At 37.9% G+C, this 288358-nt stretch overlaps 5 protein-coding genes and 3 pseudogenes across 19 annotated transcripts in view; 5 read left to right on the forward strand and 3 right to left on the reverse strand.

The window, feature by feature from the left end:
- LOC308639482 (nuclear RNA export factor 2-like) overlaps positions 1-2264 on the forward strand; it is a gene marked incomplete at both ends in the record, with an annotated part of 12632 nt that extends 10368 nt beyond the window's left edge. Inside the window, 6 exons of the mRNA XM_081277717.1 lie at positions 110-217; positions 319-377; positions 491-606; positions 726-768; positions 1614-1686; positions 2186-2264. Coding sequence (XP_081133843.1) covers positions 110-217; positions 319-377; positions 491-606; positions 726-768; positions 1614-1686; positions 2186-2264 — 478 coding nt within the window. The remainder of the gene's footprint in view (positions 1-109; positions 218-318; positions 378-490; positions 607-725; positions 769-1613; positions 1687-2185) is intronic.
- Positions 2265-18004: 15740 nt separating this feature from the next.
- Positions 18005-20181, forward strand: ARMCX5 (armadillo repeat containing X-linked 5). Its single transcript, XM_081276661.1, has one exon. The coding sequence runs from the start codon at positions 18166-18168 to the stop codon at positions 19864-19866; it is 1701 nt and encodes a 566-aa protein (XP_081132787.1). The 5' UTR covers positions 18005-18165; the 3' UTR covers positions 19867-20181.
- A 1418-nt stretch (positions 20182-21599) lies between these two features.
- On the forward strand, positions 21600-174173 carry LOC308638834 (G protein-coupled receptor associated sorting protein 3-like). 12 transcript variants are annotated; one of them, XM_081276670.1, is made up of 8 exons: positions 142895-142953; positions 143290-143367; positions 147859-147958; positions 148905-149027; positions 149307-149377; positions 168666-168760; positions 169762-169840; positions 170377-174173. In XM_081276670.1, the coding sequence occupies exon 8, from the start codon at positions 170667-170669 to the stop codon at positions 172305-172307; it is 1641 nt and encodes a 546-aa protein (XP_081132796.1). In that variant the 5' UTR covers positions 142895-142953; positions 143290-143367; positions 147859-147958; positions 148905-149027; positions 149307-149377; positions 168666-168760; positions 169762-169840; positions 170377-170666; the 3' UTR covers positions 172308-174173. The 12 variants fall into 12 exon arrangements, with proteins under 12 accessions (XP_081132797.1, XP_081132796.1, XP_081132795.1 ...); XM_081276666.1 differs by lacking the exon at positions 142895-142953 and adding an exon at positions 143652-143712 and having other exon boundaries at positions 143291-143367; XM_081276667.1 differs by lacking the exon at positions 142895-142953 and adding an exon at positions 143652-143712 and having other exon boundaries at positions 143291-143367; positions 148923-149027.
- GPRASP1 (G protein-coupled receptor associated sorting protein 1) lies at positions 59897-65499 on the forward strand. The gene is made up of 3 exons (XM_081276659.1): positions 59897-59958; positions 60295-60372; positions 60657-65499. Exon 3 carries the CDS (start codon positions 60977-60979, stop codon positions 65183-65185), a length of 4209 nt encoding a protein of 1402 aa, XP_081132785.1. The 5' UTR covers positions 59897-59958; positions 60295-60372; positions 60657-60976; the 3' UTR covers positions 65186-65499.
- On the forward strand, positions 143706-146845 carry GPRASP2 (G protein-coupled receptor associated sorting protein 2). Its single transcript, XM_081276660.1, has one exon. The coding sequence runs from the start codon at positions 143980-143982 to the stop codon at positions 146506-146508; it is 2529 nt and encodes an 842-aa protein (XP_081132786.1). The 5' UTR covers positions 143706-143979; the 3' UTR covers positions 146509-146845.
- Positions 164042-167094, reverse strand: LOC308639483 (glyceraldehyde-3-phosphate dehydrogenase-like; annotated as a pseudogene). The gene is made up of 3 exons: positions 166987-167094; positions 164553-165319; positions 164042-164317 (listed from the first exon to the last, which is right to left on the reverse strand). The product of its transcript is annotated as a glyceraldehyde-3-phosphate dehydrogenase-like (transcript).
- A 24803-nt stretch (positions 174174-198976) lies between the features above and the next one.
- On the reverse strand, positions 198977-199489 carry LOC308639484 (YTH domain-containing family protein 1-like; annotated as a pseudogene). Its single transcript has one exon. The product of its transcript is annotated as a YTH domain-containing family protein 1-like (transcript).
- Positions 199490-199564: 75 nt separating this feature from the next.
- LOC308639485 (YTH domain-containing family protein 1-like) lies at positions 199565-241998 on the reverse strand (annotated as a pseudogene). Its single transcript has 3 exons — positions 241930-241998; positions 241663-241844; positions 199565-200555 (listed from the first exon to the last, which is right to left on the reverse strand). The product of its transcript is annotated as a YTH domain-containing family protein 1-like (transcript).
- Positions 241999-288358: the final 46360 nt, after the last annotated feature.

Consider the following 288358-nt stretch of genomic DNA (forward strand, 5'->3'; position numbering starts at 1 on the left):
AGGGCTGGCACAGTTTGGGTTAACTTAGCACAGGTCTGCTCACAGTATTTTGAGGTATCATTTGGGGGCGGGGCCCCAGAGATAGCCTGTTCCCTTTGCTTTTCCACAGGTATTACCTCATTTATGACTATGGAGATCGACAGGGTCTCCTTGATGCTTACCATGATGAGGCCTGCTTCTCCCTGACCATTCCCTTCAACCCTGAGGACCCAGACCCGTGAGTATCACAATTCAGACTCTGGCCTGGGACCATGTAGCTCTCTCCTGGAAATACCTGAACTGTCTAGACTACCACCTTCTGTTCCTCTTTTTCTTTAGGAATAGCTTGGAAGAGTATTTCAAGGATAATAGAAATATAAAGAAGCACAAGGACCCCTGTAAGTCTGTGATAAGAGAAGCTTGGCATGAGAAATATGATGTAAAGGACTCAATAATAAGCCACGGGGCGACAATTTTCCAGTCCCCATCTTTGCTTTTCTTCCCCATACAGTTTTGCGGATGCAGCTGCTAAAGCACACAAAATGTGACATTGTGAACTGCCTCAGTGTATTGCCCAAAACTCAGCATGATTTTAACTCATATGTGATAGACCTATGTGTCCAGACAGTGAGTACCCATTTCTTCCCTCAGGCAGGCATAGGTAGTAAGTTTCTGAAGTTTCTCGACATAGGTAGTAAATTTCTGAAGGATCATGAAAGACCTAGATTTTTATTCCTCCATTTCAGGAAATGATGCTCTGTTTTTCTGTCAATGGATTGTTCAAGGAAGGTGAGTATCTGTAGATGCCCCTTACCAGAGTGCTCATTACTCCCTTCTCCTTGCAGGGTTCCCTCCCAGTATTCTCTGAGCCCACATCCTTTTCCTTCTTCTCCTTTTTCTTCCTTTCATATTTTCCCCACTGCTACTGGGGATCAGACCAAGAGCATCACATATGCTAAGCAAGTGCTTTACCACTGAGCTATCCCTAGCCTCTTTCCTTCCTTTCTTTTCCCTTCCTGTATGACTCCCTTTTTGTTCTCCCACCCTATTTTTTCTCTCACAAGTGACTGATCTGATCTACATCCATGTCTGTCTGCCCTGCACAACTCAGGCATTAGGAACACAGGCTGTGGAGTTTGATGGCTCTCATTCCAGGTCCTTAATGTGTTAAATCTGGCCTGATACTTAACACCTCAGTTTCCTCACTTGAATAATGGGGGGGGGGCTAGGGCTGTAACTCAGTGGCAGATCACTTGCCTAGCACTTATGAGGCACTGGGTTTGATTCTTAGCACCACATAAAAATAAACAAACAAAATCTACAACTTCAAAATTAAAAAAAAAGAAAAATGGGGCTAATAATATTCATCTCTTGGGCAGCTGTGAAAAATGAATCAAGTGAGCTTATGTTTGTCAAGGAACCCACGTTAGGGGGTCTTTTCAGTGGGAGCTGATTTATTTCTACTGGCTGCCTCAAACCCTGAAATTCCCTCCTAATTCCCAGTAAAAAGTTGTTGGAGTTTTGTTTTCTTCAGGGTGCACATGAGTTATCAGGCAAGACCCTTACTGGGGAACACTGTATGTAAACATGAATATGCAGGTCTAAGGGGGCATCATTGTTTATTGTCATTGAAGTGGAAGGAAAGTCTCAGGGTTCTGTTCGTGCCTTCACCCGGACCTTCATCTTAACTTCTGGCAGCAATTCCAGGTAAGCACAATGTTGTGGATGGCAGTGGTAACACCATCCAAGCTTCCATTCAGTAGTGCGATTAGTATTGTCTTGGGGTCTTCTCAACACTGGGGAATGCCAACAGATAGATTCAAGGAGAAGTCTAGAATAGTGGTTAAGAGCATGGAATCTAAAGTCAGAATAGATTCTCATTTATTCTAACACTTATTAATTAGCTATGTGACCTTTGTCAAATTAAAAGACTTTTCTGTAACTAGTTGACTTCCTCTGTAAATGGGGAAGAGTGCCCGCTTTTAAATAAAGGGAGTTAAATCTGTAATGTAATGAAGGTAGTAGACAATCTCTCAAAAGGTAGGTTCTAGCACGGGTTAAGGGTACCAGCCAAGAGAGCTAAGAGGTAGGCAGTGTAGGGATTTGAAAGGAATCTGGTTGCTGAGTAGCAATGGAAACAGGATCACCATTGGGAGTGTGGGGTTGTCTATTTGTCTGATTATTTGATAATTCACCTTTCCTTTAGTCTGTGCATCGTGAATGATGAGATGATTGTGAGGAATGCCAGCCCCAAAGAGACCCAGAGCGCCTTCTCCATCCCCATGCTTACACCCTCCTCCAACTATGTGCCTGACCTCTACCAGGAGCAGCAGGGAATAGCACAGCCTTTCTCCACCAAGTCTGAGATGCAGAGCCTTGAGCGCTCTCAGAAGTGAGTGCTGAGAGTCTCTGGGGATAGACTTGAATTGGAAGAAGTGGGAATTTAATAATGGAAATTTTCAACTAATTTGTAAAAATAACACTTGTATATTTTGTTTCCAAAATGGGCTCATGAGAAAATATATATTAATGTTGTCGTGATAATGTAAGTAATTTTAAAACAATGCAATGTTTAAATCAGATAGCATGATCTCAAATTCTAAGGAAACCACCAATAACTTAAAATTAGTATGTTAGGTCAGCACTGTTTCAGGGCACTCAATCAATATGCAAAAATCAACCATATCGCCATATACTAGCAATGAACTATCAGAAAATAAAATTAAAAAATTCCATTTCCAATAGCATCAAAAAGTAACATATTTAGGGGCTGGGGATATAGCTCAGTTGGTAGAGTGCTTGCCTCACATGTACAAGGCCCTGGGTTCAATCCCCAATACCACAAAAAAGTAACATATTTAGGCTGGGTTTGGGGGCACATGCCTATAATCCTAGCAGCTTGGGAGGCTGAGTCAGGAGGATAGTGAGTTTAAGACCAGCCTCAGCAAATTAGTGAGGCCTTGTCTCAAAATAAAAAGGGCTGAGGATGTGTCTCTCGGTAGTTAAGCTTCTCTGGGTTCAAAAAAATGTAAGATATTTAGGAACATATTTATCAAAAAGTATAAAGCATACACTCCAAACTCAATAAAGCATTGTAGAAATGAATTACAGATTTAAATAAATGGATGTACATCCCATGGACCTGGATTGGAAGACTAAATATTGTTTAGATGGCAGTCACTTTCCAAATTTATATTGCAGATTCAGTGTAAATGCAATCTATATCAAAATTTTAGCTTCCTTCATTGTAGACATTTACAAATTGATCCTAAAATTCCCAAGAAAATACAGTTAACTTAGAAAAGAAAAATAATCTTGAAAGAGAAGAACAGAATTGGAGGACTCACTAAAATGTGGCTGTAAACTTATAGTAAACAATTTGTACTGGATAGTATAGGCCTTACAATAGACATGTATATGAATAGAATAAAATAAGAGTTCAAATAAAAAAAACAACTTTTATGGTCAGTTGCATTTCAGTCAGTGTGAAAATAGCCTTTTTAAAAAACTGGTACAGGAACAACTGAATATCCACTTACAGATGAATTTATACCCTACTCTCATGCCATAAAAAAGCAAATTAAAAATGGGTCAAAACCCTAAAAGTTGGGCTGGGGATGTGGCTCAAGTGGTAGCGCCCTCGCCTAGCATGCGTTAGGCGCTGGGTTTGATTCTCAGCACCACATAAAAATAAAATAAAGATGTTGTGTCCACCTAAAACTGAAAAATAAATACTTAAAAAGCCCTAAAAGTTAAAGCCAAAACATTAACATTTTTAGATGAAAACATAGGAGTAAATTTTTGTGACATTAACTTAGACAATGGTATCTGACATATGACAGCAAAAGTGCAAGAAAAAAGGAAAAAATTAGTGGAGTTCATCAGAATTTCTAACTTTTTTTGCATTAAAGGACACTATAAAGTGAAAAGGCAATCCAAAATAAGAGAAAATATTTATATACTTTGTGTCTGATAAAGGACATATCCAGAATCCATAAAAAACTCTTCAGCCAGTCACAGTGGCACACACCTGTAATCCTAGTGGCTTGGGAGGCTGAGGCAGGAAGATCGTAAGTTCAAAGCCAGCCTCAGCAACAGTGAGGCACTGAAGCAACTCAGTGAGACCCTGTCTCTAAATAAAATAGAAAATATGGTTGTGGGTGTGGCTCAGTGTTTGAAAGCCTCTGAGTTCAATCACTGGTACCAACGCCAAAAAAACTCTTCAACAATAAAAAGACATGTAACCCAATTAATATGGCCAAGTAACTAAATAGACATTTTTTCAAAAAAAGACACACAAATATACAAAAAGTACTTGGAAAGATACTAAGCATTATTAGTCACCTGGGAAAAGCAAATCAGAAAGTGAGATACCACTTGTTTCACACCACAATGAATGTGATTTTTTTTAAATGGAAATAACAAGTGTTGGCAAATATATGGATTAATCAGAACCGTCCTACATGGCTAGTGAGAATGGAAAATGGTGCAATCATTGTGGGTTGGCAGTTCCTCACAATGTTAAACATGAGGTTACCATATAAATGAGCAATTCTACCAAGACAGATAAACACATAGGTTCACATGAAAACTTGTACACAAATGTTCATAGCAACATTATTGATAATAGCCCCAAAATGGAAACAACCAAAGTGTTCATCAGTTTATGAATGGATAAATTAATGTGAGATATACACATACACATCCATATATATGCACATATATGTATAGTATTAAGCAATAAAATAGAATAAAATTGTGATACACTCTATAACAAAATGTAGAACAAAATTGTGATACACTCTATAACATGAACCTTGAAAATATTATGCTTAAGTGAAATAGCCAGTTATAAAAGACTACATGTATCATTATCAGTCCATTTATGAAAAATCCCCAAACGAACAAATCCATAAGGACACAAAGCAGAATAAGGTTTCCCAGGTCTGGGGACAGGTAGAACTGGGGAGTGACTGCTAACAGGTAAGGAGTTGTGTTTGATCTTGCTAAGATGGTGAAACAGTTTTGGCATTGGATAATTGTGATGGTTGTACAATCTTGTAAATATACTAGAAAACCACTGAATCATACACCTTAAGATGGAAAATGCTATAATATGTGCCATATACCTGGATTTGGAAGTGACTGGAACATTTTTATTTTTGAATTTCAGTGTCTTATTTTCTTGAGTATCTTTGATATCATTATATGTTAATATCATTTATTCTTCTAAACACTCCTGATTTTCTGCTTTGAATTCTGGTGAGCATGAATGTCAGTCATAGATATTTTAGTTTTCATAAGGTCATTATTCATCATTACAATGGTACTCATTCTGGCTCATGTATCCTAGCATAAGAGTGGCATTAAGAGGTGGCATTTTGTAGCCAGTGTGCATGTCCTGGGATGTCATGGAGATCACCTGTTTTTCAGGTGCCTTGAAGACAAGGAGGAGAACTAACCAGAGTTGGTCAGGTCTTCACTGTGTTCCAGGTGAGGTATGGGAATCAAGGGATGAAAAATGGACTCTGAACCTTTGGAAAGGTGGTGGCCTGGGGATGGGGCTGGGGATGCAACTCAGGGCACCTGGTTCTTCTAAAAGCCTAACTCCTTCATTCCTTCTAGGTCAAGAATCCACAGGAGGCCTCAAACAGATGCCCTGAAAGGAGCCCTTGAATGTCATTTTCCTTTTAATCCACGTTATTGTGTCTCTCTTACTAACTTACGACCATGCCCATGGCTGAGGTTGACAGTCTTGCTGTTCAAGAAGCCAAAGTTAACTTGTAGGTCGGGTAATACAACCATCCAAAAAGCCAGTTGTTATGATTATTTTTCACCACTGAAGATGGCTGTTTATTATCATAATAAAGAGTGAAATTGCATGTTGCATTTATGTGTCCTGGGTTGCTCTTCCCCTGCCCTAGCCATGAGCCAAGGGAGTCAGGACTGAAAGGCCATGTGTACCACCATACACCACTGAGTTCATCCCTGGGAAGCCAGGTACTTAGTGAATAAAGCCTCATGAGAAATGACACATGCTATTTTAGTAACTCACTTTTGGAGACATTAGGGGCTCTGTGAGATGCTCTTTGAGGAGGCCCACAGAAGCAGGCATATGCACTGGTACAACAGGTGCTTCTCAAGGATGTCTCTTGGCTATTGGGGGCTGCAGAAGGAAAGGATTAAGGGAGGGAAGGAAGGAAGAAAGGTAGGTAGGTGAGGGCTTACATATTTTACTTCTCATTCCTAGTCATTTGAGCATTTTCATAGATCATACCATGCTCAACTTTGTGATTTGTGCACAGGTGAATGGGAAATGGGCCTTTCCACAGCTCTCCCTGCACTTCCATCTGTCTGGAAACCATGGCATGGCCCATCAACTTCCTCTACACCATCAGGCTTTCACATCCTCAACCTCCTTCCCTAGCCAGATCAGAAAACACGGTTTCCTTCCACTCACCCACTTGCCTATTCCCATAGCTACCTTTGGGCCCATGCTACTAGGCAAGCAAATGCTAACCCTGAGATGCCCACCATGTGCATTTGTGTGTGTACAAACACACTTCTCTGTATGCCTATTTTCCTATTTCTCCATGTATTCACAAACACTAGTTATCCCCCTCTCTTTTCTTTTTGTTGTTCTTTTTATTTTTTTGGAGTTGTGGGCACCAGGGATTGAACTCAGGGGCACTCAACCACTGATCCATATCCCTAACCCTATTTTGTGTTTTATTTAGAGACAAGGTCTCCCTGAGTTGCTTAGCTTCTCACTGTTGCTGATGCTGGCTTTGATCTCACTATCCTCCTGCCTCACCCTCTACAGCTGCTGGGATTACAGACATTTGCTACTGCCCCAGGATGTTGTTCTTTTTCTTTTTGAGAGAGTTTTTATATACTCACAGAGACCCTAATCAGATACATGATTTTCAAACATTACTCCTACTCTGTAGGTAGTCTTTTCACTTAATTCATCCTCTCCTGAACAGTTTCCTGTTTTGATGAAGTCCAATTAATGCATTTTTCCTTTGCTTCCTCATGTTTTTGGTGATCTGTACATATTATATATATATATATATATATATATATATATATATATATATATATATGTTAAAATATCACACTTGACCTCAGAAATATGTATAGTTACTATAGGTTAATCAAAATATTTAAAAGGTTTTTTGGGAAAGGGTACTAGGGATTGTACTCAGGGACACTCAGCCACTGATCCACATCCTCAGCCTTATTTTGTATTTTATTTAGAGACAGGGTCTCACTGACTTGTTAGTGCCTTGCTGTTGCTGAGACTGGCTTTGAACCCATGATACTCCTGTCTCAGTCTCCCAAGCCACTGGGATTACAGGTGTGAAAAATATTTAAAAGTTTAAGGAAGTGGAAATACTACCTACTGTGATGTAACCATACCACATTTTATATTGTATACATTTATCAAATTATCACCCTGTACTTCATAAAAATGCACAATTGAAATAATAATAAAGACGTTTATTGTCACATCCAAATTTCTCGGTTTTCTCCCAAGAGTTTTATCGTTTTAGCTCTTATAGTTTGGTCTTTGATTCATGTTCAGTTAATTTGCTGTGTGGAATGGATCCAAATTCACTCTTTTGCATGTGGTTATCCAGTTTTCACAGCCCCATTTATGGAAGACACTTTTGTTTGTTCTATTGTAAATTTTGGGGAGAGACTTATTTGCCTTTTTCCTCATGTTTTCAGAGGTCTTAGACTTGTGTATCTGTTGAGATGGATTCCTCTTGTTCTTTTATGAAGAGATTCTTTTGTGAGTGGTCCTGTTTTAGCTTCAATACATAGGATAAGTGTAATACAAGTGTTAATTTCAACCTCCAATGTCTCTTTGAAAGGAGAGAGTGCTACAAGTAACAGTAGTAGTTTAAAAGGGATTGGACTCAGAGGCACAATGTATTAACCATGTATTAATGTACATTGTAAATGTAATTACTAACAATCTCTACAACTCTAGAAATCCAAGTGAAACAGGAGTGAGGTCTAATATGATATAGGTTTAAAGGGTGACAAATTATTAACTGAATACAATATTGAATTTGAAGGTGGGATAAAAAATAAACAAAAGGAAAAGAGAAAAGGAGAGGAAATAAGAGGAAAAAGGGAAAGAAGAAAGCAGGGGAGGGGGAGGAGACAGGTTCAAATGGGAAAAGTGAGTGCAGAAAATCTGGTGGTATGGAATAGTTGTACATTACAGAGACTAGTTATTGGTTAATATAAATCAATGTACTAATTATCATTTGGCAGTTCAGATAATTGTTGCAGAAGTTTTTTGAAATAGTCTTTTGAATCTGCTGTTTCAATTGAAACTGCCTTCAAAATTTAAAATGCCTTTAATTTCATCTCTGACCCAAATGAGCCAAACTTGTTACATGAGTCTATATGCAGAATTCAACCCCTTCTTTCCCTGGCCATCAGTTTTTTTTTTTTTTTTTTTTTTTTTTGGTACCAGGAATTGAACCCCATTTTGTATTTTATTAAAGACAGAGTCTCATTGAATTGCTTAGGGCCTTGCTAAGTTGCTGAGGCTGGCTTTGAACTTGCAGTTCTTCTGCTTCAGCTTCCTGAGCCTCTTGGATTATAGGCGTGTGCTACCACATCTGGCTCTGGTCACCACAGTGCATGGGTGTAAACAGGTTTTCACTTTCAAAATGGCATTATTGTGTCCTGAGGTGAGAGTGTGAGTCTGTCAGGACAATTGAACAACTCCTTCACCTGATTCCTCTGTAGACCTATCTGGCTTGAATTGCTCCTCTCACTCAGAATCCCTGTTCCTGTAATATGCTTGGGTGGGTTGGCTTGAGACTTTCCCTATGATCTTCCTTAGATCCAGATCCTCACCCCTGTCAGCCACACTCTATCTCGCAGATCAGTCTACAATTTCCAAGGCAAGTGACCTTTGTTTTTCTCCACTTCAAAGCCTCAATAGGGTCAAAATATCTCTTTTATATTCAGAGTGGGGCTAGGTTTGGGCACCAAACATCAATTCAAAAGTATAACTTACGTGCCTTACTTGGTTTCAAATCAGCATACTCCAGTGAGACAGCTACATCAATGTTTATAGCAGCTCAATTCATAATAACTAAGCTATGGAGTCAACCTAGGTGCCCTTCAACAGATGAATGAATAAAAAAATGTGATATGTATGTGTGTGTGTGTGTGTGTGTGTGTGTGTGTATATATATATATATATATATATATATATATATATATCTCACATATATATTAGAGTTTACTTAGCCATTAAGAAGAATGACTTTATTAAGTTTGCCAGTAAATGGATAGATCTGAAGACTATCATGCTAAGTGAAATAAGCCAGTCCCCAAAAGCCAAAGGTCAAATGTTTTTACTAATAAGTGGAAGCTAACACACAATAAGGGGAAGGGAGGGACAGAAAAGAGAAATTCAGTAGATTAGACAGAGAGGAATGAAGGGATGAGAGGGGTCATAGTAAAAAGAAATACAATAGAATGAATCTAACATAATTTTCCTATGCACATATATGAATACACCACAGTGAATCCCACCATTATGTATATCCATAAGAATGGGGCTCAGAGAAATTCACAGTGCTGCAGCAGCTCTGCAAGAATAAGTTATATTTCATGTTTGTATAATTATATGAAAATAGATTCTACTGTTATACTGTTATATATAACTAAAAAGAACCAGTAAAAATAAATAAAATTTTAAAAAATTTAAAAGCTATCATACAAAGTACCAGACCAAAAGAAAAAGAGAAATAAAGAAACAAACATAAATCCAGCCAGTTAGCCAGGAGAAAAAATGTGATTGATTTCTGGAAAACAGTGGTAAGCTGTAGGAGTTCCAAGCTTGCTTAATATATCCCTTCAAGCTATTGTCAGTGCTTCCCCAGCTCTATCACCTCTGCTACAGCTATTCTGGTATCTTAGTTGGGGCTTATCAGTTCTGACTCCAGCCAGGGACTCACAGGCTTTCTCCCAGCTAAATACAGCCCAGATTTTCTGAGTTTATGACCTGCTCCAGTTGCGGATATGATGGGCATCTGTTTTTCTTTCTTTCTTCTTCTTTTTTTAAGCTCAGTGGGAAAGTGACTTTCTTCTTGATGAAAAAATTCTTCCCCTCCCCCACTGAGCCACTGCACACCCAACACTGCCTTGGTCTCTTCCCTCTATTAATTCTTTTTATGTTCCAACTTCCTCTGTTTTCCTACTGCAGTTTGCTATTGCAGAAATGCTGATTTAATTTATTCTTTCAGAGTTGCTGCAGCACTGTGAATTCCTCTGAGCCACCATATTTCTTCTCATTTGACTAAATTTTTGAGTATAAAATTGTGTGGGTTTGTGGGCGTGTGCATGTTTTGTGTATGCACGTGTGCACAGGAACTTTATGCACTTCATGGCTGCCCTCTTGTGGCTTTTCCCTTGTTGTTTAAATCCTTGTACTCATAAGTCCAGGTCCATATAAATGAAGGTGGAATTTTTTTTTTATAGGAAAGTTCATACTTGGACCCCATCCCCTGGTAGTTTTCAGTTCCAGAATGTTGATATCAAAACCTCCAATGGAAGAAGAGTAGCCCTACTCAACAATGACAGATTTTTCTGGGAAAACTGGCAATACCTGGAAGAGGATATCTGTAGTATATAGATTAACTCAAAAATAAAGGGGAGGATTCTTAAGCTTCTTCCATTCATCTTGGATCCTATTGTAATAACAAGGCATAAACTTAAACAAAATATTTTCTTTTGCCTCTTCCAACACTCTACTTAATGACCCAAGTATATTATGGGTAATTCCATATTTTCTAATCATAATGGTCCACAATTCCACAAGCTTTAGGATCATTAAAATCCTTAATGAATGATTTTATCAGAAACTTCTCAGGAGAAGGTGTGAAGGACATCTTAATGTTTTCTTCATATTCTCCCTATGTGTATGTTCTGCTTTCTGAAAGAAATCCTATCAGAATCTTGGGTCTCTAGTAATTAAACTGATCCCATTGTCCACCCCAGGCCAGAGAGAGATCACAGATATACTTTGATCACTTTTCTCTCATTTTCTGGAGATATGACTAATGAACTTCCTGTGGGCCTTTTGTAGATTCAAAGCATGATGGTGCTTTCTGGTCTTTGATTCTCTTGTCAAAGCAGGACTTTGCTGAGACCTTTCTTATCCCTTTTGTTCCTTAGTCTTGTGTGTATATTGACAGCTCTGTGGGCATTGGAATGATTTTTCCCAATAACTGTCCTTTGGTAGAGACTTCAGTTCACAGTCTGTCTCTGGCTTTCTCTGATTACCTAGTAGGCTTTCTATTGCATACACCTGCTTATACTCCAGGATGGTCCATATAAACTGAAGCATGGTGCCTTCTCACAGATTTTGTATCAGTCTGATGTCACTTTTTCTTATATGACTTTTATTACACAAGAAAGTATGACAATTTGCTGGGCGTAGTGGTGTATGCCTGTAATCCCAGTGACTTGGGAGGCTGAGGTGGGAGAATCATGAGTTCAAATCCAGCCTCAGCAATTTAGCAAGGCTCTAGGCAAGTTAGTGTGACCCTGTTTCAAAATAATAATAATAATAATAATAATAATAATAATAATAATAATAATAATAAAAGGCTGGGGGTATGGCTCAATGGTTAAGTGCCTCAGGGTTCAATTCCCGGCTCAAAAAAAGAAAAGAGCTGAATCATTTTGACAACAGGATCATTCCTACAGTAACATATGAATAACTGTTTTACTGCTCTCTGCTTTCATTAATGGAAAGGTGAAAATCTGGGAACTCTCCCAAAATAATAATAAGAAATTTAAAGGGTATTTCCCATAATTTTTATTTTCACTGGCTACTATTTCTTATTAAATGTCTTATAAGTGTCAGAAGAAATAATTCACAGCACACTTCTGTATTTATCAGTCTCCTGAACAAAAAGCAAAATTATCTTTAATAGAAATAGCATTAGCAAGTTTAATGGTGAACTTTCCTAGTAAACTAGATTGTGAATATTTTAAGACAAATGAGATGTTAAGGGACTCTCAGAAACCTGTCCTTCACATCTGGAGGGTAAGCCATCTACTTTAATTAATGCAGTTTCAGAATTGGAAGCATCCCTAAACCAACAAAAGGATCTCTCTCATTATCTTTTACTAACATGATGGCCCAGCTTAGAGTTGAGGAATGTAGGGCTTATAAGTTGGAACATTTCTAAGAACAATGGTATGAATGTTTTATACCCTCTGATTCTAAGGCTTATTTTAATTAACATTTATTTTTGAATATTTAATATAAAAATGAGGTTCAAAGTTCACATACATAACATTTCATTCATTTAAAGAAATTCTTCAAGTCACCTTCTCATTCTTATCTGCTTTCCAATAGGTCACACTCAAAAACAGATGTCATGTTACCAGTTATTTGTTGATATTAACAGATACTCTACATACTATAAACAAACATATACATATATGTAATAATATATTTTAAGCAAGCGGTAGCATACTATAACTTTATCATGCACTTTGCTCATCTTGCTTTCTTCATTTAAAAATGTATTTTGGAGTTCATTCTTTATCATTATATAATAGAGCTCCTCTGTGTTTGCATGTCTGTTACTGGGGATTGAACCAAGGGGTTCAGTTATATCCCCAGATCTTTTTTTTTCTTTTTATTTTGGGACATGGTCTTGTTAAGTTGTCCAGGCTGGCTTTGAACATGTATTCCTCTTGATTCAGTCTTCTGACTCCCTGGGACTACAGGCAAACACTATGATGACTAGATGTTCTTTTTCATAGCAGCATAATATACCATTGAATGGAGTTACACCATCATTTATTTAATCAGCCCCCACTGATGAATAGTTACCAATTTTTTGCAATGATTTACCATTACAAACAAATCTGCAATAAATATTCTTGCAGACACAGTAGTTTTCAATGTGCAAATATTATTTTACAATAGATTCTTAAGATTCAATTACTGGTCAATGGCTATATGTATTTGTATCTTGATAAATAACCTTCATAGAGGGTATACCATTTAATGTTCCATCTAACAATGTGTGAGAGTGCATTTTCCAACCCCTTATCCAATACAGTTTGTTATCAAACATTTTGTTCTTTACCAATCTGGTAGATGAGAAATAATATATGATGGTAATTATGATTTGTATTTGTTATTATCAATACAATTAAATTTTTATCACATATTTTAAAAACTTTGGTGTATCTTCTGTGAACAGTCTGTTCATATACTTTTCTGTCTTTTCCATTGGATTGTTGGTCATTGTTTTTTATTTATGAAATTATCGGGATTTGCTATATATTAAGGAGCTTAGCAACGCATCATGGCAAATGAGAAATTATTTACCACTATTCTTGAATCTAAATTACACATATCTCCCCAAAGATTCATTACAACCTAAGATATTAAGATACCCCAAGCTTCTTTCCAAAACAGTTGAAAAATTTTTGCTCCCTTCTTCCACTGAAAAGCCACAAAAAGAGCATTTCCTGTGTGGCAGATTCTGGGCTAAGTCCTGGGGTTACAGACATCAAAAACAAAGACATACCTACAGAATAGTATTGATCTGCAAGCAACAGAAGGTACTGTGGAATTCTCATGACTCAGTGATGTTTCACATCTTTCAACCATTGGCCACTTTGTCTACTATGTGCTGAGGATACAGCAGTGAAACAGACTGAGGAAGAGGCCCTTCATTCATTGAACTTAGTCTAGTTCAAACTCCACATCACTTGGGAGAGTCCAAACTTTTATACATTCAGGGAAAGGAGCATATGCATTCATTAGGCAGGATGCAGGGCTGAGAGAAAAAGGAAGAGATAGGAACAGCTGAAATCTGCCTTGAGAAAGTACATGGGTAGTGATCTTCTTCTGACAGAACAGTGGGCAAGAAGCCTCTCTCCAGTTCCCTCAAAAACAGAAGTACCTTCTTCCCTTTCACGTCTCTAGGAAGCAGTGGAAGAAACACATGAGGGAGTCGCTCTAGAGCCAGTGGGGCTGTCTGGCTTGAAATTGCCTTTCCTCTCCCTGTCTCCTGCGCTGATACCCTCATCCCAATAGACTCTGGGGCAAGAAATATGGTGTGTCAGGCCTAGAAAGGTTCCACAAAGTCAGGAAGGAGTTGGTTCAAGGTTACAAAAATATTATGGTATTAATCCTCTTCCATAAGAATGTAGTTGTTTTCCCCATTCCCAAGTTCAGGCCCCCACATATTTTGGTGAGAATATCATGGGAATAGGACACACCTACACAGAAGTATACTTTGATATTAATGTGTTTGGTAAGATTAATATTCTCTTTTCTGGCAAAGTTAAACCTGTAGTCTTAGTTTCCTAATATGTAACAAAAATGTGTTTGCTGTAATCTAAACCATGTGGTTATAATGTACCCATTTTGAGACCCCCCAATATATCTCTCTCTGTCCTCAGTTTTCCAATCATAATGTCTATAGTGTAGTAAGAGATCCAATCATAATCATAGCCCTTCCCCCTGCCCTTCCCAACTTTAAATTAGTCAATTGCATAGATTGTAACCCCCAACTACTCCTAGCAGATCAAGGGGCAGTGCTGCCTTAGGGATTAAAAACTTGGGCAGACTTCTGGTTCAGTGTGCTTGCTTGCCAGACTTTTTTGGTAGTACACCCTTCTGCAGAGGTAAAATTTGCCTTAAGGAGTAACTTAGGAGTATGTGTCTGATTTCTTGAGGCACTCTAATATATCTAACAATCTTCCATGCCTAAGTTCAGGCCCCTATATATTTAGGTGAGGAGACTATCAAGGGAATAGGACATACTCACATAGAAGTATATTTTGATATTTATGTTCTCTCTGATTGCCTCTGGTTTCCGTATATGTTTATCCCACGTTATCTAAGACTATTTCAATACAAGAAATATGTTGGACAATAAAGGCTAAAGACTCAGGCAAGAGGTATAGGAAAAAACCAAGAGGAGGAATTGATATTGATCTGTGATGTCAGGAGAGAGAAGCTTTTCCAGACACCCCACTAGGATCCCACACATTTCGTGTAGAAAATTAAGCGCTTGAAGGAGAGGCCAAGAGGGCTTTTCCTATACAGGTAACACAAAATGTGGAACAAATAAGAATTGATACTTTCATCTCAGTTTGGAGCCTTTCACTCCACCCCATCCCGCCCGCTTTTATAAAAATATCTATAGTCCCTCCTCTGACCCGCCCATTTGGTCAGGGTTTTGGAGACGTGAGTTTGTAAACACTAAAACCCTTTGATATCCGTCCGCCTCAGCAGGCCACAGCTGATTTCCTGACACCACAACCCGGAACCCATATGCATTTCAGTTTGGAGTGTGTGTGTGTGTGTGTGTGTGTGTGTGTGCGCGCGCGCGCGCGTGCGTGCGTGCGTGCGTGTGTGTGTGTGTGTGTCCTTAAAAAGAGAGAACTTAATACCAAGACACTTTGTCATTGGTCTGTTTCTCTCCATTCCAGCGCTATTTCCTCTAGGTCCCAATCCGGTCTTTGGGAATTCCAGTATGCGCTAGAAATAGAGTGGGCGGGGCGACAGTGGGTTGACACACGGAAAGCAGCGCTAGGAAACGGTTGGTATCACTCCGCTTCTCTAAGCCGGATCCCCTTAAACTACACCCTAGCTCCTCCCTTTGCCGATTTCAGTAATGGGGACGTGGCAGAACCTATTCTGCGGAGGAAAAGGTGAATGCTAATTAGTCGCTACCTCCGGGTTCCTGAGGAGCCCCGGGAACAGGAAAAAGAAGAGAATACCAGAAAGTTATAATAGTTTGCCAGTCACCGCCCTTTATCTGATAAAGCAAGTATCTCGTCATAAGTCCCAGGTGCCGAATCAACCCCCAAACACAGTCGCCGCCATTGTTTCGGGTATTTGCCTGTCTGACTGTCCGTCCCTCCTTCTGTGTGGCACGGCACCGCTTGAAACAACGATATAAGAAAATTGCCTCTGATCCAAGCGGAGCAGGTCAGTGATAAGGCTAGCATCGCTTGCGGGAGTGAACATGGGTATCGGAGATGAGTGCGGAATACGTGACCTGGCCTTGGGAGGAGGGCAGTGAGAGGCTTAGAGGGACTAGAGTAAAATAAGATGGTGAGTTTTTTGCTAAGTTTCTAAACTCACCCTAATTCCGAATATATTTGGGAAGGGAAAGTAGTGTAGTCGCAGCTTCTAGCAGGGGAAACAAGTATGTAAGAGAAAGGGGCTGCTACTATTGGTGGGGAGTGTTTTCTAAGGACTCCTGAGAGGGAGAGAACTTAAAAATGTGTGATAATAAAAGTCTTGTGTTGAAGAGGGTTTCATATCCTGTTTGCTTGACTGATCATTAATACACTCTCTTCATTAGTTTTTTGGGTGTGCATTATGCATTATCTGTGTAGATCTGTTGTTAAGTTTGCAGTACTCCACATTTGTGTAAATATCTGTAGGGGGCAGCAGACCTCAAGGATAGGGGAGAAGAAGAAGAAAATTGGCCTGGCTTCTTTAGAGTGGGCATTGCTTGAGGGTGCTAGACTACCAAGACTAGAGCAGGTAGGGATCTAGCATAACCTCCAGCTCTCCTATCTGCCAGCTTTCAAGATATGTCCTGCCCCACAACCATTATATTGCAGAAAATGATAGGCTTTGGGGGAGAGGAAGGAAATGTAAGAACTTATATAAGAAATGTGAAAATTATATTTTCCATTGTTTTCCAAGTTTCAGAGGCTTGTTTGGGTATTTCATTCCTACTAACACCACTAATACCTTGCAGGGATGTTTGAGTTGCCTCTGCATGGAAATTGTCAGATTTTGAGAATGGAGCAGAGGAACTTGGAGATGTGGGAGTGGGGGAAAAATGAGACAGAAAATGTTTGCCAAACAGGTACCTGTATACAAAAAGCATATATGTCCTAGGTGCTAAAGTACTGGTCTCCACCAAAGACTCAGTGTTCTTGGTCTCCTGTGCTCAATTTATTTGTCTCTGTGTTTGTGGATCTCTGTGGGTAGATATGTTCCTAGGTCTGTAGAACTAAAGTTTTTGTGAAGGTTTGAAAATTAACCCAACATGAAGCTAGGAAATATTGAAGAAAATCAACCTGTATCTTTTAAGGTTGGTATGAGGTTACAGGGATAGGAATGACTGAGGCTAGAGAATCCCATCTATTTTTTGCCAGTTTATCAATGACTCCTGTCTGCTCTCCTCTTTTCAGCCTAGTTGAAATTCTTTGTATACTTTGGATTTACAGAATGCAAAGGCTTGTCCTGTTTTCATGCTTCATACTGTAATCCAGTTCTAAGCTAGGCAAGTTTCAGAGCAATCATGGGAAAGGGAAAATGTGGGCAACAGGGAGGAGGAGGAACAGCTCTGAAGCAGGAAATGGTGGAAGAAAACATGAGACAGAGTGTATCTAGAAAGACAAGACTAAGGGCCAGGGACCAAGGTCTGTCTACCAAGAGGTCAGTTTCCATCTCCTCCTGTTTGTCTATTTGTTTTTATGTCTGCCAGTAGGTATGCTCTAGGCTAATCACCATTGGAAGCAAGCAATTGAAGTGAAAAATTATTCCTGAAGAGTGAGATTGTACGAGTGTGGGGACTGCTTGGGTATTTTTGTAGTACAGGGTGGTGGAGATCTGCCTCCAGCAGGGGTCAGGATCCAGCCTAAGCATCCCTTAGCCTATCTCACTCCCATCCAGGTTCCCTGCCCTCCATACTCTTGTTTGTTACCTGGAAAGGATATTGGTAGCACTTGGAGGTATAGAGAGAGGGTGAAATGACATTTATCTACTTTTCCCACACATCACTGAATTTCCATACTTTCATATCTCTGTGTTCTAATCAGCGTGAGGAGAAAAACTGGAAGAGACTTAAAGCCCCATTTCCTTCCTCCACTCCTAGGTCCAACTTCAATGGCAGATCTGGTGTCCTTGGAGTGGCTGAAGACCACCACCCTCTACAGGGATGCTCCCAGGCCCAGTCATCCTTCCTTACCTTGAGTGAGCTTCCTCAGCATGTTTATATCATTGGCAGAACCTGTAGTTGGAAAGGGGACTGAGTGACTGCTGGACTTTGTATGAAAACACCAACTTGGGACAGACCTTCAGTCAAGGCTGAGACAGGGGTCTGGTGGGGTCTTTAAAGAGTTTTGCCTTTAACTTGGATCATGATTGGCTCACGGGCTAGAGCAAGAGATAGAGAAGAGGCTGAGGATAGCCTGAAAGCTCAAATCAGTGGCCCTGAGAATGCTAGAATGAAGACTCAGCCCAAGGCAGTGGTTGAGGCAGAACCAAAAGCAGAATTAGTAACCCAGGCCAAAGCTGGTGATGGAGCAATAGCCAGGACTCAAACAGTGACCTACACTGAGCCTGTGGCTGTGACAAGGGAAGCAAGCAAAACGAAAGATATGACTAATACTAGTCTCACAGCTGAGACTAAGGCAGAGCTCCTGGCAGAGCCCGGTATAGTGCCTCAAACCAAGTCAAAGGCTACCCCTGTTTCTAGGGTTAGTTTGGTAACTAAATCTGAGGTAAAAGATTGTGCAGGCAGTGAGGCAAACATCAAGTCTTCTGCCAAGGCTGATGATAAGGCCAATATTGGGTCTAGGCCTGAGATAAAGGAAGAGACCAGCAACAAGTCCAGGGCTGGGAACAAAACTGGTATTGGGATCAAGTTCACTGATGAGGATGAAGAAAATGTCTGCTCCTGGTTCTGGAATGGAGAAGAGCCTAGTGTAGGATCTTGGTTCTGGCCTAAAGAAGAAACCCCTCCTCAAGTTTATAAACCCCCACCTAAGATACAGGAAGAGCCCAAGCCCACATACAGCCCCAAACTTACTACAAAACAAAAAGCAAAAGCCTGGTTAAGGGCCAGGTATATTGTCCTAGTCCCAGTTGAGGGAGGGGAACCAACATTGCCTCCAGAAGGCAACTGGACCTTGGTTGCAACCTTAATTGAAACTCCTCTGGGGATTCGGCCTCTGACCAAGATTCCACCTTATAATGGGCCTTACTTCCAGACCTTAGCTGAGATCAAAAAACAGATAAGGCAGAGGGAAAAATATGGGCCTAATCCAAAGGCCTGCCGCTGCAAATCACGTACCTTTAGTTTAGAGCCTAAAGAATTTGATAAACTTGTTGACCTACTTAAGTTAACTAAGGATCCTTTCATTCATGAAATAGCTACTATGGTAATGGGTATCAGTCCTGCTTACCCATTTACTCAAGATATAATTCATGATGTTGGTATTACTGTTATGATTGAAAACTTGGTCAATAATCCCAATGTTAAAGAACACCCTAAAGCTTTAAATATGGTAAATGAAAGCTCTGAGTCTTCTGAAGAACCAAAAATGGAAGAATCATATATACATCAAATTTGTAAGGACATAATCTGTTATCCTTTGAATTCCCCTGTGCAACTGGCTGGACTGAAATTATTGGTGCAATTGAGTGTGAAATTTGAGAATCACCACATGATTGCCAGTTATATTCTAGAGTTCCTCACATTATTGAACAAAGGAAGTGTCAAAACCAAGTTTTATGCTTTAAAAGTGTTTTTGTGCTTGTCTAAAAATCAAGCCAATACAAGAGAACTGATAAGTGCCGAAGTACTATCATCACTGGTTGCGCTCTTTAACAAGAATGAGTCAAAGGCCAATGTTCTTTGTATCATTGAAATATTTGAGAATATAAATTTCCAATTCAAAAAAAGGGCAAAGCTGTTTACTAAGGAAAAGTTCACTAAATCTGAACTTATTTCCATATTCCAGGAAGCAAAAGGGTTTGGTCAGAAACTCCAAGACTTAGCAGAGCACAGTGATCCTGAGGTGAGAGATAAAGTTATACGATTAATACTCAAACTCTGAATAGTCTTATGTTTTCACAAAGCCTTGAACATATTTTTTGCTTTTGGAATATGAAACCAATGCATATTATAATTATAAATTCAATACTTATGTTCTCTGTGTTGATTGTTGCAGTTTTAAGGATACAAGCTAATCTTGCAGGCTTGAACATTTGCTTATTTTTATTGTGCTATAAAATATAAATTGAGATATTTTTAGTATTTCTGCAACATGACCTGATAATGATCATATTCATCCTGAATAAGCTACAAATCTGTTCATTGACAAAAGTGTATCCTTTTGAGATTTCATTTACATGTTGTTAATAAAGTTGCATGCTAAACTGGTAAAACCATTGTCCTAGTTCTTCAGTTGAAATGTAGTCAGAGGGATAAAGCACAAACAACAAAAAGATGGTGAAGAGATGGTGTCTGTGTCAGTTTATCTGTAGAGGGTGCACAAAGAAAAAAAAGTTCACTGGCAGATCCTTTAGTGCCATCATGTTCAAGGAGTAGAATCACTCCAGAAGCAAGGGGACAGGACCGTACTACTACCTGTCTAGTTTCTGGCTGACAGTGCACCAAGAAATGAAGCTGAAGCCCTATCCAGGCAGCCCTAAGGAAGCAGAAGAGGACAGACTGAGGAGAAAGGGATCACAGATTATTTCATTCCATTGAATCCCAGATCTTGTGCTTGGACTTTGGTATAGGATATCTATCAGGACACCATGATGCTTTTTAACCCCCTTGAGTATTCATGGTTCTCACCCCCATTCAGAAAAACCATGAGTGACTATGTAGGAAGTGTGGTTCTGAAGGGATCCAACCCTACTGTGTTCTCATCAGCATTCTCCCCATTCAGGGGTACTAGATTTAGTGTTTTCTCTGAGGTTCCCTCCCCCTGATATCCTGGACCTAAGAGGAGGGTCTGGGGTCCACCTATAGAAACTGCTTCATAATCAGTCTCATCTGTCTTACCTTGGTGACTATTAACTCATCGTTGGTTTTGTTTTATGGACATGCTTTGGAATTGGTAATTTGTACCTATTCTTGATGGCAGATCCTTGTTTGTGCTGATGCTTCTTGAAGGACAATTATATGTATGACACAACCATGGGATACCAAAATCCCTTAGGAGTGTATATTTTGTAAGAAATTAATTCCCTAATTTCACTGTTCTCTTTGCACAGTTTACAGAGTTGAAGCCATATTGTCTATATCACCTCAACCTCTCCTGTTTATTATTAACAAAAGCTAGGTACTGGGCAGGGGTTTGTGGTATAGAATGACAGTATAGTTTGGGATTTGGGGTCACTTCTTCCTCTCCTGTTCCTCCCAAATTCATATGCTGTTATGATTTTCTTTAAAATTACTGCCTAGCAGTGGGAATAGTAGATAGTAGGATCTGAATTGAAATGCTGGTATTTCTGTTGATCTTCCTCTCTCTGACTTTGCATGTATTTGGGGGAATGCCTAAACTGAAAATGTCAACATGGAATATACCATTGGTTTAACATCTATCCCTAGTTTAATTTCTATTATGGTTAGGTGTGACTCTTATCTTTCATACATGTAAGAGTTATAAATGAAGAACAATTGGCCTTACCTTTATATTGAGGGGCAAAAGCAGAGTAGGTTTTGTGTATTGTGCAGCTTCAATTTAGATGATTTTTGAAGTTCTTTATAACTTGTTCTTTAATCCGCAGAGCTCCCCTAGCCTATAATACCAGCTGTGGTGGGCACTGCTTTCAGTATTGGAGATCTTCACAATACAAATGGACCAGACTCTTTGGAAATATTCTGTGTCTCAAGTGCCCTGTGAAGCACACACTTAATCAGTTGATGGCTATGGAATTTTCCAATATCAGCTAAAGAGAAGGGTGAGTGTGAGATGTATGTGTATTTGTGTCAAAGCAAAAAGTTGATGGTCTCCCCTTGGGTGGGAATTGTGAGAAGTAGAATCATCATCCAAAATGTTCCTGAGGTATCATCTGTTGATGTACACTTAGGTTATTTCCACCTTTTGCCTATTATGAATAATGATGCAATGAACATAAAATACAAGTATCTGTTGAAGTCCCTAATTTCAATTATTTTGAGTATATACCTAGAAGTGGAATTGCTGGGATCTATAATTATGTGTTTGGCTTTTTGAAGAATTGCCAACTTTTTGAAGAATGGCAGCTCTGTTTTACACCACCATCATTTTACATCATAAATGGTTATAATTTATCTACACCCTTTTTGATGTTTGTTATTTTCTATTAATTTTTTTAAATTTATTTTTAACGTGATACTTAGAAATATAAAAAATTTTACATATTGGGACTGGGGTTATGGCTCAGTGGTAGCATGTGTGAGGCACAGGGTTCAGTTCTCAGCACCACATATACAATAAATGAATAAAATAAAGGTCCATCAACAACTAAAAAAATTTAAAATTCACATATTATTGAATAACATAGCCTTTTAATACATGTATAGATTTTATGGTGCTCAAGTCAGATTAAACATATCCATCTCCTCAAATACTTACCATTTCTAATATACTGTGCATATCAACCTCTTATGTATAGTTTGCAAAAATTTTCTCCCATTCTGAAGGCTGCCTCTTTACTCTGTTGACTCTTTCCTTTGCTGTGAAGAAGCTTTTTAGTTTGTTGTAATACCATTTGTCAGTTTTTGCTTTTATTTCTTGTGCTTTTGGGGTGCTTGCTCATTCCAGTGTTCTGCAGTGTTTCTTCTGTGTTTTCTTCTAGTCATTTCATGGTTTAAGGTCTTATATTTATGTCTTTAATCTATTTTGAGTTGAGTTTTATAACTGGTAAGAAATTATCCTGTATATGAATATCCAATTTTCTCAGCACCATTTATTAGAAAACTGTCCTTTTCCCAGTACTTGTTATTAGCACCTTTGCTGAAAATCAGTTGGTTATAGATACATGGATTTACTTCTAGGGGTCTGTATTCTTTTCCATTGATGTATGCACCTAACTTTATGCCAACACCATGCTGTTGTGATTACTACAGCTTTGTAGTATGTTTTGAAGTCAGGTACTATAGTGCCTCTTGCTCTGTTCTTTTTTGTTCAAGATGGCTTTGGCTATTTGGTATTTTTGGAGAAGGATTTACATATAAATTTTAGGATTTTTCTAGTTTTGCAAAGGATGTTAATGCTATTTTGATAAAGCTTGCATTGGATCTGTAATTGCTTTGGGTTGTGTGGACATTTTAATGATATAGAATCTTCCAATCCATGAACATAGGAGGTCTTTCCACATCTTTTGTTCTCTTCAGTTTTTTTTTTATCAGTGTTTTATAATTCTCATTTTAGAGATCTTTCATCTCTTAATTTAAATTTCTTCCTAGGTATTTTATTTTGTGTGTGTGTGGCTGTAGTAAATAAGATTGTTTTCTTGATTTCTATTTCAAATGATTTACTATTGGCTTATAGCAATGCTATTGACTTTCATGTGTTGATTTGTATCCTACAACTTTGCTGTAGGATTAGGGTTGGAGTTAGGGTTAGGGTTAGGGTTGGGGTCGGGGTCAGGGTTAGGGTTTAGGGTTAGTTCTAATAGATTTTGGTGGACTTTTGGATTTTCCATATATATGATCGTCATCTGCAAACACTGACAATTTGACAACTTCTTTTCCAATTTGAATATCCTTTCTTCCTTTCTGTGGCCTGATTACTGTGGCTAGGACTTACAGTATTGTGTTGAGTACAAGTGTTGAAAGTGGGCATCCTTGTCTTGCTCAAGAGAAAAGAGAAAGCTTTCAGTTTTTCCACAATTAGTATAATGTTGTTGCCTTATTATAAATGACCTTTATTATATGTTTCTATACCTAGTTTGTTCAGTGTTCTTATTGTGAAGGGATGTTGAATTTTATCAGATGCCTTTTCTAAAAATATTGAGAGGATTGTATAGTTTATTTTCCTTAATTTTGTCAGTGCAGTATATCTGTTTACTGATTTGCATATATTGAAACAACTTTGCATCCTTGGGATGAATCCTCTAGATCACGGTGAATAATAATCCTTTTAATGTGCTGTTGAATTCAGTTTGCTAGTATTTGTTGAGGATTTTTGCATCTATGTTAATCAAGGATATTGGTCTGTAATTTTCTTTTTTGTTGTTGTGTCCTTAGCTGGTTTTGATGTTAGGGTAATGGCTGGTCTCATAGAACATGTTTGGAAGAATTTGTTCTACTTTTAGTTTTTGAAATAACCTAATGTAAATTGGCATTACATTTGAAAGGTTCTTGCTTAGCATCTGTATGGTCATCTTAAGTGAGAGCTGCCATTTTAAGAAAAATTTTTGCTGTCCCACCCAAGGGTCTTTCTGAGAAAGGCTCACCACTCCCTCATACCAACCCACTCTTAACCACTGCATTTGGACCTACCCGGCTCTAATCCCTGAGCCTGCCTCATAAAAGTCCCGAACTCCAAGCCTGTTTTGCTTCTCTTGGTCTCTGGAGAGATGTGCCTTTATTTGTCAGCTCTGACAAATAAACTCTGATGTATCTCTATCTGGTGTCCATCTTTCATTTCTTTCTTGCCTGTCTCCTGATTGCTCACTTTCCTTTCAACATCTTCTTTACATATTTGATAAAATTCAGAAGTGAAGTCATCTGGTCCTGGACTTTTCTTTAATGGGAGGCTTTTTATTACTGATTTATTCTCAGTACTTGTTATTGGTGTGTTCATGTTTTCTCTTTCTTCATGATACATTCTTGGAAAATTGTATGTCTAAGAGTCTGTCCATTTCTTCTGTTAGCATATTGTTGTTCGTAATAATCTCTAATAATAATTTATATTCCTGTGATATTAGATATAATGTCAGCCTTTTCATGTTTGGTTTATTTTTGAGTGTTTTCTCTCTTAGTCTAGTTAAAGGCTTTTCTGTTTTATCTTTTCAAAAAACCAGCTTTTATTTTGTTGATCTTCTGTATTATTGTTTATGGGAGGTGTAGCACTGGGGATTGAACCCAGGGGTGCTCTGTCACTGAGCTACATCACTAGCACTTTTTATTTTTATTTTGAGACAGGTTGACATTGAGCCTTGCTATCCTGCTTCACACCTGGAAAATCTTTTTTGTATTTTTATGTTTTTGTTTCTTTTATTTCTGCTCTGACATTTATAATTTCTCCTCTTCTCATTTTAGGTTTGGTTCTTGTTTTTCTAGTTTCTTGAGATACAGAATCTTTTTGCTTCCTTATTGCACATCTTTCTGCTTTTATTTAGGCATTGATTGTATAAACTTCCTTCTTACTACAGCTTTTGCTGTATTCCATAGGTTTTGATATGTTGTGCATCTATTTTCATGTTTCTAGAAATATTTTTAATTTCCTTCTTGATTTGTTGGTTGTTCAAAATTGAGTTAATTTCCATGTATTTGTATAGTTTCCCTAAATTTTCTTTTTATTGATTTCTAGTTTTATTTCATTGTCATCAGAAAAGGTAATATGATTTCAGTTTAAAAATTTTCTTTACACTTGGTTTTCTTTTTCCTTTTGAGGTGGTAGGGACTGAAATGAGGGCTTTGCACATGCTAGATAAGCACTTTACCACTGTGCTGCACTCCCAGCCCTTTAAGACTTATTTTGTGGCCTATCATATAGTCTATCATGAAGAGTGTTCCAAGTATTGATGAGAAAAATATATATGCAGAAACCATTTAATAAAACGTTTGGTAGATGTCTATTAGGTCTATTTGGTGTAGGGTACAGTTTAATTCTGTGGTTTCTTTGTTGGTTTTCTGTATGGATTGCTGAAAGTGGGGTGTTAAAAGTCTACAACTATTACCGAACTGGAATCTGTCTTTCTCTCCCTTTAGCTTTTTTTTGGTGGGGAGGTATACTGGGGATTGAACTCAGGGCACTTGACCACTGAGCCATATCCCCAGACTTTTTATTTAGAGACAGGGTCTCATTGAGGTGCCTCACTTTTGCTGAGGCTGTCTTTGAACTTCCAATCCTCCTGCCTCAGCCTCCTGAGCAGCTTGGATTACAGGTATGCACCACAGTGCCTGGCTTCTCTTTAGCTTTATTAACACTTGCTTTATATATTTGGGTGTTCCAATATTGGGTATATGAATATTTAGAATTGTTATTTCCTCTTGCTGAATTGATCCCTTTATATAATGATCTTTCTTCTTTCTTTTTACTGCTTTTGATTTAAAAGTCCAGTAAAGTCTTTTTTGAAACTCATACCATTATGGCCATTCTTGCTTTCTTTTGTCTTTCATTTGCATAGAGTATTGTATTCCATTCCTTCACTTTTAGTCCATGCAATTACTCAGAGCTACGAGAGTTTCTTGTAAGTGATATATATTGGTCTTGATTTTTTAAAATCCATCCAGTCACTCTGTGTCTTTTTAAATATATATTTAGTTGTAGTTGGACACAATACCTTTATTTTTTATTTTTTGTTTTTATCTGGCGCTCAGGATCGACCCCAGGCCTCGCATATACTAGGCGAGCGCTCTACTGCTGAACCACAACCCCAGTCCCCACTCTGTGCCTTTTAATTGGAGAATTTAATCAGCTTACATTCGAGGTAATTATTGAGAGGTAATGTGTTACTACAGCCATATTGTAACTTGTTTTCTATTTTTATTGTGGTTCCTTTTTTGCTTCTTTCTGGTGTTCCTTTGTGATAAGTAACTTTTTATGAAATAGGTTTCGATTCCTTATTTATAACTTTTGGTCTGTTTTAGAGTTTTGCTTTGTATGTACCAGGGAACGTACAAAAAGCACCTTTTATTCATAAAAAGCTATTTTGAAATGATAACAACTTAACATGACCATAAGGATAAGAACAGAAACAAAAATACAGGAGAAAATGCACTCATAAAAAAACTACACTTGTATTCCTTTCAGCCACCCACATTTTGAACTTTTGCTAACCCATTTTATACCTTTCTATGTTGCCTATCTCTAAAATATTAATGTATTTGTTACTAATTTTAGTTGTATTTTTAGTCTTAATACTAAAGATATCGATAGTTTACATGCCATTGTTATGATTTAGTATTCTGAATTGTATAATTACTCTTATCCAGTGAGTTTTATATCTTCCCTTTTTTTCTTCTTATTTATTAATGTATCTTTCATTCAGTTTGAAGAACTTCCTTTTAATGTCTTGTAAAACTGGTCAGTGGAAATATATTCTCATTTTTTGTTTGGAAATCTCTCTCTCTCTTTCATTTCAGAATTTTCTGAACAATATCTTTGCTGGGTACAATATTTTTGATTGACAGTTTCTTCTTTCTTTCAGTACTATAAAAATCTATTGCTACCCTCTCCTGGCCCATATGATTTCCAATGATAAATTTGCTGGAAGGTGAATTGGGATAGCCCTATGTGTTATTTGTTTTTCTCTACAGCCTTAAGAATTCTTTATATTTAACTTTTGAGAGCTTGATTTCAAGATGTCTTGAGGTACACTTGACTGAGTTAAATCTGGCTGATGACCTTTGACCTTCTTGTATCTGCATATTTGTAGTCTGCATAAGGTTTGGGAAGTTTTCTGTTACTATTTCCTTAAATAAACTTTTTACTTCTACCTCTGTCATTCTCAAACTTTCTGGAACCCAAATAGCCCAAATATCTGCTCTTTTAATAGTGTCCCAAAGTTCCTGCAAGCTTTCTTAATTCATCTTCATTTTTTATCTCCAATTGTGTATTCAAATAGCCTGTTTGTGTTTATTCATTCTTTCTTCTGTTTCATCTGTCCTGCTATTGATTATTGATGCCTTCTATCACATTTTAAATATATTAAGTGTATTTTTTAGTTCAAGTATTTCTGTTTAATAGTGTTTAGTTGCTTCCATCACTTTGTTGAATTTCTATATTAGAGTATTGAAATATTTGTGTTTTTAAGCTCATCAAGTTGCCTTAAAATAGCTGTTTTAAATTCAAAAACCATATTTGAGAGTTTTCCTAAACTGATTACTATCTGATTAGTTTCTGGCACCTTATTTTGAGTATTAGTTGAGTTCATAGTTTCCTGAAAGCCCCGATGATTGTTGATATGTGACGTCATCTTGGTATTAATGGAATAGTGATTTATTTCTGTCTTCCTAATCTGACTTCCTTAATGCTTACTTGTTTTAACAGAGATTTTTTTTTTTTTTTTTTTTTTTTTTTTTTTGTAGTACAGGGGGTTGAATCCAGGGGTGCTCTATCACTTAGTATACCCATCCCTTTTTATTTTTTATTTTGAGACAGGGTCCTACTAAGTTGCCCAGTCTGGCCTCAAACCTGTTATCCCTCTGCCTCAACCTCCCAAGTCACTGAAATTAACAGGTGTGTACCACCATGCCTGGCCTTTCCAGAGATTCCAATCAAGCTGCATATTTTCTCTGAACCTGCAGTCACTTCTGTTTCAGCACTAGATGGCGCCCAGTTCACAGGTTTGGCAGTAATCTGCAATTCTTGTGTTGTCTCTCTTTAAGTATTGGGGGATGATCCAAACCCAGAGTTGTCCCACATACACTGTGGTATGTTTTTCAGAATGAATTAGGAGAGTACCTAGAAAGACTAGTTTGTCTACACACTCCTTTCTCTGTGGCTGGGATAGGCCCGGATGCCTTGTCCACAGTTATTGTTCTGTGGTCAGGTACTGTGGAATTCTGCCCAGCTCTGGGCAAAGTCACTATTGATGGACCAGGCATAGATTCCTAGGTAAGAATTGTGGCCACTGATGCTGCCAAGCTGTATCATATTCTGAACCCACAGCTTTCCAGGAGCAGCACAATACTGGGGTAGGACCAAGGTCTATATTGCTATGTAGTGCCTATTTGGTAACGTGGACTTGTTGCCCAAGACTGCTGCAGTCGGACCAGATGATGCTAGAGCGGGGCCGCGTGTCTTTTCCTGGCACCAAAGCTCTTCCAGAGGCTTCATATACAGGTGTACCTAGTACTATTACAATTTGCCTAGTGTTAAGTTTCACCAGCCCAGCACTAAGTTCCAGGATGAAGTCTTACACTCACTAGTTGTCCTTCTCCCACCAAAAGAGGTCTTGCACCATACTTGCTGCCTGAATTGAGGTAGTTGTGATGAAGGCAGTCCCTTGGCTACTTGGGTTGATGCTATTCTGGGTCATGTCTGTGTTTCACACCTGCAGGGAGACTGCATAGTCTGAGAGGTGTATCTAGGCCTATAGCTGGTGGTAATGCAAGCTGAATCACAAGTCCATCCCACTGGATTACAGGTATCTTCCTGGTGCTGGAACAGTTCCATATCCCCATCTGAGAACAGTAGCCTGGTGATCATTGTGCTGCCCCAAACTGGGGATGAGTGGTAGAGACAGTCCTTTGGCTGTGAGGGCTGAAGCTAAGGTGGGTTGCACCTGAGTCTCATGGACACAGGATCCTTGGTGTAGTCCTGAGAGAAGGACAGATTTGCCTCAGGCCCATTCGAAGGCTGGAAATGGTGCAGGCTGAAATTGAAGTCTCTTTTGCCAGTGTCTGGTCTCTGCCTGATTCTTGAACAAGTCTACGGCTCTATCTGTGAGCTCTGTTCTAATTATAGGACCTTCTGTTTCTACTGGGTGCTGGTCTTACTGTGGTGGGTCTCTCACTGAGTTCCAAGACATAGCCCTGTGCTAGCTTTTGTTGCCTGTTCCCCTGTAGGTTAAGTTTAGCTTCCCTGTTTGTTGCCCAAGAGTGAAGGAAGGGTAGTAGAAGTAGTCAGTTGTTTGGAGCTTGTGGCTTGGTCTTGTGGCTCAGTCTGCAGGTATTGGATTGGGATTGGTAGTGGTTGTGAGGCATTACCCAGCACTGGGTTTCACCATGGTGGGGCTAGTACAGGGTTTCAAGGCTAAGGCTGGACTTAATTCTTTCTCTGATGCTGAAGTAGGAGGCATCTCTCTTCAAGTTGGGCTGCCTAGAATTGGGGGAGGAATGAAGTGAACATCTTTTTCTTTATGCTTTCTTCATTGTGTCTTTTCAGTTTGTTATGCTAAAAGCAGGCCTTTTGGTCTCTCATCTGATTTCCTTAGCTTTTATGAACGTAGTTTTGTGTGTGAATAGGTATTCAACTTGGTGTGCCTGTGGGTAGAAGATCACTGGAGAATTTTATTCAGTAACCATATTGCTCTGCCTCCATCCATTAATTTAATTTATTTTTTTAGGAAGGGGGATTTAACCACTGACCTATATTTCCAGATCTTTTTATTTTTTTTATTTTGAGATAGCATCTTGCTAAGTTGCTTAGGGCCTCACTAAATTGCTGAGGCTGGCTTTGAACTTGTGATCCTCCTGCCTCAGCCTCCCAAGATGCTGGTATTTTAGGTATGTGCCACCATGCCTGGCAATTCCCTCCATTAATAGCTATTTTTTGATAGCCATCCTACTAACTGTAGGATGGCATCACATTGTGATTTCAATTTGCATTTTCCTAATGATTAATGATGTTGAGCAACTTTTCCTGTGCTTTTATTCATTGTTTGCTTATCTTCTTTGTGGTAATGTTATTGAAGTTCTTTGTCCATTTTTAATTCTTTTTGTTATTGTAGTTACATTGTAGGAGTATATATTCTTTATATATTCTGGATACAAGCCCCTTAACAGCTATATGATTTCCAAATATTTTCTTTTCTTATGTAGTTTTTCATTTTAAAAATGTTCTTTAATGCACAAAAGCTTTTAATTTTAATTTAATTTTAGTTCAATTTATCTGTTTTTTTTTTTCCTTTTGTTGCTGGTGGTTTGGTTTTCAGATCTAAGGAATGGTGAATTCAAGGTCATGACAATTTACTGTGGTTTCTTCTAAGAGTTTCATAGTTTTATGTTTAGGTTGTTGATCCATATTGAGTTAATTTTTTTAATGTGGTGTGATGAACAGGTCTGATTTCTGCCTTTAGCCTGTGGAAATCCAGTTTTCCCAACACTAATTATTGAAGAGTCTTTTCTTTCTCCTTTGAATGAGGTGGACCCTCTTGTCAAAATCAATGGGCCCATGGACATTTACATTTGTTTCTGCATCTCAATTCTATTCCATTTGCCTCAATGTCTGTCCTTATTCCAGTATTGCGTGTTTTTCTTCACTGTAGCTTTGCAGTAACCTTTGAAATTATGAAGTGTAAGTGTTCTAACTTTGTTCCTCTGTTTTAAGATTGTTTTTATTATTAGTAATCCCTTCCCCAAAATTTTAGGATGAGCTTTCCCATTTAATTAAAAAGTAATTGAGATTTTGATAGGGTTTGCATTGAATCTATAGATTTTTTTGGTGGTATTGCTATCTATAATTTTAAGATTCCAATCTATGAACACAGAATACTTTTTCATTTATTAGGTCTTAAATTCACTTTTGTTTTGTTTTTAATTGTGTTTTAAAAATTAGTGCATTAGGGCCTGGGATTGTGGCTCAGTGGTAGAGCGCTTGCCTAGCACGGGCGGTACTCGGGTTCGATCCTCAGCACCACATAAAAATAAAGGCATTGTGTTGTGTCCATCTGCACCAATAAATAAATAAACAAACAAACAAACAAATAAATAAATAAATAAATAAATAAATAAAATTAGTGCAGTATACTTATACATAAAAGTAGAATTCATTGTGATATGTTCATAAATTCATATGACATAGTTTGGTTAATTTTGTTCTCTGTTCCTCACCTTTCCCAGCCCTCCTCATTTCCTCTTCTTCTCATTCCCCTTCCTATTCTCCATCATTCTCCCATATATTTTCATGAGATTCCCCTCCTTTTTAATTTTTTTCTTGTGTGTGTGGTGCTGAGGATTGAACCTAGGTCCTTGTATGTGCAAGGCAAGCATTCTACCATCTGAGCTATTTCTCCAGACCTAATATTCTTTATTTCACTGGAGCTTCCGCATATAAGAGTAAACATTTTGATTCTTGACTTTCTGAGTCTGGTTCATTTCACTCAGCGTGATTTCCAGTTCCATCCATTTACCAGCAAATGATATAATTTCACTTTTTATGGCTGAGATAAACTCCAAACACACTGTGTGTGTGTGTTTGTGTATGTACACACATCTTATTTTCTTCATGCATTCATCTATTAAGGGGCACCTGCGTGGTTCCATAACTTGGCTATTGTGAATTCTGCTGCTGTAAACATTGGTATGCATGTATCACTATATGCTTATTTTAGTTATTTTGGATAAATACCAAGGAGTGGGATACTGAGTCATATGGTAGGTCCATTCCTGGGTTTTTAAATTCTTCTAGTATTACTTTACAGTTTTAGATGTATAATAATTTACCTACTTGGTTAAATTTATTCCTAGGTATTTAATTTATTTTGTATACTATTATAAATGGGATTGCTTTCTCGCTTTCCTTTTTCAGATTGTTCATTGCTGGCATATAGAAGCATAGTTGATATTTATGAATTGATCTTTTAATTTGCAACTTTACTGAATTAACTCTAATAGTTTTTTGTGGATTCTTTGGGAGTTTTTATATGTAGGATTATGTCATATACTAATAGAAATACTTTTCCTTCTTCCTTTCCTATTTGAATACCTCTTTTATTTCTTTTTCATGTCTAATCATTTTGGCTAGAACTGATAGTACAATGGTTTTAAAAAAACAGTGGTAAAAATGAGCATGCTTATCATGATAGTCCCCAGATCCATCCATTTACCAGCAAATGTCATAAAGTAATTTTTCTTTATGTCTGAGTAATACTCCAGTGTGTGTGTGTGTGTGTGTGTGTGTGTGTGTGTGTGTGTGACATTTTCTTTATACATTAATCTTTGAAGGGCACCTGGGTTGGCTCCATAGCTTGGCTATTGTGAGTTATGCTACTGTAAACATTATGTGGCTGTGTCATTGTAGTATGCTGATTTTAAATCTTTTGGATATACACTGAGGAGTGGGATAGCTGGGTCAAATGATGGTTCCATTTCATGTTTTCTGGGGAATCTCCATACTGCCTTCCACAAGAAATTAATTTAAAAAATAACTGTAGGCTGCGTGTGGTAGTGAACATCTGTAATCCCAGCAGCTCTGGAGGCTGAGGCAGAAGGATTGCAAGTTCAAAGCCAGCCTCAGCAACTTAGTGAGGCCTTAAGCAACTCATCAAGACCCTGTCTCTAAGTAAAATACAAAAAGGTCTGGGGCTGGGGCTCAGTGGTTAAGTGCCCCTGAGTTCAATCCCCATACCAAAAACAACAACAACAACAACAACAAAAACAGCAAAAAACAAAACAAAACAAAAACACCCCCAAAATTATAGGTAAATGGCAGAAAGATCAATATAGGGAAGGGAACAGGGTTGGGGATGGAGGGAAGGTGAAGGAGAGGTACTGGGATCTAAATTAGAATAAGATATAATACCATACTTGTATAATTATATCAAAATGTATTCTACTGTCATGTATAACTAAAAAGAACCAATAAAAATACCAAGCATGCTTGTCTTATTCTGTATCTTCCAGTGAAATTTATGATGTTGTGGGTTTTTAAAATAAATGCTCTATCGGATTAGGGAAGTTTCTTTCTGTGCCTAATTATATGAATGGTTTTTATCCAGAAAAGGTATCTTATCCAGTGCCATTTTTGCATCAATGGAGATGACCAAATGGAGTTGTTTTCTTTTTTAATGAAAGTGTGTCTTTCTTTTCTACTGTTAGAACAGAATACCACAGGGTGGATAAATTTTAAGCAATAGAAGTTTATTTGGATCATGGTTCTACAGGCTGTAGCCAAGTCCAGTATGGGAGAGGGGTGAGAGCCTTTTTGCATTATAACATGGTGGAAGGGCAAGTGAGCCTGAGCCACACAAAGAGACAGCAATGAGGGGTTGAACTTAACAATAGACCCACTCTCTAGTAACTAATCCACTTTCATGATTACAACATTAATCTATTAACAAAGGCACATCTCTTATCACCTGATAACCTCTTAAAGGTCTTGCTTCTTAGTGTCATGAAGAGTTGGAGGGGACATTCAAACTATAGCAAAGTGGGACTTTAGAATTCTTACGCTGACCACTGGTTATTTCTGGGATAAATTCAACTTGGTCATAGTAAGCTCTCTTTACTCACAGAAAAGAATTAGATCAGAAATATGAATTAACCCTTAAAGAAGGAAAATCAGTGGTTAAGCAGCAAAATATTAATTAGCAAAATTTGCAGCCTGAAAATGTGTAAAGAGAAAAGCATTTTTTCTTTGCCTGAATTTGATATTCAAAATTCCTGATATACAAAGAAAATTTAAGAATTCTTTTAGTACTACTAACAAATTTGAGAGTTTACTATTATCAATTTTGAGTTGCAAGACAACTTAATCTTTTAATTGTTTCAAGTATATTGAGGCATTATTCAGATAATTATTTTATTAATGGTCAACATAATAAATGATGATTTAAAATTCTAGTAAATGATGTAATTCACCAGTAATGTAATTAAACAACATCATCATCATCATCATCATCATCATCATCATCATCATTTTTTTTTTCGTACTTATGATTGGACCCAGAATTGATTTACCACTGAGCTACATCCCCAGCCCTTTTTATTTTATTTTATTTTATTTTTTTATTTTGAGACAGGATCTCACTAATTTGCTTAGGGCCTCACTAAGTAGCTTAGGCTGGCCTTGAACTTGCAATCCTCCTGCCTTAGCTTCCTGAATCACTAGGATTATAGGTATGCATGACTGCACCTAATCTAAACTTTATTTTTAAAGAGAGAGAGAGAGAGAGAGGGAGAGAGAGAGAGAGAGAGAAAATGAATCTTTTTTTATAGATGGACACAACACAATGCCTTTATTTTTATGTGGTGCTGAGAATCAAACCCGGGTCGCACCCTTGCTAGGCGAGCACTCTACCTCTGAGCCACAATCCCAGCCCTAAACTTTTCTTAAAGGAATTAAAAACCTATAAAATTTTAAGTAACCTATTATCTTGGTAGTGTTAAGAACAATGTAGCTCTCTGGTAAAGCACTTGCCTAGCATGTATGAGGCCCTGTGTTCAATTCCCCCATACCACAACATTTTTAAAAAATGAAGGAAAAATATCATATTTATATTATGGGATAACTCTTTAGTAAAATTGAATCTGATATGTTGTTTTCTAAAATATACTTAACACATATTTAAAAAATGTTTTATGTGGGGATGTAGTTCAGTGGTAGAACACTTGCTGAGCACATGCAAAGCCCTATTTAATCCCCAGAACTGCTATATATAGTATCTATTATCTAGAATATTTAAATAACTTACAATCAATAAAAAGATGAACATTACAGTTGAAAACTAGGCAAAGGACTTTAGCAGTTATTTCTCTTAAGAAGATACACATATAGTCAAAAAGAATATGAAGTTGTTAAATATCATTAGGCTTTAGGGAAATGAAATGAAAACCACAGTGAAACCACTTCACACTAGAGAAATTTGTACACTTCTAGTGAGAATGAGAAATGGTACAATGAATGTGCAAACAATTTGAATTTATCCAATGTACAATTTTCATTTACTTCTCACTTCTTATTGTTTATTTTTTTTAGTTGTAGTTGGGCACAATACCTTTTATTTTATTTATTTATTTTTATGTGGTGCTGAGGATTGAACCCAGGGCCTCGCATGTGCTAGGCAAGTGCTCTACTGCTGAGCCACAACCCCAGCCCTAGTTTTGTTCTTACTGATTACTCTATGGATTATAATAATACCTTAATTATATAGCACTCAAGTTTGAATTAATACCAGTTGAGTTGCAATGGTTATATAGGACTCCACTCTTTTATAGATCAATCCTCTTCTTCATGCTGTTATATAAATTCAGTTTTTTTTTCTTTTTCCCTTTTTTGGGGGGTTGGTACCACGGATTGAACTCAGAGATACTCAAACCCTGAGCCACATCCCCTGCCCTATTTGGTATTTTATTTAGAGACAGGATCTCACTGAATTGTTTAGCACCTGACTTTTGCTGAGGCTAGCTTTGACCTCATGATTCTCTTGTCTCAGCCTCCAGAGCTTCTGGGATTACAGGCGTGAGCCACCGTGCCTGGCTTATAAATTCAATCTTTATATACTGCATGTCATTAACAAGATTTAGAATTATGCTTTTAGGCATTTGGCTTTTCAAACATACAGGGAAAACATAGGAGTAACAAACCAAAGAAAGAATAATACTGACTTTTACACTTCAGTTATGTGTAGCATAATAATGTTTTAATCTAAGACTGCCTATTTATACAACAGTGACCTGATTTTGTGACATCATAACCATCTTAGTTTGTGTATACTCTGTGATATTTGCATAATGATGATGAAGTCACCTAATGATGCCTTTCTCAGAACTTATCCCTGTCATTAAACAATCCATGACTATACTTCTTCCCCACTTCTATGCCCCTGCACAAAGTTTCATATGTTACTAAAATTTTGTATTATTGTGGTATATTTATTTTTTATATTTATTTTTTAGTTGTAGTTGGACACAGCACCTTTATTTCACTTGTTTATTTTTGTATGTGGTGCTGAGGATCGAACCCAGGGTCTCGCACGTGCAAGGCAAGCACTCTACCACTGAGCCACAACCCCATACCTATTGTGGTATATTTCTTAAAATTGGTAAATGAGTATTGATACATTATTATTAATTAAAGTCCCTAGTATAATTTGGGATTTGTCCTTTGTTTTGTACATTAAAAGTGCCACTTTAAACTAATTTAACTATACATTTCAATGATGTTAAGTATATTCACATTACTGTACAAATATTATCACTATCTCCAGAACTTTTTGTTATCCCCAATTGAAACTCTGTTTATTTGAAAAAATATCCCCCCTTACCTTCTTCCCTCATTTACTGGAAGCACTATTCTACTTTCTATTTCTCTGAATTCGAATGCTCTAGGTACTTCATGTAAGTGGAAGCATACAATATTTTCCATTTTGTGTCTTGTTTGTTTCCTGTATACCATAATGTTTTCAAGGTTCATACTTCTAGTGTGTTAGTTTTAAGGGCAAATAGTATGGCATTATGTGTACCACATTTTGTTTATCCATTCCTCTCTGGGATGGACATTTTGGTTTCCAACTTTTGGCAATTGTGAATAATGCTACTAAGAACATTGATTGTATAAATATGTCTTTGAGTTTCTGCTTTCATAGCAGAAACTCAAAGAGATATTTATACAATTTGGGGTATACTTAGAAGTGGAATCATGACATCATATGGTATTTCCTTGTATAATTTAGAAAGCATCATACTATTTTCCATAACAGCTGCACTGTTTTACATTCTGATCAGTAATGCAGAAGTCTTCCAATTTCTTCACATCCTTACTAGTACTTTTCGTCTTATTTTCAGTGTTGTTGGTAATTGTTCTAGTCAGCTTTTTCACCCCTGTGACTAAAGGACACAAGCAGCACAACTGTAGAGGAGGAAATGTTTATTTAGAGGCTCACAGTTTTAGAGGTCTCAGTCCATAAATAGCTGGCTCCATTCCTCAGGGCTCAAGGAGAGGCAGGACATCGTGGGCAAAGAGAAGCAGTTCACATGATGATCAGAAATCAGAGAGAGAGAGAGAGAGAGAGAGAGAGAGAGAGAGAGAGAGAGAGAGAGAGAGAGAGAGATTGATTCCACTAGCCATATTTAAATATATATTCCAAAGCATGTCTCCCAATGACCCACCTCCTCCAGCTACACTCCACCTACCTCCAATTACCACTCAGTTAATCCCATCAGGGATTAATTCACTGATTAGGTTAAGGCTATAGCCCAATAATTTCTCCTCCATACCTTCTTGTATAGTCTCACACATGAGCTTTTGGGCAATACCTCACATCCAAACCATAACACTAATTGTCATCCTGAGGGATACAAAGTGGTATCTTATGGTGATTTTAATTTGTTTTTTCCTATTGGTTAGTGATGCCAAGCAACTTTCCCTGTGCTTATTGGCCATTTGCCTATCTTCTTTAGAAAAATATTCAAGTTTTTTATTACCTTTTTAAATTTTTTTTAATTGTACATGGACACAATACCTTTATTTTTTATTTATTTATCTTTATGTGGTGCAAGCGCTCGACCACTGAGCCACAAACACAGCTCCTCCTTTACCCCTTTTAAAACAAGGTCTTTGTTTTTGAGTTTTAGTTATTTATACATTGTTGATATTTGTCCCTTATTATATATTTTATTTATAGATAGTTTCTCCCATTCTGTGCATTGCCTTTTCACTCTCTTGATAGTGTGATTTGATACAAGATGCACAAGAGTTTTAAACTTTGACAAAATCCAATTTATCTATTTTTTTCTTTTGATTCTGGTGTTTTTGGTGTCACTTCCTAAGAATCATTGCCAAATCTAAAATGTCATGAAGTTTTTCCTTATGTTTTCTTCACAGAACTTTAGAGCTTTAGTTCTTAAGTCTTCTATTTTGAGTTAATTTTTGTGTGTGGTATAAAGTAAGGGGACAAGTTTACTTTTCACATGTTGATATCCAGTTTTCCCAGCAACATTTTTTGAAAAGACTATCCTTTCCCCATTAAATGATCCTGATATCCTTTTCAAAAATCATTTGAACATGTATTCATGTGTTTATTTCTGGGCTCTGCATTTTGTTCTATTGTTTTATGTACCTGCCTTCATGCCAGTACTATTCTGTTTAGATGACTGTAGTTATGTAGTTAACTTTGAAATTAGAAAATGTTGATCAAAAAAAAAAAAGAAAGAAAATGTCAATCCTTCCTTTGTTTTTCTTTTACAAGATTGTTTTGCTTGTTTGGGGTTCTTTGAGATTTCATATGAATTTTAGGATAGATTTTTTTCTATTTCCTCAAAAGGAAAACAACATTGAGATTTGTTTAATAATTTTTTAAAATTTATTTATTTTTATGTGATGCTAAAGATCAAACCTGGTGTCTCACACATGCTAGGCAAATGTTCCATCACTGAGCCACAGCCCCAGCTCCAACCTTGGGATTCTGATATGGATTATACTGAATTTTTTTAGATTGCTTTGGATGGTATTGACATCTTAACATTATTAAGTCTTCCAGTGAAAAATCACAGTATATTTTTCCATTCAATTATGTCCTTAATTTTTTTTCAGCAGTACTTTCTAGTTTTCAGTGTATAAGTCTTTCGCTTCCTTAATTAAGTATATTCATAAGATTTTGATGCTATTGTAATGGGTTTTGTACGTATATAATCATGTCATTGGCAAACATAGATGATTTTATTTCTCCTATTCCAGTTTAGATTCCTTTTATTTCTTTTCCTCTACTTAAAAAGGACTTAAGATACCATGTTGAATAGAAATGGAGAAAGTCATCACCCTTGTCCTTCTTTTAGTCTTTCATCATTGAATATGATGTTCACTGTGGGCTTTTCACCTGTATTTTTGTTTGTTTGTTTTTGTACCCAGGATTTAACCAGGGTGCTTAACCATTGAGCAACATTCCCAGCCCTTTTTTATATTTTATTTAGAGACAGGGTCTTGATGAGTTGCTTAGGGCCTCACTAATTTGCTAAGGCTGGCTTTGAACTTGCGAGCCTCCTGTCTCTGCCCCAGCTTCACATGTGCTCTTTATCATGTTGAGAATGTTTTCTTCTATTCCAAATTTGTTGAGATTATTTTTTTTCATGAAAGGCTGTTCAGTTTTGTAAAAGGCTGTTTCTATATAAATATGAATTGAGATGATATATTTTGTGCCTTCATTCTATTAACATTATGTTTGATTTTTGCATTTTGAATCACAGTTACATTCCAGGAATCAATCCCACTTGGCCATGAAGTATAATTTTTTTCAGTAGATGGAACCTAGGACCTTGTACACCAAGGAAAATGCTCTACAACTCAGCTCCATCCTCAGCCAGAGTATGATTTTTTATACCTCTGAATTTGATTTTCTAGTATTTTGTAAGGATTTTATATTAGTATTCATAAGGAATATTGGTCTATAGTTTTCTTGCAGTGTGTAATTCTGTTTCTTGTAGTGTGTAATTCTGTCTTTTGTACCAGTTAATATTGATCTTATGAAATGAGTTAGCAAGTGTTCCCACCTCTTCCAGTTTTTGAGGAGTTTGAGAAGGAATACTGTACAAATTCTCTAAATGAAATCCTTAATTAACCAGTGAAAACATCTGGTCTACTGCTTTTCTTTTTCTTTTTTCTTTTCTTTATTTTTTTTTAGTCGTAGATGGACACAATACCTTTATTTTATTTTATGTGGTGCTGAGGATTGAACTCAGTGCCTCACATGTGCTAGGCAAGTGCTATACCACTGACCCACAAACCCAGCCCTGTTTTTCTTTCTTAAGAGATTGTTGGTTACTGATTTGATACCTTTTCTAGGTATAGGTTATTCAGATTTTCTATTACCTTATTTTTCAGGTTTGGTTGGATGTGTGTTTCTAGGAATGTGTCCATTTCATCTAGGTTTTCCAATTTGTTGGCATGCATTAGTTCACCACACTCTCATATCTATGCAAGTGGTAATGCTTGTAATTTCATTTATGATTTCATTATTTTTTTATCACTGTGACTATTGATTAACCATTTAAAAAAAAATCTTTCACAAACCTAAATGTTCACTGATTTTTCTCCTATTATTTTTCTACTCTCTATTAATCTCCACTGCAATGTTTATCTTCTTACTTTTGCTAGCTCTGGGTAAGTTCTTTATTCTTTTTATGATTTATCAAGGTGTATGGCTGATTGTTGACTGGAAATATTTTTTAAGTCTAATGTTTTATCTTTTCCAATTTCATTGAATCGTTCTAATTTTTATTATTTTTTTCTGCTCAATTTGGATTTAATAGGCTCCTCTTTTTATAGTTTTCCAAAGTGGAATTTTAGGTTACTGATGTTAGATTTTTCTTTTCTAACATACACTTTGAACTCTTAAAAAAATCCTGTTACACACTGCTTTGTTTACATCCCACAAAATTTGGTAAGTTGTATGTTTTATTTTGGTGTATTTCAAAATATATATTTTAAATTTCTCTTAAAAGTTCTTCTTTGGACCATTTTTTATTTAGAGTATGCTGTTTACCTTCCTCATATTTTTGGATTTTCCAGCTTTATTTATTTATTTTTTAAATTTTTGTTAGTTATTGATGGACCTTTACTCATTTATTTGTTTATATGTGGTGCTGAGAATCGAACCCAGTGCCTCACACATGCTAAGCAAGCACTGTACCACTGAGCCACAACCCAGCCCCTAGCTTTATTTTATTGTTTGTTTGTTTGCTTAATTTCATTGTGTTCTGAAAGCAGACACTGCATCATTTCTGTTCTTTTATATGATTGATCTTGGTATGTGTTCCGTGGGAGGTTGAGGATAATGTATATCCTGCTGTTTTTATTTTTTTAATTTTAATTTTTTATTTTTTTTGAGATTTTTTATTAGTTGTTCAAAACATTACAAAGCTCTTGACATATCATATTTCATACATTTGATTCGAGCAGATTATGAACTCCTATTTTTACCCCGTATACATATTGCAGATTCACATCGGTTCCACATATACTTTTTTACATACTGCCATACTAGTGTCTGTTGTATTCTGCTGCCCTTCCTATCCTCTACTATCCCCCCTCCCCTCCCCTCCCCTCTCCTCCCATCTTCTCTCTCTACCCCATCTATTGTAATCCATTTCTCTGTCTCGTTTTTTTCCCCTTTCCCCTCACTTCCTCTTATATGTAATTTTGTTTTTGTTTTTCTTTGGAATTTTTAATATTTATTTTTTAGTTTTCGGCGGACACAACATCTTTGTTTGTATGTGGTGCTGAGGATCGAACCCGGGCCGCACACATGCCAGGCGAGCACACTACCACTTGAGCCACATTCCCAGCCCCATTGATTTTATTCTTGACACATGTAATTTGGGTATGCAGATGATTTTCTCCTCTTAGTTTTTCTGCTCTTAAAATGATCATTATTATTTGCAAGTAGATAATACTTACAAAAATTTTTATGGTCTCAGACTTAAGATTCAGTATAAAGGGAAGCTATTATTATGACATATTTCAATTTTATTGATCAAGCAAATGATCAATATTTAGACCAAAACAAACAAACAAACAAGAAATTATGAACAAATTTCCTTGCTTCTTTCAAATAACACATGTTCTAGTATTTAATGAAAGTTTAATTTAATTTATTTTTTTTATTGGTTGTTCAAAACATTACAAAGCTCTTGACATATCATATTTCATACATTAGATTCAAGTTGGCTATGAACTCCCAATTTTGTATAACAATGAGGGTCTCCTTCCTTTACCATGCAGTTTCCCTTCTCTCTCTCTTTCCCTCCCCGCTCTCGACCCTGTTTAATGGTGATCTTCTTATGCTCTTCCTCCCTATTCTGTTCTTAGTTGCTCTCCCTATATCAAAGATGACATTTGGCATTTGTTTTTTAGGGATTGGCTAGCTTCACTTAGCATAATCTGCTCTAGTGCCATCCATTTCCCTGCAAATTCCATGATTTTGTCATTTTTTAGTGCAGAGCCAAGGACCTGAACAGACACTTCTCAGAGGAGGACATACAATCAATCAACAAGTACATGAAAAAATGCTCACCATCTCTAGCAGTCAGAGAAATGCAAATCAAAACCACCCTAAGATACCATCTCACTCCAGTAAGATTGGCAGCCATTATGAAGTCAAACAACAACAAGTGCTGGCGAGGATGTGGGGAGAAGGGTACACTTGTACATTGCTGGTGGGACTGCAAATTGGTGTGGCCAATTTGGAAAGCAGTATGGAGATTCCTGGGAAAGCTGGGAATGGAACCACCATTTGACCCAGCTATTGCCCTTCTGAACTATTCCCTGAAGACCTTAAAAGAACGTACTATAGGGATACTGCTACATTGATGTTCATAGCAGCACAATTCACAATAGCTAGACTGTGGAATCAACCTAGATGCCCTTCAATAGATGAATGGATAAAAAAAATGTGGCATTTATCCTGCTGTTTTTAGATAAACTATTCTATTGACATCAATTATATAATGTTGATTATTGCTGGTGTTCAGTATAACTATTTTATTAGTGACTTTTGCCCACTGGATCTGTCAATTACTAATATTATGGTATTGGAATCTGTATCATAGAATCCTGTATTTTTTCTTGCAGTCCTATCATATCATATCTTCTTTGAGATTTGATTTATTCATCATTATAAATTGCCCATCTTTGTGTACAATAATTTTTCTTGCTGTGAAGTCTGCTTTGCCTGAAAATAATATAGCCACTCCAATTTTCTTTTACTAGTAAATTATTAGCATGATATAGTTCTACCACTGACCTACATCCCCTACTTTTTCCTCACTTTTGAAGAATTATTTTCCTGGATACATGTTTTCATGTTGGTATTGGAATGTTTTTCCCTTTAACACTTTAAATGCAATCTTCTTGACTGCATGGTTTCTGATGAGAAGTCTAGTATAATTCTTAAATTTGTTCCCCCATGAGTACTTATTCCTCTGTATGTTTCTCACTGTCCTAAAAATCCTCTGAACTAGGCCTACTTATTCTTCCCTTCCTCTTGTTTGAATGGTCATTTAAAAAAGGATAAAGCAAGTGTTTTATCTTTATGAAAGATAAACAAGTATTGGTGAGGATATGGAGAAAAGGCAACCCTTGTACACTCTTGGTGGGAATGTAAATTAGTATAGCCATTATAGAAATCAGTGTGGAGGTTCCTCAATAAATTAACGTAGAACTATAGTATAAATCAGCAATCCAACTGCTTAATATAGATAGGTCAAAGGAAACGAACAGTATGACATCTGCACTCCCATATTCATTGTAGTGTCTCTCAACTTATGAATGGATAGAGAAAATATGTGTATATGTATGTGTATATGTATATATATGTGTGTGTATATATATATATATATAATGAATGTGTATATATATATGTGTGTGTGTGTGTGTGTGTGTGTATAATAATTTATATATAATAGAATACTATTCAGCATTTTTTTTTGGTACTAGGAATTGAACTCAGGGGCACTCAACCACTGAGCCACATCCCCAGCCCTATTTTTGTATTTTATTTAGAGACAGGGTCTCCTGAGTTGCTTAGCACCTTGCTGTTATTGAGGCTGGCTTTGAACTCATAATCCTCCTACCTCAGTCTCCCAAGCCACTGGGATTATAGGCATTCACTGCTACGCCTGGTTGCTATTCACCTTTTTAAAAGAAAGAAATCCTGTGATTTAGGATAACATGCACGAACCTGAAGGACATTATGTTGAGTGAAATAAGCCAAGCACAAAAGACAAATACTGAATGATGTTACATATATATAGAATCTAATGAAGTTGTATTTGTAGAAGTAGAAAGTAGAATGATGGTTACCAGTGGCTCTGGAAGTGTAGAGGAATAGTTGGACAAGGGTTATAGAATTTCAGTTAGGAGGAATAAGTTTAAGAGATCAATTGTAAATCATGGTGACAATAGTTAACAATTTATTATTATATTGTGTACTTGAAAAGTACTAAGACAATGAATTTTAAGTGTTCTGACCACAAAAAATGATAAGTATTTGAGATAATGTATATGTTATTTTACTCAGTTTAACCATTCTTCAATGTATGCATATTTCAGAACACAATGTTGTATATGATAAATATGATACAATTTTTATCAATTAAAAAGAAGAAAATCAAAACATTTGCATCTAAAGTGAACCTAGAATGAACTGAACTTACAGTGAAATAAAATCTCTCTCTTTTCATTTGTCCCCCATTTTAATTGAATTACATACAGAATCAATAAATTTAGGGAAGAGTGGGAAGGCAGCTCTGAAAAAATTGAAATAAAAAATTTTAAAAAGCTTGGCAAGGTGGTGCATGCCTGTAGTCCCAGCAGCTTGGGAGGTTGAGGCAGGAGGATCACGAGTTCAAAACCAGCCTCAGTAAAAAGGCGAGGTGTTAAGCAACTTAGAAAAACCCTGTCTCTAAATAAAATAGAAAATAGGGTTGGAGATATAGTAGTGGAGTGCCCCTGAGTTCAATCCATGGTACAAAAAAAATTAAAAAAGAAAACATTAATTAAGTAAGACACTTTTACCTTCATCAGGAGAAAATATTAGTTCCTACCAAATAATTAATATAAAGAATTTTTAAAGAAGTGCTGCATAGTTTGTTTGGTCATATATACAAGCTTTTAAAATCAGAATACATTTTCCAGACTTTAAAATATTGTGTAAACTTATATGACTTATATAATCAGCAAAGAAAGATATGCCTGGATTCCAGAGATCTTTATACAGTCAACAAATTGAACAATTTGTTATGTTCCAAGCATTGTTGTTTTAGGTTCTAGGAATATAGCATAGAATAAAGGGAAGTATTATACACTCATGGAGCTTATATTTTAGGGAAAAATACAATAATTAAATATATAGATATGTAATATTAATTAGATAAAAATAAAACAGGGTGTAAAAAGAGGGTATTGGGAGGGGGATACTATTTTATTCTTCCATGCCCATTATTTATTAATTTTATTGGTGCATTATAAGTATACATAAGTTTGGGATTCATTGTGACATATTATTACATGCAAATGACATATTTAGTCATTTTCATTCTCTAGTACCACCTCTTTCCTTCCCATCCTCTCTCCCCTGATCCTGTTCCCCCACTCTACTGGTATCCCTTCTATTCTCATGAGATCCCTTTTCTTTCTTCTTTATTTTCTCTCAACCTTCCACATATGAGAGAAAGCACAACTTTTGACTTTCTGAGTCTGTTTATTTTACTTAATATAATGTTCTACAGTTCCATCCATTTTCCTGCAAATGACATAATTTTGTTCTTTTAGGGCTGAATAAACCTCCATTGTGTATACATGCCACATTTTATTTATCCATTCATCTGTTGATAGACAGCAAGCCTCATTCTATAGCTTTGCTATTGTGAATTGTGCTGCTATAAACAAGGGTATGCATATATTGCTATAGTATATAGATTTAATTCATTTGGATAAATAACTAGGAGTTGTATCACTGTGTCATATGGTGGTTCCATGCCTAGTCTTTTGAGCAACCACCATATTGATTTTTGTAGTAATATACAATACCACCAACAGTGCATAAGTGTTCCTTTTCCCCTGCATCCTTGCCAGCATTTATTGTTATTTGTATTCATAATGTTTGCCATTCTGACTGTAGTGAGATAAAATCTCAGTGTAGTTTTGGTTTGCATTCCCCGAATACTAAAGATGTTGAATATTTTTTTCTTCTTTATTTCATTAGCTCATTTATAGATTGGGTTAGTTGTTTTTTTTTTTTTTTGGTGTTAAGATTTTTGGGTTCTTTATATATTCTGGATATTAGCACTACATCAGACAAATGGCTGGCAAAGATTTTCTCTTATTTTCTTGTTTTTTAGAATCTCTTTGTGCTTTTATTTCATTTGCTGTGCAGAAACTTTTTCATTTGATGCCATCCCACTTACTGATTCTTGGTTTTATTTCCTGAATTTTAGGTATCCCATTGAGGAAGTTATTGCCTATGCATATATGTTGGAGTGTTTCCTTTATGTTTTCTTCTAGCTGTTATAATGTTTCTGGTCTAATTCCTAGGTCTTTAATTCATTTTGAGGTGAGAATTTAGTTTTATTCTTCTACATATGGATATCCAGTTTTCCCAGCACCATTTGTTAAAAAAGCTGTCTTTTGGGCTAGATTTTTAGTTCAGTGGTAGAGTGCTTAACTAGCACATGTGAGGTACTGGGTTTGATCCTTGGCAACATATAAAACCAAACAAATAAAATAAAGCTTAAATTCTTTTTTAAAAGGCTGTCTTTCCTCTAACATATGCTTTTTGTGCCTTTATGAAGGATCATCAGACTATATCTGTTTGGGTTTGTCTCTGTGTCTTCTGCCCTATTTCATTGGTCTATGTGTCTGTTTTTGTTCCAATACCAAATTGTTTTTGTGAAAATAGCTGTGTTTGTAACTTAAAATTGTGTATTGTGATGCCTCTCCTATTGCTCTTTTTGCTTAGAATTATTTTGGCTATGTGGGATTTGTATTCTTCCATGTGAATTTTAGGACTGTTTTTTCTAGTTCTTTGAAGAATGTCATTGATATCTTGATTGGGATTGCATTGAATCTGTAGATGACTTTTGGTAATAGGGCCATTTTAACTATTAATTCTGTTTTTCTATAAACATGGGACGTTTTCCCATCTTCTAGTGTCTTAAATTTCTTTCTCCAGTGATTTCCCAATTTCTTTTTCAGTGAATTTATTAATGGCATATAGAAAAGAGATTGTTTTTATATTGCTTTTGTATCCTGCTGCTTTACTGGCTTTGTTTATCAATTCTAGAAGTCTTATAGTAGAGATTTTTGGATTTTAGGGGGGATGGGTACTGGAGATGGGAGCCAGGGGCACTTTACTACCCAGTACATCCCCACTTCTTTTTATTTTTGAGACAGCATCTCAGTAAATCTATGAGGTTCTCACTAAGTTGCTGAGTCCAACCTCAAACTTGTGATCCTCCTGCCTCATCCTTCGAAGTTGCTGGTATTACAGGTATGCACCACTACCCTTGGTGGTTTTTTTAAAATTTTTTAAAGTACTGTGTTCAACTACAATTTTTTTTAATATTTATTTTTTTTAGGTGTAGATGGACACAACACAATGCCTTTATTTTTATGTGGTGCTGAGGATCGAACCCGGGTCCCGCCAGTGCTAGGCGAGCACGCTACCTCTGAGCCACAATCCTAGCCCCCTCCCCCTTGGTGGTTTTTGAATCTTCTAAGTAGCATCATATTATCTGCAAACAGTAAAACTGACTTCTTCCTTTCCTATTCACATTTCTTTTATTTTTTTCTCTTGCCTAATTCTTTTGACTAACATTTCACTCCTACATTGATTAGGAGTTTTGAATGGACATCTTTGTGTTGTTCCTTGTTTTGAATGATATGTTTTCAGTTTTTCCCCAATCAGTAGGATATTGCCTTTGGGTGTGTTGTATATAGGCTTTATGATAGTGAGGGTATGTTCCTTCTATCCATAGTTTCTTCAGTGATTTTATCATGAATGGTTGATGAATTTTGTTGAAGGCTTTTTATGCCTCTGTTGACATGACCATTTGATTTTTGTCCTTAATTCTATTTAAGTTGTGGATTATATTTTTTGATTTGTGCATATTGGAACATCCTTGGATCCCTGGAATGAAACCAATTTGATCATGATGTACATGATTTACTAATATTTTATTAAGGATTTTTGCATCTAAGTTCATCAAGGACATTGGTCTGTAGTTTTTTTTTTTCCTTCATGTTTCTTTATCTGGTTTTGGTGTAAAGGTGACACTGGCTTCACAGAATGAATTTGGAAGTGTTTAAAAGTGGTAAATACTGTTTCAGATGGGACAGCCAGAGAACTTCTCTCTAAGCACATAACAGAATAATACGAGGGAGCAAACTATGAACCTTTGTGATGGAGAAATATTCTAGCTTTGGAAACGGCAAGTGAAGAGGTCCTAGGGTAGGACTTGCTGTTCAAGAAACAGAAAGGAGGTCTGTGTGGCTGAAATGGAGAAAGCAAAGTGGAGATGAGCATAGCTGATTGTAGAGTAATAGCCAGAGGCCACATCATATAAGATACTGTAGGGCATGGAAGAGATTTAATTTATTCTCTTTCTTATAGAAAGCCAGTAGAGGGGTTTGACAAAGGGAGCAATGTTATGTGATACATATTTTTAAAGGGTGATCCTGGCTACTATTTAGAAAATGGCCTCTAGAGAAATAGCAATGGAATTGGGATGATTAAACTTTGGAAATCATGGTATTATGCAGCTTTGGAGTATATTTTGGATGTAGAGCAAATGGATATTGTGGATGGACTGCATATAAAGTAAGAAATAGAGGAGTCAATGATAATTCTAATGCTGGGCATTTCCCTTTGTATAATCCAGTGAATGAAGAAGTTACTTACTGAGATGGGTGAGGACTGAGAGAGACAGGTTTTAAAAGTACAGGAACTCAGTTCAGGATATGTTGAGTTTGGGGTGCTTTTTAGACATTTGTATATAGATGGAAAGTAGATAGTTGGATATATGTCTGGAATTTTTGAGAGAGGTCTAAATAGATAGAAATTTGGGGATCATCAAGATATAGATGGTGTTTAAAGCCATAAGAATAGATGAGATAACTAAGGAATATAGATATTGTGAGTAGTAAAGGAACAAGTCCAAAGACTGAGATTTGGAGCATTTCAGTGTTGAAATACAAGAGATAAGAATAAATTAGCAAAGAACAAAAACAGAGCTAAGAGAGTGTAATCAAGTATAACCAGTAAGGCAGGAGAAAAACCAGGAGAGTATAGTGTCTTGTAAGCTAGGTCAAGAAGATATTTCAAAGAAGGATTGATCAACTGTATCTAAAAATTCTGATAGGTAAGGTAATCTGATATCCTTAGATAGGATATTATACATACATGGAGTATAACTTATTTAGTTAAGATCCTGTTCTTGTGATTGTACATGATGTGGAATGTCATAGGTTTTGTGTTTAGATATGAACATAGAAAAGTTATATCTGATTCATTCTGTCTTTCCTATTCCCATTCCCCTACCCCCCATTCATTTCCCTTTGTATAATCCAGTGAACTTCTCTTTTTCCCTCTCCTTCCCTTATTATGTGTTAGCATCCACATATCAGAGAAAACATTCAGCCTTTGGATTTTTTTTTTTTTGAGATTGGCTTATTTCACTTAGCATGATAGTCTCCAGCTCCATTCATTTACCAGCAAATGCCATAATTTCATTTTTTAAAATTTTATTTTTAATTGATTTTTTAAAAATAAATGACAGTGGAATTCATTATAATTCTTATTACACATATACAGCACAATTTTTCATATCTCTGGTTGTATATAAAGTACGTCGACACCAATTCATTTCTTCATACATGTACTTTGGATAATGATGTCCATCACATTCTACCATCCTTGTTAATCCCCTGCCCCCTCTCTTTCCCTCCCATCCCTCTTCCCTATATAGAATACATCTATTCTTCCCATGCTCCCCCTCCCTACCCCACTATGAGTTAGCCTCCTTATCTCAGAGAAAACATTCGGCATTTGTTTTTGGGGATTGGCTAACTTCACTTAGCATTATCTTCTCCAATGCTATCCATTTACCTGCAAATGCCATCATTTTATTTTCTTTATTGCCGAGTAAAATTCCTTTGTGTATATATGCCACATTTTTTTATCCATTCATCCACTGAAGGGCATCTAGCGCCACAGTTTAGCTATTGTGAATTGTGCTGCTATAAACATTGATGTGGCTGTGTCCCTATAGTATGCTGATTCTAAGACCTTTGGGTATAGACTGAGGAGAGGGACATCTGGGTCAAATGGTGGTTCCATTCCCAGATTTCCAAGGAATCTCCATACTGCTTTCCACATTGGCTGCACCAATTTGCAGTCCCACCAGCAATGCATGAGTGTACCTTTTCCCCCACATCCTTGCCAACACTTATGGTTGTTTGTCATCATAATAGCTGCCATTCTGACTGGAGTGAGGTGATATCTTAGGGTAGTTTTGATTTGCATTTCTCTCATTGCTAGAAATGACGAACATTTTTTCATATATTTGTTGATTGATTGTATATCCTCTTCTGAGAAGTGTCTGTTCAGGTCTTTGGCCCATTTGTTGATTGGGTTATTTTATTTATTTATTTTTTTGGTGCTTAGCTTTTTGAGTTCTTTATATACCCTAGAGATTAGTGCTCTATCTGATGTGTGAGGGGTAAAAATTTGCTCCCAAGATGTAGGTTCTCTGTTCACCTCACAGATTGTGTCTTTTGCTGAGAAGAAACTTTTTTAGTTTGATTTCATCCCATTTATTGATTATTGGTTTTAATTATGTGCTATAGGAGTCTTATTAAGGAAGTTGGGGCCTAATCCCATATGATGAAGATTAGGGCCTACTTTTTCTTCTGTTATACGCAGGGTCTCTGGTTTAATTCCTAGTTCCTTGATCCACTTTGAGTCGAGTTTTGTGCATGGTGAGAGAGAGGGGTTTAATTTCATATTGTGGCATATGGATTTCCAGTTTTCTTCTTTAAGGCTGAGTAATATTCCATTGTGTGTATATATACCATATTTTCTTTGTCAATTCATCTGTTCCACAGTTTAGCTATTGTGAATTGAGCTGCTATAAACATTGATGTGGCTGTATCACTGTAGTATGCTGATTTTAAAGGCTTTATGTATAAACCAAGGAGTGGGATAACTGGATCAAATGGTGGTTCCATTCCAGGATTTCTGAGGTATCTCCATACTGCTTTCCATAGTGGTTGCCCCAGTTCATAGTTCCATCTTCAGTGTATGAGTGAACTTTTTCCTCACATCCTTATCAACATTTATTGTTACTTGTATTCTTGGTAATTACCATTCTGACTGAAGTAAGATAGAATCTCAGTGTAGTTTTAATTTGCATTTCTGAAATGCAAATTAGAAAATAGCAATCATAAAATTTATTTGGAAAAATAGATATTGAACTTTTTTCATATATTTTTGGTTCATAGAAATGGAAAAAGTAGTCATGAAAATCCATATGGAAAAATAAGAGGCCCAGAATAGACAAAGCAATCCTTAGTGAGAAAAGTGATACAGGAAGCATCACAATACCAGACATTAAATTATACTACAGAGCTATAGTAACAAAATGGCATGGCATTGGCACCAAAACAGACATGAAGACAGTGGAACATAATAGAAGACACAGAGACAAAACCACATAAATACCATTATCTCAAATTAGACAAAGGCTCCATAAACATACATTGGAGAAAAGATAGCCTCTTCAATAAATGGTTCTGGGAAAACTAGAAATCCATATGGAGTAGAGTGAAATTGCACTCCTATCTGTAATCCCTTTCAAAACTCAACTCAAAGTGGATCAGGGACCTAGGCATTAGACCAGAGACTCTGTACCTACTAGAAAAAAAAAGTAGGCCCAACTCCCCATCATGTCAGCTTAGGAACTTTCTCAACAAGACTTCTAAAGTATAAGAAGTAAAATCAACAATCAATAAATGGGATGGTATAAAGCTAAAAAGCTTCTTTTCAGCAAAGGAAATAATAAAGGACATGAAGAGAGAGCCTACAGAGTGGGAGAAAATCTTTGCCACCTGCAAGTTAGAGCATTAGTCTCTAGGATATACCAAGAACTCAAAAAAATTAACACCAAAAAAACAAATAACCCAGTCAATAGTGGGCAAAGGAACTGAAAAGGCACTTTACAGAAGAAGAAATATGAATGGCCAAGAAGTGCTCTTTTCTGGATTTTATGCTAAGAGTATATTTATTTCTAGAAGACACTGCCGGACTCTCTTCAAAATAGGTGTACAATTTTGCATTTTCATAAGTAATAAGTGAGAGTTCCTGTTACTCCACATCCTTGTCAGCATTTGATGTTGTCATATTTAGCATTTTGGCCAAATAGGTTGTCACTGTTTAGATAAGAGGTGTCCCCAAAGTCTCCTGTGTTAATGAGGGAAGCAAAACTATCAGATTATGAGAGCTGTTAACTTCTCAGTGAGTTAATCCATTTGATGCATTGATAATTTGAATGGACTAACTGGCTGGTAACTGTACGCAGTTAGGGCATGGCTGGAGGAAGGGGGCTATAGGGGGTCATGCCTTGGGGATTATATATTTTGTACCAGGATCCTTGTGTATTTCCTCTAGTTCCTGGCTACCATGAGATGAGCAGCTTTCCTCCACTATGACTTTCTGCCATGAAGCTCTGCCTCATCTCAGGCTTAGGGCAATGAAGTTGGCCAACCATGGACCAAAAGTCTGTGCTCAATAAAATTTTCCTCCTCTATATTGTTTTGTTTAGGTATTTTGGTCACAGTGATGAAAACTGATCTAACCCGTAGATATATAATGGTATCTCATCATTGTTTTGATTTGCATTTCACTTGTGATATATGATGCAGAGCATCTTTTCATATACTTATTTGCTACCTGTATATCTTCTTTGGTGAGGTGTCTTTTAAGGTCTCAGATTAATTTTTTAGTCATGTTGTTATTGTTGAGATTCAAGGGCTCTTTGTATATTATAGATAGCAGTTCTTTATCAAATGTGTCCTTCGAGAGTATTTTTCTCCTAGTTTATGGCTTATGTTCTAATTATCTTGACAGTGTCTTTCACACATCAGAGGTTTTTAATTTTAATGAGATCCAGCTAATCAACGATTTCTTTTATGGACATTCCTTTGGTATTTATGTAGAATATCATTGCTATACCTAAGGTCATCTAGATTTTCTTTTATGTTTTCATCTAAGAATTACAATTATGCATTATATATTTAGGTCTGTGATTCTTCTTGAGTTAGTTTTTAAGAAATGTATAAAATTTGATTCTATATTAATTTTGTACGTGTTGCCTCCCATCTATTTATAATTTCTATTATGTTGCATTTGCACCTTTATTAATGATCAATTCATTGTATTTGTATGAGTCTGTTTCTGCACTCTGTTCTCTTGTGTTCATCTATTTCTCTACTCTTTTTCTAATATCATAATATCTTTTTTAAAATACTTTTTTAGTTATACATGGACACAATATCTTTATTTTTGTTTATTTATTTTCATGTACTGCTGTGGATCAAACCTAGTGCCTTACATGTGTGAGGCAAGTGCTCTGACACTAAGCCACAACACTAGCCCTAATACCATAATATCTTGATTACTGTAGTTTATACTACATCCTGCAGTCATGCAGTGTCCATACCCCAGCTTTGTTGCTCTTCTTCAATATGCTGGGTTCTTTGCTTGTCCATATAATCTTTAGAATCAATTTATTGATATTTATAAAATACTTTGCTGGGATTTTGATTGGGATTACATTGAATTTATAGAAAAGGTTTGAAGAACAGTCACATTTACACTATTGAAACTTCCTATCTGTGCACATAGAATATTTTTACATTTATTTAGCTCTTCTTTTACTTTTTAAATCAGTGTTTTATAATTTTCTTAATATAGTTCTTGTTCATATTTTGTTAGGTTTACCTAAGTATTTCAATTTTAAGTGCTAATCTGAATGTTATTTTTTTAATTATAAATTTCACATTTTCATTGATGGTATTTAGGAAAGTAATTTATTTTGTTTGTTGACTTTTGTATCCTGCAACCTTGCTATAATCACTTAACTTTTGCCCATTTCAGATTTCCTATATAGATAGATAGATGATCGTGTCATCTGCAAGCAAAATTTTATTTTTTCTTTTCCAATCAGTATACTTTTTATTTTATTGATTTATTTCATTAGCTAGGACTTCCAGTGCAGTGTTAAAAAGCAGTAGTGAGAAGGAATATCCTTGACATGTTTCATATCTTAATGGGAAAGATTTTAGTTTTTCACCATTAAATATGATGTTAGTTGTAGGATTTTTTAATGTCCTTAAGCAAGTTGATGATGTTTCCTGGTACTATTGTTTTTTTGTGACAACTTTATCCTTTTGTATGTGGATGTACCATTGTTTCTGCATTACATGTAGTAAAAGGACAGGATTTTCAATAAATGGTGATTGTATGCACTCAATGGGATGTGAATGGAAATGATATTAGCATTATCTGACAAAGAATTTTAAGGAGGTAGACCATGTCTACCCTCCTTGGTCCAGTGTTGCTGGCTGGATGCAGGCTATGATGAGGTTCTGTTATGAAAAGTTAGGAAGTGATGGATTTGGTAATAAATAACACCAACAAACCAGGCATGGTGGCGCATGTCTGTAATCCCAGTTGCTTGGGAGCCTAAGGCAGGAGAATTGCAAGTTCAAGGCCAGACTCAGCAACTTAGTGAGGCCCTAAGCAACTTAACGAGACCCTGCCTCAAAATAAAAAGTAAAAAGGGGTGGGGATGTATCTCAGTGTTAAAAGTGCCCCTGGGTTAAAAACCCAGTCCCAAGGGGAAAAAAAAAGTAATGTTGATTTCTTATTATTATTTTCAAATTTTGAAAGTAATTTGACATTCCACTAATTTCAAATCTTTTCTAGCATTGTGGAAACCCAGAGTTCTTCTCCCTGCAAAGCTCCTCTGCCCAGCTCCTATAGTTCTAAAAATCCTCAACAAATATTTCCGATGTATGGAATTTTACTGGTTTTCCCATGATTTTTCCAATTACTGGTGCCGTTGTAAGCTTTATTACCAGAGATTTAAGCCCCTCCAAGTTTTTCATCTTGTGTTTCAACACTTCTACACAGACTCATATTATCAGAGCTGAGCGGTAGTCATAACTTTAAAGTCATTTTGCGGGAGGACAATGTCCTCTCTTTAAGTTACTCTTTATTATTGGGATGTGCACACTGGAGTGTTACAGAGTTTATTTGGAAACAGTTCTTTCTGGGATTACTTATAAATCAGCCTTTACTATGACAGATTTGGACAACAGGCTTGTGTTGGAAATGGCAAAAATAGGATTCCTAATTCCAGTGCTGTCATTACAATAGCTATACTTCCATAATGAATATGCACTGTTCATGGGCTAAGGTCATTATGCCAAACTCTTTTCCTCAGGATGAATTCTCTTGATGTACATCTCTTGATAGGATGTGAACATATTTTACATTAAGGTCTCTCCACCAGTTATGAAAGTATAACCTGTCTCAAGTAGTAGATACAGGCTAAGATATTTCCCAGAGCATTTCCAGCCTGCACTAAAAGTAAATATGGATGAGGACCCTTTTCACCAGTTAGTTCACAAGACCCACTCCAGCTCAGGTGGTCCTGACTACAAGGGATGTTAATTCTTGTGTACAGTGTGTTAGCTTTCCATTACTATAATAAAATAAATGAGATAATCAACTTACAAAGAGAATAGATTTATTTTGTCTTGCAATTTTGGAGGTTTCAGGCCATGATCAATTGGCCCTGTTACTTTTGGGCCTGTAGTAAGGCAGCACATCTTGATGAGGAATGTATGGCAAAGTAAAACTGCTCACCTCATAGCCATATAGCAAAAATAAGGAAGGGGAAGAAAGACATGGATCTTTGGGCCACATTCAAGATATAAACTAAAGCATACAGCTCCTGAAATTCAGGTGGATGAGAAGGGATACATTCCAAAAATACACAGGGTTTGGCTCAAACTAGGCTAGAAGAGAGATCCCAGAAGGAAAATTTGTCAGAGGCACAATGACAGTCAGTAGAGAGGCTAGTTAAGCCAAATGAACCAAAACAGGTCTATGAGCATGGTGATTGAAAGAGACAAAATGTCATCATATGAACTGTACAGACAAGGGATATGCTAGCAAGCAAATTCATGAGTAGACATGGGAGGAGGTGTGACAGTAGGGGGAGAATATTGGATAAAGTATGGTAAATGACCACAGTTGCCTCTGAATCCCAGGATTAATGCTTGTGGGTTGTTTGTGGAATTTAGAGTTCAGGGGCAAGTCAGTGTTACACAGATGCTAGAGGAGGCACTAGGGAGTAGAATGATGGCAATTGCAATCTGTTGGATGATAGTCCACTTTTGGAAGAAGTAAATAGGGCTTAGTTATCAGGATATAGGTAAGCATATTTAATCTTTTATTTGCCCTCTCAGATATAATAATCTGATCAATGCAAATAAAGTACTAAAACACATAAAATGTTTAAATGGGGGCTTTTCTCAGTTCAATAAATATTAACCAAAGACCATGTTTTCTAAATGGAAGTGATAGCAAATTATCCAACAGATATTTCAGAGTCTCATACAGGTAAACCTGTCAGCTTTTGGTAGAACTGCTCCTCTCTCAGTAAACATTTTGGTATACAGATACTAGTACCTCCAAAATTATGACAGAAGTATAATGTGGGTATAATTGTAGACAAACTTATGAAACAGAATGAAGGGAACTGGATGTCATAGTGGTGAGAGCTGAGACAAAAAATAAATACTCCCAGCACTGAAGGAAAGTAAAGACAGATAAGGGGAGTGGACTGCTTTAAGATTGTAAGTATTTTTGTTTCCTACCACTGCTATAACAAATTACTACAAACTGGGTACCTTAAAATGACACAAATTTATTATCATTTGGTCACGGATGTCGTAAATCCAAATAAGATCTCATTACACTAAAACCAAGCTGTAGTAAGAGCTGATTTCTATGTGCAGTTTCTAGGGGAGAATCTATTTGTCTTTTCCAGCTTCTGGAGAGAGCCTGCATTCCTAGGCTCCTGGCTGCCTTCCATCTTGCAAGCCAACAGTGTCCTCTCTAGTCTTTCTCATGCTGCTTGCCTTGGACACTGACTCTTCTGCCTTCCCCTGCCCCATGTAAAAAGCCATTGGACTACTTTTGCCAGGATAATCCAGCATAATTTTATAAATTCAACCAATTAGCCATCTTAATTCCATGTGGTAACATAATATGTTTACATGTTCTGTAGAATAAGGTGTAGGCATCATTCCAGAGCCATTATTCTGTCAAACATAAAGAGGAGGCATTTCAATCAGTTTTAACTTGGACAGCCATAACAGCACCACATATATGCTTAACCCCCTTGCTCTGTCCAATAGTGTAAGAAGGGAAAAGAGAGGCTCAGGAATAGAGGAAGCATGTGGGAGTAAAAGGAGAGGATTCAGAAACAGCCGGGTTTGTCATGAGGAAGTGATAGCACAGTGGGTCTTTCCCCTGAGAATGACTGCTCAATCCAGATAGGTGGTTATGGGCAAGATCCAAGCTAGTTGGAATCACCACATTTCTCAGTGCCAAATATCATAAAGGTTTGGACATGTCTGGCAAGCGAAGACATCAAACAGAACAGTGTGCAGGGATCCAGGTCAGGTTCTACCTGGTGCCTGACACTTTCCAGTGGGTCACCAGTGGGAGGAGTGTATGGCCCCTTGGGGGTCCTGGCAGAACAAGGACCTGCCTTGGACAGCTGTGGGGACAACCCAAGCGAGGTCCAAATGAATTCCCATTTGGAGTGAAATACTACTAGTGTGGCATAAAGAATGTTGACATAGAGCAGCAATAAGTGTCTTAGGTCAAAGGGTGTAGATCAACCTTCCTTTGAAAGGGACGTAGTGGTAAGGTTTTTAAAGGGAGCCCCCACCTCAGTTCCATAAGCAACAGGAGTGCCTTCCTCCCTTTCATGGCTCCAAGAAGCTGTGAAGGAAAAACATGGAGGAAGAGCCATCCTAGAGGCCCCTAGTCAGTCTGTAGTGAAGTCACCTGTCCGCCCCCCCCCCCAAAAAAAAACCCGCAGTCTGCAGACGTGACACCCCCTCCCATTAGTGTCTAGGAAGGAGGGGGAGTGGAAGGAGGGGGGCAGGCGCACACCAAAGACAGTTTTGGTATCCATCCGCTGCTCCAGCCCGCCCAGCGTTTCCCAACCTCCAGATACCGCTTCCCGCAGCCCCCAGGCGCCTGCCCTCCCGCCAGTGGCACCAGGAGTAGATGCGCGGGAGACTGGGTGGTGGTCTGCACGCTAGGGTGCGCGGGGTCTTACTGAGGCTGCTGGTGCTAAGCCGCCCCTCAGACCCGGGCTCGCTCTGGCCCCGCCCACCTCTGGGTCGGAACTACGGTGGGCCTGGGAGGGGGCGTCGAGCCCATTCGCACCATATCCCTCCGCCCCCCTTCCCGACACCCTCGAGGCGAGCGGTTCTTGCCGCATCCTGCGTAGCCCCTGCCCAGTTTGGTGCAGAGTCGTGGGGGCGGGACGCTGCTTAGCAATTCTGCTTGCACAGAATGCGGTGGGAGTCCCAGTGAGGAGCTGCCAGAGGACCAGACAGAGCGGGAGAGGACGGGAGAGGAGGGGGATCCCGATGTCCTGGGCTCTGAGCCTGTGAAGGCAAGTGGGGCGCGCAGGGGGCGTGAGGTGGTCTTCCTCTGTGGCCGGCTGACAGCTTGCTCCCCGCCTCCAGACATTGGCATCCCGGCGAGGAGACAGCGACCTGGCGGGAGCTGCTCCCTGAGAGGGGTGTGTGGAGCTTGGGGACCCCAGGTGAGGAAGCGGCGGTGACAGGTTGGGGCAGGGGGCAGGGTGACCAGAGAGCCTCCAGCAGAGCTTCCAGAGGCCAACTGCGCCATCTGCTTTTCTGCCTACGTTCCTGGCGCCCGCGCTGCCCTCGTCAGTGTTTTTGCCCGGTGAGAGTCCTGGGGAAGGCTGTGAGGGAGAAGTGGTGGCGCTGGAGGTGAGGATGCCTCAGCGGCGGCGGCGGGGGATGGGGGGTGGGTGGGCAGGGGGAATGGGGTTTCCTGGAGGCCACAGTGGATGGGAATAGGAGCAGGGACTGGTGTCCAAGCTCTGTCCAGCCCAGCTGGCATAGCGGGGGGGTGGGTCGCCTTTGCCACTCCAGCGGATTCCGGAAAGGGGCCTGTTGGACCCCGCGTCCCGGGTGCTGTCCCTTCCCACAGGCTCCTGCTTGATGTCAAAATCTCCCGTGTGTGTGCGGTAGGTCTGGTGTGTTCTGACAGGCCAGAGTGCGCATCTGTAGAGGCGAGGCTTGAGGAAAAAGAGGAGCAGGAAAATGGCCTGGATTTCTGGAGGTGTGTGCGGATGGGGGGTGGGCACTGGGCACTGAGTGGACACCTGAATGGGAGTTGGACGACTGTGTCCAGACATGGCCAGGCATTTAGTAACACCTCCTTGTCATCTAACAGGTGTCCAGGCACTTCCCCTACCTTCTCCCTCCCTCTCCCAAATCGGGGTCCTGAAAAGATGGACTTTCCCTGGGTGGGAGTACTGGGGGTGGGGGTGAGGGAGTCATAGTAGCACTTACTCCATCACCTGCTTTCTAGAATGTGCGGTGCCCTTCCCCCATTTTATGCTGCGCAGGGCAAGGGGAAATGGCGCACCTAGTGGTGAGTCCTCAGAATTGGAGAAGGGAGTATTGGGAAGAGGATGACGTCAAGAGAAGGTGGTGTTACCTCTGGAGCCCTGCAACAGGGCCTAAATAAAACAAGAGTATTCTACCAGCAGGACCCTAAATGTGGAAAGACAGTTAATTTGGAGACTCCTATCCTTGGTGTTGGTCTGTCCACCAAGCTCAGCTGCTGCCGTGTTGTTTTTTTTTTTTTCCTGACTCTCCTAACTTTTCATCTGTTTGTTCATAGGCCTGCTTTAAGGCTGTTCAATTCTGCAAGAAAGGAAAAGAGGAGGAGGAGGAGACTGGCTCAAATCTCTGGAGGTTGGTGAGAGGGTGGGGTGGGAGGCAGCTACTGAGGAAGAGCATGGTAGGTGGCTTTGGGCTTTGCTCCAAGTGGGTGCAAGACTATGTTTACTTCTCTCTGCTAGACTTGCACACTGCCACAGCATCCTTTGTTTCTTCTTGCCAGAGATATTAGGAATGTTGAGGTGGGTGTAAGTTGGGCCCTGATGGATGATCCAAGAGCTGGGACCAGGAGACAGGGAACTTTAGACAGACAGGACCCTTAAACTGAAAGAGAGCTATTTGTTTTGGGCCAGGGTGTGTCCTATCTGTTGAGCACTCAGACTCCATTCTCTCCTGTATGTTTGTCTGTAGGACCCCCTGCAGTCGGCTGTGGTGCATAACACCACTTGAGCAAAGAAAGGAGACGGAAATTGCACCACATCAGTGAAGGTTGGTATGGGCGTGGGTTCACTTTTGGGTGGGGTAGTGGAGACCAGCCACTACTGGTGGGGTCCAGGAGTGATTAGGATCTGGTGAGAGGCTCTTCTGCCTCTCTATGGATAACACACTTTCCCATCTCACCCATACTTATTTTGCAGCAGGCAAGAGAAACAGATTTTCTTATACCTGAGCTGTCCCATTTAGCATTCAACACTAGTCTCTCTGTGTAAGTCTCTGCATGAGGTGACACAGTTGGATGAGACTCAATCCCCCATTTCGTTCTCTCTCCCTAGATCCACCTCCAGTGGCAGCTCTGGTGGTGCTGGAGTTGCTGCTGACCACCACCCTCAACAGGTCCGCACCCACCCAGGAACCATCCATCCTCCCCCAGCTTGGTTGTGCCTCTTCTCCACTGTATTTATATTATTGACTGAGACTTTGCTTGGGTCAGAACCTGTTTGACTGCTAGACTGGCAATTTACTTTAATTTTTGTTCCAGTGTTATAGCCTAAATTGCTGAAAGATCTTAGTGTGAAGATACCATTCTTTGACAGATCTGTGCCTAAGGCTGAGACTTGGATAGTATATAACTGTACTTTGTCTAACTTTTACCATGACTGGGGCAGAGATTGAGCCTGGTACCCAGGCTATGCCTGAAAAGAAGTCTGGGGAAGATGTTTTAGGCATGGCTGAGATAGAGAATGAAGTCCCTTTGGTGGTCCGACCCAAGGTTAGGATACCTGCTCAGATAATGACTGGAGCAAGGCCAAAAACAAAGACCAAGCTCATGCCTGGAGCAAGGTCCAAAATGGAATCCAGTACAGCAGTTGGGCTACATACTAAGGGTAAAACTAAGGTAAACCTTGGGTCAAGATTCAAGGATGATGTTAAAGCCTGGACCCAGAAACCATTTGTGGCTGAGCCCATGTCAAAGACAGATGGAATTTCCCAAAACAATGCCAAAGACTCCCCACTTGTCAGTACTGATTCTGGGTTGGTTACTAAAACCAAGAGCCTGTCTGTGGGTAGAGAACTGGTTAATATGGACATTGACAACTTTCCTAGAAAGAAGACTCATTCTCAAGTGGGATTCCAGTCTTCATTTGGGTTAGAAGAGGTAACCAATATTGGGTCCTGGTGCTCTCCAGGTCCTATATCCAAACAAGAGGCCTCTCAGAATTCCAATTTTAAATGGGTAGACAGATCTGTGAATTCCTGGTTCTGTAGTGGAGATGAAGTCAATACCAAATTTCATCCTAGGAACAGGATGAAAGCCAGTACCAGGTCCAGGCACATGGCCAAACAAGAGGTAGATATCATGTCTAGGCGCAAAAACAAGCAGGAGTTTTATATTGTGTCTAGTTCTGGTTCTGAGGATGAGTCTGTTAAGACATCCTGGTTCTGGGACAAAAAAAAGGCTAATTCTTGGTACAGGTCCAGGTCCAGTGAGGAGGCCAATGCCAGGTCCTGGTTCAGGTCTAAGAAAGAATTCTATGTTGAATCCAGTTCTGGGTCTGATTGTGAAAATAATATGAAGGCCTTGTTCTGGCCTGGAGAAGAGGCCAAATCCAGGTCCAAACACAGAGCTAGGAATGAGGCCAGTAAGAGGGTCAGGCACAATGCTAGGCGAGAACCTAGCATCAACGTCATGTCTGCATCTTTAGATGTAATAAAAAAAGAGTCTTGGTTCTGGAATGAAGAAAAGGATAATTCATTTTTAAGGTCCAAAACCAAGAAAGAGTCCAGGGCCAGGGCACTGGCAAAGGGAGAAGCCAAAACCAAGGCCAGAGCCAGGGCCAAGCGAGAAGCCATGTCCGAGGAGGAGGTCTTCATTGGAACCTGGTTTTGGGATACAGATGAGCCCAGCATGATGGATGGGGCCAGTGTCAAATCCAGTCCACAAGTGGAGGATGAGTCTATTTTTGGGACTTGGTTCTGGACTAATGAAGAGACCAATGTGGAGACTGAGGCCAGCTGTAAATCCAGACCTAGGGTTGAGGAGGAGCCTGCTGGTAATTCCTATTTTGAGGCTGAGGAAAAAAAGACTAGTATGGAAATTGAGGCAGAGGCCATCTCTGAATCTGTACTAGCAGCTAATGATGAAGAGGCCATTGTTGGTTCCTGGTTTTGGGCTAGTGAAGAAGCTAAACTGGAACCTGAGGAAGAGACAATTTTTGGGCCTTGGTTCTGGGGTATTAATGAGCCCAGGGTGGAATCTGGTGTTGGCATAAGCTCTGAGTCCAGGCCGAGGTCTGGGGAAGAAGTCATTGATCCCTGGTTCTGGGCTGGAGAAGTCAACATAGAAGCTGGGGTTGGAGAAGAGACCAGGTCAGAATCAGAAGAAGAGGCAGTATTTGTGTCCTGGTTTTGGTCTGAAAATCAGACCCATATGGATTCTGGGGCTGAAGCTAGTTGTGATATCATGCCAGGGACTGAAGAGGAGGAAGAAGAGGATGAGCCTATATTTGGTTCCTGGTTCTGGGCTGGAATAGATGCTTGTGTGGAGGCTGAAGTCAACAGCAAGTCTATGCTGGAGGATGAGGATGAGGCCGTTATATCATCTTGGTTTGGGGCCAGAGAAGAGGCCAGTGTGAAGTATGGGGCTGGTAGCAGATACAAATTTATGGCAGAAGCAGAGGATACTGATAATAGATCTTGCTTCTGGGCAGAAGAAGAACCCTGTGTGTATCCTTCCAACAGAGGAAGTTGGAAGTCTAGACCTGAGGAGGAGGAGGACACTGTTGATTCATGGTTCTGGTCTAGAAAATATTCAAGACCAGAAGCCGCTGTAGGGTCCTGGTTGTGGGCTGCAGGAGAGGGCAGTATAGATCATGAGACTGGAGAAGAGGCCAAGTTACCAACTGAAGAGGAGACCATGATCAAGTCCTGGTTCTGGAAAGAAGAAGAAGCCATTATAGATGCTACTGACAGAAAGGAGTTCAGTTCAGTAGCTGAGGAGGAAGATATTATTGGTTCTTGGTTCTGGGCTGGGGAAGAGGATAGGCTTGAGGCACCAGCTGAGGCACGAGAAGAGAACAGGCTAGCACTTGAGGATGAACCTATGGTTGGGTCCTGGTTTTGGGCCAAGGAAGAGGCCATTAGAGAAGCTGAATTTTGTGGCAAATACAGTTCCAACACTAATGAAGAGGAAGTCGTTGTTGGGTCCTGGTTCTGGGAAGAGGCCAGTTTGGAGGCAGTGGAGACAGGGGACATCCTGTTACAGGAGTCCAAGCCTGAGACTAAGGAGGAGGAAATCAGTGTTGGGTCCTGTTTCTGGACTGAAGAAGCCATTGTAGAGGCTGGGTCTCAGGCAGTAGAAGAAATGAGTTCAAAGACTGAAGAGGAGACCATTTTTGGGTCCTGGTTCTGGGCTGGAAAAGAATTCAATAGAGAATCAGGAATATGCTATGTGCCTAAGCCAGAGGATGATGAAGAGATGATTGTTGAGTCTTGGTTCTGGTCTGGAGACAAGGCCATTAAGGAAACTGGAACTGTGCCCTCCTGTGAGTTCATGCCAGAAAATGAGGAAGGGGCACTTTGTGGGTCTTGTCCTGAATCTAAAGAGGAGGTGAATAATAGTACTGGCAATGAAACCAACTACGAGTCCGGGACATTAGCTGATGAAGATGAGGACATAGTGGGGTCCTGGTTCTGGGCAGGAGATGAGGCCCATTTTGAATCAAATCCAACCCCTGTGTTCAGGGCCATTTGCAAGCCTAGGTATTCCATTGAGCAGGAACCTGATCCTTCACGCAGACCCCAGACCTGGGAAGAGGTCACTGTTCAGTTCAAGCCTGGTCCATGGTCTAGGATTGGCTTTTCATCCTTAAGCCCCTCTAGATTTCCAAAAGAAGCAGCATCTCTATTCTTTGAAATGTTTGGGGGAAAGCCAAAGCATGTGGAACTTAGCCCAGAAGGGGAAGAGCAGGAATCTTTACATCAGCCTGAACCTGAATTCCCATTTCAGTATGATCCCTCCTACCGGTCTGTGCGGGAAATTCGAGAGCATCTTAGGGCCAGGGAGAGTGCAGAGCCTGAGAATTGGTCCTGTAGCTGTATACAGTGTGAGCTTAGAATTGGTTCTGAAGAGTTTGAAGAACTTCTTTTATTAATGGACAAAATTCGAGATCCTTTTATTCATGAAATATCTAAAATTGCAATGGGTATGAGAAGTGCTTCTCAATTTACCCGTGATTTCATTCGGGATTCAGGCATTGTCTCACTTATTGAAACCTTACTCAATTATCCATCCTCCCGAGTTAGGACAAGGTTTTTGGAAAACATGATTCGCATGGCTCCGCCTTATCCAAATCTAAACATGATTCAGACATATGTATGTCAAGTGTGTGAAGAAACTCTTTCTTATGGTATAGATTCCCTTGAGCAGCTGTCTGGATTAAGGATGATTGAACATCTCACTATTACTACTGACTATCATGAACTGGTTGCCAATTATATGCCTGGGTTTCTTTGCTTACTAGCTACAGGCAATACTGCAACAAGGTTTCATATTTTGAAAATACTACTGAATTTGTCTGAAAATCTTGTCATGACAAAAGACCTACTTAGTGCTGGAGCAATGTCAGAATTTATGGGTATCTTTAACAGGGAAGAGACAAATGACAATATTCAAATTGTTCTTGAAATGTTTGAGAATATCAGTAACAATATCAAGAATGATGCAGTGTTTGCTGATGATGATATCAATCTTGATCCGCTTATTTCTGCATTCCACGAAGCTGAGAAATTTGCTAAAGAATTACAAAGGAAAATAAACCATCAAAATGACCCTGAAGCTGATCAAGAAAAATCATATGAATAATCACTTGCCTCTGATTGTCCTTATGTTCCTGAATTATGATCCTTGGGTAATGTTTTCCTTTTCACAGTTGGTTCTGTGTTGCAGTGTACATCTTTAACTTTACCCAACCCTGTGTGTAATCTGGATCATTTTTCTCATGCCAAATGAATATTAGAACTGAAAACACATTTGTTGATATTTGTCTTGTTGAGATTGTGATATTTAGTATTTGAGCTTATAATGAACTGAGCCATCATAAATAAGCTACTCTTATGATCATTGTTCTAATATATAGATATCTATTAGAGTCTTGTTTGTGTTTCAATAAAGTTCTGTGTAAAAGTTAGCAGAAATCATCCTTTCACTTGAACTTAAAATAGAGATGAAAAGATGACACATTACTATCCATGTACAGGTAATTAATGTATGAATGATATGCTCATTGTAAAAGCTTTTTCTCAGCTTGAATCCCAAAGGCTTGCTTCAGAGAAAAGAAGCCACTTAAGTTGGACCCTAAAATGTAGCAAAGAGGTTGGTGACATGAGGAAAAACATGGAGTTAGAAAAATTTCCTGTGGAAGTGAGGTATCTATCTGCCTGGATTGGGTGGGAGGAGTATATTGAGCAATATAGAGGATGAGATAAATTTTAAAGAGCTGAGAAGTTGGATTTTTCTCCTCAAAGAACATCTTTTTCTTCAGTGCTATCTAAGGGTAAAATATAGACAGGAAAGCACACAGATTTAATTCAGTCAGGAAGATGATTCAGTCATGATGGCGCCAATGGCGAATGTTAAGGCAATATCATACAGCTATTAAAAGTGATGATGTAGCCTGATGCGGTGGTGCACAACCTATAATCCCAGTGACTGGGGAGGCTGAGGCAGGGGGTTGCAAGTTTGAGGCCAGCCTCAGCAATTTAGCAAGGCTCTGTCTCAAAATATAGAAGGACTGGGAATGTAGCTCAGTGGTAAAGCATCCCTGGGTTCAGTCCTCAGTACCAAAACAAAAAAAAGTTGTGATGTATATAGACTTTTAAATGAACTAAGAGAAAACCTGATACTTTCCATAATTTGTAGAAGAGGTGTGTTATACTTGGAAAGAGTGATCTCATTTAAAAAAATAGATATAGGGCTGGGGATGTGGCTCAAGCGGTAGCGCGCTCGCCTGGCATGCGTGCGGCCCGGGTTCGATCCTCAGCACCACATACCAACAAAGATGTTGTGTCCGCCGAGAACTAAAAAATAAATATTAAAAATTCTCTCTCTCTCTCTCTCTCTCTCTCTCTCTCTCTCTCTCTCTCTCTCTTCTCTCACTCTCTCTTTAAAAAAAAATAAAAATAAAAAATAGATATAAATGAACTAAATTTAGGCAAGGTTTTATTATTTGACAATGGAAAATTCTACAATGATTCCAGACATATCAAAGGAATAGAAAAGAATGAGAGACTACAATTTCAGAACTGGCTTGCCAAATAAAAATACAAAATTATCGAAAGGGAATAAATTATAAAGTTATCAGTTTCTTAGCTTATTCCACAATGATTTTTACATTCAAAATCAAGAAGTTTGTAACACGTTCAGACAGCAACAAGAATCAGTGATAAATTTGATTGGAGAGAAGGTCCAAGGATGAGGAGAGTTATACAAAATGTTTTCTTTCATGAAAAGAACTAGACAGTAAGCCTGTTAGTTTTTCTCAGGGCACAAGATGCTTTTTCCACCTGACTATAGTATATGAAGGTTGATAGAAGTAGCACAAAGTGCCAGTTTAGCATCCCTTTGCAAATCACAAATATTAACAGAAGTCATCCTGGTGGTGGAAATTGGAGTCTCAATGCTTCACCAATCACAATTTTTCAAAACAGGTTGGTCATGGTTGCACACACCTGTGATCCCAGCAACTTGGGAGACAGGAGGACTGCAAGTTCCAGGCCAGCCTCAGTAACTTAGTGAGGCCCTAAGCAATTTTGTGAGTCTCCCTCTCTCACCTACTTCCCATACATGTTTGTGTGTGTGTGTGTGTGTGTGTGTGTATGATTTTTCAAAAGAGATTGTGTGTATGTGTGAGAGAGACAGGGGAAGAGAAGGAGAGTGCTTTCATTTGTTGCCCAAACAACACAAAACACTAAAATTCAGTCCATCTCCCAAATCCTCCTGTAATACTTCTAACTGGCTGAATGCTGCTACAGAGGAAAGGCCCAAGCCTAGAGCCAGAAGCTGGTTCCTAATCCACCCTTCCTTCTAGTTCTCTATCTTTTCCAGGGTTAGGAGCTTTCTACCAAGTAGCGCAACCCCAGAGTCAGAAGATTCTGATGTTCAAGCTGCAGGGCTGCTGCAGCTGAGCTCACTGAGTGGTCATGTGAGGCAGACAGTAGGTCATGTGACCAGGCTGCTGCTTGAGCAGGCAGACAGGCATGTTTACTTGCATGAAGAAGGGACTGGAAGGACATACCATTTTCAATTGAGACAGGTGGAACAACTGGTGGAATGTTTGGGTGGATAGGCAAATGTCTGCATGTTGCATTAGTTTGAAAATTTAGTTTCTCATGCAACCAGAAACAATCCCTTAACCAACTACAAGCATCTTAGTCAGGTCTGTCTTTTGTCCAGGAGCTCAAGAAGCGGGGAGTCATCCTGCAGGAAGCATTTGTGCAGAGAAGCTGCAGTTGCTATTGGAGGAGGTGGGTGCAAGGCCAGGGAATGGCATCCTTGGGAGGTTGTGACTGAGACTAGATTCCAGTCTTTGAAATGCCTCCAGCCCTCCCACTTCTTTCTACCTCTGAACACCCTCTTCCTCTACCTCAAGCTCCCCACTCAACATTGCATGACTGTGTTTCTATGTATGAATGGGGGAGTTATGAATGGAACCCAGAGAGAAGAAACAGTGACGTGACAATTCATGAAGAGCCAGCTCAAAACTGGGAGAGGGAGTACAATAAGAGGGAACACATCTGCCTTTTGCTGCAGAGTTCCAGCTTGCTGGAGGTGCAAGAGAAGAATCAACCTTAATCTGCACCAGGGTGGGAGGGGCAGACACAGCCTCAAGGGAAGGCAACTTATATACTTTGGGTTCTCCACATAGATTTCTTTCTTTCTTTCTTTCTTTTAATGTGGTGCTGGGGATCGAACCCAGGGCTTTGTGCATGTGAGGCAAGCACTCTACCAACTGGGTTATATCCCCAGCCCTCTCCACATGGATTTCTCATTGGGGTATTGCAAGCTTCTCACTCCCCAAGATGATTTTTGGACAGCAGCATCCCAGGAGTCTTCCTTAGATGTCAGGTTCCAAAAAGGCCCAGTCCCACCATATCATCAACAGCTCTCTCAACTGATGACACAGGGTTACTGCTTCATTAGATGCTCCCTGTCCCTAAAGCCCTGGGTCTCAGAAGAGAGTCTTTCTGGAAACCACCTATAGAAAATACTTTGTGGCCAGGAATGATGGTGCATGGCTGTAATCCTAGCAGCTCAGGAGGCTGAGCAAAGAGGATGACAAGTTCAAGGTCAGCCTCGGCAACTTGGCCAGACCCTGTCTCAAAATTTAAAAAAAAATTCAAAGGGGGCCTCAGTAGTTAACTCCCGAGTCAAATTCCTAGTACAAAAAAGAAAGAAAAGGGAAAAAACTACTTTGTGAATTGTCTCACAGATTTGCCTCTGTAGACCTTTTGCGTCTTCCTTGCTTTTGTTTTATTGCCAATGCTTTAGACTTACTGATTTGCACTTATTTTGGTGGCATCCTCTTGTTGGTGCTGATCCTTTTTTGTCATACCTCAGCTCTATGAGACAGCCACAGGTGTAAGAGAAGAATCATACTTAGCCAGACCCTGTCTCAAAATAAAAATGCCAAAGTCCTTTAGAAAAATAGACTTACAAAAAATAAATTCTTCCAGGGCTGGGGTTGTGGCTCAGTGGTAGAGCACTTGCCTACCATGCATGAGGCACTGGGTTCAAACTTTACCACCACATAAAAATAAAATATAGTGTCCAACTAAAAAAAATAAATATTTAAAAATAAATAAATAAATTCTTCCAGTATCATGAAGCTCTCTATATTTTTTGTGCATTTTATGGTTTTTAAGTTTTAAGTTTATTGATTTTTTTCTGTTTTCTATTTCATTGATTTCTGCTCTTCTATGTATTTATTTTCTTCTGTTTACTTGGTTACTGAATTATTCTGTGAGACCTTTCTTCTTTTCTAAGATAGGCATTTTAGTACTGTAAATTTCCTTCTACTATTGTTTTAGCTACATCCTCAAATTTTGCTGTGTTGTGTTTTCATTTATATTTAATTGAAATCATTCCCACATTTCTCTTTTGGTTTCTTCTTTGATCCAACAGTTATTTAGAAGTAAGCTGTGTAGTTCCCATGTATTGGGATTTTTTTCTGATTATTGATTTCCTATTTAGTTCCATTGTGATCAGATAACATGCTTTATATGACTTGAATCCTTTAAATTAATTGAGACTTCACTTATAGCCCAGAATATGGTTTATCTTAGTAAATATTTCATGTATACTTGAAGAAAACATGCATTCTTCTGTTGTCGATTGTTCTACAATTATCAGTTATGTTCAGTTGGTTCCTAATGTTTTTATGTCTTCTATTTATATCTTTATGTATTTTGGCTCAACTTGTTTTAGAAAGAAGAGTGCAGAAATCTCTGACTATAATTGTGGATATGTCTATCTACAGTTGTGAATATACCTTTCTCATTGGAGTTGTATCAGAATGTTTTGTTACTGCTTTTTAATATACCTCATTCAAATTACCATATTTTTCATTCTTCATCATGAATGAAATTGGTATAAAATTTTGTGGTTTTATACTGTAGTTTCTCATCTCTTTTTGTTATGTTAGCTTCATTAATTGATTTTGGGTAGCTTTTGTTACATTTCTAGTGTAAAGAACAGTTTTGATAAGAGAAGTTGACTATATCTTTTTTTGTGTGTGTGTGGTGCTGGAGATTGAACCCAGGGCTTTGTGCATGTGAGGCAAACACTCTACCAACTGAGCTATATCCCCAGCCTGAGAATTTGTCTATCTTAAAGATACCCTTGAATTTATCTCTAAAACATTTTGTACATCATGGCTTTTAGAATAACTCCTACATTACATAACCCTTACAAATAAAAATTGACTTTTCACAGACATTATCTGTCACAGCTTATTTATATAGTTCCTTGTTCTTGGAGGAGCTACCTTTCTCATTTTTCCTTGCACTCCACTGGTCAACCCTAGTTTCACATAATCTCTGCCTGTCAAAGCCTGTCCATCTGTTAGTCAGGTTTCTACCACTGTGATAAAATATCTGAGGTAAACACCTATTAAATGGTAAATATTTGTTTTGGCTCATAGTTTCAGGGATTTCAATCCATGGTGACCTGGTCCCATTGCTTTTGGGCCTGTGCCAAGATAGTGTGCATCATGGTGGGGAATTCATGGTAGAGCAAAACTTCTCACCTCATGGTGTCCAGGAAGCAAAAAGAAGAGGCCAGAATCCCAATATCCCCTTCAAGGTGATACCCCTAATCACTTAACTTCCTTCCACTAGGCCCCACCTTCTAAAGGTTCTACCACTTTCCAATAGTGATACAGGCTGGCATCAAGTTTATAATACATAAACCTTTGCGGGGTACTTCACATCCAAACTATCACACTATTCTTCCATATTTTCTGGAAGTCCATCCACCCTCTTCATGGTGACACTCCTGATCCTTCTTATCAACTTTGTGAACTCTTACCTTCTTTTGAGCCCACCCCCTAATCTGTGATTGTATATTTTTACTGCAGTGATGACTTGTTCTATTTGAGTAGACAGGCATTCAGATGTCTTTGTGTTCTACCCTAACATTCCTGATCCTTTCTTCTCTTTGATCTTCATGTGTCCTTGGTTCAGGTGTTCAGTGCTGATCCAGGTCAGTGGTCATGCCTACTCAAGAATCAAGGAAGAAATTCTTCCTTTGGGATAATGCTATAAGATGTATAGTTTGTCCTAGAAAGTGACAGTGATCTTGTGTAAGTGTATGTTCTTTGTATATATTATTAATTTTAAATTATTTACTCATGGAATTAGATAATGTGATATTGCATTTTTATTTTTATATTGTTTATGGGATTAATGTATTTTTAAGTGTTTATCATCAGTCGAATTTTCTTTGTAAGTTTGTTTCTATTTGCCTTTTAGATATTCTTGGTTTAGAGGTTGTTCAAAGTTCAAGGAAAACCTCTTGGATTTCTGTGTATGCAGAAACCTATAAATAATCTAAAAGTTTTTTGAAAGATGAATAATTTGGAAGTTGGGCAGAAATTCAAAATTTTTATCAATCCATGGCTATTAAAACAGCAGAACTTATTCAGGATTCAGGAAAAGATAAACAAAATACAAATAGAAACAGCATATGTGGAGGTTTATTTTAGGGTGAGAATTCATGGAGAAAAGTGAAATATTCAGTGTACCAACCATCTTCAATACTACCCACAGGCTTACTGATTGACTAGCAGGAGTTATGGGACTTGATATATAGTTCTAGTCACAGATGTGATTTATTAAGAGTGAAGGAATACAAAGCCAAATTAGTAAAGGGAAAAATGCATCAAGACCAGAAGAAACTAGGCTTAAGCTTCTAAAACTCCTTTTCCAGTGTGGAGTCCCACAGGATAGATTTAATTCTTCCAACAGGGAGTTGTAACATGTCTGAAATGTTGTCTATGAAGGAACCTCATTAGATAATTAATGACCTTTTTTTGTGGTACTGGGGATGGAACCCAGGGCCTTTGCATATGCTAGGCAAGCACTCTACCACCTAGGTACATACTCATTCAATGCCCAAGATTTTTATTGGGAACTTTTTACATAGGTGCCGTCTGCCTAGCATGTACCCAAATTCCAGAATCCCAAAAAGAAAGAAGTCATTTAGCATACAGTTTGCACAGAAAGGTTAGGCTAAGTGATCCATTCTAATCAGTTCTAAGAATGGTGAGAATCCTCCCTTAATCTGAGTTCCTAGATTTCAGCTAAGGGCTAGTCTGGCAAGCAGGACTTTCAGAGGAGAGCAGTCTCAGGCCTACTATATTAACTCTTTTTTGCACATTCAGTTAATTGTGTTGGAATATTTAGCTAATCATTTGAGAAAACAAGTTAGATCCCATTACACACTAACAAATTCCAGGAAGAGTAGATGTCTTAATAAATGTTTTAAAATGTGGGAGAAGAGAAACAAATACTAATTTCTAGGGCTTGTGGCATGTAGAGGAAGGAAATGGATACATTCCACATGATAGAAATATCATTAAATATTTCCTCCTCCAAAAATTTCTCATATCATCTTTGTAATATATGGCATCATCTTCACATGTGTTTCTGAGACAACTGCTCTGTGGTGTTATAAAAACACCATTTTGTTTATTACATTTTTTAAATAAGCATCTGGTTTCTCTGAGATTTTACATCAATAACTTGCATGCATGGTTGAATACTTCAGTTTATCATTTCATCTTATCTTTAATATCCTATCCATCAGATTTATTGATGGTGGGGGACATCAATATTCTCATATCAGCCTGTATATGAGAAGTATCTGTTTGTGTTGCTAGGTGTGCTGGATGTTCTTGAAGTCTTCCCTGATACTAACCAATACTTTGATGGCTTTAAAAAAGTACACCACATCTGGCTCTCAATCATTATTTCAGAATCACTGTTTCCTTATAACAGTAAAACAAGATCCACCTATATGGTGAAAGTTCAAGTATAACAAGATCTCAAGAATTAGAAAAAATTAGTTTGTTAATTTATTAGAAGAAATAATAACATCAAAAGAATTAAAATTAAAATAGTGTCCAGTTGATCTTTTATTGTATACAGACCTAGAAGAAATTAAAATTAGAAAGCCAAGTAATTAATTTGGATTGACATATAAATACTTTGTATATTAATTTATACATTATTTTTGAAGTTATTTTTAAATGAAAGTAGCAGTCATCCCATGTACATTATGATACAAGCTGCTTATGTCATAGTGGACTGATAATGAACAGTTTGCCACGTACAGGAAAAGAGTCCATGTATTCACTTTGAAAGGGAGCATTGCTTTATGGGATATTTGGAAAAAATATGAACCCTTCACAGGAAAGCAAATAATTCCATTTAGAAATCTACCAGCTCCAAAAGAGAAAGAAAAAAGAAAGGAAATACACCAGGTGTGATGATAGTCCCAATTCATTAGAGAGGAGTCATAAAAATATACAGTCATTTCAGAAACAGTAAAAAAGTAACATTTTGAAATAGAAGAGAGTGGGACAAAATAGTCCAGAAATTTTGTGGCAACAAGATAATTCTTTATAGGAAATAAACTCAGAATTCTGCCCAAAACATACACCTAGTAAAATCAAATGGGATGAACTTTTAAAAAATTCTTTTTCCCTTTGTTACAAAAGAAATTCACATTTTTATAAAAAAGTTATTAGCATGCTAAAGTTCTTCCTACATATGACAACAAAAGGGAAAATATAAGAGACTGATTTGGCAGCATAAAAATGTCTGTGTATAACAATAAGTATGATAAATTGTTAATATACATTTTATAAAATAGCTTTCTAAATCAATCAAAACCTATATGTCGAAAATTTTAAAGCGGTTTCCAAGGCCATGTTACGGTTTGGATGTAAGATGTCCCCCATAAACTCACGTGTAAGATAATGCAAGAAGGTTCAGAGAAGAAATGATTGGGTTATTAAGAGTCTTAACCCAATCAGTGAATTAATCCCCTGATAGGGATTAACTGAATGGTAATCGAAGTGATAGGGTATGGCTGGAGGAGGTGGAAATTGGGGCATTGCTTTGAGGTATATATCTGTATCTGGCAAGTGGAAACCTTTCTCTCTGCTTTTTGATCATCATGTGAACTGCTTAGCTTTGCCACACTCTTCAACCATGATGTTCTGCCTCACCTTGAGCCCTGAGGAATGGAGCCTTCTGTCTATGGATTGAGACCTTTGAAGCTGTACACTCTCAAATAAACTTTCCTCCTCTACATTGTGCTGGTTGAGTCTTTAAGTCAGAGTGGTAAAAAAGCTGACTAAAAGAGGCCATATCACATATGCAAAAATATAGTAATACCCAATAAGTATCTGAAATTATCAGAAAACATTGTTCACTATTCAGTGGTCCAGTTGACAAAAAGACATGTTGAAATTATAATACCAGGGCTGGGGTTGTGGCTCAAAGGTAGATCTCTTGCCTAGCACATGTGAGGCCCTGGGTTCAATTCTCAGCACCACATATAAATAAATAAATAAAACAAAGGTCTATTGACAATTAAAACATTATTTTAAAAAGATCATGTGATTAATTATTAAGAAAGAAATTACAATACCTATTATTTCTTATAATTCTAAGGATAAATTTTAGACATTTTTTTCCTAATCAACCCCATCATGAAATGTTAATCTTTTTATATAAATTATATGTTTATTAAATATTTTGATTCAAAGGTGTTTATTGAATTTGTAGGTGTAGCAATATAGCTGGTATCTGACCACCATTTTTTTTTATTTTATACTTTTAAAATTTATTCTAATTAGTTATATATGACAACAGAATGCATTTGATTCATTATATGCAAATAGAGTACAATTTTTCATTTCTCTGGTTGTACACAATGTAGAGTCACACCATTTGTGCAGTCATACATGTTCCTAGGGTAATGATGTTCATCTCATTCCACCATCTTTTCTGCCCACATGCCTCCCCCTTCACCTCCTTTCTCTTTGCCCAGTTGAAGTTCCTCCACTGTCACCAAACCCTCTAATTATGGATCAGCATCCACTTATCACAGAGAGCATTTGGCCTTTGGTTTTTTTTGCAATTGACTTACTTTGCTTATCATGATATTCTCTAACTCCATACATTTACCTGCAAATGCCATAATTTTATTCTCTTTTAATGCTGAGTAATATTCCATTGTGTATATATACCAGAGTTTCTTTATCCATTCATCTGTTGAAGGGCATCTAGGTTGGTTCCACAGTTTAGCTATTGTGAATTGAGCTGCTATAAACATTGATGTGGCTGCATCACTATAGTATGATGATTTTAAGTCCTTTGGATACAGAATGAGGCATAGGATAACTGGGTCAAATGGTGGTTCAATTCCAAGTTTTCCCCAAACTGCTTTCCAGAGTGGTTGCACCAATTTGCAGTGCCACAATCAACATATGAGTGAGCCTTTCCCCCCACATCCTCGCCAACAATTATTATTGCTTGTATTCTTAATAGCTGCCATTCTGAATGGAGTGAGGTGAAATCTTAAGAGTAGTTTGGATTTGCATTTCTCTAATTGCTAGATATGTTGAACATTTTTTCATATATTTGTTGATTAATTGTATATCTTCTGAGAAGTGTCTGTATAGTTCCTTAGTCCATTTGTTGATTAGTTTTTTTTTTTTTTGGTGTTAAGTTTTTAAGTTCTTTATATATCCTGGAAATTAGTGCTCTATCTGATGTTTGTGTAAGAAAGATGTTCTCCTGCTCTGTGGGTTCTCTCTTCATATTATTGATTGTTTCCTTTGCTGAGAAGAAGCTTTTTAGTTTGAATCCATCCCATTAGTTGATTCTTGATTTTATTTCTTGCACTATGTGTGTCTGGTTAATCCACTTGATGAAGATTTGGGCCTACTTTTTCTTGTATTAGGTGCAGGGTCTCTGGTTTCCTAAGTCCTTGATCTACTTTGAGCTGAGTTTTGTGCATGGTGAGAGATAGTGGTTTAATTGCATTTTGCTACATATGGATTTCCAGTTTCCCCAGCACCATTTGTTGAAGAGGCTATCTTTTCTCCAATGTATGTTTTTGGTGCCTTTGTCTAGTATGAGCTAACTGTATTTATGTGGGTTTGTCTCTGTGTCGTATATTCTGTACCATTGGTCTACATGTCTATTTTGGTGCCAATACAAAGCCATTTTTGTTATTATAGCTCTTTAGTGTGGTTTAAGGTCTGGTATTGTGATGTCTCCTGCTTCAGTCTTCTTGCTAAGGATTGATTTGGCTATTCTGGGTGTCTTATTTTTCCAAATGAACTTCATGATTGTTTTTTCTATTTCTAAGTGGAATGTTGTTGAGATTTTAATTGGAGTAGCATTAAATCTGTAAAACATTTTTGTTAGGATGGCCAGCTTGACAATATTAATTCTTTGTTTGCTTTAGTTGACTGTATCTATATGAGTTTGTCTCTGTGATTTCTATGGCTTCTGTTTTATTCCATTGATCTTCATGTCTGTTTTGATGTCCATACCATGCTGGTTTTGTTACTATAACTCTGTACTATAAGATCAGTTTTGTAGTGCCTCCAGCCTTGCTTTTCTTACTCAGTATTGCTTTGGCTATTCTGGGTATTTTATTTTTTTAAATGAATTTTAGGGTTTTTTTCTTTCTTTTTTAAAAATTTTATTGTTGGTTGTTCAAAACATTACATAGTTCTTGATATATCATATTTCACACTTTGATTCAAGTGGGTTATGAACTCCCATTTTTACCCCGTATACAGATTGCAGAATCACATCGGTTACACATCCACTGTTTTACATATTGCTATACTAGTGTCTGTTGTATCCTGCTGCCTTTCTTATCCTCTACTATCCCCCCTACCCTCCCCTCCCATCTTCTCTCTCTACCCTATCTACTGTAATTCATTTCTCCCCCTTGTTTTTTTCCCCTTTCCCCTCACTTCCTCTTGTATGTAATTTTGTATAACCATGAGGGTCTCCTTCCATTTCCAAGCAATTTCCCTTCTCTTTCCTTTTCCCTCACACCTCTCACCCCTGTTTAATGTTAATCTTCTTCTCATGCTCTTCGTCCCAACTCTGTTCTTAGTTACTCTCCTTATATCAAAGAAAACATTTGGCATTTGTTTTTTAGGGATTGGCTAGCTTCACTTAGCATAATCTGCTCCAATGCCATCCATTTCCCTGCAAATTCTATGATTTTGTCATTTTTTAATGCAGAGTAATACTCCATTGTGTATAAATGCCACATTTTTTTTTATCCATTCGTCTATTGAAGGGCATCTAGGTTGGTTCCACAGTCTTGCTATTGTGAATTGTGCTGCTATGAACAACGATGTAGCAGTGTCCCTATAGCATGCTCTTTTTAGGTCTTTAGGGAATAAACCGAGAAGGGGAATAGCTGGGTCAAATGGTGGTTCCATTCCCATCTTTCCAAGAAATCTCCATACTGCTTTCCAAATTGGCTGCACCAATTTACAGTCCCACCAGCAATGTACAAGTGTACCCTTTTCCCCACATCCTCGCCAGCACTTGTTGTTTGACTTCATAATGGCTGCCAATCTTACTGGAGTGAGATGGTATCTTAGGGTGGTTTTGATTTGCATTTCTCTGACTGCTAGAGATGGTGAGCATTATTTCATGTACTTGTTGATTGATTGTATGTCCTCCTCGGAGAAGCGTCTGTTCAGGTCCTTGGCCCATTTGTTGATTGGGTTATTCATTTTCTTATTGTTTAATTTTTTGAGTTCTTTGTATACTCTGGATATTAGGGCTCTATCTGAAGTGTGAGGAGTAAAGATTTGTTCCCAGGATGTAGGCTCTCTGTTTACCTCTCTTATTGTTTCTTTTGCTGAGAAAAAACTTTTTAGTTTGAGTAAGTCCCATTTGTTGATTCTAGTTATTAACTCTTGTGCTATGGGTGTCCTATTGAGAAATTTGGAGCCCAACCCCACAGTATGTAGATCATAGCCAACTTTTTCTTGTATCAGATGCCGTGTCTCTGATTTGATATCAAGCTCCTTGATCCATTTTGAGTTAACTTTTGTGCATGGCGAGAGAAAGGAATTAAGTTTCATTTTGTTGCATATGGATTTCCAGTTTTCCCAGCACCATTTGTTGAAGATGCTATCCTTTCTCCATTTCATGCTTTTAGCCCCTTTATCAAATATAAGATAGTTGTAGTTTTGTGGATTGGTTTCTGTGTCCTCTATTCTGTACCATTGGTCCACCCTCCTGTTTTGATACCAGTACCATGCTGTTTTTGTTACTATTGCTCTGTAGTATAGTTTGAGGTCTGGTATTGCTATACCACCTGATTCACACTTCCTGCTTAGAGTTGTTTTTGCTATTCTGGGTCTTTTATTTTTCCATATGAATTTCATGATTGCTTTATCTATTTCTACAAGAAATGTCGTTGGGATTTTGATTGGCATTGCATTAAACCTATAGAGAACTTTTGGTAATATCACCATTTTGATGATGTTAGTTCTGCCCATCCATGAACAGGGTATATTTTTCCATCTTCTAAGATCTTCTTCTACTTCTCTCTTTAGGGTTCTGTAGTTTTCATTGTATAAGTCTTTCTCCTCTTTTGTTAGGTTGATTCCCAAGTATTTTATTTTTTTTGAGGATATTGTGAATGGAGTGGTTGTCCTCATTTCCATTTCAGAGGATTTGTTGCTGATATACAGGAATGCCTTTGATTTATGCGTGTTGATTTTATATCCTGCCACTTTGCTGAATTCATTTATTAGCTCTAATAGTTTCTTTGTAGACCCTTTTGGTCTGCTAGGTATAGAATCATGTCATCTGCAAATAGTGATAATTTAAGTTCTTTTTTTCCTATTTTTATGCCTTTAATTTCTTTCGTCTGTCTAATTGCTCTGGCCAGTGTTTCGAGAACTATTTTGAACAGAAGTGGTGAGAGAGGGCATCCCTGTCTTGTTCCAGATTTGAGAGGGAATGCCTTCAATTTTTCTCCATTCAGAATGATGCTAGCCTGAGGCTTAGCATAGATTGCTTTTACAATGTTGAGGTATGTTCCTGTTATCCCTAGTTTTTCTAGAGTTTTGAACATAAAGGGATGCTGTACTTTGTCGAATGCTTTTTCTGCATCTATCGAGATGATCATATGGTTCTTAATTTTAAGTCTATTGATGTGGTGAATAACATTTATTGATTTCCGTATATTGAACCAGCCTTGCATCCCAGGGATGAATCCTACTTGATCATGATGCACAATTTTTTTGATATGTTTTTGAATCCGATTCGCCAGAATTTTATTGAGGATTTTTGCATCTAGGTTCATTAGAGATATTGGTCTGTAGTTTTCTTTCTTTGAAGTGTCTTTGTCTGGTTTAGGAATCAGCGTGATGTTGGCCTTGTAGAATGAATTTGGAAGTTCTCCCTCTTTTTCTATTTCCTGAAATAGCTTGAAAAGTATTGGTGTTAGTTGCTCTTTAAAGGTTTTGTAAAACTCTGCTGTATACCCATCCAGTCCTGGGCTTTTCTTAGTTGGTAGTCTTTTGATGGTTTCTTCTATTTCCTCAATTGATATTGGTCTGTTTAGGTTGAACACAGCTGCACCATTGTTTGGGGCATATATATTTATGATTGTTATGCCTTGTTGGTGTATGGTTCCCTTGAGCAGTATGTAGTGTCCCTCTTTATCCCTTTTGATTAACTTTGGCTTGAAATCTATTTTATTTGATATGAGTATGGACACTCCTGCTTGTTTCCGAAGTCCATATGAGTGATATGATTTTTCCCAACCTTTCACCTTCAGTCTATGTATGTCTTTTCCTATCAAATGTGTCTCCTGTAGGCAGCATATTGTTGGGTCTTGTTTTGTGATCCATTCTACTAGTCTGTGTCTCTTAATTGGTGAGTTTAAGCCATTAACATTTAGGGTTATTATTGAGATATGGGTTGTTCTTCCAGCCATATTTGTTTATTTATGTTACTTAACATGGTTTGTTTTTCGTCTTTGATTATTTTCCCCCCTTTACTGTACTACCTCCCACTGTTGGTTTTCATTGTTATTTTCCTTTTCCTCTTCCTGTAATGTTTTGCCGAGGATGTTTTGAAGAGATGGTTTTCTAGCTGCAAATTCTTTTAACTTTTGTTTATCGTGGAAGGTTTTAATTTCATCTTCCATCCTGAAGCTTAATTTCGCTGGATACACGATTCTTGGTTGGAACTCATTTTCTTTCAGTGTTTGATATATGTTATTTCAGGATCTTCTAGCTTTCAGAGTCTGTGTTGAAAGATCAGCTGTTATCCTGATTGGTTTACCCCTAAATGTAATCTGCTTCCTTTCTCTTGTAGCTTTTAAAATTCTCTCCTTATTCTGTATGTTGGGCATCTTCATTATAATGTGTCTAGGTGTGGATCTCTTATGATTGTGCCCATTCGGCGTCCTGTAGGCTTCTAGGATTTGGGATTCTGTCTCATTCTTCAAGTCTGGGAAGTTTTCTCGTATTATTTCATTGAATAGATTGCTCATTCCTTTAGTTTGGACGTCTATACCTTCCTGTATCCCAATGACTCTTAGGTTTGGTCTGTTGATGTTATCCCATATTTCTTGGATGTTCTGCTCATGGTTTCTTAGCAGTCTCGCTGAGCTGTCTATGTTCTTTTCAAGTTGAAATACTTTGTCTTCATTGTCTGATGTTCTATCTTCTAAGTGTTCTACTCTGCTGGTAGTATTCTCAATTGAGTTTTTATGTTGGTTTATTGCTTCCTGTATTTCTAGGATTTCTGTTTGTTTGTTTTTTATAACCTCTATCACCCTGTATAGTTGATCTTTTGCTTCTTGGATTTGTTTATGTAATTCATTGTTGAAGTGATCTTTCATTGTCTGATTTTGCTGTCTAATGTCTTCCTTGAACTCCAGATCATCTGAAGCATGTATATCCTGAATTCTTTATCTGACATTCCATCTGCTGCAGATATTACCTCTTCTAACGTTGAGTTGACCTACATTGCTGCTCGCGTTTCTTTCTGCTTGGTGAAACTGTTGTGTTATTGACTTTCCCCCCTATATATTTATATTGCTCTTGTATAGTTGCAAAGTCTCCCTCGAAGGTGCGTGCAGCGGCTCTGCCCCTCCTCCAATTGGGACAATGTGCCTACCACGCCAGCAGGCCGCTGGGCCTGTTCTGCCGGTCGGTAGCAGGTCTGCCTACCTTGCAGGTGCAGGCGGCAGTTCTGCCCCTCCACGGGCCGCTGGGCCTGATCTGTCTGTTGGTTGCAGGTCTGTCTACCTTGCAGGCGCAGGGGGCGGCTCTGCCCCTCCGTGGGTTTCTGGGCCTGTTCTGCCGGTGGGTCGCAGTTCCGTCTACCTTGCAGGCGCTGGGGCGGCTCTTCCCCTCCACAGGCCGCTGGGCCTGTACTGTTGGTGGTCGCAGGTCCGCCTACCTAGCAGGCGAGGGCGGCGGCTCTGCCCCTCCGCAGGCCGCTGGGCCTGTTCTGTCGGTGGTCGCAGGTCCGCCTACCTTGCAGGCGCTGGGGCGGCTCTTCCCCTGCTTGGGTTGCTGGGCCTGTTCTGTTTTTTTTTTTTTTTTTCTTATTCTGTGAAGAATGTCATTTTTTTTTTTTTTTTGGTGGGGCTCACATTGAATCTGTATATCACTTTTGGTAATATGGTCATTTTGACAATATTAGTTCTGCCTATCCAAGAACATGAGTGGTCTTTCCATCCTCTGTGATCTTCAGTTTTTCTTCAATGTTCTTTAGTTTGCATTGTAGCAATCTTTCACTTCCATGCTTAGAATTACTTTCAAATATTTTATTTTTGAAGTTATTGTGATGGATTTTTAAATTGTTTCTTATTTCCCAATTCCCTGTTGGATTATGGTAAATCTATTGATGTTAATGTAGATTGTATATCTTGCTACTTTGCTGAATTTGTTTATCAGCTCTAGAAGTTTTTTGGTGGTTTTTTTGGGGGGGTCTTCTACATATAGGATTATGTCATCAGCAAACAGATAATTTTTGTTCTTTTTTTCCTATTTATATTCCTTTAATTTCCTTCTTTTGCTTAATTGCTCTGGCTAGGGTTTAAAGAACTATATTGACTGGGAGTGGTGAGAGTGAACATCCTCATCTTATCCTCATTTTAGAGGAAATTCTTTCCTCTAAATGGAAATTCTTTACTCAACATGACGTTGATTTCATGTTTGTTAGATATATAGCCTTTATAATGTTAATGCACATTCCTTCTATCCCTAGATTGTTCAGCATTTTTAGCATGTGTGGTTGCTGGATTTTGTTAAAGGCTTTTTTGTAACTATTAAGATGATAATGTGAGTTTTGTACTTGATGCTATTTACATGCAGGATTACATTTATTTATTTGTATATGTTGAACCAACTTTATCTCTCTGGGGTAAAAAAAAAATATATATATATATATATATATATATATTTGGTACTGGGATTGAACCCAGGGGTACTTAACCACTGAGCTATATCTCCAGCCATTTTTAATATATTATTTATAGACAGGGTCTCACTAACTTTTTCAGGGCCTTACTACATTGCTGAGGCTGGCTCTGAATTCCTGATCCTCCTGCCTCAGCCTCCTGAGCTATTGGGATTACAGGTATGTGTCACCATGTCCAGCCGATTGACAGTATTTTTTAGTTCTGAAGGGTCATTACTTAGTTTTTGTCTGGTTGGGATCTATTTATTGGTGAAAGAGGTGTGATGATGTCACCCAGTATTATTTTATTGAGGTCTAATTGAGTTTTTATATTGAGAAGGTTTTGTTTTATGTACATAGGTTCACTGATGTTTGGGGTATAAATATTTACAATCATTATTTCTTGTTGTCAAATGATTTCCTTAACCAAAATGAAGTGACTTTTTTTTGCCTGTTCTGATTAATTTTGTCTTTACATCTACTTTGTTTGATAACAAAGTCATTATTCCTGCTTGCTTTCTGTCTCAGTTTGCTTGGTATATTTTTTCCTATTCTTTCATCCTCAGCCTCTGGATGTCTTTGTCTGAAAGGTGAGTCTTTTGTAAACAATATATGGTTGTGTCTTGTTTTTTAATCCACTCTGCCAAGCTATGTCTTTTCACTGGATAGTTTAAACCATTTACATTCAGTGTTATTATACAGCTGATTTTGTATTTTCTTCCATTTTGATTTATTTCTAATGTTTAATTGAGACTTGATTCACCTTTAATTATTTTTTCATGAAATTCATTTGTAAGCTGGCTCTGATGTTTATTTTTCATTTCTTTTCCATGTATCATTTGAGTGTATTTTGTAGTAGTGGCTTAGTAGTTACGAATTCTTTGACATTTTGCTTATCATGAAAGGTTTTTATTCCATTTTCAATTGTGAAGGGTAGCTTTGCTGGAAATAACAATCTTGGTTGGCACCTGTTACTTTCAGGTCTTGGCATATGTTATTCTAAACTCTTCTAGATTTTAGAGTCTGGGTTGAGAAATCAGTAGAAAGTACAATTTGTTTAACTCTAAATGTGAGCTGTAATTTTTCTCTTGGGACTTTTAAAATTCTATCCCCATTCTGTATATCAGACATTTTAATTGTAATGGTCTTGGAGAGGCTTTTTTAAAAATCTTGTCTATTTGGGGTTCTAAATGCCTTTTGTATTTGGATTTCTATATCATTCCTAAAGTTTGGACATTTTTCTGATATTATTTCATTGAAAAGATTGTGCACTCCATTACTTTGTAACTCAGTGCCTTCTTCTACACCAATGACTCTTAGATTTGGTCTCTTAATAATATCCCAGATGTATTGAATATTCTAATCTTGGTCTCTTCACATCTTTTTTTATTGTCAGCTTTATTTTCAAGATTATATACTTTGTCTTCAAGGTGTGAAAATCTGCCTTCTATGTGGAACTAATCTATTGGTGATTCTTTCAACTGAATTTTAACTTTGATTTTTTGAGTCTTCCATTTCCAGGATTTCTGTTTGGTTCTTTTTTCAGAATTTGTCTTTATTGAAATCTTCTTTTACTTCCTGTATTTTCTGTCTTAGTTCATTCCTTACATCTTCTTTTAGATAATTGAACATTTTTACTATAATGTTCTATAATGTACTATAAGAACTTCCTAAGTTCTTTATCTGATATTTCCTCCACTTTAGTGTCTGTGGGAGCTCTTGTTGAAGTCTTTTAGGCTATTTGAAATGGCTTATTCCCTTGCTTTTTTATATTGTTTGTATTTCTACCCATCTGATTATCTCTTTTACTTTTATGCAAGGGATTCTTTAGTGAGTATCTTTCTCCTAAGTGGCTCAGGCTGGGCAATTATTTAAGTATTGCTACTCCCACTCAATGAGTATCCACTGCTATGCCTAGTGTCCAGCCTCACTTTGAGAGAAGATAGTAAACATTATTAACTGCAATCACTTCAGAGCAAAGCTATGTACTAATAAACCATAGAGGAAAATGTTCTCCACAATTCTTCTAATCCAAGTATAAAATTGGAATAATATTCTTGAATAGGTTGAAAAATAGTTGTTAAAGATAACAAAATTGCTATTATATTATTTATAGGTTGAATGGAGAAAAAGAAAAATGAGCAGACAAAGAAATAAAGAGAAAATAAAAATAATACGAACTATAATTTAAAAAAGGAAAAGTGTGTGGGGGGGACAATTGAGACAGGAGCAGGTAATGCAAGAGGGAAAAGAGAGACAAAGAGAGGCAAGTGTAAACCTAAGCTTAAAAAAGCAAAGATAAGGAAGAAAAGGTGAGAATGATCCCTGGTCCAACCAAAGCTGTGTGCCACCATATCCCTATGTTCAGTGCCTGCATCCCGTTGCCATCTCCCATGCCCAAGAGAAAGGCTGAAGGATATGCTAAAGGAGATAAAACCAAGGTGAAGGACAAACCACAGAGAAGATCCCAAGGTTGTCTGATGAACCCACCCCTGCAAAGGAGGGAGAGAAGGTACCCAAATTGATCAGGCATAGAAAGCTGAAGTGCTGGAGATACTAAGTGAAGTATGTGCATTTTTTTTATATCTGTGGACTTCTTGTGACTGTACAGTTTGAATACTATTTTTATCACATTTTATAAAAATGCAGAAATTTTTTACTTTGTTTTACTTTTTTAAAGCTATGTTGTTAGCACACAGAACACTTCATTTTTTTTTTTTGCGGGGGGGGGGGAGGGGTATAGGTCACTGGTAGAATGTCTCCAAAGCTGGATTGCTGTGGGAGAAATCACCTTTCACTGCTAGTTTTGAAAGACTTCCTCTTGGCTCCAAGGAGGAGGGATTCCCTAATGATGGCACACGTAGCCACCTTGGCACCAATGCCTTGTGGTATGGGAAAACTCAAATTTATCTTTATGTCCTCCTCTCCCTCTCTACCATTGGCATAGGCTTAACTCCCCTAAACTCAGACTTTTTAGGACCTGACTCCCAACAATTGGTTTTATCAGTTTGTCAGGCAATCTAGACTTTCCAGTGACATCATTGAGAAAAGCAAAAGTTCCTTTTTCTAGATTGTGGATCTTCAGATTAATAATACTGACATTTTCACTTCATTTCCTGAAAGTCAGGACCCACTCAAGAAAGTTGTTAAACAGCATGCTAAATGTGAAATGTCAATCCTCACTCTAAATTTCCCCTATTCAGAGCATCAAATGAAGACTTTATTGGATTTTATAGTGGCTTTATGATTTTGGTAGTCCATCCAAGAAGAGAGTTTGAAAGTTGTTGTATACTATTAATGATTGTCTGCCCATGTCCTGTCTGAAATTCCATGATTGTTTATGAAAATTATCTTTAATAAATCTGGGTAGAGTTTTGCTTAGAAAAAAAAAGCAAAGATAAAAAGAATGATTCTAGTTAACGCTTTAAAACATTAGAAGAAATGCAGTCAATTGGGTTGAGGACTACAATACTGAATAATAAAGGAACATCTATCAATTCAATACAGAAAGAGTAATATTTAAAATCCAAATTGACATTAGAGCTATTTATGATATTCCCTGACAAGCTATTTGAGTTGGGGAGAGTTCTTGTTGAGTCTTCCTGATTTGGATTTCATCAGGATTTGGGACTTAGAAGATGCCTACTATTTCTTGGCTTTACCTCTAAGAGTCCCTGGGGGTGGAGGTAGTGATCATAACAGCTTGACTGTGATACAATTCTAGGAGGCTCCCTTCTGATCTTTGTTTTCCAGGTACCTGATAGTTTTCTGATTGGTCAGAGGAGAAGTTCTTAGTTGTCATCTGTTATTTAGTAGCTCTGTCTTTACTTATTAGGGGGTGCAGTCTTATATGACTTCCTGAAGAAAACCTCTGTGTATACAGTGTTGCTGTTGGATCCTATGTGGGCTCACCAGTGTGTATTTTAGAATGTACATAGTATGTTGATCTAAGTTTGAAGTACTGTGGTTCAGTACTTCCAGTAATGTGGTGCTGGGTGGCTGGTAGGAGGTATAGAACTGCTGCCCCCTGGAGTGTGAAGGTCACAGGTTAATGGGCTTGTGCCTTGGCAGACTGGGCTGGGCTGGTGTCTGTGGGATGTCCCTCTGTAAGCCTCTTTGTGTTGTATGTCATATTGAGTATGAGTGAAATTCTCTGTCAGCTGCTTGGGTGGTATTCTCAAGAAATGTCTTCTGTGGGTCTGTGTATCAGAGAGAAGTGAATTAACTGGCAAATCTGTCTTAGCTGTGGACCCTCTGAGAGGTGCTGGGAAACAAGAACTACTTCCCTAATTGATAATATTTTCTCACCATCCAATGCTTGTTAGATAGCCCAGAGGCTCATGTCTGTATATTTAGAGGGTGCTATATCTGCTGACTGGCTATGTTCCGTGTGAGGGCAGAGAGTGCAGGGTTCAAAGCTTTTCTGGCTTCCATGGAATGTGGAGCATCTACAGCCTCTGCTGCAACTTGTAGTGGTCCTATCTAACCACTTGGTGGCTCTTGGAAACTGTGGGGCCTGTGAATACAGGCTCTCTGTGGGAAGTCTGGCACTGAAATTCTACCCTGGCTGCAACAGCTCACCAGGGTTTTACCCCATTCCCATGACAGGGTATGGCATCCACTTCCTCACCTTCACCTGAGTTCCTGTGGCCTGCAGCTGTGAATCATTGAGCATCTCTCCCCCTCTGCTCTGGTGCTTGTTTGTAACAGCCATGTCTAACCACTTGGTGGCTGGCTGCAGGCTATCTGTGGCACAGAAGCCTCCATCTGGCTAATACAGCTCACTGGGGTTTTAATTTTAAACACAAGAGAGGTAGGGAATCAGGAGTAGGTGTCATTTGGTTTTTCTTCACCTGAACTCCTGTGGTGGCTGTGGGGAATGATGGACTGATGCTAGCACTCCCCAGGAGTGACTCTTGGGTCAGCTCCACCCCACTCACCTTGTGTGAGGTAAAGGGGAAGAGGTTCTGATAATTTACAGCTAATAGCAATCCTTCTATAAGTTCCTTCTAGATCAATTATAAAGTCAACCCTATTTAGAAGTGTTCACTCTGTTTTTTTTTTAATCTCTTAGTCATAGATGGACACAATATCGTTACTTTGCTTATTTTTATGTGGTGCTGAGGTTCGAACCCAGTGCCCTACATGTGCAAGGTATGTCCTCTGCCACTGAGCCACAACCCCAGTCCCTCTCTCTGGTTTTATTTGTCACTATCAGTATGGAGTAGTGATATTGATTTAATTTCTTCTAGGGAGGCTGGTTAGCTATTCACTCTATAAAATGGTTGCCCTGCCTGGCATACTTTTCTGTCAATAATTTGAGCTTGGACTAGGGTTGTGGCTCAGTGGTAGAGCACTTGCCTTGCACACATGAGGCACTGGGTTCAATCCTCACCACCACATAAAATAAATAAGTAAAATAAAAATATTGTGTTCATATTCAACTAAAAAGACAATTAAAAACAATTTTAATTGTACAATCTCCTTCACTGTCTTTGCTGCTCTTGTCTCATTTTAACTTGATCTGCTTTCCTATCCAGCTTTTAAAGAAGTAAACCTTATGGGCTTTTCCTCTCTTTGTTGGCCTTCCCCCAGATCACACCCTGGTCAGGGTTTGGGATCATAGAATTCTTTCCTTGCTTTCTGCTCTCATAACCAAATTCCAAGTCCTGCCAATCCTAGCTGTCCATTATTGCTTGTTAGAGTGTTTACTCTGTATCCACTTATTGGGTCAGCTGTTCTTTCCCTGCTTTGTTTCTGGGTTGTGGAGGAGTTGAGGGTTGCTGCCCAGATCCCCTCTGCCATCTTCCTATCTTCAGATGTTACTCAGGTTTTTTTTTTTTTCCATTTGACTTACTGAGTTGTTCAGTTCTAAGATTTTTTTGTTTGGTTCTTTTTCATATCTATATCCCTTTGCTAAATCCCTTATTCATATCTTGAATTGTTTTCCAAATCTTATCATACTTGTTTTCTTGAATCTTATTGTGATTCCTTAGAAGTAATCTTTTGAGTTCTTCACACTTCATTGGTATTCTTTTCTTTGGGGTCTATTGCTGGAGAGTTATTGCTTTCCTTTGCAATTGTCGTGTTACTTTGTTTTGTCTTACTTCTTTTGTCCCTACATTGAGATTTGCACATCTTGTGGATCAGTTGTCTCTACTTGTATATGGTGGCTTTCATAGTAAGTGGCTTTCTCCTGAAGATAAGTCTTAGGGTATTGTTTTGATAGGTTACCTTAGTTTTCATTCCAATTTGGATCTGGGCTACCAGGGTTGACCTTCTGCTGTAGTCTGCTGGTCTGGTACTTGTATTCTTGATAATTGTCATTCTTATAAGAGTGAGATGGAATCCCAGTGTAGTTTTAATTTGCATTTCTCTAATTGCTAGAGAAGTTGAACATTTTTTCATATATTTTTTGACCATTCATGTTTCTTCTTCTAAGTGCCTATTCAGTTCCTTTGCCCATTTATTGATTGGGTCACTTGTGTTTTTGGTGTTAGGTTTTGTGAGTTCTTTGTATGTCTTGGAGATATATGCTCTATCTAAGGTGCAGGTGGCAAAGATTTTTTTTTCCCATTCTGTAGGCTCTTTCTTCATGTTCTTGATTGTTTCCTCTGCTGTGAAGAAGCTTTTTAGTTTTATACTGTCCCATTTATTGATTCTTGATTTTACTTCTTGTAATTTAGATCCTTGTTGTGGATGTGGTTCCTAAGCCAACTGACGGAGAGTAGGTCCAGGGTCTCTGGTCTAATGCCTAAGTCCTTGGTCCACTTTGAGTTGAATTTTGTGCAGGGTGAGAGATAGGACTTTAATTTCATTTTGCTGCATATGGATTTCCAGTTTTTCCAGCACCATTTGTTGAAGAGGCTGTCTTTTCTCCAATGAATGTTTATGGCACTTTTATCTAGTATTAGGTAACTGTATTTATGTGGGTTTGTCTCTGTGTCTTCTATTCTGTTCCCTTCATCTTCATGTCTGTTTTAGTGCCAAAACCTTACCGTATTTGTTACTATATCTCTGTAGTATAATTTATGGTCTGATATTGTGATGCCTCCTGCATCAACTTTTTCACTAAGGATTGCTTTGTCTATTTTGGGCCTCTTATTTTTCCAAATGAATTTTATGATTGTTTTTTCTCTTTCTATTAAGAATGTCATCAGAAGTTTGATAGGAATTGCATTAAATCTGTATAGCACATTTGGTAGTATGGCCATTTTGACAATATTAATTTTACATATCGAAGAACATGGGAGACGTTTCCATTTTCTAAGGTGTTTTTGATTTCTTTCTTTAGTGCTCTGTGGTTTTCATTGTAGAATACTTTCACCTTTTTTGTTAGATTGATTCCCAAGTACTATACCTTCAGTTGCAGTAGCATACATCGAAGGACACCAGCAGGGTCTGGAAGTCCAATACCAAGGAGAGGTACAGACAATCTGTATAAGTACTATAGGAATATAGGGTAGAAACTGTAATATCTCATATCTGCACTGCAAGAAAGGAAGACACATAGACAACATGAAAAAACAAGGGAAGAAAGTGCCCCAAACAAACCAGGATACTATAATAACAGAACCCATGGACAGTGAAGTTGATGAAATGTCAGAGAAAGAGTTCAGAGGTTCATAATTTAAATGATCTGTGAATTAAAGAATGACATAAATGAGCAATACAGGAAAAAATTGAACAATCCAACAAATAGCTAAGAGAGCAAATACAGGTAGCAAAAGGTTACTTCAAGAAAGAGATAGAGACTGAAAAAAAAACAGTAAAAAATCCTTGAAATGAAAGGATACAATAAACCAAATAAAAACTCAAGAGAAAGCATAACCAACAGACTAGATCTCTTGGAAGAAAGAACATCAGATAATGAAGACAAAATGTACAATCTGGAAAATAAAGTTGATCACACTGTGAAGAAAGTAAGAAACCATGAACAGAACATCCAAGAATTTGGTCAAAAGACCAAATCTAAGAGTTATTGGGATAGAGGAAGGCTCAGAGTTTTAAACCAAAGGAATGCACAACCTCTTCAATTAGATAATATCAGAAAATTTCCGAAGCATGAAGAACAAATTGGAAAACCAAATACAAGAGGCTTACAGAACACCAAATGTACAAAATTACAACAGATCTACACCAAGGCACATTATAATGAAAATGCCTAGCATACAGAATAAGGATAGAATCTTAAAAGCTGCAAAAGAGAGGAATCAGATCACATATGGGGGAGACCAATTCGTATTTCAGCAGATTTTTCAACCCAGACTCTCAAAAACATGAAATTGTGGAACAACACATACCAAGCTCTGAAAGACCATGGATGCCAACCAAGAATCTTATATCCAGCAAAACTAAGCTTTAGATTTGATGACAAAATAAAAATCTTCCATGATAAACAAAAGTTAAAAGAATTTGCAACTAGAAAGCCAGCAGTAGAGAACATCCTCAGCAAAATATTCCAAGAAGTGGAAACGAAAAACAATGATGAACATCAGCAGAGGGAGGTATTACACTAAAGGAAAATCTAATCAGAGGAGAAACCAAGTCATGTCAAATACCAAAAATAAATAAAAATGGCTGGGAATACAAATCATGTCTCAATAATAACCCTGAATGTTAATGGCCTAAAATCACCAATCAAAAGACATAGACTAGCAGATTGGATAAAAAAGACCCAATAATATGTTGCCTCTAAGAGACTCATAGGAAAAAACAACCACAGACTGAAGGTGAAGGGTTGGGAAAAATCCACATGAACAGTGGAAGCAAGCAGTGATTTCCATCCTCATATCATATAAAGTAGACTTCAAGCTAAAGTTAATCAAAAAGGATAAAGGAGGACACTACATACTGCTCAAGAGAAGGCAAAATTAATATTGTCAAAGTGGCCATACTACCAAATGTTCTATATAGATTTAATGCAATTCCTATCAAACTTGATAAAAATAGAATAGAATACAAAAGCAGACCAAGATAGACTGAATAGATGATAATAATGGGATGATAACTCTGTGACAGAAGATGGGATGTTCAAAAATGGCTTTTGGCAAGTGATATCAGGGGAATATGGTACAATAGGAAGTGTCAGGAATACGTCTGTCCACTTAGACTGCTATAAACTACAGTGACTGTTTTGGATCTGTGGATTTATTTAAACTCTCAGCTTCTAAAGGAAATCCTGGCTTATAAATTGTGGTTGTTATCAGTCAATTTCAGCCCTCGGTGTAGTAGGAGTTACTCATCCCCCACCCATAAACCCATGGCAGTGTGGGAATAGCAACCTGTGTTTCCAGCATGACTTGCTTGAGTCAGGGTGGAAGTCAAGGACATTGTCCTCCAAATACCAGGGGTGGTAATAGTTGCTTCTGATCACAGAGGTGTAGGCTCTGAAGCTGATAACCCTTGTTCAATCCCCAGCAACTTTAGAAACTTTTAAGGAATTTAATGCTGTCACATATTTTTTGACATTCAAAAACAAGTACATACACAAGGTGATTTAGAAAAGCATTGTGCATGTGTAGAATGAGAATGAGGCTCAAAAAAGACCCTAGAAGACTTTAAAAGATCTTTCATCTAATGCCAGTTTCTGGTACAGAGACATGCTATAATAACAAGAAAAATAGCAAAGTTTTAGAGAAGGAGAAATATAATGTGATTTCCAGAGTTTTCACACTATAAGATTCAGATGTTCAGTTTCAACAATCAAAAGACATACAAAGAAACAGAAAAGTATATCCCATTAAAAGAAAAAAAATTGACAGAAAACATTCCTGAGGAAGCACAAATGTCAAACTTAATAGACAAATATGTTAAAACAATGTTCTTAAATATGTTCATAAAGCTAAAGGAATACACATATTAAGACAGAAAAATGTTGTACTTACAAAATGGTCACAACAATAAAAACAGAGCTGAAAGATACGATAAGTGAAAAATACAGTAGAGAGGTCCAAAAGCATATATGATCAATTAGAAGATTCAGAGAAATGAAGACCTACTGAAAATATTGAGTCTGAAGGACAGAAAGGGGAAAAATGAAGAATAGTGAACAGAGCCTAAAAAAACCTGTGTAACACCATCAAATAGATCAACAGAACAACTTTTGGAAACCTTAGAAGGTATATTAATCAGGGTTCTTTAGAATAATAGAACCAACAGGAGATATATATATATATATATATATATATATATATATATATATATACATACATACATACATATACACATATACATATGATTATAAAAAGGAGAATTTATTAGATTGACTTACAGGATTAAAATATGTATAATGCCACAATGGTCATTGGCATGCTGGAGAGCTGGAGGAACCAGTAGTTTCTCAGCCCAAGAGACTGGAGATTCAGAAGATGGAGGACCAGTGATGCAGTCCCAGTTCAAGACTGAAGGCCTGGAAACTCCATGGAGAATTGCTAGTCAGAGTCCATTTTGGAAGAGTGAAGGAATTTGAGTCCAGTGTCCTAAGGCAATCAAAGCAGCAATCCAAACACCTGCTCAAGAAGAATAAAGCTTGCATCTGCATTGAATTCCTCCTTATTCTACCTTTTTGTTCCATTCGGGCCCCCAACCTATTGGACTGTGCAGATCACCCTTCAGTGGGTCTCCCCCTCAGTTTGCTTTCCCACGTGCCAATAATTCCTGGAAACATCTTCATCTGTACACTCAGAATCCTCTTACTTTTAGGAATCTCTTAATACAATCAAGCTGACAACCTAGATTAACCATCACAGAAGAAGAAAAAGAAAAAGATCCAAAAGATTATTTAAATAAAAATGGCTAAAACTTCCCACATTTGATAAAACATGAATGTAAAAATGTAGGAAACTCAATGAAATCCAAAGTGACAAATATTAAGATCCGTGATAGTCAAATTATTGAAAGACAAATAGAAAATCTTATAAGCAGAGAGAAGTGACATACAGTGGATCTTCAAGATTATCAGCCAATTTCTTATCAGAAATGTGGAGGCCAGAATGCATTGGGCTTAAAAAATCAAAATGGTGAAAGAAAAAACTGGCAACTGCGAATTCTATGCCCAGCAACATCATTTTTTCAAAATCTGGGGAGGAATTAAGACAATCCCAAATGAGCAAAAACTGAAGGTGTTTATTTTCACTTTAAATGCCATGCAAGAGGTCTGGGGTTGTGGTTCAGTGGTAGAGCACTCACCTAGCAAGTGTGAGGCCCTGGGTTTGATCCTCAGCACCACATAACAATAGATAAAGGTATTGTGTCAAACTACAACTAAAAAATAAATATTAAAAAAAAATGCATATTAAATGCCATGCATGAAATGATCGAAAGAAATCATGTAGATTAAATTGAAAATAAACTACAGAGTAATTTCAAGCTGTGTGAGGAAATAAAGATCTCTAATAAAAGTAAATACATGGGTAATAGCTATTGAAATTTTATATTGTAATTCCATTTTTAATTTTTTACAAGATCTAAATAACATGCATAAAGGCAACTATTAATGTATGTTTTAGAGCATAGAATGTATAGATAAAATAAGTTGCAATAATAACAGAAAACACAACTAACTAAAGATAAAAAGTTTTAGAAATGGAGCAATGTCAGCAAGATAGCAGACAAGGAAGCTCAATGACCTCCTCCTATCACAGACTGACTTATCAATAATAGTTCTGCTAAACTCTAGAGAATAATTAATAAGAAAGAGTAACCAGACCAATTCAAAAAAACAAGAAAGAATTTCAGCAAAAAGAATGTGAAAAACCATGCTCTTTTGTATGCTTTTCTGTGAACCTCTCCCTACACAGCATACCATGACACAATTAAGAAGAACCCTACCATGAGACATTTTGCTTTTGAAAACAAGAGTGTACAGTGTGTCCACTATTCTGTCTTGTTCAGGAGATGTCTGAGAGACTGTTTTTTCTCTCACCTGACTTGAAGCACAGATAAGACAGAAAGCAAAATTAAGAAGCTGCTGAAAAAAGGCATGCAATAGTTGCAGTTTTGCAGGGAGACACTAGGGGGAGCAAAAGATCAGAAAAGGTCTGAGAGGACCCAGAGCATCTAATCAGATATTGGTGAAGGTCTTCCCTTCATAAAGCCAGAACTCTAAGACTGGGAGTGGTGATTGCTTTTCAAATAAATGCAGAACTCCAAGAAAAATATTACAAGGCATGTGGGTGGTGAATGGAAACACAGCCCAATCAAATGTACAAAATAAAACTTAAGTAACCAACCATTAAAAAAATAGATATATGCACTGTCGTAAAGATATTTAATGAGCTACAAGAGAACACAGACAAGTAAACTAAATAAGAAAAATAAGGCATGAACAAAATGACAATGTCAGCAAGGAAATAGATTATATATAAAAAATAACCAAACAAATTCTGGAGCTGATAAATACAATACTTAAATTGAAGAATTCACTACAGTAATTCAATAGGTGGTTTGAGCAGGCAGAAGGAGGAATCTGCAAACTTTTAGACAGTCATTTGATATGTCAGAGAGGCAAACAAAATAGGAAATGAAAGATGAAGAGAGAATCATTAGGGACTTATGGGACACTATCAAGTAAACTGATATATGCATTATGGATATCTTAGAGGAGAGAGAAAGAAAGGGACAGAGTGCTTATTTGATGACATAATAGCTGAAAGTTTCCCAAATCTGAGGAAAGAAATTTATGTACAAATTAAATAAGTTTAAAAACATCAACTAGTATAAATTTAAAGAGAACCACAGTGAGACATAATAAAATTATAAAATCAAATAAAAGAAGAGAATCTTAAAAGCCAAAAGAGAAAAGTGGCTTGCCACATACAAGAGAGCTGTCATAAGATTATTGGTGGATTTCTCAGCATAAACTTTGTATGTCAGAAAGGGGTGGAATGATATATTCAAAGTGCTGGAAACAAAACATTCTCAACCAAGAATACTGTATCTATCAAAATTGTCCTTTGAAAATGAAAAGAAATTCACTTTGCCCAGATAAATCTGAGTTCATTACCACTGGATCCTCTATTATAAGTAATGCTAATGAGAATTTTTCAAGTTGAAATGAAAGAATGATAGATTGCAATAAAGCCATAAAAAAATAAAAAGTTATCCAGTAAAGGTAAATACATGGACAAATATACTAATCTGTATTATTGCAATTTTGATACTAGAGTTTAAATAACAAAAAAATTCAAAACTATAGATCTTTGTTAATGAATATACAGTATGTCAAGGTGTAGTTTGTGACATAGGTAAAGTAGGGAAGATGGAGCTATAAGGAAGTAGAATTTTTGTATATAATACAATAATACAGTGGTTGAAAGGAAGTTGTTAACAGTTTAAATTAAAATGTTACAAGTTTAAGGTATGTATGTAATTACAATGTAACCACAAAAAACACATCTGTACATAAAAGGAAATGAGAAGGAACCCACACCACATTCCAGGAAAACACAAAGAACAGCAATAAGAGAAAAGGAGGGAAAATCTAAAAGCATTCATAAAACAGATAATTGGCAATAGTAAGTCCTTCCTTATCAATATTTACTTTAAATGTCATTGTATTAAACTTCCAATCAAAAGACATAGAATTGGCTGGATGGATAAAATGTAGAATTCAGAAAGACACTTTCTACAAGATAATCACTCTAGACCAAAATTACAGATAGGCTAAAAGTGAAAGAATGGTAAAAATATCTCATGCACATATTAACTAAAAGATAATAGGGCTGTCCCTACTAACATCAGATAAAATATATTGTAAGTTAAGAACTGTTATAAGAAACAAAAAGGTAATTATATAATGAAAAAAGGGTCAATTCACCAAGTATATAAAAATTTAAATACACACCAAAGAGCTCCTAACTATATCTTACAAAAATTTAAAGAAATGAAAGGAGAAACAGTTACACAATTATAGTAAAAGTCTTCAGTATCCCACTTTCAATCACTTGTGAGCAACCAAACAGAAGATCAATAAGGGAATAGAAGAAGTATGCAACACTATGAATAGACATATATGGAACATTCACCTCAGCAGTAGAATGATACACATACTTCTCACATGCACATGGAATAGTCTCTGGGATTCACCTAATGCTATGGATAAAATAAATTAACAAATTCAAGAAGATTGAAGTTATATAAAATACATTTTTTACCACACTTCATTGAAACTAGAAAATGCCTAGAAGGAAACTGAAAAACTAAAAGCGTTCATGACAGAAGAAGGAAAGTGAAAAATTTTCAGACATATTGAAATTTAATAACACATTATTAAATAACTGAAGAATTAAAGAGAAGTACCAGGGGTAGTCAGAAAATACTTGATAAAAATGAAAACAAATTATATCAAATCTTATAAAATGTACCAAAAGTGCTAATCAGAGGGAAGTTTAGAACTGTAAATATGCAAATCAAAAAAGAAAGATGTCAAATTGACAACCTAAAACTTTTTCTCTGGAGAAACTGGGAAAAGATGAATAAATTAAACCCCAAAATAGCAAAATGAAGGACATTATAAAGATTATACTAGAGATTAACTCGAGAAAACAATAGAAGGAAAAAATGAAACTCAAGAGTTGATTCTTAGAAAACATCAACAAATTTGATAAGTCTTTCCCTAGATTAATATATAAAGAACAAAGATTAAAATAGCTAAAATAGAAAGTGGAAGAGCCATGTTACAGTTAGTTGATGCTACAAAGAGCAGAAAAGCGTTATAACAAGGAATTGGATATGCACCCGGAAATGGATGGCTTTGGAGAAATGGATAAATTCCTAGAAACACACAAACTGCCCAGACTGAATCAAAACGAAATAGAACATCTGAACAGACCAATAACTAGTAAAAAGGTGGAACCATTAGCCAAAACCCTGCCAAAAAAACAAAAGCCCAGGCCCAGATAGTTTCAATTGAGAATTCTACCAAATATTTCAAAATAATTGACACTGATTCTCCTGAAACTATCCCAAAAATATTGAAGGAGAAAACATCCCCCAGTTCATTCCACGAAGCCAGTATTACCCCAATTCCAAAGCCAAGTGAATATATGACATGAAAATTAAATTACAGATCAATATCCCTCACGAATATTAATATAAAAATCCTCAGCAATAGCAAACAGTATTGGAGAAGAACAAACTGATACTACCAGATTCAAGGCTTATCATAGAGCTAGAGTAATTAATACATTGGGGTATTGCTGAAAGAATATGCCCATAACTACTACAACATAGAGAGCCTGGACACATACCCACATAAATATAGTCAACCAGTCTTTGACAGAGGAGCAAAAAAAAAAAACAATACAGCAAAGATAATCTTTTGAAAAAAATGGTGCTAGAATAACTGGACACCAACGTACACCTACCCTTAACAAAAATAAACTAAAAATAGATTACAGATATAATCACAGAATTACAAAACTCCTAGAAGATAATATAGAAGAAAACCTAGATGGCCTTGGATATGGCCATGACTTACAGGTCTGTCACCAATCATGATCTATGAAAGAAATAATTGATAAGCAGAATTTCCTTAAAATTAAAAGCTACTGTTTTACAAAATATAGTACAAACAGAGTGAGAAAACAAGACAAATACTGGTGAAAATATTTAAAAAAAACACGTGATTAAGTACTGTTATGCCCAAGCAATTCTTAAAACTCAACAATAAGAAAATAGCACAATTAAGATAGGGCAAAGGGTTGAAACTGTAGCTCTGTGATAGAGTGCTTGCCTCGCACACGTGAGGCACTGGGTTTGATCTTCAGCACCACATAAAAATAAATAAATAAATATATTGTGTCCATCTACAATTAAAAAAAATTTAAAAAGATGTGGGCAAAAACTCTACAGGGGTTGTGACTTGGCTGCAGTTGTGACTCAGTGGTAGAGCGTGAGACACTGGGTTTTATCCTCAGTACCACATACAAATAAATAAACAAAATAAAGTTATTGTGTCCATCTATAATTAAAAATATTTTTTAAAAAGCTCTGCAGCTGCAAAGACCAATCCCCTGAGGCCCAAGAGGGAGAAACAGGCTTACCTTTCCTGGAAACTTAAGAGAGAGATTACTTTGGCTGCAGTCTGTACTTTTGTGGGGAGTCAGATTTACAAAGAATGCATAAAACAAATTAGGAATCTCTAAAAGGTTTTAAACAATTTATCCCTCAAGTGATAGAAATTATGGGGAAAAAGACAGGGCATAAAGAATAGCATAGCATAGAGCATTCTTTTTTAAATACATCTTAGTTATAGATGGACACAGTACCTTTATTTATTTTTTTAAAACATTTTTAGTTGTAGACGGACACAAAAATCTTTATTTTATATATTTATTTATTTATTTATTTATTTTTTCACAATTTTATTTTTTTTATTTTTTTTTTTACATTTTTTTTATTGGTTGTTCACAACATTACAAAGCTCTTGACATATTATATTTCATACATTAGATTGACATGGGTTATGAACTCCCAATTTTACCCCAAATGCAGATTGCAGAATCACGTCAGTTACACATCCACAATTTTACATAATGCCATATTAGTGACTGTTGTATTCTGCTACCTTTCCTATCCCCTACTATCCCCCCTCCCCTCCCCTCCCATCTTCTCTCTCTACCCCATCTACTGTAATTCATTTCTCTCTTTGTTTATTTTCCCATTCCCCTCACAACCTCTTATATGTAATTTTGTTTAGCAATGAGTGTCTCCCTTCATTTCCATGCAATTTCCCTTTTCTCTCCCTTTCCCTCCCATCTCAAGTCTCTGTTTAATGTTACTCTTTTCTTCCTACTCTTCCTCCCTGCTCTGTTCATACTTGCTCTCATTATATCAAAGAAGACATTTGGTATCTGTTTTTTAGGGTTTGGCTAGCTTCACTAAGCATAATCTGCTCTAATGCCATCCATTTCCCTGAAAATTCTATGATTTTGTCATTTTTTATTGCTGCATAGTACTCCATTGTGTATAGATGCCACATTTTTTTTATCCATTCGTCTATTGAAGGGCATATGGGTTGGTTCCACAGTCTAGCTATTGTGAATTGTGCTGCTATGAACATCGATGTGGCAGTGTCCCTGTAGCATGCTCTTTTAAGGTCTTCAGGGAATAGTCCGAGAAGGGCAATAGCAGGGTCAAATGGTGGTTCCATTCCCAGCTTTCCCAGGAATCTCCAAACTGCTTTCCAAATTGGCCGCACCAATTTGCAGTCCCACCAGCAATGTACAAGTGTACCCTTTTCTCCACATCCTCGCCAGCACTTGTTGTTGTTTGAATTCATAGTGGCTGCCAATCTTACTGGAGTGAGATGGTATCTTAGGGTGGTTTTGATTTGCATTTCTCTGACTGCTAGAGATGGAGAGCATTTTTTCATGTACTTGTTGATTGATTGTATATCCTCCTCTGAGAAGTGTCTGTTCAGGTCCTTGGCCCATTTGTTGATTGGGTTATTTGTTATCTTATTGTCTAGTTTTTTGAGTTCTTTGTATACTCTGGATATTAGGGCTCTATCTGAAGTGTGAGGAGTAAAAATTCGTTCCCAGGATGTAGGCTCCCTATTTACCTCTCTTATTGTTTCTTTTGCTGAAAAAAAACTTTTAAGTTTAATTAAGTCCCATTTGTTGATTCTAGTTGTTAACTCTTGTGCTATGGGTGTCCTATTAAGGAATTTGGAGCCCGACCCCACAATCTGTAGATCTGAGCCAACTTTATCTTCTATCAGACGCAGAGTTTCTGATTTGATATCAAGCTCCTTGATCCATTTTGAGTTAACTTTTGTGCATGGCGAGAGAAAGGGATTCAGTTTCATTTTGTTGCATATGGATTTCCAGTTTTCCCAACACCATTTGTTGAAGATGCTATCCTTCCTCCATTGCATACTTATAGCCCCTTTATCAAATATAAGATAGTTGTAACTTTGTGGGTTAGTCTCTGTGTCCTCTATTTTATACCATTGGTCCACCCGCCTGTTTTGGTACCAGTACCATGCTGTTTTTGTCACTATTGCTCTGTAATATAGTTTGAAATCTGGTATCGCTATACCGCCTGATTCACTCTTTCTGCTTAGAATTGCTTTTGCTATTCTGGGTCTTTTATTTTTCCATATGAATTTCATGATTGCTTTATCTATTTCTACAAGAAATGCCGTTGGGATTTTGATTGGCATTGCATTAAATCTATAGAGAACTTTTGGTAATATTGCCATTTTGATGATGTTTGTTCTGCCTATCCATGAACAGGGTATATTTTTCCATCTTCTAGATCTTCTTCTACTTCTCTCTTTAGGGTTCTGTAGTTTTCATTGTATAAATCTTTCACCTCTTTTGTTAGGTTGATTCCCAAGTATCTTATTTTTTTTGAGGATATTGTGAATGGAGTGTTTTTCCTCATTTCCATTTCAGAAGTTTTGTTGCTGATATACAGAAATGCCTTTGATTTATGCGTGTTGATTTTATATCCTGCCACTTTGCTGAATTCATTTATTAGTTCTAGTAGTTTCTTTGTAGACCCTTTTGGGTCTTCTAGGTATAGAATCATGTCATCTGCAAATAGTGATAATTTAAGTTCTTCTTTTCCAATTTTTATGCCTTTAATTTCTTTCGTCTGTCTAATTGCTCTGGCCAGTGTTTCGAGAACTATATTGAATAGAAGTGGAGATAGAGGGCATCCCTGTCTTGTTCCGGATTTTAGAGGGAATGCCTTCAACTTTTGTCCATTCAGAATGATGCTAGCCTGAGGCTTAGCATAGATAGCTTTTACAATGTCAAGGTAAGTTCCTGTTATCCCTAGTTTTTCTAATGTTTTGAACATAAAGGCATGCTGTACTTTGTCGAATGCTTTCTCTGCATCTATCGAGATGATCATATGGTTCTTATCTTTAAGTCTATTGATGTGGTGAATAACATTTATTGATTTCCGTATGTTGAACCATCCTTGCATCCCAGGGATGAATCCTACTTGATCATGGTGCACTATTTTTTTGATGTGTTTTTGTATTCGATTCGCCAGAATTTTATTGAGGATTTTTGCATCTAGGTTCATTAGAGATATTGGTCTGTAGTTTTCTTTCTTTGAGGTGTCTTTGTCTGGTTTCGGGATCAGGGTGATGTTGGCCTCATAGAATGAATTTGGAAGAGCTCCCTCTTTTTCTATTTCCTGAAATAACTTGAAAAGTATTGGTATTAATTCTTCTTTAAAGGTTTTGTAAAACTCCGCTGTATACCCATCCGGTCCTGGGCTTTTCTTGGTTGGTAGTCTTTTGATGGCTTCTTCAATTTCATCTATTGATATTGGTCTGTTCAGATTGTCTATATCCTCCTGACTCAGTCTGGGCAAATCATATGACTTAAGAAATTTATCGATGTCTTCACTATCCTCTATTTTATTGGAATATAGATTTTCAAAATAATTTCTAATTGTCTTCTGTATTTCTGTAGCATCTGTTGTAATATTGCCTTTTTCATCCCGTATGTTAGTAATTTGAGTTCTCTCTCTTCTTCTCTTCGTTAGCATGGCTAAAGGTCTGTCGATCTTATTTATTTTTTCGAAGAACCAACTTTTAGTTTTGTTAATTTTTTCAATAGTTTCTTTTGTTTCAATTTCATTAATTTCCGCTCTGATTTTAATTATTTCTTGCCTTCTGCTACATTTGCTGTTGTTTTGCTCTTCCTTTTCTAGGGCTTTGAGTTGGAGTGTGAGCTCATTTATTTGTTGGTTTCTTCTTTTTTTGAGGAATGACCACCAGGCGATGAACTTTCCTCTTAAAACTGCTTTCATTGTGTCCCATAGATTCCAATATGTTGTGTCTGTATTTTCGTTTATCTCTAAGAATTTTTTGATTTCCTCCTTTATGTCTTCTGTAACCCATTGATCATTCAGTAACATATTGTTCATTTTCCATGTGATGTAGGATTTTTCCTTCCTTCTTTTATCTTTGATTTCCAGTTTCATTCCATTATGATCAGATAAAATGCATGGTATTATCCCCACCCCTTTATATTTACTGAGGTTTGCCCTATGGCATAATATATGGTCTATTTTTGAGAAGGATCCATGTGCTGCTGAGAAGAAAGTATATCCATTTGATGATGGTTGATATATTCTATATAAGTCAGTTAAGTCTAGGTTATTGATTGTGGTATTGAGTTCTATAGTTTCTTTATTTAACTTTTGTTTGGATGATCTGTCCAATGGTGAGAGAGGTGTGTTGAAGTCTCCCATAATTATTGTGTTGTGGTCTATTTGATTCTTGAATTTGAGGAGAATTTGTTTTGTGAATGTCGCAGCACCATTGTTTGGTGCGTAAATATTGATAATTGTTATGTCTTGTTGGTGAATGGTTCCTTTTAACAGTATATAATGACCTTCTTTATCCCTTTAGATTAACTTAGTCTTGAAGTCGATTTTATTCGATATGAGGATGGCCACCCCTGCTTGCTTACGAGGACCATGTGCATGGTATATTTTTTCCCATCCTTTCACCTTCAGCCTGTGTATGTCTTTTCCCATCAGATGTGTCTCCTGGAGGCAGCATATTGTTGGATTTATTTTTTTAATCCATGATACCAGCCTATGTCGCTTTATTGGAGAGTTTAAGCCATTAACATTCAGAGTTACTATTGATATGTGGTTTGAACTTCCATCCATGTTTGATTGTTTATCCTTTTTTTAAAAAAAAAAAAATTTAGTTTGTCTCTCCATGATTATCTTTCCCCTCGCCCTCTGTCTTTACCGAAGCACTTCCCACTGATGGTTTTGGTTATTGTTTTTCATTTCTTCCTCGTGTAGTGTTTTGCTCAAAATGCTTTGCAATGCTGGTTTTCTGGCTGCAAATTCTTTTAACTTTTGTTTATCATGAAAGATTTTTATTTCGTTGTCATACCTGAAGCTTAATTTTGCTGGATACAGAATTCTTGGTTGGCATCCATTGTCTTTCAGTGTTTGAAATACATTGTTCCATGACCTTCTTGCTTTCAGTGTCTGTGATGAAAAATCCGTGGTTAACCGTATTGGTTTACCCCTAAATGTAATCTGTCTCCTTTCTCTTGTAGCTTTTAATATTTTCTCTTTGTTCTGTATATTGGATATCTTCATAACAATGTGTCTTGGCGTTGGTCTACTGTGATTTTGTGTGCTCGGTGTCCTGTATGCATCTTCAATTTGTATATCTGTTTCCTTTTTTATTTCTGGAAAGTTTTCTGTAATTATTTCCTTCAGCAAGTTTCTCATTCCCTTGGTTTGAATCTCTGTACCTTCTTCTATCCCGATGACTCGCAAGTTCGGTTTCTTAATGTTATCCCATAATTCTTGGATGTTTTTCTCGTGATTTTTTACCAGCCTTTCTGAGTTGGCTAGACTCTTTTCAAGATGGTGTATTTTGTCTTCATTATCTGATGTTCTGGTTTCTACTTGCTCCACTCTGTTAGTGATACTCTCAATTGAGTTTTTAATTTGGTTTATCGTTTCCTTCATTTCTAGAATTATTGTTTGATTATTTTTTATAGTCTCTATCTCCTGATAAAGATGCTTAACTTCTTCTTTTATCTGTTTGTGAAATGCATTCTCAATGTGTTCTTTCGCTGCTTGAATTTGCTGTCTTGTATCCTCTTTAAGGTTCCATTCCACCTGTCTTAGGTGTTCCTTGAGTTCTTTATATGACCATTTTTCTGATGACTCTAGGTCCTCCTGAATATTTAGGCTGTCCTGCGTTGTTTGTACTCCTTTTCTTCCTTGTTTTTTGAAGCTGCTCATGTTACTTCTTGTTCTGTTTGGCTGCTGAGTTACTGTTTACTCCTATAAATTAGTTTGATGCTTGGGAGGAAAGGTATTTGAAGGGAAGGGAAGAAGTCTCTAAAGAGAATGAGAGTAGGCAGGTAGAATTCAAGAAAAAAGGGGGGATAAGAAAAATGAGAAGACTAAAGAAGAAAAAGAATAGGAACTAAAAAAGAAAAAGATTTAAAAAAATAATAATAATAATTAAAAAAATTTAAGTTAAAATTAGTAGAAAAAAAAAATTTAAAAAATATTTTGTAAAAAAAAATTTAATATAACAACAAGAAAGAAAAAAAATGAAAATGAAAGAAAAACCTAAATCAAAAAAAAAAAAAAAAGGAGAAAAGAAAAAGAAAAAAAAACCTAATAAATGCAGTCTTAGAGTTTGATTAACTTCTCTTCCAGTAGATGGCGCTGTGCCCACCAGGTCAAGTTTCTCCTGTCAATACACGGGAACCAATCACTGTGCAGCAGCTCCTCCCAGACTGGGCGAGTCTCCAATCCTGAGTGTCTAGGGCCTCCTCTTGTGTCTAGTCACTTCCCACTTTTTCTCTAGCCAGGCCCCTCTCACCACAATACTGGCTACACGCCAAGTCTGCTGCTCCCGGGAGCCCTGTTTTCATGAACGACTGGGCACACTCTTCCAGTTTGCCATTCCCTCAGACCCTAAGCTTGTAGAGTTTGGGGCTGAGAATCCTCAGCGGCTTTTACTTGCCCTCTGGTATCCACTTCCCGTAGGTGGTGCAAGAGGCCTCAGCAGTCAGCCCTGGTGGGAGCGGTATTTCCGCTTGCGAGACCCGCACCACCTCTGATTCCCTCGGGCTGGCTGAAGCACTCACAAGAGAGCTGGGAGGTGCCCTTAGGGGAGAGCTGGGAGGGGCTCTTAGAGTTTTCCCGATGTGTGGAGAGGCAAGGCTATGGGATCACACACCTGTTTCAACAAAGTTATCTCCGCAGCAGTCTGATGACACGGTTTCCCTTTGCCGGGAGACTAATTCAACGGGTGGGTCCTTCTCTCCCAAGCCCCGTTTCAAACCTGTGGCCACTACTTATGAAGGCTCGGTAGGCATTTACCTTCGTAGGATGAGAAGGGCTGACCCGTTGTTTCAGCGGGATGAATTAATGCCGAGTCATAGCTGTTTGTCTGCGGGAAGCAGGTGACCGGGAGTTTGAATTCAGCGGGCCAGAGCTCAGTGCGTGTTCTCGGATCACTTGGATTTTAAATTGTCGCTCATCTTATCAGCTGTTTCATATACTTCGGCAGCTCATTCGCGCGGTGAAGAGTCTGCTCTGTGGTGCTCTGTGGGAGGCGGCGGCAGCGGCGGCGGCAGTGGCGGCGGCCTTCGGGACCCCCGGGTATATATTTATTTTTATGTGGTGCTAAGGATCGAACCCAGTGCCTCTCAGTACTTAGGTAAATGCTCTACCACTGCACTACAATCCCAGCCAAGCATATAGAATTCTAAAATATAATGCTGACAATTTCAAACAGTGAGAGTAACTTAAAATGATAAGAATCTGAAAATTCAGCATATGATAAAAAAAAGTAGGAATAAATTATGGACAGTTGCAAGTAATCCATAAGAACTGGCCAAATTTCACAATCATTATATAGATGCTTTTTTTAAAAAAATTAGAGCTTGATTCTCTTCAGAGAATATATTCACTTTTGTTTTCTATGTGATGTTATTTGTTTTGAAATTCTTCTATGATTTGACATATAACAACATGAATATTCTCTATTAAAATTTCCCATCTTCTGTGCCATGCTTCTATGTAGTTTTGAGTAACTGGAAATCGATTCCATGTGCATTCACATACAGACAACAAATACGGCAGAAACAATAATGATGCTAGAACATAACACCATTGCATGTCTTTCTGTCCTACCATACACATAATTATTTTCAAACTGTTAGTAATGTCACTGGCTTCCTCAGGAAAATGCAGTTTTAATTCATTAAAAGCTCCTGAAATTTCATCAGATGAAAGAAATTCCAATGCAGATTAATGATGATGCAGTTTTATACTGCAGTTTTAATCATTGCCATATTACATAGCCAATCCACTTATCTGAATTTCCTGCCAAGTATATTATGCTGAATGGAACAAACAAACTTTATTGGTAACACCTTGACATTTATGTTTAGAAACGTTGATCAGCTGTGGTTCCAAATCTGTCATCATTTCGGGGGGATTCAATTGAAATAATTTTATTCTGGAAAGTTCACCAGATCTTCAGATAAGCATTTTTTTTCAAGTCAAGTAATTCATAAATGAATTGTTAAGTTGATGAGTCTTTTTTAAATTTTTGGATCCAACAAAGACATGAATGATATGTATTTGATTTAAAAAAAAGCAATGGGGACAGTTCAAAGTTCCATCCATTAACCAAAGTGAAGCATTTGTTAGTTTTATTATGTTATATTTAGCAATAAATATATGAAGTCTGTCCTTTTTGATGTCAAATCTCTAGCCAAGAACAACTAAGTCTTTTATATGTTTTATAACACTGAAGAAACTTCTATATTAGCAAGTGTCTTTGGTTCAGAGAGCTTGTAGAATTATTTTTATTCTCTGAAGAAGGGTATTTTTCAAAAGCAAGCATGATGTTATGTGTAAAGGAGGAGAAACTACACATAATTGAATAGCTTGTCAAGGGAGTCCTCCCTTTCTTTCTTTCTTTTTTTGCTGATTTATTTTATTTTATTTATTTATTTTATTTATTTTGGTACTGGGATTGAACCCAGGGGCGTTTAACCACTGATCCACATCCCCAGCCCTCTTTGTTTTTTTTATTTTGAGACAGGATCTTGCTAAGGTGCTTATGGTCTCACTAAATTATACAGGCTGGCCTCAAACTGGGAATGTTCCTGCCTCAGCTTTCTGAGTCACTGGGATTACAAACATGTGTCGCTGTACCTGGCTATTTTTACTTGTATGATCCTCAAAACTCTTGCTGCACTTGTAGTTAGAGAATGGTTATAGTCTACAATTTTTTTAAGTATATGCCATCCAGTTGAAAGTCTGGTTATTGCTCATCCATTGAAATTGTGATTTTGTTTTGTCAGCACCAAAAATAGCTTTTCAACTTTGATCTTTGAACATTAAGTAGCCTTGTGCACTTAATTTTTCACAGTCTTTTTATTTTTTGAGGGGAAATTTTCACAGATGACATTCATTGTGTTGTAAAAACTGTGGTAGGGCAAGGTGCATGCCTATAATCCCAGCGGTTCAGTAGGCTGAGGCAGGAGGATCACAAATTCAAAGCCAGCCTCAGCAACTCTGTGAGGCCCTGTCTCAAAAATAAAGAAGGAGGGGACTGGGGATATTGCTCAATGGTTAAGCTCCCCGAGTTCAATCTCCAGGATCCCCCAAAATAGGAGTACTGTAGGAATAGTAAGGTTCCCCAATACCAAATCTGTCCCAGGGTTCTCCAGAGAAACAGAACCAATGGGATATGTATAGAACTATATGAGAAAGAACTTATTAGGGAGATTGGCTGATGTAATTATGGTAGCTGAGAACTCTCACAACAGGTTATATACAAGGTAGAGACCCTGGGACACCAGTAGTGTGCCTTATTTAGTCCAAATCCAAAGGTCTTATAACCAGGAAAACTGATGGTATAACTCAGTACTAAGCCAAAAGCCTGAGGATCCAAGAAACCATTGGTGTAAGTCCTGAACTTCAAAGGCCAGCAAGCCTGGAGTGATTTTTTTTTTGTGTGTGTGTAGGGATGTTGGGGTATTGATTATTGAACCCAGAGGTACTCCACCTCCAAGCTATATCCCTAACCTTTTATTTTATTTTATTTTATTTTATTTTAACACAGGGTCTCTTCATATTGCCATTGCTGGGCTTGAACATGTGTTCCTCTTGCCTGAGCCTCCTGAATTGCTAAAATGATAGACCTGTGCCACCATGTCTAGTGTGAGCCTAGACTTCTCATGTCCAAGTCAGCTAAGGGAAATTGTCTCAGCTCTGGGAGAGACCAGTTTGCATTTGTTCTTTCTTGACCCCCAGCCTGATTGAAAGATGCCTACCAACACTGAAGATGGATCTTCCCCATCAGATCCACACACTATTCTTCTCTAACACCCTCACAGGCACACCCAAAATCATGCTTAATAGGTTTCTAGGTATTCATTATGCCTAATATGATGTAAATGTCTGCAAACAACCCAAAACACACTAATCCCTTTTTCAAAATTCAGGGTTTTTAAAAAATTTTTTTTAGTTGTTAATGGACCTTTATTTAATTTATTTATTTATATGTGGTGCTGAGAATCGAACCCAGAGCCTTACACATGCAATGCAAGTGCTCTATACCACTGAGCCACAATCTCAGCCCCTCAAAATTCAGTTTTCTGTGTCTTAAAGAGTCTTTTGTGGTTTGGGGAATTTGGGCTTTCAGGATTTCAAAAGTCAGGATTTTAATCTTTTAGGACTGTGATTTGTGGAATTTTAGACATTAGGAATTTTGCTCCTTAGAAATTTAAACGCTCAGGATTATGGTATTTAGGATTGTATCTATTCAGATTATGATCAGCACCAAAGAATAAAGTCTTTTAAAATAAACAAATATCTGGGCACAGTGGTGCATGTCTGTAATCCCAGTGGCTTGGGAGGCTAAGGCAGGAGGATCACAAGTTCAAAGTCAGCCTCAGGAACTTAGGCCCTAAGCAGCTTAGCAAGGCCCTGTCTCAATAAAGGTGGGGGGCTGTGCATGTGGTTCAGTGGTTAAGCACCCACTGGGTTCAATCCCTGGTACCCAAAAATATACTAACAAAAATAATAATAAACAAATTCTAAGCAAAATACTAGCATATTAAAAGCATTATAGACCACTTACAATTGGAGTTTATTCCTAGAAATCAGGTATATTTTAACAGATGAAATTCAATGAATTATGCCATATTAGTATAAACAAGGAGGAAAAAAGGAATTGCATGCACCACTGTGCCCAGATATTTGTTTATTTTAAAAGATTGAATTTTACAAAATGCATTTCCATGCAAGAAAAGCCCAGGACAGGATGCCTTCACTAGTGAATTCTACCAAACATGTAAGAAAAAAAATAACACCAATTCTTCTCAAACACTTCTAAAAAGGTAAAAGGAGGGAACAATTTCAAACTCTTATAAAGCCAGCCTTACCTTGATACTAAAGTCATGCAAGGACACAAAAATAAGAGACCAAAAGCCCTTATGATCACAAATTCAGTAATCCTCAACAAAACACTAAAACACCAAATTCAACAGCACATTAAGAGGATTATTCACCAAGATCAATGAGTTTTATCTCACTTTGATCAATAAATGACATACCACATTCACACAATGAAGGATAAAATTATGTATTCATCTCATTAGATACCAAGAAAACACGTGACAAAATTCAACATCCTTTTAAGATTAAAATTTTTAACAAACTAGCTAAAGGAAGTATATCCCTCAGCACACTAAAGGTCATATATGACAAGTCTTCAACATACCCAATGGAGAAAAATTGAAAGCTTTTTCTTCTAAGATCAGGAACAAGACCAGGATGTCCACTCTTATTAATTGTGTGCAATAACAGTACTAGAAGTCCTAGCTAGAACATTTAGGCAAGAAAACTAATAAAGGACATCCAAGTAGGAAAGAAAATAATGAAATTTTGTCTGGTCCCTAATCATATATGTAATATAGTAAAACCTAAATATTCACCAAAAGAATATTAGAACTAGTAGATGAATTCTGCATGATTGGAGAATATAAAACCAACATACAGCATACAAAAATTGGTAGCATTTCTATACAATAACAATCTATACAACCTGAAAAAAGGCAAGCAAAATTTCTCATATAATAATAAGATACTGAGGAATAAATGTAACCAAAGACGTGAAAGGTATATATAGTGAAAACAATGAAACACTGACAAAAAATGAATAATGCACAAATAAATAGATATTCCATGTTTGTGGATTAGAATAATTAATATTGTAAATGTCCATATTATGTGAAGAGATCCACAGATTCAATATTCCAATATAATTTTTTGTTGCTTTTTAGTTGTAGATGGACACAGTAACTTTATTTTATTTATTTTTTATGTGGTGCTGAGGATCAAACCCAATGCCTCACATGTGCTAGGTAAGCACTCCACCACTGAACTATAGCCCCAGTGCCCTGTAACATTTTTTGGGGGGGGTACTGGGGATTGAACTCAGGGGCACTCAACCACTGAGCCACATCCCTAGCCTTTTATTGTATGTATTTTATTTATTTAGAGACAGGGTCTCACTGAGTTGCTTAGCCTCTCACCCTTACTGAGGCTGGCTTTGAACTCACAATCCTCTTGCCTCAGCCTCCTGAGCCACTGGGATTACAGTGTGTGCTGCCACACCTGGCCCCTGTGTATTTTTTCTTTTATATATATTTTTATTTTAATTATAAAATTTGTTCTAATTAGTTATACATGACAGTAGAATGCATTTTGACACATTGTACAGAAGTGGAGCACAATTTCTCATTCCTCTCTCTGTGCATGGTTCATAATCACACCAGTAGTGAAATCATACATGCATATAGGGTAATAATGTCTGTATCATTTGACCATCCTTCCCATCCACACAGCTCCACCCCTTCTTTCACTCCTCTCTGCACAATCCAAAGTTCCTTCATTCTTCCCAACCCCCCACCCATCTGCTTATCAGAGAAAACATTTGGCCTTTGGTTTTGGGGGATTGGCTTATTTCACTTAGTATGATATTCTCCAAATCCATCCATTTACCTACAATGCCATAATTTCATTCTTCTTTAAGATTGAGTAATATTCCACTGTGTATATATACACCACATTTTCTTTATCCATTCATCTGTTGAAAGGCAGCTAGGTTGGTTCCCTAGCTTAGCTATTATGAATTGAGCTGCTATAAACATTGATGTGGTGTGTCACTGTAGTATGCTGATTTTAAGTTCTTTGGGTATTAACCTAGGAGTGGGATAGCTGGGTTATATGGTAGTTCCATTCCAAGTTTTCTGAGGAAGCTCTGTAATGCTTTCCAGAGTGGTTGTACCAATTTTCAGTTCCACCAGGAATATATGAGTGCACCTTTTTTGCCACATCCTCACCAACACTTATTATTGCTTGTATTGTTGATAATTGCTATTTGACTGCAGCAAGATAAAATCTCAGAGTAGTTTTGATTTACTTTCTCTAATTGCTAGAGATGATGAACATTTATTCATGTTTTTTGATTGATTGTATTTCTTTTTCTGTGAAGTATCTGGTCAGTTCTTTAGCCCATTTATTGATTGGGTTGTTTGTTCCTTTTGGTGTTAAGTTTTTTGAGTACTTTATATATCCTGGAGATCAGTGCTCTGTCTGAGCTGGGTGTGGTAAAGATTTTCTCCCATTCTGTAGGCTTTCTCTTCACATAATTAATTGTTTCCTTTGTTGAGAAGAAGTTTTTTAGTTTGATTCCATCCCATTTATTGATTCTTAATTTTAGTTTTTGTTCCTTAGGAGTTTTGTTAAGGAAGTCAGGTCCTAAGCTGATAAGATGAAGATTTAGAACTACTTTTTCTTCTGTAAGGTGCAGAGTCTTGGTTCCAGTGCCCATGTCTTTGATCCATTTTGAGTTGACTTTTTAAGTCTTTTAATTTTAAGTATTTATTTATTTTATTTGTATGTGAACCAATACCTTTATTTTATTTTTATGTGGTGCTGAGGATCAAACCCAGTGACTCATGCATGGTAGACAAGCACTGTACCACTTGAGCCACAGCCACAGCCCGCTTTGAGTTGATTTTTGTGCAGGGTGAGAGGAGTTGAATTTCATTTTGCTACATATGAATTTCCAGTTTTCCCAGCACCATTTGTTGAATAGGCTGTCTTTTCTCCAATGTATGTTTTTGGTGCGTTTGTCTAGTATGAGATAAATATATTTGTCTGGGTTTGTCTCTGTGTCTTCTATTTTGTACCATTGGTCTACATGTCTATTTTGGTGCCAATACCATGCTGTTTTTGTTACTATTGCTCTGTAGTATAGTTTAAGGTCTGGTATTGTGATACCTCCTGCTTCAGTCTTCTTGCTAAGGATTGCTTTGGCTATTCTGGGTGTCTCATTTTTCCAAATAAATTTCATGATTACTTTTTCTAGTTCTATGAAGTATGTCATTGGGATTTTAATAGGAATTGCATACAATCTGTATAACAGTTTTGGTAGTATGGCCATTTTGACAATAATAATTCTGCCTATCCAAGAGCATGGAAGGAAGATCTTTCCATCTTCTAAGTTCTTTTTCAACTTCTTTCTTTAGTGTTCTGTAGTTTTCACTCTATATGTCTTTCGTCTCTTATTAGATTGATTTCTAAGTATTTTATTCTTTCTGAGGCTATTTTGAATGGGGTAGTTTTCCTGATTGTCTTTGCAATGGATTCATCACTGATGTATAGAAATGCATTTGATTTTATGGGTATTAATTTTGTATCCTGCTTCTTTGCCGAATTCATTTATTAGTTCTAGAAGTTTTCTGATGGAATTCTTTGGATCTTCTAAATGTATAATCATTTTGTCAGCAAATATTTATAGTTTGAGTTCTTCTTTTCCTATTTGTATCCCTTTAATTTCTTTCATCTATCTAATTGCCCTGGCTAGAGTTTCAAGGATGATGTTGAATAGGAGTGGTGAGAGGGCATCCCTTATTGTTCCAGTTTTAAGAGGGAATGCTTTCAATTGTTCTCCATTTAGAATTATGTTGGCTTTGGGCTTAGCATAGATAGCTTTTAAAATGTTGAGGTATGTTCCTACTATCCCTGGTTTTTATGGTGTTTTGAACATGGAAAGGTGCTGTATTTTGTTAAATGCTTTTTCTGCATTTATTAAGATAATCATATGATTCTGTATTTAAGACTATTGAAGGGATTACATTTATTGATTTCTGTATGTTGAAACCAACCTTGTAGCCCTGGAATGAACCCCACCTGATTGTGGTGCACTATCTTTTTAAATATGTTTTTTTATGTAATTTGCCATAATTTTATTGAGAATTTTTGCATCTATGTTCATCAAGGATATTGGTCTGAAGTTTTCCTTCCTTGAAGTGTCTTTGCCTGGTTTTGTTATCAGGGTGATACTAGCCTCATAGAATGAATTTGGAAGGGTTCCCTCCTTTTCTATTTCATGGAATAATTTGAGGTGCATTGGTGTTAGTTTTTCTTTGATGATCTTGCAGAACTCAGCTAAGAATCCATCTGGTCCTGGTCTGTTCTTGGTTGGTAGGCTTTTAATGGTGTCTTCTATTTCATTGCTTGAAATTGATCTCCTGATTTAGTTTGGGTAGATGGTATGTCTCTAGGAATTTGTCAATGTCTTCGAGATTTCTATTTTATTTGAGTATAAATTTTCAAAATGTTTCTAATTATCTTCTGTATTATATTAGTGTTAATTGTGATATTTCCTTTTTCATCACAAATTTTAGTAATTTGAGTTTTCTCTTTCTCTTTATTAGGGTAGCTAAGGGTTTATCAATTTTATTTATTTATTCTAAAGAACCCATTTTTATTTTGTCAAATTTTTCAATTGTTTCAATTTCATCTCTGATTTTAATTATTTCCTGCCTTCTACTGCTTTTGGTGTTGATTTGTTCTCTTCTTTTTCTAGGGCTTTGAGATGTAATGTTAGGTCATTTATTTGTTGACTTTTTAGTCTTTTAATGTATGAGTTCAATACAATGAACTTTCCTCTTAGCACTCCCTCCATAGTGTCCCAGAGATTTTGATATGTTGTATCGGTGTTCTCATTTACCTCTAAGTATTTTATTATTTCCTCCCTGATTTCTTCTGCTATCTATTCAACATTTAATAGCATGCTAATTAGTCTCCAGGTGTTGGAGTAGCTTCTATTTTTTATTTTATCATTGATTTACTACATTATGATCTGATAGAATGCAGATAGTATTTCTATTTTTTTTTTTTTTGTATTTGCAGAGAGTTGCTTTGTGGCATAACATAGAGTCTGTTTTGGAGAAGAATCCATGTGCTACTGAGAAGAAAGTGTATTTGCTTTATGCTGGATAAAATACTCTATATATGTCTATTAAGTCTAAATCATTGATTGTATTATTTAGTTATGTAGTTTCTTTGTTCAGTTTTTGTTTGGAAGATCTATCCAGTGATGAGAGAGATGTATTAAAGTCACCCAGTATTGTTGTATTGTGGTCTGTTTGATACTTAAAATTGAGAAAGGTTTATTTGATATATGTAGATGCTCCATTGTTTGGGACATATACTTTATGATTAGGTCTTGTTGATTCCCTTAAGCAGTATTAAATGTCCTTCTTTATCTCTTCTGACTAAGGTAGCTTGAAGTCCAGTTTATGTGATATGAGGATGGAAATCCCTGCTTGTTTACACAGTCCATGTAAGTGATATTTTTTTTCCCAACCTTTCACCTTCAGTCTGTGGATGTCTTTTCCTAGAATGTGAGTCTCTTAAAGACAACATTTTGTTGGGTCTTTTAAAATCCATTCTTCCAGTGTATGTTTTTTGATTGATAATCCTAGGCCATTAACATTCAGGGTTATTATTCTGGTATGATTTGTATTCCTGGTCATTTTGGTTTATTTTTGGTTTTTAACTTGATTTAGTTTCTCCTTGACTGATCTTCTCTTTTGTGTAGTACCTCCCCTTGCTGGTTTTCATTATTTTTTTTCATTTCTTCCTCATGGAATAGTTTACCAAGAATGTTCTATAGTGCAGATTTTGAATTCTTTTAACTTTTGTTTATCATGGATGGTTTTTATTTCATCTTATAATCTGAAGCTTATTTTTGCTGAATATTAAAATTCTCAAATGGCATCCATTTTCTTTCAGAGTTTGATATATATCATTCCAGGACCTGGCGTTGAGGGTCTTGGTTGAGAAATCAGCCGAAATACAAATTGGTTTTCTTTGCAGCCTTTAAAATTCTATCCTTATTCTCTATATTAGTCATTCTCATTATAACATGTTTTGGTGTGGGTCTGCTCTAATTTTTTACAGCAAGTAAGTCTTTTGTATTTGTTTCCCATTTCATTCTGTATATTTGGGAAATTTTCTGATATTATTTCATTGAAAACATTGTGCATTCTTTTGGTTTGTATCTCCATGCCTTCGTGTAGTCTGATAAATCTTAAATTTGGTGTTTACATGTTATCCCATATTTCTCAGAAGTTCTGTTCATAGGTTCTTACCATATTCCCTGTTTGGTCAACTTTATTTTTCTTTTTTTTAAAAAATCATTTAACCTTTATTTTATTTATTTATTTATTTTATTTTTTGTTATGTGGTGCTGAGGATCGAACCCAGGGCCTCACCCATCCTAGGCAAGGGCTCTACCACTGAGCCACAACCCCAGCCCCTCGTCAACTTTATTTTCAAGAGTATATATTTGGTTTTCATTGTCTGAAGTTCTTTCTTCTAAGTGGTCTAGTCTGTTGGTGATACTTTTCATTGAATTTTTAATTTGATTCATTGTTTCCTTCATTTTGAGGATTTCTGCTTGATTCCTTTTTATAATCTCTGCCTCTTTATTGAAGTGCTCTTTCATTCCTGTATTTTCTCTCCAATACATCCTTTATTTTGAAGATCAGTAGAACTGTGTACCTTCTAAACTCCTACTCTGACATTTCTTCTACTGTGGTTTCTATGGATTCTATTGTTGGAACATCAAAGTTTGTTTTAGGGACTTTGTTCCCTTGTTTTTTTCATGTTGTTTGTGTGTCTTCCCATCTAGTGGTATAGGTCTGAGGCAGTACAGTTTCTATCCTGTAGTCTTATAGTGTTGCTAAAGGCTTCTAGTACCATACCTTTAAGGGGGAGACCAATATTAACAGCACCCAGTGCAAACAATACACAACTGTAAACCAAATAGCTCCTATTAATATGTCTATGGTTCTGTCGCAATAAACAGAAATGATGTGTTCAATTATTGTCTACAATATAGGCAGTAAATTTGCTAAAAGGATTTACAATTTCAAATGACAGACAATGATGGAAAAGAAGTAGGGTAAGATGCGATATTTATGAGTGAGAAGTAGAGCAGATAGATGTAAAAATTTATAGTAAGACAAGGGAGGGATTAATAGAGGCTGTTAGTATGAGAGAAGTGAGAAAAAGAATTCAGGGAGACAGGTGAGAAAAAGAATTCAGGGAGACAGACAGGTGAGAAAAAATATATACAGATTTTTTTTTAGAAAAAGTAAAAATATAGGAATACACAACAAAACTGCAATATAGTATTCAGACATCCCATTCCTCAATAAATGGATGCGTGAAAAATATTTGGATTCAAAAATGGTAGAGATATGAGAGAGAGGGCAAAAATTTAAAAAAGGAAAATCTCAATGGAAAATTGAATGATTGCTTCAGTTGGCTTTCAAAAATGTTCTCAGCTTCCCTTCTCCACCGATAGGTGAGGTTGTTTTAAGTTTGATGGTAACTCCAGTCTGGTGGATGCAGGACCAGTTGGGTGGGTGAGCTGAGAGCAAGAAACTCTCACACCCTTTTTTAGTCTTCCCACCTGCTGTAGCCAGCTCCTTCCATCCCCATGCACTTCAGAACACACTGAGCTGGAAAGAGCCTGGTTTTCCCCAGTTTCTCCAACCTGTGCTCCACCCCCTACCCTGGAACTGCCCCTAGTCTCTTTCCACAGGCTTCCTAGGCACAGACTAGCCTACACAAACCCGGCTACAATCTGATGGACCTGGGCTTCAGCTTCCCCAGGCTCTGCCTTGCTACAGTCCCAAGATCTCAATGCTGTTTCAACTTTCAGAGAGACTAACAGGAATTTGCTCACACAAAGGAGTGACCCTACAAAGGGGCAGCCATATGGCAGCTACTAGCACAACTAGCAGAAAAACCTTAGGTGCAACCAGACCAACAGGTACCCCAAAAATATATCTTCAGGCCCTGGCCAGTTTCTTCAGACTGAGGCAGCCATGCCCCCGAGATGGCAGCAGTGGCAGTGGCGAACTTTCAGGCCCTGGCCAGTGTTCCAAGATGGTGGTGGCCGCATGTAACCAAACCTGCGGGTACAATGGATTTCCAGGCAGCAGCGAACAGCAGGCAGTCTGTGGGAGGTGTGCAGGTTAATGGTTGGTGATCAGCAGGTGGATGTCAGGCAGCGGGCAATGGTCAGGCAACAAGTGGGCAACTGGGAAAATGGTGGACAATAGGCACTGGTCAGCAATAATCTGCTCTTGAAAGTTAGGCAATATGCTGGCAGAGGAAGCAGCTGGGGATCACACGGAGGAAATGGGGGGTAAACAGCAGGGGATCGGTGGGCAGTGATGGCTGACTCACAGAGAAACAGTATCTCCTCTGCTTGAATCCCCCAGTCAAGGAGCAACAAGGAATGCAGCCTCCCTCTAGTTCACCATCTTGGATCTCCTCCTGTATCATTTTTAATAAATATAAAAAAGTCCAAAAATTTTAAGGAACAACAGAAGACTCCAAATAGCCAAAACAGTCTTTAGGAAAAAGATAAAATAATTTTAACATAAAACCTGAATCTGTAAAACTACTAGAAGAAAATATGGAAAAATATCCATTATATTAATGTTAGCAATTATTTTGTATTGTCTACAAAAGCACAGGAAACAAAAGCAAAAATAGGCAAATGGGATTTCATCAATTTAAAAGCTTCCTCACTGCAAAGAAAACAACAAAATGAAGAGACAAGCTACAGAGTGGGAGAAAATATTTGCAAACCATATATATGATAGAAGTTAATATCCAAAATATGTAAGTAATTCAAACAACTCAAAAGCAAGAAAACACCTGGGTGCAATGGTACACACTGGCAATCCCTCATGATTGGGGAGGCAGAGGCAAGGAGGATCACAAGTGTTACTGCTGTTTACCGGTGACAAGTCCTTGCTTCCCCAATGCTGAAGTATAACACCAGAGAAGCACGTCGAGGCAAGTTTAGAGTGGAAAGTAGAAGCTTTATTAAAGGACAGTACAGTGGAATATTATTTAGCCATAAGTTGAATGAAAATTTGATTTATGCTACAACATGAATTGATCTTGAGGACAGTATGCTTAGTGAAATTAGGCAGACACAGAAGAACAATATAATTCCACTTATATGAGGTACCTAGAGTGAGTGAATTTATAGAGACATAAAGTAGAACAGTGGTCACCCAGGGGCTGGGAGATGAGGTATAAAGAAGTTATTTTTTAATGGTTATGGACTTTTTGTTCAGAATGATTAAAAAGTTTTGAATATAGATAGTGGTGATGGTTTTACAGCACTGTGATGTTTTCAAATTTATTGAATTTTAAATTTACAAATAGTTAAAATAATACACATTATGTTGATATACAATATCACCACATTTTTTTAATATTTATTTTTTACTTTTCGGTGGACACAACATCTTTATTTTTTTTTTATGTGGTGCTGAGTATCGAACCCAGCGCCCCGCACATGCCAGGCAAGCGCGCTACCGCTTGAGCCACATCCCCAGCCCTCAACACAATTTTTTAAATGGCATTGGTCAAGTGGTGACCTGTTTGAAGAAAAAATACTCTAAAATATATTTCACCACAATACATTTCATTTGGTTCATATAAATACACATTTGAATCAAAAGTACTAAGAGAATATATTAGATATTCATTTTTATTTATATTCTTGAAGAGAGAAAATGTTATTTTTGGTTAGATAGAAATCAGTGGGACATTTAAAGTTGATATGATTTATAATGCCATAAACATCTGCAGGTGAATTAATCTTATTTATAAAAATCCTAAGATAGCCACTAAAAGCTATTAAAATTAATAAAAAGCTAGTAAAGTTTTACAAAATATTAATATACAAAAGTCAGTATTATTTCTCTAGTGGTAATGGTCAAATCAATAATGAAATATTTAAAGCAACTACAATAGCAACTAAAAGAGTTCTAAAAACTGAGGAATAAGTTTTACCTAGGAAGTGCAATATTTGTACACCAAAACTACAAAACTTTGTTGAAAGATATTTAAGAACATTTGAATTAATGGAAAGATACCCTGTGTTCATGGATTGGAAGAGTTCATATTAAGATATCAATACCATCAAAATTATTTTCATCTATAGATCTAATACACAATTCCTACCAAATTCCTGCTGCCTTTTTGTAGAAATTTGCAAGGTACACTTAAAATTTACATGGAAGGGGCTGGGGTTGTGGCTCAGTGATAGAGCCTCACCTAGCACATGCAAGGTGCTGGGTTCAATCCTCAGCACCACATAAAAATAAATAAATAAGGGCTGGGGATGTGGCTCAAGTGGTAGCGCGCTCGCCTGGCATGCGTGCGGCCCGGGTTCGATCCTCAGCACCACATACCAACAAAGATGTTGTGTCCACCGAGAACTAAAAAATAAATATTAAAAAAAATTCTCTCTCTCTCTCTCTCTCTCTCTCTCTCTCTCTCTCACCTCTCACTCTATCTTTAAAAAAAAAAAAATAAATAAATAAATAAAATAAAGGTAAAAAAATTTACATGGAAATGCAAGAGATCCACAATCTCCAAAATAAAAAGTCCAATTGGAATAATCACATTATCCAGTTTCACTGTAATTCATACTCTATGGTACTGATTTAGGGGAGACATAAATATGAATGTAATAGAGTTGAGGGTCCAGAAATAAATACTTACATATATTGAATATTGGTAAGGTGATGAGTGCCATGCAGTAGGGTAAGAATTGTCTTTCCAAAAAATAGTGTTGGCACAATTGGTTAGGCACATGCAAAAAATTAATTTGCCAGGTGCAGTGGCACATGCCTGTAATCCCAGTGGCTCTGGAGGCTAAGGCAGGAAGATTGCGAATTCAAGCCAGCCTCAGCAAAAAAAGCAAGACACTAAGCAACTCAGTGAGACCCCGTCTCTAAATAAAATACAAAATGGGGCTGGGGATGTGGCTTAGTAGTTGAGTGCACCTGAATTCAATCCCCAGTGCCCCTGCCCTGGAAAAAGAATTAATTTGACTTCCTATATCATACCATATATAAAAATTAACTCCAGGGCAGGCATGGTGGCACATATCTGTAACCCAGCTACTCAGGAGGCCAAGGCAGGATGATTACAAGTTTGAGGCCAGTCTGGGCAACTTAGATCCTGTCTCAAAATAAAATTTTAAAAAGGGCTGGAATGTAGCTCAGTGATAGAGTGCTTGCCTAGCATGAGCAAAGCCCTGGGTTTGATCTGCAAGGAATAAGCAGCAAAAATTTCTCTGTCATATGAAAGCATATGTCTCCCATTATACTTTTTTGGTAAAACTTATTCCTCAGTTTTTACAAAAAAAAATGGAATTGATCAGGACCTAAATGTAGGAGCTAATATATAAAACTCTTATAAGGATACAACTCTTATAAGCATCTTCTAATCTTGGACACCAAAGCACAAGAAACAAAGGGAAAAATAGGCAAATTGGATATCTTCAAAATTAAAAACTTCCATGCTTCAAAGGATACAAGTAAGTGAAAAGTCAACTTAGAGAATGGAAAAAAAAATTGCAAATCATATATTTAGGAATTAAAATGTATAAAAACTGTTTCAACTTAAAAGGATAACTGAGTAATAAAAAGACAACCCAATAGTAAATTGATTTAAAGATATGAATAGATACTCTTCCAAAGAAAATTTTTAAAATGTGCATAAGGACATGAAAAAATGCTTGACATAATAAGCTAGCTAGGAAATGCAAATCAAACCCACAATTAGACACCTCTTCACACCTACTGGGATATCTATAATATGAAGGCACATAATACAAAAAAAAACGTTGGCAAGGATATGGAAATATTGGAATCGTTATATACTGCTGATGGGAATGTAAAATGGTGCTGCTGTTTTGGAAAACAGTGTCAGTTCTTCAAAGGGTGACCATATGTCCCAGCAATTACACTCCTAGGCATTTCAAGAGAAATTAAGACATATGATGTCTACACAAAATGTTGTACACACATATTCACAGAGGGCATTATTCATAATAGATAATAGGGAAAAGCAATCCAAATGTCCATCAATTGATAAATGGATGAATAAAATGTGTAATATTAATACAGTAGACAAATTTTCCAGAATTAAAAGCAATGAAGTACTGATAAATGCTACAACATGGATTAACATTGAAAATATTGTGTTAAGTGAAAGAAGAAAGTCATGGGGATTCCAACATGGCGGCGGGCGCGGAGAGATCAAGTCTCTGACCTCTTCAGCTGTGCAGGCATAGGGAGTCGTAAATAACCTAAATCTGTTTGCTCAGGATCACTAGGCAATGCTGAGCTGCCGTGGATCTGGGGCAAACAGTCTGGGCCTCTCAGAACACACACTGAGCCCGGATCGGCTGAATTCAAGCTCCCATTCGCCTGCTTCCCGCAGACAAACAGCTGTGACTCAGCACTAATCCATCCGGCTGAAACAACTGGTCAGCCCTTCTGATCCTACGGAGGTAAATGCCAACCGAGCCTTCATAGGTAGTGGCCACAGGTTTGAAACGGGGCTTGGGAGAGACAGTAAGGACCCACCCGTTGCATTGGTCACCCGGCAAAGGGAAACGAACTGTCGCCATTTGCAAGAGATACCACCATGGCAGAGAACTGATGTCATCAGACTGCGGCAGAGGAGATAACTTCATTGAAACCTGTGGCTACAGGTGTGTAACTCCCTAGCCTTCCCTCTCCACACATCGGGGAAACCTTAAGTGCCCCTCCCAGCTCTCCCGTAAGGGCCCCTCCCAGCTGTCCCGTGAGCGCGATAGCCAGCCCGAGGAAATCAGACGTGGCGCGGAACTACCACTCCCACCAGTGCTGACAGCTGAGGTCTCTTGCACCAGCTACCGGGGGCGTGGCTACAGGAGGGCAAGTAAAATTCGCTGAGGATTCTCAACCCAAGCTCTACAAACTTAGGGTCTGAGGGAATGGCAAACTGGAAGAGTGTGCCCAGTCGTTCATGAAAACAGGGCTCCCGGGAGCAGCAGACCTGGCGTGTAGCGAGTATTGTGGTGAGCGGCACCCGTGAGAGGGGCCTGGCTAGAGGAAAAGTGGGAAGTGACTAGACACAAGAGGAGGCCCTAGGCACTCAGGATTGGAGACTTGCCCAGTATGGGAGGAGCTGCTGCACAGTGATTCGTTCCTGCGTATTGACAGGAGAAACTTGGCCTGGTGGGCACAGTGCCACCTACTGGAAGAGAAGTTAATCAAACTCTAAGACTGCATTTATTAGTTTTTTTTTTCTTTTCTCTTTTTTTTGATTTGGGTTTTTCTTTCATTTTCATTTTTCTTTCTTGTTGTTTTTTAAAAATTTTTTTACAACTTTTTAAAAATTTTTTTTCTTCTAATTTTAATTTTAATTTTTTATTTTTTTAAATTTTTTTCTTTTCTTATTTCCTATTTTTTTCTTCTTTTGTCTTTTCATTTGTTTTCAATTATCTTATCCCCCCTTCCTTAAATTCTACCTGCTTACTCTCATTCTCTTTAGTGACTTCTTCCCTTCCCTTCTAATACCTTTCCTCCCAAGCATCAAATAAATTTATAGGAGTAAACAGTAACTCAGCAGCCAAACAGAACAAGAAGTAACATGAGCAGCTTCAAAAAGCAAGGAAGAAAAGGAGTACAAACAATGCAGGACAGCCTAAATATTCAGGAGGACCTAGAGTCATCAGAAAAATGGTCATATAAAGAACTCAAGGAACACCTTAGACAGATAGAATGGAACCTTAAAGAGGATACAAGACAGCAAATTCTTTTTTTTTTTTAAAGAGAGAGTGAGAGAGGAGAGAGAGAGAGAATTTTTAATATTTATTTTTTAGTTCTCGGCGGATACAACATCTTTGTTGGTATGTGGTGCTGAGGATCGAACCCGGGCTGCATGCATGCCAGGCGAGCACGCTACCACTTGAGCCACATCCCCAGCCCAAGACAGCAAATTCAAGCAGCGAAAGAACACAATGAGAATGAATTACATAAACAGATAAAAGAAGAAGTTAAGCATCTCTATCAGGAGCTAGAGATTATAAAAAATAATCAAACAATAATTCTAGAAATGAAGGAAATGATAAACCAAATTAAAAACTCAATTGAGTATCACTAACAGAGTGGAGCATGTAGAAGCCAGAACGTCAGATAATGAAGACAAAATATATCATCTTGAAAAGAATCTAGCCAACTCAGAAAGGCTGGTAAAAAATCACGAGAAAAACATCCAAGAGTTATGGGATAACATAAAAAAACCAAACTTACGAGTCATTGGGATAGAAGAAGGTACAGAGATTCAAACCAAGGGAATGAGTAACCTGCTGAATGAAATAATTACAGAAAACTTTCCAGAAATGAAAAAGGAAACAGATATACAAATTGAAGATGCATACAGGACACCGAGCACACAAAATCACAGTAGACCAACGCCAAGACACATTGTTATGAAGATATCCAATATACAGAACAAAGAGAAAATATTAAAAGCTACAAGAGAAGGGAGACAGATTACATTCAGGGGTAAACCAATAAGGTTAACAACGGAGTTTTCATCACAGACGCTGAAAGCAAGAAGGTCATGGAACAATGTATTTCAAACACTGAGAGACAATGGATGCCAACCAAGAATTCTGTATCCAGCAAAATTAAGCTTCAGGTATGACAACGAAATAAAAATCTTTCATGATAAACAAAAGTTAAAAGAATTTGCAGCCAGAAAACCAGCATTGCAAAGCATTTTGAGCAAAACACTACACGAGGAAGAAATGAAAAACAATAACCAAAACCATCAGTGGGAAGTGCTTCGGTAAAGACAGAGGGCGAGGGGAAAGATAATCATGGAGAAACAAACTAATTTTTTTTTTAAAAAAGGATAAATAATCAAACATGGATGGAAGTACAAACCATATATCAATAATAACTCTGAATGTTAATGGCTTAAACTCTCCAATAAAGCGACATAGGCTGGTAACATGGATTAAAAAAAACAAATCCAACAATATGCTGCCTCCAGGAGACACATCTGATTGGAAAAGACATACACAGGCTAAAGGTGAAAGGATGGGAAAAAATATACCACGCACAAGGTCCTCGTAAGCAAGCAGGGGTGGCCATCCTCATCGAATAAAATTGACTTCAAGACTAAGTTAATCAAAAGGGATAAAGAAGGACATTATATACTGTTAAAAGGAACCATTCACCAACAAGACATAACAATTATCCATATTTATGCACCAAATAATGGTGCTGTGACATTCATAAAACAAATTCTCCTCAAGTTCAAGAATCAAATAGACCACAACACAATAATTATGGGTGACTTCAACACACCTCTCTCACCATTGGACAGATCCTCCAAACAAAAGTTGAATAAAGAAACTATAGAACTCAATACCACTATCAATAACCTAGACTTAACTGACATATATAGAATATATCAACCATCATCAAATGGATATACTTTTTTCTCAGCAGCACATGGATCCTTCTCAAAAATAGACCATATATTATGCCATAGGGCAACCCTCAGTAAATATACAGGGGTGAAGATAATACAATGCATTTTATCTGATCATAATGGAATGAAACTGGAAATCAATGATAAAAGAAGGAAGGAAAAATCCTACATCACATGGAAAATGAACAATATGTTACTGAATGATCAATGGGTTACAGAAGACATAAAGGAGGAAATCAAAAAAATTCTTAGAGATAAATGAAATTACAGACACAACATATTGGAATCTATGGGACACAATGAAAGCAGTTTTAAGAGGGAAATTCATCGCCTGGTGGTCATTCCTCAAAAAAAGAAAAAACCAACAAATAAATGATCTCACACTTCATCTCAAAGCCCTAGAAAAGGAAGAGCAAAACAACAGCAAATGTGAAGGCAAGAAATAATTAAAATCAGAGCGGAAATCAATGAAATTGAAACAAAAGAAACTATTGAAAAAATTAACAAAACTAAAAGTTGGTTCTTCGAAAAAATAAGATCGACAGACCTTTAGCCATGCTAACGAAGAGAAGAAGAGAGAGAACTCAAATTACTAACATACCGGATGAAAAAGGCAATATCACAACAGATGCTACAGAAATACAGAAGACAATTAGAAATTATTTTGAAAACCTATATTCCAATAAAATAGAAGATAGTGAAGACATCGATAAATTTCTTAAGTCATATGATTTGCCCAGACTGAGTCAGGAGGATACTCACAATTTGAACAGACCAATATCAATGGATGAAATTGAAGAAGCAATCAAAAGACTACCAACCAAGAAAAGCCCAGGACCGGATGGGTATACAGCGGAGTTTTACAAAACCTTTAAAGAAGAATTAATACCAATACTTTTCAAGTTATTTCAGGAAATAGAAAAAGAGGGAGCTCTTCCAAATTCATTCTATGAGGCCAACATCACCCCGATTCCGAAACCAGACAAAGACACCTCAAAGAAAGAAAACTACAGACCAATATCTCTGATGAACCTAGATGCAAAAATCCTCAATAAAATTCTGGCGAATCGAATACAAAAACACATCAAAAAAATTGTGCACCATGATCAAGTAGGATTCATCCCTGGGATGCAAGGATGGTTCAATATACGGAAATCAATAAATGTTATTCACCACATCAATAGACTTAAAGATAAGAACCATATGATCATCTCGATAGACACAGAGAAAGCATTCGACAAAGTACAGCATCCCTTTATGTTAAAAACATTAGAAAAACCAGGGATAACAGGAACTTACATTGACATTGTAAAAGCTATCTAGGCTAACCCTCAGGTTAGCATCATTCTGAATGGACAAAAGTTAAAGGCATTCCCTCTAAAATCTGGAACAAGACAGGGTTGCCCTCTATCACCACTTCTATTCAATATAGTTCTCGAAACACTGGCCAGAGCAATTAGACAGACAAAAGAAATTAAAGGCATAAAAATAGGAAAAGAAGAACGTAAATTATCACTATTTGCAGATGACATGATTCTATACCTAGAAGACTCAAAAGGGTCTACAAAGAAACTACTAGAACTAATAAATGAATTCAGCACAGTGGCAGGGTATAAAATTAACATGCATAAATCAAAGGCATTTCTGTATATCAGCGACAAAACTTCTGAAATGGAAATGAGGAAAAACACTCCATTCACAATATCCTCAAAAAAAAAAAATACTTGGGAATCAACCTAACAAAAGAGGTGAAAGATTTATACAATGAAAACTACAGAACCCTAAAGAGAGAAGTAGAAGCAGATCTTAGAAGATGGAAAAATATACCCTGTTCATGGATAGGCAAAATGGCGATATTACCAAAAGTTCTCTATAGGTTTAATGCAATGCCAATCAAAATCCCAACGGCATTTCTTGTAGAAATAGATAAAGCAATCATGAAAATTCATATGGAAAAATAAAAGACCCAGAATAGCAAAAGCAATCCTAAGCAGGAAGTGTGAATCAGGCGGTATAGCGATACCAGATTTCAAACTATATTACAGAGCAATAGTGACAAAAACACCTTGGTACTGGTACCAAAACAGGCGGGTGGACCAATGGTATAGAATAGTGGACACAGAGACTAATCCACAAAGTTACAACTATCTTATATTTGATAAAGGGGCTAAAAGCATGCAATGGAGGAAGGATAGCATCTTCAACAAATGGTGTTGGGAAAACTGGAAATCCATATGCAACAAAATGAATCTGAATCCCTTTCTCTCGCCATGCACAAAAGTTAACTCAAAATGGATCAAGGAGCTTGATATCAAATCAGAGACTCTGCGTCTGATAGAAGAAAAAGTTGGCTCCGATCTACATATTGTGGGGTCGGGCTCCAAATTCCTTAATAGGACACTCATAGCACAAGAGTTAATAACAAGAATCAACAAATGGGACTTACTTAAACTAAAAAGTTTTTTCTCAGCAAGAGAAACAATAAGAGAGGTAAATAGGGAGCCTACATCATGGGAACAAATCTTTACTCCTCACACTTCAGATAGAGCCCTAATATCCAGAGTATACAAAGAACTCAAAAAATTAGACAATAAGATAACAAATAACCCAATCAACAAATGGGCCAAGGACCTGAACAGACACTTCTCAGAGGAGGATATACAATCAATCAACAAGTACATGAAAAAATGCTCACCATCTCTAGCAGTCAGAGAAATGCAAATCAAAACCACCCTAAGATACCATCTCACTCCAGTAAGATTGGCAGCCACTGTGAAGTCAAACAACAACAAATGCTGGCGAGGATGTGGAGAAAAGGGTACACTTGTACATTGCTGGTGGGACTGCAAATTGGTGCGGCCAATTTGGAAAGCAGTTTGGAGATTCCTGGGAAAGCTTGGAATGGAACCACCATTTGACCCTGCTATTGCCCTTCTCGGACTATTCCCTGAAGATCTTAAAAGAGCATGCTACAGGGATACTGCCACATCGATGTTCATAGCAGCACAATTCACAATTGCTAGACTGTGGAACCAACCCAGATGCCCCTCAATAGATGAATGGATAAAAAAAATGTGGCATCTATACACAATGGAGTACTATGCAGCAATAAAAAATGACAAAATCATAGAATTTGCAGGGAAATGGATGGCACTAGAGCAGATTATGCTAAGTGAAGCTAGCCAATCCCTAAAAAACAAATACCAAATGTCTTCTTTGATATAATGTGAGCATCTATGAACAGAGCAGGGAGGAAGAGCAGGAAGAAAAGATTAACATTAAACAGAGACATGAGATGGGAGGGAAAGGGAGAGAAAAGGGAAATTGCATGGAAATGAAGGGAGACCCTCATTGCTATACTAAATTACATATAAGAGGTTGTGAGGGGAATGGGAAAATAAACAAGGAGAGAAATGAATTACAGTACATGTGGTAGAGAGAGAAGATGGGAGGGGAGGGGAGGGGAAGGGGGATAGTAGGGGATAGGAAAGGTAGCAGAATACAACAATTACTAATAGGGCATTATGTAAAATTGTGGATGTGTAACCGACGTGATTCTGCAATCTGCATTTGGGGTAAAATTGGGAGTTCATAACCCACTTCAATCTAATGTATGAAATATGATATGTGAAGAGCTTTGTAATGTTGTGAACAACCAATAAAAAAATAAAATAAAAATAAAATAAAATAAAGATATTAAAAAATAAAAAAAAGAATAAGTCATAAGGGACCACTGTAGTAATTTTCTATAATTTTATCTTGCCCTAGCTTCAATTTTAAATATAGGGTCAGCCGGCTGCTGTGACACACACCTGTAATCTCAGCCACTCAGGAAGCATAGGCAGGAGAATGGCGAGTTCAAAGCCAGCCTCAGCAATGGTGAGGTGCTAAGCAACTCAGTGAGACCCTGTCTCTAAATAAAATACAAAATAGGGCCGGGGATGTGGCTCAGTGGTCAAGTTCCCCCAGTACCAAATATATATATATATATATATATATATATATATATATATATATATATATATATATATAGAGAGAGAGAGAGAGAGAGAGAGAGAGAGAGAGAGAGAGAGAGTCAACTTTCTCATACCAGAAGCAGGGTTTTTGTCACCAAGTACTCTTAGTTCATTTCTTCAATATATTTGACCCAGATATCATTCTTACATAACTGCATTCTGGTAATCACCACCCTCTGAGACAAACAGACATAACCTTCTCGACTTGCCCACTGACTTTCATAACCACAAGGACTTTGAAGATATCCCACAGTGATTACCTTTAATCAAGGCATGACTTCCTTAAATTCATGCTTACTTAATTTAAACTCACCAGTTTGAATTCTCCAAGAGAAACCTATTTGGGTTGTGCCCTTGATCTCAATAATGACAGCCCATAAGTTCATCTGTTTCACACTTTCCACTCTTTGGTTGAGCATCCTGTTGTCTCTGTACTTCCCAGTGACCCTCTTAGGCACCTCTCTTTTATGGATCTAATTAGAAAATGCTTATTTTGTTTCATGTTTTTTGATGTGCCACCTTCTTTGTATCTCACCTGACCAATGTACCCAAATGTAACTCTCCTACTGGTCAAGACTGACCTTAAAAGTGGTTATCTTGATAAGAATAAACTATATACACATCAGACAGAAGCCATAGGGCATCTGCTAGTGTAAATAGTTTCTTGTGAGAGACATATCTGATCACATTATGTGTTATGCTAGAATAAACAATTATTCCATAGAAGGCACAGTATAAACATCCATAACTACCTGAGCCTTGTCAGGGCAGAGAAAAAATTTATAGCCAGCCTCCAGAAAGAGACCTAAGACCAAATAAGAAAAAAAATCACAATAACTTTAAGTGTATGTTTCCACATATATGAAATATCAATAAAAGGTCAATTCATACAGACAGAAAATACATTAGTTTTTGCCTCTGGTTTGGAAGTGGGGGCAGTATAGTTGACAGCTAAGGAATGTGGAGAATTTTAGGGTAATGAAAAAATTCCAAAATTGATTTAAGTGTTGAATGCACAACTCTGTGAATATAAAACAAGCCACTTAATTGTACAGTTCAAAATGGTGAGTCATATTTTAAGAAAGGTGTTTTAAAATATGATAAACAAGTAAAAAATGGCAAATACTGGAAACATAACAAGGTAGTTGATGGGCTATTTTTCTGAATTTACAAATACTTTAAATCAAAGGTATAAATAACTCACTGGAAAGCTGAGTTAGTAAATAGTTCACAGGAAATGACACAGGTTTGCAGAACTCAGTGAAAAAATGTGGGACTTTTGTTAGTTATTAGTGTTGTTTACCAAGATTTTCTGCTGCCCAATTTCCAGACATGTAGACTTGTACTTCCACACACCTTTTGAACACAGCCACATCCATGTAACTTGTTTCAGTCAATGAAATGTAGCAGAAAGATTTTGTCTGTTCTTGGGGGAAATATTTAACAGACACTAAGATTTCTCATGATCTGTCTTTTCTCATACATGTTAACCAGCAATGTTCCAGATGGTAACTGTTCTATCATTTTAGTTATAGTGAGCAAAGCCCTCAATGGACATGTGTTGGTCTTGTAGTACAGGCAAGAAATATATTTTTGTTATTTTAAGTTACTGAGATTTTGGGGACCTTTTTTTTTAAAACTGCATTGCAGTGTAGCATATATTGACTTGTAAGTTCATTCAAAATTGTACAGCATATTAGAATAATAATATTGCATTTTTACACATCACATTGACAATAGTCTTAGTTGGCTAATTCCCACGCTGAAAATATTTTTCTGAAATTAACACTTTAAATTTTAAATGTTACATTCCTTTTTTTAAAAAATGTTTTAGATGTTATGGACCTTTATTTTATTCATTTATTTATATGTGGTGCTGAGAATTGAACCCAGAGCCTCACATGCTAGGCAAGTGCTCTCTCACTACTAAACCAGCCCCACATTTCTTTTTTAATTTACTAAAAATGCATATATTTACAGTGTACAACATTATGTTTTGATATATGTATACATTGTGGAATATCTAAATTCAGCTAATTAACATATTTATTCCATCTCATTAGCTTGTCATGAATTAACAAAGTCCCTATACTCATATATTTAGGTCGTATCTATTTTTTCCTATCATAAACTACCCTGCAAAGAACATCCATGTAGGAAATTTCTAGTTTTAATTGGTACATTTCACTTATGCCTTTTTATTTGTGACAACCTAAATAGAGTTTTTATCCTCTTTTGCCTGGAGTGCATTCCAGGATATTGAAAACAGACCTTGAAAATCTGTGGGTTGTGTGGGTGTTTGTGTATGCTGCTGCTGGATCATGTCTCTCAGTTTATTCATTTCTATTTACTCTGAATGCATAATCTCTGTGGTGTTTTCTTCTCTAAAATCAACCCCTAAATGAAACTATAGCAGAGGGTTACTATCCTTATAGTTAAATTGATTTTCACATCCTTAGCTAATTCCTTAGGGAAAACTAAAAGTGGAATGGGTGTTTATATTGTCAAATAATCTGTATTAAGTAACTCTCAGTTGTAAAAATAAAAATTACCTCTTCTGTCACTTTCATTACAGTGACACAGCAACTAACACTTATCCAGTTATCAATTCAAGTACCTGAACATTGAAATAGAATACTTAATGGAGTCTTCAGAGACTTGAGAAAAAATAGTTGTCAAGACATATCAAGTAGTATAGCTTTAAAAAGTCAGAAAGTGTAGTTTCAGCTGTAATATAGAAAGAGCATGGAAGTGAACATTCTCAAACTAACAATAAGTAAAAGCTAAACAAACCAAAAATGAATAACTTTTCTTGGACCCATCAGAGAACTAAGGTCATAGGACAAACCACTAGCATAAAATCTGGAGAAATGGTTAAATTCAGAGTCAAAGTTCACATCTGCTTGTCTGGAACAGAGTCTACTGAAGCCCTAAATTTTGATGAATCACTTAAGGCTGAGTATGGAACAGTAGGAGAGAAATTTTGAAGGTCATAGTCTTACAAGGACTTTTGACTTTTAGGAAACCAACTCAGTTCTCATAGTGAAGATGTCACCAGCTGTCCATGGACTGTGTGTGTGAGCTATTGCATATCATAGCCATATGAGGAGATAGGCCTGGCATTGAGGGACCCCTGTCAGGGAGAGATCACATGATGTAGGTGCATCTCCCCCTCAAGCTCTGCCTAAGATCCCACAAAGCAACTGAGATGGGTGTGACTTGCCAAGATGTCAATCAATCTGCTGACTACAAGACATCAAGGAATCAAGACTCCACCCTTAAAACCTTATCCTCTACCTTATTTGGTGAAGAACATTCTATGGAAACTCCTATAAAAATGAAGAGATTCTGGGTGCATGCGCTCTTTCCAGCGTGGAAGCTGACCCTTAAGGTTGTAGAGCCATCCTTACCCTCAGTTTAAAAACTACTCTCTATATTTCGTGATTTTTTGCCACTTTCTTAACTTAATGTTGCAGCCAGCTCTTTTAAACCCAGTTCATCTCGTCTGCACGGGTGCCGGCGAGATGAAGAGCCAAGAAATCCTTGTGGATCTGACTGAGCGAGAACTGTAAACATTTTCAAGTACACCCAGAGCGTCGTTCATAACATCTGCCTGCTCTTCAGAGAAAGACTACCAAAATCTTATTCCACTTGGGAATGACATTTCTTTAATTCCAATCCCATCTAGCATTCCTGATTAGCTGGGGGGTGGTGCAGGGGAGGTAAGAAATACTTGTGAGGTCACAGACCTGAGGAAAATATCCAGTTCTAGCAACCTCTAAACTTCAGGATACAATATCTGAAAGAACTACAGTATCAAACTTTATTTTAGAGAAGTCTGGGGAAACCCAAAGACAGAAGCATAGACAAAGACATCAGAAGAAAATTTTGTACAGCATAAAATAAACACATCCTAACTACTATTAAGACTAAAGGCCTATTTACCTCAGTTTCTTTTACTTAGTTCATCATGGTAGTTTTTCTACAGCAATAACAAAAAAAATAAGGCAAACCAAGAGACATTAAAACAGTATCAAGAGGTAGAGCAAAGGTCAGAAGTATATTCATATGTGATAGAAATTTTGGAATTATCTGACTGGGAATTTAAAACAACTACGATTAACATACTAAGGGTCCTAATGGAAATGGTGGAAAATATACAAGAGCAGAGTAGTGATATAAGCAGAGATGGGAAACTCAATAAAAGAATCAAAAGGAAATGCTAAGAAGTTTTTTTTTTTTTTTTTAAAAACTACTGCAACAGAAATGAAGAATGCTTTTGGTGGGTTCCTCAATAGATTGGATGTGCTGCATATAAAATCAGGAAATTTTACCAAAAAATCAATAGAAAGTTCCAAAACATATTACAAATTAGTAAAACAAGGAGGAAAATGCAACTAGGGAGAAATTGCAAAAAATGTAACATACACATAATAGGAATATCAGAAAGAACATAACAGAGGAAATATTTAAAGTAATAATTGGCTGAGTATTTTCCAAAATTGATTACACAACTGCACTACAGATCTAGGAAATGCAGAGAACATGAAGCAGGAATAAAACCAGAAAATCTACACCTAGGTATATTATATTCAGATTGCAAAATTCAAAGACAAAAAAATTGAAAGACAGAAAACAACTGCATTACCTACATAGGAGGAGGGATAAGAATTACTTTCAAATCATCTTTGGAAACTATGAAACAAGAATAAAGTAGAGTGAAATATTTAAAGCAATGAAGAAAATAGCACCACCACAGAATTCTTTACCCAATCAAATTATTCTCCCAAAGTGAAGAAGAAATATATATATTCTCAGATAAGTGAAATTTGAGAGAATTTGTCTCCAGAAGACCTGCCCAGCTTCAGGAGATATTAATAACATTCTTCAGAGAGCAAAAAAAAAATTGTATAGATTGGAAACTTATATCTACATAAAGAAAGGAAGAATGTTAGTGAAGGAATAAATGAAGGTAAAATAGAATCTTGTATTTTTATTCTTAATTGATTTAACACATAAAAATTTATCCAAAATAATATTATCAAAATATATGTGATGATTATAAATAAGTGAAATAAATGTTAGCAGTGTTTTAAGGGATGGGAAGGAGAAATTAGAAATAGTCTATCATAAAGTACTTTTCTCAGGACAGATTTTTAAATATTCTGAAAATGTTAAAATATAATTTATTAAATTTGTCAGATGCAGCAAAACAGTGCTTAAAAAGAAATACGTAGCATTTAATGAATATATTAGATAAAAAAGGTTATTGAAAATCAGTAATCCAACATTCTACTTCAAAAACTAGACAAAGAGGAATTTAAATCAAAAGTAAACAGAAGAAAAGAAATTTTAAAAAATTAAGGCAGAGGGCTGGGACTGTGGCTCAGCGGTAGCGCACTTGCCTTGTATGTGTGAGGCACTGGGTTCAATTCTCAGCACCATGTATAAATAAATAAAAGATCTATCAACAACTAAGGGAAAAATATTTTTAAAAATAGTGAGGCAGAAGTTAATGATATTAAAAACAAGAGATCAATAGAGAAACTCAATGAAAAGAAAAGCTGACTATTTGTAAAGATAAAAAATTTTTAAGCCTCTAACCAGATAGTCTAAGGAAAAAGAAAAGACATAAATTACTAATATCAGAAATGAAACATAGGCCATTGTTACTTTCCTATGAACAATTAAAAGATAATGAAAGAATATTATTAACAATCTTGTCCTCAACTATGATAAATTAACTCAAATGGAAATATCCCTTGAAAGACCCAACCTACCAAAAGTCACACAAGGAAAAACAAAATCTACATAATTCTTTCACTAAAACTATTAATGAAATTGAATTAAAAGAAATTGAATCCATGTTTACCACCACCCCCAAAAGGGAAAGCAGCAGGCACAGATGTGTTCACTGGTAAATTTTTCCAGATATTTAAGGAAAAAGCTACAGAAATTCCATACAATCTCTCACAGAAAATGGAAACCAAGTCAATACTTCCCAAGAAATCCTATGATACCAGCATTTTCCTAATACTAAAACCAGGCAAGTAGGAATACTGCAGACCAACATTCCTTACACAGATAGATGTAAAATTTAACAGCTTGTTTTTAGCCAATCAAATCAATTTATAAAAATCATCATACAGCACAACCTAGTTCATTCCAGATATGCAAGACTGGTTTAACACTTAACAATCAATCAATATAATCCATCACATCAAAATATTAAAGAAGAAAAAATTATATAACACAATCAATAAAGCAGAAAAAAAATTTGGTAAAATTCACCACCCATTCATAATCTAGAAAATAAATAAATAAATAAAACCTCTCAGAAAATATTACTGTCTAAATGTTACTGTCTAAATGTGAATAGCCCACCAAAAATTCACATATTGAAATCCTAAGCCCCAATGTGATGATATTTAGAAGTGGGGCCTTTCAAAAGAAAACAGTTTCAAATTATGTGATGTGGGTGGAACCCTCCATGATGAAACCAATGCCTTTATAAGAAGAAATACTAGTGAGATTGATCTCTCTCCCTCTTCCTACATGCACATACTGAAGAAAGGCTTCCTAAGAGCACAGTGAGAGGGGCTTGAATATAAACCATGAAGCAGGACCTCACCAGCAACGAAATCTGCTAGCATCTTGATCCTGGACTTTTCAGCCTCCAGAACTGTGGCAAATAAATGTCTGTTCTTTAAACCACTGTTTTCATCAGTTTTGTATCACCTGGACCAAAAGTCCTGATAAGAACAATATAAGAGCAGGAAAAGTTTATTTTGGCTTACAGTTTCAGAAGTTCAGTCCATGGTTTCCCAACTCCATATCTCTGGGCCCAAGATGAGACAGAATATCATGACAGAAGGATGTGAGAGAGGAAGGCAGCCAGGACATGGCAACCAGAAAACAGAGAGCTCCACTCACCAGGGTCAAAATATAAACCCCAAAGGCATGGCCACTTGATCTATTTCCTCTAGTCACACCCTACCTGACTATAGTTACTACCCAGTGAATTCATATCAGGAGATTAATCCACTAATTAGGTTACACCTTTTACAATCTAATCATTTTCCCTCTGAACATTTTTGCATTGTCACACAGGAGCTTTTGGAGGACACTTCATACCCAAGACGTAACAGCCACTTAGCTATACCATTTTGTAATAGCAGCCCAAACTGAGACAGAGGTAACTCTTTTTTTAAAAAAATGTTTATTCTTCAGTTGTAGTTGAATACAATACCTTTATTTTTATTTATTTATTTTTATGTGGTGCTGAGGATAGAACCCAGCGCCTTGCATGTGATAGGCAAGTGCTCTACCACTGAGCCCCAACCCCAGCCCTGACAGAGGTAACTCTTTAAACTAAATTTTAAAAATCTCCAAAAATCTTACAGCCAACAGCATAAGGGTGAGAAACTAGATGCTTCCCTGCTTAGATTAGGAATAATGCAAGGATGTTCCTTCACCACTTCTATTCAATGTCAAACTGGATATCCTAGTTGATTGAGTGAGAAAAGTAAATTAAGTAAAAGGTATGCAAACTGAGAAGGAATAAAGAAAACCATCTGTTCCCAATCACATTATCATCTATATAGAAAAATCTCCCCCAAATTTCCTTCATTTGCTCCCAGTGAGCTGTTGTGTCCTATAAGAAAAAGATAAAACACCTCCACAGATTGTTGAACCTCTCACTGTGAAACTGAAGCCCACTGGTTATAAATGCAGAAGATGACAGGTGTCTCTCAACAGTATAATCTCCAAACAGCTGAGCACAACTCTACTGAGGAGATACAAATTCTAGGGTTTGGCATTGTTCTTGAATCACCTTTCCTAGATCCAGAAGTGTAGTTCACTGAAGACTTTTATGTGTTTGTGCCTAAAACTCAGGAACACTCTGTTGTCAAACTATACTTGCTAAATAAGCTCTGTTTAGAAAACTAGTGTGTGCATTTTTTGATGACAAGATTTTTGCTAAAAGTCCTCATGGAAGACTTTTTCCCAATGGAAAAGGGAAAAGAAGACTGAATGAAAACCAGAAAGTACTAGAACAAAATACTGCAAGTGAGTTGTGGAGAGAAGTGGTATAGCATTTCTAGAAAGGAGTAACATGAAAAAGCACAGTAAAACCATGAGTATTCAAAACACTGCAGGGCTGGAAGTGTAGCTCAGTGATAGCATGAATAATGTGTACAAAGCCCTAAGTTCACATGATAAAATAAGAGGATAAGGAAACATACTAAGAAAATGAGATTAAGAAGCACACTGAAGCAAGACAAGAATGCATGTATTCTTATAGCTATAGATGACTCATGAAGGGTTTTACATGTGTGGTAGTAATATGGTCAATTTGTGTTTTAAAAATGGATTGCTGGAGGGATGTGCTATTCAATAGAGCTTTCTATGATAATAAACATGTTCTGTATTTATGTTGTGCAGAATGGCACCCATGGCCACTATAGCCATCAAATAACTATTAAACATGTGAATCTAAGATATATAAAGAAAAATAAAAAAGATCATGAACAATGGTCTTTATCTCTGGATTACAACGTTTGCTTAATACTTGAAAGGCAATTCATTATATTAGCAGAATGAAGAAAACTTATATGATCATTTTAATAGTTTCAAATTTTTGACATATTTTGACAATCATTCATGATAAGGGGAAAAAGCTATGGAAAGGCTTGGGGTATAGCTCAGTGGTAGCATGCTTGCCTAGGATGCTTCAGGATTTGGGTTTGTTCCCCAGCACAAGAAAGAAAGAAGGGGGAGGAGCAGGGAAAGAAGGAAGGAAAGAAAGAAAACTAGGAAAAGAGAGATTCCTAAGTCAATATTGAAAAAGAAGACCACTGTCAGAGGATATATTTACGTGAATCCAATAGTTACCAAGAAGCTACAGTAATCAAGAATGTTTGATCAATACCAAAAAAGTTTATAATGAATAAATATAGCAATATCACAGTATAGGTTAAGATGCAAAATTGGTCTTTTTCTTATATATCAGCAATGAGAAAAATAGAATTTGAAATTTAAAATATACTACTTAATTATATTAGCACCAAAAGTTGAAATACTTAGGTATAAATCTAATAAAATGTCTACAAGTTCTATTTGAGGAAAACTAAAAAATGATGTAAGGAATTAACTAAATAAAGGAATAGATATTTCATGTTCTTGGATAGTAACATTATATTGTAAAGAAATCAGTTCTTTCAAACATTTGGGTAGGTGAGAGGCAGGGTGGATACTGGGGAATGAACCCAGAGCACTTAAGAACTAAATTACATCCTTAGTCCATTTTTTATTATTTTTAAATTTTGAAAGTCTCTCGTTAAATTGCCAGGGCTAGCATCAAATATGCAATCCTCCTCCCTCAGTCTCCCAAGTCTGTGGGATTATAGGTGTTCAACACCATGCCCAGCTTCCAGTCAAAGTTCCTGCATGTTATTTTGTGGATATTGACAAATTGATTATAAAATTTTCATGGAGAAGCAAAAGATCCATAATGGCCAACATAATATTAAAGAAAAACAATCAGAGGACTGACAATATACAACTTCAAAACTTACCATAAAGCCATAGGGATTAAGAGAGTTTGGTATTGGTGAAGTATAGATATTCAGTGCAACAGAGAAAGAACCCAGAAATAGACCCACAAAAATATTGCCAACTGATCTTTGACCAAAAGTGAACAAAATTTGATGGAGAAAGGATATTGGTTTTTAATTTTTTTTAGTTGTATACACACAATAATTTTATTTTATTTATTTATTTTTATGTGGTGCTGAGGATTGAACCCAGTGCTTCACAGGTGCTAGCTAGTGCTCTTAACCACTTTAATAAATGTCCATGCATGTATGAGTTTGTCGGGTTGAACCAATTGCCATGTATATTTATAAAGCTCTAATTTAAAAAAAAAATAAAAATGGGCAAATGATCTGAACAGATACCTGGCCAAAAAAAATATACAAATGACAAATGAGCATATTTAATAGATGTTCAACATCATATGTCATTAATGAAAAATTAAAACAACACTAGAAATTCAAGTTAAGCTAAATAGTAAAAGCAGGTCCACATCCATGGTGGTTGAAAGGGACCAGATCACGCAAGCCACATGGGCAATGGATATGCTAGTGTTGAAGTTCACAAACAAACTTGTGGGAGGCAGAGTAAGGTTGGGGCCAGAGTGTTAGGTATGATGAGTCAGCATAGCTGTCTTTGTGCCACAGCTTAATGCTTGTGGGCTATTTGTTTCTGAAAAATTAGATTTCAGGGGCAAGTCAGGGTTATGCAGGTGCTAGTACAGGCACTGGGGAGTGAAACTGGCTGGTGCAATCTGTTAGTCTGGAATATGTTTCAGGGGGAAGAAATAGTGCTTAGCAATTAGACAAAAGTCAGCATCCTGTTTCAATATTTGATTTGTTCTCTGACTTTATAAAGCTGACATTTAATTATTTAAGCTGCTTTATGTGTAACACATAGGTAGAGACTATAATGTGGAAGAAAGAAAAAAATTCAATTAAGAACATGTAAACAGCACATTTAAAGTTGCCTTCCTTTGGTAGGCACATTCATTCATCTCCAGATATGGTATACAGTACTTCTCAGATATTTTCTTCATATTATCTATTGAAGAGCTAATCCTATGAAAACAAAAGCTGATATGGAAGTATATAGATTCATGTTGAAAATAGGATTCCCTTTTCATCTATGGAAATATGAGTAGTTTTCAACAAAAATGGGCATTCCACAAGATAAACTTAAAGGATCATTATACAACTCTTTCAAGAAAAGGAGAGAAGGGGATTGGTGGAATGGATGGTGATGGTGATGAAACATGATCCGAAAATACATTGACCCAGAGACAGAAATACATTTAAAAAAAGGTGACATATCCTTTCCTGATGATGAAAGTACTTAGTTCCAACTGCTACTATAACAAATGACAGTCCTACTTTGGTGTCCTCAGGAGTTTGGTTCTAGAACCACTACAGATAGAAAATTCTACAGATGCTAAAATCCCTTATTTTAAAAAATGACATAATATTTGCTTATAATTTATGCACAACCTCCTGTATAATTTAAATTTCATCTAGATTATTTAGAATACCTAATACAATGCAAATGCTATGTAAATGTGTTATACTGTCTTCTTGGGGTATGATGACAAGAAGAAAAATGTCACTATGGGTTCAGTTACAGGTGCACTTTTTTCAAATATTTTCCATTTGGGTTAGGTTGAATCCACAGATGAAGAAACCATACATGTAGAGGGGCAATTCTATTACAATTGTGGTGACTTCAGATAACACAGATTTATTATCCTACAGTCTTGATGTTTGAAAATACAAATAAAGTATCATTACAATAAAACCAAGCTGTAGGCAGAGCCGATTTCCTTCTGCAGTTTCCAGAGAAGAATCTGCTTCTTCGTCTTTTCCAGCTTCTGGAGAGAGCCTGCATTCCTAAGCTCCTGGCTGCCTTCCATGTTGCAAGCCAACAGTGTCCTGTCTAGTCTTTATCTCATGCTACTTGCCTTGGACACTGACTCTTCTGCCTCCCCCTGCCCCATGTAAAAAGCCATTGGACTACTTTTGCCAGGATAATCCAGCATATTTTATAAATTCAACCAGTTACCAAACTTAATTCTCCTTCCCCAGGTAACATAATATGTTTACATATTGTGGAGTATAAGGTGCAGGCATCCTTCCAGGGCCATTATTCTGTCAAACACGAAAAAGAGACCTTTCAATAGATTTTAACGTGGTCAGCAGAAACAGCACCACGTGTATGCTTAACCCCATTGCTGTGTTTGTCCCATGCAGCAAGCAGGGAAAAGACAGGATCCAGAATACAGGAAGGATGTGGGGGTAAAATGAGAGCATTCAGAAACAGCCTAGTATATGTCTTAAGGAAGTGGGAGCACATTGGCTCCTTCCCCTAAGAAAGAGATGGTTATGGCCAAGCTGGTTCAAATCACCACCAAATTTCCACAGTGCCAAATATCACAAAGGCTTGGACGTGACTGGCAAGAGAAGAAAACAGAACAGTGTGCAAGGATCCAAGACAGGTTCTACCTGGTGCCTGAAACTTTGTGCTGGGGCACCAGGGATAGGAGTGTGTGGTTCCCTGGGAGACCTGCCTTGGACAGCTGTGGGGACGATCCAATGGCCAAGTGAATTCCCATATGGAGTGAGCTATTACTAGTGTGGCAGAAAGAGTAATTGTTGGTGCAGAGCAGCGGTACATCTCTTAGGGCTAAGGGTCTAGGTCAATCTTCCTTTGGAAGGAGAGTGGTAAGGCCTTTAAAGGAAGCCCCCACCTCAGTTCCATAAGCAACAAGAGTGCTTTTCTCCCCGTCATGGCTCCTAAAGCTGTAAAGGAAAAACATGGAAGAGCCATCCCTGAGGCCCCTAGTCGGTCTGTAGTGAAGTCACATGTCCGTCCCCCCAAACCGCAGTCTGCAGTCGTGACACCCCCTCCCATTAGTGTCTAGGAAGGAGGGGGAGTGGAAGGAGGGGGGCAGGCACTGCGCAGTCTGGGGTGCAGGCACACCAAAGAGAGTTTTGGTATCCATCCGCTGCTCCCGCCCGCGCAACGCTTCCCGACCTCCAGATACCGCAGCCCCCAGCCGCCCGCCCTCTCGCCAGTCCCGCCAGAAGTAGGTGCGTGGGAGACTGGGTGGTGGTCTGCACGCTAGGGTGCGCGGGGTCTTACTGAGGCTGCTGGTGCTAAGCCGCCCCTCAGACCCGGGCTCGCTCTGGCCCCGCCCACCTCTGGGTCGGAACTACGGTGGGCCTGGGAGGGGGCGTCGAGCCCATTCGCACCATATCCCTCCGCCCCCCTTCCCGACACCCTCGAGGCGAGCGGTTCTGCCGCATCCTGCGCAGCCCCTGCCCGGTTTGGTGCAGAGGCGTGGGGGCGGGACGCCTCTTAGCAATTCTAGCACGGAAAGCGGTGGGAGTCTCAGTGAGAAGCTGCCAGAGGACAGGACGGGAGAGGAGAGGAGGGGAATCCCAACGTCCTGGGCTCTGAGCCTGTGAAGGCAAGTGGGGCGCGCAGGGGGCGTGGGGTGGTCTTCCACTGTGGCCGGCTGACAACTTGCCCCCCCCACCCAGACGTTGGCATTCCGGCGAGGAGACAGCGAGCTGGCGGGAGCTGGTCCCTGAGAGGGGTGTGTGGAGCCGGGGGACCACTGGTGAGGAAGCGGCGGTGACCCGCCTGGGTCGGGGCAGGGGGCGGGGTGCCTAGAGAGCCTCCAGCAGAGCCTCCGGAGGCCAACTGCAGCAGCTGCTTCCCAGCTATGTTCCCTGTGCCCGCGCTGCCCTCCTGGGTGTTTGTGCCCTGGGGGGAGGCTGTGAGGGAGAAATGGCGGCGCGCAAGTGAGGGGCTCCCGGGAGGCCGCAGTGGATGGGAATAGGAGCAGGGACTGGTGTCCAAGCTCTGTCCAGCCCAGCTGGCATAGCGGGGGGGGTGGGTCGCCTTTGCCACTCCAGCGGATTCCGGAAAGGGGCCTGTTGGACCCCGCGTCCCGGGTGCTGTCCCTTCCCACAGGCTCCTGCTTGATGTCAAAATCTCCCGTGTGTGTGCGGTAGGTCTGGTGTGTTCTGACAGGCCAGAGTGCGCATCTGTAGAGGCGAGGCTTGAGGAAAAAGAGGAGCAGGAAAATGGCCTGGATTTCTGGAGGTGTGTGCGGATGGGGGGTGGGCACTGGGCACTGAGTGGACACCTGAATGGGAGTGGGGCGACTGTGTCCAGACATGGCAAGGCATTTAGTAGCAACTCGTCATCTCCTAACAGGTGTCCAGGCACTTCCCCTACCTTCTCCCTCCCTCTCCCAAATCGGGGTCCTGAAAAGATGGACTTTGCCTGGGTGGGAGTACTGGGGGTGGGGGTGAGGGAGTCATAAGTAGCACTTACTCCATCACCTGCTTTCTAGAATGTGCGGTGCCCTTCCCCCATTTTATGCTGCGCAGGGCAAGGGGAAATGGCGCACCTAGTGGTGAGTCCTCAGAATTGGAGAAGGGAGTATTGGGAAGAGGATGACGTCAAGAGAAGGTGGTGTTACCTCTGGAGCCCTGCAACAGGGCCTAAATAAAACAAGAGTATTCTACCAGCAGGACCCTAAATGTGGAAAGACAGTTAATTTGAAGACTCCTATCCTTGGTGTTGGTCTGTCCACCAAGCTCAGCTGCTGCCGTTTTTTTTTTTTTTTTTTTTCTGACTCTCCTAACTTTTCATCTGTTTGTTCATAGGCCTGCTTTAAGGCTGTTCAATTCTGCAAGAAAGGAAAAGAGGAGGAGGAGGAGACTGGCTCAAATCTCTGGAGGTTGGTGAGAGGGTGGGGTGGGAGGCAGCTACTGAGGAAGAGCATGGTAGGTGGCTTTGGGCTTTGCTCCAAGTGGGTGCAAGACCATGTTTACTTCTCTCTGCTAGACTTGCACACTGCCACAGCATCCCTTGTTTCTTCTTGCCAGAGATATTAGGAATGTTGAGGTAGGTGTAAGTTGGGCCCTGATGGATGATCCAAGAGCTGGGACCAGGAGACAGGGAACTTTAGACAGACAGGACCCTTAAACTGAAAGAGAGCTATTTGTTTTGGGCCAGGGTGTGTCCTATCTGTTGAGCACTCAGACTCCATTCTCTCCTGTATGTTTGTCTGTAGGACCCCCTGCAGTCGGCTGTGGTGCATAACACCACTTGAGCAAAGAAAGGAGAGGGAAATTGCACCACATCAGTGAAGGTTGGTATGGGTGTGGGTTCACTTTTGGGTGGGGTAGTGGAGACCAGCCACTACTGGTGGGGTCCAGGAGTGATTAGGATCTGGTGAGAGGCTCTTCTGCCTCTCTATGGATAACACACTTTCCCATCTCACCCATACTTATTTTGCAGCAGGCAAGAGAAACAGATTTTCTTATACCTGAGCTGTCCCATTTAGCATTCAACACTAGTCTCTCTGTGTAAGTCTCTGCATGAGGTGACACAGTTGGATGAGACTCAATCCCCCATTTCGTTCTCTCTCCCTAGATCCACCTCCAGTGGCAGCTCTGGTGGTGCTGGAGTTGCTGCTGACCACCACCCTCAACAGGTCCGCACCCACCCAGGAACCATCCATCCTCCCCCAGCTTGGTTGTGCCTCTTCTCCACTGTATCTATATTATTGACTGAGACTGTGCTTGGGTAGGAGCCTGATTGACTGCTGGATTGGCAATTGACTCTATAATTCTTATTTCCAACTTTATTTCCTGGATCATCAAAAGATCAGTCTGTGAAGATAAAAATCTGTGACAGATCTGTTGTCAAATTTGGGACAGTGGTAAAGGTCATTAATTGAGCCTTCTCTGTAAGTGTTACCATGACTGGGGCAGAGATTGAGACTGGTGCCCAGGCCAAGTCTGAAAAGAAGGCTGGGGAAGAAGTTGTTAGTGGGGCTGAGCGAGAGAATGAAGCGCCTCTGGTGGTCAGACCCAAGGTTAGGGCCCAGGCCCAGGTAACAACTGGAGCAAGGCCTAAAACTGAAACCAAGTCTGCATCTGGGGCAAGGCCCAAAACTGAGGCCCAGAAAGTGGCTGGGGCAAGACCCCAAACTGAGGCACAGACAATGGCTGGGGCTAGGCCCAAGACTGAGACTCAGGCAATGGCTGGGGCAAGGCCCAAAACTGATGCCAGGGCAGTAGGTGGTGCCCGTCCTAAAAGTGAGGCCAAAACAGTCTCTGGGGCAAGGCCTAAGGATGATGTCCAGGCATGGGCCCAGACTGAGTTTGGTACTGAGGCAATGTCACAGGCAGAGGGAGCATCCCAAACTAATGCTGTCACCTGGCCATTGGTCAATACTGATTCTGGATCATTTACTAAATCTAAGGGACTGCCTGTAGATAGAGAACTGGTCAGTTTGGATGCTGAAACCTTTCCTGGCAACCAGGGCCAGGCAGGAATCCAGCCCTGGTTTGGACCAGGGGAGGAGACTAGTATGGGGTCTTGGTGCTACCCCAGGCCCAGAGCTAGAGAAGAAGCCTCTAATGAGTCTGGATTTTGGTCAGCAGATGAGACCTCTACCGTGTCTTCTTTCTGGGCTGGAGAAGAAGCCAGTATCAGATCATGGCCCAGAGAAGAGGCCAATACCAGGTCCAGGCACAGAGCTAAACATCAGACTAACCCCAGGTCCAAGTCTACATCCAAGCAAGAACCCTATATTGATTCCTGGTCTGGGTCTGAGGATGAGTCTGGTAACCCATTCTGCTTTTGGGCTGGAGAAAATACCAATAACTTGTTCCGGCCTAGAGTTAGGGAAGAGGCAAATGTCAGGTCCAAGCTCAGGACAAAGAGAGAGGATTATTTTGAATCTGAGTCTGAAGATGAATTCTATAAAGAGTCCTGGTTTTTGCCTGGAGAAGAGGCCAATAATAGATTCAGGCGCAGAGACAAGGAAGAACCTAATAACATCTTGAAATCCAGGGCCCAGAAAGATGCTAAAAACGTTGATAGGGCCAAACAGGAGCCCAGGTTTGAGGAAGATGTCATTATTGGGTCCTGGTTCTGGGCAGAAAAAGAGGCCAGTTTGGAGGCTGGAGCTTCAGCAATCTGTGAATCTGAGCCAGGGGCTGAGGAGGGGGCCATTGGTGGATCATTGTTCTGGGCTGAGGAAAAGTCCAGTTTGGGGGCTGTGGCCAGAGAAGAGACCAGGCCTGAGTCTGAAGAAGAGGCCATATTTGGGTCGTGGTTCTGGGATAGAGATGAGGCCTGCTTTGACCTAAATCCCAGTCCTGTATACAAGGCCAATTGCAGGTACAGAGATCCTGCTGAGGATGAGCTTAATGCATCATCCAGGCCTCAAACTTGGGAAGAAGTCACTGTTGAATTCAAACCTGGTCCTTGTCATGGGGTTGGCTTCCCATCCACAAGTCCCTTTAGAATTCCTGAAGGGTCTTCTGAAATGAATGAGGCAAAGTCCAAGAATGTGGAACTTGGCCCAGAAGGGGAAGAGCAGGAATCTTTGCTTCAATCTGATCGGGCTGAACCTGAGTTCCCATTTCAGTATGATCCCTCCTACCGGTCTGTGAGGGAAATTCGAGAGCATCTTAGGGCCAGGGAGAATGCAGAGCCTGAGAATTGGTCCTGTAGCTGCATACAATGTGAGCTTAAAATTGGTTCTGGGGAGTTTGAAGAACTCCTTTTATTAATGGATAAAATTCGAGATCCTTTTATTCATGAAATATCTAAAATTGCAATGGGTATGAGAAGTGCTTCTCAATTTACCCGTGATTTCATTCGGGATTCAGGTGTTGTCTCACTTATTGAAACCTTGCTGAATTATCCCTCCTCTCGAGTTAGGACAAGTTTCCTAGAAAACATGATTCACATGGCTCCACCTTATCCAAATCTAAACATGATTGAGACATTCATATGTCAGGTGTGTGAAGAAACGCTTGCTCATGGTGTGGATTCCCTTGAACAGATGACTGGGATAAGGATGCTTAGACATCTCACTATGACTACTGACTATCACACACTGATTGCCAATTATATGTCCGGGTTTCTCTCCTTGTTAACCACGGGCAATGCAAGAACAAAGTTTCATGTTCTGAAAATGCTACTGAATTTGTCTGAAAATCCTATGGTGGCAAAAAAGCTATTCAGTGCCAAAGCTCTGTCAATATTTGTGGGTCTCTTTAATATAGAAGAGACAAATGATAACATTCAGATTGTTATTAAAATGTTTCAAAACATCAGTAATATTATAAAAAGTGGAGCATTGTCCTTGATTGATGATGATTTCAGTCTTGATCCGCTTATGTCTGCATTCCATGAATTTGAGGAGTTAGCTAAGGATCTACAAGTCCAAATAGACAATCAAAATGATCCTGAGGTGGGACAACACAGTTAGTATGGTTAACCACCTGCCGCTGATCAGCCTTATGTTCCCAAAGAACCCTGAATAGTGCTTTGGTGTTCACAGTCTGGCTTTATGTTGTAACAATTTTAATGCCTATGTTAACTTGTCAAACTCTTGTTTTGAGCTGGATTAATTTTTGGATGCCAAAATGAATATTAGAACTGAAAACACATTTGTTGATATTTGTCTTGCTGTCCAGATTGTGATATTTTTTCGTGTTGAGCTTCTGATGAGCTAAGTCATCCGAGTATAAGCTACCCTGCTATTCGTTGTTTAAACATGTGGTTCTCTACTTGAGTCTGTGTTTTCAATAAAGTTCTATGTTAAAATTGGCATAAGTGACCCTTCTTCACTCTGAAAAGCAGGTTTAGCTACATTGTTCACACTTACAAGCATTGGTAATTAATAGTATAATAAATGTGCTCATTAGAAATTCCCATTCTTGGATCTTAAGAAAGGAGAGATTGTTGTGGGCCGTGTTACTACAAGAATGCTTCAAAGACGAGGGACCCAGTAAAATTAGTCAATGAAGGATAGGATGAGACAAATCATTCTTAGAAAGTGGGCCATGATGGTGTGAAGAAAAGTGTGATTGGAAAACATTCAAATAGCATGAGTGTACCCAATATGCCTGAATTAAGTGAAGGAGTTCAGTGAGTAATACAGTTAAGAAGATGGGATAAAGTCAGTTTTGGGGACCTGAGTAAACCAAATCTGCATTTTATAATTCAAAGGACAGGTGTTAGTTCAATGTCACATAAAGAGTGAAAGAAAGATGCAACTAAATGGGCTCAGGTATAGGATTATCATTTATGGAAAATGTTAAGGAAATACCATGCAGCCATTAAAATAGTTATGTGTGGATTGATTTATTGATATTAAATGACATTGGTAATTTTATATTCAGTAAACTAGATAACAATGTGGTGTTATCTATGGAAAATTAGATCCAGTTTTTAAATGTATATAAATACAATTTCTTTGCAACTTCAATATGACTTATTAAGCAATTTCATATGTTCCAGTCTGGAATAAAATATATCATGGAAGAATTCTCAGAGACAGACATTGAGGAAATTAAAAACATCAATATGCTTATATCTAGTGCCTCAAGTTACAGGTGGACATGCAAGAATTGAGTTATATAAATGAATAGGTCATTTTTAGAGGTAAAATAACAGAAAAGTAAATGGATGTGGTTTCAGAAAAACTAGCTTTTTTATGAAATGTTTTAAAGAAAAATCACAGCTGATAAGTTTATATTAGTCTCTTGATGGTACAAAGATAACAACTTTTGCACATGATTATTACATTCAAACAATCATAACATTTCCTTTTTAGGTGACAGCAAAGTTCTGGAACTAGACAGTGATGATGATTGAACAACATTGAGAATATACTTAATTTCACTGACTTGTACACTTTAAAATGGTTAAAATGGGTAAGTTTTATGTTATGTGTATTATGCCACAATAAAAAAGACCATACATTCAGACAGAATAATTACAAACATCAGAGATAAAAGTGGTTTAGAGAGAAAATCAAAACTTGTGGAAAATATCAGATGTTTTATTATTTTTAGATATGGAAAAATATTACTTCTTATTTGTCTGATGCTGTCAATTTTCAAAAAGAAAATTATGACTCATATAAATTAAAATTTTTTTCAACACAACGAACAACTGCTGAGATCAAGAAAATGGTTAAAGGAGATGTGTGTGTATACAATGTACACAATATAAAGATATAAGCAAAATATATTTCTTTCATAGGAAATTAAAAAATATTAGAATCAGATAAGATTGCTGAGTTAAGTATAAAACTGATTAATATCTTACAGGGCAATAAATTCTAACATTTAATGTTATCTCTACCACTGGACAAATAATTTATATATCTATTGAATAAAATGTCTACAATTTAACATTAACCTCTATGAAGTTGAAAAATAGTTCAATCAATAGAAAGTGAAACCCAGCACTGCACTGAAACAATATCCAGTAATCTATGTTGACTTTATCCGAATCTTGTATAATTTTCCTGACAGTCCAACAAAATTTTCTATACCTGACTATCATACAAAGGTGAATAGAAGTAGGGCAAAGTAGCAATTTAGCTTCTATTTGCAAACTGCAAATATTAACATGATTATCTTTGTGGTGGAAATTAGAGGTTGAATGTTTGTTTTGCTTATGAATTTTTTTTCAACAGATCTTCTGTCAGTTCATGTACATCTCTGTTTTAATACTTCCAATTATATAAAATACCGAAAATCAGTTCACCTCCCAAATCCTTATGGAACATTTCTTCCTGGCTGAGTGCTCCTAGAGAGCAAGGTCCAGGCCTAGGACTCAAAACTTGGTTTTCTAATCCAGCCTTTCTTCCAGTTCTCTGTCTTCCCCAAGGTCAGGAGCTTCAGGTTCTTCTAGCAAATAGCTCAACCCCAGAAGCATAAAGATTCTGCCATCAAAGCTGCAGAGCTGCTGCAGTCAACCTGGCTGCTTTGGCATGTGAGGCAGATAGTGGGTTGTGTGGCCAAAATGTTGCATGGGCAGACAGAGTTGTGTTTATTTGCATGGAGAAAGAACAGGAATGACACACACCTGGCAAATGAGACAGATTGGATGAGTGTCGGGGTATTTAGGTGGGTAGAAAATAGGTGAGGAGGTGTCTCTGCATGTGTCAGTAGCTTAAATTTCTCAGGTGATCAGAATTACATCATTTGTCGGTAGAGGAAACAATCCCTCAGCCAATCACAAATATCTCAGTCGGATCTGTCTTTTGTCCAGGAGCTCAAGAAATGGGGAGTCATCCTGCAGGAAGCATCCGTGCAGAGAAGCAGCAGTTGCTATTGGAGGAGGTGGGTGCAAGACCAGGGAATGGCATCCTTGGGAGGTAGTGGCTGAGACTAGGGCTGGTACTTGAAATACCTTGGACTCTCCCACTCCCTCCTGCCTTCTGAACTCCCTCATTCCCAGGCTCTCTACTGTGTTTCTGTGTGTGGATGGAACAGGTGAGTATATGGACAGAGTTGGATTCAGGAGCCCAGATAGGGGAAACAGTGAAGTGACAATTTGTGAACACCTGTAGCTCTGGATCAGGAAAAGCAGGCTAGGAATGAGAACTGTGAGCTATGTTACCACTCTTCCTTCTTTCATCATGTCAGTACTCCTGCTGTCTGTCTATTTCCTTAGTGACAGTATTCAGGCCATGGAGATAGCTGAGATCAACTTAACACTGGGAGAGGGGTGGTGGGAAGAGAGGGGAACACATCTTCCTTTTGCTTCAGGGTTCCAGCTGACTGGGGTTGCAAGGAAGGAATGAACCTCAAGCTGTGTGGATCTTTGGAAAGGGAGAGGAAACAAGGCTTAAGAGGAAGGAACCTAGCTGCTATGGGCTCTTCACATCTGATATCTCATTGGAATATTCCAAACTTCTCAACCCCCAAGAGGATTCCTGGGTCTCTGTCTCATGCAGCAGCTCTCTCCCATTTAGGAACACAAAGTTGCTGATCTATGCAAGGCTCCCTGTTCCTATTGTCCTGGGCCTGAGAGGATGATCTTTCTGGGACTACCTACAGAAACAGTTTCATTGATAACATTATAAGTTCCCTCCTCACTGTTTTGCTCTCTGCCTATTTCTTAGAGGACTTGTTTCTTTGAATCCATCCTAGGTAGCTGTCACTTAATACTTCCTTGTCCTCTTTCTATCTCCCCCACCTCAATGCATCCATTGGGTACCAAATGAAATAAAACTATTCCTCTGCTCATAACACTTCTGATATAAAATGTGTGGGTTCTTCACACTCTGTAGTTTTCCAGTTCTCTGAGGATACTAATTAGGTACCCTACAACTTAATAACTAACTACCCAGGGTTATGGGAGACCCCACTGGTTAAGGGCTCAGTCCCACAAGATTACCCTCAACTTTAGAAAACACAGATAGTGAATCTTCTCAGGTTATTCACAATTCTGCCTGACTTGGGTACTAATTAGGAGTTCCCACAGTCATCCTTAGGACTGATAATTTGCTACAAAGTCTACAGAAATCAGAAAAACACTTTACCTACTATTACCAGTTCATTATAAAAATATAAATGATATAAGTGAAAAGCCAGATGAGGTGGTACAAGGTATGGAAGGGTCCCAAGCGTAAGGGCTGCTGTCCCTATGAAGCTGAGGTGCACCACTTTTCTAGCACATGAATGAAGTCACCAACCTGGAAGCTTGAAAATCCATCACTTAAGGTTCTTATATAAGTCACATTATATTGACATGATTGATTAAATCATTGACTATTGGTGATTAACGCTTGTTTCCTGTCCCTCTCCCGTCCCTGAAGGTGAGAATATGAAACTGAACATTCCAACCCTCTAATCATGTTTTGGGCTTTCTGGTGGCAAGCCCTATCCTGTAGTTACCTAGGGGGTCCAGTCACAGTTATCTCATCAGTATACTAATCTTACCTCACCAGAGATTCCAGGAGTCCTGAGGCCTTAGAAGTTCTTGTGTCAGAAACTAGGGAACTAAGAGAAATTATGATAATAAAAGATGGTTCTATTGCATATATCTACCAATAAGGAAATTACAAGGGTTTTGGGAACTATGCCCATAACTGGGTACAAATATTCCTGCATCCTTTGTTACTTTTATTTTTTAATTTAGATGTAATAATTCTGCATATTTGTTATTGTTTGGATCTGAATTGTCCCCCCTAAAAGTTCATGTGTTGAAAGCATGATGCCCAATATAGCAAGGTTCAGAGGTGGGGCTTTTGGGCAGTGATTGGAAATGTGACCTCATCAGTGCATTAATCTATCTTGTGGATTAATAATTTGAATGGACTACTAGGTGTAGTTCTGCCTTTCTTCTCCATCTTCCAAAACAGTTTTCCAACTCAAGGCAGAATTAGAATGTGATAAAATGCTTAAAACTTTTAAAGAGCCATTCACTTTCAAATCCCTCACCTTAATATCTAGGTCCTGCTTCACTTTGCCCACATTCAAGCCATAGTCTGTTTCCCAACTATATGTGTATTTCACTATTTTTGTGCCTTTCCCTATGCTGTCCCCAACAATCCATAATATTTTTAGAATTCTTTTATGCCCATTGATAACAGATTTATCCTTTTAGGTTCAGCTCAAATGCCATGGCCTGTTTTGAGTTCTTACTGATATCCTCATCCTTGTCCCTTGCCCCTTGGTAGGAATTAATTCCTCCATCCTATGTACTTACTCATTATTTTATTTGCCCTTATATTAGCACTTCTTCCTTCCTTTCTTCCTTCTTATTTATTTACTTAATTATTTTTTGATGCTGAGGATTGCACCCAACGTCTCACACATGACAGGTAAGCATTCGATTGTGGAGCTGCATCCCAGCCCCTTAATTTAGCACTTGTTTTTTTTTTTTTTATACCATGTATTGAAATTTTTTTTATAAATAATACAGAACTAGTGTTGGAAGACAGGAAGCATAGGAAAAGAGCTCAGACTCTGGAATTGTGATTCAAATAGTCTGTTTGACTACAAAACCTAAACTTTTCACTACTTAATATAACAATATTAAGATTTACTTGGTCCTTTCTTTTTTATTAATAGTGTGATGCGGGGCGGGGAGTGGAAGGGGGCTTGCAAATTGAACCCAGAGGCATTTAACCACTGAGCCATGTTCCCAGCCCTTTTTATGTTTTATTAGGGACAGGGTCTTACCAAGTTGCTAAGGGTCTCACCAAATTGCTGACACTGGCCTTGAACTTGTAATCCTCCTGCCTCAGCCTCCTGAGCTGCTGGGATTATAGGTGTACACCACCATGCCTAGCTCAACAGTGTGATATATTTAAAGATTTTTTTTTAAATCTATCTCGGTTATCATTTTCTTTTTAAAATAATATATAAATTATATGTATTTATAATGTACAACATATATAAGTATATATACATTACATAATGGTTGAATCTAGCTAGTGAACAAATTAATTACTTCACTTAGTTATCATTTTTTGGTGAGAACTTAACATTTACTCCATTTTGTATTTTACAAGAATACAATATACCAACATTTACCCAGCTATACACAAGATCTCTTGAATTTATTTATCCTAATTATAATTATGTGTCCTTTGACCAATATTTCTCTCTCTCCCTGCTAGTCACCCTAACTTCTGGTAACCACCATTCTACTCTCACAACTTTTATGAGATCAACTTTTTTAGATTTCACATAAGGATGAAAGCATTAATAGCTCTTTTTCTATGCCTGGTTTTTAAAAATTAATTAATTTATTAATTTATTTATTTTTGTGCCAGGGATTGGATTCAGGGGCACTTAACCACTGAGCCACATCCCCAGCCCTTTTTGTATTTTATTTAGAGACAGGGCCTACCTGAGTTGCTTAGGGCCTCACTAAGTTGCTGAGGCTGGCTTTGAACTCACGATCTTCCTGCCTCAGCCTCCTGAGCAACTGTGATAGTAGGCATGCACCACTGCGCCACGCCTGTGTCTGGCTTTTTAAAATTTTTTTTTAGTTGTATATGGACACAATACCTTTATTTATTTATTTTTATGTGGTGCTGAGGATCAAACCCAGTGCTTCACATGCACTAGGAAAGTGCTCCATCACTGAGCTACAAGCCCAGCCTCTGTGCCTGGCTTTTATCACAACTACCATAATGCCCATCAGGATCATTCAGGTTGTTACAAATTATAGGATATCCTTCTTTTTATAAGTGAATGGTATTCTACTGTATACATATAAGACAATTTCTTTATATGTTATTCTATTTTTTTTGATCTTCTATTTTTTTTATTTTTTTTATTTTTTTTTTTATTGGTTGTTCACAACGTTACAAAGCACTTGACATATCATACTTCATACATTAGACTGAAGTGGGTTATGAACTCCCAATTTTACCCCAAATGCAGATTGCAGAGTCACATCGGTTACACATCCACAATTTTACATAATGCCCTATTGGTAATTGTTGTACTCTGCTCCCTTTTCTATCCCCCACTATCCCCCCTCCCCTCCCCTCCCTTTTACTCTCTCTACCCCATCTACTGTAATCCATCTCCCTCCTTATTTATTTTCCCATTCCCCACCCAGCCTCTTATATGTAATTTTGTATAGCAATGAGGGTCTCCCTTCATTTCCATGCAATTTTCCTCATCTCTTCTATTGATGGATTCTTACATTGATTCCTTATCTCGGTAATAATGCTACAATAAATATAGTAGTGCATTTATCTCTTCATACTGATTTCATTTCCTTTGGATGTATGCTCAGTAGTGGGTTTGCTGTATCATATGGTCCTGATGTTTTTAACTTTTTGAGGAAACACCATATGGTTTTCCATAATGCTTGTACTAATTTACATTCCCACCAACAGTTTGCGAGGGTTCCTTTCTTCTGCATATTTTTGTCAGCATTATTTTTTTTTTGTCATTTGTTAATAGCCATTCTGACTGGAGTGAGGTGATACTTTACTTTGGTTTTTATTTCAGTTTAGTGAAGATTAGCGATACTGGGCATTTTTCATGTACCTTCTGGCCATTTTTAGTCTTCTTTTTAGAAATGTTTATTCAGGTGTTTTGACTATTTTAAAATCAGGCCATTTATTTTCTTGCTAGTGAGTTTTTATATTCCTTTTATATTTTGCATATTAACTCATTCTCAGATGTATAGTTTGCAAATATTTTCTCCCATTCTGTAGGGTATATCTTCACTCTGTTTCCTTTGTCACATAGAAGCTTTTTGTTTTGATATATTCCTATTGGTCTATTTTTGCTTTCTTTCCTTTGCTTTTGGTGTCTTAAAAATAATTTTGTTCTAGAATTTTCATATATTACATTTAGATTATTACTCTATTTTGAGTTGACTTTTGTATATGGTGAGAGATAGGGGTGTAGTTTCATTTTTCTATATGCAAATGTCTAATTTTCCCTGAAACATTTATTGAAAACACTGTCCTTTCACCAATGTATGTTCTTGGCACTTTTGTCGAAAATCAGTTGACTATTATGCATGGGCTTCTTTCTAGGCTCTGTACTCTGTTCCATTGGCCTGTGTGTCTGGTTTTATGCCAGTGTCATGCTGTTTGGGTTACTATAGCTGTGTAGTGTATTTTAAAGCTCAAGGTGGCTTTGGCTATTTGGAGTTGTTTAGGGTTCCATATCAATTTTAGGATTATTTTTGTTTTGGGAAGTATGAAGATTTTACCTATATTAATTCTTCCATTACATGAACAGAGGCTATCTTTCCATTTATTTAGGTCCTCTTAAATTCCTTCATCAATGTTTTTATAGGTTTCAGTGATATATTATGTTTATTGAATTACAGGTTGAACCATTCTTGTGTGCCTTGGATGAATCCCACTTGATCATAGTTAATTATCTTTATAATATGTTGTTGAATTCAGTTTGATAATATGTTGTTCAGGAGTTTTGCATCAGTGTCCATCAGGTATATAAGTCTATACTTTTCTTTTTTCATTCTTATTGGGTACTTTCAATGTATCAGGCACTCTTCTAAGGGTTATAAATGTGTTAATTTATTTAATCCTCAAAACAAACTTATGGGGGTTGATGCTGTTGTTCCCATTCTATATATGAAGAAACTGAGGTGAAGACTGGTTAACTTGGCCACGCTTACTGAGTTGGGTAGCAATCATTTGAGGTTTGAATCTGGAGCTGTTGTACATTATCACTGTACTATGTCTATACTCCTGTAATGCTAGTTATCATGAAAACCTTTAATTATCATTGTCACTATTATATTAATCAGATTTTCTTTTCCTTACAAGTTGTAGCAAAGTACTTTGTTCATCATTTTGAAAAAAAAACTTAACCCTGAATATTGTTAGACCTCCTATTCCTTTTTCCCATTTCACTATGTATTAGCCACTCCATATTTTCCTTCCTTCCCAACCTAATGTCCCATTATAGAATGCTGTTTTGTGTGTGTGTGTTTTGTTTGTTTGTTTGTTTGTTTTGGTACTGGCAATTGAACCCAGGGGTGCTTGACCATTGAGCAATATCCCAAGATCATTTTATTTTTTATTTTGAAACAGGGTTTAACCAAGTTGCTGAGGCTGCCTTTGAACTTGGTAATCCTCCTGCCTCAGCTTCCCAGGCCACTGGGATTATAAGTGTGCATCACCATGCTCAGCTCAGTACAATTTTTTTTTTACTATGTTCCTACCTCATTCTCTGGCACCTGGCTCCACTTTCCTGACAAAACACCAACTTTCAAAAAATATCAAGTATCTACCTCTTTCTATTATCAGTGTTGCTTAATGAACCTGGAGAAAATTAATCAAACATGCTAACTATTGACGCTAAGAATTTATCTTTTTCAACTTTAGTACAGTCCCCTGAGCTGAAAGCATATAGTTTCTGATACCTTTATATTTTTGATGTTTCTATAAGGGTATACTTTAACACAATGATTCTCAGAATTAAGTCTATGCATATCTATGAGCTCAAGCATTTAATGTACTTCTGGACCCTCCAGATCATAAGAGTTTGGGCTCTACCCAAAGCTTTAGTTTTCAATCTGGAGCAGAAAACACAGTTGACAGACTTCTAAAAATCATTAGGTATGATGTTCAGAATCTACAGTTTTCCTTTTATGTCTAAATGCAAGTTTTGCCACTGTAGAGGTATATACTCACTGACATGCAGAAATCCACAGCTATTACTCATTTAAGAGCTATTTTGCACCCGAACATATGTGTCACTCAGGATTGTTCCATTTTCACATAACTAGAAAGTCAAGTAAAACTAACTTAATAAGGAAATGTCAATTGGAAATACTGAAATAGGGTAGCCTTAGTGATTATTTAATTCATCTAAGAAATTGGATTTTTTTCCATCTCTTTCTTCTGCCATTTACAATGTTAAAATTCCATCCTAAAGCTGGTAGGATGACTGGATGACTGCAAAAATTCCAAGACTCAAGCAACTTCCTAAGGAAGAAGATGAAACAGTCTTTTCTAATGTTCTTTTCTTATGAATTAGAACTTTCCTCAGAAATACTTCTGTAATCCTCCCCAAATGTCTCATTTATCAGAGTTAGATCACTTCCCCACCATGAACCAGACAGTAACCCAGGGATAGATTGCTCCTAGAACAAAGAGATTTACCCTTGGAACTGGGATTAGCCTCTTTTTTTAAAAATATTTATTTATTTATTTATTTTAGTTCTTGGCGGACACAACATCTTTGTTGGTATGTGGTGCTGAGGATCGAACCCGGGCCGCACGCATGCCAGGCGAGCGCGCTACCGCTTGAGCCACATCCCCAGCCCAGGGATTAGCCTCTTTGGCACATGGCTACAAGAAGTGGGGTGGTATATTTAAGCAAAAACGATGTTTAATTTAGTAAGGGGTTATGGTAAGCAAAACAGTATACAAAACACTGAGGTTATAACAACAAAGACCACAGTGACAATATCTTAGCTGTTATGACCCCTATAAATCACCATGGAGTTTTCATTCCTTTTTTCCTGCTTTCCCAAGCTATCCCATGATATGAATAGATCAGAATTTTTAAAGGATCTAGAAATAGCTGGGAATGGTGATGCACAACTCTAATCCCAGTGGCTTGGGAGGTTGAGGCAGGAGGATCTTGAGTTCAAAGCCTGCCTCAGCAACAGTAAAAAGCTAAGCAACTCAGTGAGATCCTGTCTCTAAATAAAATACAAAATAGAGAAGGGGATGTGGCTCAGTGGTCGAGTGCCCCTGAGTTCAGTCCCTGTGTCCTGTCCCCACCAAAAGGATCTAGAAATACTAGTTCTTTTAAGGTGGTACAGTATATCAGATACTTTTTTCTCAGTGTGCATAAGAATCTTGTGAAGTAGTATTTAGTATTACCAGTCTCTTTTAAGGATGAAAGAACTGAGTTATAAAGACATTAGTATTCTTTACCAAAGTTACAAAAATTACTAAGCAAAAGCCTGTGGCAAAGTCTATATTCAAACTTTGTACTTCCTAACTCTGAAGTCTGGGTACTCCCTAATATATTATGTTACTTCCCTTTACAAAGTACTTCCAGAGCTCAGAAACTGTTCATTCAAGTCTAAGCAAGCACCTAACAATCATAGGCAACTAATGTAAAGTGTAAATTGTAGTAGTATTATGCACTGCTTCCTGGTGGTGGTGGTGACAGAGATTACTTTTTTTCTCCCTGAATTAAGTCAAGGTTTCTTAGACCTCACCACCAGGAATTTTGATTTAGGTCTAAATTCTAACTTGCATTCTGAGTTAAGAATTTTGGGACTAGGATGACAGGTTCAGGGAGCTACACAAATTTCCTGCACCTGGGAGAGAAAAGAGCTAATATTTGGGGAGCAGCTGGGTTTTCAAGGGCAACTTTATTCCTACATCCAACATCCAACTGAAAAGAAGGCAACAGCTATATTCACTGGTCTTTAGCTACCCTTGTGAAGTCCACAGCCAGATTCCAGTGTTCTCTCTGACATGTTACAATCTTGGAAGTCATTGTTCCTGTGCATAACAACCAGAGGAAAAAATCTTATTAATCTGAGAATGAACTGTTTTTCTTAGACCCACCAAAGAACTAAAGTCATGCAGTAAAATGGCTACACCAAATTTTGAAGAAAAGGCCAATTCAGAGAACACAAACTCTCTTTACATAGGACAAAAACTGCTGGAGATTTCATTTCTTACTATTCAGGTAAAAACACTTGAATGGTAATTTTGACAAATTTCTTCAGACTGAATGTGGAATACTATGAGAATGATAAACTTCCAGAGACCTGCAGTCTTGGAGGGATTCCCACAATTTTATGGGATTTACCTCCAGAAAATTTACCATATTCTTGCAGTGAAGATCCCACAAAGATCCCCTAATGGCACTGGCCATGAGAAGGAAATTGTATGCTTGTGAAATATACCCAGTATATTTATCAAAACAAAAGCCTACTCTGCAATGGAGAGAGCCTTATCCCAGTGGAAGAAAGGCATTCCTCCTACACCAGCCCCTTAAAGGCTTCCAGTCTTACGAAAGTGAGAGAAAGAATCTAAAAAATATCTTGTGAAAGTCATAGTGTCAGGACACAGGCCCCACAAAAGCCTTGAATTTAATCAAATTACTATAAAATACTTCCTCTCCTTCACACTTTACCATCATGCTAACAAGTCTTTAGTTAATCATAGTGGCTAACAGCTAAAAGAACTGCAAGATGCAGGCTCTCAAAGGAAATTTTAGGGAGGTCCAAATTTAAGAGGGGAGACAGAAACAAGGACACTAGAGGAATTTGATGTCTCTGCCACCTGTAGCTACCATAAACACTAAGCACAGCCAAACTCCTAACCAGCTTAACATAAAACTTTCCACCACAGATCTATTTACCTCAGTTCTCATTATCCAATACATAATACTCAGCTTTCAACACAAAACTACAAGTTATGTTAAGAGATAAGAAACAAAATAGTCTGAATATACAAAACATGCATCAGAACCAGACTCAGATATAATGTAGATATTTGATTATCAGAGAGGGATCTTAAAATAACTGTTTAATTCATTAACAGCTATAATAGATAAAACAGACAACATGCAAGGAAAAAGATGAGCAATGTAAAGTAAGCAGAAATACAGAAGCAAATTAAATGCTAAAAATCAAAAACACTAACAGAAATGAATGATAACCTTATGGTGTCAACAATAGACTGGACAAAGTGAGGAAAGAATGGTGAGCATGAAGATAGAGCAACAGCAACTCCCACATTGAAATTCAAAAAGAAAAAAAAATAAGAAAAAAAAACCAGAATAAAACTTTGAAGAAATGGAGGACAATTTAAAAAGGTATAACATATCCATAGTTGGAATACACAGAAAGAAAATAATGAATTTCGAACAGAAGAAATATTTAAAGTAATAACAGCTGAGAAATTTCCAAAATAATGAGACACCACAGATCCAGGAATTACATAAAATATCAATCAGGATATTTAAAAAGTCGAGACCTAGGCATATAATATGCAAACTGCAGAAAACCAAAAAGAAAATATTACAACAACAACAAAAAACTTACCTGTAGCCAGGCATGGTGTTGCACACCTGTAAACCCAGCACAACTCTGGTGGCTAAGGCAGGAAGATCAGAAGTTCAATGCCAGCCTCAGCAACTTAGTGAGACCCTATTTCAAAACAAATTTTTAATATTTATTTTTTAGTTGTGGTTGGACACACGACCTTTATATTATTTATTTTTATGTGGTACTGAGGATGGAACCCAGGGCCTCACATGTGCTAGGCGAGTGCTCTACCACTGAGCCACAACCCTGGCCTCAAAACAAAAATTTTAAAAAGGGCTGGGGATGTGGCTCAATGGATAAGTACCTCTGGGTTCAGTCCCTGATACCAAAACAAAACAAGAAAAACCCTTACATATAGAGGAATAAGGACAAAATCTACAGGGGACTTGTCAGAAACCATGTAAGCAAGGAGAAAGTGGAGCCCCAATACCAAAACCAGACAAAGATACGTCAAGGAAAGAAAACCACAGACCAATATTTCTGATGAACATAGAAGAAAAAATTCTTAATAAGATATTAGCAAACCACATTGAAAAACACACTGAAAAGATAATAAACCATGATCAAGTGGATTCTATTCCAGGGAAGCAAGGTTGATTCAACATACATGAATCAATAAATGTAATTCACCACTTAAACAGAATTAAGCACAATAACCATACACTCATCTCACTAGATGCAGAAAAGACCTCTGATAACATCCAACACCCATTCATGTTAAAAATGCTGGAGAAGCTAGGGATGGAAGGAACTTATCTCAACATCATAAACACTATTTACGACAAACCCAAAGCCAAAATCATAATAAATGGAGAAAAACTAAAAAGCATTTCCTCTAAAATTAGGAACAAGACAAAGCTATCCACTCTCACCACTCCTATTTAATATAGTTCTTAAAATATTAGCCAGAGTAATCAGGCAAGAGAAGGAAATGAATGTGATACAGGTAGGAAAAGAAAAAATCAAACTATCTCTATTTGCCAATGACATGATCCTATATCTAGAAGACCCAAAAAACTGCACCAGAAGACTTCGAGAGCTTATAAATGAGTTCAGTAAAGTAGCAGAATATAAGGTCAACACCCACAAATCAATATCTTTCCTACATTTTGAGACTGATTCAGCCAAGGAAGAAATCAGGAAAACCATTCCATTCACAATAACCTAAAAAAATTAAATATTTGGGAATCAATCTAACCAAGGCGGTATAAGAGTTCTACAATGAAAACTATGGAACACTGAAGAAGGAAATTGAAGAAAACCTTAAAAAATGGAAAGACCTCCTATGTTCTTGGGTAGGCAGAATTAATTATCAAAATGGCCATAGTACCAAGAGCAATGTACAGATTCAATGCAATCCCCATCAAAATACCAATGACATTCCTCACAGAGTTAGAAAAAAATTCTGAAATTAATTTGGAACAATAAGAGACCCAAAGCAATACTGAGCATGAAAAGTGAAGCATGAAGCATTACAATACCTGATCTGAGATTATACTACAGAGCTATAGTAACCAAAACAGTATGGTTATTAGCATGAAAATGGACATGAAAACCAATGGAACATAATAGAAGACATAGAGAAAAATCCATATACCTTCAGCCCTTTGGTACTTGATAAAGGTGCCAAAATATATTTTGGAGAAAAGACAGCCTCTTAAACAAATTGTGCTGGGAATATTGGATAGCTTTATGTAGAAAAATGAAACTAGGTCCTTATCTCTCACCCTGCATGAGATTCAAATCAAAATGGATCAAAGACTTAGGGATTAGACCAGAAACCTTGCAACTGCTAAAAGAAAATATAAGGTCAACACTATCATATTTGTGCTGGCACTGACTTCTTTAACAAGACCCCCAAAGCACAAGAAATAAAACCAAGAATCAATAAGTGAGATGCCATCAAACTAAAATCATTTTGCACAGTGAAGGAAATGATTAAGGACATCAAGAGATAGCCTAAAGAATGGGAGAATATCTTGGACAGCTACTACTCCAACAGGGGATTGATATCCAGAATATATAAAGAACTCAAAAAACAACACCAACACAACAGATAACCCAATTAATAAATGGGCAAAAGAACTAAACAGAAACTTACCAAAGGAAGAAACACAAATGGCCAAATATATAAAAAAAATGTTCAACATCTCTAGCAATCATGAAAATGCAAATGAAAACTACATTAATATTTCCTTTTGCTCCAGTCAGAATGGCAATGATCAAGAATACAAACAGGGCTGGGGTTGTGGCTTAGTGGTAGAGTGCTCATCTAGTATGCATGAGGCAGTGGGATTGATCCCCAGCACCATATAAAATAAAGATACTGTGTCCATCTAAAGCTAAAAAATAAATATTTAAAGAAAGAATACAAACAATAATAAATGCTGGTGAGGTTGTGGCAAAAAGGTACACTTGTACATTTTTGGTGGGATTGTAGACAAGTACAACCACTCTAGAAAGCAGTATGGAGATTCCTCAAAAAAAACTAGGGATGGAACCACCACACAACCCAGGTATCTCACTCCTTGGTATTTTCCCAAAAGATTGAAAATCAGCATACTATAGTGATATAGCCACCTCAATGTTTATAGCAGCACAATTTGCAATAGCTAAATTATGGAATCAATTCAGGTGCCCATCAATAGATGAATGGATTGAAAATTGTGGTATGTATACGCAGTAGAGTTCTACTCAGCCATAAAGAAAAATGAAATTTTGGCATTTGCCAGTAAACAAATGGAAATGGAGAATATCATGCTAAGTGAAATAAGACAAACTCACAAACTCAAAGGTCAAATGTTTTCTCTCATGTGTGGAAGTTAAGGGTAAAATAAAGGAAAGGAGGAGGGAAAGATAGGATATCATAAAGATATAGGGAAATCAGTAGTATAGAAGAAAGAGATTGAGAGGCAGAGTGTATGTCAGAATATACCCTACTGTAATGTATATATCTAAAAACAACAAATAAAAAAATTAAATTTAAAAAAATCATGTAAATATATAAATATACAATAGGGAATTTTACCTTTATGTATAAGTAAAAAATAACCAATTAAATATAAATAAATAGATGAGTGAAAAGAATTAGTAGAGTAGAGGAAGGAGGACAGGGGAGGGGAGAAAGTACGAGAGGAAATAGGGTGGGAGAAGGGAGGATTTGAACAAACATACCAAATTCCATGTATGTTTGTTTTTGTGAGGATGAACCCAACTACCATGTATAACTACAAAGCTCTAATAAAATAAGAAAATGCAGTGAAATATTTAAAATGAAAATCATCAACCTTTGGGTTGGGGTTGTGGCTCAGTGCTAGAGCGCTTGCCTAGCACAGGTGAGGCAATGGGTTCAATCCTCAGCACCACATAAAAATAAATGAATAAAATAAAGGTATTGTGTCTATCTACAACTAGATTTTTTTAAACCCTACATTTCTATGACCACTGGAATTGTCCTGCAAACACAAAGAAAAAATAATTTCTCAGACAAATAAGAATGGAGGATATTCGTTGCCAGAAGACCTGCTCCACAAATAAGGTTAAGAAATTTATCAGGCAGCAGCTCAGAGGCTGAGCCAGGAGCATTACAAGTTCAAAGCCAGCCTCCGCAACTTATTGAGGACCTACGCAACTTAGTGAGACCCTGTCTCAGTATAAAAAATAAAGGGCTGAGGATGTGCTCAGTCTTTAAGCACCCCTGGGTTCAGTCCCCAGTAAACTCTCCCCACACATACACAAAAAGAAATTCTTCAGGGAGAAGAAACAATAATATTGATTAGAAACTTACATCTAAATAAAAAAAGTAGAGCACTGGAGTAGAAATAAATGAAGACATGCTTGCTAGTGCCCTCATCATTGTTCATCTCAGTGTGTTAACAACCATCCTCACATGTAATACTCAGGTACAGTTTAACCAAACCAGGAAGAGGGAATTTTCACTCTCTTGTTCTAAAACCACTATGCTACGAATGCATTCATCAAAAGCACATGAGATGGCTGGGGATGTGGCTCAAGCGGTAGCACGATCGCCTGGCATGCGTGCGGCCTGGGTTTGATCCTCAGCACCACATACAAACAAAGATGTTATGTCCACCGAAAACTAAAAAAAATAGATATTAAAAAAATTCTCTCTCTCACTCTCTAAAAAAAAGCACATGAGAATCTCATTTACAAATGTGTTTTAAGTATATAATTTTTCTCTGTTCTCGTAAGTGAATTACACCTCCTAGCCCTATAGAATTTGAATAATACAACAGAATTCGCTTTAAAGTTCTCTCTCTCTCTCCCTCCCTCCCTCCCTCCCCCCCCCTTGGGGTGCTGTGGACTTTATTGCTGAGAAAGTGACAGTAGGGTTCCCTAAGGCCATCTGCTTCTTCAGGAGTCTGGGATGGATACCAGGAGGGGGGTGAGATTCTCAGTGTGATGAGGGATTGAGTTGTGTGGCAGGGTCTCCCCAGCAGCTGAGGGTCTCTCTTTTTCTCTCGTGTTCTTCCTGGGGTGGGTGGATCAGGGGCCTAACTCTTTGGATGCCACATAAACCATAAAGTCTACCACCCTGTTGCTGCATCTAAATTCACCATAATACCAGAAAATGAACTTGACAAAGTGATTGTTGAGGCAATACCAGCCCCAGGATTGAAGGTGGAAGAGTGGATATCACTGTTTAAGTCATATGAGACAACCTGATCCTTAGTGTAACTCAGGATGCTCTTGAGGGGGCCCTCTGATGCCAGCTTCACCAACTCGCATTATTTATTTATTTATTTATTTTTGGTACCAGGGATTGAAACCAGGGATGCTTAACCACTGAACCACATCCCCATCCCTTTTTATATTTTATTTAGAGGCAGGGTCTCGCTAAGTTGCTTAGGGCCGCACTAAGTTGTTGAGGCTGGCTTTGAACATGTGGTCCTACTGCCTCACACACCCAAGCTTCTGGGATTACAAGCACATGCAACCATGCCTGGCATTCACTACCTTCTTCATGTCATATTTGGTAGCTTTCTCCAGGTGGTAAGTCAGATTCATGAATGACATATTGGGGGTGGGCACAATGAAGGCTATGCCAGTGAGCTTCCTATTCAGTTCAGAAATTATGTTGCTCACGGCATTGGCAGTGTCAGTGGATGCAGGGATGATGTCCTGGGCAGCCCCACAGCCATCATGCCACAGTTTCCTGGTGAGGCAGTCCACTGTCTGAGTGGCAGTGATAGCATGGACTCTGGGTATTAGTCCTTCCAGAATGCTAAAGTTGTCATGGGTGTCTTTGGCCAGGGGAGCTAAGCAGTTGGTGATGCGGGAGGCATTGCTGATGATCTTGAGGGAGTTCACACACATCACAAAAATGGGGGCATAAGAAGAGGCAGAGATGATTGCCATTTTAGCACCACCCTTCAAATGAGCCCTGGCCTTTTCCATAGTAGTGAAGACACCATAGTGCACTCCATGGCATATTCAGCACCAGCACCACCCCTTTGATGTTGGCAGGAGCTTGCTCTTGGAAGATGGAGATGGATCTCCCATTGATTACAAGCTTCACATTTCTAGGCTTGATTGTGCCATTGAACTTTCCATGGATGGAATAATGCCAGAACACATAGATAATGTAGTTGAAGTCAATGAATGTGTCATTGATGACAACAATATCCACTTTGATAGAATTAAATATATATCTGGTGACCAGGTACCCAATATGGTCAAATTCATTCAACCCTCACCATTGTGTCTGAGGAATACAACTGGCACTGCATGAGATGTGGCAGATTGTGAAACAGGGCCTCCCCAGAGCTAATCACTTAGCAATTTGGTATAGACAAATTCCACACATACATATGCACACATATGTAATGCATGTGTATACCTTTTTTTTAAACAAAACATGATTACCATAAAAGGAATCATATGTATTACTCTACAACTTCCATTTTCACTTAACATTGGATCTGGAATTATTTCCATTTTGGCATATAGGGAGCTGCTTCACTCTTTCTGATATCACAATAAAGTAGAATAGAACTTTATCAAATAAGTGTACCAAACAAGTTTACTTTCCCTTTTGATGGACATATAGATTATTTACAATTATTGTTATAAGAAATACTTTTAGTGAATGTCCTTGTACATACAGATTAAATATCCTTTATGCCTTATCCCTTATCCAAAATGCTTGGGACCAGAAGTATTTCAGACAGACTTTGAGGTTGAGCATATTCAATCTGAATTCTCACATACTCCAAATACTAAGCTTGTGATACTTCAAACTTAAGTTTCTGATTTTGGAGCACTTCAGATTTTTGGATTAAAGATGCACAACCTTTAAACATTTCTGCTCCCAAGCATTTTGGTTAAGGAATGGATGCTCAGCTTACAAGATCAGGACCTTGAAAGTCACATATACAGGTGTGTCAGATTGAGGGACTCCCAAAGGGAATACAAATTAACAAATAAAAGAATCATTAATTTTTGCTGCCTTTTTGTGTCTTATAATTTAAAATGGAGGTATTCTTAGTATTTCTAAAATGTGTGTGCTTCAGGAATTGACTCACAATGTCTGTACTTGCCTCTTGCTCCCTTTCTCCACTGAAAAGCTATGTAAGCAGAATCTCCTGGGTGACTGACTCTGGGCCAAGTGCTGGGTTTACAGGCATCACAGATAAAGACATAGCTATAGAATATTAACATAGAGCTGAAAACAATAAAGAGTACTATGGAATTTTCATGACTCAGTGGCACCTAACTCCTTACCACTGTCTACTTAGAAGCTGAGGATTCAGTGGTGAAAAATACTGAAAAGGGAGCTCATCTTTCATGGAATATATACTCTTAATTCAAACACTCCACCTTTGGAGAGTGTCAAAAATTGTATATAATTAGGAGGAAAAATGCACATGCATTTATTAAACAGGAAGCAGGGCTGAGAGAAAGGGGAAGTTGAGGAAAGGAGCTGAAATCTGTCTTGCGAATGTACATGGGTACGGGTCTCTTTCTCTAACAGAGCAATGTACAGGGATCCAGGAGTGGAGCACCAGGGTGAGGAGTGTATGGCTCCCCGGGCGTCCTGGCGGAGCAGGCCTTGACTTGGACAGCTGTGGGATGACCCAATGGCCAAGTGAATTCCCATTTGAAGTGAGATACTACCCGTGACGCAGAGCAGTAATAGGTCACTTAGGGCAAAGGGTCTAGGTCAATCTTCCTTTGAAAAGGGTGCAAAGATAAGGCCTTTAAAGGCAGCCCCCACCTCAGTTTCCTAAGCAACAGGAGTTGCTTTCCTCCCTTTCATGGCTCCAGGAAGCTGTAAAGGAAAAACATGGAGGAAGAGCCATCCCAGAGGCCCCTAGTCAGTCTGTAGTGAAGTCACCTGTCCGTCCCTCCTAGCCCCGCAGTCTGCAGTCCTGACACCCACTCCCCTGACCCTCTCGGAAGGAAGGGGAGTGGAAGGAGGGGGGCAGGCACACCGGGAAGGTTTTGTATTCATCCGCAGCTCCCGCCGGCGCGGCGCTTCCCGACCTCCTGATACCATTCCCCGCAGCCCCCAGCCGCCTGCCCTCCCGCTAGTCCCACCAGGAGTAGGTGCGTGGGAGACTGGGTGGTGGTCTGCACGCTAGGGTGCGCGGGGTCTTACTGAGGCTGCTGGTGCTAAGCCGCCCCTCAGACCCGGGCTCGCTCTGGCCCCGCCCACCTCTGGGTCGGAACTACGGTGGGCCTGGGAGGGGGCGTCGAGCCCATTCGCACCATATCCCTCCGCCCCCCTTCCCGACACCCTCGAGGCGAGCGGTTCTGCCGCATCCTGCGCAGCCCCTGCCCGGTTTGGTGCAGAGGCGTGGGGGCGGGACGCCTCTTAGCAATTCTAGCACGGAAAGCGGTGGGAGTCTCAGTGAGAAGCTGCCAGAGGACAGGACGGGAGAGGAGAGGAGGGGAATCCCAACGTCCTGGGCTCTGAGCCTGTGAAGGCAAGTGGGGCGCGCAGGGGTGGTCTTCAACTGTGGCCCGTTGATAGCTTTCCCACTCCAGACTCTGGCAGCCTGGTGAGGAGAGAGTGAGTTGGCGGGAGCCGGTCCCTGAGAGGGGTGTGTGGAACCTGGGGACCCCTAGTGAGGAAGCGGCCGTGACCTGCCTGGGTCGGGGCAGGGGGCGGGGTGTCCAGAGAGCCTCCAGCAGAGCTTCCAGAGGCCAACTGCAGCAGCTGCTTCTCAGACTTCCTTCCCGTCTTGACTGTGTCTGTGTCCGGTGAGAGCCCTGGGGGAAGCCTCTGAGGGAGAAATGGCGGCTTGGGAGCTGGGGCGGGGGCCTGGGGGGCGTCCTGGAGGCCGCAGTGGGCGGGAACAGGAGTAGGGGCTGTTGTCCAAGCTCTGTCCAGCCCAGTTAGCTTAGCGGAAGGTTGGTCGCCTTTGTCACAACAGCGGGTTCCAGAAAGGGGCCTGTTGGACCCTGAGTCCTGCGTGCTGTCGCTTCCCACAGGCACCTGGTTGATGTGAAAGCCTCTCATGTGTGAGGTAGGTCTGGTGTGTTCTAGGAAATGGGAGCAGTGAGAGTTAAGAGGAAATTGAAATGAGATGTTCATCAGCCTTTAGTACAACACTGTCTTATTTCATTCTATATTTAGATTTCCATGCCCAATTTAGTACAACCGAATGGTCAAGATGGTAGAATTCTGTAGCAACAGGCCATGTAAATTAATGGTGTGGTGTTTATTTTGTCATTCAAAATCTATTTTTATTAAAATCCTGGTGCACTATAAATAATATTTTGATGTGTGAGAATAGCAGGTCAGAGTAAATGGGAAGTCTCTCTGAATGATATATTTAGAACATTTGAAGTCAGTCTGCTTCTTTGGTTTCTTTTTCTGGAAACCCAAACATCACCCATCACAGCCTCACATTCCCTCTCATTTTTTTTTTAAATACAGAAATAGTCCCACAGAAGGTTTTGTGATGTTTCTGAGAAATGGTGAGAGTGCTAGACTTCATTTACTTTGTTCCTCGTGGTCAAAAAGGAGGTGTTCAAACTTGGATTCTGGAAATCTAACATGTTTTTCTACCATTGTTACCATATTGTCTTGATTGTTTACTGAATGTCTGCTTCTTTTTATAGGTACTGACTCTTCTGTAACCAGGGGACTCTTCTTTGGTGCCAAGGATAGCATTTCATGAGGACCCCTCCTTTGTGACCAGGCTGGCATAAATGTGGTAGGTTCTATGTATGGGGATTGGCAGCATGCAAAGATGGCATTGAAATAATAATAATGCACATTAGTTTCCCTGCCTGCTTTCTAAACAGTTGTCTAAGTTCCACTACCTATTCCTGTACTTCATATTTTTGTTCAGGAAAAGAGGTGTATCCTTTGCTGGGAAAATGACTGACTCCAGAGTTGGAAGGAAATATAATCAGATATACTACAGGTCTCCAGGGGATTGGCTTGGGAATCTCTGGGGGAGCAGACTAGTGGGAGACATTTTTTTTTAAAATTTTTTTTAAAGACAGAGTGATAGAGAGAGAGAGAGAGAGAATTTTTTTTTAATATTTATTTTTTAGTTCTCGGCGGACACAACATCATTGTTTGTATGTGGTGCTGAGGATCGAACCCGGGCCGCACGCATGCCAGGCGAGCACGCTACCGCTTGAGCCACATCCCCAGCCCCAAGTGGGAGACATTTGACATAGCCTTGAATATGCAAAAGCATATTATAACCCCGTCAAGTGTATTATACCATCTCAGTCTCTTCTGTTTTGGGTTTTTTTTTTTCTTCTATCTGTAGGTCTTTTCTTTCTAGGTTCCTGTAGGGATCTGTAGGTAGCTGTTCACATGGTAGGTAATTAAGAAAAAAGGAAAACTATTCATTTGGATCCAGGTTGGGTGTGAGTGCATGAATACCCCTGTTGATTGGGGTTAGGGGTGGCTTTGGCAAGTGGTTGAGACCAGATCATATCTTGGAGACATTGTCTTCCAACTTTCCCGACAACTTGGCCCTCACATTTGTGTACAGATAATGTGGGCAGGATAAGCCAAGGTTATACCTATAGGTAGGTAATTGGTTGATATTGGAACAGGAAATGGGGAGGGAAGCCATGAGGAAAACCAGGGTGGGGCAGAAGTGATATGTAAAAATCTCTACATATTAAGATACCAAAGTGCAGTCAGTCTAGCAAATACTCACAATTACAATACCACGTGTATTTTTGTCCATAGGTCTGTTTGAGGGTCAGCTGTTGCTCCTATCAATACTGAAAGCAAGGAAGAAGGACAACATTGCATCAGAACAGTTCAGGTTGGTGTGAAACCTGTCTGTATGGACCTATGGTATTTATTAGTACGTATCACTATGTCACCAAAGGGATTGGACACTCCTTATCCAATTCTACATTCAGCAAGCTTATCTACCACTACTGTTGTGTTTAATACAGTGGGAAAAAAAGCATGTTAGTATTTGGGCAGGATGTTTTAGGCATTAGTGGGATGTACAAGGAATAAAATGAGGTGACAGAGTTTTCTTTGTTTATTTTTAGTACTTTAACACTGAGCTATAGCCTCAGCACTTTTCATTTTTAAATTTGTGACATGGTCTCACTAAGTTGCTTGGGGTCATGCTTGACTGCTGAGGCTGGCCTCAAACTTGCGGTCCTTCTACCTCAGCTTCTGAGTCACTGGGATTACAGGTGTGTGCCATCATGCCCAGGTAGCAGAGTTTTTTTACTAATCCACTTCTGCCATACAATCATCTCTACTATCGTGTTTTTCTATGTAACTATGTATAGAGAGGCAAAGTTGCAGGAGACTCAAAGCCCATTTTTTTCTTCACCTCAGATTTCTCTCCAGTTGTGGCTGTGGTGGTCTCAAATTGGTAGAAGATCTTCACATTCAACAGGTCTGCATTCAGCAACCATCATCCTCCCCCAGCCCATGTATTCCTCCACTCTATCTGTATCATCGACAGAGGTTGTGTGCTTAGAAAGGGGACTGTGTGACTGCTAAACTGACAATTGACTCTTGCTACCAAGTTCATCTCTGACCCAATAAAAAAGAGTATAGAGACACTGACCTGGGACACACTGAGAACGAAGGCTAGGACAAGACTGTATAACTGGTATTCAAGCATGCCTGGGACAAAGAATAAGGCTAAAACCCAGGCCAAAACTGAAAAAAGAACAAATGTACAGGCTAAAGGTGGAGCAGAGAGGGAAGCTACTGGCACAGCCAAACCTGTAACCAAGACCCGGTCCAAAGCAAAAGCCAAGGCACGGCCTAAAACAGATGCAGTTGCAGAGACAAAAGCAATATCTAAAAACAGGGTTGTTGCTGAGAATAAGGAAGGAGCCCTGTCAGAGCCTAAGGCTCCAGTGAAAGCCATGGCAAATATCAGTCCCAAGGCTGAGAATGAGGCTACCAGCTCCACATGTAAAGATAATGCTAGTGTTGATACCTGGTTCTGGGCTGGGGAAGAAGCCAGTATTAATTCTTGGTTTTGGAAGGGAGATGAAGCTAGTAATCGTACCACCAGTGCTAAGGATGAAAATAAAGCTCATGTTGGTGGCCAAGTTCGTCCTGAATTGGAGCCTACACCTGGGGTCAGCAGCAAGAATAGGTCAGGGGATGAGGAAGAAGAAGAAGAGAATGTTATTGGGAGCTGGTTTTGGGAAGGAGATGATGCTAGTTTTGACCCTAATCCTAAGCCTGTAAGCCGGATAGTTAGGCCTCAGCCTGTAGATGAAATTAATGAAAAAAATAGGCCAAAGGACTGGTCTGAGGTAACTATCTGGCCCAAAGCCCCTGCTGTAACTCCAGCAGTATTAGGTTTTAGATCCCAGGTCCCATCTGAGCCAAAGCCTTCTTCATATATTGTCCTGGCCTCATCTGAGGAAGCTGCTCATTCTTCAGGGGCAGAAGCCTGCCCTTCTAGGAGTGCTCGCTCAAACTTACAACCTATCCCTGAGTACCCATTTGGTTCTGACCCTTGCATTCAGACGATAGATGAAATTAGACGCCAAATTAAGATCAGAGAGGTAAATGGGATTAAGCCATTTGCTTGCCCTTGCAAAATGGAATGTTACATGGATTCTGAGGAATTTGAAAAGCTTATTGGCATACTTAAGTCAACTACTGATCCTGTCATTCATAAAATAGCACAGATTGCAATGGGTATCCATAATGTTCATCCATTTGCCCAAGAATTCATTAATGAAGTGGGCGTAGTGACACTTATTGAAAGTTTGCTCAGTTTTCCTTCCACAGAAATGAGAAAAAAGACTGTGATTACTCTGAATCCTCCTTCTGGGGATGAAAGACAACGCAAGTTGGAATTACATGTGAAACATATGTGTAAGGAAACCATGTCTTTCCCCTTGGACTCACCTGGACAGCAATCTGGATTAAAGATACTAGGGCAACTGACTACTGATACTATTCATCACTACATTGTTGCCAGTTACTTTTCAGAGCTTTTCCATTTGCTATCCCAGGGAAATCGTAAAACTAGAAATCTTGTCTTGAAAGTACTTTTAAATATGTCTGAAAATCCAACTGCAGCCAGAGACATGATCAATATGAAGGCATTGGCAGCATTAAAACTCATTTTTAACCAGAATGAGGCAAAAGCCAACCTCGTTAGTGCTGTGGCCATATTTATTAACATAAAGGAGCATATCAGAAAGGGCTCAATTGTAGTTGTTGACCATATGAGTTATAATACACTTACGGCCATTTTCCGTGACGTTAAAGGGATTATTAAAGCAATGTAAAATGAGCCAAAAAGAAGAGAACACTGAACAATCTTCAAATTCTGACAGGCTGTACATTCCCAAAGAATCTTGCATAATGTTTTGGTTGTTAGAGTGTGCACAAAATATACATTGCATCTTTAACATAATGATACCTGTGATAGGCTCTAGCTCAGAGCTAGTGTTTTGGTGTATCAACTGAATATTAAATCTGGAGGTAAAATGTTTGTTGATGTCTATCTTGTCTAGACTGGCAGATTTTTAACGTTTTACTTAATAAGATAGTGAATCAGTTCATTATACATAAGCTAGCTTGATCATTGGTATTTTCTTAGATCCATTTGTAGCTTGAAATGGCAAAAAAGAATATTATTATCTAGTTACAGTAATATGGCATATATACACAAAAAGATAACCAGTAATACTTATAGCATATATGTGTGTGTGTGTGTGTGTGTGTGTGTGTATACACACACACCCACACACATCCACATATGCTCATTGCCAAATGTGACTTCTCAATATATAAAGGAGGCAGGTGTTCTTACAACTGTTTAAGATAAATGTCTATTTTTCCCCTATTCCAGCTATATCAGACACTCATTCTATAATATAGAAATGGCCCTGCATTCCAGATAAAATGTAATGTTTATTCATTTTTTAATTTTGCTACTACATTTATAACTCTTAAATCATTAGGCTATTTCATTTATGTCAGATACATCTCACAGAAGAAAAGGGAGGTATGAGTGGGGAGAAAATACTTATTGAGTGCCTACTGTGTCAGACACTGTGTTGACACTATAGTTTACAAAAATTTTCCCTCCTTTTGCAGTGATCCCACGAACTAGATACTTATGTTATAATTAAAGCTCATTATTCTGGATACCCTCCAATGAATGAGAACATTTCCTAGATTCCCACAGCAGGCAGGTGGCATTGCTCTTCCTACACCAGACCCCATCTTTCCACATGACCTTACAGTCCTTCACTTTTTTAGGTGGTAGCTTTCAAAGCTCAGAGACTGGTTGTAATGGTTTAATTTTGCAGTAGATTATGTCACTTCTATGGGTAGACAAATGCACTTGTCACTAGGCATTTGGCTATACCTGGCTGGAGGTTAAGAGGAAGGTCTGAGATGAATGTATGTTTTTTACCCAGCAGCATCTGGGAAATAGTAGGTGTTCAGACTGTTGAATGAATAAGATGTGGGTGTGGAGTTGTCAGAAATTGAAAGTTCTTATACACCCTGTCTTTTTCTATTAATGTGTCCTCTTTTCAAAAAAAAGAGGAATCATTCTGAATATTTCGCACTCTGCATTTGAAAAGGTAGTTTCTTTCTTTCTCTTTGCAAAATCATACCTTAACTTTTTAGCATTTATGGTTTATTCTCCTATGTGTCATATGAAAGGCTAAATGCTGTATCTTTTACTAGTTGACAAGTGCATTTTCTGCATTTGTACTGGCTGAAACTGAGAATAAAGTTAATCGGAGAAATTTACATCCAGAGCTGCAGCTTCAATAGTACAAAATAGGAAAGCAAAGAGTGGCACTACTGTCTCAACATACAAGACAGTGATTCCTGGAAGTCCACATGGTCTTGAAAGCATCTCAAGATTTCAGGCTATGGTTGAATTCTTTAAGACTCATGGTAATGATTACAGACCCTGGTCTAAGTTGTAGAGAAAGTTATTATGCAATGAAACCATCCAATGATTTGAGATTTTGGGGCAGTTAAGAAACTCAAGACCAGACTTTAAATATTATTTGTAACTTGTATCCTCCCAACTAACTGTATATCGTGAATGTATTTTTTGTGTCAATAAATATGATTCTACAGAATATTTTTGAATCATGTAATATTTTCCTGTTAACAGTTGATGTAGTTTTATGATATTTTATTGTATATTCTCTTAACATACAATATGCACAAATTTATTTATTTTTTATTTTTTTTTAGTTCTCGGCAGGCACAACATCTTTGTCGGTATGTGGTGCTGAGGATCGAACCTGGGTCGCACGCACGCCAGGCGAGCGCGCTACCGCTTGAGCCACATCCCCAGCCCACAAATTTATTATTTTGCAAAAATAGTATTTAGCAACTCACCCTTTTATCTTAACAGTTATTTTTCCAGTTCAGTATTATACAGATCTATGCAGATCTACCACATGCTTTTTGTTTAATAGCTTTATTGAGATATAGTTGACATGCATTACACTGCATATTTCAAGTGTACAATTTCAGATATATATATATATATTCATATATATGTTCATATATATGTGTATGTGTGTGTGTATATATGTATATATACACACACATATATGTTTGTGTGTGTGTGTGTGTATATATACCATAACAACAATCAAAATAGTGAAAATATCCAAAAGCTTCTTTGTGCCTTTTTGTAATCTCTCCGACCCTCTGTCCCCAGGCAACTACTGATCTGCTTTCTAACAAAATAGAATCATTTTCTGTAATCATATACAAGTAGAATTATACAGCACATACTCTTTTGGAAGGGGGGAGCCTGGCTTCTTTCACTTAGCATAATTGTATGAGTTTCATTCATGTCATCTATCTCAGTAGTTCATTAATTTTTTTTATAAGTAGTAGTCTATGGCTTTTTCAGTTTTTTTAATCCATTCAACTGTTGACATTTGGGCTCAGATTTTGGTTATTACAAATAAAGCTGCTATGACAGTTAATGTACTTGTGTCTCTATGCACATATGTTCTGGATTAATAAATATCTAGGAGTGGAATGGTTGGATCATATGGTAGTTACATGTGTAATATTTACATTTTTCAAAGTGATTATGCAATTTTTTAAAAAGTATTTTTTTGTAGTTGGACAGTATCATTTTATATTTTTTAAATATTTATTTTTTAGTTTAAGGTGGACACAATATATATATTTGTGATGCTAAGGATCAAACCCGGTGCCTCATGCAAACTAGGCAAGCACTCTACCCCTGAGCCACAACCCCAGCCCTATTTATTTTTATGTGGTTCTGAGCATTGTGCTAGGCAAATGTTCTATCGCTCAGCCCCAGCTCCAACCCTGATAATGTAATTTTACAACTCCATAGTGGTATTGTGATTGTACAATTTTACATTCCCACAGCAGTGTATGGAGTTATGATTCCTCTACATCATTGCTAGTAGTTGGTATGGTCAGTCTTTTTAATGTTATTCATATCTCATAGTAGTTATAATTAGCATTTCTCTGATGACTGAAGATGTTGAATGGCATGTGTGTGTATATGTCAGAGAGAGACAGAGAGATAGATAGATACTGGGGATTGAACCCAGGTCCTTATACAGGCTGGGTAAATGCATACCATTTACCTTTTTAAATTTTTATTTTAAGAAAGGTTCTTGCTAAGTTGCCCAGACTGGCCTTCAACTTGGGATTCTCTTGCCTCAGCCTCCCAAAGTAGCTGGAATTATAGGTGTGAGCCAGCTTGAATATCTTTCCATATGCATATTTACCATCCATATATCTTCAATGAAATATGTGTAAATCTTTCCCAATTTTAAAATTTATTCTTAATTGCTGCATTATAGTTATTCATAAGAGTGGAATTCATCATGATATATTCATATATGCACCTAATATCCTTTGGTTGATTTCATTCTGCAGTTCCTCCCCTTTCTCATCCCTTGACTCTTTCCCCTTGTTCTCCTTTCTTTTCTCTACTATTCTCTTTTCTATTTTCATGAGATCTTACTCCTTTATAAATTCCTTATTACTCTCTCGCTTCTGCACATGAGAAAACATTTGACCCTTGACTTTCTGAGTATGGATTATGTCCCTCAGCAAAATACTTTCCAGTTCCATCCATTTACCAGAAAATGAAATAATTTCATTTTTTAAGCTGAGTAAAACCCCATTGTGTATATATACCACGTTTTCTTTAATCATCAATTGAGGGACACCTAGACTTGTTTCATAACTTGGATGTTGTGAATTGTGCTGCTATAAACATTGTTATGCATGAATTGCTGTAGTATACTGATTTTAGTACTTTTCTATAAATACTTCGGAGTGAAATCGCTGGGTCATATGGTGGTTTCATTCCTAGTCTTTGGAGAAATCTTCATAGTGCTTTCCAAAGTGTTTGTATTGATTTGCAGTCCCACCAACAATGTATAAGTGTACATTTTCCCACATATCCTCACCAGCATTTATTACTATTTGTATTCTGATGATTGCCTTTCTAACTGCAAACTTCTATTTTTCAAAGATCAGGTTGTTGATGTATTTATTTATTTTGGTGCTGGGGATTTAACCCAGGTCCTTGTGCATGCAAGACAAGCACTCTGCCAACTGAGCTGTATCTCCAGCCCACATGACTTTTTTTTTTAAATATGAAGTGGTTATAAGTGCATTATCAGGTATATGTTTTATAAATATTTTCTCCCAATCTGTGGTATTTCTATTCTTTTAAAGATGTCTTGAAGAGCAGAGTTTTTTAAATTTGTGATTAATAACAATTCTTTCACCAGCTAGGCTTTAGTGTTATCTATAAGACATCTCTGTCTAAACAAGGTCACAAATACTTTACCCTTTATTCTAAAATTTTTATTGTTTCTCTAGGTTTCAAGGCCAGGGATGTGTAATACATTATGAGTTAAGTTTTATATGTGGTATAAGTGATAGGTCAGAATTCTTTTTTGTGTGTCATTGCAATATCCAGTTTTTCCATTACCATTTTCTGACAAGAGTTGTCTTTCTTCACTTGAGTTGTCTTGGTGTCTTCATCAAGACTCAGTTTTCCCAATCTTGTTTATCTTTTCAAAGAACCAACTCCTTGTAACATTGATCATTTATGTTATTTTTATATTCTATTTAATTAATTTTGGTTCATGTCTTCTACCAGTTTTTTTGTTTTTATTAGTGTATTATAATTATACATAATAGTGGGGGATCATTGTGACAAATTCATATATACACATAACATAATTTACTCCAACTAATCCCCTAGTATTTCTTCTTTCCCTCCCCATTTTCCACTCTCTGTTCCTCTGGAATTCCTTTTATTTATTTATTTACATGTATTTTTATTGGTTCATTATAATTATACATAGTAGTAGGATTCATTCTGGTATATTAATATATATACAATAATTTGGTCAATTTTATTCTCCAGTACTTCTCCTTCCCTCCCTACCCCTTGATCCTCCCTCTCCTCTACTGATATACTTTCTACTTATATGAGATCCCCACATTTTCATTTCTTTTTTCTCTCTAGTTTCCACATATGAGGGGAAAACATTCTCTCCTTACCGTGTCTGGCTTATATCATTGAGCATGATGTTCTCTAGTTCAATTTACCAGCAAATGACACACTTTCATTCTTCTGTATGCCTGAATAAAACTCTATTGTGTATATGCACATTTTTTGTATCCATTTGCCTGTTGATGGACAATTAGACTTATTCCATAACTTGAATATTCTCAATTGCACCACTATCAACATTGGAATGCATATATATCACTATAGTATGCTGATTTCAGTTCTTTTGGAGAAATACTGAGGAGTAAAATATCTGGGTCATAAGGTCATTCTATTCCTAGTTCTTCGAAGAAGCCACACTGATTTTCACAATGCTGAAAATATATGGGATGACATCAAATTACAAAGCTTCTGCACAGCAAAGAAAACAAAACCATGAAAAGAGAGCCTACAGCTGGGCATGGTGGCACACGCTTGTAATCCCAGTGGCTCAGTAGGCTGAGGCAGGAGGATTTAGAGTTCAAAGCCAGCCTCAGCAACTGAGTGAGTCTCTGTCTCTAAATAAAATAGAAAAAGGTCTGGGGCAACAATAAATATTGGCAAGGATGTGGGGGAAAAGGTACACTCATATATTGCTGGTGGGACTGAAAATTGGTACAACCACTATGGAAAGCAGTATGGAGAGACCTCAGAAAACTTGGAATGGAACCACCATTTGACCTAGCTATCCAACTCCTCAAAGTACCCAAAGGACTTAAAATCAGCATACTATAGTAATGCAGCTGTTGAGAGCCACAGCCGAAGGGGCCCCAGCAAACTTTCAGACTGCCAGCTGATGATTGGCTCACAGCAGCCCCAGCAACATCTAGCTGATTGGCTCCTCTGCAGTGATGCTCATTGGGCTGTTTCCCTGCCCTTTCAGACCACGGAGCTGCTCATTGGGGGACTTTTTTGGCTCCACCCACACGACCCAGCCAATCGGCCTCAAGAGCAGGAGGATTGTGGGGGGGGGAGGTTTGTGGTTTTGAGGAGAGGCTTGTGGGAAGCCGGTGGTGGCAGTTGGGCTCTGAGGGTTTTTTTCTGAGGAGCTGTTTTGTTTGGCGTGTGTGGTTCTAAAAATAAAGTTCTTTTCTTTTGACAAGTGGCTCATGATTGTGCCCAGCCAGACTGCGGCATTTTGCCTAGCCATCTCCTTGCAAAATTCCTCATTGGCAACCTTCCATAACAGGTATTGTCCTCCATTTAGCACAGCTTTACACATATTAGCCCAATCTGCTGGTGTCATGTTCAAGTTGTTAATGGATTCGTCCAAGCTTACAGTGAAGGGTGCTTGAGGACCATAGGTTGTTACAGCCTCTTTTAGGTGCTTCACTGTTTTGAAATTTAAAGCATGGTGAATTCGCTGCCTTCCTACCTCAAATACAGGGCATGTTAATATTTGAGATCCTGTCTCAGGATCCCAACTATCAACTGCGGGGGTTGGGAGCCTCCCAGCATATGGAGGTGGCGCTGTTGGTTGGACACTTACGCCCTCTGGTGATAGAAAGCTGTTAGTAGCAGTCTCCTGTAGAGGTGGTGCTGTTGGTTGGACCCTTACACCCTCTGGTGATAGAAAGGTGTTAGTAGCAGTCTCCTGTTGTAACTTTTCCCCTGATGGCTTTTTCTGCTCTAAACTTTCTTCCTCTGTCTGACTAGCTCGAGAGACCTTCTCTTTTACTTGAATCTTTTCCTCTGTCTGACTAACTTGAGAGACCTTCTCTTTTACTTGAATCAATATGTCTTCTCCTTCCTCTACCATTGCTGATAACGCCAAGGTCATGGGTTCGTTCCCCGTACAGGCCACCAAATGCCGTAGTCTGGCTGGGCACAATCAGGAGCCACTTGTCAAAAGAAACGAACTTTATTTTTAGAACCATACACGCCAAACAAAACAGCTCCTCAGAAAAAACCCTCAGAGCCCAACTGCCACCACCAGCTTCCCACAAGCCTCTCCTCAAAACCACCAGCCTCCCCCCCCCCCACAATCCTCCTGCTCTTGAGGCTGATTGGCTGGGTCACATGGGAGGAGCCAAAAAAGTCCCCCAATGAGCAGCTCCGTGGTCTGAAAGGGCAGGGAAACAGCCCAATGAGCATCACCGCAGAGGAGCCAATCAGCTAGATGTTGCTAGGGCCGCTGTGAGCCAATCATCAGCTGGCAGTCTGAAAGTTTGCTGGGGCGCCTTCGGCTGTGGCTCTCAACATGCAGCCACATCAATGTTTGTAACAGTTCAACTTATAATATCTAAACTATGGAACCAAACTAGGTTTCCTTCAATAGATGAATGGATAAAGAAAATGTGGTATTTATATTCAAGGAAATATTACTCAGCTTTAAAGAAGAATGAAATTATGGCATTTGCCAGTAAATGGATGGAGTTGGAGAATATCATGCTAAGCGAAAAAAAGCTGATCCCAAAAACCCAAAGGTCAAATGTTTTCTCTAATATGTGGAGCTAATTCACAATAAGGCTGGAGGCACTATAGGAGAATAGCATTACCTTAGATTAGGTAGAGGGAAGTGAAGGGGGCGGATGGGAGAGGATGTGGGGATAGGAAGGATAGTTGAACGAAACAGACATTATTACTGTATGTATATATGTGACTACATGACCAATATGATTCTACAACATGTACACTCAGAATTATGACACATCAAAATGCATAAATGCATTCTACTGTCATGTATAGCTAATTAAAACAAATTTTAAAAAATTTAAAAAGTGCTGGGGATGTGGCTCAGTGGTTAAGTGCCCCTGGCTTCAATCTCCAGTACCAAAAGCGGGAATGGGGGGAGGAGCCTACAGAATGGGAGAAAATCTTTGTCCACTACTCTTCCAGCAGGGGATTAATATTCAGCATATTTTTTAAAACTTGGCACCAAAAATGAAATAACTGAATCAATAAATGGGCAAATGAAACACACATTTCTCAAAAGAAGAAATGCAAATGGCCAACAAAGATATGAAAAAATATTAAACATCATTAGCAATAATGGAAATGAAAATCAAAACTACACAGAGATTTCATATCACTCCAGTTAGAATGCAAATCATTAAGAATAGTAACAGCAAATATTGGTGAGAATGTGGAGAGGAAGGAACAAATATAAATTGTTGGTGGATCTTTTGCTGATTTTGGAATAAATTTGTTCCTGCTTTTCTAGAATGAGATATAACCTTAAATTGGGGGATAATTTTTTAACATAGGTATAACTTAATGCTATAAACTTTGCTCTTAGAACCACCTTCATAGTGTCCCAGAGATTTTGGTATGCTGTATCACTATTGTTGATTGATTCTGTGAGTTTTTTTTTTTTTTTAAATTTCTTCTACAATCCATTCCTCATTCAAAAGTGAACTGTTGGGCTGGGGGTGTGGCTCAGTGGTAGAGCATTTGCCTGGCATGTTTGAGGCACTGGGTTTGATTCTCAGCACCAAATGTAAATAAATAAAGTCCATTGACAACTAAAAAAGAAAAATATCTTTTAAAAGTAAATTATTCATACTGGGCGAGGTGGTGCACACCTGTAATCTGAGTAGCTAGGGACGGTAATGTAGGGGGATTACGAGTTCAAAGCCGCAAATCTGTAAGACCTTGTCTCTAAATAAAATACAAAATATGGCTGAGGATATGGCTCAGTGGTCGAGTGCACCCCCTCTAAGAAAGTGAATTGTTCAATCCCCATACGTTTATGTGGTTTCTATCATTTTTCTTGCTATTGATTTCTAATTTAATTTTGTTATGATCTGATAATATGCAAGGAATGATAGCATTTTTTTTAATTTGCTAAGACTTGTTTTGTGACTTAACTATGATATATTTTGCAGTAGGTTCCATGAGCTGCTAAGACAAAAGGGAATTCAGCTGTTATTTGATAAAATGATCTACAGATGTCACTTAGGTCCATTTGATTTATATTATTTTTATTTCAGAAGGGTCTTTGTTGATTTTATGTTTGGATGATGATCTACTGGTGAGAGGGGAGTGTTGAAATACTCAGGATTATTGTATTGAGGTATATCTGAGACTTAATGTCTAGAAGTATTTTGTGGGAGGCCATCATGTCATGTGACCAGCGTTTTCCTTTCCTAATCGGTTGAGGCACTCGGTCATCTCCCACCCCACCCCGGCCTATGATCTGGCTACGTCTTGCTGAAGACTGTAGTCCCTATCTTGAGGATAGAAATAATGCAACCAAATGTGTCTTCATGCATAGGCGTGCTTTCCTGCAGCCCCATGGGTCGAGCTACACTTACCTGTTCCTTTGTGATATTACCCCTTGCCCTGTTTGGGATAAAATGTTCCATGGAAACGCCCTTTGTGTGTCTCCTTCTCTTACTCTGCCCTTGGGTGTGGCCTTCCTAGATGTCAGTCAACCTGCTGACAGAAGACATCATGAAGCTAGACTCAACCCCCCTGAAACCTGACCCCTTGACTCATTTGAATGGCTTCTTGTCAGTAAAAGAGGTCAGTGCACTCCCTCTCTCTCTTTCTCTCTCTCTCTCTGCAGACCCTTAAGGTCAGAGGAGCCGTCACAGGACCCCCAAAGAAAAAGGTTTTTCACGCAGCCCAGTTCCCCTGGAGTGACCCTGAGTATTTAAGTTGGGAGCAATGCGACAGTATTTGTTTTATGTAATTAGGTGTATTGATATTTGGGACATAAATATTGCTATAATTATATCTTCTTTTCTATTTCTTCTTTTTATTTATACATGATAGTAGAATGTCTTTTGGCAAATTGTACATACAAAGAGTATAACATTCTATGTAGAATTGTATTTTTGTGGTTGTACATGATGTGGAATTACTCTGGTCATGTATTTAAAATACAAGGCTAGGAAAGTTATGTGATTAATTCTAATGACCTTTCTATTCCCCTCTCCTTTCCTTTCCCTTCAATTCCCTTTGTCTAATCCAATGGAATTCTCTTCTTCCCCTCCCTACCCTCCCTTGATTTGGGTTAGCAACCACATATCAGAGGGAACATTTGGCCTTTGGTTTTGTGAAATTGGCTTATTTCACTTAGCATGATATTTTCCAGTTCCATCCATTTACCAGCAAATTCCATAATTTCTTTCTTCCTTAAGGCTGAATAATATTCCATTATTTATATATACCACATTTTCTTTATCCATTCATCCATTGAAGGACCCAAGATTGTTTCCATAGCTTGGCTATTGTGAGTTAAGCTGCTATAAACACTGATGTGGTGGCATTACTTCTGTATGCTGATTGTAAGTCCTTTGGGTATAGACTGGAGAGTGGGATAACTGGGTTAAATGGTGGTTCCAATTCAAGTTTTCTAAGGAATCTCTATACTGCTTTCCATAGTGGTTATACAAATTTGCAGTCCCACCAACAATGATGAGAGTACTTTCAATAAGACTCCTAACGTGCAAGAAGTTAAAATCAAGAATCAATAAATAGGATAGTATCAAACTGAAAAGCTCCTTGACAGCAAAGGAAACAAAGAATGTAAACAGCGATTCTTCAGAATGGGAGAAAATCTAAATGTCTTATAAGTAATAAATTATCAATTACTGAAATGTTTTCAACTGAAAATACTGTTTTCTGAGTTCTGTCTAATGAGTTGGCTTTTGGGTAATTTCACAATTTAGTTATGGTGTTTTATAACGATTGCACACATGTCCAAGACTCTGAGTGCAGATCTAAGAAAGCAGCTGCTAAGAAGCCCTTGCTTTACTCTCTTATAATGTTTCCAAGTGTGTCTACAAATAAGTTGTTCCGATGGGTCCTCTCTTAGCAATGTGTGGAGTTTTCATAACTGCATAATTTCAGCTTAAACAGAATACAATGTAAATTCAAACTCCATGATCAGGTTTTATTATCAAACTCTAAAATTATTCCAGGGCACAATCAAGTTCATTCAGGAAGTCAGTTTGCCAGAAAATCTAAATCAATATTCTATAATATTGCCCTTATATGAAATAAAGTCAATGTATTGCTCCTATTATTCTTTGGTCATATTTCTTAATTTGTTTAAAGCTCAAACTAGGAGTGGGAACATATTTTGGGGGCCCATTAAAGATCCAAATATTGGGAAGTAAGATTATAGGAAAAATTGGAGAGCCAATTAGACACATAAAGGGGAGTACAGCTTTGAGCTATTATAAGACCTACCCCGAAAGCAGAGCAGAACAAGTGTTCTGAAAGCCAGCTTTGGTAATAAGGGAGAGGACTTGGACTGAGACACATTTCTCCTCTCAAACTCTCCAATCAGGTAAGTCATTCTTAAGATACAGAGGCCGTGAGTGTGTAGAGAGGCTGTATGTTTTTTTTTTCCATGAATTTCCTTTCCTTTGGAAGTAAACAGGAATAAAGAATAAGAATTTCCTCAAGATATACCATTATATGGTTGAACTGAATAGATTTTTTTACTACCCTTGATTATATTATCCTTGATATGCTTTCCTGAAATTAGATTCCTTAATATTTTTGTATTCCCAGATAATTGTTACATAATTATGTGACAGTTTTCAGCCAGTTGGCTAGCTGCTTTGTGTAGAGCATGACTTTTATGTGATCATTCTCAGAGAACTCTCTCATCTGCAAGAACTCTAGAATACCTCACTGTTTCTTTGTGCACTGATATTACTATCATAAGGTCACTTTATTTATTTATTTATTTATTTATTTATTTATTTATTTACAGTGCTGGGGATTGAACCCAGGGTCTGTAGTACTGAGCTACATCCAACCTCTTTTTAATATTTTATATATATATATATATATATATATATATATATATATATATATATATATATTTTAATTCATTTATATTAGTGTATGGACAGCTTGCCTTTATTTTACTTTTATGTGGTGCTAAGGATTTAACGCAGTGCCTCACACATGCTAGGCAAGTGCTCCGCCACTGAGCCCCAGCTCCAATATTATATTTTGAGATAGGGTCCCCTCAAGTTCTATGGCTACTATCCATCTTGTGATCCTCCTGCCTCAGCCTACCAGCTGCCTGGGATTACAGGCATACACCATGCCACCGCGCCTGACTTTAAGGTCACTTTCAGAGCAAACAGAATTCATGACAAGAACTTCCATTTCTTTTACCTTAAGGAGTGGAATTCCAAATATTGCCTAAGTCCCAGCCTAATTTCTATAATTAATATGCTTTCTCAAGTTGTGACCTGAATGGCGAAGATGTTTTCTCTCAGTCAAATGCAAGAAGACAGGATTGAGAATGTAGCTCAGTATTGGAGTGCCTGCTTAGCAGGGGAAGTGCTCTGGGTTAGATCCCTAGCTCTAAAAAAAAGAGCAAAGACACAAAGGGCCAAGAAGGCATTTCCGGTGTGGCATCGTGGTTGCCATAGGAACCTGATGTCATTAAGGCGACTGTGACAACAGCCAAAGGAAACCGACATTGGACTCAGCGGAGGGTGTGGATGCCCCGCCCGCGGTGGGAGCTGAGCCTGTCTGGGGTGTGGGAAGACTAAGGGATCCCAGACCCAAGTTGCCTCGTTTGCGGTCTTGGTGCTCCCTTGACTGGAGAGGGAGAGAGATGGGGGAGGTTACTGACCACATGCAGAGGGATGTCCTGCTGCAGGGTGTCATGGACCTACTTTCTTTGTAAGGCGGGGCGCAGGAAGATAAGACAGGGAACAGCTCTCTCTGAGTCCTGCCTCTCTGCAAAATGGGGGCAAGAATGCTCACCCACATGCCCACCCACGTGCAAACTCATAGCCCTGTGGTTATTGTGGGATCACAAATACATGTGTGAATATAGGCCACTTCGTATTTTCAAATTTATTGTTAGGGGATAGATGAGGAAAGGAATAGAAAAAGCCTCTGGTGAGAATCCCATTGTATCTCCCGGTTGTTATGATTTCTATTAAATTGTATCAGTGTCATTGGCCACTGCCAGTGCCTAGCATGTTGATGACAGGCACATAGTTCCTCCAATAACAGTTATTGCTGACTTAGTTTTCTTCCTGGGCAGCTCTTGATTGGGTGACTGAGCTTATATCAGGTGTGTGAAGAAGGTGGGTTCTAAGGATCTGGACCACAATGGCTGTTGAAGCCTCTAGTCCAAATTTAAAGGTAGCAATGCTCTGGACCTCCAGTGTTTCCTTTCATGGTGGAAATGCCTGGCACCAGTAAGTTCATGTTTCTGAACAAAAGCATATTGTAAAACTGCACCTGTGGAATTCACAAAATAGCCTAAAGTAGAGAAGGTGCTCAGATCTCATCACTTAAAAACAGATGTAATTCATTCTATTGGCAACTGTATACTGGAATTAGGGGTTGTGGCCCATCTCAGAGATGCTGTCTTTGAAGGCAATGCATTTTCCAATTTGAGGAAGGAACTTGATGTTTATCATATCTTTTTGATAAATTTACATGCTTTTTCTGATTACATAAATAATGCTGATTCCCTTCAACATCATCAAATATCAGATGGATATTTGAAAGATGCAATTGATTAGAAGGTCTTCCTAATAATTTAAGGTTGTAATATGTACTCTTCCATGGTTATCAACATTCATTTTTGACAAAATATTTTATGAAACCAGAATTTATAAAGTGTTACTTTAATATGTCAGATGCTATATTTTTACATGTATACATCCATCGTGGAATGACTAAATCAAGATAATAATATGATTTACATGGTAATTTTTGTGGTAAGAAAACCAAAATCTACTGTCTTAATTTTTAAATATATAACATATTGTTGTTAACTGTAGTCAGTTTGATGTACAATAGATTTCCAGAATTTATTCCACATAATTGAAATTTTATATACTTTGACTAACATTTCCCAAGTGCCTCTCAGAAACTGATAATTATTCTACTCTCTACCTTTATGAGTTCAATTTATTTAGATTCCATATATAAGAGATCATGCAGTATTTGTCTTGCTGTGTCTAACTTATTTCATATAACATATTGTCCTTTGAGTTCATCCCAGTTGTGTCAAATGATAGAATTTCCCTCTTTTAGGTTGAATAGTATTCCATTGTCTATATGTACCACATTTTCTTTTCTTATTATTTTTATTTTTGTTTGTTTGCTTTTGGGTACCAGGGATTGAGCTCAGAGCACTCGACCACTGAGCCACATCCCCAGCCCTTTTCTTTGTATTTTATTTAGAGACAGGGTCTCACTGGTTGCTTAGTGCCTCACTTTTGCTGAGGCTGGCTTTGAACTTGTGATCCTCCTGCCTCAGCCTCCCCTGCTAGGATTACAGTCATGTGCCACTGTGCCCAGCTTCTTATTATTTTTAACTAATATTTAATATACTTATTTTGGGGCTATAGTATTCTAATTTTATATATCAGTGTAATTAGCCATCTCTTCAAATATGATTGTTCCTATGTGTTGGGACCTTCAACTATTTCTCCTCTATTTATTTAAAATGATAATTAATTGTTGTAGACTATAGTTACCCTACTGTGTGCTACAGAACATTAGAACTGTATTTTGGTACTCACTCTCTGTCCCCTCTCTATCCTTTCTCCCTTCTACCCTTCTTATTTTCTAGTGTTATATATTTTACTCTTTTATGTGATCACCTTTTTAGATTCCACAAGTAAATGAGACCATGTGATATTTGCCTTTCTGTGCCTGGCTTACTTCCCAAAATATCCTCCAGTTTCATGCAAGTTGCCACAATGGCAAGATTTCATCTTATTTTATTGCTGAGTAATATTCCATTGTGTATTCATGCCATACTTTTTTAAATCTATTTTTTAGTTGTAGATGGACACAATATCTTTATTTATTTAATTTTAGACAGAGAAGAGAGAAAGAGAATTTTTAAATATTTTTCAGTTTTCAGTGGACACAACATCTTTATTTTATTTTTATGTGGTGCTGAGGATCGAACCCAGTGCCCCACACATGCTAGGTGAGCGCGTTACTGCTTGAGCCACATCTCCATCCCTTTATTTATTTTTATGTGGTGCTGAGGATCAAACCTAGTGCCTCACACATGCTAGGCAAGTGCTCTACCACTGAGCTACAACCCACCCCTCTTTTTTGTCTGTTGATGGATACTTATGTTTATTCCATGTCTTGGCTATAGTAAAAAACATTGCAATGAACAAAGTAGTGCAGATAATACATTTACATGGATGCTATAAAGGAAGGGTTCTCATGTGGGAGTGCCTATTGATAAATAACGCAAAGGACTCTAGAGTTACAAGTTTATCCTGAGTCAGTTTAGCCTGATGTCATAGACCTACATATCTTACAAACCTCCTATGTAGATAAACTTGATCTGTTTTTCACTGGTATGCTTATCTAGCCCTGATATTTATCCCTCAGATTGGTCTAAAAGATGCATTGTGGCCCCTAAAAGCCCTAACTGATACAGTTGAAGGGCTCCCTCTACAAAACACAGAGGTCATGTTAATGAGAAAGCTGTTTTACAGAAATCAGATTGCATTAGATATCTCAACTACAGCTGAAGGTGACCATTATAAAAACTAAATATTGTGTATATGTTTTTTAACAACTCTGCTAATGTTTCTGTAACAGCAGTCCACCTAATGCTTTGAATATATCCCTGTTGCTCTGCCACTGAGGCTTATTTTAAAATACATTTTTTCTCTTCTCCCTCTCCCCCTCACTAAGCTGGTAGAGGTGGGGACTATATTACCTTTCTTTCCCACCCTAGGAGTTATCCGTCCTGGAGCATACATCCACCGCAAGAACAAAGTAATTCAGACTTAGAGGATGTCCCCAGAAGATCTAAAAATTGACTCTTACCCAAATTAAGAAGTGAATTTTGACTCCCTTAGGGCACACCTGGAATGTAGCCTTTGAATCACCTCTTTAAAATCCCTCTGTTCACTCTGATGGGTAGAATTACAGCCTCTGGGATGGGAGTCTTCTATGTTTCTCCTTTGCTAGCAAAGCAACAAAAATTCTTTTTTCTTTTTTTTCAAAATTGTGTCCTCATGCTGGATGTGGGGGCATACCTGCAATCTCAGCAACTTGGAAGGCTGAGGCAGGAGGATCTCAAGTTCAAAGCCAGGCTCAGCAACTCAGCAAGACACTGTCTCAAAATAAAAAAAAATAAAAATAAAAAGGGCTTGGGATATAGCTCAGTTTTTTCAATACCTGGTACCAAAAAAACAAACAAACAAACAAACACAAAACAAAACATGTCATTGTGCTTGGTATTGGCATGGGGACAAGGACTCCCATTTTCTTGGGCAGGTCTGGCACTCCCAGCAAACCCCCTTCTGTGAGCTCACACACACAGTTAAGTTTTGCTGTGCTTAGCAAAACAAGGAGTTCTGTGAGAAACTATGAACTCTTTGAACTGTGTCCTTGTTGCTGACTTAAGAAGATAAGAGAAAAGAATGATCTGCCAAGTGTAAAATTTATATGTGTGTGTGTGTGTGTGTGTGTGTGTTTGCCTGGGAATAACTAACCACAAGTTAATTGATAAGAAATACGGAGCACTGTGACCATAAACAAAGTTTTCCTGAGAATGTTTATCCATGCTTGTAAGGATTAAGCTGGCGAAAGGATGTTTTTTTCTTTCCCCTTGTTTTAATTAACAATGCTGTGTAAAAGAAGGAGAGAAAAAAGTAAAGACGATGCTCATTTTCTACTGAATGCGTGTGTGCGTGTGTCTTTTTTAAGCATCTCTGCTGTACCAGGAATTGCAGATTGTCAGCAGGTCTGACACCCTTCTATGCTGAGGCTGCAAGGGGGATGGTGAGTGTGTTGAGAGCCCACTGGAGAATTAGGAGATGGAGTGTGTTTGCCTTGGACCCAACCAGAAGAGCTATTCCTGTGAATAAAGGGAGGGATTGAGGGACCATTCTAGTAGCTGCCAAATCTTGCTTTGGGTAACCACCCCCTTTTCTCCCTGATCAGGGATGCTTCATCAATTGGTCTACTTTGAGAAAAAGGAAACTGAATGCAGTAAATTCTCAACACCTTGGCATTTGGTAAGCTCCTCCAGCATGCATGCTAAAACCCTTGATTCTACACATCTGGTTCCCCTCTGTGGGAACATCTGGTCCTTCCTTGAAGGGACATAAGTGGGAGTAGAGATATGTCTATTTTAAAGGTTCCTATCTGTCAGCCATAGTTTTGGTTATCCCCTCTGGTTGTATGTGTTTTTGTATGTATCTGTTACTGGCCCTTTAAGACATAGGCAAAGCTTTGTTGATGTTACACATAGTCTCTTGGGAAAGATTGGCTAAAAGAGTCACCTCTAGGTATGAACCTGTCTTAAAAAAGATGATGTTTTACTGTAACAATCAGGCCTTTGAATGGCATTCTGAATATTATACAATCTTGGAGTTGGTCTGTCAGGGGGAAAATAAGTGAAAGAAATTCTGTATGTGCAGACATTCATGCAGTTGATCATAAAGAGTCTGAACAGCTAGAACCTGAGTTGATGGTGCAAAAAGGCACTGCTTCTCTGCCTGGCCCCAGGCAGTCACAGATCATCCTGCACTGGGTCATGGACATTAACCCTAGGTTAGGGGGATAAGTCCCAGGAAATCCTCTTGGGCTATAAAAAATGGGCAAAGAGGACTTGGTCTCTGCGCTGCCTTTCGACCCCTTTTTGTCCATTCGAACGAATCCAGAACATGAGAACAGGGCTTGGTTTGCCACTTCTACTGGTTGGTGGAGTCTCTATGGGCTGCAATTCTCCCCAGTTTATTTCTGGTTATTGTCTCATGGGTTCAAGGAGTGAAATCCACAGATAGAGATGGAGAGCAAGAATTAAAGAAGTGGGATTTCTGTGAGTGAGAAGAAGGGAAATGGAGCTCCCACGATGTTAGAGGGGACCTGGCAGTGGGTTTTTCCACTTGGGTGTACTAGTCTGGGGACTTGTATGGCTTCAGAGTTCATGCTAAACAGTTATTGGAAAAGTGTTGGGGTTGCTGTTTGAAATTTGTGTTGAACAAGTATCGGCAGGGTACCAGGGCTATTGGCCTGTGACCTTCTAATTGGCTTTGCCCTTTAGTCTTTGTATAGTAACTTTTCTGTAACCTTCATTTAGGTCCACCCTACTTCATTTTCCCACCCTGCTCCAGGACAGAGGAGTTGACTGGAGTGTTTGGCATGCTTCTGAAAGATAATCTCATGGAGTTACCTTTACATTTTGAAAAAACCTTAATAGGGGCACATTACTCTGAGTGCCTGACCATTAACTATCCTATCTTATTCAGGAAGTGGAGGCTGCCAATCACAAATGATGTGGCAATGTTATATTATGACATGGGGAGAGGAATGATCTCCCCTTTTAAGGTCTAACAGGATGTCCCATTTGGCCAGGACATACCTATTGCTTGGACTGAGTAGTTTTTGCTTTGACAGTTTCCCATCAACCTAAATGCATGGGGAGAATGGCAGGATTAACAACTGTATACGGAAAGGAAAAAAAAAAAAAAAGCTATGGCTCGAAAGCAATACCTAGAGGAGAGAAAAAACTGCAACTACTCAGGCACTGGAAAAAAGCAGCAGCTATGAAAATAGCTGGGCAACTGCAGGGTCCTAAGCTCCAACTAAAAATAACTAAAGGCCCTGGACTGCTGGGGCTACACTGAAGTTGCACCACAAGCAGCAGGGGTCATGCTTGGGTGGAGATAAAGAAGAGCCACCTGTTTAGCCTCAGTATTAGGAAAAAAGCCCTTCAGGCCCTGATTGTAATCCCAGGCCAAAGCTGCCAAGGAAAGACAAGGTCTCCTGTGTATGCTGTCCCAGCTTGTGTTCTCTGAACAATTGTTGAACTCTTTCACCTGTCAGGGGTCACTTCTGTGTGGAGCCCTGCCTGTTGACCACAGAGTTGAAGTACAAGGGTCTCTTGGAGTCCCCATATATGCAGGTACCTGTGTCTTGGCCCAACTGGTTTCTGCAGGGAGAGGTCACTAGCAGTCTCGGTATGGTCAATGTAACCTTCATTGGACAGAGTGCTCTAGGCATAAGAAATAAAAGCTTCACTGGACAGAGGGGGCAAATTGATATAAACCCCTCACAGCTAATTGATAGTGCCTTTATGGTATATAATGCCTGGAAGGAACAGAAACTAAAGCCAACCCATATTTTTTTTCAGCCTCTGCAAAGGGCTCTTCAGGGGAGCCTAAAGAAGGGAAAGGGCCTGTTGAATATCAATATGCTTACTGTAAGAAAAAGACCTTAGAAGAGACTCTTGGTACAATTGACAGTGAGGAACTCACTTTAAGTTGATGGCATTGTGATAATGATAAGAGAGACAAGTCAGGCTTAACAATATCCTGTGCTCCAATCCCTTGAATGCAACTTGGAAAAAGAAAAGATTAAGGCACAAGTTTTGAATATACCAGGTTTTCTGATTCTTCTCCTGGGACAAAATTTTTTGTGTAAATTAAATGCACAGATACCATTCATAAAGATTGTTTTAGAATGCGAATTTAAGAAAGGGTCTGAAACTAGAAAAGAGATATAAGAAAGTTATAGTCGTGGAAATATATTTTAGTACAGAAAATTAAAAAGAAAAAGAAATGTTTCTGGATGAGAAATATTTTGTATGGTAAAGTAATATTCTTGTGCTATAGTCCAAAATGAAAGAGAGGACAAAATGGATGTAAACAAGTTGTAGAGTGTCTAAGTAAGTTGCAGAGTGGGAGGTAAGTTTCAAAAGGTATTTTTAATGACTTAATTAAGTTGGCTATAATTAGCACAGTCATTTAAGGGTTTTTTTAAAGTCAGATTTTAATGTGCTGATACGAATTGAAGTCTAAAATATTATGTCTGTTAGGTTTTATTACTCAGGGAAAGTAAGTCTTAAAGGAATTCAGGTTTGTAACTGCTTTAAAGTCTTTTAATGATTACTGCATAACTGGTTAAATAAACAACTGTTATTTTAGGTTATTACAATATAGTTGACACTCCAAGTATATATGGCTAGAGATATGTATATATCTGAGAACTATGTTTGTCTGAACCTTGTCTGGATATCATATAAAAGTTTATAAAATGAAAGTTTATTAAGGTTTACAGGCAAGATAACAATAAGTGCTCTCTTTTATACATTTATCTGACATGAAAGGGCCACACTGTCATTTAAAACCTGGCTTTGACTAAGTTTATTTCTGATCATTAACAGTGTTTCCTAAATGCATAAGAGATTTAAGGCTATCCTTTCATTTTGCTAGTACTGCTAACCTATGGAGATCTGTGATTGTAGTTACCATGCACTATGGATTCTAAATTTGACTTTAAGTTAAACTTGGTTAATATAAGGAATTCAGTGTAATTGTGATGCTAACCATTACTGGCTTCTTTCTGTATTAGATGTATTCATGTTCTTCAAGTATATAAGCCTTTTAAAATATAAAGCTTAAGACAGTATTTTGCCAAGTTGGTATTCTCCAATAGCCTCCTTCAGATTTATATAGAAATAACACATGTGGTTAGTATTTATTTATGTCATTTAATGTTTTATAAGTGGATAAAGATAACCTGTTATCGGTGAGTTATATATAAAGTTTTATGTTACTCTTTACACTGGGAGGGGAAATTAAATGTATTTTTGGATGGTAGTAATAAGGAGAGCCTGGCCAGTGGCACACGACTGTAGTCCCAGTGGCTTAGCCAACCTCAGCAATGGTGAGGTGCTAAGCAACTCAGTGAGACCCTGTCTCTAAATAAAATACAAAATGGGGCTTGGGATGTGGCTCAGTAGCTGAGTGCCCCTGAGTTCAATCCCTGGTACCCCCATCAAAAAAATTAGGAGAGCCTGGTTTGTTCAAATGTTCCCAATGTGGAATGTGAAAACCCTTTGCCACTTCTTCCACAAAAAGGAAGTTTAAGAACTCTCAGACTTTCAGATTGATTCATGTTTCAGATGTAATGTTGTATTATGTTAACTGATATTCAGATAGAGTCAGGAAATAATATATGAGAACTTTGTAGAATGATACTTTAAAAAAGAGGCAAAAATCAGCTAAAGAAATAAAGCACTTTAAGATTTTCCAAGAGGCCAGCCTTACCTGATTAAGGTTTTTCTCTTGTCCTTCTTAATGTTAGAATGGCTCCAAAGTAGGATAGAATTAACTTATTTAAGTTGTGTTCATTTAAAAAAAGGGCTGGGACTGTGGTTCAGTGGTAGCGCACTTGCCTTGCATGTGTGAGGCGCTGGGTTCGATTCTCAGCACCATGTATAAATAAATAAAGTAAATATCTAGCAACAACTAAAGGAAAAATATTTTAAAAAATAATTAAAGTTGTTTTCAAAAGATAATTTTTTAAAAAATTACTATGGTCTCAAAATAAACTGGGGATATAGTAGAAAACTTAAGTAGGGGATTGTAAAAGGTATTTAGGTTTATAAAAGAGGTTTTTAAAAGAGTAAAACTTCTATGTAATTGAGTTGATAAATATATGGGTCTTTGTAGAGGCTAAATATATACCAAATATACAATAGTTTTCATTTTGTATTTTCCTTGTAAAACTTTATAACTGTTGCATTTAGTGTTTTGCAGAAGTACTACTTTTAACAAACAACCTAAGTTAATTTAAGACAATAAGTCATCACCTACAGGACATATAGGATATAATGCTGACTTCTAGTGTTAATATTGACCACAATTAAATGAAAAGACTAACTGCAAAATTATGGACAATTGAGTTATAACCCATTACTTCCACTTTAAGACTGGCAAAACTGGCTTGTTCTATGTTTAAAACCAAAGAGATGAAAAGTCAAGTAAGTAATCTGGGGTTGTGGCTCAGTGGTAGAGCACTTGCCTAGTGTGTGTGACACACTGGATTTAATCCTCAGCACCACATAAAAATAAATAAATAAAATAAAGGTATTGGGTCCATCTACAGTTAAAAATATTTTTAAAAAGTCAAGTAAGTAAAAGCGCCAAGGAAAAAGCAGCCAACATTTTGGTCCTTGCCCTCTAAAGTTAGCTAGAACCCAGGGAACAATGGAACCTCCTAAGGGCCCTCCAATTTTGCTGAGTCCCCCAACCTCTCAGTCAGAGGGATCGAGATAACCTTAGAGAATAGGAAGCCAACCAATGCACATTGTGCAAAAAAGTTCATTAGAGGGCAATGTCCCCTATGCTTCCAAGGGAAGCCCACATATGGTCAGCAAGTCCCAGACCCATCCTGGCAGATGGAATGACTGGGAGATGAAGGCAAAAGCAGCCAAGAGGCTCCTCAGACAAACCCAAGAGTGATTGCTGAGAAATCTCAGCTGGCCCTAAGAGTAGGTAAGAACAAGGTCAGTTTTGATCAATTTGGTCTTAAACACCTGGCAGGAGAGTTTAATTAAAGCACAATCATATATGGACATTTAAGAGGAAAGATAGTGACTTTTTAAATACAACTTAAGATATATATTTGTGTCAGCCCTACCAAAAGTAAGTAAAGCTGGAAGCTATAAAGGAAGGTTTCTTATGTGGGAATGCATAAATATCACAAAAGTCTCTAGAGTCATGTGTTTGTCCTGAATCAACTTGAGCCTGATCTCATAAACCACAGATCTTCCTAACCTCCTACATAGATAAACTTGATCCCTGGTATGATTTTCTAGTGCTGATATTTATCCCTTAGATTGGTCTAAAACACACAATGTGGCACAGAAGAGCTCTAACTAACTTTACCAAGAAAAGCCTAAATTACACAGTTAAAGGAATCCCTCTATAAAGCATAGAGCTAATGCTAATGAGAAGCTATTTTACAGAAATCAGATGACATTAGATATCTTTACTGTAGCTCACTGTGCCATTATAAAAACTAAATGTTGTATATGTTTCTAACAACTCTGCTAATGTTTCAAAAGCTTTAAATGGCCTCCACTCACAAATCAATGGCATGTGGTATCCCACCTTGAGCTTTAATGAGTTACTGTCTTCATGGTTTTCAGAGACTGGATGAAATATAAATTGCTTTTGTGCTAATTGTTTACAAATATGTAATGCTCTGCTGTCTTTTATCATTGTCCTAGCAGGATCCCTACACTTTGTATGTCTTGTCCAGTTACCCACCAACTGCCACTGTGGGCTTCTGGACTGCTCTGATGCTAAATACCCTTAACTGTCCATTCCCCACTTGATAGAGAACTAGGACTTTCAGTCACTTTCCCCAACTTTGCCCTCTCTCTACAGGAAACAGCTTGAAGATGTCATCACCCATTTTTCCCTAGAAATGGAATGTAGAAATTGACAGTGGTGAAATTTAATAGAAGTCCACTCCATGCTTTGAATATATCCCTTGCTGCTCTGCCACTGAGACTTGTTTTAAAACCCGACATTTTTTTTTTTCTCTTCTCTCTCTCGCCATCACTAACCTTGTGGATATGGCAGGGGTGCAGGGCTGTATTACCTTTCTTCCCCATCCATATCTGTCCTGGAGCACACAACTACCACAGGAATAAAGTAGTTCAGAATTATGGGCTGGCCCAGAGGATCTAAGAAAGGACTATCACCCAAATTAACAAGTAACTTTCAACTCCCTTAGGGCATTCTGGAAAACAGCCTTTGAATTACCTCTTTAAAACCCCTCTGTTTTGGGGCTGGGCTTGTGGCTCAGTGGTAGAGTGCTCACCTACTACACAGGAGGCACTGGGTTTGATCCTCAGCACCACATAAGTGTAAATCTAAAACTTAAAAATAAATATTTTTTTTAAAAAAACCCTCTGTTTCCCCTGATGGGCAGAATCACAGCTTGTGGGACAGGGGTACCCTGTGTTTCTCCTTTGCTAGCAAAGCAATAAAACTTCTTTTTCCTTTTTTTCCAAATCTGTCCTCATCATTGGATTGGCATAGGGACAAGGACCAAGCTTTTGATAACAAAGAGACTGCCTTTTTCCTATTATATGTTTTTGACACCTTTTTTGAAAATCAGTTGTCTTTATGTGTGGATTTATTTCTGGGTTCTTTATTCTACTTCATTGGTTTATGTGTATTTTTTTAAGAGAGAGAGGAGAGAAAAATTTTTTTAATATTTATTTTTTAGATTTCGGTGGACACAACATCTTTATTTTATTTTATGTGGTGCTGAGGATCGAACCCAGCGCCCCACGCATGCCAGGCGAGCCACATCCCCATTCCATGTGTATGTTTTACTGCTGATACTATGCTGTTTTGATTGCTATAGCTTTGCCCATAGGTTTTAAAATCAGGTAGTCTGATGCCTCTAGATTTCTTCTTTTTGCTCAAGGTTGATTTGTTTATTTGGGGTGTTTTCTGATACCATATGAATTTTAGATATGTTTTTTGTTCAAGTATAAAACAATTGGAATTTTTATAGGGATTACATTGGATCTATAAATAAGACTGCTTCAGGTAGAATGAATATTTTGACAATATTGATTCATTTAGTTCTTAAACATAGGATATATCTCTATTTTCATCTATTTAACTATTTCTATTTATAATATTCAAATGTATGGTTTCTGGTGTACAACTTTCATCTTCTTGATTAAATTATTCTCTACATATTTCACTTATTTTGGTAGCTATTGCAGATGGAAATTTTTTCTTAACTTCAATTTTGGTTAATTCATTGTTTTTGAACAAAGAGCCAAAGACAATTCAGTGAAAAAAGTATTTCCTATACATTGTGGCAGATCAACTGGATATTGCATAAATGTAAACTGTAATCATGCCACATTGAAAAGGTAACTAAAATTAATCTCATAGATCTAATCAAACCCTAAATGTATAAAACTTAAAAAAATAGGAGAAAATCCTCTGTGCTGCCTCAGAACAATAGCTTCCACCTCTTCCAACCACATATTCACTTAACCCCAAGACAGGCTGCTCTGTGAGTGCCCACATTATAGACCCCAGCTCTGTTCTTCAGTGTGCTTCATACACCATAGAAAGCAAGTAAGTTCACAACTTGGGCCTTGGAACCAAAGTCTCTCCACATGTGCCTATCCTGCAGATACCAGCTTAGCCAGCCCGAGAGCAAGTCGGTGCTCTGGACACTGGATCCATTTCCTAGTTTTCCTTCACTAGCATGGTTACCATAGTGACTCAGTGACTGCAGTGAGATCTGGTGCAGACTGAGCATCCGTTTTTTTTTTCTTGTCTGAATAATGTATTGCCATAATAGTTGTCCAGCGCCTCTTTTTGAATTCTCCTTTGCCTTCCAAAATTATTAGTTGACACTTGAATGTATAGTTTTTATTTATAATTTGTTTATTTATAATAAACAGGTATGCATATTAAGGCTTGTATTCTCCTAACAGACGGTGATCTAATGCTGTCCATGACTCCATACAGGCAGTATAAAAAAAAAATTCAGAGCAAGTGACACATTCTAGATACAAGTCAAAATAATATAGGTTATACATTAACTTAGAGGTTCTTTTGCATTAAATAACTTCAGAAGGTATCTACTCTCTAAGACAGGAAGGATCCTCTGTGGTAGGTATGTGCAGAATTGGGGTATGAGGGTGATGGGCCTGAGTACCACTTACATGCTGAAATCTAACTCCAGGCAGTGATCTCTTCAATAGGCCCCTCACTCCACAAAACATGACAGCAAATTTGTTTTCTAAAAAGTGTGTGTGTGTGTGTGTGTGTGTGTGTGTGTGTGTGTTTTGCTATTTTTTAACCCATTCAACAGAAACAAAAATTAGATACACAGTGAAATTTAGTAGGTGGCATCACCTACACACTGTCTGTACTATCAAATCCTACTTTAAAGCTCAATATTATTGGTATAAAACTTAAGATAACATCAGGATTCTCAGTTGAATAAAAGGGGAAAATGAAAAATGTTCTGTCAACAACTGAGAACAACTGAACACTGACACAGACTTAAAACACTAAATAATCCTCCCTAAGAGATTAGACAGTAGCAGGGGTGGGCAAGACATAGTGAAGGATGGCTTTTCCAAGGATACAAAGGTGGTCATCACGTTAGAAAAACTAAAACTTATCTTTCTATCCAGTAGAAAATCCAAATGGACAGATAAACATTTTTACACAGATAACACAAATAGTAAAAATGGCAAATCAATTGAAGAGGATCATCACCAACCATTTTATTTCAGCACTGTGAGATTTTAACAGCATTCTTTACATGACACAACAACCCATGGGTTCTTGTGTTTGCTACAAAGAAGTAGAATGGTAAAAACTATTAAGTCATCTTGGAAATAATAAATGACTGAATATAAAATAATAAAATTCCCAAAAAATCTTTGAGATATATTAGGTTTTTATTGTTTTTAAGGATATTTATATTTTGCATTAGTTCTGACTGATAAGCTGACAAAACACTTCTCTGTTAGTGAATTCTGTAACATTATAACACAAGGAAAAATACAAATGAATGCAGATCCATCTGGCAAAAATTAACTGCAAAATAGGTGAACATGAACATAGCATGAAGATAGCACCAAATATACTTTGCTTTCAAAGTCAACTGTTAACATAAGAGACTAGTTTGTCCTTATTGTTTGCCTCGATTTTGCCATTCATTGTGCACCACCTCTCCATCCTCCTGACATTTCTCATAGTGAGAAAAGTCTTCAAGGCTTCAGATGGTGTGCTTGAAGGAAGCAATAATTCTCAGCATTTGTTTTGTTTTTACTAGAGACACCTCCTTTGTCTCTTAGGAGTTTGTGACTGGTTTGTTGTTGTTCCATAGTCTGATGTGCTGGAGCTGGTTATTGGGCACATTTTTGACAAAAATCCACTTCATGTCAAACGTGACCTTCCACTTATCCTGAGACCAGACCACAGCCGTGGTGCCATAGTCCACAGGAAACTTCATCTTGGCCACCCCACAGAAATGCCTAGTCTCATTGATGCTGAAAAGCAGGTAGACAGGCCCCTATCTGCTCACTGCAGGGAAGGTGTTATTCAGGAGCTTGTTGCCATGTTTAGTGTGGCACCAGATGCAGTACTTGATGCAGTGATGGATGTTGTCCTCTGAATAACTCTTTATGATGAACATGCCCATTATTAAGGGCTCACTCAAACTATTTAAGGTTGTAGCTGTAGAGGGCCTTCTATTTCTCAAGGACAGGGTGGAAGTCTATACTTGGGGAAAAATTAATCTGGGTGATTTCAGGAGTGTTACTACCACTTCTAGCCTCCCTGTTCTACTTAAATGCAGTGTTTTTGTTATAAGGGGTGATCCAGCAGGTTTGGGTGGCTGCTGAGGGCTCTGATACTGTGACTGGGCCAATGGGGGAGGCCTGAGCTGGGAGAATATGGACCACCTGCTGGGGCTGCAGGGTAAACTAGGGGCAGGTGACTGCCAGGAGCTGGGACCTTCAGCACAGGCCCTTTATTATCCTGGGTGCCAGTGTCCATGTGGTTTTTTATAGGTGGAGGAGGCATCACAACCCCTACTACAGGCCCACTTTTTTTCTTTTTCATTTTAGGCTATGGTTTTGCAGGCTTGTCAGCAATGGCAACCCAAGAGGTTGGCTTTGAAACTAGCATGTTTACATTTGTCCCACTGCTGCTAGAAAGGATTCCTGTCAGTGCCACATCATTGATAAAGAGCCCACCATCTTGACTTCAGAAGTGGTGACATCCTTGTGCCCCGTTCCAGGCTGTTCATCCCAGGTGCCTTGGTAAGTATGTCACTGTGAATACCTGTCTGTCCATCAACAACCATGCCACTCAGGGAGCTTGGCAGATAAGTATAGCTGCTTCTATATGTGGAGCTCTGAGTCTGCTGCTCTGAGAACTACTTGCCCCTCCTGCTGAGAATATAGGGTTTTGAGGGAAGAAACTAAACCTATGTTGATACATGTTGTTCCCCAGGCCCCCTGGCTTCCTAAAAACAGCATCGTGCATGGAATGATTGTCTCCATTATGGAGCTGCCCATAGGTGGTGAGGTATGGAATTGGAGGCTCCCCTGCACATCAAGGGGTAACTGTTACCCCGATTGGACTGTCCAGAAAAGTAGGGCTCAAAGTTTTTGTCATGAACTATATCCTTGTGATGCAAAGAACCATTTTGTACTTTATTATCTTGCCTTTTTGTTCTCTGGGGGTCCACACCACTGGTCCACCTGCTTTATGAACAGGTGGAAGTTGGGCCTCTCAAGCCCTTCCCTGGGCCTCATCCCAATTCCACCTGGTACAGCTAGTTGCAGCAGTAGGCACTGGGTGTGCAGCTGTGAGTGGCCACACTGAGGGAGTGCTGACCCAAATGGCCTGTTTTATTTATTTATAAATATATTTCTCAATGTATTATTTATATTGGTATGACCCAAAGAACAACATTTTTAACAAAGGGTTAGCTTCTGTTATTATTATCATATGCTGATGTTAAAATTATCCAAGCATTGGTCAGTGGAAGGCCCTTCAAATTGGCTTCAATGTCAATTTGACATCTCTCTAGAGCTCCTAGAGCATGTACTTTGCTCTCTAAGCCCAGCTGTAGGAAGGAGGTAATGACCTGAACCTCAAAGTATCACTTTAGGACTTGAAGATAAAAAGTCTGAAAATACCTACCTATAATGTGTGGCATCTAGTAGGCCCTCAACAAATATTAGTTCCCAATTCCATCTTTGCCTCCTTCATTCTGTCCGTGCAATACATTTGACATTAACATAACAGCATAAATGTAGAGAGAATACTTGGGAATATAACAGCAAGCAGGGATAAGTCCACATTTCCAATATTTGTGAGCATCAGTGTCACTGCTGGGTGTAAGAGGGTAAGGAGATGGAGCTGAGGAAAAGTGTCATTGCACAACTTCAAGTTAACTGGGTAGGAGTAGGCAAGGCATCACTCCAGCCCCATTTTTTTTTTTTTGTATGGTGGTTTCAAAAATAGTCTTTGTCTTTCAAGTGTACATCTGAGGAAGATGTGGACTGTACACCACAGAACCAATAACTCATAGATAAGAACCTAGTGAGATGTAGAGTCTCATAGGCTACTGGAGCAAGAATGAAATGATCATAACCTCATCACTGGGATACTAAGAAGGTGACTAACTTTCCACCAGTCTTATCTATGAAACAGGATAACAACACCTACAGCCTCCTGATGAGCAGGCATGCTTTAGGTTTTAATTGTGATCCCATGTAAGAAAGCAATCTTCATTCTCAAATGGAGAGAAGGATCAGTGCAATTTGGGTTAATTACAATAACAGGCACGCCAGGTATCCTGGAATTCTGCATGACTGTCTGTTATGGTTTGGATATGAACTCTTCCGCAAAGATTAATGTGTTGAAAGCTTGTTCCTCAGTACAACAATATTTAAAGGTGGAACTTTTGGGAAGTGATTGGATCATGATAGCTTTGACCTTGTCAATGGATTAATTCACTGATTGATTAATAATTTGATGGCATTATGGGGAGGTGGTAGAAATTTTAGGAGATGGGGCCTAGTTGGAAGAAGTAGGTCACTGGGAACATGCCCTGGAAGGGTATTTCTTTTCCTGGCCTCTCTTTCTCTCTCTCTCTTTCTCTCTCTTTCTCTCTCTCTCCCTCCCTCTCCCCTCCACCCCCCTCTATTTCCTTCCTGGCAGCTATGACATGAGTAGTTTTCCTCTGCTATGCCCTTCCACCAAGATGTTTTGCCTTATCTGAGGCCCAAAGCAATGGAGCTTTCTGATCATGGAATGAAACTTATCATTCACTAATATTAACATATACCAAAGCATCACAGAATATCCCAATAATGTGTGTAATTTCCCCCTGTCAATTAGAAATAATATTCAATAAAATTAATTGATAATTAATATTCAGTTTTAAGACTTTAGAATTTTTTTCCCTATGTCATGAATTTTTAAAATGTTATTCCTGAAAATTTATATATTTAAAAATTTTTTTAGTTGTAAATGGACACAATGTATTTATTTTATTTATTTTTTGTGTGGTGCTGAGGATCAAACCAGTGCCTCATGCATGTAATGCAAATGCTCAACCACTGAGCTATAACCCCAACACTATATTTTTAATAACCAAAGCACAAAGAAATATTTAAAAATTTTTTTCTCTTCTGTGAGAAGTACTATCTAATGTCAGTTTTACCAGTGAGGCCAATAAGTGATAGTATGCTGAATAAATGTATTCAAAGAGTTTTCAAGTGATGTAACTAGGGCTTGTCCCTAGTCTGTCTCCAGAGCCCACACTCCTCACCAGTATACTTTAGAAGAAACAAACATTTGTTGAACTCTATCAGCCCATGATGTTTAATGTTACATTGTGACCATAGTTCTTTTGGGGGAATCTATGCTTGTAGAATCACCCCACATTGTATCAAATGAAATTTAGTTTAGAAAAACAAAAATGTAATAATTATCAAAGCAAAAATGTTGACAATCACCACAATTACTATGCATTAGACAGCTGGACTCTTAAGATAATTCCTTGAACCTCCATGGTGAATTTTTTCCTTTAGAAACTCATAGTGCTTTTCCAGATGGAAATCACATTGTTCTGTGATCCAGACTTCATTGGTTGGGAGGCGTGGCTAATTAGACCCCCACTGATGGGTGAGTCAAATGATGTGTGGTGACTTACCCAACATCACCTAGAATATGTGGGTTAGATCTGGAACTGAGGGTCAGGTATATCTTGTCATTCACTAATGTGTCTGTCCATCAGATAAAGCATTTGCCACATATTTATATGTAGTAAGTCATTTTTCATGAGCTTAGGATATAGATAAATAGGAGAGGACATTGAGTATCTTTGAATAAGAGGAAATGAGGTGTTGACTTTTTCTTTCTTTCTTTTTGTTGTAGATGGACACAATATCTTTATTTTATGTGTTTATTTTTATGTGGTGCTGGGGATAGAACCCCACAACTCCAGCTCCAAGGTGTTGACTTTTCTTATCTTATTCTATCTATGTTGGGAGATTCAATTTTCTGTCCAATTTCTTTCAGTTAATTAACATGCTATGTGTGAGATTTACACTTATTGTTGTCTATAGATGTTGATTGTTCATTCTTATTAGTGATAGTATTACATTGAATTAATATATTTCACAATAAGTGTATTTGTTATGAGTATTTGGATTGTTTTAGTTCTTGACTTATGTATTATGAATGTCTTATACATATATTTGGATGGATACCTATTTTCATTTCTCTTGGGCCTCTATCTACCCCAGACCTAAGAGTGGAACTTCTAAGTTATAGGATATATGTATGTTCAGCTCAGCAGTCACTGCCAAGCAGTTTTTCAAAGTGGTTATTCTAATTTATATTCTCCACAGCAGTGTGAGAGTTCTGGCCTTTTTACATCCTTACCAATACTTGGCATTTTCCATCTTTTATTCTCTTGTTTTCTATGTGTAATAGTATCTAATTATAGTTGTATTTTTTTTTTGTTAATTCAACTTTCTCTGAAGTTTTAGCTCTCCTTTAATATGAAGAAGGTCATCTCCCTCCCTCTTCCCCTCTTTACTTTCTAATTTGATTATTGTACTTGGTCTTTGGCCTATGTAATTTGTATTCTCAATTTTGCTCATTGTATATTGTATTATTTATTACTGTTCTGATCCCTCATATTTCCTATAAATTGGTAATTAGAGTTAGAGTCTTTATACAATTCAGATTTCTTTTGGTAAATGTACCTCAGATATGGTGTAAGGTACCTCCTATAGTCTCACACCATGTGTTAGTTCAGACTGCTGTAAGAAATAACCATAGAGTGGATGTGTTAAACAACCTTTATTTCTCACAGGTCTAGAAGCTCGATATCTGAGTTCAGAGTGCTAGCTCCAGCATTGTTTGGTTCTTGGTGAGGGTCCTCTTCCTGATTATGTCCTCATATGACCTTTCCATCTTGTGTACTTGCAGAGAGGAAGCAAGCTCATTGGTGTCTCCAATTATTAGTAAACTAATCCCATCATGAGAGTTCAACCCTCATGACCTAATGATCTCCCAAAGGCCCTATTTTCTCATACTTTCACATTGGGTATTATGATTTCAATATATGAATTTGGGGGAAAAACAAGTATTCACTCCATAGCATAATAAACTAGGAACATTATCATGTTGATTGTCACTGCTACTGTGACTTTAAGATTGAACACTGGGCTCAGGTAATGGATCCATTATAAAATTTCCCATTAGTTTTTTTTTACCTCATGATTTTTAATGTCTCTTAAGATTTATATCTAGATACGCATTTCATTAAAAATTATACAGTGGTCATGTTCTAATTCTGTAATTTCTTCATTTATTAGCTGGATGTTTTCTAAAACAGAAACTACTACCCCAATGATTATTAGGATTCACAGTTATAGTACACAGAGGAATAGAATGATGAATACTTGTATCTTTTATAGTATTTCCACTTTTCAAAATAATGAGATATTTCCCTAGAAGCTTCCAAAGGTGAGAAATAAGTTGGTATTTTTTGTGTTTTGTTTTCCTTTTTAGAGTGTCATCATGACTTAGAGATTTTTCTATATTTAATGTTTTAATCCATTACAGTCACTAATATTTGTTGTTCAAATTGTTTTCTTTGACTGTCCTTTTTTTTTTACATACCATCTGGTGTGATTGTTTATTCTGATTCACCTGGTAAAATCCCAATCTCAGACCTGGGTTTAGTCATATAGACTTGCTTTCTTCTTCCCTTTTTAAGTAAGAAATGAGTATAGGAGACTCAATCTTCATATGTAAGTTGCTTATTGTTCCTGGGTTGGTCATTGATTCTTGACTTTGTCAGTGCATGAAGCCAATAAATATGTATCATATTTTCAGAGAATATACATCATCAACCTCAATATGTGCAACTTCTCTGTCTCTATAGAAATATTTATTTTTATCAGACTTAGTTTTAACCTACCAATTTAATGATTGTATATCTTTATGTGTATTAGATTTTTCTTCATAGCCAAATAGCATATTCTGTTATAATCTCAATGGCTTTTTCATGTTCTTCACCAGAAAAATCACAAAAAGATACAACTGTGATGGAAATGAAACTCTTTATTAGGACTTCTTGAGCAGAATGGAGACACAGCATTGACCATAGAGTGTTAAGCGTGCTAACCAAACAAAGAAAAGAGCTAGTTTTTACTTCTGTATAATGACAGTAGAGGCAGACTAGTGTTTAAGAATTTTGATTAGCTTTAGGTACATTTAAAAGGTGCTTTTCCTTTCCTTTGTGAGCATTTCAGCCTTGTGGAAAGGGCAGTCATTTGGTCAGTAAGTCAGTCTGGAGCCAAATATTACATATCTCCTATTATGCTGCATACTGTATAATCATATTTGCCTGTGATAGAGATGAGTTACTGCAGCTGTTAAGAGAACACATAGATTGGGGGTGGAAGAAGGCACAAATCATGCAAATAACAAGGATCCTGCTGTTTGGTGATTCCTCAACAATTTTATCTTTTATGTTATTCATTCCTGGAGAGTCATGGCATGACTATCCTGGCTTTAATGATGTACCAGGTTTTTTTGTTGTTGTTGGTTTTTTTGTTTTTGTTTTTGTTTTTTTGGTACCAGGAATTGAATCCAGGGATTCTTAACCACTGAGCCAACTGAGCCACAGCCCTGTTTATATATTATTTAGGGACAGTATCTCTCTGAGTTGCTTAGGGCCTTGCTAAATTGTTGGGGCTGTCCTTGAATTCACAATACTCCTGCCTCAGCCTCCTGAGATGTTGGGATTACAGGTATGCACTGCCACACCTGGCTGATACACCTGCTTCTTTGTTTGTTTGTTTTAGGCTGATAAGACTAAGTGTTATTAAGTGAGAAGGTAGAGAAAGGCAGATATCATATTTTTTTTACCTTTGTTTATTTATTTTTATGTAGTGCTGAGGATTGAACTCAGTGCCTCACATGTGTGAGTCAAATGCTCTACCACTGAGCCACAACCCCAGACCCTCATGTTATTTTTTTAATATTTATTTTTTTATATGTAGTTGGACACAATACTTTTATTTTATTTATTGTATGTGGTACTGAGAATCGAACCCGGCGTCTTGCACGTGCTAGGCGAGCACTCTACCACTGAGCCACAACCTCAGCCTGCCTCATGTTCTTTTTTTTTTAATATTTACTTTTTAGTTGTAGTTGGACACAATATCTTTATTTTATTTATTTATTTTTATGTAGTGCTGAGGATTCAACCCAGGGCCTTGCACATGCTAGGTGAGCACTCTACCACTGAGCCACAACCCCAGCCCAAATATCAAGTTCTTTTTTATTTTTTTAATTTATATATAACAGCAGAATGCATTACAATTCTTATTACATGTATAGAGCTTATTTTTTCATATCTCTGGTTGTATACATAGTCAAATAGCATGTTCTTAATAGTTAACATGCTATGGATTAAGGTCCTTGGAGTACATTTTCACCCTTTGAGTGGGGCTGACTGTCTTATTTTCCCCTCAGAGTTTTTATGCAATGGGACAGATTATATGACAGAATATGAGGAGGCAAAGATCATTGGGGTCATAATTAGAGCTCGTCTACTGCAGCATCATTAGACTAATTATCCATATTGGTTATTGGGAATGTTTCATATACCAGGAAAACTAGACCTATATAATTTTCAAGTATTTATTCTGCCCTCCTCAGACAAACTAATGATTTACTTCCTTATACAGTGTTTTTAAATTTTCAATGTTATAATTTAAAGTAATACATCTCATTATATAAATAAATTAAACCATACCCTGGGCAGCATTGCTTTTGAGCACCCAGGGAAATCAGAGCATACAATTCCTGGTGACTTCAGGATAGGACAATTTGGGGAAATTCTAATTTCTACTACTATGCAGGCCTTAAAGAAGTTATTTCCCAGATTTTCTAACTTTTCTTAAATTCCTATATCCGATATAAGCTATATACTTGACAATGTTATTTGAATAAATGTAAAGACTAAAGGTAATGCAAATTAAAATACTTCTTCATTACATTATTTCTAGAAACATTAATTTCCTACCCTCTAGTTCATCTGTCTCAGAGATAATGTCTGATGTTCTTACTAATCACCTACATTTCACCTTAAAATCCAGTCATTTTACGTGGTTGCCATATCAAGGTATCTTGCCCTAAGAGGGAGAATTTTATTTCAACCACCACCATTACCAATAAGGATTGTTGAGTGGGTGAGTATCCATGGGGGAATGCAAAATATCCAGTTCCAAAGCTTGGGTGACCTATTACTCATGTAAGAGATCACAGGGTATGTACAATATTTTTCAACTTTTCTTTCATCATTATACCACTTGTAGAGGACTTTTGTACATTTACTTTCTCACATTTCCTTTATTCCTACAATATTAAAATTTAATAACACAGATAAAATGTTAAAGTTTATGTACTTTAGTCCTTTGTAGTGCTAAAAAAATATTCTAATTTCTACCAATCTTCTACATTCAAGAACAAATTTTTAGCCCATGGAGGAAATGTGGCCCCTGTTGAGAATGTATGAAATAATGTCATGAGAGTAAAACACAGAATCTCATTTCTACTCCTTATTTCTACTGTGATGCTGGAATAATTTTTCAACCTCTGTCAGCCTGCCTTTTGTCGTATGTAACAGGGGAACCACAGTGCTTTCTGTTGTGAATGACAAATGAGAAATCCTATACAGAGTAGATGGAATGTAGTTTCTCTTCCATTCCAGAGAAGTGATGACAGTTACCTAAACTGAACAGGGCAAGTGCCATACAGACCACCTAGAAATGTAGCCGTAGGAATGAACACATACTTAAACTTATGTTATGAATGAAAGTTTGGGGTCATTTTTTTTCTTTTTTTTATTGGTTGTTCACAACTTTACATAGCTCTTGACATATCATACTTCATACATTAGATTGAAGTGGGTTATGAACCCCCAATTTTACCCCAAATGCAGATTGCAGAATCATGTCGGTTACACATGTTTGGGGTCATTTTTGTGTAGTGGGATGACTTTGCTGAAACATTTCAGGAGAAAGAAGATTGTTGAACCATTTATTTAATCCCTCATCATTTTTGTTCCCTTATTTGATCTTCTAAAATTATATTAGAAGGGCTGGGGTTGTGGCTCAGCAGTAGAACACTCACCTAGCATGAGGCCCTCCCTGGGTTTGATCCTCAGCACCACATAAAAATAAATAAAATAAAGGTATTGTGTCCAACTATAACTAAAAATAAATATTTACAAAATATATTGGAAAATAAGGTTTCCGTTGAACTTCCAAATGAAAAGAGAGGAAAATAAGGTAAGAATCACAAGCCCTTCAGCCTGATATTATACCTATTAGCTCTTACAGAACCTTAAATCGGGGTTTGATCTACACCATTAGCTTCTTCAGTGAGAGAAATGTTGAGTGAGTATATATGTGGGCACAATAGTAGAAACATAAAATAAAAGTTTTTAAATCCTAGAAGCTCATCATCTATAAAGGAGAATTCTACATGTTTTGTAGGAAGGGTGAGAGTTAGAATTCCTATTACTGTTCCTTACGACTAACTCTAAAAGATTGATTTTATATCAATGAATTTAATCTTGTCATCTGTAAATTGGGAATAATGACAGCATTCTCACACAGTTGTGAGAGTCATACAAAATACATTATTGCATGCTTTTAGCTGTAAATGTATAAGTGAGACCATAAAGGAAGTGCCATTTTGAGGCTTTTTATTCTCCAAAAATAGTGTTTCTAAGATATACCTAATAAGGTTATGTAGGGTTGTTTTGATATTTTTAGGCATGCCATTGTAATCATGCTTGCACATATGCCAAGGAACGTATGCAGTCCAGACCCAAGAGTACACTGGTTAATGGGTATATCATTTTCTTCTTTGATAGGTTGTTGGTAAATGTCTCTACAAACAGGTTTGTCAATTTGTCCTCCCCCCAAAATGTATAGAGTTCCTTTAGCTCCATTTTTTTCTATTTGAAGAGGATGAAGCATAAACCCAAATTCATTAATTGAATTTTCTTTTCAAACACTAAAATTGTTTTAGGACAAGCATCTCATGGAACTGTTATCTTCACATTTAGAAATATACATTTGAAATATGCCATTTATACTAAGGGAAATAAGATAGAGAAATTAAAAAATAATCTGTCATTCCAATCTAGGTATATTATATTAGCAAATATTAACAATATTATTGCTGGGTGTGGTGGTGCACACCTGTAATTCAGTAACTCAAAGGCTGAGGTAGGAGTATCACAAGTTATTGGCCAGCCTGGGCAACTCAGCAAGATCCTGTCTGAAAATACAAGGGGGCAGGCTGGGAGTGTATCTCAGTGATAGAGCATCCCGAGTTCAATCCCCAGTACTACATCATTGTTATCATATTATTATCATTATTAATTATTAAATTCTTTTTTATACCAGTTCTCAATATGTTTCCCAGTCTGGCCTCAAACTTGTGACCTTCATGCTTCAGCCACTTGAACAACTGGCATTATAGGCACATGCCATCATGCCCAACTTTTCATTTTAACTTACATAATATTGTTTAACCCATGAAAACAAAGTGCTCTTATCTCATATTTTATTGGGACATATTGGCGAAGAGATTTTAAATTTTGTTAGAAAAGTGTTTGATATCATGCTCTTTGATAGTCCCACTTATAGGAATTTATATCTCAACATTCAGTGTGGGGAAGCCCCTGACACCATCATTCATGTGTTCATACTGCTTAGAATTGAGCTGACCATTTCTCTAACTATTTCAGTTCCTTCAGGATGCCCGATCCTACTGAATCCATAATCAAATCAAGAAATTCTGTCTCTGGGCTGTGCACGTGGCTCAGTGGTAGAGCACTTGGCTAGCATGTGTGAGGCACTGGGTTCGATTCTCAGCACCACATAAAAATAAATTAAATAAATATATTCTGTACATCTAAAACTAAAAAAAAAAAAAAAGTTTAGAAAAAGAAATTCTGGCTCATGGCTGGGTGACTACCTTAGAAGGACCATCTAGGATCCTCCCCAAGCATTGACATTGAGCAGTGCTAATATTCCTCCTCCTAGAACGACCTGTAGACTTTCTAATTCAGTGGTAGAGTGAAAAAGCATGCATGAGTTCATGGGTTCGATTCCTAGCAGCACACACACACACACACACACACACACACACACACACAACACACACAACACAAATTCATACCTGTCTTGGGGAAATTTCCTTCCTTATCTCCTTTCTGTGTCCTCAGAGGCTCTACCCTCCTTACCAAGTACAGGTAGCCCAATAATTTTGATATGTTTAAGTTGTATTAAAACGTGGAAGAATACTGGCTTTAGACAGTTTCCACTTCCACCCCTACCAAAAAGTTCCTTTGAGGCAAAAGAAAGGAGGGGAAAGTACACCTCGAGCCTCACTCCTTGTTTCAGGGAGGATAAACATGGAGAACAGAAATTAACCATCATGGCCTGGGGTTGTAGCTCAGTGGTAGAGCACTTGCCTAGCATGTGTGAGGCATGGGGTTCTATTCTCAGCACCATATATAAATAAATAAAAAATAAAAATCCATAGACAACTTAAGAAATATTTAAAAAGGAGAAATTAACCATCACAGCATGTGTCCTGACACATACTGTTGCAACAGACTTGCCACCAGCAGATCAAGGTACCTAGTCTTTCTCCTTGCCTCTGGTGGTGGGCCGGGGTGAGCAAATACTTTGCCATTCAGCTCTGTGGCTAGGAGCAGCCACACATGCTGACCAAGAGTCCATAGCAATATCTTACTAACAGTGTTTTTATGGTAGTTAATTAAGCCATTAAAGTAACAAAAGTGGAGCTGGACCCTCTAAACAAACTGTTGCATAAAAATTAATTTCTTTTCCTCCACAGACCAGGAACTCATTTGGATCCTTGACCTTACCCCTCATTGAGAGTTCTCTTACCTGAATGCAGGTCAGATTCAACATGGGGATCCTTTCTAAACCCTGAGCTGAAACTTTCTTGTTGTTAGAAATAGAACTTATTTTTTTTTAAAAAATATCTTTTTTAGTTGTACATGGATACAATACCTTTATTTTATTTATTTATTTTTATGTGGTGCTGAGGATCAAACCCAGTGCCTCACGCATGCAAGGCAAGCACTCTACCACTGAGCCACAACCCCAGCCCCCAAAATTGAACTGCTTTATTGAAGGTCATTCATGTTATTTTGTCCCAATAAAATGGGCCTAAAAAATAGGCAAGTTTGGCACTTACAGTATATACAAAAGCCTGTTCTGCTGAGTGTGGCAGAACATGCCTGTAATCCCAGCCAATTGGGAGCCTGAAGCAAGAAGATCAAAAGTTTGAGATCAGCCTCAGCAATTTAGTGAGACCCTGTATCAAAATTTAAAAAAAAAAGGGGCTGGGGATGTAGTTTGGTGGTTGGGCACCTTAGTTTAATCTCCAGTATATCACACACACACACACACACACACACACACACACACACACACACACAGCCTCATACACCAGCGGTGAATATTACTAGCTTTTGCTTTTATTGACAATCTGCTTGTTTATTTTCTGTAGACCTGTCCCGATTGAAACATTGTGCTTAGATGGTGCTTAATCTTACAGACTCACAGATCTTGTTGCTATATAATATCAAGCATTTTAACAGCTCAAAATGGAAAACTACTTCTATCATTAATTAGAAGAAAAATTGAAAGCATACAAAATAACATATTAGATGAAATTGGTCTGTTGATTTTTTGTTTGTTCCAGATGCAAAATCTTATAAATCAAGTGATGAGATGGAAAATGATGGATGATGCCTTATTCTTTTTAAAAATTTTCTTTCTTTTTTGGTACTGGTAATTGAATTTGGAGGCACTCAACCACTGAGTCCAACTGACAGGGTGTCACTGAGTTGCTTAGTGCCTCACCATTGCTGACACTGGCTTTGAATTCACCATCTTCCTGCCTCAGTCTCCCAAATCACTGGGATTACAGGCATACACCACCACACCCAGCCCATGCCTTATTCTTACAAACACAATCCAACTGGATCTGGCAGCCCCAGTGTGGACTCTTGGAGATACCTCTACTTCACTCCTTGAATCATTTTCTGTGGACTAAGATATGCTCCATCTGTGGCTCTGAGGATGTGTGATTTCTGGGAATTAGTTATGGAGAGGAATTGTAGGAAAGTGTTAGCATATGCAGAAGCCATGAGAGGAGAGGGACATGATGTGAAAAATGAGTGAAAATTCCGGGCACAGTGGTACAGCCTATAATCCCAGCAACTCAGGAGGCTGATGCTGGAGGATTACAAGTTCAAAGTCAGCATCAGTAGCTTAGTGAGGCCCTAAGAAACTTAATGAGACCATGTCTCAAAAAATAAAAAGGACTGGGGGTGTAGCTCAGTGGCTAAGTGCCTCTGGGTTTAATCCCTGAGACAACAAAAATAAAAATCATGGCCCTAAATTATATTAATCAGTCATAGATATGATGACCAAAGTGCCACATTTTCTGTCCTCATGGAATCCATCTGGAATCCTATGTCTGTGTGCCTTGGAAACTAGTTCCTGATATTGTGAGCAATGACAACATTATTGTTACCTTCACATGGCTGAATCAGGGGAGGTCATGAGGGAAGGTGGATTCCTTTGATTGGCACAGGTGCTCAGGGTTACTTTAAGGGGCAGCAGGTGTCTCTTAAAGCAAGAGCTCCACACTGGTAAATGAATACCATCAGCTTTGCCTAAGTGTGATGCTGGCCTGGGATTTTATAGGACTTTACATGCTTCCAATGAACTAGAACTAGAACCTGAGCCTGCTGCATCCTAGCTCTGTACTCTCCTCATGAACATCCTACTCCAAGCTGCCTATTGAAGAAAGGCAAACCTGATTCTTGCCATTTTGGAGACAGTTTCCCTGAGAGAGAGACAGAAGCCCTTTACAAGGGTGGTCCTGAAAATGCACCAGCATCCTGTGTGTGTGGAAAACAGGCCCCATGCAACTAGAACCCCTTCATGTTAATGGGGTGCTGGGGCGCTTGGAAAATGGAAGGATCAACCGCCAATGGAGCAGTTTGTCCAGAACACCCAGTGCTTGGCATACAGGCTAGGACCATGGGGTGGGGTGGGGAGTCTTGGTGGGAAAAATGTGGGCTGCTTTTAAGAATGTTTTGGAGATATGATCTTTATCTGTTTTCCTCATAGCACCAACATTATCTGGGGCCACTCTTCCTTCTAGGGGTTATATTTGGCTCTGAGCCTCTGTTGCTATGCAACAGCCTGCCTCTGAGCTCAGAGCATGATTCAGGGAAATTGGTCTGGGCAGCTATGTCCATGGAGTCCTGGAGAGGGACAGTGAGGGTGTGGGGAGAAAATGTGGGCAGCCATTGCAGGGGTGGGGTCTTGGATTCTTGATGGCCTGCTTTCTGGGAGGGTCCATCTCTACAGTGTGCACAGGTCTGCCAACACTGATAAGGAAAGAGTGTAAGTAAAGGAGATGGTTGATGAACAAGATATATGGGGTCAACATTAAGTGAAACTTCTTTTTAATCTTTTAATATACACAGGGATGTTTGAAGCAGGGTTGGCTGTATACTCTCCATACTTTTTCATGAATTCTAAAGAGTAGCATCTCTTTTCTTATTTAAAAAATTAGGAGCTTTAATAGTTAAGCACAAAAGGGCAAAACCATTCATAATTTTAGCTATCTGTAATCTCAGGCAGGGACTCAAGAAAGAATGGTGGGTGGGAGATAGCAAAACAAATTGATGGAGTTTTCCCTCATTGGCAGCAATTCTTCTGTATCCATTACTTTTTGGAATCTCTAAACCAAAAGTCAATAGGCTCAACTTCTCTGAGATGAGAGGAAGCCTTACCTACTAAATGTGTATATATGGGGTAGTAGAATTTAAGATCTAGAAACCAAGAGTCTCATTATGTTTTAGCCATAGAAATCCATACCTGCACATAGGCTTATACAGACACATCAAGTATGTCTAAACATTGTCCTACCTCCCACTGTTGGTTTTCATTGTTATTTTCCATTTCCTCTTCCTGTAATGTTTTGCCAAGGATTTTTTGAAGAGATGGTTTTCTAGCTGCAAATTCTTTTAACTTTTGTTTATCGTGGAAGGTTTTAATTTCATCTTCTATCCTGAAGCTTAGTTTCGCCGGATACACGATTGTTGGCTGGAACCCATTTTCTTTCAGTGTTTGAAATATGTTATTCCAGGATCTTCTAGCTTTCAGAGTCTGTGTTGAAAGATCAGCTGTTATCCTGATTGGTTTACCCCTAAATGTAATCTGCTTCCTTTCTCTTGTAGCTTTTAAAATTCTCTCCTTATTCTGTATGTTGGGCATCTTCATTATAATGTGTCTAGGTGTGGATCTCTTATGATTGTGCCCATTCGGCGTCCTGTAGGCTTCTAGGATTTGGGATTCTGTCTCATTCTTCAAGTCTGGGAAGTTTTGGGAAAGGGAGAGAGAAGGGAAATTGTATGGAAATGGAAGGTGATTCTCAGGGTTATACAAAATTACATACAAGAGGAAGTGAGGGGTAAGGGAAGAATAATACAAGTGGAAGAAATGATTTACAGTAGAGGGGGTAGAGAGAGAAGAGGGGAGGGGAGGGGAGGGGAGGGGGGATAGTAGAGGATAGGAAAGGCAGCAGAATACAACAGACACTAGAATGGCAATGTGTAGATCAATGGAAGTGTAACTGATGTGATACAGCAATCTGTATACGGGGTAAAAATGGGAGTTCATAACCCACTTGAATCAAACTGTGAAATATGATATATCAAGAACTATGTAATGTTTTGAACGACCAACAAAAAAAATAATGATAAGTTATTGATTTAAGAGGATGAAAGTTACCTCTGTAATCCAGATTTTTCTTAATATAGATTGAATTCTAGCATTCTACCAAAAAAAAGGAAAAAGCAGCTTTACATGTATGAAGACATGAATTGGTGTGAGCATATTTTATATACAAACAGAGATATGAAAAATTGTGTTCTATATGTGTAATAAGAATTGTGATGCATTCTGCTGTCATGTATTTAAAAAATAAAAGCAATTTTAAAAAAAAGTATGTCTAAACAATCATTGCTCTTTTTGTGGTGCAGGAGTTCAAACTTAGGACCTCATGCATTCCTTTTTTAAATCTTTTTTTTAAACAGAGAGAGGAGAGAGAGAGAGAGAGAGAGAGAGAGAGAGAGAGAGAGAGAGAGAGAATTTTAATATTTATTCTTTAGTTTTCGGCGGACACAACATCTTTGTTTGTATGTGGTGCTGAGGATCTGAGGATCAAAACTGGGCCGCACGCATGCCAGGCAAGCGCGCTACCACTTGAGCCACATCCCCAGCCCTAGGACCTCATGCATTCTAAGCAAGTGTTCAACCACTGAGATACAACCTTAGCCATAAGCAATAATTTTAATCTATTTCTCCCATGAGAAATATGTTTTATAGGTATTTCAAAAATAGGGAGTATATGTGTACATATTTTTGATACTCCATGTACAAATTCAATATTTAAATTATGATAAGCATTTTCCTGATTATAACATTTCAAACAATAAGGGAATATGTATGTATGTATGCATTTATTTATGTTTTAGTACTGGGGATGGAATCCAGAGATGCTTAACCACTGAGCCACATCACCAGCCCTTTTTATTTTTAATTTTGAAACATGGTCTCCTTAAGTTGTTTAGAGCCTCACTAAGTTACTGAAACTGGCTTTGAGCTTACAATCCTCCTGTAACAGCCTCCTGTGTCACTGTGATTATAGGTATGTGCCACTGCACCCAGTTAGGAATATGTTTTAATAAATGAAATGAAATATATATAGGAGTATATACACATATATATGAACACATACACACACACACACACACACACACACACATATATATATATATATATATATATATACACATATATATATATATATGTATATATATATGGAGAGGGAAATGATTGCTACAATGAAGCAAATTAACATATTCATCTCCTCACATAAATATCACTTTTTGTGTGTGTGAGATTATTAATTTTCCACTCTGTCCAAATATCTAACCTGTATTACTTTATTAGCTATAGTCATCATGCTATACATTATACCTTTAGACTTATTCCTCTTGGATAATTGCAATTTTGTACCCTTTGAATAATATCTAACCATTACCCACTTCCCCCACTCCTGGCAACATCTTCTCTACAATCTGTTTTTGCATGTGACTATTGTAGATTCCATGTGGAAGAGAAATCATGCATTGTTTGTGTTTCTGTGTCTGACTTATTTCACTTAACATGATGTGTTCCATGTTCCTCCATCTTATCACAAACAGCAGATCTCCTTCTTTAAATATGAATAATATGCCATTGTACATATTCCACAATTACTTCTGTCAACAGACACTTAAATTATTTCCCTGTCTTATTGTGAATAGCGCTATAATAAACATGAGTGTATAGATATCTCTATGACATAATGATGTCATATCTTTTGGGTATATACCCAGAAGAGGAATTGGATTCCTGACTCATATGGTAGTTCTATTTTTAATTTTTTGAGAGAACTTTCTATTATTTTGTATAATTTCTTTACCAATATACATTTTCATCAACAGTGTATCAGGGTTCATTTTCTCCACATTCTTGCCAACACTTGTTATCTTTTGTCTTTTTTAACTTGTTCTCTTTATATATACATGACAGTAGAGTATATTTTGACATATTATACACACATGGAGTATAACTTCCCATTCCTGTGGTGTACATGATGTGGAGTTTCACTGTGGTGTATTCATATTTGAACATAGGAAAATTATGTCCGATTCATTCTACTCTCTTTCCTATTCTCATCCCCTCCCTTCCCTTCATTATCCTTTGTCTAATCCAATTAATTTCGGTACTCACCCCCCCATTGTGTGTTAGTATTTGCATATCAGAGAACATTCAGCCTGTGGGGTTTTTTTTTGGGGGGGGATTGGCTTATTTCACTTAGCATGATAGTCTCCAGTTCTATCCATTTACTGGTACATGCCATAATCTCATTCTTCTTTATGGGTGAGTAATATTCCATTGTATATATATACACCACATTTTCTTTATCCATTCAGCTATTGAAGGGCACCTAGGTTGGTTATCTTTTGTCTTTTGATAATAGCCATCCTAACAAGTATGAGATAATATCTCATTTTGATTTGGATTTGCATTTCCCTGGGGCTTCCTGATGTTAAACATTTTTTTTCATATACCTGTTGTTCACTTGTATATCCTCTTTGGAAAAAAATGTCTGTTTAGGTCTTTTACCTATGTTTGGCTTTTGTATTTTTTGTGTGGTATAGTTCCACACACACACACACACATACACACACACACACACACACACATTAAATCTTTATCAGGTATATAGTTTGCAAACATTTTTTCTCATTTCAAAGGCCCCCTTTCATATTATTGAATGTTTCCTTTTTTGTTCAGAAGTGTTTTAGTTTGGTGTAGTCCTATTTTAATTATGTTTTTATTGTCTGGGCTTCTGGTTCATTTCCAAAAACAAAATTAAAAAAAAAAAATCACTGCCAGGGCCAGTGGCAAGGAACTTATCTTTTGTGATTTTCCAGGAGTTTTATAGTTTCAGGTTTTAAGTTGAAGTCTTTAATTCACTTTGACTTTTTTGGGGGTGGTATGTTGTAATTTAAAGGTCCATTGTGATACCATCACAGACATAGGTGCTGGAGTCAGATTTTCAGGGATGTGATACTAGTTCTCCCTTCTAAACTTCCTGATGTGTAAAAGGAAATCCTGACCCTATCTGAGGTGAGCTTTGTGAGAGTTCAAGCAGAAACCTTGGTCAAGATCCCAGGATGATATTAGGTCCATTATCTACAAGGACAATATATGCTTCCCTCCTGACTTAACTGCTGTGATCTTCAATATAGAAAATGCTTCTTTAACTGGAAGCATCAGTATATTTTAGTGAGTATTTAGGAATGTAAGTAGAAAGGAACCACACATGTTCATATATATTATATAAGAAATTCAAGCCAGGCTCAGTGGCACCCACCTGTAATCCCATTGTCTCAGGAGGCTTAGGCAGGAGGATCATAAGTTCAAAGCCAGCCTTAGCAAAAGTGAGGCGCTAAGCAACTCAGTGACACCCGGTCTCTAAATAAAATGCAAAATAGGGCTGGGGATATTGCTCAGTGGTCAAGTACCCCTGAGTTCAATTCCTAATACCCCCTCCAAAATAAATTTAATGCCATCTCTGCTGTACAGTATAATGGAGTTGGAGTAAGGGAAATGTACACATGACCTGGAGCTTCTAGACCTTCTGAACTCCAGAAGATGTGAAGAGAGTGGGTCTATAGGAGGAACACTGGAGTGATTCAGGAGCTCTTTTTGGGACCCAGTGCCTGAGCAACTCTGGGTGATTTCCTCTTTATGCCTCGATGTGCACTTTCACACAGGTGTTCTCTGAGCAGCTATCCCTCTTCACACCACAAGTAGTTGGTGGAGAGGTCACAGTAAATAATAGGCCAGGTTCATGTCCTTGTGAAAGTTCTATTGACCTAGCTCTTTGTAGGGCTATCTTAATGTAGAAGAGGATGAAGGCTTCATTGGAGTCATCAGAGATTCTTGAAAGAAGAGTTGTGCCTAGGGCTGGGGATGTGGCTCAAGTGGTAGCGCGCTCGCCTCGCATGCGTGCGGCCCGGGTTCGATCCTCAGCACCACATACCAACAAAGATGTTGTGTCTGCCGAGAACTAAAAAAAATAAATAAATATTAAAAATTCTCTCTCTCTCTCTCTCACTCTCTCTCCTCTCTCACTCTCTCTTTAAAAAAAAAAAAAAGAGTTGTGCCTAATAGCATAGGCAGCAGTTATGGAGTGGGTGGAACAGAGGGAATGGAGAGTCCAGTATGACTAGAATGAAAAGCAGGGGCTCTCAGGGGAGCAAAAAGTGCTTTTAAATAATAGACTGAGCACTTCAGGTTCTGTGGACATTGATCTCTGGGTTTTACTGAAGGATTTTTTGTGTGTGTGATGCTTCAGAAGCTTCTAAGAAGTCAGTGTGAGATCAAAGCCTTCCCTGACCTAGAATATGCTTGGTTATAGTTGAGTCCTCCTACCATCACAATTATCAGCTATTTTGATGTAGGTTAAAGTCTAAGAACCTGAACACCAGTTTTTACCACTTTTATTTTATTTTGGTGGGGGAAGGGGATGGAGTCAAACCTTGAATGATCTAGGTTCAAAGTTTCTTTGCTTGGATATGGTCACTGAGGAGTGAATGGTTTACATTTAATCATTAGCTTCTACTCAGAGGTTATAGGAGGATGATATCACAAGGGACAGCACATGGGGGGAATTCTGTGATCATTAAGGGAATGAAACAATTTAAGCCTCATGAGTAGTCAAATAGGCTCAATGGAAGAAGAGCACTAGTTATTTATAAAGGTAAGCAGAAGTTATTCATTAGGGCCCAGGGCAGGAATTGTAGGCAGGGATCCCAGGTTTATGGATATCTGATAAGTACAGAGATAAGTTCTGAGGCAAATTGTTGGGAGGGGAGACTAACACACAGGAACCAGAGATACTTTGAGGAAAGGCACACAGTTAGACATGAGGCTGGAAAATGGCATTATCAATAACATTCCCTCTGGAATTCTTTCAGATCCTTCTGGGGCTCCTTGCCCATAGAGGTTTATGGGCTCTGCTGGAACATGGCAAAGAATTTCCTAGCCACCCTCAGCTAAGACCCTTCTAATGAGTACACCTCATTGGAGGTGCCCACAAATTTTATATCTTTGTATCTGATGGACAAGAAGGGAAGTGACATTTGGGAAATAATGCCTCTTCTTGTAATTAAGCCCTTGGAGTTCCACAGTCCTAGGCTACCTCCCACTCTAACCCTAAGTAGAGTATATGAAGGCCCAGGGAAATGAACAGAGCAGCTCTGAATAGACCTTCCTGTCTCTGTCTTCCATTTGTTTCCTTCTGACATAATCAATATTCTCACCTCGTACTCCATACCATGCCACAGACAATCTAATTGCACATTGGTATAGGCATCTATGGTAGACTCTGTCCCTTGCAGATCTTTGATCCACATGGGTTCCCAATACTGTAGAAATAAAAAATGACAGGGACTTGGAAACCTTGTATTGCCACCTTGAATTGGTGGCCATTCAATTGAGTATTGTTTCATTGTCTGAATTCTCCAATTAAAAGACCACATCTGTAGCCAAAGTGAGTAAGAATGGTCACCATGTGAAATAATGGGGTATTTCAATAGAATGAATGACTTATAAGATCTGGACTTGTGTCAGGCAATTCTGGAAAGGGTTCAAGGAAGTAGAGTATTGGTCAAGATTGGGTGCTGTAATTAAATGGGAATAATTCTATAATTAGGTGGGTGTCTTAATGAAATTTAGGAGAGAAGAACAGACCAAAGCTAAAGCTGCAATTAGTAATAAAGCAGTAGTCACATTAGTCAAGAAAATAGCGTTTGGTTATTTTTGTGGTATGTGTGCTTGTCTTGTTCTTTGTCTTACTTCATCATGGTCACAGCTTGACTTTGACATTGGTGTTCTCTGAGATGGTCTATTTTGAACAATATTCAGCTGTGAATGCCAGCCTTCATCATGATGGAGAATGGTTAGGTGCAGAGCAAGGACAAACTGAGAGACATGAGTATTCTCAACAGGACCACCAGACTGCTGGAGTAGGCAAAGCCAGGTGTAGATGGAACCAATGAAAACAACCAGACCATTTATAGAGATAAAGGCCCTACATGTTTTTGCTCATCCTAGTAAATGGCAAGCAAGCATGGATGCTACTGTACTTGAAGGTAATGGAATAAAATATCAGATGCCAGAATGCATCTTTATTTTGGCCTCAATTTCTGTAGTTTACGTTAACTATAAGCAAATATGTTGTAATATAGATTTAATTATAATACTTAAAATTAATTTATTGAGCATTAAACATATATTTGAGAAACAAATGATTTTGCTAGGTTTTGCCAATGGTATTCTTGCAAAGTTAATCCATTGTCAATGATTAAATGATACATAACTCTTTGTTAAAAGCAATAGATAGGTGATATGGATTAAAAATATAGAAAGGAAAACAAAGTGTTGTCTCAAATTTTCTCAGTAAATTGAAATTAGATTTTAAGTAGTTATTAAGAATCAGAAAGGACGGTTAGTGAGTTGTGCAATAGTTGGTTGTTTCTATTTCTTGATTACTTCATCTGTGAATGTGTTTTTCACATTATTTGAACTGAAATGTGATTTCTTGTTATATTCAGAAATAAAGCCCATAAAATATATTCAATAACCAAAGCAAAGCCAATTGAAACAATGGGTAGAGTAAGGGCTTTGGGGTCAGAAAGATGTGAATTCCAGTCTGGGAGCTTCCAATGACTAGAAGCATGATGTGTAACAGTATGAGACATTTAAGCTCCCTGGACTCCTGTTCTTTCAGGGGGCAAGACTTTCCTCCCTCATAAGGTCCTTATTGAGATTTGATGAAAAAAAAGTGTCAGAGGTCACACAGGTGCTTTACCATTATTCCTGGGATGTAAGATTCACTTTTCTTGTTTGTGAACCAAGAAACACCTTCTTGACCATGAAAGTATGTCAAAGGAAATAAAAGTTATGTAGTTCCAAAGATAAGTCAGTTAAAGATAATTAAAAGTGTTATGTAAGTAAGAGTTAAAGAAGATTTTTGCCTTGCTCCCTTAATTATTGTTCTTTTCTAAATTCATCTAAATATCTTAGACATAGTCTATTTGAAAGAATCTTCAGTAAAATTGGTTATAGCTTTCTACTTCTGGAAGTTTCATATAGACTTTATCATGCTATACTATGTCTGTCAAGAATAAAAAGTAATTTCATTAGTCTTATAAGATCTTTTAGAAGAAGATGCATAACTCCACAATTGTTTTTAAATTTTAAAATTTTTTTAGTTGTATATAGATACAATACTTCTATTTGATTTATTTATTTTTATGTGTTAATGAGGATCAAACCCAGTGCCTCACCCTTGCTAGGAAAGCACTCTACCACTGAGCTACAACCTTAGCCCTTGTGTTTAACAGCTTCTCTGAAATACATTTCCCAATTCTCTATGGAATGACCCAGGAGTTCCATTGTTGATCTGACCTGTGCCCTAGGCATCCTCCTTAAAATAGAAGAGATGAATCTTAGGGAAAATCTTAGACAAGATATTTGAAAGCTCAAAAGTCTTCAAACTAATGTGAAAATATACGACTATGAGAAATTATGAATTTGTATTTACCCTTTTCAAATGAAGAAGTGTATCTGGGGCGGGGGTTGTGGCTCAGCAGTAGAGTGTTTGCCTAGCATGTGCTAGACACTGGTTTTGATACTCAGCACCACATAAAAACAATAAATAAAATAAAGGTATAAATATTATTTTTTTAAAAGTGTATCTGGAAATGATAAAGCTGGTGGAATAACTAGAGGACTGATGCTAATAACCATTATGGTATATCTATGGAGATATATCACAGGAAGTGATGTTTAAGTTGAGACCTGAGGTAAGCAGGCACTAGCCAGAGGAAGAGAAGAAGGAGAAGCTGATTCAAGATTCTAGCTGGAAAGCAGGAAGTGTGAATCAGGCGGTATAGAGATACCAGACTTCAAACTATACTACAGAGCAATAGTAACAAAAACAGCATGGTACTGGTACCAAAACAGGCAGGTGGACCAATAGTACAGAATAGAGGACACAGTAACTAATCCACAAAACTACAACTATCTTATATTTGATAAAGGGGCTAAAAGCATGCAATGGAGGAAGGATAGCATCTTCAACAAATGGTGCTGGGAAAACCGGAAATCCATTTGCATCAAAATGAAACTGAATCCCTTTCTCTCGCCATGCACAAAAGTTAACTCAAAATGGATCAAGGGGCTTGATATTAGATCAGAGACACGGCGTCTGCTAGAAGAAAAAGTTGGCTATGATCTACATACTGTGGGGTTGGGCTCCAAATTCCTCAATAGGACACCCATAGTGCAAGAGTTAACAACTAGAATCAACAAATGGGACTTACTCAAACTAAAAAGTTTTTTCTCAGCAAAAGAAACAATAAGAGAGATAAACAGGGAGCCTACATCCTGGGAACAAATCTTTACTCCACACACTTCAGATAGAGCCCTAATATCCAGAGTATACAAAGAACTCAAAAAAATTAGATAATAAGATAACAAATAACCCAATCAACAAATGGGCCAAGGACCTGAACAGACACTTCTCAGAGGAGGACATACAATCAATCAATAAGTACATGAAAAAATGCTCACCATCTCTAGCAGTCAGAGAAATACAAATCAAAACCACCCTAAGATAGCATCTCACTCCAGTAAGATTGGCAGCCATTATGAAGTCCAACAACAACAAGTGCTGGAGAGGATGCGGGGAAAAGGGTACACTTGTTCATTGTTGGTGGGACTTCAAATTGGTGCAGCCAATTTGGAAAGCAGTATGGAGATTTCTTGGAAAGCTGGGAATGGAACCACCATTTGACCCAGCTATTCCCCTTCTCGGTCTATTCCCTAAAGACCTAATAAGAGCATGCTACAGGGACACTGCTACATCGATGTTCATAGCAGCACAATTCACGATAGCAAGATTGTGGAACCAACCTAGATGCCCTTCAATAGATGAATGGATAAAAAAAATGTGGCATTTATACACAATGGAGTATTACTCTGCATTAAAAAATGACAAAATCATAGAATTTGGAGGGAAATGGATGGCATTAGAGCAGATTATGCTAAGTGAAGCTAGCCAATCCTTAAAAAACAAATGCCAAATGACTTCTTTGATATAAGGGGAGTAACCAAGGACAGGGTAGGGACGAAGAGCTTGAGAAGAAGATTAACATTAAACAGGGATGAGAGGTGGGAGGGAAAGGGAGTGAGAAGGGAAATTGCATGGAAATGGAAGGTGATCCTCAGGGTTATATAAAATTACATATAAGAGGAAATGAGGGGTGAGAGAAGAATAATACAAGTGGAAGAAATGATTTAAGTAGAGGGGGTAGAGAGAGAAAAGGGGAGGGGAGGGGAGGGGAGGGGAAGGGGGATAGTAGAGAATAGGATAGACAGCAGAATACATCAGACATTAGAATGGCAATATGTAAATCAATGGAAGTGTAACTGATGTGATACAGCAATCTGTATACGGGGTAAAAATGGGAGTTCATAACCCACTTGAATCAAACTGTGAAATATGATATATTAAGAACTATGTAATGTTTTGAACAACCAACAATAAAAAAAAGATTCTAGCTGGATATAAGAAGTATGAAACACTTTATGTACTGTTTCATCCTGACAAGATCTTGTGTGAAAGTCCACTACCTGCATTTGGCATGCCCAGAAAAGTGTGAAACATACCAGGATTTGTAGAAAGTGCCTCATCTCTGTCTGTGAGAAATCCGCCTTCCTATCCCCAATCTGAGTACTCAGAGGCCATTTGTTCCTTACCAGGTATAAGCAGCACCATGCTTTTCTTAAGTTTAATTTTTTTTCAAAGTACAGAAGAAACCCTGGATTCAGACAACTTCTACATGGATCCATGCTTTAAACCTCCCCTGAGGCAAGGGAGAAGGGGGCACCAGTCGTGGCTCCTTACTACAGGGAGGGTAAACATAGGCAGGGGAAAGATTAACCATCTTCATAGTATATGTCCTGGAATATTTGTTATAAAACAGCCAGAGGCAACGCAAGGTACCCAGGCTGTCTAGTTCTCTCCCTGGCTCTAGCAGTAGGCTTGGTAAGCAACCTCTTTGCCATCTATGCCTGTGGTTAAAAGCATGTACTTTGTAGTAACATGTCCATAAAGCGAGGATATTGATATTCACTAACAGTGTTGTCATTACATTAAATCTAGCTACTAACACGAGGGACCTGTAGTTGATTCCTTGTAAAGAACTGGCTCCATAAAGAGTAGCTGTTTTTGTCTCCCTGCAGAAGAGAAGTCACATGGCAACTTGCTTGAGCTGCCTCCTCAGTCAGGGCCCCTTATCTAGGGGATGCACATCAGAATCACCTTGATGGGCCTTTTCTAAATTCTCCTCTGATAATCCCTTGTTGGGGGAAATAGGGCTTGTGATTCAAAAGCTATTCAAGTAATTACTATAAAATAATATGGGCCTCAGAATCAGGTATGTTCATTCAGAAACAACAGTGTATGTGAGTACCTTTTCTTTATCCCACCAACCAGCTTCTGTCTTTATTTCCATCTTTCTTATTACCAAATTTGGTCTTTATTTTAAATCATATTTTATGATTCTCAGATGGGAGGGAGATAGGGACCTAGACTTCATAGTATTTTCCTAATTTTCCCAGACCTGTGCCACTAGAAGTGTCTTAGCTATTAACCTTTCGTTTTCAGAGGCTCATCCCTTAAGATTGCCTGATTCAGCAAGTAGAAATACAAGATGCTCAGTTGAATTTGAATTTTAGATAAACAAAATTATATTGTATGTCATGCCCTTATACTAAAAAAATAATTCTTTATATGAAATTCAAATTTAAGTGATGCTTTTTATTTATAAGCCTATACATGGAAGGCCATATGGGGGTAGAACCAAGGTACTCACATCAACAATCCCACCAAGGCTTCCACTTAATGGATGTACCAGTTTTCATCTATGTGTGAGAGTCTTCTTGCATATCCTAGCTGAGTGGATCCTTAATATTACTGAGGTGACAACATCACATGAAAAGGAAGTGTATGTGAAAGATATCACATGAAAGCCTAGGAAGACAACTGCATGAAGCAGAAAGACATCCTCCTGAGCCCAGTAAAGAATTCTGAGAGTTAATAAATCACTGTTGCTTGAAAGTGTTTTATTAAGCAAAAATGGAAATCCCAAACCTGTACTCTGAGTTTTTTTTCCCCTGGAGCTTGTTACATTAGACAATACAAGGAATCTTTTATCCTTAAAGCATTGGAAAACTGTTAGAATTTTGGCTATAGTCTGCATGTGGGTTTACAGGTGAGTATCAATTTCTGAACATTTCCTCAATTACTTCTTGAAGGAATTTTCAAGGAAATTTTCATGATACATGATTTACAACCTACTTTTGGAATTTAGCACCTAATTCCAGTCCCACTCCACTGCAGTCACACATTTTAAGAAATTCAGGCTGTTGCTACAAATGACTCTGTGAGCTGTGTGAAAATTCATATCCTCAGAACATTTCTAGGTGAGTATACAATTAGAACAATGGACATTTTTTCCCTTCCAGAAGTCTTTGTTATAGAAGTTTTCCTGAAATACTTTCTCCTGTTACAGAGATAGCCTTTGTCAGGAAGCATCTTTCCTTAAGAACAAGTAGGCAGGATTCCTTCAGCAGACAGCAGATGGGTATACCATTTTGACTATCTCAAACCAGTACCAATAGCTGGATAAGACTCTCCAATTTTGAGCTTCATTAAGAAGCATCTTGTAATGTTTTGAACAACCAATAAAAAAATTTAAAAAAAAAGAAGCATCTTGCCTGCAGATCAAAGCTACTTTCTTAAATATTTATTCCTTTTATAAAGTATTGAATTGTATTCTTATTCTTTTGTTATGTTTTTTAGTTGGCTTAGGGTTCAAATGTAGAGAAGGGATATATTTTTTGGGGCCCTTTAATAACACAAACCTTTTACAAGACTGTAGGAATAGTAAGGGAGCCATTGAAATTAAAAAAAAAAAAAAGGAAGAGCTGTGGACCCATTGTAAGAACTACCCTTGAGGGGCAAAGTGAAACACAGACTCCCTGAGCATGGATTACTATCAAGCATTTTAAAGGGAGAGGGCTTGGGTGTGATTATGTGACCCATTCTCCTCCCCTTACCCCACACCAATTTGGGAATTGAACCACTGAGCTACATCCCCATCCCTTTTTATTTTATTTTGAGATTCACTGAGTTGCTTAGGCTGGCCTCAAACTTGTGATCCTCTTGCCTGAGAGCTGGGATTCAGGAATGAACCACCACACGGGCTGCTCTTTCTATTTCTAACTCACCAATCAGCAAACAATTCCCACAATAGAGGAATAGATATAGAAAGGTTAGAATTATTTTGGTCATGTATAGCCCCTCACATGGAAGAAATTGTGAGGAACTGAGGATAAAAATTCCTCACGATATCCTAATATTTGTTTCAATTAACCAAGTTTCTGCCTAGCAAATAACATTAATTATAGGCTTTCTTCTGAAAAATTCCTTTAAATATATTTTGTGATGTTACTAGACCATTCAGTCACATCATTATGGACAGTCTCAGATTTTTGCCACAGATGGCAGACAGCTTAGTGTGAGTTTTACATGTTTCCCTGAAGAGGGATAATTCATCTCCAGGAGCCCTGGGATAACCCTCTGATACTGTTTACTGATTAGTATTCCTCTTTGGATATGCTTTGTTTTTTTTTTTTTTTCAGAGTGGAAAATAGAAGTTTATTAAGGGACAGCAGAAAAGACTTCTCCCGGAGGAAGAAGGGGACCCAAGAGATGGAATCCCGATATGCTTTGTTTCAACAATTGGGAAGAGGACTGTCAGTTGTCTGCATACCCACCTAGTTTCTCTGATTAGTATGCTTTCAGGTGGCCTGAAAGTTGAAGGTATTTTGCTTTAAGGAAAAAAATTAGGAACAGAAGACTGTAGAAAGCATTTCCTGTGTAAGCGAATACCATTGCCATAGAAACCTCATGTCGTTTTGGTGACAATAATGACTTTATTGGAGACCAACTTGCTCTGGTTTGAGAGCAGTGTCCCTACTCCAAGTGTATGGACTCTGGGGAAGGTGTGGTGGGGGATGAACCTCCCTAGGGTGTGGGGAAATGAAGGGATACCAAACCCAATCACCTCATTCTTGCTCTGGCACTTGGTGCTTTGCTGACTGGAGAGGGAGAGAGATGTGGGATCCTTCTGGCCCTAGCAGCTTGATAACCTGCTCCAGGGTGTCCTGGACCTACTTTCCTTATAAATGCAGGGTGTGGGAAGGAGGATAAGAAAGGGAACAGCCCTCTGTGACCCAGCTACTCCTCTGTAAAATGGGAGCAAGAATGCTCACCCACAGAATTTTTGGTTTGAGGAAGAAACATGATGTTTAACATGCATTTGTGATAAATTTATACATAATTTCCTGAATGAATTGAAAAAAAAGTGATTCCCATCAACACTGTCACATGTGTGTTGAAAGTTGTTGAGAAGGTACTGTGATAAGGTAATATAGATTCTTATTTGATAATCAGGTTATTATCCTTTCTATATTGTTTACAGCTTAGAGTTCTTTTAAATAAAGATGGTATAAACATCTGTGTAAAAGGCTTTACATACACATATATTTACAGGCATGTGCCACCATACCCAGCTTACGTGTTTGTTCTTCTTTGAACATGTTTTTCACAGTCTAAGACCTTTGAAATTCCATGTGAATTTCAGAATCAGCCTGTTAACTAATTTTAAAAGAAGTTTAGTAAAGTTTTCATTGAGTTTTCATTGAAACTATAGATTAGATTGGGAGAATTAACATTAACAATTCTGACTCTTCTGGTCCATGAACATGATGTATCTTTCTTTAATTCTCTGATTAGTGTTTTTTGGTGCTTAGTGTACAGGTAAACAATTATCCATAAATAATTTCATACATTTGATGCTATTATAAATCATTATTTTAAAAGCACATTACTAGTTATTGTATCCTCACTAAGATGTCAGTAACCAAATGCTTTACAATAACTGCTGAGGAAGCTTTTTGTTTGAAAGCACAGGCTATCATATGAAAAAAAAAGTGTTTGATGCTTAGTACATATTTTTCTATATTTTCTTATCATCTATTTGGAGTCATTATCAATATATGGTATGAAATTCAGAATAAAAATGCCCCAGAGATAATTCTACAGATAAGTTCCTGAAAACTCAAACTAAAGAACATAATTTGGGCTGGGCATGGTGGTGCATGCCTGTAATTCCATCATCTCAGGTGGCTGAGTCAGGAGGATCAAAAGTTCAAAGCTAGCCTCAGCAACTTAGCTCAGCTCTAAGCAACTCAGTGAGACCCTGTCTCTTAATAAAATGCAAAAAAAAGTCTGGGGATGTAGCTAAGTGGTTAAGTGTCCTGTGTTCAATCCCCAGTTACACCCCCCCCCAAAAAAACATAGTTTGTTAGTTTTCAACTTTATATGTGGTAGAATTGAACTTTTTGAAGTATGTGTGTTTACTTTTTTACCACTACACCACAGTAAATAAATTTCAGTGAATTTCTGGGATTTTTGGTGGTAAGAGAGAGAATGGGAGAGGGTATATATGTATGCATGTACCTTTGTATGTATACGTATGTCACTGAAGCTGTCAACAATGTTTGTAGTCTGGGTTAATTGCTGGGTTAACTTTTCATTGTGGTGACTAAAATGCCTTAGAAGAGCAACTCAAAGGATAAAGGATTTATTTTATTTTGGCTCCCTGTTCCAGAGGCTTCAGTCCTTGATGGAGTCATTCCATTGCTTTGGGCCTAAGGCCAGGCAGAACATCCTGGTAGAAGTGTATGGTGGTGGAAAATGCTCAGCTGTTAACAGCCAGGAAACAATGAGAGGGGGGAAGAAGAGGCCAGAAATAAGATATAGTCCCCAAGGGCATGACCCCTAGTAACCTACTTCCTCCAATTCTGCTTTCCCTGCCTACAAGCTTCCATTTCCTACTAGTAGGAGGAACATGTAAAATCGATTAATATGTAAAATTGATTAATCTGCTGATGAGATTACAATTCTCATGATCCAATCACTTCCCAGAAGCCCCACTTCTAGACATTGCTGCATTGGGGACCAAGTCTTCAACACCTGAGCTTTGGAGGAAAATTCCAGATCTAAACCATAATATTTGTGCTTAATTATTGTGTATTATGTCAGTTGTAATTGGTTCTTAGCATATATTAACAGCAAGATAAGAATGGTAATTGTTTTTGCTTTCCCAGCTTTCCTTGGTCAGTATGGTTACCTTGGTGATTCAGTGAAAGCTGTGTGATTTGATGCAGACAGAGCTTCCAGTTAGGATTCTTTCCTGAATCGTGTATTACTATGAGAGTTATCAGGTATTGCTTTTCCAATTTTGATATTTCTTCTAGAATCATTAGTTAGTGCTTTAGGGAAAGACTTCTCCCTTGTTTATTAATACATTTATAAGAATATTCATTTGTATGAGTATGATTCAGATTTTCATTTTTATCAAATTTTTAATAATTTTCTATTAGTCTCATTATATATTTTGGTGCTCAAATTTTCCTCAAATTAAACAGTGGAAGCCCCTTCAAAATGATCTCAGTGTCAACTGGATACTTCCCTAGAATTCCTGGAGCTTGTACTTTGCTCTCTGAACCTGAGAATCTCCCCATCTGTATAAAGGAAGTAATGATGTCTACCTCAGAGCATCACTTTGGGTATTTGAAAAGAAAATGCCTGAAAATAATAATGAACAGTGTGGCATATAGTAGGCCCCTCAGCATATATAAATTTCCAATTCCTAGTTTGCTTCCTTCATTCTGTCAGTTCCATACTACTAACATTAACAACAGCATGATTACAGAAAGATTATCTGGACAAGTAATAGCAAGCATGTAAAAACTTACATTTCCATTGAGTATGTATGTGTGAGAGTTGTGGTATGGAGCTTGGAAGAGGAAAACTTTCATCATACAGTTTCTAGTTAGCTAGGTAAGGATAGGTAAGACATACTCACCCTAGCCTCTATGTTTCACATATTTCCCATCCTCTTACTTCTCTCTCTATTGCATGTGCTTTATATTCCATTACTGTGCCCTCCAGTGTAACATCAGGGAAAAGGATGGTATCTGTATCCCAGAACCAGGAGCTCATAGACAAAAACAAATGAGATGTGGACTCTATTAGATAGGCTACCAGAGCAAGTAAAGATATCAGAGTCCCATCGTTGGCACACTACAGGTAAAAAACAACAACAAAAAAACCTACTCTTCCACCAGCCTCCCCTATACAACGGGATAGCAAAAGCAAGTTCTGATGATAAGTAATTAATACTCTGGAATTTAAATATGATATCACATGGGAAGGGAACCGTGATGTTAGGTAGGAGGGAAGGACCAATGTACTTCAGAGTAATTACATTAAGATCCTTCAGGGGTCCCATAACTCTACATGGTAAGTGTTAAATTAATAATACTCCAGTGAGAGCTGTTGAGGTCAGAATTTTTCCAAATATGATCTATGAACTACTTCAAAATTGCCAGGAGGTGATGGTTAAATTTGCAGATATCTGAGTCTGCCCTAAGAAAGATGAATCAAAATCAGGGAGTGGCATGTGAGGTATCTACATTGTTAGTAATTTCTCCATTTCATTCTGCTGCTCATCCAAATTTCAAAAACACTTCTATAGATTAGCATCAAGGTCTAAATTTTTGAATTCTCTCATATTCAATTTCACTGTCGGTTTCTCCTGCTACTTGGCTTTAAGTATCTGTGTCATGTCTTTTGCCTCAAATAGGTAGCATTTCATTCAATTAAGTAATATTTATTCAGTGATTTATGTACAACCCTATGGTATATGCTCTGAAGAAATAGCACAGAGAACAAGGCATGCAGGCTCCCCAGAACTGTCATCCTAGTTTGGAAAAACTGACAATAAGGAGACAAACAAATCATCAGACAGAGAAGTTTGATTTGGTGATTTGTTGTTTGAAGAGAATAACCATAGAGAGTAGAAAATCAGGGAACAAGGATTATGATGTATGGTATGTAAGTGAAGCATTTTCTTAGGAAGTGGCATTTGAGCTGAATCCTGAATCCAAAAAGAATCCAACAACAGAGAGGCCATACAGAGTCCCTGTGGCATGTTTCTGTACCAGTTGATCAAGGACCAGAGTAAAACCTCCAGTGGTTTGAGCCTGGCAGACAATGTGTAGACTTGTGGGAGTTGAAGTGCAGAGGGCAAACAGAAGCCCTAGGGTTTGGGCAATGTAAGAAGTTTGTATTTTATTCTGAGTTTTGTTAAAGGAATAGAGTTTAGTAGTGACATAATCTGACATTTGGTATTAGAAGGTGACTCTAGCCACTGTGTGGAAAATGGTCTGGAGAGAGACAAGAGAGCATGTGGGACAACCATTAAGGGACTATTGTAGAAGGCCAGGGCATGGACTTTTTGTTCAGCCATGTGGAGACATGGTGGTATTGTTTTTGTCATTTTGATACCTTCTCAGAATGGTTACATCGTCCAGCAGTAGTTGTACCAAAATTTTGTAATTCTGAAGATATATCAGTTTTTCAATAGAATTCAGTTGTAAGACTATTAGTTATTTTGAAGATAGATGCAAACTGTAAAACTGTCAAAACTGTAAAAATCTCAACATGCAAGCAGTTACTGTGTACCTACCACTGTTTTACAGGTTTTCTTATATTAACTCAAGTCATTCTTAAACCAACAACCCCTTAGGTATGGACGATTGTTGTGTTTTTTTTTTTTTTTTCCTTTTGAAAAGAGGAGACAACTGAAACACAGAGAGTTCTTTAATTCTCTTAAGGTCACAGAGAGCCAGGTCAATGTCTCCACCTTACAATTTTTAAAATAATGGGATTCCTGATTATTTATTCTTGTAAAATTAAACACAAGGAAATAGTCATTTAAAAATGTTTGTGGGCTGGGTTGTGGCTCAGTGGTAGAATGCTCGTCTAGCATGTGTGAGGCACTGGGTTCCATCCTTAGACCACATAAAAATAAAATAAAGGTACTGTGTCTACCTTCAACCAAAAAAAGTTTTAAAAATATCTTTAAAAAATATTTTGAGCTGGGCACGGTGGAACACACCTACAATCCCAGGGGCCTGGGAGGCCGAGACAGGATAATTGCAAGTTTGAGGCCACACTCAGCAATTTAGTGAGGCCCTAAGAAACCTAGTGAGACCCTGTCTTAAAATAAAAAAAAAATGAAAAGGGCTAGGGATATATCTCAGTGGTAAAGTGTCCCTGGTTTCAATCCCCAGCACGAGAAAAAAAAAATGTTTAATCTCCTACGGAAAGTACTGCATAATCCTGGTTTTACAGATGAGACATTTGAATGACTGTAAGATGAAATAAAATTATTCAATGTCACACAATCTGTAAGAACTAGGGTCTGTCCCTAGTCTTTCTCCAGAGCCTATGCTACCAACCAACCAGTATACTTAGGAGGACGAAAAAGATGTTGGGGCTGGAGTTGTGGCTCAGTGGTAGAGCACTTGCCTGGCATATGAGAGGCACTGGGATCAATTCTCAGCACCATATGTAAATAAATGAATACAATAAAGGTCCATCAACATCCAAAAATATTTTTAAAAACTGACTACTATAGGAATGTAACAAAGCATGGCATTTCTGAGTCAAAGGGTGTATGTATGTTCAGCTCAGGAGTTGTTTTTTAAAGATTTTTTAAAAGATGGACACAATATCTTTATTTATTGTGTTTATTTTTATATGGTGCTGAGGATCAAACCCAGTGCCTCACATAAGCACTCTACTGCTGAACTATAACCCTAGCCCAGCTCAGTGGATATTGTTCAACAGTTTTTGAAGTTGTTCTAATTTGTTTTTAGCATTGTATAAGAGACCTTGTTCTACATCCTTGCCAATATTTATTATCATTCTGGTGGCTATATGGTGGTATCTCCTTGTGGATTTAATTGTCATTTCTCTGACTTAATATATAACTCTATTTGAAGTTTTGGGACATTTTAATCTAAAGAAGGCCCCTCAACTTAAAAAAAATCCTATGTATTTGCTGTTTTAGTCAGATATTTCACCTCTGTTACTGAAAGACCTGACAAAATAATTAGAGGAGGAAAACTTTATTTGGAGGCTCAAAGTTTCGGAGGTCTTTATTGATAGAAGGCGGACTCCATTTTTTGGGCCTCAAGATGAAGCAGAATGTCATGGTGGAAGTGTGTGATGGAAGAAAGTGGCTGAGAGAGAGAGAGAGAGAGAGAGAGAGAGAGAGCACGCTCCACTTTCTGTGCCAAAATATATATCCCAAAGGCATGTCCCAATGACAAATCTCCAGCCATACTTTACCTGCTAATAGTTAACACCCAGTTAATCCCTACTGGGGATTAATACACTGATTAGGTTAATGCTCTCATAATCCAATCTTCTTACCTCTAAACCATCTTGCATTATCTCACACATGACCTTTTGGGGGACAGCTCACATCTAAACTATAACATTTCCTTAAGAAACTAGCCTTTCTGTCCAATGGAAGTTACCCTGGATATTGCTAATCTTATCAATATCGTGTTGTTTATTATGTTTCTCTACCCTTCCTATTTCCTTTATTTTTATATAACAATTATTATATTTTATAATTGTATTGATTCTTTTTAGTTAAATATAACATTAGGATACATTTTGATATAATAAAAAAACATGGGATATAATTTTTTTCTAATTCAGTCCCCAGCACTTCTCCCTCCCACCTACTCACTCCCCTTGCTTCCCTCATTCTACTCTTGATCTTTCTGCAAATTCACAGTTTTTTTTTAATTAGTGTCTTGTGGATATACTTGATATTGGGATTCACTATGCTATGTTTGTGTATGTACATACAATAGTCAGCTCAGATTCATTCCATTGTTCTTCCCTTTTCCCATCCCTCCTTCCTCCTCCTCAGTCTCCTTTGTCTATTCTACTGATCTTCCCTCTTTTGATGAAATTCTCTCTCCCTTTCTTTCTCTCTTTCTTATCTTCCACTTATTTTGGATTAGTTTCTACGTAGCAGAGAAAACATTTGACCTTTGACTTTGGGTACTAGCTTATTTCACTTAGCTTGATAGGCTCCAGTTCTATCCACCCATTTACCAGCAAATACCACAATTTCATTTTTCCTAATGGCTGAGTAATGCTCCATTTTGTATATATACCACATTTTCTTTATCCATTCATCTGTTGAAGGGCACCTAGGTTGGTTATATAGTTTGGCTATTATGAATTGTGCTTCTATAAACATTGATGTGGCAGCATCACTGTAGTATGATGATTTTAAATCTTTTGGATATATACTGAAGAGTGGGATAGATGGGTCAAATGGTAGTACTATCCCTAGATGATCATGTAGTTTTTGTCCTTGATTCTATTTGTGCAATGAATTCTCACCTGTGACCTGAAGCATGTGGTGGAAATAGGGTTCCCCTTGGTGGAATGGCCTGGCTGAGAAATAAAAGCTAAGAGAAATAAAAAGACAAAAGACAATGAACACAGAAAGTAATTTCAAAAGCGCAGGCAGGAAGGGGAAGCTGATCATATGGATTGAGCTTCTATACTTTGGCAAAATGGAGCCCGTGCCAGGTTTATTTATATCGGGAAACATCAAAGGCCTTCCATAGAATGTTCTTCACCAAAATAGGTTAAAGGTGGGTTGTCCAGTTCCCAAGGGGTTATGCCCATCTCCAGAACTACTATGAGGGATCTTCCTAGCAGAGCAGAGATAAAGGTCGCATGCATTGGGCAATCAATTGTGCAGGAGAGCCCCGGGTAGTTCACAATGACAAACCTAAATCTTCCTGGCTACCATACTGAGAAGACCCTCATGTAAATCATGGGTGGCTTCCTGCAATGAATTATATTTATTGAGGTTTGCTAATGCTTTATTTTTTATTTTATTTTTTTATATTTTTTTATTGGTTGTTCAAAACATTACAAAGCTCATGATATATCATCTTTCATACATTTGACTCAATTGGGTTATGAACTCCCATTTTTACCCCAAATACAAATTGCAGAATCACATCGGTTACACACTCACATTTTTACATAATGGCATATTAGTGACTGTTGTATTCTGCTACCTTTCCTATGCCCTACTATCCCCCCTCCCCTCCCCACCCATCATCCCTCTCTACCTCACCTGCTGTTGTTCAATTCTCTCCCTTGTTTCCCCCTCCTTTCCCCTCACATCCTCTTCTATGTAATTTTGTGTAACATTGAGGGTCTCCTACAATTTCCATATGCTTTCCCTTCTCTCTCCCTTTCTCTCCCCCCACTCATCTTTGTTTAATATTAATCTTTTCCTCATGCTCTTCCTCCCTGTTCTGTTCTTAGTTGCTCTCTTTATATCAGAGAAGACATTTGGCAATTGTTTTTTAAGGATTGGCTAGCTTCACTTAGCATAATCTGCTCTAATGCCATCCATTTCCCTGCAAATTCTATGATGTTGTCATTTTTATTGCTGCATAGTACTCCATTGTGTATAGATGCCACATTTTTTTTATCCATTCATCTATTGAAGGGCATCTGGGTTGGTTCCACAGTCTAGCTATTGTGAATTGTGCCGCTATGAACATCGATGTGGCAGTATCCCTATAGTGTGCTCTTTTAAGGTTTTCAGGAAATAGTCCAAGAAGGGCAATAGCTGGGTCAAATGGTGGTTCCATTCCCATCTTTCCCAGGAATCTCCATACTGCTTTCCAAATTGGCCACACCAATTTGCAGTCCCACCAGCAGTGTACAAGAGTACCCTTTTCCCCACATCCTCGCCAGCACTTGTTGTTGTTTGACTTCATAATGGCTGCCAATCTTACTGGGGTGAGATGGTATCTTAGGGTGGTTTTGATTTGCATTTCTCTGACTGCTAGATATGGTGAGCATTTTTTCATGTACTTGTTGATTGATTGTATGTCCTCCTCTGTGAAGTGTCTGTTCAGGTCCTTGGCCCATTTGTTGATTGGGTGATTTGTTATCTTATTGTTTAATTTTTTGAGTTCTTTGTATATTCTGGATATTAGGCCTCTATCTGAAGTGTGAGGGGTAAAAATTTGTTCCCAGGATGTAGGCTCTCTATTCACCTCTCTTATTGTTTCTCTTTCTGAGAAAAAACTTTTTAGTTTAAGTAAGTCCCATTTATTTATTCTTGTTATTAACTCTTGGTCTATGGGCGTCCTATTAAGGAATTTGGAGCCCGACCCCACAGTATGTAGTTCGTAGCCAACTTTTTCTTCTATCAGACACAGTGTCTCTGATTTGATATCTAGCTCCTTGATCCATTTTGAGTTAACTTTTGTGCATGGCGAGAGAAAGGGATTCAGTTTCATTTTGTTGCATATGGATTTCCAATTTTCCCAGCACCATTTGTTGAAGATGCTATCCTTCCTCCATTGCATGCTTTTAGCCCCTTTATCAAATATAAGAAAGGTGTAATTTTGTGGATTGGTTTCTGTGTCCTCTATTCTGTACCATTGGTCCACCTGCCTGTTTTGGTACCAGTACCACACTGTTTTTGTTACTATTGCTTTGTAGTACAGTTTGAACTCTGGTATTGCTATACCTCCAGATTCACACTTCCTGCTTAGAATTGCTTTTGCTATTCTGGGTCTTTTGTTTTTCCATATGAATTTCATGATTGCTTTATCTATTTCTACAAGAAATGCCCTTGGGATTTTAATTGGCATCGCATTAAACCTGTAGAGAACTTTGGGTAGTATCGCCATTTTGATGATGTTAGTTCTGCCTATCCATGAACAGGGTACATTTTTCCATATTCTAAGATCTTCTTCTATCTCTCTCTTTAGGGTTCTGTAGTTTTCATTGTATAAATCTTTCACCTCTTTTGTTAGGTTGATTCCCAAGTATTTTATTTTCTTTGAGGATATTGTGAATGGAGTGGTTTTCCTCATTTCCATTTCAGAAGTTTTGTTGCTGATATACAGGAATGCCTTTGATTTATGCATGTTGATTTTATATCCTGCCACTTTGCTGAATTCATTTATTAACTCTAGCAGTTTCTTTGTAGACCCTTTTGGGTCTGTTAAATATATTATCATGTCATCCGCATATAGCGATAATTTAAGTTCTTCTTTTCCTATTTTTATGCCTTTAATTTCTTTTGTCTGTCTAATAGCTCTGGCTAGTGTTTCAAGAACTAAATTGAATAGAAGTGGTGATAGAGGGCATCCCTGTCTTGTTCCAGATTTTAGGGGGAATGCCTTCAGTTTTTCTCCATTTAGGATGATGCTAGCCTGAGGTTTAGCATATATAACTTTTACAATGTTGAGGTAAGTTCCTGTTATCCCTAGTTTTTCTAGTGTTTTGAACATAAAGGGATGCTGTACTTTGTCAAATCCTTTTTCTGCATCTATCGAGATGATCATATGGTTCTTGTCTTTAAGTCTATTGATGTGGTGAATAGTATTTATTGATTTCCGTATATTGAACTAGACTTGCATCCCAGGAATGAATCCTACTTGATCATGGTGTACAATTTTTTTGATATGCTTTTGTATTCGATTCGCCAGGATTTTATTGAGAATGTTTGCATCCAAGTTCATTAGAGATATTGGTCTGTAGTTTTCTTTCTTTGAAGTGTCTTTGTCTGGTTTCGGGATCAGGGTGATGTTGGCCTCATAGAATGAATTTGGAAGAGCTCCTTCTTTTTCTATTTCTTGAAATAGCTTGAAAAGTATTGGTATTAATTCTTCTTTGAAGGTTTTGTAAAACTCTGCTGTATACCCATCCGGTCCAGGGCTTTCCTTGGTTGGTAGTCTTTTGATGGCTTCTTCAATTTCTTCCTTTGTTATTGGTCTGTTTAAATTGTGTGTGTCTTCCTGACTCAATCTGGGCAGATCGTATGACTTAAGAAATTTATCGATGTCTTCACTATCTTCTATTTTATTGGAATATAGGGTTTCAAAATACTTTCTAATTATCTTCTGTATTTCTGTAGTGTCTGTTGTGATATTGCCTTTTTCATCCTGTATTTTAGTAATTTGAGTTCTCTCTCTTCTTCTCTTCGTTAGCATGGCTACTGTCGATCTTATTTATTTTTTCAAAGAACCAACTTTTAGTTTTTTCAATTTTTTTTGTTTCAATTTCGTTGATTTTTGCTCTAATTTTAATTATTTCTTGTCTTCTACTACATTTGCTGTTGTTTTGCTCTTCCTTTTCTAGGTTTTTGAGGTGTAGTGTGAGTTCATTTATTTGTTCTTTTTTTTTTTCTTTTTTTGAGGAACGAAATGAATTTCCCTCTTAAAACTGCTTTCATTGTGTCCCATAGATTCCAATATGTTGTGTCTGTATTGTCATTTGTCTGTATGAATTTTTTTATCTCCTCCTTTATGTCTTCTGTAACCCATTGATCATTCAGTAACATATTGTTCATTTTTCATGTGATGTAGGATTTTTCCTTCCTTCTTTTATCATTGATCTCCAGTTTCATTCCATTATGATCAGATATGGTGCATGGTATTATCTCCACACCTTTATATTTACTAAGAGTTGCCCTATGGCATAAAATATGGTCTATCTTTGAGTTGGATCCATGTGCTGCTGAGAAGAATGTGTATCCACTTGATGATGGTTAATATATTCTATATATGTTGGTTAAGTCTAGGTTATTGATTGTGCTATTGAGTTCAATAGTTTCTTTATTCAGCTTTTGTGTAGAGGATCTGTCTAATGGTGAGAGCGGTGTGTTGAAGTCACCCATAATTATTGTGCTGTAGTCTATTTGACTCTTGAACTTGAGGAGAGTTTGTTTTATGAACGTTGCAGCTCCATTGTTTGGTGCATACAAATTGATAATTGTGATGTCTTGTTGGTGGATGGTTCCTTTTAACAGTATATAGTGTCCTTCTTCATCCCTTTTGATTAATTTAGGTTTGAAGTTGATTTTATTCGATATGAGTATGGCTACTCCTGCTTGCTTCCAAGGGCCATGTGAGTGATATGATTTTTCCCAACCTTTTACCTTCAGCCTGTGTATGTCTTTTCCTATCATATGAGTCTCCTGAAGGCAGCATATTGTTGGATTTTTTTTTTTGATCCAGGTTACTAGCCTATGTCTCTTGATTGGTGAATTTAAGCCATTAACATTTAAGGTTACAATTGAAATATGATTTGTACTTCCAGTCATGCTTCTTTATTTATTTATTTTAGTTTGGCTAGTTTTTACTTTTTGGTTATTTTCCTCCCCCTTTACTGAGATACCTCCTGCTGTTAGTTTTGGGCACTATTTTTCAATTCCTCTTCTTGTAGTATTTTGCTCAAAATGCTTCGCAGTGCTGGTTTTCTGGCTGTGGATTCTTTTAGCTTTTGTTTATCATGAAAGATTTGAATTTCATTGTCAAATCTGAAGCTTAATTTTGCTGGATACAGTATTCTTGGTTAGAAACCATTATTTTTCAGCATTTGAAATACATTGTTCCAGGATCTTCTCGCTTTTAACGTCTGTGATGAGAAATCGGTCGTTAACCTAATTGGTTTACCCCTGAATGTAATCTGCCTCCTTTCTTTCGTAGCTTTTAATATTCTCTCCTTGTTCTGTATGTTGGCTATCTTCATAATTATATGTCTTGGAGTTGGTCTATTACGGTTTTGAATGTTTGGGGTCCTGTAGGCTTCCAGGATTTGGCAATCCATTCCATCTTTCATCTCTGGGAAGTTTTCTAGAATTATTTCATTTAATAGGTTGTCCATTCCTTTGGTTTGATTCTCTATGCCTTCTTCTATCCCGATGACTCTCAAATTTGTTTTTTTACGACATCCCATATTTCTTGAATAGATTGCTTGTGGGATTTAAGCATCTTTTCTGTGTTGACTTTATTCTTTTCAAGTTGATAAACTTTGTCTTCATTATCTGATGTTCTGACTTCTACTTGATCTAGTCTATTTGTAATATTCTCGTTTGAGTTTTTAATTTGGTTTATAGTTTCCTGCATTTCTAGGATTACTGTTTGATTTTTTTTAAGATCTCTATATCCTGGTAAAGCTCATTCTTTGCCATTTGAATTTGTTTGTTTAATTCATTTTCAAAATATACTTTTATTGCTTGGACTTGCTGTCTCATGTCTTCTCTAATATTCCTTTCCATCTGAGTTAGGTATCTCTTGAATTCTTTCCCTATCCCTGTTTCTGATGCTTCTAGGTCCTCCTGTAGAATTAAGTTGTCCTGCATTGTTTGTACTCCTTTTTTCCCTTGTTTTTTCATGATGTTCACGCTACTTTCCAGCTCTATTTGATTGCTGTGTTTCTGCTGTCTTCTATAAATTTGTTTTGGTTTTTTATATCTCTGTTGTCTCTCCTTTGTATTGGTAGACTATGCTTGCTAAAGTGGATTCCGCTGGGAAGGAATTCCAATGGCTGAGCTCCAGTGACGTCACCTCTCTGCTATGGCGGGCCCCAGGCTCCTTACTGGGGTGTCCGAATGGAGGGGTGGGACTGGACTCTCTTTGTTTGGTTTCAGCTCCCAGACACCGGTGGGCGTGCGGTCTCCAGCTGCCCAGTCGCAGCGGCAACGGGCCGGCTGTCGCTGGTGGGCGGGCGATCTCTAGCCATCTAGTCGTGCAGTCGGTCACCGGCAGGCAGGCGGTCTCCAGCTGCCCAGTCACGTGGTCAGCCGGCGGGCGATCGGTCGCCGTCGGGTGTGTGATTTCCAGCTGCTCAGTCGCAGGGGCAATGGGCCGGCTGTCGCTGGTGGGTGGGCGATCTCTAGCCGCCCAGTCGCAGGGGCAATGGGCTGGCTGTAGCAGGCAGGCAGGCGGTCCCCAGCTGCCCAGTCACGCGGGCAGCCGGCAGGTGATTGGTCGCCATCGGGTGTGCGGTTTCCAGCTGCTCAGTCGCAGGGGCAATGGGCCGGCTGTTGCAGGTGGGCGTGCGGTCTCCAGCCGCCCAGTCGCAGGGGCAATGGGCCGGCTATTGCTGGTGGGCGGGCAATCTCTAGCTGCCCAGTCGTGCGGTCAGTCGCTGGTGGGAGGCGGACTCCAGCCTCCCAGTTGTGCAGGCGGCGGGTGGAGTTTCGCCGGCGGGCGTGCGTTCTCCAACCGCCCAGTCGCGAGGGCCTGGCCTCTAGTCCCCTGGTTTCTCCTGCTAGTCCTGGTTTCTCCTGCTAGACCAGATTTCCCCTGAGTGATGCCTCTCGGCAGTTCAAACTGTACTCTGGGCCTGCCGTTTGTTGGGCGTGGAGGGTGGCTATTGAGAACACCCCCCCCCCCCCGCACTCTATTGTTTTGATTTTTTCCACTTGCCCCTCCCCCGCGCTGGCAATACATGTTTCGTTTTCCCCACTGATGGGAGGGGGAGATGAAGGCCGGGTGTCTCTAGTTTTCCCCGCTCTTTATGCAGGCTTGCTTTGATAATCCCTCCCCCGGAGAGCCTAGGAGAGATTTTATGTGAGTTCCCCACTGTATGGGAGATGAGCTGAGTAACACGCACCTCTTTTATTGTTGCAATCCGTTGGAGAGTGGCAGTGGTTACTTCAGCTCTCCAAGATGGTGGCCGCTGGTTTCCTTGGTGGAGTTTCCGTTGTGGGGGATAGAACTGTCCCGTTTTGTTCCCCGTCTGAAATCCCGAACTCAGCCCGGGGCTCCGTGAGTGCTCAGGCGGCAGGATTCCACAGAATCTGCAGCAATCTCCCTGCTTGCTGGTCGCTTCTCAGCGGCTCCCTGCCGTCTGTAGCCACGGGCCAGGCCGTGCCGATCAGTCAGCCCGGATCTCCGGTCGCACAGTTGGCTCGTGTATGAGACTCAATTACCAGACCTCGGTGCTGGAAATCCTTCCTCTAGGTTTCGGTGCACCCCCATTTTGCTGTAAGTTCCTAACAAGATTTTTTTTTTTTTTGTCATTCTAACTCGTTATTCACCCCCGCAGTGGCACGGTACATGGGTGTGATGCACTCTATTCGCGGCCATCTTGGGGATCTCCTGGTATTCTGCTCTGGGTGTCTGTGCCGCCTCTGGGTGAGTGCAGTGCCACCAAAGGGCCCGGGTCGCTGGTGTTGCTAATTCTTTATTAAGGATTTTTACATCAATGTTCATTAGAAGTATCAGTCTGCAGTTTTCTTTCCTTGATGTGTCTTTATCTTGTTTTGGTGTCAGGGTAATACTGGCTTATAGAATGAATTTGGTAGTGTATCCTGCCTTCCTAATTTATGGAACAATTTGAGAATTCATCCAGTTTAAAAAATAAAATACAATATGTATATTAATTTTCTCCCCCATTCATGGGCAAAAGGTGGCATATTCTATACTAATACTGTCCAATAGAAATTTCTGGGGAAATGAAAATATTATGTATGTGCACTGTCCATCATGGTAACCACTAGCTATCTGTGGCTATTGAGCATGTGAAACATGGTGCATGCTATTGAAGAACTGAGTTCATAATTTTATTTAAATTTTCTTTCTTATATTTAAATTGTCATGTGTGATTAATGGCTATTATATTGGACAACACCAGCTCTTCACATTTTTCTGCACCTTACATTTTTTAAACTTACAATGTATCCTGGAAATCATTCTATATCAGGATAGAGAGGAAATCCTTTTTGCTTCCTGTACCTACATAGTGCTCTAACTTGGAGATGTACCCTAGATTACTTAATCAGCCATCTGTTAGTGCATATCTGTTCATGTTTCTAGTTTTCTACTGTAGTAAATTATTCTGCTAGAATTGGCATTGTTAATATAACTTCTTTTTGGGATAGTATCTTAGGAGAGTGATTGCTCATTCCAAAAGTAAATACCTATGCAATTTTAGAGATAGCATTAAATCCCCTCTAGAAGGTTTATACCATTTTCACATTATCTGCAACAGTGTCCGAACCCATGTTAGGAACCTTCCTCACACTTGCATTTCAGACCTGCTATTACAGACTTTCAAGCAATATGGGATAATGTATATTTCCTCTAAGAGGAATGCAGAGGGGAGGTAATGTTAAAAATCTATGAAAACCATTTCACTAAATCAGGAGAATTAAATATTCAGACTGGGGTCCTAGTCTTGTGCTTGTCTTTTGAGAACTTGTTCTTTACTTCTCTTTGTTTCTTGTGGATTTGGATCCAGTCCCACCAGTGAAAGGAAACAAGACTAAAACCCAAATAGGATTGTGTTTATCTTTCCCTCTGTGAGGTGCAGTTAGTTACCTGTTAGCATTATCCTGTTAGCTCTATGCAAGATGATGCAGGTACAGATTACAAGGTGCCTCAGTTTTCTAAGGTAGAAACCTCTGTTTACTCAGGGATTTCACTTTTTTGTGTAGATGCTGTGAGAAGCCTGGAAAAATAAATTTGGAATACAGTTTATTTGAATCATTCATCATGTGTGGGCCCTAGCATCCATTTTTCTCCCTGTCTGCATTTTCCTTTATGTAGGTCTAGAAATCAAAAGGGTGACATTGTGGAATGCAGATATGGAATTGGATTGATAATGCCTGGCATATAGTAAACTCCTAAAACATATTAATAAAGCAGTGACATGTAGATTCAAGAATAAACAGGAAATAAAATGGCATATATATCATCTTGGTCTTTTTATAAATATATGATTTTTTTCAGTGTTGAGCCACTTGGTACTTACTGTTTCATAATCTGCTTTAAGGGGAAAAAACTAGTTTCTGTTTATAAAAATTATGCCTTTTCGTTTCATGAGACAATTACCCATTGAAAAAGAAGCTGGATGCCACCTGGTGAACATAGTCAAAATTGCAATAGTGAGACTGGTTTAGGGTACTTGGCAAGGGGAGGAGGTCTGGAGGTAGTGACAGAAGTATATATATTCCATTGTATAGGCTAGTGCTTCCTGGAAATTTTCATACCATAGTAGCAATCTTGCTACATTTGCGCTGTCCTAGAATTTTCAAATCCTGGGGATGGAAATTCAGCCACCATGTAAACTAAAGAGTATACTGCATCAATTTGTTATCAAAATTTTATTCAATAAAGTTGACATAGTTAAGACACTAATGTATACATACTGAATTAATACTCAATTATTTTTTGCAGTACCGAGCATTGAACCCAGAGCCTAGCACATACTAGGCAAACATTCTACTTCTAAGCTACATCCCTAGCCTTTTTGATTTTTTATTTTGAGACAGGGTCTTACTAAGTTGCCAAACTTGCTATCTTCCTGGCTCAGCTTCCCCAGTAACTAGGATTGTAGGCATGCAACACCATGTGTGGCTCCAAATAATTATTTTTCATGTGCTATTTTATTATGATTCTAAATCAATAAAGATTCTAAATCAATAAATATATCTCAAATATCACTTTGAGATATATGTCATGTTTCCTATTTTATTAAACTCTATAATTATTTCATAGTGCCAATTAATTTTTTATTGTTTAATAAGTATCAATATAGAAATGTATATTTAGAAGCTGGAATTATTCTGTTACTTCTTTGCACCACCTCCTCTTTCCATAATGGAAAAGATACTTCTGTTAACTTTTTGTTACCTATTTACTATATATTTTTCTCTGTATGTAATCCCCTAAATTATGTTTAAACACATAAATATAACACCTACGATTATGGTTACTTTTATGTGTCAACTGGACTGGCAATGTAGTACTCAGCTTTGGGGTTAAATATTACTCTCAGTATGTCTATGATGGTGCTACTAGATGACATTAACATTTGATTCTTTAGACTGAGTAAAGCCAATTGACCTCCTCCATGTGTAGGGACCTCATCCAATCATATTAAAGCCAAATTAGAATAAAAAGAGTGAATGTACCATAAAAGGGAACTCCTGCTGTCTGACTTCCTTCAAACTGGAATGTAGTTTTTGTTTTTTTTTTCTTGCCTTTGGACTACAACTGAAACATCAGCACTTCCTGGATCTTGAGCTGACTGGTCTTTGAACAGAAACTACACTGTTGGCTCTCCTGGTTCTGAGTCTTTTGATCTGAGACTGAAACTACACAATTGATTCTCCTGGGGCTCCAGCTTTCTGACTGCAGATTTTGGGACTTGTCAGCAACCATATTTACATAAGTGAATATTTTATAATGAATGTTTATCAATCTACCTATTTATCTATCTCCATTTCTCTGGAGAACCCCAATACAGATTTTGGTACCAAGTGTGTTTCCAGAGGAACAGAGTTTTAATGATGAGCTTTCTAAATTTGTTCTGGGATTTCTCAAATGAGCACTTTAGATCTGATTAAATTGAAAGATGCCAAGGACTCTATTTCCAATAGTGAAGCAGCACTAATAGGACATAGAATTATCTGACAATAGAAATACACAAAATATTATCATTTGATAACCCTAATCTTCTACTTATGAGAAGTAAGTTTCTGGGAAACTGTGTATAAAATTACTTTGAATATTTTAGTCAAACAAAAACAATGATATTCATACAATGTCATTAGAAAAAATGAAGAAAATGGGGATTTGCTTGGGGATTCAAATTCCAAGCTCAAATGCAACATACATTTATCTGAATGCTTCTGTAGGTGCCCTGAATGAATCCCTTATCTCCTTTGGATGCAGGGCTGAGATTTCTGAAAATCAAATAAAGAATCTCATCCTGAGACTGGCTAAATTCCAAAACAACCTGAATTTCCAGGCTTACAGGGAGTGGACTGTTAAACTGATTTTCCCATTGACTGGGAAAGAAGTCCCCCGCCCCTTACCAACAGTTTTGCTTTCAATCATTTTACTTATTTGTGGTGATCCACAATTTGAAAATATTAAATGTAAAATTCCAGAACTAAGCAATTCATAAGTTTTAAATTGTACATCATTCTGAGTAGCATAAATAAATCTCATATTACCCCACTCTATCTTGGCCAGGATCATCCCCTTGTCCATTGTATCTACACTATGTGTACTACCTGCCTATTAATCACTTAGTAGCTGTGCAAGTTATCAGATTGATTACTGAAGAATTGAAGTGCTTCATAATGGCTCCAAAGTACAAAAGTAGTAATAAAAGATAGATATCAGGACATAAAACATGGAAGGAAAGGTTTACTTTGGTTGTGAGAACACTTCAGGGCATATAGGGAAAAAAAAACATGAATGTATAGGGTTCAGTACACTCTTTTCAAGCATCTAACAGGTGTCTTGAAAGATATTTTTTTGCAGTTCTGGGAATTGAACTTTGTGTGTGCTAGGCAAGTACTCTACCAATGGGCCACATTACCAGCCTTTGGAACATATCTTTTAGGACTACTATGTCCTAAAAGTCTGAATACATACATGTGGGAAGACTCTGATGAAAGTGGAGACATTAAACTTGAAAATTCTGATGATTCTTCTTTGCCAAAGATAGAGGCCTCTCCATCCCCAGTGGAAGTGGCCTCTCTGACCCTATTGAATTTGCCTTCTCTACCCCTATTTGAGGGGGTTAATCTGGTATTGTCTGAAGAAACTCTAATGACTTTTCCCTGGGCAGTTGACATACAAAACAATGTAAGTCTCCTCAGGAGCTACCCCGGCCATCTCTCTTTGCTTCTAAATCTATAACTAGACTCAAGCCCCAGCAGACATGAATAAAGTGAGGTACAAAGTATGACCCATGAAATAGTGCACTATACTTCAAAAGAACTATTAAAGGTGTCTAAATTATGCCAATAGGAATCAGAGAATAAGTGTGGGGATGAATATTCAAGGTATGGGATAATGGTGGAAGGAACATAAAGTTGGATCAGGCTTAATTTATTTATATGGGCTCACTAAGAAGGGATGCTATATTTAATGGTGCTATTTATGGAGTTAGAATGAAATCTAACAGTTTGTTTTGCTGAAATGTGGACCAAAAAGGTAGCTCACAGTGAGCTAGTTAGAATTGCCAGACCTACTTTAGTTTAATGTAGTAGAAGGGATTCAAAGATTTAAGGAGATTAGAATGTTAGAGAAGATTTGTCAGTTAAAACCTTCTCAGCTACCCCTTTAGGGTTCTAAAGACATACCTTTCACCATGTTCTTGAGAAATAAATTTGTGAGGGAGTCCTAAAATCCTTGAGGAGGTCTGTTATAACTACTCTGTAGGTCACACCTTTCAGTGGCCACTGAATTGGGAAATCTAAATTCAGTGGGAATGATTGAACCCCACGTAACAAGGGAAAAGTGGTGGCACTCAAACATCAAAGACAAAGTCGGCATGGTTACCATGTGAGTAGCAGCATTAAAGCAACTATCAGAATATTATGACTTGCTCAGATCTATGAGGGATATATCAATTATACAAGCCTATTCCATAATTGAGTTTTCAGGGATAGATTGTCTTTCTTGTCCATTATTGATGACGTTTTGCTGATGGATCTAGTTAGCAAGAAGTAGCAACTCTTTAAAATTATTGTTAAGATGTTTGCATGTCAAAAGTTAGGAAATGAATGTTACCATATTCAGGGGAATTCTACTTTGGTCATATTTTTAGGGGTCCAGTGCTGTATGGCTTGTTGAGATATTAGAGTACTTCTTGTTGCATTAATTTTGGCAACATTAATTTCTTACCTTCCAGATAATCTTTCCTGGAAAAAAACACCTGTTTTTCTGACTGAGCACTTGTCTTTCTGCTACCTTAAAATCCTATTGACTCACATGATCCCCATACACAAGACTCTTTACCCAAGGGGTAGGATTTCACTTTACCCTCCTCCTGCTTCTCCTTCTCCTCCTTCTCATTTTCTTCCTCCTTATCTTCTTCCTTCTGCTCCTTCTCCTCCTTCTCCTTCCCTTCCCCTTCTCTCCTTTTCCTTCTTATTCTCCTCTCCTCTTCTCCTCCTCCTATTCTTTCTCCACTTTATTCATCATGAGAGTTTTTGTTAATGTGAGCATTCATGGAGGAATGGTCTATGCTTACCCTAAGACTTGATGGTCCATTATCTGTATAAGAAAACACTGGGTATAGGCAATGTCCCTTTTAGAGGACTTTTACACATTTTTTTTTCTCAAATATCTTTTCTACCCAGAATTTAAAATTTCAGTACAGCTTATTAAGTGTTAATTCTTCATACAACAGTCCTCCATAGTGTCAAAACCCATCAGGCACTGTAGCACACGACTGTAATCCCATTGACTCTGGAAACTGAAGCAGGAAGGATTTCAACTTCAAAGCCAGCCTCAGCAACTTAGTGAGGCCCTAAGCAACTTACTGAGGTCTTGTCTCAAAATTAAAAAAGGGCTTGGTTCAATCTCTGGTACCAAAAAAAGAAAAAATAAATAAGTCCTTGTAATGTCTGCCAACTCTCTACACTGCATTTAAGAAATAATTTTCAGTAATTTGATAGCAATATCAGGACGTATGATTCCTGCCTCTTAAAAATATTGTAAATTGACATTTATAATTATATGTGTGTATATGTGGCATAAAGTGATGTTATGATGTATAAATACAATGTGGAATGGTTAAATCAAACTAATTACATATCTACTACCTCAAATATATATTGTTTTGTATAGTGAGAACTTTTGAAATTACTCTTAGCAATTGTGTAATGTATAATACATTATCAGTCATTATATTCACTATGCTGTTCAGTACATCTAAAATATTTTATTTCTCATGGCTAACTGAGACTTTAAGACTAATTTCTCTGCACTCTTCCTACCTCTAGCCTCTGTTACCATCATTCTACTCTCTGCTTCTATGAAGTTGATTGTTTTACATTTCACGAAACTCCCAACTGTTTTCCATAATGGCTGTACCAATTTACATTTCTACCAACAGAACCATTGATTGTTCCCTTTAGAAAACATCATTGCCAGATTTTTTTTTTTGTCTTTTTGATAATGGCCATTTTAACTAGGGTGAGATGATATTTCATTGTGGTTTTGATTTGCATTTCCCTCGTGGCTACTGATATTAAGCATTTTTTCATAGATTTGTTGGCCATTTGTATATTGTTTTTTGAAAAAGGTCTATTCAGATCATCTGCCCAGTTTTAAATTAGATTATTTGCTTTGCTTTTTTGCAATTGAGTTTTTTTGTTTCATCAATATTCTGATTATTAATCCTTTGTCAGATTTGAATAATGCACAAATATTTTCTCCCATTTTGTAGGCTATCTCTTCAAACCATTGATTGTTTCCTTTGTGGGGTAGGAGATTTTTATTTTGATATAATGTGATTTATTTCTTTTTGTTTGGGTTTCCTGTTATTTTGAGGTTTTTTAAAAAAATCATTGCCTATACCAATGTCTTGAAGTGTTTCTCTTTCATTTTATGCTATTAGTTTCATTATTCCAGGTCTCATATTTAAGTGTTTGATCCATTTTCAGTTGATTTTTATATCATGAGAGATAGGGGTTAAGTTTTAATCTTCTGTATGTGTATATCCAGTCCAGTAGATGTTTATACATACATATAACATTTTGAATATGTCCATTCTTAGTGTATCTCAGAATCTAAGCAAGATTGGGCCTTAAAGGTACTTGAATGGGAGACTGTTCTTCTTACCTTTCTAATTCTATTTTCAAAAAAGCCTGGGTGCCTCAGGCTTTTATCATTGATGTTTTCAAAGATATTCTGGTATGTGGATAGTTGCTAGTTTAAGCCTGAGACTTCCTATTCTGCCATCTTGCCCTAAAGCTTATCTGTTGATGTTATTAAGATGTACTAATATGGAACTCAGAAAATGGATATAGCGGGCTGGGGATATAGCTTAGTTGGTAGAGTCCTTGCTATTCATGCACAAGGCCCTGAGTTCAATCCCCAGCACCAAAACAAAACAAAAGAAAATGAATATGGCCATTTGGGATTTAGGCCATATATGAAAGCCCTTTTCCCATCAGCACCAGGAAACTAACACCAGCTAAACACACTTTTATGATTAATCTGAAGGAAATTTGAAAGCACAACAAAATAACTTATTAAATGAAATTGGCTTCTTGATTTTTTTTATTCCAGATGCAAATCTCATGAATCAAGTGATGAGATGGCAAATGACTGATAATGCCTTATTCTTAATAAGACACTATACAACTGGATATGGCAACCCCAGTGTTGCTTCTGGAGCTCCCTCTACTTTTTAACTCCCTGAATAATTTTCTATTTACTTAGTTATGCTCCATCTGTGGTTCTGAGGGTGTGTGACTTCTGGGAATTAGTTATGGGGAGAAATGCTAGGAAAGTGCTAGTATACACAGAAACCATGAGAGGAGAGGAACTTGATGCAAAAAAAAAAAAAAAAAAAAAAAGAATGAAAATGCTGGGCATGGTGATGCATGCCTATAATCCCAGAGACTTGGGAGGCTGAGGCAGGAGGATTGCAAGTTCAACTCCAGCCTCAATAACTTAGGGGAAGAATGGTAGAAAAGTGTCAGCATAAACAGAAGCCATGAGAGCAGGGTGTGATGGCTAAGTATAATGTTCCTCATTCATAACTTACTGCCTTTTGAGAAGAAGCAAACCTAATTCTTGCCATCTTGGAGACAGTTTCAGACAGAGAGAGAGAGAGAGAGAGAGAGAGAGAGAGAGAGAGAGAGAGACACCAGCCCTTACAAGGGTGATCCTGAAAATGCACCAGCATCCTGTGTGTGTGGAAAACAGGCCCCATGCAACTAGAACCCCTTCATGTTAATGGGGTGCTGGGGCGCTTGGAAAATGGAAGGATCAACTGCCAATGGAGCAGTTTGTCCAGAACACCCAGTGCTTGGCATACAGGCTAGGACCATGGGGTGGGGTGGGGAGTCTTGGTGGGAAAAAATGTGGGCTGCTTTTAAGAATGTTTTGGAGATATGATCTTTATCTGTTTTCCTCATAGCACCAACATTATCTGGGGCCACTCTTCCTTCTAGGGGTTATATTTGGCTCTGAGCCTCTGTTGCTATGCAACAGCCTGCCTCTGAGCTCAGAGCATGATTCAGGGAAATTGGTCTGGGCAGCTATGTCCATGGAGTCCTGGAGAGGGACAGTGAGGGTGTGGGGAGAAAATGTGGGCAGCCATTGCAGGGGTGGGGTCTTGGATTCTTGATGGCCTGCTTTCTGGGAGGGTCCATCTCTGCAGTATGGACAGGTCTGCCAACACTGATAAGGGAAGAGTGTAAGTAAAGGAGATGGTTGATGAACAAAATAAGACATGGAGTCAACGTCTAATGAACTTATGTTTAAGTTTTTTGATGTAAGTAGGGCTTACCCAAACAAATTAACAACATACTCTCCAAACTGATTCATGAATTATTCTAAAGAATAACACACATTTTTTTTTCATTTCTAAAATTAGACATTTTAACGTTTTAGAAATCAGAACCAAAAGCAAAAAGGAGACAGATGTCTTTTTGCTTATTTGCACCTTTATAATTCTCAGACGGGAGGGAAATAGGGACCTAGACTTCATAGTATCAGCCATAGTCTTTTGGAATTTTCCACTTAGTGGCATCAGTTGTTCTGTATGCAACACCTTTTGGGATCTCTAAGCTCCACGAAAGAAAGCACAGCTCCTCTTGAGGTGGAGAGACAGCTATGCATGTGCATGTGTGTATACAGTGATAGAATTTGAGATCCAGAAACAAGGACACACACAATTTGTACTTCAAACATAGAAACACATATGCACAGATTCATAAGCATATGTAAACTTACATATTTACCATGATTAAGCTATTTTAATCTGCTCCTTTCCCCACAAGCAATATGCTTTGTAAATATTTGAAAAATAGTAATTATATGTACATCATTTGTCAGTTCATTTGCAAATTTTACCTTATCATTATTTTCCTGATTATAATATTTCACATTGTAAGGGAATGTGTATTTCTAAAATAAAATTATCTTGTATTTCCCACATTTCTGTTTCCTTACCCTCCTAAAAGGTGAGGGGAGCACATTCTGTCAATAGGTGGATATATATTCTCCAGGTGTCTTTACCTGAGGGTAGAGCATTAACTTGTATTTACATATATACAATTATGCCTACATATTAACATATTTGGTAAAATGATAATCACATGCATTATCATCTTTAGCTTGCTTTTCTCTTTAATATTACCCATCTTCATTATTATTTACATTTCACCAGTCCTTGTGGTTTGAGAATTTTATAAATATTTCTGTGTATATATATTTTAACAAAAATTATGTATTTAAGGTATACACCATCATACTTATGTTTATATTTGTATATTTATATAGAGAGATCAAATTATTACTATAGTGTATATAATGTATCTCCTCACATAGTTATCCTTTTTTTATTTTTTTGAGGACCTTTGATATTTACTCTGTTGCCAAATTTTCAATGTATATTACATTATTAATAATTGAAGACATTATGCAATACATTAGATCTCTAAGCTTATTCATCTTATGTGCTGTAGTTTTTTACCCTTTGGCCAACATCTTTATCTTTTCTCCTCTCCCTTGCCACTGGCAATGACAGCTCTATAATTTGTTTCTACGAATTTGATTATTTTTGATTTCACATATAAGTGGGATTATGCTGAAATTTTCTTTGTGTGTCTGGTTTATTTCACTTAGCATAATGTCTTCCTGGTGCATCATGTTACCACAAATGAAAGAATTTCAATTTTTAAGACTAAATTTTTCATTTTGTGCACGTGCGCGCGTACACACACACACACACACACACACACACACACACCACGCCATCACAATTATCCTTACCATCAACAGACATTTGTTCATTTCCCTATCTTGGCTGTTGTGAGTAGTGCTGCAGTAAACATGGGAATGCAGATATCTTTAACATACTGATGTCATATTCAACATACTGATGTCAGAAGAAGAATTGGATTGTTGGATCACAAGACAGATGCATTCTTAATTTTTTGAGGAACCACCATAATGTTTCACATAATGTGGATATCAATTTGCATTCCTACTATCAGTGTATATGGGCTCTATTTTCTCCAAACCCTTGACAAAACTTGTTATCTTTATTTTTATTGATAGCTGTGTTAGTCAACTCTCTCATGTGGTGACAAAATACATGTGATAAAAACTTGAAAGGAGGAAGATTTTGACTCAGTTTCATAGGTTTCAATCATCTAGCTCCATTGTTTTTAGGACTCTGGTGAAGCAGAATACCATGGTGGGGAATATATCATGGAGCAAAACTACTCAACTCGTTACAGTGGAGAGCTCACTTTCATAACAAAGCCTCTCCTCCCAAACCAGTAAGCTATGAATCCATAAATTGATTAATCCATCCATGAGGTCAAAGCCCTCATGTTCCAATCACCTCCCAAAGGCCCCATCTCGGAGCACTGCTGCATTAGGGATCAAGCTTTCAATACATTAACTTGGGGGAATATTTAAGATCCAACCCATAACAATAGCCATCCTAATAAATGTGAGGTAATATCTCTTTGTGGTTTTCATTTGAGTTTCTTGATTACTGAGGTTTGGCATCTTTTCATATACCTATTGGCCATTTATACATCTTCTTTGAAAATTGTCCCTTTTGTTCCTTTATACACTTTTAAAAATCAATTGTTTTTTTCTTTGCTATTTTGTTGTGTAGTTCCATATTATTTTGAATATTAAACATCAGGTATGTGGTTTAAAATATTTTCTCCCATTCCATAGGTTGTCTTTTTCTTTCATTGATTGTTTCCTTTAGTATGTAGATGATTTTTAGCTTTTTAGTTTACCTTTGTAATTCCACTTGTTTCTTTTTTCTTGGTTGCCTGAACTTTTGCTGTTATTTCTGCCCCCCAAATCATTGCTAAGACCACTGTTATAGAGCTTATCCTCTATGTTGTATTCTAAGATTTTTATGTCTGATTTTATATGTCTTTGCTCCATTTTAACTGATAATTTGACTCTTTTGTATGTGGATATTCAGTTTCCTAGCACCATTTATGGAAGAGATGATGCATTTCCAATTGTGAATTCATAGCACCCTTGTAAAAAATTTGTTTTCTTAATATGCTTGGAATTATTTCTGAGCTGTCTTTTTTGTTCAATAACCTATGGGTTTGTTTTTATGCTAGTATCTTGCTGTTTTGTTTACTATGGCTTGGTAATGCATACTTTCAAGTGAAATCTCTGTTGCTGTCATTTATCCTTCTTTCTGTTGGTTGTTAAATGTGCTTTATACTTCAAGATAATCACATTAAGTTTTGTTAGGCATTATCATATTGCTCTTCAGAGTAGCTGTATACTCAGTGACATGTGTCAATTACTTTTGCTCCAATCCTTCATCTGAAGGGGAGGGATTTTTCCCCTGGACTCTTCAGTGTAATAGATTTGGATTAGGAAAATATATTCGACTAATTTCCATTGAAAAAATGTCCTCACCCCTTTTTCATGATTTCTGGGCTTCCCTTCTAAAATGTCTAACTAACAGTTTCTGACGTGTGTGTGTGTGTGTGTGTGTGTGTGTGTGTGTATGTATATGTGTGTGTGTGTGTGTGTGTGTGTGTGTGTGTGTGTGTATATATATATATATATATATATATATATATATATAATTATTTTAGTTAAAATTTTAGCCAGGTATGGTTAGCCTGTCATCCCAGCAATTCAGGAGGCTGAGTCAGTAGGATTGCAAGTTCAAGGTCAGCCTCAGCAATTTAGTGAGGCCCTAAGGAACTTAGCAAGACCCTGTCTTAAAATAAAACATAAAAAGAGCTGGGGATGTGGCTCAGTGGTTAAGTGCCTCTGGGTTCAATCCCTGGGAAAACAAAAACAAAAACAAAACCTTAACCTCACCCCTGAGTTGCTCTCTGGCTTCTTATTTGCAATGTAATCCCTTTTTCCAGCATACACTCCTGCCATCTGCCATGAAGCCCTCGCCAGAGTCTGTGTTCAGCCTGTTCCATACTGTCAGACTGTCTGCCTCCAAAACTATGAGTTATACAAACCTCTTTTCTACATGAATAGATATTTTCATAGTAAAGTAAAAATGACAAATAGTATGTCAATTTATAATAATTAAGAAATATAAATTCATATCCTAGCTCATTATCCTGAATTAAAAAGGCAAGTACTGGGGCTGGGATTGCAGCTCAGTGGCAGAGTACTCACCTAGCATGGGTGAGACATTGCGCTCAATCCTCAGCATCACATATAAATAAACAAAATAAAGATATTGTGTCCACTTACAACTAAAAAAAATATTTTAAAAAAGACAACTAAGGGCTGGGGTTGTAGCTCAGTGGTAGAGTGCTTGCCTAGCATGCTTGAGGCACCAAGTTCGATCCTCAGCACCACATCAATGTAAAGTAAAGATATTGTGTCCACTTAAAAAAATTAAAAAATAAATATATTTTTTAAAAAGACAACTAACAGCCAGGAGCTGTGGTGCATGCCTGTAATCCCAGCAGCTCAGGAGGCTGACAGGAGAATTGCAAGTTCAAAGCCAGCCTCAGTAATGGCAAGGTGCTAAGCAACTCAGTAAGACCCTGTCTCTAAAGAAAATACAAAATAGTACTGGGGATGTGGCTCGAGTGGTCAAGTGCCCCTGAGTTTAATCCCCAGTAACCCCCCCAAAAGGGCAAGTACCTACAATATCGTTTTAAAAATTGATAACATTTTATTCAAGCCAACTATCTGAAATATTAATTGTAGACAAAAATGGAAAGGGCAAGAAAGCAAAAAAAAATTAGAGATCATTAAAACTTTTCTACTCATGCATGAACATGATTAAGCTTGACTCAATATATATCTCATTCAGAAATTCTATGCAAATATAATCAAGTATATTTACAAATAGCAGGGAGATGATACCTTACTTATAGCTTTAAAAGCTGTTTTTTTGACATTTGTCATATATGAAGTTTGATCCATGCCAATCTATATAAATCCATGAAGTAATAGAACTGATGATAGAAACATTGATGGTCAATTTAGTACAATAGTAATAAAAACAATACTATTTATTGCTGACTTACTCAGTGTCCAACACTCTTGTAAGTGATAACCTATATCTTCAAATTTATTCCCCACCATAACCTATGAGGAGGAGCTATTATTGCCCAACTTTAGACATAGGGGAATTGAGGCATATTGAGGGCAGGGCTAGAAAATGGTGAGGCTAGATTTGAACACAGGCCATGATGCTCCCATCTATACACATCTGATCAGTACCTGCTATTGCCTCTCACATGGTAGGATCAGCTTCATTGTTAAATAGGGCTCAACACAATAAAACAAATTAAGATTCTATAGTTTTTTCTATTAACTTTTAAGAAATTGAAAATATTGATAGCAGTCTATGTTGTTTTGAATTTAAAAGAAATGTGTCTAGTAATACTGTTGCTAAGTGCTTCCCTACCATCTTGCCACTTTTTCTGTGCCTCAGGGATGTTCCCATTCTGCAGTGAGTGGCTTTCGTATGGTTGGGGCAGATAATGATTTTTCCCCCAACCGTTGTAATATTTTGCATAATTGCAACATCAATAAGTATTTATTATAGGTAACAAAACAGACAACATTGAAAGAGCAAAACTAAAATCTACCACCTATCAAGAAGGCATTCTAATGTTTTTAATCTGCATTATAGTCTTCCAGAACTTTTCTTACACAGGGATTTCTATATTTATGCATGTATACAAAACATATCTGATCTTAGTTTTATAATTTTTAAAAATTTTTTAGTTGTAGTTGGACATAATACTTTTATTTTCTTTATTTTTATGTGGTGCTGAGGATCAAACCCAGTGGCCTCACACATGCCAGGTGAGCACTCTATCACTGAGCCACAACCCCAGCTCCTTAGTTTTGTAACTTAATTGCTTCACTGCAGTGGATTGAATTGTGTCTCCTCTGGAAAATGCACATATTATATTAAAGCAGTTCTATTTTCTCTTGACTACAAATGTTTTTTCTTTTCATGGAACTGGGTATTGAACCCAGGGGTAATCTACTACTGAGCTTCATCCCTAGTTTCCCTTTCTTATTTTGAGACATGGTCTCATTATGTTGTCTAGGCAGACCTCAAACTTGCAATTCTCCTGCCTCAGCCTTCAGAATCTCTGCAATTACAGGCATGTATCATTGCATCTGGCTAGAAATCTACATTTCAGTCATGGATTTACCTCCCCCTTCCTCAGTTTAGGTTGAAATGTCCACACTTTGGAGAGGTGCTTCTCAGAGACCATGACATTCCCCCTCCATTAGCCCACCTCTGCACAGGCTTTCCAATCCCTTGCTCAGTCCTATCAGTCATAGCTGCCAAAATCCTGCAACAGTCACCTCCTGCCTGCTCTATGCTGCCTTACGCATGCCCATCTGCTATAGCTGAGGTGGGTTAGAACTACCTGATTTTTTATCATATGGATGCCCTGGAATATATGTGGTTTTTGTTGCCTTCCTCTGTGTTTATTTGTAAGACAAAATTAGAATCATTCTAGTGTTTCTACATAGTTTCATTAGCCAAGATTTTAGAGACGTCACTGAATTTTTTATCTCTGTATTCCCTGCTTTCTAGAGAAGTCTGATCGGAGGTACGTTGGTGCTACCTTGTGACAGAATATTGAACTGCAGCTTGAATGGGGCTGAGCAGGAAGGTGGGAGGGAGGGGTTGTGGTCTAACCCAATTCTATAGGGTTTTCTGAAATTCTGGGTATAAAAAGGGGCATACACAGGCACTGAGGCTCTATAAACAGGAAGGTATGACTCTTATTATGTTAAAGAGAAAGTTATGTATGGAGAGAAACAAAAGGTCATTTTAATTATTATGCATTCAAACCTCTAAATAAATAGCTAGAAACCAATATAATAAAAAATAGAATTAGACCATTTATGATCTTTGTACTTGCATTTACCCTTATTATGAATGCATTTTAAATTATACCAAGATTTTAGTTGCATTGTTTATTTCTCATGGCCAAGATGTTTTATCATTCGGATGCCCCCAAATTTATTTCATTAGTATCCTAGTGATGAAAATCTAATTCCCTTACTGATTTTCTATTTTAAGTAATAGTGTACTTAACTCAGTGCTGTATATATGCAGACATGTTTATAAGCATCTCTTCAGAATAAATTCAAAAAGTATTATTTCAAAACCCTTTGAAATATGAAACTTTATATTAATGTATTTAATCCAATTACTAATTTGTATTCCTAACATCACTATGAAAAGGTCTGTTTCTCCACATACTATAAATAATGTAAATTATTAATCTGAAATGCAGGAAATCATCTCTTGTCACTGTTTTCGATGATGTTATAACTTGTTTCTCTGCCTTCTGGAATTTCATTCTAAGAGTGTGACATAATCAGTTTTCACAATCCCATGCTATTTAGAGTGTTGTGATTTCATTGTTGTCTATATTGTGAAGTGGTGTCTGTTCAAAGTCTGTACACTGCCAAAGGGTACGGTTCAGAGCAGAGTTCTGTTTGCCTTATGAGCAGAATGTGTTCTCTTTGAGTCCAGGAAGCTGTCTTTTGAGAATTCTAGTATTGTGTTAACAGAAACTGGTTGATGTAGTAGTGCTGCCAACACATTTCTTCTGCTTCCTTCTGCCTCTTCATGGATTTGTGTCCTGTTGGGTCTCCTTCCTTAAATTTAGGCCCAGAATGAAAGAAGAGAATTCTCAGGATGGCATTCCTAACAGCCTCTGATGAATACCTGGTTTCTTAAGGGACAATAAATACAGGAAGAAAAAAAGTTTGACCATTTCAACTGTATGAGTCCTGATATATTTACTACGATATTCTACCAACAACTCAAGGTGCTTAGGCTGGCAGTTTCTGACCTGGTTCTTGCAGCATGCCTGCTGAATGACTTATTTGCCATATAACTCTGTGGTTAAGAGCACATATGTCGTAGTCACATCAATAAAGAGAGGCTATTAATATCTTAATAGCAGGGTTGTGGTGAGGATTAATTTCAGCCACTAACATGAAGGATGTGGCATTTGGTTCTGCTAAAAACTCTCTCCTTCTCTGGAGCAAGAAACTCAGACCTGCCTCCTTACCCAGGCTCCCTTAACCAAAATTTAGATCTGAATCTCCTTGGAATCACTTTCTAAACCCTAACCTGAAAATATTTTGTTGGTAGAAAAAAGGACTTCTGCATAAAAGGCCATTTAAATTATGAAATCATAATGATATAGATTTCAGAAAACTGATATACCCATTTGTCATCAACATTGTATGTTGAGTGCCTATTGCCCTTTATAATCCCAACACCAAGTAGAATAGCTTTTGATTTTCATGCTAATCAGATCTGTTTATTTTCTCCAGTCCTGCCCTATTGGAAGATGGTCATTAAACTTAAAAATTTACATAGAGTTACCAGATTTAGCAAATAAAAATATATGATTTGTCATTTAATTTTAATTTCAAATAAACAGAACTATATGCATTAAAATTATTCATCTGAAGTTAAAATTTAACTAGGTGTACTCTGTTTTATATGGCAACCCTACACATGGAGAACCAAGTTGCTCCAGGGAACAGCCTCCACTGAGCTCCCAGAATATGCCAGTATAAGGGCCAGATAAATGAGAATGGTGGGAATGTGAGGTTAAGAGAATAATTCTATAAAATAAGCCCACTGTGCTGACCCACCCCACATACTTTCTTTGCCAAAAAAAGCAATCTGCCTGCAGCCCTGCCTGGCAGAGGCAGGAGCAAATGTCAGGCAGTCAGTTTAGGCAATGAATGATGGGGGTCAAGAGAAGATCAGGACTGGTTATCAAAGAGAGAACAATGGTTTGTTAACCTTTGTGATCATGCTCTTGGGCACTCTGGGTTGCTAACAATTAACCTATGCTTTCCTGCCCTTGGTCATGTATATGGGAAATAAAGAGAAGATTATAATTAAAAGAGGGGTTCCGGGATCTATAAAAAAGCAAGACACGCCCATTCCCACAGAAGTTCTGGAGCCCCTTTGGAGAAGTCTCTCTCTGTCTTTTTCTTAAATAAAACTTGCTTTCTATGCTTGTCTCAGTGTTTCTTGGGTTTTTAATCTTTAACACCAGGGAACAGGGATCTGTTTCTGATTTTCAAGACCAATATCACCATCACAAGTCATCATCCGTGTAAGTGAGTTCTCTTCGATATCCCAGGCTGCATTTGTATGAAGAAAGCACATAGAGAAGAAATCAATTTGCTGAGCTTACTTATCACACAGAATTCTGACAGACAATAAATGGCTCAGGGGCATTTTGTTAAACAGAAATGGATATTTGCCACAGGGATACGGTGAACTTTCCTTCTTTTCCTGTGACCTGTTACAACCAGAATATATAAGGATTCTGTAAGCCTTGAAAACTTGGTGAGAAGTTCTTATAATTTCTACTATAATCTGAGTATTGGTTTATGTGTTAGAAATTTCTGAGCATGTCTCAATTCCTTCTTGTAGGAATTTCCAAGGAAATTTTTCACTATAGACTTCCAATACAATTTTGAAATTTAGAACCTAATTCTAGTCCCCATCCATAAGATAAGCTTACACTGGAATGATTGTATTAAGGAATTGAGAGGTTGTTGCTGCAAATTGCTCCATGTACCACATGGAAAAACCACATCTTCAGCAGACTTCTTTGTAAGTATGATATCATAACAATGAATATTTCTATTTACTTCAAGTTCTGTTTTTCAGAGGTGTCCTAAAACACTTTGTCCTGCCACACAGATCATCTTATGACAAAGAAATCACTTTTCTTGGACAAATAGGGTATCTTCACAAGACAGGAGATAGACACACATCGTAGCCTTCGGAATTTGTGACTGCTCCTATACAACACTGCTGTCTCTACTATTCTAGGTCTCCCCTTCTAAAGTGAAGTGAAGATTCCTCAGATGACATTTTTGGTGTTCTTAGATCATTCAGTCACTGATTATGGACAGTTTTAGTTTCTCACAGATGGCCAACTACCTAGCACAGTGCATGAGTTCTGCATGGTCCCCTCAGAAGGCTAGCTCGTCTTCAAGAGCCCTGGAATACTTCCCTTGGTCTCTGCGTACTGATAACAGTCATCCAAGGTCATTTTTAGTGCTAATGAAATTCCTGGTAACAGACACATGCTTTGTTCCAAAGACTTGGGCAAAGTGCTCCCAATTGTCTGCATCTCCGCTGAGGGTCTCTAATTAGTGTTCTCTCTCAGGTGTTTTGCTTTAAAGGAGAGGCAAAGACCACAGAAAGGAAGACTGTATGGAGCCTGCGCAACGCAGTTGCCACAGAAACCTGACGTCATTACGGCGACTGTGATGACATTCTGAAGGAGACCGACTTGCTCTAGTTGGAGGCTCTAGCAGGGCCCCACCTCCAAGGGTTTGGACTCAGCGGAGGGTGTGGGTGCTTCTTGGTGGGGACTGAGCCTTCCCGGGGTACAGAAGACGAGGAGAATCTCAGAACCAAGTCACCTCGTTCCTGTTCTGGGACTCGGTGCCCCGCTGACTGCGGAGGGAGAGAGACTGGCCCCATGCAGCGTGATGTCCTGCTCCAGGGTGTCCTAGACCTAATTTCCATGTAAACGCGGGGCACGGGAGGGTAAGGCAAGGAAGCGCCCTCTGTGACCCAGCTACTCTGTAAAATGGGTAAGAGCTGGGCGCTGTAGCACACGCCTGTATTCCTAGTGACTGGGAGCCTGAGGCAGTAGAATCTCAAGTTGGAGGTTAGCCTTAGCAAGTTAACAAGATCCTGCCTCAAAATAAAATAATAATAATAATAATAATAAATTTTAAAACTTTTAAAAACGGGCCAGGGATGTAGCTCAGGTGGTAAAGTGCCCTGGGTTCAACCCCCCAATACAAAAAAAAAAAAAAGAAGGAGAAAAGAAGAAAGAAAGGGCTAAGAATGCTCACGCCCAGGGCCACGGGGTTGTGGGAATCTTCAGTGATAAAATTACCTTCAAACCCATAGCCTAGTGGTTACTGTGGGACCATGAATGGCTGTGTGAACTCAGGATTCTTTTTTTTTTTTTAAAGAGAGAGTGAGAGAGAATTTTTAAAAATATTTTTTAGATCTTGGGGGTCACAACATCTTTGTTGGTATGTGGTGCTGAGGATCCAACCTGGGCCACCCACATGCCAGGCAAGCATGCTACGACTTGAGCCACATCCCCAGCCCCCAGGATTCTTACTTTTCCTTTTCAGATATGTTTTTAGGGGACAGATGAGGCAAGGGGAAGAAAAGGGGGCCCTAGGTAGAAGCCCATTGTACCTTTTTGTTGTTAGGATCACTACCCAATTGTTTCACTTCATTGGTTACAGGTCAGTGCCTTGCCTGTGGCAGGCACATAGACTACAATAAAGCATCATGATTGCTGGATTCTTTCTCCTGAGAAAGAATCTCTTCCTATGGATGACTGAGGTCATATCATATGGCAGAAACACGGCAGTGAGCTTCACAAAATAGCCTGGTAGTAGAGAAGCAATTTTGACCCCATCTTGGAGAATAGTTTTAATTTCCTTACAGCTACATGTTTTTTTTCTTTTTGGTGTGTGGGGGGATAGGGTACCAGGGATTGAACTCAGGGACACTCAACCACTGATCCATATCACCAGCCGTATTTCATATTTAGAGACAGGGTCTCACTGAGTTGCTTAGTGCCTTGCCGAGGCTGAGGCTGGCTTTGAACTTGTCATCCTCCCATCTCTGCCTCCCGTGCCGCTGGGATTACAGGTATGTGTCATGGCGCCCAAACAGCTGCATGTTTTGTAATAGACCACGGGACCCATTTTAGCCATGTCCTCTTTGTCTTAAAGCAATTAATTATCTAGCTTGGAGAAGAAACTTGATTTTAACATGTGCTTGTGTAAACCTTTTTTTGACTGCATAAACAATAATCAGTGATTGCCTCAGATAGGTGTTTTAGATAGATGTCCGATGCAGTTATATGGAAGACCTTCCTAGTATTCTGAGATTGTAAATGAATTCTTCCCTGGTGACCACAATTTTATCCATTTTTATACTGACTTTTTTTTAAAGTTAGGAACACTCCAGGTGTTAATTAAATATATTAGTTACAAAATTTATAATTTTAAAAAAATAATTATGTATTGTCATTTTTAAATTTTTTTTAGTTATATACAACATCAGAATACACACTGATATAATCACAAAAGCATGAAATACAATCAGCTCCAATTCAGTCCCCAGCACTTTCCCCCATCCCCTGTTCATCTCCCTTCACTCCACCAACCCATTTTCAATCCATTTACATTTTTAAAACATTACTGTCCTGTGGATACATCCAGTGCCAGGATCCACCATGCCATATCCATGCACACACGTATGAAAGTTTAGTTAGATTCATTCCACTGTTCTTCCCTTGTCCCTTCTTTCTTCTTAATCCCCTTTGTCTACTCTAATGGTCTTTCCTCTATTTTGATGAAGTCCCCATTTTTAATTATACCCAACATGCTAATCAAAATAGTATTATGTTTATATTGCCAGGACATCATATTCTAGTTTCTGTATACTGGACAGCCTTCTCCCTAGCCATGCCCTGTTCCAAGGCAAATACTGGTCTTTTATTGAATAAGTTTTGATTCCCTGTTATTCCATGTAAATGAAATCATACAGTTTACTTTTTTGAAGGGAATTGGTATGGCTTGTTTCTTTTAACCTGTTTATTTATAGTTTTAAAAATTATCTTTTAATTTATAGACACTTGGGTAACATGTACTTGAATATTTAATGTATACTGTCCACTAGAGAAAGACTTTTACTTGGGAAACCTGGGGATTGCCAAACTTTTTATGGATCATCAAAATATCCTATTATATATACACCATAAAAGAAATACCAGCAGAATTATGTTGAGATTTAAGATTATAGAAAATATTTAACAAGGGGCTGAGGTTGTGGATCAGCAGTAGAGCACTCGCATAGCATGTGTGAGGCACTGGGTTCGATCCTCAGCATCACATAAAAATAAAAACAAATAAAAATAAAGGTATTGTGTCTAACTACAACTAAAAAGTTTTTTTTTTAATTTAACAGCGAATATAACAAGTTGGAGTGGTAAAACTCTCCTAAAAATGTATGCTATGGATTGAATTCCTAAATCCACATGTTGATTCTCTAATTCTAATGTGGTAGTGTTAGGAAATGGGGCCTTTGGTAGGTAATTAGGTTTAGATGAGGTCATGAGTAGAACCTTTAGAATGGAATTCATGCCCTGATAAGACTACACAAGAGAGAGATCTCTCTGGTTGTCTCCAGGTGTGAACACATAGTAGGAAAAGGGCTATCTGCACATCAGGAAAAGGGGCCTAACCAGATAAGGAATGTATAGGCCTCTGGATCTTGGATTTCTCAGCCTCCATGACTGTAAGGAAAAACACTTGTTTAAGCCACTTAATATTTCATAATAGCAACTTGCACTGACTAAGCCAAGGTATGATAAAAATACTAGTAATTTTGCTAGTTAATAAACTATTGGATTTTGGATTTTGATGATGATAGAAACCCAAGCATGGAAATGAGTTGGTTCCTACACTTATTGTTTTGTATCTACTCATTTAAGTACAAGAATAGGGAAGTTTATAAGAAAATAATCACATGAATATTTTCAATTTCAGTAGTTTTATAAATATTTCATGTAACACATATCCTTAGATATAATTTAATGACTATATGGATTAATGTAATTTTTGTCCTACTTATTGGCGAATATAGTAAATGGATTATTTTAAACCTATGTAATACTAATGGTTTTCAGCAGAAACTCTGACTAGCTATTGTAGACCAGTGTTTTTTATATTTTTTTAACAGCTTGACTTAGAGTAAACATAATTGTTTATAATTGGAACCAATAAATAATGCCTTATGACCTGAAACCTGCTGTGTATTTAATTCCATTTGCCTTTAATCTTTTTTTTAGTTCTCTTTAAAAATGCTCTACCAAATTATTTAATAAGCCACTAATGGTTGCAGCTAACTATGTGAAAATACTGTTCTAGACTAATCTCTAGGACACAGGTCAAAGATCTGCTATTACTAGATTTTCCCTGAATTTTATCTACCTGGGGTACGAATGGTGTAGGTGTCCCTCCTCATGGTCACTATTTGTTTTCAAATGAAGGCATGCCTCTATCAGTAAACATGAACACCCATCTCTTTTTAGAATTTGTAGCCATCATTTTTGGTACTAGGGATTTAACTCAGGGGCATTTAACTACTGAGTCACATGCCCAGCCCTTTTAATATTATATTTAGAGACAGGGTCTTGCTAAATTGCTCAGGGCCTTTCTAAGTTGCTGAGGTTGGATTTGAACTTGCAGTCCTTCTGCCTCAGCCTCCTGAGCTGCTGGGATTACAGGCGTATGTCACTGTGCCTGGCTGAAATTCTTTTTAACTCTAAATGTATGACTAAGTGTTTTTAGTATTTAACAATGTTGTACAACCATTACCACTATCTAAATTTGTTAAGGTTTATTTTTCTCAAAATATGATGTAGTTTCATGAATGTTCTATGTGAGTTTGAGAAGAATATGTATTCTGTTGTTGAATGAAGTGACCTATAAAAATCAATTATATACAGTTGATTGATGGTATTATTGTTTGCCTATATCCTTACTGATTTTCAGCCTGCAGGATCTTTCTATTTCTGAGAGATGGGTGATAAAGCCTCCAACTGTAATAGTGGATTCATCTGTTTCTCTGTAGTTTATCGATTTTTGCCTCATGTAGCATGATACTCTTTTGTAAAACATGTATGCCTCTTATAATCAGTGTGAGACTTTAATAGAACCCCTAGTGGTAAAACTTACTACATTGTGGGAGTCCCCTGTGACTGGGCACCTCTGGAATTTTTAAAAAAGATGTTGGTGGACCTTTACTTTATTCATTTATTTAAATGCAATGCTGAGAATCAAATCCAGTGCCTCACACATGCTAGGCAAGTACACTATCACTGACCTACAACCCCAGATCACCCCTGGATTTTTTTGAAAAGAAATTATTATGGCAGTCAATAATTCTTTGTACACTTCAGCTGCCACTGTGGCTTTCTTGCTTGGATGCCAGGTGCCAGAACACTGTGGCACATTACATGGATAGGTTTCTTCACCTTCAGACATTCCTGAGGCCACACAGGCCATCAGATATGTCTGCAGGGGACCTACATCATGTTCTCATCCATATCTAAGCTGACTAGGGTATTGGCCTCTGTCATGGACCCTGCCAACTCTATATCAAGTATCACAGTCAAGCTTTTGTGCCTATATTTTGCTACCAAGTGCTAGAAAACTGTGGTATAACTTACAGATAGGTTTCTACTTTGCCAACACTTGACATGATCATTCTTTAATTTTGATCATCAACACAGGGTATAATGGTTTATCAATGTAGTTTTTATTTGTTCTTTTAGGTACACATGACAGTAGAGTGTATTTTGGCATATTACATGTACATGGAGTATAACTTAATTTGAATTAGGATCCTATTCTTGTGGTTGTACATGATGTGGAATTACCTTGGTCATGTATTTATATAAAAGGATAAGAAAGTTATGTCCAATGTAATTTTAATTTGTATCTCCCTAATAGCTAATATTGATGGCCATATATTCATGGGCATATTTACCATTTCTGTATCTTCTTTGGTCAACTGTCACTTCAATTTTTTTTTTAAAATTCAGCTACTTAAGTCTGTTTTCTTCTTATAGGTTTTTGAGAGATTTTTTATATTTTCGTGTACAAATCCTTTATCAGATATATGATTTTCAAATATTTGAAATATTTCACTTCCATTAAGTGTTTCACTTTATTAATACTGATTCTGAAGTAACAGATTTTGGGGGAGGGGTACCAGGGATTGAACTCAGGAGCACTCAACTACTGAGCCACATCCTTGTTCCTAAATTTTATTTTATTTAGAGAGAGGTTCTTAGTGAGTTGCTTAGTGCCTTGCTTTTGCTGAGGCTGGCTTTGAACTCACTGACCTCCTGCCTCAGTCTCCCAGGCTGCTGGGATTACAGGTGTACACCACCGTGCCTGGCAGTAACAAATATTTGTAACATTCAGAAAGTCCTATTTATTAATTTGTTCATTTATTGATGATGGTTTTCATGTACCATTTAAAAAATCTTCACCTAATCCAAGTTCAAATGGATTTCCCTTATATTTTTCTTTCTGGACCTTTTTTTTTTCCTTGAGCAAGAGATGCAGAAAGAACAGGCAAAGTACAGATTTATTGAAGGTGAAGATGAAAGTAGTACTCTGTAAGGTAGAGCAAAGTTGACCAAGTGAGAGAGAGGCTCAAGGTCTTTTCTGGAACATTTACAGCTTACATATTATATTTAGGTGTTTTGTATATTTTTAGTTAATTTTTATATGTGATATGATATATGAATTACAGTTTATGTTTGTATGTATGGATATCCATCTATCCCAGTAACATTTGTTGAAAAAGATGGTACTTTCTCCACTAAATTACCTTTTATACCTTTGTTGAAAGTCAGTTGTCCATATATGCATGGATCCTTTTCTGGATTCTGTATCATGTTCCACTAATCTAATGTCTTGTTGCCAGAAGCATGCTATCTTTTGATTACCGTAGGTTTATCATTATTCTTGAAAACACCTAGTGTTTGTCCTCCAACTTTGTTCTTCCTTTTTGAAGGTGCTTTTTCATAGTCTAGATCTTCTGACTTTATACACGAAATTTAGTATTACCTTGCCAGTTTCTGAAAAAAAAAATGGTAGGATTTTGTTTGGAAATACATGTAAGTATTGATTGGGGAGAAATATAAAACTTTAGAAAATGGAATCTTCCAACTCAAGAGGAGAAAAAAAAAGTGTCCTAGAGAAAATTCTACAGGTCATCTCCAGAAAAGGAAATCTCTAAAAGAATAGTTGTGGTTTTTCTATCTTTGTATTTGTGGTAAATCTATTGAATAATGGTATTTTTCTTCTTTACCCACCCACAGCATACCTACCTCAATAAATCCTGGTTTCTTTGATAGTGAGAGAAAGAAGGAAAGTGTGTATGCGTGTGTGTGTGTGTGTGTGTGTGTGTGTGTGTGTACACATACAATTGCTGATTTTGCCAGGAGTACACAGTATGATGAATACTAGAGGGAAATTACTAAGGTCATGCCCTTTCCCTTTCAGTTCCTACCACACACATTTTAGGAAACAAATCAGGGATGTTGTTTTTTCTCACATTCCCTTGTCCAACATAGTCACTGTCCCAGTGACTGCTGTGCAATTTTGTCCAGACAAAGCATCCCTTTAGTGTTTTTTGCCTGAATCCCTAATATCTAGTTGCCTGTCAGGTATAGTGTTACCCTTTTCAAAGTCTCAGAGAAAACTTGCTTCACTTCTCTGATATGAACCTACAGTTAGCATGGGAGGATAGTGAGTAGCTTAAAAGAAAAGGAAATGGGTTGTCAATATTCTTATCCTGCCCCAAACTCCACTGGGACGTTAGAAAGAAACTCCCTGAAATCATACTTCATGTAGTCTTTTGTGTCTGGCTTTTTTCAATCAGTATAATGTGTGTGAGATTAATATTTATTATTGCCTTTAATTTTAGATTGCTTATCCTCATTGTCATAAGGTATTATATATCCTCCTTATTTTAATTGTTGGAAATATCATAAGTTGAAAGTGCATTTAACACACTCAATCTTTGGAACATACCTTACCAACACAGTGCATTATAGAGAATCGGGTGTTCAACGTTGTGATTGATGCTGGTGATGAGAATTAGAACTGAGTTCTTTTTCCCCAGACATGAAGATTGAACACCCAAGAAATGCTGGGGCAAGTGTAGAAAGCAAGTTTTATTTAAAGTATAGAACCAGAGACAAGACTTCTCTCAGGAGGAAGAAGGGGATCCAGAGATGGTATCTGCGGGAGGGGGTGAATCTTGTCTTTTTATAGTTTCCAGGTTTCTTAACTTTTTATGCTTCATCCTTCATTTGGGCCCATGGGGTGAAAAGGTGGGAAAGGGGCAATCCAGAGGTACATCTTCCCATTTTCCATTGTCTACGCAGAAGAACAGGAAGGGAGCCTCCCAGGGAATACTCATTAACAATTCCCTGCTGGGAAGAACAATCCCCTGGAGGCCAGTGACTTTGGCCACAGATGAGGGGAGAGGGATGTGTCCTGAAGGTATTAATATTTCAGTCTCCCAGAGACAAGTGACTTTGGCCACAGGTGAGAGGGATGTGTCATGAAGGTATCAACTTTCCATTCCCTTTGAATCAGCTTCTATCTTCCCAACTCAAATCAGCTTCCATCTTCCTGACCCAACTCCATCATCTATATACACTAACTACCTGAACTTTGCCCTTGCTTCATGATTGTGTGGCTAAATAGGAGCTTCAGTTCACTTCCACTGCCCAGTATCACAAGAGAGTATCATACTGCATTTTGATAGCTCAGGAAAGATCAAAATTCAAAGCACAGTTTGTACTGAATGTGCATACCACTCACACCACTCACACCATCATAAAGTAAAAAAAAAAAATCATTAACTTTAACCATTGTAAGCCAGGGACCATATGTATTTGTTTTGATATTTTCACAATATAGTTATATGTTATGGCTATTTGGGTGTTTCCAGTTGTTTTAGTCAACTTTTTCAGCACTATGACTGAAAGGATCTTACTGCACAATTATAGAGGAGGAAAAAATTTACTTCAGAGCTTTCAGTTTCAGAGCTCTTAGTCCATAGAAGGCCTGCTCCACTCCTCAGGGCTCGAAGTGAGGCTGAACATCATGGCAGAAGAGTGTGGCAGAGGGAAACATCTCACACTGCAATCAGAAAGCAGAGAGAGAGTCCACTGGCTAGATACAAATATATACCCAAAGCTGTTGAGAGCCACAGACAAGTCAAGATGGCGCCTGGCATTTTGCCAAGAGGAGTGGTTTGAGAAGTAACACCAGCGAGCCATTAAGATGATAGAGATTCCTTAATGACTGACTGCTGTGTCTAGATTGTCAATTAAATTAAGCTGTGTGTAATCATTAAGATGATGAGGATTCCTTATTGGTTGACTGCTGTATCTAGTTTGTTAATTAAGATAAGCTGTGTGTAATTAGTTAAGTATATATACCTCTGCTGTCCTGCAATAAAGTGGCTCCCGCTGTATCAACCTTCACAAGTTCCTTGTCACTCACCCCCCACCCCCACTCCTGTTATTTTGCCCAGCCAGACTGTGGCACAAAGCCACGCCCCAATTCTGACCTCCTTCAGCCACACCCTATCACTTCAGTTACCACTCAGTTAATTCCTATCAGGACATTAAGTCACTGATTGGGTGAAGACTCTCACAACCCAATCATTTTTCCTCTGAACCTTATTGCGTTTTCTCACACATGAGCTTTTGGGGGATACCTCACATCCAAACCATAACACCAGTTTATGACATCATGAATAATGGTATCATGAAAGTTGAATAAACCCCTATTTTCATTTCTTTTGGGCGGGTAATAAAAATGGCATCTCTGAGCCATAGGGTATATGTATTTTTTCCCAGTACATACTGCCAAGCAGTTTTTCAAATAGGTTGTTTCAAATTGCATTCCCAACTTTGTACAAATGAAACTCCACTTTCTCCATATTCTTGCCAACACTTGGTATTTTCCATCTTTTTCAGTTTTGATGTTCTAGGTAGCATATGGCAACATCTCAGGTGAACATAGTAATTCCTTTGAAGAATTCTCTTTTAATTAAAAGAAGATCCTTAATTTACAGGTAATACTTTTTATCAATTTGTGGCTTAACCATATAATTTATAAAACACAAACAATTGTGTTTACATTAGATTTCTCCTATTTCAAAGTAAAAATTAATGTACTCTAGATTGGTGGATTCCAATAGAACTTCCACAGAGATGAAAATATTCTGTGTATACATTGTCCAACACACTATCCACTAGCTACCCGTGGACATTGACACTGGATATGTGGTAACGACAATTGAGGAACTGGATTTGTAATTTCATCTGTACTTAATCAACTGAAACCATGTAGCAACATTTGGTCATTGCATACCATATTGGAAAACAACAGCCAGACACATTTTTCTGCACCTTGAATTCTTAACAATATATATTTATAACTAAATAGCAGTAGAAAGAAGGAATTTCCATTGCTTTTGACACCTATATTGTATTCTAGGATGTAGTTACACCTTAGATTTTTTTTAAAAATAGTTGTAGTTGGACACAGTATCTTTATTTATTTATTTTTATGTGGTGCTGAGGATCAAACCCAGTGCCTCACATGTGCTAGGTGAGTGCTCTACTGAACCACAACCCCAGCCCAATACCTTATATTTTTAAATCAATCTTTTATTAATCAACCTGACTCATTTCTGGTTTTGTACTATTATAGTTTGTTCTTCCAAGAATGACCTTGTGCTTATGCATTTTTGTATTTCTTCATTGTAACTGTGGGATAGATTCTTAGGATATATATTGCTGGTTCCAAGAGAAAACACCTGTGTTCAACAAAATAAACTATTGGAAACAGAAAGCATCTGGAAATGTAGCAGCAAGAAGTAAGCTTTGTTATTATCTCATTATTCCTTTTATTCAAGCTACTTTTTGCTCTATTATTTTCTTCCAAGTGTAACATGGATACAGAAATTTCTAACTGAACCCCAGGAAGACAAAACCATACAGAAAAGCAAAGAATAATAATGGGTCAGGGCCAGCCAAGCCCGCACTGACCCCCGGGCTGAGTTCGGGATTTCAGACGGGGAAGGAAGCGGTACAGTCCCATCCCCCACAAGGGACACTCCACTAAGGCAATCAGCGGCCACCATCTTGGAGAGCTGAAGTATCCACTGCCACTCTCTGACAGATTGCAACAACAAAACATGTGTGTGTCACTCAGCTCAGCCCCCATACATCGGGGGATTTCGCATAAAATCTCTCCTAGGCTTTCCGGGGAAGGGAGTATCAGAGTGAGCCTGCATAAAGACTAAGGGAAAACTAGAGGCACCTGACCTTCAACCCCCCCTCCCATCAACAGCCAAAACAAAACCTGTCTAGCCAGCGCTGGGGGAGGGGCAAGCAGAAAAAATCAAAACCATAGAGTGCCGGGGATCCCAAAAGCCAACTGTGTGACCCCGGAGATCCAAGCTGTCTGATTCGCGCCGCCTGCCCCGCGGCTACAGAAGGCGTGGCACCGCAGAGAAGGGATTAACTAGCAAGCAGGGAGATAAGTGGCTGCGACACAGTGGAATCCTGCCAGCCAAGCCCGCACTGACCCCCGGGCTGAGTACGGGATTTCAGACGGGGAAGGAAGCGGTACAGTTCTATCCCTCACAAGGGAAACAAAACAATAGAGTGCTGGGGTTCCCAATAGCCACCCTCCACACCCAACAAACGGCAGGCCCAGCGTACAGTTTGAACTGCTGAGAACCATCACTCAAGGGAAATCTGGTCTAGCAGGAGAAACCAAGACTAGCAGGAGAAACCAGGGGACTAGAGGCAAGGCCCTCGCGACTGGGCGGCTGTAAACTGCAGGCCTGCCGGCGACAGTTCACCCACTGCCCGCGTAACTGGGCGGTAGGAGAACGCCCGCCCGCTGGCGACTGATCACCTGCCCGCGGCCTGTGATACTGGGCTGCTGGAGACCGCCCGCCTGCCGTGTCTGGGAGCTGAAACCAAACAGAGACAGTCCAGTCACACCCCCCCCCCATTAGGACACCCCGGCAAGGAGACTGGGGCCCGTCATAGCAGAGTAGTGTCGTCACTGGAGCTCGAACGTCGGAATTGCTTCCCAGCGGAATCCACGTTAGCAGGCATAGTTTAACAACACAAAGGAGAGACATCAGAGTAATACAGAAACAAAACAAATCTATAGAAGAGAGCAGAAACACGACAATCAAATAGAGCTGGAAAGTAACGTGGACAACATGAGAAAACAAGGGAAAAAAGGATTACAAACAATGCAAGACAACTCAATTATAGAGGAGGACATAGAAACATCAGAAGCAGGGATAGGGAAAGAACTCAAGGCATACCTAACTCGAATGGAAAGGAATATTAGAGAAGACATGAGACAGCAAGTCCAAGAAATAAAAGTATATTTTGAAAATGAATTAAACAAACAAATTCAAATGGCAAAGAACGAGCTCTACCAGGATATAGAGATCTTAAAAAAAAATCAAACAATAATCCTAGAATTGCAGGAAACTATAAACCAAATTAAAAACTCAAACGAGAATATTACAAATAGTCTTGATCAAGTAGAAGTCAGAACATCAGATAATGAAGACAAGGTTTATCAACTTGAAAAGAATATAGTCAACACAGAAAAGATGCTTCAATCCCATGAGCAATCTATTCAAGAGATATGGGATGTCATAAAAAAACCAAATTTGAGAGTCATAGGGATAGAAGAAGGCACAGAGATTCAAACCAAAGGAATGGACAGCATATTAAATGAAATAATTCTAGAAAACTTCCCAGAGATGAAAGATGGAATGGATTGCCAAATCCTGGAAGCCTACAGGAACCCAAACATTCAAAACCATAATAGACCAACTCCAAGACATATAATTATGAAGACAGCCAACATACAGAACAAGGAGAGAATATTAAAAGCTACGAGAGAAAAGAGGCAGATTACATTCAGGGGTAAACCAATTAGGTTAACGACCGATTTCTCATCACAGACTTTGAAAGCGAGAAGATCCTGGAACAATGTATTTCAAACGCTGAAAAATAATGGATTCCAACCAAGAATACTGTATCCAGCAAAACTGAGCTTCAAATTTGACAATGAAATTAAAATCATTCACGATAAACAAAAAGAATTCGCAGCAAGAAAACCAGCTCTGCACAGCATTTTGAGCAAAATACTACAAGAAGAGGAATTGAAAAATAGTGCCCAAAACTAACAGCAGGAGGTATCTCAGTAAAGGGGGAGGAAAATAACCAAAAAGTAAAACTAGCCAAACTAAAATAAATAAATAAAGAAGCATGACTGGAAGTACAAATCATATCTCAGTTGTAACCTTAAATGTTAATGGCCTAAACTCACCAATCAAGAGACATAGGCTAGTAACCTGGATCAAAAAAACAAATCCAACAATATGCTGCCTTCAGGAGACTCATATGATAGGAAAAGACATACACAGGCTGAAGGTAAAAGGTTGGGAAAAATCATACCCCTCACATGGCCCTCGGAAGCAAGCAGGAGTGGCCATACTCATATCGAATAAAATCAACTTCAAACCTAAGTTAATCAAGAAGGATAAAGAAGGTCATTATATACTGTTAAAAGGAACCATCCACCAACAAGACATAACAATCATCAATTTGTATGCACCAAACAATGGAGCTGCAACGTTCATAAAACAAACTCTCCTCAAGTTCAAGAGTCAAATAGACCACAACATAATAATTATGGGTGACGTCAACACACCGCTCTCGCCATTAGACAGATCCTCTAGACAAAAACTGAATAAAGAAACTATAGAACTCAACAGCACAATCAATAACCTAGACTTAACCGACATATATAGAATATATCAACCATCATCAAGTGGATACACGTTCTTCTCAGCAGCATATGGATCCTACTCAAAGATAGACCATATATTATGCCATAAGGCAACTCTTAGTACATATAAAGGCGTGGAGATAACACCATGCACCATATCTGATCATAATGGAATCAAATTGGAAATCAATGATAAAAGAAGGAAGTAAAAATCCTACATCACATGGAAAATGAACAATATGTTAGTGAATGATCAATGGGTTATAGAAGACATAAAGGAGGAGATAAAAAAATTCTTAGAGTTAAATGATAATACAGACAAAACATACCAGAATATATGGGACACAATGAAAGCAGTTTTAAGAGGGAAATTCATTTCTTGGAGTTCTTACCTCAAAAAAAGAAAAAAAACAACAAATAAATGAACTCACACAACACCTCAAAAACCTAGAAAAGGAAGAGCAAAACAACAGCAAATGTAGTAGAAGACAAGAAATAATTAAAATTAGAGCAGAAATCAACGAAATTGAAACAAAAGAAACCATTGAAAAAATTGATAAAACTAAAAGTTGGTTCTTTGAAAAAATAAATAAGATAGACAAGCCCCTAGCCATGCTAACGAAAAGAAGAAGAGAGAGAAATCAAATTACTAACATACGGGATGAAAAAGGCAATATCACAACAGACACTACAGAAATACAGAAGATAATTAGAAAGTATTTTGAAACACTATATTCCAATAAAATAGAAGATAGTGAAGATATTGATAAATTTCTTAAGTCATATGATTTGCCCAGATTGAGACAGGAAGACACACACAATTTAAACAGACCAATAACAAAGGAAGAAATAGAAGAAGCCATCAAAAGACTACCAACCAAGAAAAGCCCTGGACCGGATGGGTATACACCAATACTTTTCAAGCTATTTCTTTTTTTTTTTATTGTTGGTCGTTCAAAACATTACATAGTTCTTAATATATCATATTTCACAGTTCGATTCAAGTGGGTTATGAACTCCCATTTTTACCACATATACAGATTGCTCTATCACATCAGTTACACTTCCATTGATTTACATATTGCCATTCTAGTGTCTGATGTATTCTGCTGTCTCTCCTATTCTCTACTATCCCCCCTCCCCTCCCCTCCTCTCCCCTCCCCTCTTCTCTCTCTACCCCCTCTACTGTAAATCATTTCTTCCACTTGTATTATTCTTCTCTTACCCCTCATTTCCTCTTATATGTAATTTTATATAACCCTGAGGATCACCTTCCATTTCCATGCAATTTCTCTTCTCTCTCCCTTTCCCTCCCACCTCTGGTCCCTGTTTAATGTTGATCATATTCTCAAGCTCTTCGTCCCTACCCTGTCCTTGGTTACTCCCCTTATATCAAAGAAGTCATTTGGCATTTGTTTTTTAAGGATTGGCTAGCTTCACTTAGCATAATCTGCTCTAATGCCATCCATTTCCCTCCAAATTCTATGATTTTGTCATTTTTTAATGCAGAGTAATACTCCATTGTGTATAAATGCCACATTTTTTTATCCATTCGTCTATTGAAAGGCATCTAGGTTGGTTCCACAATCTTGCTATCGTGAATTGTGCTGCTATGAACATCGATGTAGCAGTGTCCTTGTAGCATGCTCTTATTAGGTCTTTAGGGAATAGACCGAGAAGGGGAATAGCTGGGTCAAATGGTGGTTCCATTCCCAGCTTTCCAAGAAATCTCCATACTGCTTTCCAAATTGGCTGCACCAATTTGCAGTCCCACCAACAATGAACAAGTGTACCCTTTTCCCCGCATCCTCTCCAGCACTTGTTGTTGTTGGACTTCATAATGGCTGCCAATCTTACTGGAGTGAGATGGTATCTTAGGGTGGTTTTGATTTGCATTTCTCTGACTGCTAGAGATGGTGAGCATTTTTTCATGTACTTATTGATTGATTGTATGTCCTCCTCTGGGAAGTGTCTGTTCAGGTCCTTGGCCCATTTGTTGATTGGGTTATTTGTTATCTTATTATCTAATTTTTTGAGTTCTTTTTATACTCTGGATATTAGGGCTCTATCTGAAGTGTGTGGAGTAAAGATTTGTTCCCAGGATGTAGGCTCCCTGTTTACCTCTCTTATTGTTTCTTTTGCTGAGAAAAAACTTTTTAGTTTGAGTAAGTCTCAATTGTTGATTCTAGTTGTTAACTCTTGCGCTATGGGTGTCCTATTGAGGAATTTGGAGCCCGACCCCACAGTATGTAGATCATAGCCAACTTTTTCTTCTATCAGATGCCGTGTCTCTGATTTAATATCCAGCTCCTTGATCCATTTTGAGTTAACATTTGTGCATGGCGAGAGAAAGGGATTCAGTTTCATTTTGATGCAAATGGATTTCCAGTTTTCCCAGCACCATTTGTTGAAGATGCTATCTTTTCTCCATTGCATGCTTTTAGCCCCTTTATCAAATATAAGATAGTTGTAGTTTTGTGGATTGGTTACTGTGTCCTCTATTGTGTACCATTGGTCCACCCGTTTGGTACCAGTACCATGCTGTTTTTGTTACTATTGCTCTGTATTATAGTTTGAAGTCTGGTATCTCTATACCGCCTGATTCACACTTCCTGCTTAGCATTGTTTTTGCTATTCTGGGTCTTTTATTATTCCATATAAATTTCATGATTGTTTTATATATTTCTACAAGAAATGCTGTTGGGATTTTGATTGGCATTGCATTGAACTTATAGAGAACTTTTGGTAATATCACCATTTTGATGATGTTAGTTCTGCCTATCCATGAACAGGGTATATTTTTCCATCTTCTAAGGTCTTCTTCTATATCTCTCTTTAGGGTTCTGTAGTTTTCATTGTATAAGTCTTTCACCTCTTTTGTTAGGTTGATTCCCAAGTATTTTATTTTTGGGGGGGATATTGTGAATGGAGTAGTTGTCCTCATTTCCATTTCACAGGATTTGTCGCTGATATACAGAAATGCATTTGATTTATGCGTGTTGACTTTATATCCTGCCACTTTGCTGAATTCATTTATTAGCTCTAATAGTTTCTTTGTAGACCCTTTTGGGTCTGCTAGGTATAAAATCATCTCATCTGCAAATAGTGATAATTTAACTTCTTCTTTTCCTATTTTTATGCCTTTAATTTCTTTCGTCTGTCTAATTGCTCTGGCCAGTGTTTCGAGGACTATGTTGAACAGAAGTGGTGAGAGAGGGCATCCCTGTCTTGTTCCAGATTTTAGAGGGAATGCCTTCAATTTTTCTCCATTCAGAATGATGCTGGCCTGTGGCTTATCATAGATTGCTTTTACAATGTTGAGGTATGATCCTGTTATCCCTAATTTTTTCTAGAGTTTTGAACATAAAGGGATGCTGTACTTTGTTGAATGCTTTTTCTGCATCTATCGAGATGATCATATGGTTCTTATTTTTAAGTCTATTGATGTGGTGAATAACATTTATTGATTTCCGTATATTGAATCAGCCTTGCATCCTAGGGATGAATCCTACTTGATCATGGTGTATAATTTTTTTGATATGTTTTTGAATCCGATTCACCAGAATTTTATTGAGGATTTTTGCATCTAGGTTCATTAGAGATATTGGTCTGTATTTTTCTTTCTTTGAAGTGTCTTTGTCTGGTTTAGGTATCAGGGTGATGTTGGCCTCGTAGAATGTATTTGGAAGTTCTCCCTCTTTTTCTATTTCCTGAAATAGCTTGAAAAGTATTGGTGTTAGTTGCTCTTTAAAGGTTTTGTAAAACTCTGCTGTATACCCATCCGGTCCTGGGCTTTTCTTAGTTGGTAGTCTTTTGATGGTTTCTTCTATTTCCTCTATTGTTATTGGTCTGTTTAGGTTGTCTATATCCTCCTGACTCAATCTGGGCAGATCATATGACTTAAGAAATTTATCTATGCCTTCACTATCTTCTATTTTATTGGAGTATAAGGATTCAAAATAATTTCTGATTATCTTCCGTATTTCTGAAGTGTCTGTTGTGATATTGCCTTTTTCATCCCATATTCTAGTAATTTGAGTTCTCTCTCTTCTTCTCTTCGTTAGCATGGCTAAGGGTCTGTCTATTTTATTTATTTTTTCAAAGAACCAACTCAGGCTAGCATCATCCTAAATGGAGAAAAACTGAAGGCATTACCTCTAAAATCTGGAACAAGACAGGGATGCCCTCTATCACCACTTCTATTAAATTTAGTTCTCGAAGTACTAGCCAGAGCAATTAGACAGACAAAAGAAATTAAATGCATAAAAATAGGAAAAGAAGAAATTAAATTATCGCTATTTGCGGATGACATGATAATATACTTAACAGACCCAAAAGGGTCTACAAAGAAGCTGCTAGAGTTAATAAATGAATTCAGCAAAGTGGCAGGTTATAAAATCAACATGCATAAATCAAAGGCATTCCTGTATATCAGCAACAAAACCTCTGAATTGGAAATAAGGAAAACCATTCCATTCACAATATCCTCAAAGAAAATAAGATACTTGGGAATCAACCTAACAAAAGAGGTGAAAGATTTATACAATGAAAACTACAGAACCCTAAAGAGAGAGATAGAAGAAGATCTCAGAAGATGGAAAAATGTACCCTGTTCATGGATAGGCAGAACTAACATCATCAAAATGGCGATATTACCCAAAGTCCTCTACAGGTTTAATGCGATGCCAATCAAAATCCCAATGGCATTTCTTGTAGAAATAGATAAAACAATCATGAAATTCATATGGAATAATAAAAGACCCAGAATAGCAAAAGCAATTCTAAGCAGGAAGTGTGAATCTGGAGGTATAGCGATACCAGAGGTCAAACTGTACTACAAAGCAATAGTAACAAAAACAGCATGGTACTGGTACCAAAACAGGCAGGTGGACCAATGGTACAGAATAGAGGACACAGAGACTAATCCACAAAGTTACAACTATCTTATATTTGATAAAGTGGCTAAAAACATGCAATGGAGGAAGGATAGCATCTTCAACAAATGGTGCTGGGAAAATTGGAAATCCATATGCAACAAAATGAAATTGAATCCCTTTCTCTCGCCATCCACAAAAATTAACTCAAAATGGATCAAGGAGCTAGATATCAAATCAGAGACACTGCGACTGATAGAAGAAAAAGTTGGCTACGATATACATATTGTGGGGTCGGGCTCCAAATTCCTTAATAGGACACCCATAGCCCAAGAGTTAATAACAAGAATAAACAAATGGGACTTTGTTGAGAGCCACAGCCAAAGGGGCCCCAGCAAACTTCCAGCTGCCAGCAAACTTCCAGCTGCCGGCTGATGATTGGCTCACAGCAGCCCCAGCAACATCTAGCTGATTGGCTCCTCTGCGGTGATGTTCATTGGGCTGTTTCCCTGCCCTTCAGACTGCCAGCTGATGATTGGCTCACAGCGGCCCCAGCAACATCTAGCTGATTGGCTCCTCCACAGAGCTGCTCATTGGGGGACTTCTTTGGCTCCGCCCACGCGACCCAGCCAATCGGCCTCAAGAACAGGAGGATTGTGGGAGGTGGTGAGGGTTGTGTGGGGGTGAGAGGCTTGTGGGAAGCCGGTGGTGGCAGTTGGGCTCTGAGGGGTTTTCCCTGAGGAGCTGTTTTGTTTGGCGTTTGTAGTTCTAAAAATAAAGTTAGTTTCTTTTGACAAGTGGCTCCTGAATTGTGCCCAGCCAGACTGCGGCAGGACTTACTTAAACTAATAAGTTTTTTCTCAGCAAGAGAAACAATAAAAGAGGTAAATAGAGAGCCTACATCCTGGGAACAAATTTTTACCCCCCACACCTCAGATAGAGCCCTAATATCCAGAATGTACAAAGAACTCAAAAAATTAAACAATAAGATAAATAATAACCCAATCAACAAATGGGCCAAGGACCTGAACAGACACTTCTCAGAGGAGGACATACAATCAATCAACAAGTACATGAAAAAATGCTCACCATCTCTAGCAGTCAGAGAAATGCAAATCAAAACCACCCTAAGATACCATCTCACTCCAGTAAGATTGGCAGCCATTATGAAGTCAAAAAACAATAAGTGTTGGCGGGGATGTGGGGAAAAGGGTACACTTGTACACTGCTGGTAGGGCTGCAAAATGGTGAGGCCAATTTGGAAAGCAGTATGGATATTCCTGGGAAAGCTGGGAATGGATCCACCATTTGACCCAGCTATTGCACTTCTCGGACTATTCCCTGAGGACCTTAAAAGAGCGCACTATAGGGATACGGCCACATCAATGATTATAGCGGCACAATTCACAATAGCTAGACTGTGGAACCAACCTAGATGCCCCTCAATAGATGAATGGATAAAAAAAATGTGGCATCTATACACAATGGAGTATTATGCAGCACTAAGAAATGACAAAATCATAGAATTTGCAGGGAAATGGATGGCATTAGAGCAGATTATGCTAAGTGAAGCTAGCCAAGCCCTAAAAAACAAATGCCAAATGTCTGCTTTGACATAAAGAGAGCAACTAGGAACAGAACAGGAAGGAAGAGCATGAGGAAAAGACTACAGTAAACAAAGACGAATGGGGGGCTGGGGATGTGGCTCAAGCGGTAGTGCGCTCGCCTGGCATGCGTGCGGCCCGGGTTCGATCCTCAGCACCACATACCAACAAAGATGTTGTGTCCGCCGAGAACTAAAAAATAAATATTAAAAAAAATCTCTCTCTCTCTCCTCTCTCACTCTCTCTAAAAAAAAAAAAAGACGAATGGGGGGAGAGAAAGGGAGAGAGAAGGGAAAGCATATGGAAATGGTAGGAGACCTTCAATGATACATAAAATTATAAGAGGTTATGAGGGGCAAGGGGGAGGGAAAAAAAGGGAGAGAATTGAACAACAGCAGAGGAGGTAGAGAGGGAAGATGGGAGGGGAGGGGAGCGGAGGGGGGATAGTAGGGGATAGGAAAGGTAGCAGAATACAACAGTCACTAATATGCCATTATGTAAAAATGTGAATATGTAACAGATGTGATTCTGCAATCTGTATTTGGGGTGAAAATTGGAGTTCAAAACCCAATTTGAGTCAAATGTATGAAAGATGATATATCATGAGCTATGTAATGTTTTAAATAATCAATAAAAAAATATAAAAAATTGGTCAGTTTGATAGTTAATCTGGGTTTGTAACTTGATAGGATTGAGAGACACCCAGGAAACACATAATGTTGAGAGACTTCTGGGAGTGTATATGAGGGTGTTTCCAGACACCATTGGCATGTGGGACAGCAAACTGAGAGAAGAGATCTGACCTGAATGTAGGCAGCACTGTCCAGTAGGCTGGGGGCCTGAATGGAACAAAAGGCAGAAGAAAGAAGAAGCAGCAGCAGGTGCAAGCTCCATTCTTCTTGAACCACTGTGTCTATTACTGCTGTCACCATCTGTGAACAACAATCATCATCTCTTTCACTCATTCAATATGGACACTTACAGTGGCTCTTCAGGAAGTTTCTAGGCCTTTAGTCTTGGACTGGGGCTGTATTATTGGTCCCTCTTGTTCTCAAGCTGCAGCTTCTTGGGCTGGGCAGCTATTGGTTCCTCTTGCACTCCAGTGGGCAGATGGCCATTGTGGGACTTATCCTGCTTCTGATTGTGTAATCTAATCTAATAAATCCCCTTTTACATATACATATCTTGTTGGTTCTTTTCATTTAGAAAATCCCGACTTCTTTGGTCAGCTAGACAGAAGATGGGAATCATCAATCCTGTATCCCAGTTGACAGACACATCTATGAACCACAGGAACTTGGGTGAGTCCTTTCCATTTTCTGACCTCTGGGCTAATGCAGAAGAGAATTCAATACAGAAAAAGTGGTTAGTGCCATAGGCTTTGGTGTCATAAGCTCGGACTGGATCCTGGGAAACGTTACTTGCTGGGTGTATGATTTTGAACAAACGATTTTTCTACTATATGCTTTATAATTACTGGCATCTATTATTATTGTTTATTATTATTCCACCACCCTACCAAATGATGAATAATGGGAGTGGGGATTACAGTTCCAGGTATTAACAATGTTCCATGAATCTTTGATTTTTATGACCATTGGTTAGTGCAGTTGACATACTAATTAAACGATAACAATAGAATGCTCATGAGCAGACCCAGACATTATTTAATATACAGGTATGGCATTTCTAATCAAATGCATTAGCCATCAAATTGGCTGGGACAGATGACAAAAGGTTTATTACAAAGTAAAACTAGGGCCTGAGAGTGGAGTTCAGTGTTAAGAGTGCTTGCCTAGCATGTTTGAAGCCCTGGATTAGATCTCCAGCACTATAAAAAAAATGGTAAAGTTAGATTATATTTTTGCCTTGTCAATGAATCAGAATGCTTTGTCCACATGTAAATATTTAAGATAAAACAAAATCAATACAAAAAAGTCAGAATCCTACACTGTACATGCTTATAATAGCCATATGAAACATACATATAATTAATATACAGTAGAAGTACATATATGAATGCACAATATAGCCACAAGAATGGCATAAGATATTAACTTTAATCATGGTACTATTGCCTGGTATTCATATTTTTAACCTTTGCAGTTAGATAAATATTAAACCATTTACTAAGATTAATATGGATTATATTTATGAGAAAAACTATATCCCCTAAAACATTTGCTGGTTATGAAACATTTCAGATAAGCAAACATAGCTATAAAATTAGTTGAGGTTAAGGAAAAAAAAATTCCTCCCTGATTGCATCTCCTTCCTTCTCCCCTAGACATAATCACTGTCTAGAACGTTTATCATTCCCATGCATTGCTTTATCATTCCATATAATAGCTTCTCTAAAGAGAATGCACAACTTCTTTTTGCATTTCACTATATATAAGTACACAAATGCATAAACAAAGTATTCATTTTCCCCTCTAATTTAACATTGCATATTTATATCTATACATATTTTTATGTTTTTACATATGTTTGTACATGCCCACAAATGCACGCACGCACGCACACACACACACGCACACACACACACACACACACACCTCTCTGATCCTTACACTTAAGGGAACACTTGAAGAGTTCAAGGAGAAACCTTAATCAAGATCCCAGTGTAGCATATGGTACAACATCCAGAGTGCCAGTGTTTGCTTCTAGTCTATCTAAACTTTTCTGATCTTAAATAGGAAGATTGTTTATTAACATTTTCACTTCTACTTTTGCATTTAACTATTCTTTCCATCTGCTCTCTTTTAGTTTATATATTGTGTTTTTCTTTATGGTTTTCATGTCAAATGTTTAATTCACTTATTTTCCTTATTGATATAGATATTTAATGTTCACAAATGTTACATGATAACTGTACTAGCTATATAGTACATGTTGTGTTTTCATTATTGTATTCATCAAATTATGTAATCTTAATACATTTTCATTTGTTCTCAAGATTCATTTTAGTCTTAAGAGTCAATTTTCGTGAATTTCCCACACTCCTCTCTAAAGTATATCAATTATCTGGTATAGATGTCTCAATTTAGTATTTCTAAGATATACTCTTGGTATTAAGTTGTTTTGGTCTTCTGTATAATCATTAAATTTTGCTCCACTTGTACATATTTTGGTTATGACAAGTATGCTAGAATTATCTAAGTGTATTTTTTTCCTATTTCTGCTTGGACCAATTATAGCTATTGCTCTATCAATAATTTTTGCTCTATGATTGAGTACATAATTATTAATATCTCATATCTTCTTTGTGAATTATAGCCAATTTAGCTTTATCACCTATGTTTTTGGTCTCTTTAAACTCATTTTAGCCTGAATCCTTCTCTCTTACTTATCAAGACTATTACCCTCACTTTCTTCTTATTGGCAATTGCCTGGCATATAATTATTTATTTTATTTTTTAACCTATTTGAATGCTTTCTTTAGGTATATTTCTTGAAGAAGCATCATTTTGGATTTTGTTTTAATAGGCAATCTGAAATAATTTTCTTTTAATAGATGGTAATTTTAGCCCATTAACATTTATTAATATGATCAGTTTCTTTTAATCATTTGTGCTCAGTTTTAATTTATTGCTTTTAAGCACAGAAACTGTATAGTTTTTCACTCCCTTGTTTAATTTACTCTCTTTTAGCTTGGTACTTAGTATGATTGCTTTATTCCAAAGGTTTCTTTTTTCCCAATGCTTCACTTTACTAATTAGTATCTTGATATGTAATGAAATCTTATTAACAAGTAGAGACATAGTCAAATGATATAAATGGATAATGGGCATAAAACACAATATACATACTAATTAAATTTTTTAAAATATACCAAATTTTCAACAACTAAAAGAATGCAAATTAATACTGAATTATGAACTTGAGCAAAGAAAATATATTGCTAAAAATCATGCATAACATGATAATATGGATAAGGAATATATATATGACACAAGCATGTCTTGCAATAATAAATATGACCCTGTAGTGGGGAGATACCCTTAGAGATCCTGAATTTGATGGTCTATAAAATGAGTGTACCAATATTTAAATCAGAGGGACTTTATGAATAGAAATGAGCAAAACAATATAAGTATATGATATATAATACTTCAATATCTCTCTTTATATATTTCCCTTTATTCTCTCTACCACAAGAGATGACTTAAATATGACTATCTCATAGAAATCAATTGGATTTGAAGCAGAAAAAGGAAATTTTTAATGCAATTTCTTTGGAGGGTGATATACTAAGTATGCTGGAAGTTTGGATGAAAATCATTGCCTTATTATTTTTTATTTGAGGCATTCTTCTCTTTTTGCCTTCCATTTTGATACTGAAACAAGAAGCTTCCTCTCATGATTTGTATGTTAAATATCCCCCAAAGTCCCATACACTAAGGGCTTTGTTGCCAGCCCTTAGCACTACTGAGAAGTGGTAAAACTTTTAGGATATGGATCTAGTAGAAGGAAGTTGGCCATTTGGGGCATGCCTTTGAAGAGAATATTGGGATCCTAGCCTGGCCCCTTTGCTTCTTGGAGACAGTGGGAATTGAAGATAAGCACTAAAAACATTTGAAAATATTTTTTTCAGAAAATTTACTATACAAATGTAAATATATTTAAGAAAATAGATAATATTCTATTTACACACCTTTATAAACCACTTTTAAAATGATAAACATATCATGAAGGTGAATTCATGCCAATCAAAAAAATCTATATAACCAAAAAATATCTGTAGAGACAATAATAGTCAATTCAGGTGTGAAAATAATGATAAAAATGGTTAATACTTATTGGGGCTTTCTCAATTCCTGACACTATTGTAAGTGTGAACTTTTACTTACTCATTTCATCCTTACTATAACATTAAACATAAGGGAATGTAGGCAGAGCCAGGGCAGAGTTATCAAGTGATAAGGCTTATATTTGAACATAGTCTATGTGACTCCTGAGTGAATATATGTATTGTAGTATATGCTACTTTTGCTCTTATCATAAGTGCTACACCTTACTGTTAATCACAGCAAACAAAAAATATGTTAATAAAAAGTACTATATTATATCCTAGGACTGCTCTAATAATTTACTCCAAATTTGTGGGTTAAGAAACTAACATTTAGTCTTTTGCAGTTTTAGATGCTGAAAGTCTGAAATCCTGGTGTTAGCTGGGCCTTGCTTACTTTGAGTTTCTGGGAAAATCTTATTTTTTCTTTTCATAGCTCATGGATACTTGATGTTCCTGATATACAGCAACTTCATTCTGATCTCTGCCCCTATCATCACATGTTATTGTCTCTGCATGACTATAGCTTCAATGGGCCACAGCTCTTATTGACAGAGCATATTGATTAGAGTCTACCCCAAAGAGCTCATCTTAACTTGATTACATTTACAAGCACCCCAATTCCAAAAGAGTCCACATTCACAGATATCTGGGGTTAGGACCTTAACATATCTTTTGTGAGGATAGAATGCAACCAAATAACACTATATTTGATTTTTTCCAATTGACTAGGCAGAAATTTAAAGTATTTATTATCAGTGTGGCTTGAAATTTGCAGATTATTCACCCCTTGCAACCCTGTTCTCAAAGTCAGTGTCTTCAGTGTAGTTGGGGCCTATAATGTGTAAGTTTTACTTCTGCTTCATTATTTTGTATAATTGCAAAAGTAATAGGTGTTGACTATAGTTAAAATTGGATATCATAGGAAAGTAAATAAATAGCATTATCCTCCAATAAACTACCAGAAAAGAAGGTCTGCTAATGTTTCCATCTAAATAATAGTATTCTACAAGTTTTCATATGTAGGTACTTACATATTTATATAATTTCCTACATTTTCAAATATTTATATTTAAATGATACATTTATATATTTATCTACAAATGATAAGCTTTCATCACACATTTATTTTTGTGATAGTCTTGTATAACAATATAACTTGCAGGTTATTTATTATAAGTAAACCCAAGCCTCTGCTATAGGGATAGTGGAGATATGAATAACCATTAAAGATGGAGAAAAAAAGAAAGAAATGTACTCTGTGTCGAATATTTGTAAGGTATTGACCATGTAATGCTTATAGCTCATTATAAGGTAAATATTGTGGCAATATTCATTGCATTGTTAAAAAAAATGAGGGACAGAGATAATAATGACTTTGCCCAAGACTGCACAGATAGTGAGTAGGACATCTTAAAATTGTACCCAATACATGATACTCCAGAGCCTGAATAACTGTTAAAGGTTTATTGTTAAGTAAGGTATGTAGTCTGCAAAAACATATACATTTTAAAAGGTTGTTGAATTTAATACCTATGTGTTGGTATAGCCATACAAAATAGTTGACTCTAGTTACAAAAAAGTGGTTTATGACCTTGGTGAGATCAC

This window comes from Spermophilus citellus (genome assembly GCF_964194105.1).
Source record: "Spermophilus citellus genome assembly, chromosome: X".
NCBI lineage: Eukaryota > Metazoa > Chordata > Mammalia > Rodentia > Sciuridae > Spermophilus > Spermophilus citellus.

Excerpts from the sequence above, each read along its gene's own strand:
- GPRASP2 (XM_081276660.1), top strand. The coding sequence starts at position 143,980 with ATGACTGGGGCAGAGATTGAGACTGGTGCCCAGGCCAAGTCTGAAAAG.
- LOC308638834 (XM_081276671.1), top strand. The coding sequence starts at position 170,667 with ATGCCTGGGACAAAGAATAAGGCTAAAACCCAGGCCAAAACTGAAAAA.
- GPRASP1 (XM_081276659.1), top strand. The coding sequence starts at position 60,977 with ATGACTGGGGCAGAGATTGAGCCTGGTACCCAGGCTATGCCTGAAAAG.
- ARMCX5 (XM_081276661.1), top strand. The coding sequence starts at position 18,166 with ATGATTGGCTCACGGGCTAGAGCAAGAGATAGAGAAGAGGCTGAGGAT.